The 229,245-nt window shown below is 46.2% G+C and overlaps 9 protein-coding genes, 1 long non-coding RNA gene and 2 pseudogenes across 14 annotated transcripts; 2 read left to right on the top strand and 10 right to left on the bottom strand.

Moving 5' to 3' along the window:
* Positions 1 to 26,866: 26,866 nt before the first annotated feature.
* On the top strand, positions 26,867 to 40,681 carry AQP11 (aquaporin 11). Its single transcript, XM_066621623.1, has 3 exons — positions 26,867 to 27,423; positions 37,527 to 37,643; positions 38,752 to 40,681. The coding sequence occupies exons 1-3, from the start codon at positions 26,877 to 26,879 to the stop codon at positions 38,811 to 38,813; spliced, it is 726 nt and encodes a 241-aa protein (XP_066477720.1). The 5' UTR covers positions 26,867 to 26,876; the 3' UTR covers positions 38,814 to 40,681.
* A 263-nt stretch (positions 40,682 to 40,944) lies between these two features.
* CLNS1A (chloride nucleotide-sensitive channel 1A) lies at positions 40,945 to 54,385 on the bottom strand. The gene is made up of 7 exons (XM_066621622.1): positions 54,199 to 54,385; positions 51,205 to 51,341; positions 49,502 to 49,624; positions 47,691 to 47,801; positions 44,917 to 45,090; positions 43,199 to 43,289; positions 40,945 to 41,507 (listed from the first exon to the last, which is right to left on the bottom strand). The coding sequence occupies exons 1-6, from the start codon at positions 54,315 to 54,317 to the stop codon at positions 43,222 to 43,224; spliced, it is 732 nt and encodes a 243-aa protein (XP_066477719.1). The 5' UTR covers positions 54,318 to 54,385; the 3' UTR covers positions 40,945 to 41,507; positions 43,199 to 43,221.
* Positions 54,386 to 56,582: 2,197 nt separating this feature from the next.
* Positions 56,583 to 62,409, bottom strand: LOC136646022 (uncharacterized). The gene is made up of 2 exons (XR_010794189.1): positions 57,446 to 62,409; positions 56,583 to 56,973 (listed from the first exon to the last, which is right to left on the bottom strand). It is a non-coding gene; the product is annotated as an uncharacterized lncRNA (long non-coding RNA).
* A 2,687-nt stretch (positions 62,410 to 65,096) lies between these two features.
* RSF1 (remodeling and spacing factor 1) lies at positions 65,097 to 117,633 on the bottom strand. Of its 2 annotated transcripts, XM_066619887.1 has the most exons (16): positions 117,438 to 117,633; positions 107,864 to 107,955; positions 106,350 to 106,442; positions 103,293 to 103,498; positions 101,943 to 102,094; positions 98,942 to 100,650; positions 92,019 to 92,222; positions 91,320 to 91,424; positions 86,070 to 86,149; positions 82,808 to 82,862; positions 80,755 to 80,864; positions 78,920 to 78,987; positions 77,982 to 78,189; positions 76,422 to 76,645; positions 67,274 to 67,465; positions 65,097 to 66,082 (listed from the first exon to the last, which is right to left on the bottom strand). In XM_066619887.1, the coding sequence occupies exons 1-16, from the start codon at positions 117,631 to 117,633 to the stop codon at positions 65,514 to 65,516; spliced, it is 4,263 nt and encodes a 1,420-aa protein (XP_066475984.1). In that variant the 3' UTR covers positions 65,097 to 65,513. The 2 variants fall into 2 exon arrangements, with proteins under 2 accessions (XP_066475984.1, XP_066475985.1); XM_066619888.1 differs by lacking the exons at positions 106,350 to 106,442; positions 107,864 to 107,955; positions 117,438 to 117,633 and adding an exon at positions 104,552 to 104,626.
* Positions 117,634 to 118,022: 389 nt separating this feature from the next.
* Positions 118,023 to 137,945, top strand: AAMDC (adipogenesis associated Mth938 domain containing). 3 transcript variants are annotated; one of them, XM_066620253.1, is made up of 4 exons: positions 118,023 to 118,114; positions 127,959 to 128,107; positions 134,786 to 134,881; positions 137,736 to 137,945. In XM_066620253.1, exons 2-4 carry the CDS (start codon positions 127,976 to 127,978, stop codon positions 137,874 to 137,876), a joined length of 369 nt encoding a protein of 122 aa, XP_066476350.1. In that variant the 5' UTR covers positions 118,023 to 118,114; positions 127,959 to 127,975; the 3' UTR covers positions 137,877 to 137,945. The 3 variants fall into 3 exon arrangements, with proteins under 3 accessions (XP_066476350.1, XP_066476351.1, XP_066476352.1); XM_066620254.1 differs by lacking the exon at positions 118,023 to 118,114 and adding an exon at positions 118,124 to 118,148; XM_066620255.1 differs by lacking the exon at positions 118,023 to 118,114 and adding an exon at positions 118,165 to 118,259.
* A 2,899-nt stretch (positions 137,946 to 140,844) lies between these two features.
* On the bottom strand, positions 140,845 to 172,751 carry INTS4 (integrator complex subunit 4). 2 transcript variants are annotated; one of them, XM_066620250.1, is made up of 23 exons: positions 172,688 to 172,751; positions 170,499 to 170,696; positions 169,433 to 169,550; positions 167,874 to 167,980; positions 167,098 to 167,283; positions 165,896 to 165,946; positions 164,233 to 164,321; positions 162,854 to 162,974; positions 160,949 to 161,020; positions 158,963 to 159,137; positions 157,372 to 157,577; positions 156,331 to 156,473; positions 155,022 to 155,137; positions 154,512 to 154,645; positions 152,496 to 152,653; positions 150,171 to 150,264; positions 149,241 to 149,321; positions 147,665 to 147,795; positions 145,847 to 145,906; positions 145,293 to 145,452; positions 143,310 to 143,453; positions 142,948 to 143,068; positions 140,845 to 142,378 (listed from the first exon to the last, which is right to left on the bottom strand). In XM_066620250.1, exons 1-23 carry the CDS (start codon positions 172,742 to 172,744, stop codon positions 142,185 to 142,187), a joined length of 2,916 nt encoding a protein of 971 aa, XP_066476347.1. In that variant the 5' UTR covers positions 172,745 to 172,751; the 3' UTR covers positions 140,845 to 142,184. The 2 variants fall into 2 exon arrangements, with proteins under 2 accessions (XP_066476347.1, XP_066476349.1); XM_066620252.1 differs by having other exon boundaries at positions 170,499 to 170,690; positions 172,688 to 172,744.
* Positions 154,102 to 154,220, bottom strand: LOC136646547 (5S ribosomal RNA; annotated as a pseudogene).
* A 3,430-nt stretch (positions 172,752 to 176,181) lies between the features above and the next one.
* KCTD14 (potassium channel tetramerization domain containing 14) lies at positions 176,182 to 178,961 on the bottom strand. The gene is made up of 2 exons (XM_066622678.1): positions 178,902 to 178,961; positions 176,182 to 176,856 (listed from the first exon to the last, which is right to left on the bottom strand). The coding sequence occupies exons 1-2, from the start codon at positions 178,959 to 178,961 to the stop codon at positions 176,182 to 176,184; spliced, it is 735 nt and encodes a 244-aa protein (XP_066478775.1).
* Positions 178,962 to 180,005: 1,044 nt separating this feature from the next.
* Positions 180,006 to 180,125, bottom strand: LOC136646316 (5S ribosomal RNA; annotated as a pseudogene).
* A 7,406-nt stretch (positions 180,126 to 187,531) lies between these two features.
* LOC136643995 (thyroid hormone-inducible hepatic protein-like) lies at positions 187,532 to 187,924 on the bottom strand. The gene has a single exon (XM_066619451.1). The coding sequence runs from the start codon at positions 187,922 to 187,924 to the stop codon at positions 187,532 to 187,534; it is 393 nt and encodes a 130-aa protein (XP_066475548.1).
* A 6,810-nt stretch (positions 187,925 to 194,734) lies between these two features.
* On the bottom strand, positions 194,735 to 195,127 carry LOC136645891 (thyroid hormone-inducible hepatic protein-like). The gene has a single exon (XM_066622341.1). It carries the CDS (start codon positions 195,125 to 195,127, stop codon positions 194,735 to 194,737), a length of 393 nt encoding a protein of 130 aa, XP_066478438.1.
* Positions 195,128 to 204,848: 9,721 nt separating this feature from the next.
* Positions 204,849 to 211,564, bottom strand: LOC136643994 (acetylcholinesterase-like). The gene is made up of 3 exons (XM_066619450.1): positions 210,075 to 211,564; positions 208,326 to 208,474; positions 204,849 to 204,865 (listed from the first exon to the last, which is right to left on the bottom strand). The coding sequence occupies exons 1-3, from the start codon at positions 211,562 to 211,564 to the stop codon at positions 204,849 to 204,851; spliced, it is 1,656 nt and encodes a 551-aa protein (XP_066475547.1).
* Positions 211,565 to 229,245: the final 17,681 nt, after the last annotated feature.

Genomic DNA, 229,245 nt, shown 5'->3' with positions numbered 1-229,245 from the left:
TGTGGATGTTAATCTTCAGGCAAATGGAGGCTCTACCCATTTAGGATTTCAAGAGTAATTTCCTGCATCTTGAATGGAGAGCAGAAGCTTAATGGTCACTGCTACTGTTGAGCCAAAAAGTAGGTGTACTTTTGGTTGGCAACTCTTGACCCTTTTCTTGCTTCCTGTGTGGGGCCTGTAGGCAGAGCTTTCTGGGTCCATGGCAGAGCCCAAACTAGGTGCCACCATGCAGCACTCAAGGCAGCAGTAGTGGCGAAATGGTCTAGCGTTTCCTTTCTTTCCTACCAAAGAGCACGAAAGCATCTCCTCAGTCAGACCAGTTTTCTTTTTATCAGCTGGCAGTTCTACATATCTGCCAGGGATGGGAACTCAAGTCAAGTGACTTGAGCCTGAGTATCGAAAACACACATTTTTCACTGACTCGTACAGACTTGAGTCATGCATGTCAAAAAGTCGGGAAAACACTTGAGTCCGGGGCTGCTGACTTAGAAAGTGCCATGGATTTGAGTGAATTGCTCAGACACAGCTCAGTGAATTGCTCACACTTACTCTGATGTTACACTGCTTCCGGGTCACCAAAAGACATCGTGTGTTGATCCAGAAGCCGGGCATTCAGATCTGCATGAGCAGCAGCAACCAGCGGCACAGTACATTATGTTCAGTCAGGAGGCAGAGACAGGACTGGAACTGGAGGGAAATGGTTAATTTTTTTTTTGTTTGGGGTTTTAACTATTTGCAAAAGGTGCTGGACGTATCCAGAACACAAGGGAGGGAGGTGCTTAGTCTTGTCACCCAGTCTACCCATCCCCAGACTGTTCATGAATCCCCCACAAGCTAGGACAAATGGAAGCAATAAAAAAGGCTGAATCTGTGAAGTGAAAATTTAAGGACACAGGCACTTTAATTAATAGCGATTTGTTTCTCCATACTGGACAGGCAGGATTAATAATGGTGTTTTATAACAAAAGAATTTGCCACAAATCCGGTCTGAAAAACCACAGGAGGGGAACTCAGAAAACAAGTCAAACATCTGGAAATGACTTCGTGAAGACAACCTATAAAAAGCAAGTTGTCAAAGGATGGCAATTACAAAGTAAGGGCTGGTGTGGAAGCACCCCTTGCTAAAAGTCTCATAATTCTAACCAACTTGGAGCTTCTGGGCCACTTTATGGTTTTTTAGATCCAGTTCTGGAAAACAGGCATTTCTGTATGGGCATCTCTTGAACTTTTGCAGGGAAGACCAATGCTATGTGGCAGTGGTTCTCACACATTTAGCACTAGGACCCACTTCTTAGAATGATAATCTGTCAGGACCCACTGGAAGTGATGTCATGACCAGAAGTGACATCATCAAGCAGCAAAAGTGAACAATCCTAGGCTGCAATCCTACCCACACTTACCCAGGAGTAAGTCCCACTGACTATCATTGTTAAAAGAATATACTCTACATAGTAGCTTGTTAAAAGTACAGGTCTGTAACATTTCCCCAAATGCAGTCACATACCATGGGAGCATCAAGTCTAATATATTAAAGACAAAATATTGAAATGAATGGAAACCCACTTGAAATTGGCTCACAACCCACCAAGTGGGTCCCAACCCACAGTTTGAGCAACACTGCTATATGGGGCTAGTGTGTTTATTAAAAGCAGCCTTCTGAATGCCACTAGCTGGGGGGAAACCATGGGAGTGGGCTGTTGATGTCATGACCTGCTGTGGGCTTCCTGGAGGCACTTGTGTGCACTAGTGTAGCTAGAGGGAGTGCAAAGCACTAAGGTTTGCACATTGCTTCACTACCCCTCCCCACCCCTTTCGGGAGCCATTCTGGGCCACTAGAGCAAAACAGAGGCGACACATGCTGCAGTGAGGCATCTAGCAAAACTTAGTGCTTTGTACTCCCTCCAGCTACACCATTGCTTGTGTGATTACTATGGCAAACAGAATGCTGGACTTGATGGGCCTCTGGGCTGATCCAGGAGTTCTGTCTCTAATGCATTCATTTATGTAAATTTATGTAAATATAGTCAAATTTGAAATGTAAATTAATTCTTTCTTTCCCCCCAATTCTCAACACAGTGTCAGAGAGATGATGTGGCCCTCCTGCCAAAATGTTTGCTCACCCCCCCCCCCGGTTAGATAAATCACTGGTCTGACAACATAAGGCAGTTTCATATTGCTTTCCAAGTCTTGCTGATGCAATTAAAGATAACACTGGCTTTATGTGCCCCTGCATCACTGTAGTGCCCCTTATTCTGTTTGCTCCCTCAGTTCACTATCATGTCAATTTCTCATCTTCAGATTACTTTGCATTTGGTTGTTCTTTTCAAAAATATTTTCATTGATTCTTTTTTAAAAATTCATTCTATCTTCTAATATAGTGTTTCTCAATCAGTGGTACTCTTATCACTGGTGGTACCTGAGGTGTTGTCCAGTAGTAGGTGTGGGACCCCTTAGATCCCTACTACCTGGCAGTGAGACCAGCAATGCAATGTGACAAGCAGTAGTAGAAGGATTGGTTTGGTGGGCAGAACTCCAGGGTGCACTTTTTGCACACTCAAAAAAGCCCTCCACCCTGAGCCTCTTAGGCCCAAATCCTAACCAACTTTCCAGCACTGACATAGCTGTGCCAAGGGGTGTGTGCTGCATTCTGCAGTTGGGTGGCAGTCACGAAGGCCTCCTCAAAGTAAGGAAATGTTTGTTTCCTTACCTAGGAACTGCATTGCCCTTATGTTGGTGCTGGAAGGTGAGTTAGGATTGCACTTACTAGTGTTTGTTGCATTGTACAGTGTCAGACAGAGGATGTGGTCCTCCTGCCAAAATGTTTGCCCACCCCTGAGCTATTGCATGGTTGGTGGCTCTTGCGTCTGTATCCTCTGGTTGCTAAATCTAACTTTCCACCTGGTATCCAGTAAATCCTGTGATTTCCTGTGAATTTCAGCTTTGTTTGTAGGGGCTTCATTGCTGTGAAGATAAGCTTCAAAAGGTGAAGGCTATGCCTACTTAAGGCTATAGGACAAAGAGTCCTTGGACCTTCAAGACCAATAGATTTATTGCTGCATGAGCTTCTGTAGGCAATAGAATGAATTTCTGCCAGTGGTTTTAAAAAGAACTTCTGTGCCTTTGCTTGTAGAGAGCCAATACCCAAGTGCTGAGAAGTCAAAGTGTGCCAGTTGGAGGATGTGAGCCAGGATTAATGTCATATTGATATATTAATCAATATATCAATCAAGATGGCATAACCGAACAGGCTTTGCAGAGCAGAGCACTAAGGGCTCAAGCAACTGAGCCGTAGAGAATGATCCAACGAAAATGGCAGTTGGAGAAAATTATACTCTGAGAGCGCAATCCTGTGCACAGTCACTGTGCCAACCAAGGGTACTGCAAACATGCTGTAACGCACATTCATGGCACCCGGAGAGTAGGCAGCAACAGCGGGAAGGCCTGCACTGACAATGCAGCATTCTGAGCCCCCTGGCTGCCAGCATAGACAGGTAATGCGCTGAGTGGAGCGGGGGGAGGATAGCGGGCAGGTGGGGAGAGGGCATTTCTGGGCACGGGGGGGCAGAACAGGGGGTGAATCAGGCCTAGGTGAAGGTGGGATCTCCAGAGACCTCCTCCGCCATATCCTAACCCCCTTCCCAGGTCAGGCAACCTTACATGGGGCTACTCAGACTAAATAGCTGGTGGAGATCCAAGAAGCCCTGTAGGGCATGCTGGGGAAAATATCCCCTTATCCCAAGGAGACCTCCAGCCTGCGCTGAGCTGTACTTTATACAGCTGAGGCCATGTGGCTTCGCTGCACCAGCACAGTTTAGGATTGGGTGGTATCTTTTCTCAGCGATGAAACTTCTTGGGTCAAAATGTGTATATGTGTGTGTTTGTGCTTTCCCATTGGGGAGCACTCAGAAATGGTCTCCCCCGACAACAGTCCGAAGTGGTGCAGTCCCCTGACAGCTCAGGACTCTACCACATTGTGCTTGCTGCCTGTCATGCTCACTGCTTAGGAAAGCGAGAAGTGCAAAATCACACAAAAGCCCCTTGTCCATTTTGGCCCAGTTACTACTGACAGAGCCTTGCTCATGATCCTGCTCTTTCCTGTGCTCTCCTTGTGGAGTCTGATGATGATTCACTAATGAGTCATCCAAGGTGTGATTAACACTGTGGTTGTGAAGAGCCCTTTCTGTTTGCTCTGTCCGCTATTTTTATAGGAGGTGGAAGAATTTCTTGTGGCCATCCCTCCTGTCAAAACTGTCAGCCACTCACAGGAGCCTTACATAACAGAGCTGTTACTTGAGGTGTGATTTGAAGTAGAGAACGAGTGGGCAGATGGGAAAATAAGTTTGTCTGGGAAGGGACAGGGAACATTGATTTGTGCGCAGCTGAATATTTATCTCTGAGCCTCAGACACATGAGCGTTGTTTGACAGTAGTTTTAATGTCATTGGTCTGCTGCCATGTTCTCTTTTAAACTGTGCTCTGCAGCATGTTTACATGAGCAACTACCATAGCTACAGCAAAGAGTGAAGGCGTTGTCTCCTGTAGGCCTTCCTTGTCTCCTTCTCCCACCTCTGGCCTCACTGGGCTGCTCACCAAACCGTAGATAAAATTGCCTTCAAAACCAAACCAACTGGAAGTTGGCCATGCCTGCGTTCACCTATGAGGTTCTTAAGATGATCAGAGAAAAAAGTGTGCAAATTCAAGGTGTGGAAGGTTTTTGACATGAAATATAATGTGCACTTAAAGAGATAAGCTTCATTAAATTGTTGCACTGCAAACCCACACACTGGCATTGCCAGGGTCACATTGTGCCAGGCCCTAAGTTTATTGCCAGATTTGGGTCCATGTACAAGCATTCACTGGGGCCCACATCCAGCTTCCGTCTCTCCTTCAGCCCCAGCACCAGCTCAGTAAACTGAGGACCTTCTGCCTCTGGATGGTGGGCTGTGCTCCTCCCCCTTGCAGGGGAGGCTGATCTCACCCAGAAGGCCTCCCTGTCTTGGGCCTAGGAAGGGAGTGGGACACAATCAGATGGTGAAGGGGAGGGGAGCCAGAAGCCTGCAGGTCTCAACTTGCATGAGCACTTCCTACTTCCTCTGCAACTCATTAGCCAGTGTGGTTGCCATGCATGGTTCATACAGCAGCAGAGATGAAAACTCCCCATATGGGCCACTGTGTAGGCACAGGGCATGGCTCCATGCCTCACAAGGCCTCATGTGTAGTGCCCCTCCACTGAGTTCTAGCTCAGTAGTAGAGTCCAAGCTTTTATGTAGACGGTGCCAGGTTTGGTCCCTGACAGTATCTCCAGGTAGGGCTGAAACCCTGGAGAATCACTGCTAGTCATTGAACAGTACTGTGCTAGAGTCTTAGCAGTATCTCAGGACAGAAGTTCTGCAATACATCAAAGCCCCCCCCCCCCCCAAATTCCAGCCCAGCTGCCTCCCACCCCAGTATATGTATAGGCTGATTGGGATATGATAGAAGGCAGCTGGGTGCCCTCTTGAGTTGCATTAGACCTCTGTCCCAAGGCTGCCCCAAGGCTGCCTTGCATGTCCCAGGACCTCCAGGAAAGGGAGACAAAAGCATTTTCTTCTTTTTGCACCAAGTGCCTCCACATTTGTCTGCAGTGCCTCCAGAACTCTCTGGAAAGCAGCAGACACCCACTCTGGAGATGCTTCTGCCCCCACCAGAAGAAATGTTCCCATTCCAGATTTTAGTATTGGTGGAACTCTGCCCCATCCCTAAGATTACTGTGGCTGTATTTCGGTCATAAGCTGGGCCAAACCATACAGTCTTCTAGAAAGAGCATACAGTACTTTGGTAATGAACAAACCACACACCCCAACAGCTTATCTACAGAGGCGTAGCTAGCGGGGGGCGGAGGGCAGTCTGCCCCGGTTACCACCCTTGAGGGGGGTGTCACACCACATATGCCCCAACATCGCTAACATCTCGGAGGTTAGGAGTAACCCCATCATGCCATATACCATTGGATGTGGAATTTCCAGCAGAATGCAATGCAAAAAAACAGATTGAAATATCTCCTTTCCATCAAAGGTTATGGCCAAAAAACCGGGAACCAAAAACTGCACAGAACCCTATGGAAAATGAAACTGAGCCATATTGTGCATTTACCCATGTGTAGGTGGACTTGCCATAGTTTGTCAGAAAGGGCAGGCTGAGAGGAATCCAAGGACACCAGAATGGTTCCTATCCAATGAAAGCAGCCCCCCAAAAACACTCAAGAAGGAAATCCCTCCCTCCAAGCAGGCGAATGTATTGAGCCCTATGGAAAGCGAAAGCAAGCCACATGGTTGTGTTTACTTGTGAGTAAGCAAACATGTCTTGGCTCCTGGCAAGACAGGCAAAGGGGAATGCAAGGCTAGCTGCATGGTCCCCATCTGATGAAAGTGGAGCTCAACAAATGCTCCAGAAGGCAGCACCCCCCAAAGAATAAAACAGAGGGTATGGTGGGCACTGGGGGGGGGCTGAAAATCTCATTGATTTATTTGTGTGTGTGTGTGGGGGGGGTGTTATTGCAGGCTGCAACCTCCCCAAAAGAATAAAAGAGGCTTGCACTTGTAAGGTGGGCACTGAGGAGGGCTGAAAATCTCACTGATTTATTTGTGTGTGTGTGTGTGTGGGGGGGGTGTTATTGCAGGCAGCAACCCCCCAAAGGAATAAAACAGAGGCTTGCACTTGTAAGGTGGGCACTGAGGAGGGCTGAAAATCTCACTGATTTATTTGTGTGTGTGTGTGTGTGGGGGGGTGTTATTGCAGGCAGCAACCCCCCAAAGGAATAAAACAGAGGCTTGAGTTGGTAAGGTGGGCACTGGGGGTGTGTGAAAATCTCACTGATTTATTTGTGGGGGGTGTTATTGCATGCAGGCTACAGAGAAACTTGGTGAAACAGTGCTGGCTTCCCCTTATTTATCTGTTTTTAATTTAATTATTTATAATTATTTTATTGTTTTATTTTATTTTATTATTTTATTATTTTATTAATTGTATTATATACAATTATTTTATTGTTACAGAGCTTGTGTCCTGAGTACACTTCTGTACTGCAGTGAGTCATGGACTCTTCGCTCACAACAGGAAAGGAAACTGAGCGCGTTCCACATGCGCTGCCTCCGACGCATCCTCGGCATCACCTGGCAGGACAAAGTTCCAAACAACACAGTCCTGGAACGTGCTGGAATCCCTAGCATGTATTCACTGCTGAAACAGAGACGCCTGCGTTGGCTTGGTCATGTCGTGAGAATGGATGATGGCCGGATCCCAAAGGATCTCCTCTATGGAGAACTCGTGCAAGGAAAGCGCCCTACAGGTAGACCACAGCTGCGATACAAGGACATCTGCAAGAGGGATATGAAGGCCTTAGGGATGGACCTCAACAAGTGGGAAACCCTGGCCTCTGAGCGGCCCGCTTGGAGGCAGGCTGTGCAGCATGGCCTTTCCCAGTTTGAAGAGACACTTTGCCAACAGTCTGAGGCTAAGAGGCAAAGAAGGAAGGCCCATAGCCAGGGAGACAGACCAGGGACAGACTGCACTTGCTCCCGGTGTGGAAGGGATTGTCACTCCCGGATTGGCCTTTTCAGCCACACTAGACGCTGTGCCAGAACCACCTTTCAGAGCGCGATACCATAGTCTTTCGAGACTGAAGGTTGCCAATACAATACAATTTTATTGTGCTTGATACATCACTTCCTGTGGGTCCTGGACAGACTGTCATTCTAAAAAGTGGGTCCCAGCGTTAACAGTTTAAGAACCACTTCCTTAACTCAAAACAGGCCAATGAGACATTGGGGGGTAACGGGTGACACCAAAATTCTGGAAATTGTGGCTTTTAGGAATAATACCATTATGTTATATACCATTTGATGCAGAATTTCATCTATTGCTTGTGGGGAAATATTCACTGCATTAATTTTTCTGGCCATTATTATTATTCATTCCCTATCATGACTATTACTATCTCTGTCTCACCTACCTCACAGGATTGTTGTGAGGACAGAATAAGGGGAGGAAACATGTACACCTCCCTGAGCTGCTTAGAGGAAGGGTGGTATAAAAAGTGAATTAATTAATCAATATAATTAATAATTATTAATTAAGTCATATGGGGTGACAAAAATTTATGGGCCCCAGTTGTCAAATTGTTACCTGACGACACCACTTAATAATGACATGGATGACCGGAGGAGGTTAAAACCATTTACTGCAGCGCTGAGAACCAACACCTTGCAAAGCAACTCTGGGTGTGGCCCTGAACAATGACATTAGCTGGCTTATATACTCTGGGCGGGGTTACATAAACGTGGTCACGCCCCTGTTACTATGCAGATACAGGATAGTTGCTACTTTCCCTTGTCACACCCATGTCCATATTTGGCAAAGTTTCAAACACCACTGCTGAACCACACATTGCTTTATGTGTGTGTGTCAGAAGGAGGGGCTGTGGGCTTGGAAAATTTTAATTTCCCTTCTTTGGGTTCTGGCATTATTACCTCCTTAAATTACAATTTTCCATATTCCTATATTTTGGTTCATCACCTTCATCCATTACAGTATGGGCAGCAGTCTCTTTTTCTTCATTGCAGCATTTATAGAACTTTGTAAGGGGTGAATACATAAAACAGCATACATTTATGGTAGTACAAACATAATTGTCAGGGCTTGGAACTGCCAGTTTACCCAGCCCTCCTTTTCTCAGTTTGTACATTCAAACAACACTTCAGTTCAAATTGGGTGCACAATTCATAGGTACTAAAGATTGAAGACAGGAACATTGTTCAAGAGTCTTTAGCCACCAAGAGTCGCTAAGAGTCCGAAAGTCTTTAGATTACATGTTAGCCCACAGAGATATTGAGTACATTTCAGCAAACACTTTTTAGTGCTTAAGCTGGCATTGCTTACAAGTCTCTTCTTCAGCATTCTAAAGCACAAGTCCAGTCACAGAGTTGATGGCACAGATTGCACTTATCACGCAACATTTACTTCAGACAGGCAATTGAGAGATATCAGCTGCCACAATTATTTCTCAGAATGCGATCAGGTTTCTTCTACCCTGGTACTTCTTGGGAGCGCAGGTCTGGAACGAGGGCTTTGGACATCAACAACCCCGTGGAGCAAAGCCATGCAAGGGAAGCGTAATCACGCAATTACATTTGCCAAAGTCGATGTTCATCATACAGTCTTTCTGTAGAATATTCTTGCTGGTAGCACCTGATTTTACTGGCACAGGTGTTGTGGTTTCTTCTTTGAGCCACACTTATACACTTAGGCACATCTTTTGATTTCAGCATCTTTACAAGGTGGTTGTGCGACAGGGCTTTTTCCCTGCATGTATTATTTAGCAATTTGTTTTCCTCTTGTTGAGTACTCTTTTCTCTCATTACTTTGGACTCATCTTATTTTTCCTTTTGCCACAAGCTTATCTCTTGCAACTTGTATGCATTTTTAGCATTTATCCTGTAGTGGAGACACAAAAACTGGACAACTGCAGAAACATAACATTGTTATTTGTATGCTTGTAATACAGATTAATAACAATGTCTTATCTTCTTATACCTTTTTGATTGGCAGTTTTACACCTTCAAATACAAACAGCACAGTTGCAACCTTAAAAATCAGAGACACTTTAAATACTTGCCACTTGGAACTAGTCAACTTTTGCTTGGGTGCTCAGGTCCTTTTTACGTATATTTTCCTTTTCTTCTCATCTTATTTTGTTTCATCAGACTTGGCAACTGACAAGAAACTTTTAGTGAGCAATCCAGGCGATGGAAGCTGACCTGTTCAAAACAAAATCTGACTTGACAGATGCAGGGCAGGCAATTAAACATGTTACAATATTGAAATGGATGCAACTTGCTGATTTCACTTTACATTTTTACAGACACTAATTTACAACAACAATAATACACACTTTTAAAAGTACAGGGCCATTCCTAGACTCAAGCTAACCTCCTCGGGGTCACAAATGTCTTGTGGAATTCTGGGATCCATAATGGATCTTCCCTCCCCTAAGCTCAACCAAGCTTTCCCATCATCCTTAACTGCTCTAAAATCCTAACTCTATCTAAGATGCCATGGTTGAAACAAGTTTTATTGTCTCTTACGTGTGTCATTTGCCAAACTTTGTTCTCTTCTCTGATGATAATAGCAACCCAAACTTTGTTTCTTACACATCACCGTAGGAGCCTTTTAGATGAATGCCATTGGCATTAGATGAATTCACTGGTAGGATCTGGTGCTCTCAGTCAGTTTTTCTCTGTTCAATCTTTCTTTGGTTAAACTATGTGGTTCTTAACTCCAGTTTCTTTCTTTCTTTCTTTCTTTTTTTTTTTGCACTGCCCAACCTCGAGGGATGGGCGTTTCTTAGAACTCTGTACATGGCTTGCTGGAAGGAATAGCATTTAAAGCATACTGTGTTGGTTTTAATTTTTCTGTTAGGTACAAGGGACTTTTCACAGGAAACCGAACAACTTGCACAGTACAAATTCTGCTTAGAAGAGAACTTAAACAAACTATTGTTTTACAGACCTTAAATACATACCGCAGTGAACTTGGAATATAGGCTTACAATCATCACAGCACAACATGGACTTTTCGGGCTTTATCTTTTGTAGTTAGTGTTTCATTCTTGGTCAGGGACATATTGCAGAACATTGTTGTATTGTGTTTTTGCTCTTCTTCTTCTATGGTTCTAAGTAGCTTAAATTTTAGATAGCACAATAGCTTTTACAGATAGGTACATTTTAACTTTAAGAAACATAGACCTTTATATATAAACTTATATAAAAGAGGAAATCTAGACTCACCTCTTTAACACTACAACGCAACCACAGTATTGTTTTCTTCTTTTTTTCCCCCTTCAGTTATTACTTACAAGTCACAAGTCAAAACACCATTTGTCCTTTGCATTCACTTTTTGGAAATGGCCTGACATTCAAACTTCACGAAGGCAGCTTACTGTTCTGGACTCATATACAGATACTTAAATTGATTTTTTCTTATAGAAAACATTATGCAAACTGTTATTGTTTATAGAACACTTAAAATGACCATTTGTTAACAAACTTTAATTTTGAACTTTCTGCACACGTTTTCTGACCTTTAAAAGCAAGGATTTAACACATATTTAGTTCTTGTATTTAGTGTGTCCTTTTAGCAGCATAGTTTTAAAACCTTACAGTAGAATGCAAAATTTAAATCTTCATTAATAGGAAGATGAACACAGGACACACTTGAAACAGCCTGAGCAAACATAAAACACATCTTAATCCCAGGACGCTTGAGACCCCCACTGGACTCTTAGGTTTTACAAGAAAGGGAGAAAACTTAGATTTTCTTTTAGCTAGGAGCACCAAATAGTTTATCAATACTTATGAATCATTTCTCAGACATTAACTGAAGTCTTCCACTGGATTTAGTTTACTTACTGTTCTTTATATATATATATTAAAGATTCGGCTTTGCTTTCTGAAGCTTGCACTTACTTTCACAACACAAGCTAATTTTAGCTGATGTGGACTTCAAAGTCAGAACTTGTTTTTCTTCTGATACCTACAATCTCTAAAGAGATGGGCATTTCTAATACGAAAAAACCTTATACACATCTTGACCGCAGTAAAACAGGTTATATTTCATTTTGTTCATAATATACTTAAAACAAGTTAACTAATCATAGAATACATACTTGTTACTGAGGCTCTGAAACACATTGGACACTTTAGACACATAATTAGTGTTTCTACTGGTACCATTTATATTTTGAACTGGTACTAATGTTTTGTCTAAAGCATCTTTTGGATCTATTTTCAGTTTGGATCTTATTTTAACTTTCTTGGTACACCTATAGGTCTACAAATACCTCTGCTTATGGTTGGTGATTCTTGGCGTTAGCCTGTTGTCTAGAATCTACTCTTGCTAACAGTTTCTCTAGCTCTGCTTCCTTGTCTGCACTCAATCATCTGTTTAGCCTGTCCTTGGTTTTGTTGTCTTTACTCATTCTTGAAACAAGGCTCCTAGCAAACGCACAACTTTAAAGACTTGCTTCCTTTCTTTTTCCTCTTTGACTCTTTCGGGTTTCCTAGCAAGCGCTAGCCACTCAATCTTTGAGAATTTAAAAACCCTTTTCCTCTTTGACTCTTTCCGGTTTCCTAGCAAGCGCTAGCCACTCAACCTTTGAGAATTTAAAAACCTTGCTTCTCTTTCTACTCCAGAATGCCCTCTGTCTCTAGAGAGTCTGAACTGCCAGCATCGTGGACATGTGTGAGAGGAGTGTACAGTGTCAACATAATAGCAGTAGTTTGCTGCTCCACCATTGAACTTATCATTCGCCTGAGGCAATTACAACATATTAAAATACAACACATAACTACGCACAGCAATAATATTCCTCCTAGAACCCATATGATGAGCGTCTTTACCCATGCTGTCCCAGGTAACCAATCTGTTAACCATGTATTGTGCTCAGATCTAGTAGTGTTCTCTGAGCTTGTACATATAGTGTGGCCTGGCAATGAAGCATTAATGGGGTCTTGAAGATATTGGGTTTGCGTGTGAAATATATAATCAGGGTCTGTATGATTGATTATGAGTAGCATTGCACACAAGGACGTGTTAACATACCCCATCCGCTGACGACCTGTTAATGCCTGGACACATGTTGAAAACCTGGTCCCTGGAATTAAGGTAACAGAAACTCCAGGAGAGGCACTATATACATTTCTTCTCCATGGTCGGCTGGAATCTGGATAGTCTCGTACAAACTAAAACAGAGATTTTGTAGGAGCCTCCTCTTTCCAAGAAGCAATTGAAGCATTAGTGGCCCAAACAACTTCATCTTGACCTGCAGGGGCTAACTTGTTACACAACCAACAATCTGTCCAGTTCCCCATTTTAGCCAGACCGTGCATTATGGGCATATTTGGATACTCTCTTGCTGAGATGACAGCTACACATAAACACATACAGATAATAATCAAATTACTCATCTTCAAGGGGAGCGTTGCCTGTGTGTAGTCTCCAGGTATCACAGGTGCTTACCCTCCTTTGCTTCGTCCTAGCGCTGGCCACCCGTAGTCTCCTGGTCAGGTGAATGCTTAGGACTCTGGTTCTGCCACGAGTATCAGCTTGGTTCCTTCACACTGAGTCACTTTCCACTGCTTGGGCGCTTGGGTCTGCTTACTCCTTGTGAAGTGGATCCATGCTTTAACTCCTAAGCATTTAACTGCAGTGGGTGTGGTTAACAAGACCTGGTAAGGCCCTCCCCATACAGGTTTTAATGGCTCATTTTTCCACTTTTTTACTAATACCCAATCTCCTGATTCAATTTCATGCAATGAATCTAGAATGTTTAACAGGATTTCTTGCCTTAAATATTTTCTAATACCCTCTATTTCCCATGCCCAATTTTGTATATTCCTGGGACTGTTCACATTCGGCTGAATTTGCAAGGCCGTACCTCTTCTTTCGGGGCCTTCTTTTTTAGCTGCCTTTGCAAAACCCGTACCTCTTCTTTCGGGGCTTTCCCTTCTAGCCGCCTTCGCAAGGCCCGTACCTCTTCTTTCGGGGCCTTCAGCTTTCCCTTTTCTGATCCTCCCTTTACAACTGCCATTACTTTGGTGGTTCTTTGCTTCTTACACTGGTGGAGCCACCTAGGACTCTCCTCACAATTTAACTGCCACTGATCAATATATATATATATATATTGGTCGGGGTGAGGGACTTCTGTTACTGTTTGTTCCTGGGCAGCAGGACAAATTACCTTAGGCACTTGGACCTGCTCACTTGAGCAGTCATGACTACTTGGTGAGGGACAAAATGGTGCTGGTGAAGGACAAAATAGCCCCCGGCCACCACTTTTCCCGCCTTTTTCTTCTTCCTCGTTGTGGGCTTGTGGTAATTGCGCCGTAGGTACTGCGGGGTATAACCTGGGGACGTACAGCGGAGGCATCTTAGGCTCATCTTCAGGGGGCATTTGTAGCTGAATTTTACTACTCTCCTGACTTTCCACTTTACAATTTTTCTCCAATTTCTTCCGCAATGCCTTCACTTCTTTGGCTTTTAGAGAGGGTTTCACCTTTATTTTTTTCCCTCCCTTTTCACGTTCCCTTTTAAGGCCACCATGACCTTCACACTTTCCTGCTTCTTGCACCGTCGGAGCCAATTAGGTCTTTCCTCACAACTGGTTTGCCACTGGTCTATGTATGGGTATTGGTCAGGGTACGGAACACTTGTAACCAATTGATGTACCTTTCTCACTTCTCTTAAATCCAAGGACCCTTCCCTTGGCCATGTAGGACTCTGTGCAGGCCAATCAACCTGGCAAAGGGACCTGAGTTTCCCTACTGCAAGTACATCTCCATAGTCCCTACCAAACCCTGCCTCAAAATTCCTACCCATACACTCCAAAGGGGTACACTCCTTAGATCCTCCCCCTCCCATGACAGACGGCAGTCAAAAACACAAGGAAAGGGAAACAGACTAGTTGGTAAGGGGTCCAACTAGTTCACACAAAGGGTTCCACACTCACCTTCCACTCTCTTTTACACACTTTCATACACCTCCCCAGAGGAATCCACAAGGTAACGGGTTATAGCCTTAACCCCCTTGGGACCCTTCTGCAAATGGCAAGTTCGCAGATCCTACCGCCTCGAGGCCCTATTTTGCCACCTCGTCCGTAGCCCAGTCGGAGACACAGGACACAGGATCACCACAGGCAGCGCTGCTAAATCTCTCCACAAAATTGTGGATGGCGCCGAGACTAGCTACGCAGCCGGCGGGGGTCCACGGCCTCTGGGGTCTCACAGGGCAGGCAACACACCACGTACCATCCGAGTCACGGCACCAGAAAATGTTACCTGATGACACCACTTAATAATGACATGGATGACCGGAGGAGGTTAAAACCATTTACTGCAGCGCTGAGGACCAACACCTTGCAAAGCAACTCTGGGTGTGGCCCGGAACAATGACATTAGCTGGCTTATATACACTCTGGGCGGGGTTACATAAACGTGGTCACGCCCCTGTTACTATGCAGACTACTTTCCCTGGTACTGTGCAGATACAGGTTTGCTACTTTCCCTTGTCACACCCATGTCCATATTTGGCAAAGTTTCAAACACCACTGCTGAACCACACATTGCTTTATGTGTGTGTGTCAGAAGGAGGGGCTGTGGGCTTGGAAAATTTTAATTTCCCTTCTTTGGGTTCTGGCATTAAAATGACCTAGCTACACCTCTGCTTATCTATCCCATCTGCTACAGCAGGGGTGCCCAAACTCTGGCCCGGGGCCATTTGTAGCCCTTGGTGACTCCCAATCCAGCTCACAGGGAGCGCCCAGTCTCCAATGACCTCTCCAGTGAGCTGTGGGATGAGGGCTCCCTCCACTGCTTGCTGTTTCATGTCTGTGATGCTGCAGCAGCAAGGAAGGAAAGCCCAGCCTTGCTTTGTGCAAGGCCTTTTATAAGCCTTGAGCTATTGCAAGATCTTCATTCATTCATATAGGTTCCAACTTTAATATATTCATTTATGTAAATTTATTCAAATTCAAAATTTAAATTAATTTTTTTCCAACAGTGTCAGAGAGATGATGTGGCCCTCCTGCCAAAAATTTGGATACCCCTGTGCTACAGGGCAGGAAATTAACCGTTAAATTACCACAATTTCCAAGTTCTCAGAACTTTCAAGAAGTTGGAAGCATAGAAAATATAATAAGCAATAAGGAACTATCAGTGGTGTATAATTGCAATATTCTGGTATTTTTTGCATTTTCCCTTCCAACCTGATTCTCCTTAGTCTGATTCTAAATAATTCTGGAACAATGAAGTTCCACTTCACAATTCAGCAGGCGAAGAAGTTTTATTGTTGCTGCTTCAAGGGAAATGTAATTTTTATTCTGAGACCTAAGTCCACTTTCTGTACTGTTCTATTTCTGAGAAAAACGCACTACTTCTTTTTGCTTTGACGGGTTACTTGTCACACTTTCTGTCAGCCATAAACCCCACAGGCAGAGGAAAGAGCAGTGAATATTATTTTCTACTCAGCCACGGGAATACTGCTGGCGCTAAGAGAATTGCAAGATCAAGACCCCAGATAGTTTAATCGTTGGGTAGGATTGATATTTTGGAGACCAGTGAAATGTTCAGAGTTTTAAAAGCATTTTCAGCCTTTTCATCCAACTGGATCCCTTAAGTTGATGCAAACCTAGGGCCCAATCCTATCCAACTTTCCAGTCCTAGTGCAGCCACATGCAGCTCAGAGGTAAGGGAACAAATACTTCCTTACCTTGAGAAAGCCTCTGTGACTGCCTCCCCACCGCAGGATGCAGCACACGCCCCATTGGCACCGCTGCCCTGGAAAATTGGATAGGATTGGGCCCCTACTCAGTTAAAGAAGGAATGGGAAGGCAGTGGTATAGCTAGAGGGGATGCAAACCACTAAGTTTTTCAGGGAGCCTCAATGTGGCATGCAGGTGGCCCCTCCTCCTTCCCTTCAGAGCCATTCCGGGTGGGGAAAGCAAACTGGAGGCGTATGCATGAGGGAGAGCCTTCTCTGTAGTGGCGCTACTAATAGAGGAATTAAAAACTACCCCCCCCCAATGGCTTTTTGGCAAGGGCTCAAAATGTTTCTGTTTCACCTGGCATTTGGGTGGCGGGCTGATGTCTGCCCTTTGAAGCACAAATAGTGTTTTGGATCTGATGTCTTCCTCTGGACCAAACAGTTGCCCCTCCAGTAACAAAGCTACAGGGGTAGCAGAGTGGTAAGTACTGCAGGTGCCGCAATGCACCATATAAGCAGCTGCTTCCACTCACCATTGGAGCTATTCACAACAGCGACAGCAAAGAGCAGGTGCTCCTGCCCATTGCCATTGCTGCCCAGTTTGGCTCTGGTGGTGAGTGGGAGGAGCCACCTACATGTCGTGATGTGGCACCTGCAGTTCTTACTGCGCTGTCCCCTGTAACTACACCACTGCCTCCACATAATGTTATTGTTATTAATTATTTTACTGATTGTGTACATTGCACATTTTATTATGGAACTTTGGAAGCCACCTTGGCAGTGGCGTCGCCAGAGCGGTGCAGGTTGCACCAGATGACACACACAGGGGCAGTGGCATAGCTAGGTCATTTGACACCCAGGGACCATAAATTTTGGCGCCCCATACGACATAATTAATTATTTAATTATTAATTAATTATTCAATCACTCACATTTTTATACCACCCTTCCTCTAAGCAGCTCAGGGTGGTGTACATGGTTCCTCCCCTTATTTTGTCCTCACGACAACCCTGTGAGGTAGGTGAGACTGAGAGATTGTAATAGTCATGACATGAAATTAATAATAATAATAATAATAATAATAATAATAATAATAATAATAATAATAATAATAATGGCCAGAAAATAAATGCAGTGAATAATTCCCCACAAGCAATGGATGAAATTCTGCATCAAATGGTATATGACATGATGGTATTATTCCTAAAAGCGATGATTTCAGAATTTGGGTCACTAGGGTGTCTTCCCCCCCCCACCCAAGGATGTCTCATTGGCCTGTTTTGAGTTAAGGCAGTGGTTCTCAAACTTTTAACACTGGGACCCTCTTTTTAGAATGACAATCTGTCCAGGACCCACTGGAAGTCATGACTGGAAGTGACATCATCAAGCAAAATAAAATAAATAATTATAAATAATTAAATTAAATAAAAACAAATAATTAAATAAGGGGAAGCCAGCCCTGTTTCACCAAGTGAAACACCATTCACCATTATTTATTTATGGGAGGGGGTCATGTCATGAAAAAGGTTGAAGACCACTGTGCTAGGCATCAACTGCTAAGGAAAGGGAAGAGTATTTTCCGGGTTGTGACCTGGTCAGCAGATTTAGAGAAATAGCTATAAGCGAATCGTTGCTACCCTCTTGTGGAAAAGTATTTGAATAGCTTTGGCACTATGTGAATGCAGACAGACATACTTGGTTCCAGAACAGTTGGCCAAGTTTATATGTTGCAGCAAAAGCTACAAAGGCTCTTGTAGCACCAACCAATTAAAGGCCAACCAATTTCAGTAGAAACTTTTGTGGACTAGTACAGTGGTTCCCAAACTTTTTGGTACCAGAACCCACTTTTTAAAATGACACTCTATCGAGTCTCACCTAGGTGTACCAGACTTTTAAAAAAGGAAAGCTAGAAATATTTTATTTATTTATTTATTTTATTAGCAATAATCAGAAAAAAGACCCTCACACATTTATCTCCCTATATTTACACATGCTTGCAAACTGCAGGAGCTGAGCTCTTTGCAAGGTAATTAGCTGTTACAATATCTGATTTTGGAATAGCCTCAGGGCTTGAGGCATTTAGTTATTTTATCTTTCCATCACCCCACCAAAAATCAGGTTGTGACCCACCAGTGGGCCCCAATCCACACTTTGGGAACCACTGGACTAGTACATCCCATTTTGGAATGGAATTAAGACCTGATGTGGAATTAAGACATGATGTGATCTGGGGTTAGAATCTTCTGTGTTGTCTCTGGAAAACAGAGATAGCAGCACTATATGCAACTGGCAAGATAGTTTGGCTGAGTTCAGACAATATTTTTTTAGGGCCCAATCCTATCCAAGTTTCTAGCGCCGATGCAGCTGTGCCAATGGGCTGTGTGCTGCATCCTGTGATGGGGGGGCAATCACAGGTCTCCGCAAGGTAAGGGAACAAATGTTCCCTTACCAGGGGGCTACACTGTGGATGCACTGGCACTGGAAAGTTGGATAGGATTGCTCCCTTAGTTCCCAAGGGAGTTATAACTTTTGCAGTAGGGTTGCCAGCTTCTTTACTACTCCAGCAGTTTTGACAGCAGCCTAAGACGCAGGACTTTTTAAAGTTACTGAGAGTTTCTCCATCTCCTTCTTGAGCTGTGTGCTAGATTTCTGTCCCTTGGTCACTGCTTTGAGCAAGTGGTATGACCAACAGACATTCATTCCCTGATCACAGGGTACAGCTTTCCCCCATCACAGGGGCATGGCATGACAGAGATTTTGCTTGTTGAATTTCTGTCCATCACACAACTACTGAAGTATAGAAGGCGTGACAGAAAGTTATTCTATTAATGTAGTAGTGTAGCTACTAGGGGGTGCAACGCACTAGGTTTTGCACGGCGCCTCACTGTGGTGTGCAATCGGCCCCTCCCCGCTCTTTACACTCTCACATAACACCAGAACCAGGGGACATCCACTAAAATTGAGTGTTGGGATTTAGAACAGACAAAAGAAAATATTTTTTTACTCAGCGTGTGGTTGGTCTGTGGAACTCTTTGCCACAGGATGTGGTGATGGCGACTGGCCTGGACGCCTTTAAAAGGGGATTGGACAAGTTTCTGGAGGAAAAATCCATTACGGGGTACAAACCATGATGTGTATGCGCAACCTCCTGATTTTAGATTTTAGAAATGGGTTATGTCAGAATGCCAGATGCAATGGAGGGCACCAGGATACAGGTCTCTTGTTATCTGGTGTGCTCCCTGGGGCATTTGGTGGGCCGCTGTGAGATACAGGAAGCTGGACTAGATGGGCCTATGGCCTGATCCAGTGGGGCTGTTCTTATGTTCTTATGCCACCATCTTATGCCACTAGCAGCTGACACGGGCAACATCAAGGGGATGTATGATGGTATCAAGCAGGCCCTAGGTCCAACACAGAAGAAAATTGCCCCTCTGAAGTCTGCCACAGGCGAGGTCATCCAGGATCGGACGCAGGAGATGGAACGCTGGGTGCAGCACTACTCTGAGCTATATTCCAGAGAAAATGTAGTCACTGAAGAAGCGCTGAACAACATTGAGTGCCTGCCTGTGCTGGAGGAGCTTGACAGTGAACCAACCCTAGAAGAACTTCACGTGGCCCTGGACTCCCTTGCCTTTAGCAAGGCACCTGGAAAAGACAGCATCCCTGCTGAAGTCCTAAAGTGCTGCAAAGAGATCATCGTCACTGAGCTGCATGAAATCCTCTGTCTCTGCTGGAGAGAAGGTGGAGTACCTCAAGACATGAGCGATGCAAACATCATCACACTGTACAAGAACAAAGGCGACAGGGGTGACTGCAATAACTACCGTGGCATCTCTCTCCTTAGCGTTGTAGGAAAGTTGTTTGCCCGAGTTGCACTAAAGAGGCTCCAGGTACTTGCAGAGAGTGTTTATCCAGAATCACAGTGCGGATTCCAAGCCAACAGGCCCACCACTGATATGGTATTCTCCCTTAGACAACTGCAGGAGAAATGCAGGGAACAGCGACAGCCACTCTTTATAGCCTTCATAGATCTCACGAAGGCCTTCGACCTGGTCAGCAGGGATGGCCTCTTCAAGATTCTCCCCAAGATTGGATGTCCACCCAGGCTCCTCAGCATCATCAGATCCTTCCACAAGGACATGAAGGGCACTGTTGTCTTGAATGGCTCCACCCCTTTGACATCCGAAGCGGCGTGAAGCAGGGCTGTGTTCTTGCACCAACCTTGTTTGGGATTTTCTTCGCTGTCCTGCTGAAGCACGCCTTTGGAACCACAACAGAAGGCATCTATCTCCAGACCAGATCAGACGGAAAGCTCTTCAACCTCTCCAGACTGAGAGCAAAGTCCAAAGTCCAGCTGAAATGTCTGCGTGACTTCCTCTTTGCCGACGATGCAGCTGTCACTACCCACTCTGCCAAAGATCTCTAGCAGCTCATGGATCGTTTTAGTAAGGCCTGCCAAGATTTTGGACTGATGATCAGCCTGAAGAAAACACAGGTTATGGTTCAGGATGTGGACTCACCTCCCTGCATTACAATCTCTGTGCATGAACTGGAGGTTGTCCATGACTTTGTGTACCTTGGCTCAACATGGCTTTGTGTACCTTGGCGATACAAGGACATCTGCAAAAGGGATCTGAAGGCCTTAGAAGTGGACCTCAACAGATGGGAAACCCTGGCCTCTGAGCGGCCCGCTTGGAGGCAGGCTGTGCAGCATGGCCTTTCCCAGTTTGAAGAGACACTTTGCCAACAGTCTGAGGCAAAGAGGCAAAGAAGGAAGGCCCATAGCCAGGGAGACAGACCAGGGACACACTACACTTGCTCCCAGTGTGGAAGGGATTGTCACTCCCGAATTGGCCGTTTCAGCCACACTAGATGATGTTCCAAAACCACCTTTCAGAGCGCGATACCAGTCTCTTGAGACTGAAGGTTGCCAACTACTACTACTATGCCACCATCACACAACTACTGAAGTATAGAAGGCGTGACAGAAAATTTTTCTATTAATGTGGTAGTGTAGCTACTAGGGGTTGCAAAGCATTAGGTTTTGCACAGCGCTTCTCTGTGTCATGCAAAGGGCTCTTGCCCCTCCCCTTGCCGGCTCTTGCCCCTCCCCTGGAGCCAAAGGGGAGGGGCGGGGGCCGTTTGCACACCATAGTGAGGCGCCAAGCAACACCTAGTGCTTTGCAACCTCTGCACAAGGGAGTAACTGAAGTAGTAAGAGAGTCGTCAACTATTTTGTTGGCAGCGCTCCTGCCTTGGCCTTGACCTTATCTATTTATTTCCATGCCACATTCTCAGCTGCTACTTGTCTGTCAGCCATGAAAAGCAGGCAAGGAGAGAACTGGTGACTTTATGGTGTCCTGCTTGGCTTAACTCAAATAGTAATGTCCTGCCCCCCTTCCCTGTAATGGTATGGCCCGTAGGGTGGTGCGCTCAGTGGGCGCTCCCACCAGAGCAGTTGGTGAGGGGAGGAATTAAGACTCCGAAGCTCTGCCTTCCCCTCCCCGCGCCCAGCGTTGTCAAGCTGTTCCCGCCTTTTCTGTCACGTCACCGCCTCCCAACCGTCGCGGCACGCGCCGCGCCCTCACAAGGAAGAAAAACCGCCGCCTATTCAAAACTTGGCGCGCGAGGGCAGAGCTGGTTCTGCGCCTGCGCGTTTCTCTCTTGCTTCTTCTCCCTCGCCTGGCACCTTCCCTTAACATTTGGCGCCCCCTATTGGGGCCTATTGGAACTGAAGGGGAAAGGAGGAGTTTTGCACGGGGGAGGGGCAGGGAACAGAGCAGGGCTTAGCTGAGAGGAGGTTTCCCCACAGAAAGTCTGGCGGGGCAGTTATCCTGGCAGCAGTGGGGGGGGGGCGACTTAACCCCCATTGAAAGCTGCAGGGGGTTGCTTTCCCCTTGACCAGAGGCGTGGACAATTGCCATAAGGGGGTGCCCTAGGGCCCCCCCAATAATTTGGGGTGCTTTTGACACCCACTTAGTGAACAGGTGCTTCTGGCAAGAAAAAAGATCCCACACACACATCCCACCAAAGGGGGTGCTTTTCTCACACACACACATCCTACCAAAGGGGGTGTATATTTCCTACATACATCCCACAAAAGGGGTGCGTAGATCCCCCCACACATATCCCACAAAAGGGGTGCATAGCTCACACACACATCCTACAAAAGGGGGTACATAGAGCCCCCCACACATCCCACCAAAGGGGGTGCATAATTCCTACACACATTCCACAAAAAGGGGTGCGTAGATCCCACACACACATATCCCACAAAAGGGGTGCATAGCTCACACACACATTCTACAAAAGGGGGTATGTAGAGCCCCATACATCCCACCAAAGGGGGTGCATAATTCCTACACACATTCCACAAAAGGGGGTGCGTAGATTCCCACACACACATCCCACAAAAGGAGGTGCATAAATTCTCCACACACACATCCCACAAAAGGAGGTGCTTAGCTCCCTAGTAGGAGGACATTTGCTGACCAGAGTGGACTTGACATATTGTAATAAGAAAAGGGGGCTTTGTTGCCCCCTCCTGAGGAAAAGGGTGTGATCTTGACCCCCTCCCCAATAAAGGAGTCATCTCCTTACAGGGATCTCTGTGATACCACTCTGAAAGGAAAAGAAAGTCTCTGTTTCCTGACAAGAGTGGGGCTGGTTACATCTTTGAGAGTGAGGAAGGGATGGACCCTTGGACAAAAAAGGGAATGCTTCTTTCTGTCATAAGAAGTCCTTTGTCCATTAATAAGGGAGATTGAAACCCCTTTATTATACAGGGCTATAGAGGATGGAAAAATAGGGAATGCCTTTATCCCACTCACACCCACCAAATTGGACTTGCCTCCCATCACCTGATGAGAAGGAGCAACTCTGGTGCCCTTCTAAAGAGAAGTCCATAGACAAGGGCTCTGACCCCATCTCACCTCCAAGTGGCATTTAAATTCCTTAATAGAAAGAGAGGCTTTGAGCCTCTCAGGAGAGAGATTGATGTAGGGCATGAAGAGATTGACCCAATTCCATTGAAGAGGGAAAGTTTTTAGATTTCCTGAAAAATGGGGATAGGTTAGCTAGGAAACAGGTCAGAAGGAGGAATTGATTTGGTTGCAGACAAGCATTCAAAAGGGCTTTTGTAAATGAAATCTTAAACTACCTGAGAACAGCAGAGTTACATCATGCAGGAGAAATTCAACATACTGGTGCTTGGGTTAGAAGGTATCACCACAATTTTGACAATGGGGTTCAGGTACTTGACCCGCACATATGTGAACTGGCTGGAGGCCCAGCTCTTCCTTTTGGAAATGTTGGCCACTTTCCAGCTGTGTGCCTACATTGGAGTGTTGACACTTCTGAGTGACACGGAGAACAACCACCAGGCCTACCTTGCCCATATGTATATTTTCAGCACTCTACATTCCCTCCAGACTTTGGCCGAGAACATTAGCAATCCTGCCTGCACTGTGCTATATATCTTGCGCAAGGACATCTCAACTAGGCTGGGTGGGCTGAAGATTGTGGCTCAGTTCACTGGGGCCTTTCTTGCCAGACTTTATTTCGATGTGCTTTACACACTGGGGGTCAACAGTTTGTTCTCCGACCCAAAAGCCTGTGATGTTTCCCTCCGTACAACTTTATTGATGGCCTTTTGCACAGAGCTTGTGACCTCCATCACATTCCAGTTGACCCTGCTGGAGTCGCAATCACGAGAGCTCCGCTACAGAGCCAGCATACTTGCTATTGCCGTCACCTCCCTGGTGTATGCAGGTTTGTTATCATCCTTTCCCTGTCTCAAAGAGTAGCTGTTAGCAAGATTGGCAGTATATGAAGCACTTGTCAACTAGCAAGATTTCTTTAAAATATTATTTATATCCCAGCCTTATTTATATCTCCAAGACTTCTCATAGTTCTTCCTACCTCTACTCCATTAAGACTGAATAAGGTAGGTTTGTGGAGAGATCATGATTGGCCCAAGATCACTCATTGTCATGACTGAGTTGGGACTTGAACCTGGGTCTCCCCAATCTTGGTCCAACATCCTAATTACTACATTAGTCTACAATCCTAACCACACTTTCCTGAGAGTAAGCCCCTTTGAACAAAATAGGACTTACTTCTGAGTAGACCTGGTTAAGATTGTGCCGTTAGTCTGCGAACATGGCTACCTTTTCCCTTTTCATGACGAGAAGTACTGTGTTGATTGCTATGGGTGCAAATGAATATATGTGAGGCAAGTTTTTATAGGATGCTACATTTTGCTTACAATGCCAGTGGTGTTGATTTTAGTCTGTTTTAATTGTTCCTTCTTCCATTCTTGTCTTTTAATATTTGTGTGTAGTTACAGTGAAACCTTCTGAGTGGAAAGGCAAAAAGTATAGTTTTAAATGATGATTGTAAAGTTGGCCTACCATGTCATCAGCCTGGTATACATACATCATGCATCATGCTATCTCCATGGACAAGCATGCTTTAACTGGAGTTTCCTACCAAAGGCAGATGGTTTTTCTAATTTAAACATGCTGTGCTTGGCCCATAATTTTCTCCCCACTTTTCCCTTGCCTATTTCCAGAGACATAAGCCTTTGCAACAAGTGTCATTAAAACACAGTGATTGCCAGAGTGGGGTGACTGATTGCCTTCTTGGCCAAGGAAATCATGGGGAAGAGAAGATAAACTCAAGGACTTCTAGACCTCTGAGGGTGGCTTGCTTCCTCCCAATGGGTGACACGATTTAAAAGGCAGGCACACTGTAACTCCACACAGTGCTGACCTGTAATTCTGACTGTAAAACTAAAAACATGCACAATCTTAACATGTTTTAGTATCGCTGATCAGTCAGAAGAGTGATAAGAAATCACAGCAATGGCTTTAAACTAGGATTGTCATCCAGTTGTGGAAAAACACAGTGCAGTCCTAAACAGGTTTCCTGAAAAGTAAGCATTGAGTTCGGCAGGGCAGAATCCCAGGTAAGTGCCTAAGATTTCTGCCTCACTCTGTAGTGAGTGTGCTTAAGGTTGCAGCCTGAGTCCAAGCCCATGCATATTTACTCAGAAGTCCCATTATAGACAATGGGCTTACTCCCAGGTAAGAGTGGACAGTTTTGCAGCCTCGGGACCCAATCCTATCCAACTTTCCAGCCCTGGCGCAGCCATGCCAGTGTGATGTGCGCTGCATCCTATGGTGGGAGGGTAGTTATGGAGGCCTTGGGGCTGCATTGCAGCTGTACCAGCCCTGGAAAGCTGGATAGGATCGGGCCCTCAGTCTGCAGGGTTTTTTGAGGCTATCCATGCCTTGGCTACCTCTTGTTTGTATTACAGCGACATGTTTTATGTGGGGCTGCCCTTGAAGACCCTTCTGAAGTTCCTCAACAGTCCAGTGCCGATCCTGTCATTGTAGCAGATTTAATATATGGACAAAGAGAAGGGGAGGAAAAGGTCGAAGCTGCAGGCCAGGATTCTGCTTCCTGAAACGAGGGGCATCGTCTTGCTATGTAGCTGTGATCAGTGGCAGAGCTCGAGGGCGGCAAAGCACTAAGTTTTGCGGTCTGCCTCACCCCTTCGGATCCGCCCCAGGCGGGGGGAGCAAAACGGCGGCGCGCGCCTGGGATGGCTCCGCAGGGGTGAGGCTGCCTGCAAAACTTAGTGCCTTGCCCCCCTCGAGCTCCGCCACTGATCCCCGCAAGGGGAACCTGCAGCCAAGCAGGCCCCTGTTCTTGGGGTGCTGATCTCAGCTCTGCGTGCGGGGAATGCGTGGCGGCAGCTCCCTCTCTGGCCGGCTCCCGTGCAGGCACGGCCCCGCCGTGGGAGCTCCGCGGGCTACTCCGCTCCCTGGGAGAGAAGCTCCGCCTCGCCCGAGCGCGCGTCCAACTGCCGAGCTCTCCCCGCCTGCAGGGGCCCTCGGCGTGCTAGCGTGGGGGAGTGGCCGGCCCTGGAGGGCGCAGAGCCGGCTTTCCAGGCAGGCAGGCAGGCAGCGCGGGAGGCGTGCATGCAGCGGCCGGACGAGGCGCTGTCCGCGTGTCCCGGGAGCAGCTGGCCGCAGAAGCCGGACCCCAGGAGGAGGCTCGCTCCGCCGGGGGAACGAACGGACTCGGAAGCCCGGGAGCGGGGCCGGCTTCGGCGCTCTGCTGCCCCCTCCCTGGGAGGCTCTGCTGCGGGCCGCTCTCCCTCCTGCCCCCGCTGTCCAGCCACAGCCCCCGAAGCCGCAGGGGGCGAGCCCGGCGAGAGCCTCCAGGACTGGGGGGGGGGAGCCGAAGCCCCAGGCGCGCCCGTTACGAGCAGACCTGCGGGTCTGGAGATGGACCAGGGTCTGCCGGTTGGGGCTGACAGTTGCTGGAGGAGCCTGGACGGTTGAGTGGGACTGAGATCCCAAAGGAGGGGCTGCGAGTCCCCGGAGGAGCCCGAAGGGGTCTGGAGAGACCCTCTGTCAGTGCGTCTGGGGCTGAGGAGGGCAGAGCGCGGGGCTGCCCTAGGGAGCGTTCAGCTGGCACTGGGAGAAGTGGCCAGCGTGCCACCGCTTGCTGCTCCTGGCCATGGCCAGCTACGAGGTCGAGGTCTGCATCTCCCTGCTCGTCATGGTGGGCATCATGTTGGTCTCTGCCTGCTTCAGGAAGCTGACCCGCCAGTTGGCAGCCCGCAGACCCAACACCCAGGGCTTCTTCCTGGAGTTGACAGGGGCCTTCCAGATTGGCGCCTGCACCCACGAACTGCTCCTGCTGGCCGGTCTGCCCCCCAGGCCTCACGTGGCACTTGCCCTCACGTACGTCTGCACAGCTCTTCACGGCTGGACGTTGTCCGACAGCGTCAACAACCCCGCCAGCAGTTTTCATCTCCTCTTCAGGGGCAGGATTGTGGTCAGGGCTTGGTGGCTACAGCTGTCTGCTCAGTTCACTGGCGCAATGCTGGCCAAAATGTACATCAAGTTAATCTGGCTATTGGGGATGACAGCAAGGCACTCCAGGGCACTGGTGCAGACCTGCAGCAGCCCACTGCAAACCACCGTAGTCCATGCTTTCATCCTCGAACTCCTTTTCTCCTTCTTGTTCCATCTGACTCTGCTGCAGTTTGAAGCCATGAGTCATAAGACAAAAGTCCACCTGGCTGCTTTACTGATCACCACACTGGTGTATGCAGGTTCGTTCCCTTTCCTCTCCTCTGTTATGGTCCTAAGATGATAAGCCAGAACTGAATGATACTCAAGCCACAGCGAGGTAGCATTACACAACCACTTTTATGTTATTTATCTGCTCTGGATTTTATGATAGCTAAGACATGCATCCCTGGGAGAGGCTTTGTGAAATGTTCTGCAGGCAGGTTTCCCTCCTATCAGCAGTGGTTGTTGAAGGCTAGTAGCACAACATGATCAAAAGGAGATAACGTCTAGACGTGGATTCTAAAGAAGGCCTATGTACATTAGTCACCACTGCCCTTAAGCATCATTACCCAATTTGCAATTTGAGAATTCTAGCATGGGAGGAAGAAATAACACAAAACATGGAAGTTACACCCCAATCCTATTGGGGACTTAGAGAAGCAGATCTCGCTATCTGCTGCTGTAACTTCCAGTGCAGTGCCACAAAAGGTATGCCGCTGTTGTGTGCTGCAGGGTCACCAGCACAAACAACTGGAGGCCCTATGCGTGTGCCAGTGGCTTCACCAGGCCATACCACAGCAGGTACAGAGGCAACAGGGGCAGTTTGGGGAAGGATCAAGAAGGACAATGGGTGGGCAGGGAGCTGTTCTAGGGTGGGAGGAGTGGATCTCAGCAGCAGTTGCACATGCTGGGATCCTATCCCTGTTTTCCCAGTCCAACATTCCCCTGAGGCTCCTTGAATTTACATGAGCTAAATAGCTGGTGTAGGTCTGAGGAAACTCATTGAGAGACAGGCAACTTATGGGGAGATAAGTAAAAATACTTTTATTTACCTCTCCTGGGCCGTCTGGTTGCCCCCTCTCCACCATAGATGCAGCGCATGCTCAATGCGCACCACTGCATGGTGTAGGCTAGTGGGGACAGGATTGGGCTGCCCACCATACTTGGTTGAACAACACAGGGTACTTGTGGAACCATTCAAATGGATGTCCATTTTTGCTACTTTCCTATTTGTGTCTTTAAGAAGCAAGTTGGGAAATGGCACCTCTGAAATGTCTCCACACAGAGAGCTTGCAAGCTGTGCCTCTACATCAAGCTATGTTTGTATGAACTAGAGCATTTTCTCAGCTTCTTGGGGATTTACAATGTAAAAACTCCCAAAAATACCATTGATGTTTCTTGTATCACAAAATTATAGGTCAGTGAAAGATGCCACAGGCCTGCAATTTTCCTTAATTTTTTTTTTTAATTCAGTCCTTGCAACACTGTGGACTTTCCAGGAACAAGCAGAAGCTTGTTACCTAATCACTCTCACTAAGAAATGTGGTGTGCATTTGAAGGCAGGGAATGTGAAGCCTGGATCGTTTTTGCAAAATTTGATTTTACAGTTTTAAGAGATGACTTTATGGGAGCTTTCCACATTACTGGTTCAGCATTTTAGTGCTCCATAGGAAGGGAAATTGGTAACTGAAACAGTGGACACCAGGTGTCTCAAATTTGAGAGCAGTGGCTGAAAATTGAAAGCAGTGGTTCCTTATGGAGTACAGTATATTACTTGGGTTTTACAATTTTATACAACTTGGGTCTACCATTTTTTTTCCTGTTATGCTGTACAGACTGGCACAGATGCTCCAGCCTGTTGCAAGCTCTGCCCACATACGTGAAAATGGGTTTAAAGTGTCCTTCTCCCCCTAAAGCTCAGCTGTATTGTCAACCCATCTTTAAACATTCCAAATGTTTTGGAATAAACTGACTAAACTGCACATGCATAAAAGAAGGTTCAATATAGATGTGAGAGAAGTTCAGGACCACATCCCATCCCAATGAGGAAAAAACATTCATTGCAAGTCTGGCGATGCCAAATCCATAGAACCAAGCAACTAATTTCATCCATCCAAAGGGGTGGTTTTTGGGTGCCCTGTTATTGGGAGAAGGGCAGCCCAATCCTAATCTGTACTGGTACAGGTAGGCCAACTGGCCTGCACTGTATATTGTACAGGTTAGGAAGTGACTGTGGTGCAACTTGAAGTGAGGGGATATTTATCCCTTTATCACACACCAGCCATCCCTATAGGACTACTCAGATCTGTGCCAGCAAAATCACTGACACAAATCCAAGGAGACTAGTGTAATTTCAGGCTGGCTGGGAGGGGCATTAGGATCTGACTTAAATTGCTGAAGCCAGCCCCATCTCCCTCCCAGCCCTAGTCTGACCACCAACCTTCCCTCCTCTGCCCCGAAACACCCCTGTTTTGCCCTCTCACCACCCTCTCCAACCCCCTGTGCTGGCCACTCTCAGGCAAACTTACCCTCTGCTGGTCCAATTCCAGCTTGGGGACGTCAGTGCATGTCCTTGCACCAGCCCAGTCTCTGGAGTAGTTGCAAACAAGTTTTACAGCACGTTTGTGACACTCCTGGGCCAGTGCAAGAGACTTGTGCCAGCTGAGCACATCCTCTAGACTATGTATTGTATTGGTAACCTTCAGTCTCGAAAGACTATGGTATCGCGCTCTGAAAGGTGGTTCTGGCACAGCGTCTAGTGTGGCTGAAAAGGCCAATCCGGGAGTGACAATCCCTTCCACACCGGGAGCAAGTGCAGTCTGTCCCTGGTCTGTCTCCCTGGCTATGGGGCTTCCTTCTTTGCCTCTTAGCCTCAGACTGTTGGCAAAGTGTCTCTTCAAACTGGGAAAGGCCATGCTGCACAGCCTGCCTCCAAGCGGGCCGCTCAGAGGCCAGGGTTTCCCACTTGTTGAGGTCCATCCCTAAGGCCTTCAGATCCCTCTTGCAGATGTCCTTGTATCGCAGCTGTGGTCTACCTGTAGGGCGCTTTCCTTGCACGAGTTCTCCATAGAGGAGATCCTTTGGGATCCGGCCATCATCCATTCTCACGACATGACCAAGCCAACGCAGGCGTCTCTGTTTCAACAGTGAATACATGCTAGGGATTCCAGCACGTTCCAGGACTGTGTTGTTTGGAACTTTGTCCTGCCAGGTGATGCCGAGGATGCGTCGGAGGCAGCGCATGTGGAAAGCGCTCAGTTTCCTCTCCTGTTGTGAGCGAAGAGTCCATGACTCGCTGCAGTACAGAAGTGTACTCAGGACGCAAGCTCTGTAGACCTGGATCTTGGTATGTTCCGTCAGCTTCTTGTTGGACCAGACTCTCTTTGTGAGTCTGGAAAACGTGGTAGCTGCTTTACCGATGCGCTTGTTTAGCTCGGTATCGAGAGAAAGAGTGTCGGAGATCGTTGAGCCAAGGTACACAAAGTCATGGACAACCTCCAGTTCATGCTCAGAGATTGTAATGCAGGGAGGTGAGTCCACATCCTGAACCATGACCTGTGTTTTCTAGACTCTAGACTGTGCTCTCAATATTTTAAGTAAATAATTACATTTTGGGCTGCCTCACACAACCCACCTGCTGACCTGCATGAAAAATTGTTTTGAATCAGAGGCAGTGTTCAGCAGTAGTTTCTGTTGGTGCTTGAGGGGATTGGATGTTCAGAAGAAGAAAAAGTTTAATTATCCCTAAATTTTTGGGGAAACCTTCACAGAATGTTAGAGTTGGATGGACCCTAGAGGTCATCTAGTCCAGTCCCCTGCTCAGTGCAGGCATCAGCACAACACCATCCCTGAGAGGTGGCCATCCAACCTCTGCTTGAAAAAGTCCAGTGAGGGAGCCCATAATTGCATAAAGCAGACTGCTCCAGTGCTGGACAGCTCTAGTAGTTAGGAAATTCTTGTTCATATCTAGCTTATATCTACTTCCCTGTAGTTTCAACCTGTTGGTTCTAGTCTTGACCTTGGGAACCACAGAGAGTTGTCACCATCATCTGTGTGACAGCACTTCAGATACTTAAAGACAGATATTGTAGCTCCCCTTAGTCTTCTCTTCTCCAGGTTAAACACACCAAGCTCTTTTAAACTGTTGCTTATTGGACTTGGTTTCCAGACACATCCCCATATGAGTTGCCCTCCTCTGAATCTGCTCCAGCTTATCAATGCCCTTCTTAAAACTTGGTGCCCAAAACTGGACAGTTTGATATGTATCCCCTCATCCATATCATTTATAACAATCTTGGAACAGCACAGGCCCAAAATAACTTATGGCATTCCATTTCCTCCCTCCAGATTGATGTGGATTAATTAATTAGTACTTGCTGGGAATAGTTGTTCATCCAACTTTGAGTCCCCATCAGTAGAACTGTTATGTCCAAGACATTTCCATGATGGATGTGTTCTGGAGACTTAACCCATTTTTGCCCAGCCCACAGGTGTACACATTTGGTCCCTGTTGCATATATACAACGCTGGACAGAAATGGCTTAAATGCATTTCAGGTAACTAAATGTGACCTTACCATCTCTTCACCAATCTTGAGTTGTGATTTCCTCCCATGTTAGCACAATTGCAGTCAGGTTTGGCTACCTTTTCCCTGTGGGAGAAGACTGGTGCAAAATAAGACAAGAGCAGCTCTGCCTTCTCCCGATTGTCCCTCACCACTTGATCAAGCAGTGCCTCTCTGTATCCCAACTGTGTGTTGGGATACAGGGCAATGTGTGCCCTTTGGGAGAGCTTCTTCTGTCAACTTGTCTGTTAGAGCATCCAACTCTTGCAGCCTGAAGGAACTGGAGCGTGTGGGTGTATTTTTTCCTGTTTCTTTTGGTGCTCCATGCTCAACCCTTATGGGAAGAAGGGTGATGCTGTATGAAATGCCAACTTCCTATTCTTGGCTTCCCCCACCATTAGCCAAATTATGCTCTCTGTAGTCTTCCAAAAACAGTAGATAAGGGGACCATCACAAAAGTAAGAGGGTGAGGCAGCTTCTGGCTACCTCAGGTGTTGGCTATGAGGTGAAATCAAAGAAGCACTATTGTTTTTAAGGTCCCCAATTTAATTCCATGTTCATTTGTAACTCTTGCAGATGTTATATGGTTAATATCTTATTTTTTGTTTATGCCCCCATAATTCATGATGCACAGGAGACCGGCATCTGAGCACAGTGCCAGGTGTTTGCTCTGAGAGCAAAGGGCCAGACTAGTTACAGTGTGTGGATATTTACAAAATTGATGATAAGAGGCTACTGATCCACATATCAGGAAGGCCACACTTTTCCTTAAACCAGGGGTGTCCAAACTTTTTGGCAGGAGGGCCACATCATCTCTCTGACGCTGTGTCAGGGGCTGGGGGGGGGGAAAGAATTAATTTACATTTCAAATTTGAATAAATTTTCATAAATATATTAGAGATGGAACTTATATGAACGAATGTATTGTATTGGCAACCTTCAGTCTCGAAAGACTATGGTATCGCGCTCTGAATGGTGGTTCTGGCACAGCGTCTAGTGTGGCTGAAAAGGCCAATCCGGGAGTGACAATCCCTTCCACACCGGGAGCAAGTGCAGTCTGTCCCTGGTCTGTCTCCCTGACTATGGGCCTTCCTTCTTTGCCTCTTAGCCTCAGACTGTTGGCAAAGTGTCTCTTCAAACTGGGAAAGGCCATGCTGCACAGCCTGCCTCCAAGCGGGCCGCTCAGAGGCCAGGGTTTCCCACTTGTTGAGGTCCATCCCTAAGGCCTTCAGATCCCTCTTGCAGATGTCCTTGTATCGCAGCTGTGGTCTGCCTGTAGGGCGCTTTCCTTGCACGAGTTCTCCATAGAGGAGATCCTTTGGGATCCGCCCATCATCCATTCTCACGACATGACCAAGCCAACGCAGGCGTCTCTGTTTCAGCAGTGAATACATGCTAGGGATTCCAGCACGTTCCAGGACTGTGTTGTTTGGAACTTTGTCCTGCCAGGTGATGCCGAGAACGAATGAAGGTCTTGCAATAGCTCAAGGCCTATAAAAGACCTTGTACAAAGCAATGCCAGCCTTTCCTTTGCTACCGCTGCTGCATCACAGATGTGAAACAGCAAGCAGTGGAGGGAGCCCTCATCCCACAGCTCACGCGGGAGGTCAAACAGTTGGCCATCACATTGAGAGCAGTTGCATCAGGCCAGCGCGGGCTCCAGCAAGTCTCTGGAGGGCCAGAGGCTCATTGGAGACTGGGGGCTCCCTGAGGGCCAGATTGGGAGTCTTTGAGGGCCGCAAGTGGCCCCAGGGCCAGGGTTTGGGTACCCCTGCCTTAAACCATAGAATTATCCCTCTTTAATTGATCTACAGAGTCCTGTGCTCCAAATTTGAGGAGATGAGAAGACAGGAAAGTCCAGAGAATAGGGAGGAAACTGACAGGAGAGAATCAGACAATGGGAAGAGATGAAAAGAATGCTACAAAAAAGGAGGGAAGGGAAGAGTGATAGCAACAGCACAAGGAGGCAGGGAGAACTGGAAGGGAGAAGTAGGTGACTGGCGGAGCTCCAGGAGCAGTGGGCAGCGCTGGAGGAGGGCAAGCCTTCTAGAATAAGGCACAAGGGGTGAACCCATTGGTCCCAGGGGCTTCTTGCATGTACCCGCCATTACCAAAGAAATAAATCAGACACAAACCAATTGGGGGGTGTTCTTCATCTAGTGCTTATGGTAATGTCCTTCCTCAACTCTTTCAACATATACCTTTGCCCCTGGGAGGAGGTAGAAGGGAGGGGCAGGAGCTACCTTGCCTAATCTGCCCATGTCCTCCTCTCATGATTTCCCCTACTCTGCCCCTTCTCCTTCTAAAGAGTTCCTCTCCCCTCACCTCTCATTTCTCCTCCTAGCTGCTTTCCCCAGGACAGCTTCACTTGTGTGACTTAGCCATAGAATCCCCGCCTAAAGTTTACGTTGCTTCACTTAGGTCCCAGTTTGAACCCTCTTTTTTGTTTCTGAGCACTAAGTAAATTCTTTTTGCACCTTTCACCCTCCACTTCATTTTCTCTTTCCTGCGGAGTTACACAGCTGTGTGACTGGTCAATACACAGGATCCCTGCACACAATTGTTTTCCCTGTGTGTGCGTGTTATATGTGTTTTATAAAGCCCTACCAGTAAAACAGGAGTGAGTTCATAGTCTAGGTCCTTTCTATTTAGTGGTTGCAAACGGATGCTTTCGTAACTGTGTTTGCTTGTTAGTTTGACCAAGTGGTCAGTTCAACTCAGGCCAGGAGAAGCCAGAATGAACAAGAACAATGGACATTTACTCATCCCTCTGTGGGCTTCTTGGGACTCTTTGCAGGGCACTAGCCAGTCATTTCATACCCTATTAGTGTTTTGAGAATGTTATTGAGATGTTTAAAATAGCAGCTTACAACATGAGCCTATGCATGTTTACTCAGAAGCAAGTCTCACTGTATTCAATGTGGCTTACTCCCAGGAAAGTGTATGTAGAATTGCAGCCTACTACAAAAAGGAAGCATTATGTAGTGCAAGTAAGCATCAGCTGCTAACTGTTCAATCAAGCATTAGGGCTTTAGCATTAGGGCTGGGAGCCTTTTCAGAAGGCACACTTTCACAAGACATGATCACTATGGAAGTCAGATTAATTTCACTGAATTGGAGCAGGGTGGTCTTAAACTTCTACCTTGCCAACCAGGGTCAGTGGAACCCAGAACACTGTCCAATGTCTAGGGATGTGGGAGTACATAAATGTGTACATTAAAGAAAAAGTAATCCACCCAAGTTCAGACTGAGAAATTAATAGGAGGGAAAGTTTTGTTGTTTTTTAAAGCTGGTCTCAAAGTGCCATGACTCCAGCCAACGTTTGTGGCTGCATTTAGCCCTTTAACAAGTGGGATACCTGATCATGGATCTCCTGCTGTCAGGCATAGTGTGCCTGTAAATCTATAGCTCTAACAGCAGTTTCACAGCCAGGATTGGACATTGGGTCCAGTAGCAGCACTTTATCGGCTAGCCTTCCTTATATGCCTCTGAGGTGACACCTTGTTAATTTTAGGCTCACAGTATCACTAGAGCATTTTATAGACTCAATAGTCATAGACCAGGGGTGCTCAATACATCGATCGCAATCGACTGGTCGATTGCAAGGCAAAATGAGTTGATCGCAGGCTTCTCTCCCGTCCACGCATTCCTGGGAGTGAGCCCCTTTGACTCTACTGGGGCTGACTTGTGAGTAGACCTGGAGAGGAGCCGCTCGCAGGCTTCTCTCCAGTCCACACATCCCTGGGAGTGAGCCCTTGGCAGGCTTGTGAGCCCAGGGAGTGAGCCCAGGGAGGGAGCCCCTGGCAGGCTCCTCCCTGGGAGAGGAGCTGCTGGCAAGCTTCTCTCCTGTCCACGCATCCCTGGGAGTGAGCCCCGTTGACTCTACTGGGGCTGACTTACCTTTCCCCTGTTTTTGCACTGGTATGTATGGAGATCTGCCCCCCCCCCCAACTTCCATCTGTTGGTTCTGTGTGCAAGGGGTTTTGCACTGGTCTTGCTGTGATGTCTATATAGAGATCTTCCCTCCCCCACACCTTTCCCCTGTTTTTGCACTGGTCTGTATAGAGATCTGTCCCCCCCCCCCAACTTCCATCTGTTGGTTCTGTGTGCAAGGGGTTTTGCACTGGTCTTGCTGTGATGTCTATATAAAGATCTTCCCTCCCCCACACCTTTCCCCTGTTTTTGCACTGGTCTGTATAGAGATCTGCTCCCCCCCCCACTTGTATTGGAATCGAGGAAGATCTGGTGAGGAGGTAGATGTGGTGTCAGCAGTGGCCCCTTTAAGGGTAAGGCCTGGGCATCCAGCAGAGTGTGCTGCACAGCTGCAGCCACTTGAAGGCAATAGGGCCCTCAGTGATATAAGAGCACCTGAGGCAGGAAGGGCTCCACTTATTTATGTGAGTCAGCCTTTTCCTACATGAAGATCATTAAGTTCCACCATGACTGATGAACATTTGGAAGTGTGCTTGAGGCTGGCTGTCAGCAGCTACTGTCTGGACTATGCATCCTTGGCTGATTCACTTCAGTGCAAGTCATCAAAGTAAACTCAAGTAATCACAAAAATGTTTATAGTTAATTATGTTGTGTTGGGCAATATTGGCTCATGCGGTTATGCAAGGTACACCAACATACATTGTACACATAAATGTTATAAGTTATGATGGCGTGAACATGGTAAAAAAACTGGTAGATCTCCGGGCCTTGCTGGGTTTCAAAGTAGCTCTCGAGCCAAAAAAGTGTGAGCACCCCTGTCATAGACAGTGTTGTTTCACACTCCTTCACACTGCAAGTACATGGATTGAGTTGATCCTGATGTACTGGTTTAGGTTTTTGCAGCAGCAATTTAATTCAGGAGATGTAACCCCACCACCAATGTTTTGACTCAGTACCAACCAGAAAAAAAAAGAAAAAACACTAAAGAAATAAGATACTGAAACTTGTCTCATAAGACATCCATAGCATCACTACAAAACCAAATTAGGCACATTTATGGTGGGAACCTGGTTTACTGACCTACCCATTTGTTATAAAACTGAGTGGAATGAATGTGAATGTCCCTGCACAAACAAGTATTCTGTGTTTGAGGAAGAGTGGCCAGTTCAGGGTGTGGGTTTGTGGCATGCAAGATCAGGTGCACACACTCCTCCCTGCTTCTCCAGCCTGCTTTCCAGCTCAGCAGACAAAAAGTAAAAGCACTCTAAAGTATAGTAGAGGCTGCAGATGTGGCACAACATATATAGAGCCTTGCACTCACGCTTCAGTCTTAACATGTGGCAGACTTGACCAAAAATGCAGCCACCACTGAGAGAGGTCCTATGGCAGATAATATGTTTTGTCACATGGAAGGTTCCAGGTTTTATCCTTAATACCTTCCGGCTGTTGGGAAGCAAGGCTGGTAAGGCACCTTCTTAAGATCCTAGAAAGAACAGACAATATTGTGCTAGATTCAGTGGCATAGCTAGAAGGGGTGTAAAGCACTAAGTTTTGCAGGGAACCTCAGCACAGTGCAAACGGCCCCTTCCCTTTTGGAGCTGCTGGCACACTGCGGCAAGGCTTCCTGCAAAACTTAGTGCTCTGCACCACCTCTAGCAACACCACTGGCTTGAGTGCAGAATGGCAAACTTGCTGAGTGATTAATTTATTAGCAAATTAGTAGTAACAGTATATAATACTGGAATGGCAACCATAAGATATCCTGTATTAACAACTAATACTATATTGATTTTAAAAATTAAATGAATAACAAGTTTCAAGAAACCTGAAAGGGGAACAGTGTGTACGTGTTTTCTCTTTTCACAGGAGGGCATCTCACAGGAGCAATATTTAACCCAGCTCTGGCTTTGTCCCTGCATACAAGCTGTTTCCTGGACAAATTCTGGAATTATGTGCTGGTGTATTGGATAGCACCATGCCTGGGTAAGTCACTTTTACTTTCATCAGGATAAACTGGACCAAACTAAGTCAAGTCTATGTCTAAGAAACACTAGGAAGCAAGATTAGATATCAATCTTTGTTATGTACAACAGCTTCCTACAGATCTCTTCTTTAGATCTTCTCTGCTCCAAAGATCTTCAGAGACAATACTGTGTTCATACTTGCTTCAGGATGTTCTGGAGCCACATCAGTGGCCTGCAGTTAGGAAATGATTCTCTTAATAGTGAACCAGATTGACTAAACTTCCCACCCAACATCCTTGGCAATAGATGTTAGTACTGTACTTCAGTTCTTCTGCTTTGGAGATTTCCATCTCTCCAATTCCGGAAAGGAAGGTTTGGCCCTAAGAAAATAATTACTTCAGCAGTTCAAGAGGAGTTAGCTGTGCTTGGTCTGTTGCAGCAACAAGAGAGACCTGTGGCAGCTTTCAATATTTTTATTTAAATATGTAAATGTTACTTATTGTAGCAAACACTATCATGGGTTGTAATCCATGCTATCAGAAGAAGTGCTACCCTTTGGTGGAAGGTGTACACGTACACGTACACGTACACACACACACACACGTTTAGAGAAAAACACTTAAGCCTTGAGTGCTCCTTTCTGGAGTGGAAAGACAGGATATAAATTCTACAAATAAATAAATAAATAAATAAAACATGATATGCAAGAGGTATATTCTGATTAACATAATCGTTGCTCTCAGTAAGAAAGAGATAATATTCAGTTCCACTTTATGTAAGTTGCAATAGTAGTACAGCTATTCATATTAGGCCACTTAACACACAAGCTTTCCATCACACACACAAGCTTGAGTACATTTGCTTGAACATGTATGCGTCACCTAAGTAACACACCCACCACGTCTTTGAATTGCACGCTTCAAGTTGTTATGTAAGTGGCTCTTGACACTGTTATCATTGCTTGCTCCAAGAGCATCATTACCATGGCAATGACATGTCCACTTTTAGGTCCCAAGGCAGATGCTTCAGTAGCACTCTTCACTGCATGCTATGCCAAGGTAGCACTTCTTCCTCTGCTCAGTATTCAAATACCAATTTCAAAGCAACCTTGTGTTTCTTCATTTCAGGGTCTGTACTGGTGGTTGTATTGTGGGATGACGTTCTTCCCCTGATGCGTGCACGAGTCTGAACTGGTAGACTGAAACATCTCACTCAAGAGATGATTAATCAAACAGAAGCAGACGATCTACGCAGACAGAAGACACCCAGGAGTTGGGACATTTGAATTACTCTGGCAACCTTCAGATTTTTTTATTTTAGAAATGTGGTTTTAGGATTTTACAATACAGAATTTTCTTTTGTCCTTAAGAACAAGGCCTGCTTTTCCAAGCTGAGCCATGTATGCCTCATCTCTGAAGTTGCAAGACTTTGTTTAACCTTGATGTCCAATTTGTGACTTATCCTTAAATCAGTATCCATTTAAGGAGGGAGATAACATTACTTCTGGTAACTGAATACCTCTTCACTAACTTGTCTGATCTAGGTAAGCTGCTTTCAACATTACACACCACACTTGTTCCCACAGAAAGCCTTCTTCAGGTCACTTATTTGCACTTTTCAGTACTCACCCTCCTGCTCCATTAGATGCAAGTCTACATCTACAGCTACAAAATGCACTTTAAGAGGCCAACCTAACATGCAAAACTTTTGACACATCCTCACCAAGATAGTCCATCAGACTGGGAAAGATGAGCTGGGAAAAATGCTTTCTCAGAACCCATTTCTCTCCGTCAGGGTCCATGATTGTGGAATTTCTGTGTCAGACAAACCATTTAATTTGGAGCCATTGCAAAAAGTGACTTATACATTAAAAACAAGGTTTTTTTGCCCTAACTGGAAGCAGTGCATTTCCTATTGCTAAGTTTTAAGATGCTTGGGAATAGTACTTTGACTCCTAACAGACACCACCCACTGACAGACATTTCTCATGACACAGCCTTTATCCTTTTTAAAGGTGTAATATTTTGCAGGTGTTAACACAGCATAACTGAAGGCAGCTGTAGTCAAGGCTGCTATCAGAACAGTTAACTGGTTTTACAGATTCTGCCAGGGTTTTGTGCTTCGTTACAAGCACACTTCATGAGGCTTTGAACACAGTGCTGGAACAAAATCTGAAGCAGCTAACACCAAGGATCTGATTTGAGCCACAGGCATCTGTGCTATTATATCAGAAACATCCAGGGCAACCAGTTTTCTTTTAGCAACTTTTAAACTTCTGCTCTGTGCTGGTAATTTTATTTCTGTCAGGGAGTATTTCTTCTGGCTGAAGTCAGTGTTAAGATTCAGAAAGAGCCAATCTGCAGTCGGAATTCACATACAGAAACTGGACTACTGCCTTCAGCCCACAGAAACACTTTAAAAACAGCCAGGATGGGTTTTCATAAAATTGAACTAAAATACCTATTGGAATTTCAAAGCAGTACCAGGCTGAACTGCCAGGTCATTTTTTCAAAGGGTGCCTTAATGTTTTTGGGTGGAAGAGCTGTTTTATTCCACAGGACTTTATTCTCTCTAAGTAAATAATGCGAAAAAGAACTGAACTTTGCACTTACACGGTCTCTTTCATGCCAAGTGAAATTCTGGTATTTGTGTAAGCTTAAACCTAAAAGAGTGGCAGAGTTCATGCAACAAGTGTTGACACATTGTGCGTCCTCAGTTTTTTTTTAAAGGTTTCTAACTTGCTTATTCTTGGGAAGCAGATACTGTTTAGCAGACAACTTTTTAGTTATATGCTACTGCAATGAGGCATCAGGACACCTCTGTGGCAAAAAGACTGAGTTGCACACTCTTAAACTAATAGACTAAGAAACAGTGACCTTGAATCTCACTGCAATGATTATGCCACATGCCTCAATTTACTTACATAAAGAAATCAAATGAAAAGCTGTGTACTACAGAAACACAGACTAGAAAAATGAACTGAGCCTTGCTATGTAGCTGACAAAAAGTTGATATCATTTTGAAATTAATTAAAAATTCTAGTTTTCACTCTTTCCTCCTGCATGTATGTTTTTGCCCCGAGATTCTTTCGAACAACCCCAACACTTGCTCAGTATCATAGTTTATCTACAACTTTAAAATCAGTCATCCATGGTGGATGCAGCAGGGGGAGAAGAGGCCTGCCATCCACTTGAAGAGTACAGTGCAACAGCAAAGAATCCAACTCAGGCAACTACACAAAACACTGGAAATGAGAATTAATCAAACCGTGAATATAACAAACCAACATTCCCTGTGTCAGAGAATAAGAAGTTAGGCTGTAAGATACAAAAATTATATTTATTGATCCATTTTGGACTGTTTTTTATTTTTTAACAAACACAAGCTGATCCCTGGGGTAGTACATCCAAAGTCAAACTAGGCCACTAAAACTATGAGGAATAAGCACCCACTAGCTGGAGCAAAGTCCTTGGAGGCATTTCACAATTTGCTTGGCTTTGCAGCATCAACTGTCTCTCATGTCTCTAGTCAAACCACAATAATGTTTCCGTTACACATGGTTAGGCATGGATAAACAGATGCAAAAATTGGGGAAAATTCTAGGTCAATCTAGAATTTTAAGTACAACTTTACTCCTTAACTTCTAGCATTCTTGTAAAGGCTTTCCAATTATAAGTCATTATTAGTCTTCTGTTCAGAGACAAGATGTCGTAGTTTATGAAAAAGCAACCCCAGAGTGTCAAATCCTGTTTTATAAGCATATCCATCAAAAGCATTTACAGATCCTAATGTCCATGTGTAGACCATTAATACAGAAAAGGCAAATTCTGCTGTAACATCTTCAAGCTTGGAGAGCCTGCTCTAGACATGCCAAAAGCAGAACCTGAAAGATAGAAAGAGACACAGAGGCTCAATGGTGCATCCTGCTTGCCTTCCAGAAAGGAGAGCTTGCTGGTGACAGCACAGCGTGCACAGGGAGCCTGTTGCCATGGAATCTTGCAGGAAGAAAGTTCACATGCTTGGCTGAATTATGCACATCTGTTTTTCATGTTTGACTTACAGGATTCAGAACGCGTTTGGCAGAAAACTGAGCATCAGGGTGACAAAAAGCAGAAATGGGTAAGTACGGAAGAGAAAGGAAGTTGGCCAGAGGTCAAAGGAGGGTTAAGTGGCCATGAAGAACGTGGACGCCCCAGATCCTCTGAAGCCAATGCTTACTTCTGCACCAGTTTTTGTCTGGCCATCCTGTGGAGGCAGTGACATCTCATCCTGGCTCCAGGCTGGATTTGTGCTCTTTCTGGGGTTTTCGCTCAGACATAATGAAGCAGTTCGTTTCCTGTAATATCTTTCAGATTATAAACATATATGGCAGGGTGTTCCGTGTGCACAGTTCCATATGTGTTGCTTGAGGCCATGGCAATGCACCATGTAAAGCAGCTATTTCAACTGCTGTGCCCTGGTACACAGATGTGCCATGAAAGGTTCGCAGGTGTGCCACAAAGTCTGGAGCAAAGCAGCTGAAAATCGCATAAAAACTCTTCCATGTTCTGCGGCTCTGTTTCTGGGGTCTGTAGTAATGAATTGTCTTTCCCTCTTCCTCCACCTGCTCTGCTAGATAATTCAAACAATTTGTTACTACAGACAGTGCCCCTAGAAACAAAGCCACAGAATCCAGAAGGGTCTCCTGGAAGCCAGAAATGAAAAACACTGAAAATCGCCAATGTAAAGAATTGTAGGGGAAGGAAGCCACCCACCCACCCACCCACCCACCCAAGGCGGCCTGTTTTGTAGGCAAAGGACTGTCCAATTCTTCCATTTCTTTGGGGGAAAAAGAAGGAAAGATCAGCTGCCAACATTTCAGGCCCTGAAAGAGAATTTGCACAAGCAGCAGAGGGACATCCAGACACCACGCGAAAGAGGGAGCACCACAAGAGCACTAGAGGAGACACTCAAAGACAGAACGTTTTCATACAAGTTCCCCTCATCATGTGAGAAACTTAGGCTTTGTACAGCACTTTCAAGGTACAGTGCTTCACAGACAATATCTTAACACAATCCTGACAGTAACTCTGTCATCATCCTCATATTGCAGCTCGGGACCTGACAGGGTGGGTTGCCCAAAAGCACCTTCTGAGATCAAGGCTGAAGTGAAATTTAAGCAAAGCTTTCTCAATTTGTAGCATGTTCTCTTATAGTGCAATCCTATGCATGTTTACTCAACAGTATGTCCTATTTAGTTCCATATAGGCACATGGCATATAGGACTGCAGCCATGGTCGCTGTGCCAACCTAGCTTTCAGAATGAAATATGACACTTCCAGAAATCTGAGATAATAGATCCTGTACACTTACTAGAGACAGAGAAAAGCAGCCTGTCATCATTCTTATATTGTAATACTCAACATATGGGAACATTTCTTATTAAAAGTTGTTTTTTTAACTAAGTGTATTTTAAATGCTTTTTACCCACAAGTCAAGCAGATTGATCAAAACCCGAATAAACTGGATAATTATCACCTCCAGAGAGCCAAACTGCTAATTTGGGAAGGAAGAGGAAATGAAAGTTCTGCAAACCTGGTAGCTCCTCCACATCCTCCTTAATGATCAACATCCGCATCCTCAAACTGCCCCGCAACGGCAGGTGCTGCGTCCACCTCCATTCCATCTGGAAGCAAAGGCATCAGTAGACTGAAACACTCTCGAAGCATCTTGCAAACCACAAAGCTGTTATTGCCCTCTGCTGGCAAGAGAAGGCTGGCTCAAGTGTCATAAAACCACAAGGGCGCCAGGGCCAAAAGGACCATCTCTCAAACAGGGGAGTCACTTCATTCTTCAAAAATGTTATCAAAATCCATCCCTGGGAGTGCAATTAGTTTTGAAGCCTATGAAGGCATGTTTCAGATATTATAATCCTCTAAAAATACTGGCAGAAGAAGCTTATACTTCAGCAAACCTTAAGGGGGAAGCGCTACTTTTAACATCCCACCCCCCTCAACACAGCAAAAGTGCTTGGACAGTATTGCCCACAGTCAAGAGGTACTCTCAACACAGCACAAGGGAGAAACTGCTTTTCTTTGTCTCTTTCTCTATATGATTACACCCTAGCTAAACCCACTGGCTCACCTGACAGCTCTGGTTACAGTAAGTTTTTCTTGAAACCATGCTCCAAGTCCAATCAAGAATTTAACCCACAACAGTTATTAACCCAGCCCCATGACCTTTGACTTATGATATACCACAGGGCTCTATATTATCCGCCTGCTGTTTAATATCTACATGAAACTGCTGGGAAAGGCGCCTGTGGGCAGACATGACTGAGACATACAACATTGTGCAAGGTGATAGATAGAGGGATGCTCTTTTCGCTCTCACACAACACTAGAACCAGGGGACATCTATAATTGAGACTAATTGAGTCTTAGGAGTATTCAGATGACACCCAGCTGAACCTCACTTTTCCATCCACTCGTACCAGAGAGGCAGTGGAAACTGAGCTGGTGTTTGAAGGCACATCTAGTATGGATGAGGGCAAGCAAACTGCATCTTAATCCAGGAAAAACGGAGGTGCTACGAGTTGCAGAACCTAGTAACTCAACAGATGCATACAGCTGGTTCCACTCCTGAGAGTGGAGGTTTGCAACTTGGGGTGCTCCTGGACCAACCACCTTTGATGCCCAAGTGACCGTCAGAGGTGCCTCTAATCAGTGTTGGCTGATTCATCAGCTGCAGTCCTATCGGGAGAAGCTATACTAGCTTCTGTTATCTACATGTTGGTCAAGTAGAATATTGTAATGCACTTTACAATAGGGTTGCCCTTCAAGACAGTTCAGAGTCCTTTGCTGGTACAAAAGACAGCCACCAGGTTGCAGAAAGGCCAGAAGTGTTTAGAGCATATAATGACTGTCTTGTGCCAACTGCACTGCCTCCCAGGTCGTTTTTAGGGCCAACCCAATTCAAGGTGCTTGCATCAAACGTAATCCCATACTGCCTGGGATCATGCAGTGCAAAGGACTTCCTTGGCTCATATGCACCTATCCAGGTCCTTCTGCCATCTGCCTAGTCTCTGTTCTTTGGCCTACTGCTCATGCAAATCCAGAGCCAAGGCTCTTTTCATCACTATGGGTTTTGCTAGAAACCCCAACACTGTCTACCTTTAAGCATTCCCTGTTCTGCTTGACTATTAACTGATTGTAGCTTCATGTTTTATCATGGTGGCAGTGATGAACCATGTGTGCATATTTTAAGCGGGAAAAGTGTGTATAATAAACAAACAGCACGAGGTTAACACTCACCTTCAAAGTCTCTGACAGACTCTTCTGTTCGTACCCCAGCCATGTGGTACTGAGTGCTTATCGACTGGGCCAGCATGCCCTCCAGTCTCTCCAGAGTAGCCTGGCCCTCGGTGGTCAAACGTGACAAGCCCTCCTCATAGGTGTAGAATGACGGGATGTCGCCTTGGCCGACCTCTGCAAAACAAAACCAGTCTTGAGCTCACACAATAGATACAACAGCTGGACGCAGACAGTTTATTCCTGGGTTGGTCCTAAATAACTCTAAACCAGACTTAACACTGCAGTCCAACAGGAACACCACAAAGCAGCTCGGCAGAGTCCAACTTGCCATGGTCCACTCTAAAACAGAACCTATATTATTATTAAGAATATTTACATACTACTTTTCAACAAAAAAGTTCAAGAATTTTATTTAGCAAAATTAGTGGTTCCCTGTTCCAAAGGGCTTGCAAACTAAAAAAAAGCTGCTGAACAAACACCAGCACACAGCCATTAGAAAAGATGCTCTGCTGGGGGTAAATACAGACAGTTGCTCCCTCCCTGCTAAAAAGAACACCACTTGAAAAGATGCTTCTTTGTCCAGGTAGGAAGGGAAGTGCAATTAGCCGACTGTTTCTTTCATCTCAGCCAAACCAAGACGATGACAGCAGAAATGCAATCTAAGAATATGGCACTATCATTATTAAGAGCATGTACAGGTCCAGCCTTGTTATACACAGATTTGACTCAACACAAATGGCCACTGCAAATGACAAGGAATGTGCTGATCCCTGGAGAAGGTGAAAAATGCATCTCCTCAAATGCATTAAAAACTACTTTTCTTACTGTTGTAGAGAGTCACGCAAGTGATCATTCCATTCTTCAGCTGAGCCAGGCAAAGGCAAGGGTTCCTTTGCATTTCTAATTGCCGACTGCCTCTCTACAACAGTAAGAAAAGCTGTTTTTAAACCACAATTGTAAAGGGACGCACTTTTTAATTTTTTTAAAATTGCTTTTATTTAACACATTTTATGATATCAGCAGGGAGTCCCAGAATCAGACTGCTGTGAATGATGAGACACGACATTATTATTAGGAGCAATGGAGGGGCAAGAAACCTGGGTCTTTAAATCTATTTTTCCAGTTTTTTTATCCACTGATCTTTTTTATTCACTAGGTTCTGGAACAGAACCCAGAGAATAATGAGACATGACCTGTATACACCACGTCTCAACAACAATTAATTCTCAAAGTGGTTTACACAGCCACCTAAGTCTAGCATTTTGCTTTGTGTGCTGTCAAAACATCCAGCATCCTGCACCGACAGCCCAAATTCTGGCAGTCTGTATGTAGCTGCTTCTTGCATTCGCAACAAAGTGAAATCAGATCTTCTGCTTTCATCTTCCTTCAACATTCTGACTTCAGAGTAAGATTTTGCAATGGTGCTCAGGGCAAAATTCAACGCTGCATGACCGCTACATCCACTTGCAGATGGGGGATTCAAAATTCACGACAACATAATACCTGCCTCGGAAGATACTAGCATGAAGATACTGATATCAGGAATTGGATTCTGTCTGCACAGCAAATACCAGGTGCGTGGAACATACCTCCCTCCAGCTGGCGGGTCCTGAGGTTCTAGTGAAAGACAAAGCAATTATGCAAGCCTGAATTCCATCCACTCCTAATAGGAAAGATGGACAGACAGCATATTTTTGCTGGGCTTTTAGTTTTTAAAGCTGAATTATTCATAAGGAGTTGTACTGTAGGGAATCAAGCAAGACTGATGGGTCCTGATTAAGGGGCTCTGAGCTGTCTGTGACAGATCAGGAGAGAGATCTTGGGGTGGTGGTGAACAGGTCGATGAAAGTGTCGACCCAATGTGGGGCGACAGTAAAGAAGGCCAATTCTATGCTTGGGATCATTAGAAAAGGTACTGAGAACAAAACAGCTAATATTATAATGCCGTTGTACAAATCAATGGTAAGGCCACACCTGGAGTATTGTGTCCAGTTCTGGTCACCACATCTCAAAAAGGACACAGTAGAAATGGAAAAGGTGCAAAAGAGAGTGAATAAGATGATTACTGGGCTGGGGCACCTTCCCTATGAAGAAAGGTTACAGTGTTTGGGCCTCTTCAGTCTAGAAAAAAGGCACCTGAGAGGTGCTGATGTCCATCAGCTGTCTGATGGAGACAGACAAAATTATGCAGGGGATGCATAGAGTGCATAGAGGGATGTTCTTTTCCCTCTCATACAACACCAGAAACAGGGGACAACCACTAAAATTGAGTGTTGGGAGAGTTAGGACAGACTAAAGAAAATATTTACCCAGCATGGAATTAGTCTGTGGAACTCCTTGCCACAGGATGTGGTGATGGCATCTGGCCTTGATGCCTTTAAAAGGGGACTGGGCAACTTTCTGGAAGAAAGTCCATCACAGGTTATAAGCCCTGATGAGTACATGCAACCTCCTGATTTTAGAAATCGGCTGTCTCTGAATGCCAGATGCGAGGGACGGCACCGGGATGCAGGTCTCCTGTTGTCTTGTGTGCTCCCTGAGGCATCTGGTGGGGCCACTGTGAGACACAGGAAGGTGGACTAGATGGGCCTTTGGTCTAATCAATGGGCCTCTTCTTATGTTATGTAAGATACAAGCTTAACAGACAATGAACTAAATCAAACATCATTTTCACTATTTGTTCCACTTTGGAGACACACAAAGCTGCCAGTCATTGAAAATTGAGGCTAAAATCTGAAAATTAAGAAGCTCCACCAGACCACAACTCCACTTACCATGGTCCTCCACATCATATTCGTCACCATTGTAATTGTTGTCAGAGTCTTCATCTTCAGGGTCAGGATGCAGGGCTTGGCATTCACACATGGCAGAGAACATGGCTTCCACTGGGGAAAACACAGAGACATGACTTGCTCACCGGCAAACAACCAAACAGCCAGATTGAGGGACAAATCAATGAAAGTGCACTGTCCTTGCACTGAGCAAAACCCTTGATCTGTCTGGCCCAGTGATTTTCAACCTCTCTCATCTCACTAAACTTGTCAATGCACACTATCAGTTTTTTTGACAATTGTCAAGGCATACCAAGCTGTTGGTGGGAGGCTGTCATCTGGGGGGGGTGGGTACCAGGAGGAGCAAAACCCATCAGGGGAACAGGAGAAAAAGGGGTGGAAAGTAGAGAAAAGGGGTATACAGACCCCTGGAAGACCAGGGAAGAGCGAGGAACCAGACAAAGAGGGTGAGACTCCTAAGTCCTGGCTGCAAGCAGGCCCCTCTCCTCTGGGACAAGGCAGAGGCCTTCTCAGAGCCCAGGTGCAGCTACCTTTGAGGAAAGAAAGGGTGGAGCCAGCAGGGAGAAGGAAGGAGGAGATCCCGAGAGATCTGGGTCCCAGGTGTGGGAAGGAAGGGGCTGGGCTAAGAGGTCTGGCTAGAGGGATAAGAAGAAGGGAAGAGACAGTGGAAGGGGGAGGACGCACCTTCCAGAGCTCCCTGGAACGGGGGTTAGGAAGGGGCAGAGAAAGGAGAAAGGAGGTATCTCTAAGGGAGGAGAGGCCTTCCCAGCTGAGAGACATCCAGGAGTGGAGAAGAATCCAATACTCCAGCCCCTGGAGGAAGGGGCTACCCATAGGCTGGGGAAGGGATCCCAGTCCAGAAGACGTCAGCGACAACTCCTATCTGAGTCCAACAACCATTGAGAACCAAGGGGAAAGGAGGGCCACCACTGGACCCAGCCCCTTGCCAAGAGAACCCCAGAGCACCAGACCGGACCTACGGAGAACAACCCGCACCAGACACCTTTTGTGGTGAGAACTGAAGGGGGGAGATAAAGGCTCTTGGGGCGACGGGCCACTTGGGTCCTGGATTGCGGAGAGTCTGTTATTGAGACTGTACTTGGGGGAATGAGGTTCTTGTGAAGGAACAAGACCACCCCATGAATGTGAAGGCCACAACCAAATTAAAGAAAGTAAGCAAGCCCTCTTTGTTTGCTCCCCGTTCCTCGCGTCGACCCTGGAGAGACTGGGCTGGGCTAGTCGAGGCAGGTGAGCCAATACCCCGAGGGGACATGGACATCACAGAGGCCCACATCCCCCAATGGCCCTACTAATAAATGACCCTCCCCCAAACTCCCACGGCACACCTGCAGAACATTTGTGCCATGCCAGTGTGCCACAGCACAGTGATTGAAAACGGATGAACGCATACTGAGTGCACTGACTGGTGGCCGCTTGCCAGGGTCTGGTTGACTTTCCATGCAACTGAGATGCTGATTAGAGATGCTGGAGGACTGAAGATATAAGTGGCAATACATGGCTTAGGAGCTCAGGAACAGAGAGAGAGCGCAAGCAAGGGTCTGTTGGGCCAAAACATAACCAGCTACCCTGCTTGGATAAACAGAGACGGGGGTATGGGCTTGGCTCTCATCAAGAGAATACATGAGAAGTGCTTCCCACACTCAGTGCTCTCCAAAAGCCATTAAGACTCTCTCCTTGCAACTCATGTGCAAAGTGTGTATCCCTTACTGAAAAGGGCAAGGCGGGGCAATTGTTGTTCTTGAAGAACACCCAAGATCACCAGGCCTACTTACAGGCTGATTTGTCGCTGGGTACAAATCTGAACTCCGAAATAGGCTCAGCCTCATCATCATTTTCCTCCTCTTCTTCCTCCTCTTCCTCCCCTTCTCCCATAGGAGTTTCCTTCGATTCTTCTCCTACAGCAATTAAAAATAGTCAAGAAACCTGAAGTTTCTAACCAGTGACTATGGTGGTCTATGTAATTATTCTGATACGAGTGACCCAGTTCACACAAGTAGTAAACCAAGACCAACCGACAGTGCCAAACCCACACGCTCTTTCCTCCCTCCCTCATGTGTTGATAGACAGTCTGGCTTGTTAAATCAAAGCTCCGCAAGTCATGCAAAGTGGGAAACTTTGGCTCACTGTGATCTTATAAGCAAATATGTGAATCTAACTTCAAACTGTGGTTTCACATGCTGGCTTGTAATCCAGAGTTAAACCACAATTCTCAGCTTCACACAAGCCACAGAGTTGTGGTTCAGCAGGCCAACATCACACATGCAATGTGATCAAGATAGTAAAGGATTGGTGCGGGTGGGGAGGGAGAAGAGGAGCAGTGTGTGGGCTTGGTTCATGTTCCCAACTGTGAGAACTGGGCCAGTGATTCAAATCTGCCTTTCTCTACATATTGATGAAATTCAGTACTTTGTAAAAAGCAAAAGAAAGCAGGAGATGTTAATTGAAGTTTTAGCCATACAACGTTAGATTCCTCAAAAGTATTCAAAAGTATGATAATGAATATCAAAGCATAAAATCATCTACAGAGTGAAAGTGTGCAGGTTGACATATTTGGCTTCTGCCATTACAAGGAGCAAAAAAACTATGAAATCCCTCCCCTTCAATAAATCTGGTTTCCTTTGGGAAAGCAAGCCAAAGTTTCCTTTAAGCAAGCACAGGTTTCCAGACCCCATGGCTGCAAAGATATGCTTTACAGGGTACAGGCAGTGCTCAATAACCCTTACAAGCCAGAGGGATGAACTAGACACCGTCCACACAAGACCAAAGCTTAAGCCTGATTCAGACCCCTTTGGAAAATTCATTGCATTTTAACAGATTAGCAACAGATTGCAGACCCCTTTTGGTTCAGAGATGGCCCCGATTCCATAGTTGTGCTGCCACTAGCATTTTTCCCCAGTCAGTTACTCCCCGTGATGCAAAGGCACCATGAACAGGAAAGAACCTCTGCAGGTGTTTTGTTTTTTTTAAAGGACTGGGGGGGGATCTTAGCCCACCAATCAGGGTGGGCAGGGTCTAGCCATATCCAACTGGCATGGAATCTTTTCCCAGGCAGAGCTGAAAGACTCCTTCACAGGTACGATCAGAGTATGTTTTGCATGGCAGCAAGTGCATTCTAAGACAGTGGCACAGTTTCCAAAGGCAGGTTGAGAAAGCTGAAAATTGTATCAGCTCTAATATTAGCAGCTTGCTTTGGAGAACTAACTCTACCTTATTTTCTAATTTCCAACTATGGACATTGAGCTGACTCTCAATCTTACCTTTTACTGACATTTCTACTCTCTGTTCTGAATAACTGCACTGTTGAATTGCTTTTTTTTTTTTGTAAACACATACACAACAACCTTGTGAAGTAGATATTAAGTGACTTGCCCAAGCAACCCTGTGCAGGAACCTGAACCCAGGCCACCATCCCCATCTCCACACTTAAACCACTTCAACAGATGGACTCTCCTAGTGTAACGGTGACCCACCATACCTTCAAATTTTGCATTTACTAGGACATACAAATGCTCCCATGGGTAGGCATTCAGGTCCCTGGAGATGGCATGTAAACTTATGGTGGGGTAGTCCAATGAGAACCCGAGGCCTGAATTCTCTATCCATGACAGACGGCTGGAAAAAAACAAAACACACCAGAGCATTAATTCAAAGAGAGCTTTCAGTCACATACACAAACATGGTCACAAAGTTCAATTCTTTCCCCCGCCCAGGTATGATCCACCCATCTTAGAAGGGTAAGAGTGGAATGGAGGATGGTCAGCTATTTCTACTGACACCATGAGAGCAGTTTTTCAGGATTTCACAAAAATCCCTCTACTATCCCCATAACTTATTGACATACTTGAGGTAGGATACATTTATTTGCTGCATTTAGAAATAATCTTTCTGCCAAAACCAGGTAGATATTTCAAACTAATGACTTCCAATCTAAGAGAGATGTTGCAAAAGAAACAAGGAGGAAATTAAGTAAGTTCAGGTAGTGAGTTTGCAAACGGTGACATAATTAACTTACAGGATAACTAGATGGGATGCCCACTGATGGAGGCAGTTTTGAGAGGGGAAAAGCCCCACGGCACTTGGGTTCCAGCCAGGCCAATGAAGGGAATTTCACTGCAACCAGTGCAAGGGCTGAAGGCAGATACGGTACATCCTGTTTTGTCCATTTAAAAATATTTCTACCCAGCCTTTCTTGCCAACCAAGACGACCTGAGATAGCTCACAAGATAACAGACCAACAACTAATTTCAAAAGGATTAAACAAAGCCAAACACTGCAACTGAAATATCACTGCTAACTAACCCTGTCACCGCTGTTGAACATCATGCCCCTCCAGAAGCTGAATGGAAAAACCAAATCTTAACATCTAACATATCCGCAGAAGGAGAGTAGGGCAGGGGGCAACTGGGACTTCACAGGGAGTGCATTCCACATGCTTGCTGCCACCAATGCAAAGGCCCTCTCCTAGTGGATGCCTGCTGTGCCTCTGAAGGTAACAGCATGCAGAGCAAGATTCCTGGAGAGTCCAGAGAGGCATATATGAGGCGGCCCTAACAGAATTCATGTCCCACACTGTTTAAGGCTTTAAAGGTCATAAGCAGCACCTTGAATTGAACCAGGATACAAATCAGTAAACAACACAATTTATGAAAAATTGAGATGATGTGACCCCACTGAGCAGCCCCAATCTACAGCCTGGCTGCCAGATTTTGTACCAATTGAAGTTTTTGAAAGCACATTACAATAGAGTAAAAGAGCAGGAAGAACTAGAGCTTGATCCGACCTTGCTACAAAAGGCCACAGCTGGTAAAGCAGCCAAAGCCAATAATATAATATAATAATAATAATAATAATAATAATAATAATAATAATATACAGTATTTATATACCGCCTTTCTTGGTCTTTGTTCAAGACTTTATTCAAGGCGGTTTACACAGGCAGGCTTATTAAATCCACGCAGGGATTTTTACAAATTGAAAGAAGGTTCTTTCTTTCAAGAACCACTACATTCAAGGTGTTACACTCCGATCTGGTTTAACATTCTGGCCTCCATCCTCCCACGCTCCGAGCAGATGGAACAGCTCAGCTGCAGCTTGCCAGCTGCTTCAAGGTCGCACGGTGCCGGTGGCCTCGAACTGGCGACCTTGTGGATGTTAATCTTCAGGCAAATGGAGGCTCTACCCTCTAGACCAGACCTCCTGCCCAATAAAAGGTGTTCTTTCTTGTTGAGGCCACCTGGGACTTCAGGAGAAGCTCTTGAGGTTTTGCACTGGCCAGGGTAAAATGGTTCCAATTCTAAGAGGATCAAGTTGCACTGTTGTCACAGTCAGCTGACTACTTCTTAAGGGTTTAAGAGCCCTGCTGCTCTACCTCCTGCACTGAGCAAAAGCGTGTACGTGCACACGTGTCAAGTTCATGTATCCACACACAACGACAAGTTCATGTATCCACACACAACCAACAAGATCCTCCGACCAGCCTAAACTTGGTGACACAACCCCAGATATGGGCACAGCTTTTGCCCAGGTGGTCAATCTGCACTTGGCAATGCAACTTCATACTGCAGGTGGGGGCTCACGTGGCTGAAAGCTTCTCCATCCAAAACATTCCCTGCATACAGACCTAGCAGGTTAAAGAGAAGACTAAGAATCATCTGCCTTACACACCTCAACCATAATGACCATCAGGATTCACCCACATATGCTGGTGTCAGATTGAACAGATCTATGGAGGAAAAGTCCGCCACACGTCACCACCTTGGCTTCAGAAGTACAATAGGCAACCTCAGAACGCCAGGTGCAAGAGAGCACCTGATGCAGACCCTTAGTTGGCTTGAATGCTCCGAGGCACCTGGTGGGCCCGGCCCGGTGAGATGAAAGAAGCCGGATCAGGCAAGCTTCTGGCCTGATCCAGCAGGGCTCTTCCTATGATCCTCTACGATTAGTCCGTGGAACTCCGTGCCACAGGGCAGAGTGATGGTGTCTGAGGGCCCTGCAAGCTGCAGGAAACTGGACTAGATGGGCCTCTGGCTTGTTCCCACAAGGCTCCTCCTATGTTCCTACACACTTAGCCTGTGGAACTCCTTGCCACCGGGTGTGGTGACGGCCGATGAAGGGAGCTGAACGAGTCTCTGGAGGAAAGTCCAGCAGAGGCCACCAGCCATGACGGTCTGTGCAGCCCGCTGGTTTTAGGAGGGGGGAGCTCAGAGAGCGGGGGGCACCCAAACGAGGACTCTTGGGGGCTGGCGCTGCCTCTGCTGTGCCCCCGGGAGGCAAGAGGCTGGAGCCGGGGGCCCCCTTCGGCCTGGCCCGCGGGGCTCCTCCTCTGTTGCAGCACCGCGTCCTGTGGCAGGGAGTTCCGCAGGCTGTGCGGAGGAGGAGCCCCGCGGGTCAGGCTCCCGAGGCTCGGGCCCTGCGGCGGCTCCCGAGGCTCGGGCCCTCCGGCCGGCCCCGTCCACCCGCAGCGCCTCACCTCTCGGCGACGTAGAGGCAGCCGCAGCCCAGGCCGCGCCCGCCCAGCACCGCCTCCGTGTCGGGCTGCCGCAGGCGCACCCCCTCGCTCGGCGCCGGCAGCCGCCTCAGGAAACTCATGGCCCAGCCAGGGACTCCCCAACACGCACCCCGAGACCGGAAGCGCGGCCGCTGCCCCGGAAGCACTGCCCGTCGCCATAGAGACGCCGCGGCGGCAGGAGGCACGTGACGGCACAACGGCCGCGCCGTGTTGGGAGCGCTGCGCATGCGCGCTGGGGCCCTGACCTGGAAGGAGCCCCGGAGAGCTCTGGGGAGGGGGGCGCAGCAGCCCTGAGAACGTGGGAGGCTCGGCTGGCTGGAGCCTCGCCTGGGAGGCCCCACTCGCAGGGCCGCCCCCTGGCCTGGTGGCAAGGCCAAAGACAGGTCTGGGGGGGCTGTTCACACCCTGAGGGGCCAGGCCTGAGGAGGAGGAAGGGGGGCAGGGGACAACCCCTCCCCCAGGCCAGGCAGAAAGCACACAGGGGGCAACCCCCCCCCCAGGAACAGGCTGAGGAGAAGGGGGGCAACACCATACAGAGCCCAGGCTTCCAGGAGTCCCAGGCAAGCAGCATTCTTGAACTGAGCAGCATTCACGGCTGCCGCCTTTCCTTCTGGCACCGGCCTGCTCGCCCTGCTAGAATTTCTCCCAGAGAAGATGGCCCCATTTGCTGACTGCCAGTGGTACAGCGCTCAGTCTTGCAGGGAGCCTCACTGTGGCATGCAAGCAGCCCCTCCCCTTCGGAGCCATTCCGGGTGCCTCCGTTTTACTCCCCCACCCGGAGGAGGAGGAGGGGAGGGGCTGTTTGCATACCACAGTGAGCCTCCCTGCAAACCTTAGCACTTTGCACCCCCTCTAGCTACACCACTGCTGACATCACTTCCGCCTATTTTCCTATCTAAAGGAACCTGTCAAAAACGTGGCACCCCCATAGCGTACAGTGTATGGAAACATGGCAACCTCCACAGAATTGACTTCAATGAGATGCCCCTTTTAAATTGTTTTAAAATTAACTGCGGTGGAAGCATGCTAGTAGTATGCTGGAAATGTCACTTCCGCCTCTTCTCCTATCTGAAAAAAGAAAGCAGGCACAATGTCTGCTGAGGGGCATAAGTGATGTCATAAAGCCGGCCATGACCAGAAATAAGCACTTTTTTCTAGTCCAGTGGTTTTCAATCTTTTTTGTCTCATGGCACACTGACAAGGCCACTAAAATTGTCAAGGTACAGCATCAGGTTTTTGACAATTGACAAGGCACACCATGCTGCCAGTGGGTGCTCACATCCCCATTGGCCCTAATAAATGACCTTTCCCCAAATTCCAGTGGCACACCTGTGGACCACTCGCGGCACACCAGTGTGCCATGGCACAGTGGTTAAAAATGGCCGTTGTAGTCACATAGGAACTCATTACCTGCAAGTGGGAGAAGAGAAATTCAAATCTTGATCATTTTTCAAGATACAGGAGAGCCCCATTATCACACGGGCTGCCCTTTCAGCAGTGACAGCTCAGCACAGCTCATTAGCTGAGAGCTGCAAATGGTGCTGGGAGAGCCTGAGGGCCGGATAAAGAGCTTCCGGGGGACACATCCAGCCTGTGGGCCTTATGTTTGACATCCCTGCTACTGTAGATCTGGTTTATAGGAAAATTCAAGAAGGGGGAGCCAGTTGGGCATTTTGCCCTGAGCCCAGTGCCAGCTCTCAGCGGAACCTGTGTGGGGCCATTGCAGGGATGATGATTCCCTTTTGTGTTCCTAGGGGCAGAAGTGAATTTTGCCTTTGACCCCAAATCACCAATGTTAGTAAAGAGGCTGTCTCACAAGAGTTGCCACTACCAAACAAATGGCATCAGTTTACCAGACACCCACGTTTGCAACATCCCTGAGGTTTGGCATCCAAAACGCAAATAAGAGCTGTAACATTAAAGTGTCGAAGTTCTCATAACTACTTTTTAAACAATACTTTGACCAAAGCCAATTTATGCAACTTTGCTTGAAAGAAAGTCCCACTCTTGTTTGGTTCGGCTTACTACCAGAAAGCATACAGGGGATTGCACTCCGAAATTGTCCACATTTCCCTCACAGATTAACACTTGATAGGACTGGTAGTTGCTATTATATGTGTGAGTACTTTACGCATACACCAATCACTTAATATTTGCCTTCATTGGCTATCCTGTTGGTATCAGCTCAGTTCTTCCAATACAGCAACAGTATTCATCTGTGCTCTGGAATTATCTGCAGACCCTCCCAATTTGGTGTCGCACACCAGTCTGGTTTAGCATACTGTCATCTTCCACCAGGTTTAAAAGGGGGGCGGCGGCTTCTCCAACACATACTCAACATCAGCTTATTTAAATGTTTTTTTTATTATGACAATTTACATGTCATATTTATATGAAAGAAATGACAGTAGATATTATAAACAAAAAACATTATGAAAGAAAAAAGTTACACAATTAGGCCTCCAAGCTATAAAAAGGCTGCAGGCCCAGCTTATACACAAAGAGCTCTGACCAGACCGTAGTGAGACGACATTGAACATTTCATTAACAAAAATATTGGCACCAGCCGTAACATTTTTTTTAAACTTCATTTACAAGGAATACAGTATTTAAACGGTCATGTACTGCAAAGCTAAAAACACCAGCTGTTTGTCAACTGCAGTTAACCACTTTGAGCGCTGAGGGAACCAGGACTCTCCATTTCAAGTTAAAATTCCTTCCATGCAAATGAGTTTACTGGTGTTGGGGAAACAGAAAGAAAAGTGAGAAAGCAACCCTGAATTTATGTACAATAAAGACATTTCCAGTTCTCTTCCCCCCGCCCTTTAACAGCCACTTCATATGTAATCTTTAAAAAATAAAATGGTAATAAGTCTCAACACAGGAAACAGCACACACACCATTGCTTCTGAACTGCACTGCAGATTCTGTCACAAGTGCTCCAACTAGGAAGTGCACATTGGCTTCCTAAATCTGTATATGATGAACAGGGCTGAGCAGCATCAACCTAGGCAATTATGTGCCTTTTTACCTAAAAGCATTATGGCTGAAGCAGCCTCCAAATGTACAAACAGCACATAAAATCCAGAGTTCTTTCTCTTCACACTCCAGCCAACTCATGATTTCAGTTTTTTTAAAAGCAACGTTCGGGACACAATCGTGCAAGAGTTTTTAAATAGGGATTGACAAAAAATTTTCAGAATCTTACCAATGTCAATTTTTTTAAAAAAGAAAGAACCACCGAAGGAACGTAGGATGAAAAATGCCAACACTCTGGATCCATGCCAGTCACAAGGACTTCCATGAGCAGCAATGTGCCAGCAGAAGGCAAGCAGGGTGAAGTTGCATGTCTGCTCCTGAAGAGATGGGGTGTTGCTGTCATTGCTCAGTACTGGTGTTTTGTTGACAGCAGAGAGCAGTCCTGGTGGACCATGCACTGAACTAAAGGCTCTAAAAAATAAATTGGATGGGAGGGAATCTGGATCACTGATAAAGGTCAAGTTCAAAGGGCTGTGACTTTTAAGACAGTGGAACACTTTCATTAGGCACTCCTACACTGAAAAGCAACTTGTCAGACTGATCAAGGTACCCAAAAAATGGCTCTCAGAGAAACCTGACAGCTAGAGTCTCTGTTTCTACAAATCTAGCTTGTTAGAAATGCAAACCATTATGACAAAGCCTTTTAAAAAAACAGACGAGTCACGAGGAGTGCTTCTCTGTGGTTAACTAGACTGAGCTACCGCACACACCCAGCTGACAGTCCCCGGGCACCTCTACTTCACAAAACCACCATATCAGCAGAGGCCTGATTTCGTGCAAGTCTTTCCCCTCGACAGACGGGGACGGTGGGGAGAAGACTGCACAGATCACACCTGCATCACATGTTATACTGCGTGCAATGTGGAGAGGGGTGCAGATACCTGCTCATCACCCACAAGAAGAGGACAGGGCAAGGAAAGCATGTGGAGATGACACCATGCACACCAGACTCAGCATTGCTTCTGATGAAAGCTCCACTGTGGATTGTGGGTTCAACAATAGCAATGCCTAGTAGATTGTAATTCTGATGCAAAATGTTATTTTTTTAAGACTAGCAAAAACAGTTCCCTTAACAGGTATTTGTACAAGAGTTGCCAGACAGTGTAAAAGACAAAAAAGTGAGACGAAAACAACCAGCTGTCATCAATCTGAAGCAGCTTTTTTTCCCCATGGAACAAAATGACATATTTCAGAAGACCTGCTCTAGGACTCAGCAATGAAACAGGCAGGCAGCAGAATCCCAATCCTCCTCCCCAAATCAATAAAAATTAGTTAACTATTTGAATTCACACAGCAAAAGATGCCTACAGAATGTGCAGTCTGTGTTTAGAGCGAAATGGCAAACGGAAAAGGGCAGAAACTCAAAACCAACTACATAAAACTTCAGTAGGTCAGAGCCATTCTATGCAATTAACTTTTCACTGTTAAAATGGTGAGCCAACTGCTAAGCCAACTGAGTACTTCTGGGGAACAACACTGTTCTTTTCAAAGAACATGATACTTTTTTGGCAGACTAACCTATCAGACAGAACAAGGGGTTTAAAAAAAGCAATAGTGAGTCCCAACTATTAGAGGTCTAGCAGCATTCCCTAAAAGCCCCTGATACACTCAAGACCCTTTATGAGAGATTCTTTGCACACAAAGATGAATGTGCTAATTTTATATTAGGAGATAGGAAGATGAAATAAAAAGCCACTGTCAGGGCTACTGCCATTTGAGAAGTGAAATAAATTTGTAAGAACCTCCCCCCCCCCCCAAAAAAAAAAAAAAAAGCAATTCTTGTAGGCTTGATACAGTCTAACTGGTATGTTTAGGCTGTTTTAGAGGAACCGGACAAATAAGTGCAGGTTGAAATATGAAAACACAGCGAAACTGACTACAAAGTGCTGCCAAATGCTTATCTCTCTCTCACGCACACAAAACCAAGCCCATAATTATGTACTCGTAATTGAGTCCAACTGTTTTCAATGGGGCCGTGTGCATATGACACTGTGTGATTGTGGCCATTCTTCCAAAATTTTGCATTTTGTTCCTTAGCCTGGTCTTGCTCCCAACTTTGCACCTATCACAATGCTGGGCTCCTAAGAGCTACCTAGACCAGCAGCACAGACTTTCCTGCTGCGGATGACCACATAACTTCCACTACAGTAACATGCTCTTTGACTAAAAAAGAGAAGGGGGAAAGAGACAAATTTTAAATCCAAGAAACTTGGTGCAAATATTGGGCACCAACTGAAGAAGTTTGTGATAAATCCTGGCTGTACAGGGAGGTGGTTCTTTCCATCAGAACAGAAATGGAATCTAGACTTAGTGCCAGGGCACGTTGACAGATACAAGACAATTTTGGAAACACCTACGTTAGCCAGGAATAATATACTCCCAGCTGTGACGGGGAGGGGGGGGAAGTTAACCCTCAGTGATTAACTATTTTAACACTTACGTTCTGATTGCCTTCATTAAGGCACAGAAGTATGATGAAGAAAGGACCACGTTTCTGACTGGGGAATGCTAGGTTTGCTCATAAAAACTGGGCAAAAAATATACACTCCTCATGTGTGAATAAGTCACCCTAACAGCAGTTGCTGAAAAGAGAGTGAAAGGCAGAAGGTTACCAGAAAGAAACATTTAAAAGCAGATCCTTCTTCTTCCTTGCATACCTTGGAGCCTGCAAGTCAAAAACTGAATTTATTATGTAACATTCATTTTAGCTGAAATTAGTTCTTAAAAGCCCTTAACCTGCCTGCTTTAAGAAATCCAAACCCTAAATCTGAATGTTCTGTTCCTCCCTCCACCCCCCTTTTAAGAATTGTGTGCAATTATAAAACATTTCTAAGATATGCTGTCTATCAGCATATGTGAAGTTTTGGACATCTGTTACATGTGCAGACTGAAGATGGACGCAGTCACGTGAACACTTTCTAAATGCTCTGCTGCTATCAATGGAAGAACTGAGCCTGTCCTCAGTAGACCCCTGTTGAAATGAAATGGATCCAACTGCTCACCATGGGCTGTTTAGTGCCAAAACATTTAAGAAAGCTGGGAGAGGAGAAGAGATGTGGCTGCTTCCCTTACAGCAATAAGTATTTGTTCACTGTGTAGCAGTGGATTACTACTGGCTGCGACAGGGCATTCAATCATCAGCAAGGTGATTATTTCACACCTTCAGAAAGAATATAATACAGTAGTGCCTTTACACAGCTCTCAGAAATTGACTGTGCAGAAGTGGAAGATCTGTTCCACACGCTATTCAAAACGAGGTGGTAGAATTCTGGTCAGCGCCATTTTCTCCATGTAAACAGGACTCCCTTCCCAGGGGTAAACTAGCAAACCAAGAAGTTTAGCATAGTCCACTGCCCAGCATGCTAAGTTGCATGGAGAGAAGACAGCAAAACACTTCAACTGCTCCACCTGCAGTCTCAAGTAGTATGGTCTACAGTTCTGTCACCTAGCTTGTGGGAAAGCTGAAATCATGATTATTTCCTCCAACGTGCATTTTTTAATTTAGTGCCAATTGATTTTTAGCAGTGAGGCATACCCATTGGCCTGTACAAGGAGGCTTAAAAGCAAAGAGACAGAGAAGATTGGCACCATTTCCTAGGCTGTCAAACTCTGGATAGGCCTTGAAGCCTCACTTCCATGTAGATGACCACTGAACCTGCATTTGCATTAGATGAAATTTCTAATTTGTGTGCATGCAGATATTCAATTTTGTACATTTGAGAGTGCCCAGAGATGCCTGGAAGGCACACACTTCAGGCTTCTTGAGTCCAATTCAGGGAGACTAATTTTACCTGTTTAAAATTGCTTGAAAAAAAAATTTAAAGCTTGAAACACTGACTTCAGTATAGTTTGGATTGTGTTCTTCTCTCCTGTATGTCCACCCTCTTTATGTACACCACATATTTAAGTCTGCAGTAAGAAGAGACATGGCACATATCTGCCACTGTCACAAGGCTAAAGTATTCCTTCTTTCTCACATCTCTCTCATCAAATCAATCCCATCCACTGACCTCTGTAGCAAACCACTGAGGCCCAGATTTGAATAGTGGTTTCAAGGGTCATAACCACACTGTGCCCCTCTGACAGCCTCACTAAACCAAGGCTGTGTTCTCATCAGATCCCCTATTGTGACAGTTCTTTCTCCATTTCCCCCTCCCCTACCACTGGCACCTCAGCTCCATTTGCTGGCTACACTTCCTGTAGCACTGCAAACAAAACGGCGTTGCTCATGCCACCACATTTACAAGCAATGGCTCTACTGTTCACACAGTGCAGGACTGACAGCATGCACCTGCAATGTGAAAAATAGGAGTTGTGGTACTGTTTAACCAGCAGCTGTCCTGGGGCAGAAAGTTAGTGTTGAGCCATGTACTCCTGTTACGATGGCAGGTTCCTTTCAGATAACACAATCTACTTAAGAGGAGTGGAAGAAGTGGACACAAAATAGGTAGCACAGCACAGGAAGGAAGTCCTTGGCCTTCTTAGGCTGGGCACCCCATTTGGACTGCACACCAATCTCATGGGAATGCCACACAACCAATATGGGGATATGAACCCACAAACCGACACAAAGGCAACCTTAACGCTTAACCCATTTAAACAGAACAACAAATATCTATCAGACATACAAGGCAAAATAACATCAAAAACTGAACATAGCCCAGGGAGACATGGGCATGAAGGAGGTTAAGAAACTTGGCAACACTTTGCAAGCTCCAGTTTCCAAGTGCGTGGTGCCTGCCTAGATTACTGCAGAGCTCCAGTTCAGAGCTTTGAACAAGTGTTAAGAGAACTCAGAACGAATAACAGATCAAAAGACAGTATCAACAACATCCATCCTTACCTTGCAGTTCTTGGAGCAGGAAAACAAAGATCTTTTAACAATAAAAAGTCATCATCATGCCATAATCCCATGCACACTGACTTGAGAGTAAGGTCCATTAAATTCAAAAGGAACTTACTTTGAAATAAACATGCAAAGGATCATGTTAATCTTTCATGCACTTCTTTCCGCCTCAAATTTACCAAAAAATTTCTTTGAGAGGATATGCTTAAGATGTTTACCTTGGGGAAAAAACACTGCTAGGATTATGTTCTTTCCAACAATTTCATAAGAATTAATAAATATTATTAAAATGGATGAATGCACATGAATCAATGCAATACAATTTTTCATAAACAGGTTTTTAAGAATTCCTGTTATTCCAAGCAGCCATTACTGCATGGATCATGAATTTTTTTAAAGTGAATTGGACTTTGGAAGAAGGACGCACCAGTGGAAACAAACTTGAAACAGAAAGCTTATTTTAGCTCTTCATGCCAAGTGGAGATGAAAAACTGGACATTTGTTATCTATCAATGGCCATGCAAAGGAAATGTCATTATGCTGCGATTTTTGTAATCATACTCTGGTTAACAACCTGTGGAATATCTCATAGCTACATGAGACAAAGGTTGTCCACACTATGGCAATCATAGTATCTTACCACTTTCTACTGTCCCAAAACCTAGTCTTGACCTCTATCCTTCAGCATGATGAAACTGAATGTGATTTTAAGCTACAGTTTCTATTTTTAAGCTACTGGTTTAAAGCTATTGTAGCTACTGCTACAGAACAGCTACTGCAAGTATGTACATCTGTATCCTAAAGGCGAGTGAAACTGTAAGGCAGGAAAGATAGCACAGCTCAGAAGGAGATACATGTACATCAAGAAAGGGAGAGGCATGACAACCCTGGGGAACAATTCATTCCTCAAGGACTTTCCATATTGCTCTGAAGATACTCCCCTACGAGTTGCATCTCTACACTGCTCAATCCTGAAAAAAGCCCTAACCCTCTCCCGCCTCTCAAGTATGAACAGCAACAAGGCTCTGTCAGGGTCCTCCCTTTATGCATCCACACAGGCCTACAAACAAGGCAAGACTTAGACAAATGGGTTGTGAGTGTGTGAAGGAAAGAACTCCACCACCATACCGGCCTCAATTTGCACAGAAGAGAAAGTAATTCAAGAATCCTTTGCCTGCATCTTGATCCTTACAGAACCTAGTCAGTGGGTGGAGCTAAGAACTCAGAACAGCCAAAGATGTTGGATGTGTAAGTTCTGGGCACAGGTCTAGAAACCATCTATCTAGTTCTCAGGAGGGAGTTATCCCTGTTATACATTTTTTATACACCCACATCTTCTAAAAATAAATACAAAAAAGCAGCACTTGAATTGGTTGAATGACAGGGACCCAAATGTGACAGTGCTTTACTGCAGACAAACACATGGCATTTTAATATCACTGAAAGAAAAAACAAAGTGGCATTTTAAAGAGCCATGACTGCATTTTCAGTGGCTTTTCAGTTCTATTATTTTATGCCTGCTACCAAAGGGATTTAGAACCAGAGAGATTTCTTTCTTTAAGCTGTGCAAAAATACTGCTTATGGAACTTAATATTTCTAAGGGCTGAGTTCTAGAACTCTGAATGTGGACGATATATGCATTGCTAGAACACAGATGAGCACAATTTAATGGAGTGGCTCCTACTGTGATAATAGGATATTAGGGAGGAAAGAACCTAATGTGAATTTCAAGAATGGTTTTGGAAATCCAAGGTGTTTGAGAGGTATTTAGCAAAGGCCTCTCAGTTTAACCACAACAAAACCAAACCCAAGTGCCTAGCTACAGACAAACTCCTAACATACATACAGTGCTGGGGTGGAAGGTGGACCAGGGAACAAGAACTCTCCCCTCAATGCCAATAAGCAAGTTTAGGTGTGGCCATTGCCAGCAACAGGCCCAGCACCAGATTAAAATTCATGTAAAAAGAGACAAATGTGACCATTTCTGATTTCAAAGTTTTGCAGACCATTCCTCCAGCCACCTGTACTGTACAAAAAAAAACCAAAAAACAAGAAGCCAGAGTCTTAAAGAGTGAAGCAAAGAACTGGCTGGCAATCCAAACCACATTCTTTTTTACCTTGGCTGTGATGGGCCAGAAAAGCTATTTTGGACTAGGGGACATCAGTGCTACGCTGCACCCCCAAGAGTCCAAGGAATAAGCACTCTTTCCAGGAATGCCCCCTTAGCACATGACAGGTATTAAAATGAAGTGGTGCATGGGCCAATAAATCTGTTAGAAGTAAAAGCAATCTCTTTCTCACACACACTTCCTCAAACAGAGAACCCCAAAGAAAGAAAACAGCTCCATTTTGCATACTTCAATTTGAAGTAGATACCAAGAGCAGGAAAGAGGTTTAAAAAGCAGCCAGTTCTCTCTTCACAGGAGCTCCATCATCTGCTCAAAGTTATTTGCTGTAAAGCCCACCCCTTCACAATTAAATCTCCATGTACAGACATCGCACATGAGAACTACCAGATGGATTAACACAGTAACAAAAGAGTTATGTTTACAAACTCACTGCTAGCCTGGTTTCAAATTGTCAAAAGTTCATTGTGTAAGCTTACACTTCTCAATGTATGAACATTTTAAGAAGATGTTTATTAGGGGAACTGTGACTCCTAAGATGATATGAGAGCTTTTCTTTCATGGTACTTCCTCCACCTCTGTCCACTGTGGTAATTTTCAGGGTCTAACGAGGCTGCTTTTCAGGAAAGTGTTTACTAAAATGAACTATGATAAGTTAACCTACAGGTCACAAAATGCAACAGTAAAGATATTATTTTTCTTAAAACTGCATGTTAAATTGCAATCTAAGTTGTGAACATTTAAATATAATATATATTTCATATGAAAACGTTGGAGCACAAGTGCTTTTGTACCCCACCCCCACCCCTATTCCCACACTTGCCCTGTACTTGCCCCCCCACCCCCAGGGTTCAGATTTTGGGCCCTGACCAACTTGGAATGCTTTCTTACAACCACTCCATTTCTTTGTCCACAGAATGTGTGTGCACTCAGGAAATATAAAGTCAAAAATATACAAATCTCTCATTTACTACAAGGTTTGTGTTTGGATGAAGTTACTCAGTACTGTGGAACGGGATGAAGGGGCAGGAAGAAGCATCAGAACGGGGATTTACAGTAATGATCCTCAAAAGAGTTCCGAAAAAACTGGTCACTTCACAGGGAGGAGAAAAAACAACAACCCAAAACTGCAGGACTGGTGAAATTCTGACTGCTAAAAAGTGATACTGTAGTGGAGAGTTTTCTAGGAAAAATAAAACACCTTTTAATAACTGGCCCGCTGGTATGAGCTACCATGGAATAAATTAGCACAAAAATTGAAGTCTTATAACTGTTCACTGTTACAGACGTAATCGACAAGGTCAGTCACTCTCAAAAGTTCATCCTCATCTTCCTCTGGCCCTACTGCCTCCTGGCCACCACTTGTCCCATTGGGTGCCAAGCTGGCATTGGCTGTGCTGTCCTTGGGGGCAGGAGTCTTCTCGCTGGGCTTGCCAATTAAGTTCTCAATAGTTTTCCCAGGGCTCTGCCCATTGGTGGATGGCAAATCCACCAGGCTGTAGTCCAAAGGGCTTTCTACCTTCCCAACATTGTCAAAGTCATCTTCCTCGTCACTTTCTATCCGGTAGCATGGTTTCTTGGTGACGTCTTGCGGGGCTGGAGGAGCCAAGGGCTTCTTAGGTGACACAGGCTTGCCTTTCTCATCATTGGCATTACTACAGTTGTCTTCCTCATCTGTTTCGATCCGATTCAGGCGCTTTCGGATGGGCCGTCCTTCCTCGTCTCCCTCCTCACCTTCCGAGTACTCATCTGTGCTGTGGCTGCGTTTCCGAACTGACCTCTTTGAGACCTTGGCTGGTTTGTCATCTTCAGAGTTCTTAGCCAGGTAGCTTTCTGGAACAAGCAGCAACACCTAAAGCTGTTAGCAAAATCTGAAAGCAGACAACAGCTGCACAAACACTTTACAGACCCAGACGCTTAGAACCAAAAGAAAACTGGCAGCAACTTGCCAATGTTCAAAGCTGTTTCTTATGCTATCCCGCCCCCACATTGTAGGACAGAACATCTGAGCCTTAACCCCTAGTTCCCTTTCCGGAATGCCTTGACCTGGAGCACTCCCCACAACTTTTTCGAGATGGCTCACTTCGGCCCTTTAAAACAAAGACCCCAGAACATCCATTTCCAAAGATGAACTTCTGTATGAAGGGCAGAAGGATTAACCATTCAGATACAACAGTTTCTAAAGCTTGCTGCAATCCTGCCAGGGTTTTGATGGAGCACCTGGTGTCCCCAAAGCAGTGGGCGGAGACCAGAAGTACAAAACATGCATAAAAAAATTATAAATAAAGAGTGGAGGGCAGAAATGGAGACAAGTCACAGTATACTTCTACCTAATTCTTTGGGGACAGGTCACAGGTTAGCAACAGAAGTCATGCTTAGCATGCATATGGTTTCAGATTCATTCCCCAGCATCATCAGTTAAAACAAAAACATCCCCTCAAATGTGGTTGCTGGGAAACCTCTGGCTGTCCAGAGGAAAACCACAGAAGTTCTTCCTTTGCTGGGGAACCACATCTGGTTGTCCCAGGAGCGCAGCTGCCAGTCACAGAAGTTAATAGAACAGGTTGAACTTATCTAAGGCCGCTTCACATATACCTGGATATTCTTCTCTTGCAGAAAACATTTTCTTGCCCAGAAATGGGTGGGAAAGACATAATCATATCCCTATTTTATGCTGGACCAGAACAAAGATAACTTCCCCCAACTTCACCTGAGTCCGCAGCAGAGGAGGGACTTGAACCAGCATCACCAGCTGTCAGGCTAGGCGAAAAGAGCAGCTGCTAATTGCTCAGATACACCCCAAAATTCCTAGCGTCAGGCCTGCTTCTCTCTGGCCATGGTCATTTCACAGAGTAACATTAACTCAGAACTGTGGCCTAAGGAAGAAGTTACTTAAGTAAAGGATTGTCTGTAAGTCCAGCTTTGTAAAACAGCACTTGTGTTTAAAACCTGCACTATACTCTCTCCCCCACTATGGAGAAAAGCTTTACTGAATTTCTGCACAAGTCAACTTTTAAATATTACCTTCACTGTCTGAACTGGAAAGCATGCGCCTGTGGAGTCTTCTCAGCTCCTTCCCATATCGGAAGCTTTTCTGAGAACCTTCACTTTCAGAATCTTCCTTATAGTTGACTTGTCTCTTCTGATTCCGCCGAGATCTTCTCCGTCTCGTTTCTAGGTAATCTTCATCACTGTAATCTGAGGAAACGTCACTTTCTGTGCAAGGGAGGAAGAAAAATAACCATCTAAAAAGTTTAGTCGATAGACTGGAACATCTTCTCACATTACCAACACTCCCATTTGTAGCAGATGCTACTTTGCTTTGGGGAAGCACCCAAGGCTTAGAGCCTTGTTGCTTGATAGAGGGAGCAGAGGGAGCAGAGGCACTCTGAGTGTTGAGGGAAGGAACTGGAGCAGCAAGGGGTCAGAGAGGCAGAAAGGAAGAGACGGCAGGCAAGATTCAAATGTGGATGCAGGGAGGAAGCTGGAAGCTGGAATAGATATTGACCGAGACTGATAGACTGATTCTTACCTAGTTTCCTCCAAGCTTTTTATTGACTCTTAAACTCATGAAGCAATACAGTACAATACTGAAGGTTACTGGAGGTTACTGATAAGACTAGCTACAACTAGCTGACTCTAGCTAACCACAACACATTCCTAGATCTGACTATTTCCTTATCTCTAATGCTGTTTATAGTTAGGCAAGGAACAAGGTTTCGGTTTCAGAGTGTGCTCTGAAAGTAAAGCAGGTGTGCCTGCGGTTGCCATGTCTTGCCTAAAGCTCTAAAGCCCTGTGCTTCTGCATATGCTAAGTTATTATTATTATTAACAGTATTTATATACCGCTTTTCAACTAAAAGTTCACAAAGCGGTTTACAGAGAAAAATCAAATAACTAAATGGCTCCCTGTCCCAAAAGGGCTCACAATCTAAAAAGATGCCAAGGAATGCCAGCAGACAGCCACTAGAACAGACAGTGCTGGGGTGAGGTGGGCCAGTTACTCTCCCCCTGCTAAAAAAAGGAGCACCCACTTGAAAAAACCCACTTTTCACCCACTTGATACCCACTTGATACCCACCCACTTGATACCCACTGTATCACACGAAAAAGGAAGGAAGACCTCGCATTGATACCAGCAAGACCCGGGATCAGAGAAAAGTGGAGGAATTTGCACAAGCGCTTGAGGAATCTCTTCCAGGCCCGGCCGACGCAAACGCATCCAACAGATGGGAACATTTCAAGAATACCGTTTACAACACCGCCTTGTCCATATTCGGCAAGAAGACCAACAAGGCGGCAGACTGGTTTGAAGCCCACTCTGAGGAGTTGACACCAGTCATTGAGGAAAAGAGGAGAGCTCAAGCAGCATACAAGGTCTGTCCCAGTGAGCGCAACCTGCAGGTCCTCCGAATTGCTCGCAGCAAAGTCCAACAGACTGCCAGGAGATGTGCTAACGACTACTGGCTCCAGCTCTGTTCCGAGATACAGATAGCAGCTGACACGGGCAACATCAAGGGGATGTATGATGGTATCAAGCAGGCCCTAGGTCCAACACAGAAGAAAATTGCCCCTCTGAAGTCTGCCACAGGCGAGGTCATCCAGGATCGGGCGCAGCAGATGGAACGCTGGGTGCAGCACTACTCTGAGCTATATTCCAGAGAAAATGTAGTCACTGAAGAAGCACTGAACAACATTGAGTGCCTGCCTGTGCTGGAAGAGCTTGACAGTGAACCAACCCTAGAAGAACTTCACGTGGCCCTGGACTCCCTTGCCTTTGGCAAGGCACCTGGAAAAGACAGCATCCCTGCTGAAGTCCTAAAATGCTGCAAAGAGATCATCGTCACTGAGCTGCATGAAATCCTCTGTCTCTGCTGGAGAGAAGGTGGAGTACCTCAAGACATGAGGGATGCAAACATCATCACGCTGTACAAGAACAAAGGTGACAGGGGTGACTGCAACAACTACCGCGGCATCTCTCTCCTTAGCGTTGTAGGAAAGCTGTTTGCCCGAGTTGTACTAAAGAGGCTCCAGGTACTTGCAGAGAGCGTCTATCCAGAATCGCAGTGTGGATTCCGAGCCAACAGGTCCACCACTGATATGGTATTCTCCCTTAGACAACTGCAGGAGAAATGCAGGGAACAACGACAGCCACTCTTTATAGCCTTCATAGATCTCACAAAGGCTTTCGACCTGGTCAGCAGAGACGGCCTCTTCAAGATTCTCCCCAAGATTGGATGTCCACCCAGGCTCCTCAGCATCATCAGATCCTTCCACAAGGACATGAAGGGCACTGTTGTCTTCGATGGCTCCACATCAGACCCTTTTGACATCCGAAGCGGAGTGAAGCAGGGCTGTGTTCTTGCACCAACCCTGTTTGGGATTTTCTTCGCTGTCCTGCTGAAGCAGGCCTTTGGAACTGCAACAGAAGGCATCTATCTCCGGACCAGATCAGACGGAAAGCTCTTCAACCTCTCCAGACTGAGAGCAAAATCCAAAGTCCAGCTGAAATGTCTGCGTGACTTCCTCTTTGCCGACGATGCAGCTGTCACTACCCACTCTGCCAAAGATCTCCAGCAGCTCATGGATCGTTTTAGCAAGGCCTGCCAAGATTTTGGACTGACAATCAGCCTGAAGAAAACACAGGTCATGGTTCAGGATGTGGACTCACCTCCCTGCATTACAATCTCTGAGCATGAACTGGAGGTTGTCCATGACTTTGTGTACCTTGGCTCAACGATCTCCGACACTCATTCTCTCGATGCCGAGCTAAACAGGCGCATCGGTAAAGCAGCTACCACGTTTTCCAGACTCACAAAGAGAGTCTGGTCCAACAAGAAGCTGACGGAACATACCAAGATCCAGGTCTACAGAGCTTGCGTCCTGAGTACACTTCTGTACTGCAGCGAGTCATGGACTCTTCGCCCACAACAGGAGAGGAAACTGAGTGCTTTCCACATGCGCTGCCTCCGACGCATCCTCGGCATCACCTGGCAGGACAAAGTTCCAAACAACACAGTCCTGGAACGTGCTGGAATCCCTAGCATGTATTCACTGCTGAAACAGAGACGCCTGCGTTGGCTTGGTCATGTCGTGAGAATGGATGATGGCCGGATCCCAAAGGATCTCCTCTATGGAGAACTCGTGCAAGGAAAGCGCCCTACAGGTAGACCACAGCTGCGATACAAGGACATCTGCAAGAGGGATCTGAAGGCCTTAGGGGTGGACCTCAACAAGTGGGAAACCCTGGCCTCTGAGCGGCCCGCTTGGAGGCAGGCTGTGCAGCATGGCCTTTCCCAGTTTGAAGAGACACTTTGCCAACAGTCTGAGGCTAAGAGGCAAAGAAGGAAGGCCCATAGCCAGGGAGACAGACCAGGGACAGACTGCACTTGCTCCCGGTGTGGAAGGGATTGTCACTCCCGGATTGGCCTTTTCAGCCACACTAGACGCTGTGCCAGAACCACCTTTCAGAGCGCGATACCATAGTCTTTCGAGACTGAAGGTTGCCAATACAATAATACAATACTTGAAAAAGTGCCTCTTACCCAATTAGCAGGGGTTAATCTCATTTTTTAATTTATTTCTAATATAAACAAATTTAGGCCTTGCTAACTAAACAAAAAGACCTTAGATTATGCTGTGGGGTTATAAAACATATAGTTTGATTTAACAAGGGGAAACATTGGATAAAACATATTCTAACACAATTTTACATTAAAATTACGAATGGCATCAAGTGTTAAAGCTCACTTGGCTCAATCAGCTGGCTTAAGGAAAAACATTATTATACTTAACTAAAACAACATTTTACTCTATTGCTTAAATTGGCTGGAATAAAATTGAAGGTTTTGCTTTCACATATAAAAACTATTCAGGAAATAATAACACATTTACATAATTAAAAGAAACATTTTCATATTTAAAACAATTCATTGAGCTTGTTTTCACTGGCACTCAAGGCTTGTTATGTCCGAGTTCTTTTGTTGTTTACACACTGGAATTAGACAAGTTTTTTTTGCAGCTCGCTGGCTGTGGCCGCTGCAAATAGGCTGCTCCTAAATGTTATTGTTTAACCTGCTATGCAGGGAAGATGCTTTTGCAAAAGACACAAGGGTTGTGAGTCTGAAAAGGTTTTTGGTTCCTCTGTGCCATCATGGTAAACAGTTGCCTCTGGGCTTTTGATGTCAATGTTTTTAGATCTTTCCATGGTGTCAAAAGTGGGATGGGCCTTTTGCCTAGGTTTTTTTTTTTTGCTGGCTGTTTGCTCTTGGGTTGTTGCTGCAGCTGGAAGTTTGGAAATTGGATTCTTTAGGCCTTGGTCTTTGGCTGATTTTACACACCGTGCTGGCATCTAAGCGTTCCTGTGGGAATAAGCACAACAGCATAGCTTTGCTCTTAAATTACTAATGGGGTTGGGCCTTTCTATCTTGGAACTAACAATTATCAATAATAAACTATGGGTTATTTAAAAACCTTAAACGTGTAGTTATTTAAAAAACTTAATTTGGGCTAAAAGGCAACGGTTTTATAACTCTTACGTGCCTTTCATGGGGAGTGAATCCTTCTACACTGAGTGTTTCACTAATAAAACAATGAGGCTCCTAAGAGCCTAATAAAATGTTTCCTAAATATATATTGATCTAAACAAACAATATCTCATATCTCCCGTTTTTAATTATTTAAATAAAAGGGACAAAAAAGTTTTTTTTAAAAATACAAACAGGGGCATTGTGTTTTCAATACACATGGTTTTTTATCACTGCAATTGCATGCAAAAGGTGGGAGTTTTGTTTTTTTTAAAGGCTAAAATTCACATAACCCCTGCTAATTGGGTAAGAGGCACTTTTTCAAGTGGGTGCTCCTTTTTTTAGCAGGGGGAGAGTAACTGGCCCATCTCACCCCAGCACTGTCTGTTCTGGTGGCTGTCTGCTGGTATTCCTTGGCATCTTTTTAGATTGTGAGCCCTTTTGGGACAGGGAGCCATTTAGTTATTTGATTTTTCTCTGTAAACCGCTTTGTGAACTTTTAGTTGAAAAGCGGTATATAAATACTGTTAATATTATTATTAACAACAACAACAACAACAACAAAATAACAATGCATACATATAAATATGGATATGGCTTAAACTTAAAAATATAAATAACATTTATTTACTACAATTGGTTTGCTTGAGTTCTACAAGGGTTTATTCTACGTGGAAAACAAAGAGGGAACTCGAGAGCAATGAGGACAAGCATGGACAAGTGTTTGCGCTCGTGAAAAAGAGATGGAAAATTATTTAACATTTTTGCAGACTGACAAAAGAAAGCATGATAGCTATGGGATCAGAGAATACAACAAATTCACTGATGAAAGAAGGGAGGCTTTTTTTAAAAGCTTGATTTAGCTTTATTTAGCTATGGGATCAGAAAAATTTTTCTGATGAAACAAAATACTATGGGATCAGGAAAAACTTTCTAATGAAACAGAAAGCTATGGGATCAGAAAAATTTTCTGATGAGACAGAATGGGATCAGAAAATCAGTTTACTGATGAATTTAAAAATTCTAAATAAGGGGGTATAAATAACTATAGACAACAAAATGAGGTTTGGTGTGGCTTTAAAACAATCTTACAAAATAAAAAAGGCTTAACAAATTATGATTAAATTGAAACATAATATAAACAATAAATATTTTAAAACATTATGAACATATTAAATATTCACTATTAAATAAAAAACTAATTACTTATGACTTTAAATACTATAATGACTGCTGCCAATGGGTAAAATAACTGGTGGCTGCAATCTTCAAAGGTGTGGAATAAGAGACACTGGGAGACTATGGCCATATAATAAATGCTAGACTTGGAGTTACTACTGCCTAATGATTGCGTTCAGTTTTGCCATGTTCACTTGTTTACCAAACCCCACTTGTGCCCAAACCCCAGCCCTGGGGCCACTTGCGGCCCTCAAGGCCTCTCAATGCGGCCCTCAGGGAGCCCACAGTTTCCAATGAGACCCTGGCCCTCTGGAGATTTGTTGGAGCCCACACTGGCCCGACACAACTGCTCTCAGTATGAGTGTGACTGTTTGACCTCTCATGTGAACTGTGGGATGAGGGCTCCTTCCACTGCTTCTTGTTTCACGTCTGTGATGCAGTAGCAGCAACAAAGGAAAGGCCAGCCTTGCTTTGTGCAAGGCCATTTATAGGCCTTGAGCTATTGCAAGACCTTCATTCCTTCATATAAGTTCATCTTTAATATATTCATTTATGTAAATGTATGTAAATTTATTCAAATTTGAAATGTAAATTAATTCTTTTTTTCCCCGGCCCCTGACACAGTGTCAGAGAGATGATGTGGCCCTCCTGCCAAAAACTTTGGACACCCTTGGTTTAGCACATTCCACAGCTTGCACCACTTGTTGCTGGTGCTTTATAAAGTTTCTATCTTTTTAATGATTGTTGTTATAATGCTTCTTTTTATCTTTAATTGGGAGATGGGACTGCTCTCCAAGGGCACTGGGACAAAACTAAAAGGCCAGTGCTGCTGCTAATTCAGCTCTTTGGGCAAACATTTGTAAACTTATAAAATGGTGTTTTATATTTACTTTCTTTTTTGATATATAACTACTTTTTACATAAAAATTTATCAATAAAAACTATAACTGTTTTTAAAAATGGGGATACAGCGTCTGACTGGTATTAAAAAGATTTGCTTGTGTTACTAGGACAAGTCTAAAACCTTTGGGGGTATTGAATGTTACTTTCCCCACGTACTCAATTGATGTATCTTAACAATTGTTACAATTATACTAAAATTAACTGTTGGGGGATTTTTAATTCAGGTGTTACAGGCATAACACAGGATAAGCCTACTGTTGTTACCTTTTTTGGTGCTATATAAAAACTAGACTATTATAAAACTTAATTTACATACTGCTAACACAAGGTTGGGCTGCTTAGCATGCCTTGGAGGAAATCTTGCTAATGATACTTTTGGCTTTTTTTAAGGTGGTTGAAACTCACTGGGCCATACTGCATTTTGTGCAGGGATTAAAACTATGCACTTTAGGAGCTTCCAACTATTTTTAAGGTGGTATTTGTTTGCTGTGCTTTGTAATTCTTTGGCATATATACTAGTGATGCCAAAATCTTTAAGTGCAATTTGTACCTCTTTTGGCACAGAATGAGGGAGAGTTTGTTGTTTTTTGAGGGCTTGCCTGTGTGCACTGTGGCGTTGTACCACAAAACAAATCATGGTTAACTTAAGAGATTTTTCTGCTGTCCTGTCTCTTAGGAATAATTTTTGGCTGTTCTTCTTGTTCTGATGGAGCTGGTGCGGAGGGAGGAGAAAAAATCTCCTCTGATTGCTTTTGCAGCTCTGCTTGCAGAGCACAGCGTCTGAAGGTGCTTCCCTCGGGATACCAGGGGCATTGTTCTTTAATCATGTAAAAACTCTGTGACCTCTTGGGAGGAAACAGGGTGCTTAGCTTTATGGAGAAGAAACTATAAATCATTGTGATGGTGTATCTGTGCTGTTGATACTATACTTACCTACTGATACTATACTTACCGGGATCCTGAAGGATGAATGTAACCCTTGCTGGGCGTGGTAAGCTAGCTTTTGTGTGGCCCCATGGCTGGGCGCCAGATGTAGCAGATGCTACTTTGCTTTGGGGAAGCACCCAAGGCTTAGAGCCTTGTTGCTTGATAGAGATGCCAGGGAGCAGAGGCACTCTGAGTGTTGAAGGAAGGAACTGGAGCAGCAAGGGGTCAGAGAGGCAGAAAGGAAGAGACGGCAGGCAAGATTCAAATGTGGATGCAGGGAGGAAGCTGGAATAGATACTGAGATTGATAGACTGATCCTTGCCTAGCTTCCTCCAAGCTTTTTATTGACTCTTAAACTCATGAAGCAATACAGTACAATACTGAGGATTACTGGAGGTTACTGATAAGCTACAACTAGCTGGCTCTAGCTAACCACAACACATTCCTAGATCTGACTACTTCCTTATCTCTAATGCTGTTTATAGTTAGGCAAGGAACAAGTCTTCGGTTTCAGAGTGTGCTCTGAAAGTAAAGCAGGTGTACCTGCGGTTGCCATGTCTTGCCTAAAGCTCTAAAGCCCTGTGCTTCTGCATATGCTACACCATTCATATAAAGCTAAGTGATTATTTACACTCCAAACAGTGTCAGAGGGAGGAATATGTTTTGTTTTATATGTTGTTAGCCGCCCTGGGTCCCTTTTTGGGAGAAGGGCGGGATAAAAATAAAGTTTTATTATTATTATTATTATTAATATTCCAGGACAATTTAAGACTTCTGAAAAATGCTCTTTATAAGGGGCCTTCAAATATGGAGAAGCAAATTTTGCCCAGGAGCTATCTTGTGACCCCAGTGTACCACCAGGTTCCCAAAGAATTGTCCTTATCATGTATACAGGAAAAATGTACGACTGGCCTAAAGTCACATGGTTTTGACCACAGTGACCTTCTCAAATTGCTAAGCTGCAGGCTTGCTATTTTGGGAAAACCTGCCAGGAAGCAGAGGATAGATACAAACCATTAGAAAAAAAGATTCATGTTCTAATCTAAGGTGTCTGCTTTGCTCTCAGTAGTACCTAGCTGATATAGTCTGTAATCAAGTGGATATTGCATGCCTGAAACTGAAAAGACTAGATGTGCTTTTGTCAGGCAGGCTTTATGTATACTATGTATACATAGCCTATAGTAAATAGTATACTATGTACTATATACTGACTATACGACACTTTATACTAGATGTGCTTTTTGTCAGGGCCACAAGCAGGGATCTATGGAAGACCCAGCAGGCTGCAAGATGCATGTCACAAATTACCCAAAGGAATCAGGCTCAACAGGCCTAGACTATGAATAGAAAATACGGCTATCTGTACTAAAAAAATTATTACGAAACCGCAGGGAATTGCAAGAGGGGACAAGAAATCTTTTCACTGAATCATGATATCTAACCTTGGAAAGCAAGGGGGGGCGCACGCACACGTATGCACACGTTTTTAAAAAAAAATCTTTTTTTTTTTTAAGAAATAAGCCCTTTATAAGATCTAGGGGTATAATCCAAAATCTTTGGTACATAAATATCTTACAATGACATTGTAAGAACTACACTGCCACAAAAACAATGAAGAGTGAAAAGGGCAAACTTACCAGAGTCACCGCTTACATTATCCTCAGAATCCTCCTCTTCATCGTCTTCTGAGTATCTTTTCTTGAGTGATTTTCTCTGAAGTCTTCTGCTTTGCCTCATTGGCCTAGAATGGTGTCGCCTGGGCCTTCGTGTAGAAAAGTTGGCATCACTGTCATCATTTGACGGCTGATCCTCTTCGCTTTCATCGACGTTCTCATCCGATACAATAAATTCATCCTGAGATCTGCAAGGACAAAGATTAGTGGAAAGCTCCCTGAAATTAGAGAATCCACATGAACACCCGTGAAGATGGGTTCTGAGCTGTCTGTGACAGATCAGGAGAGAGATCTTGGGGTGGTGGTGGACAGGTCGATGAAAGTGTCGACCCAATGTGCGGCGGCAGTGAAGAAGGCCAATTCTATGCTTGGGATCATTAGGAAAGGTATCGAGAACAAAACGGCTAATATTATAATGCCGTTGTACAAATCGATGGTAAGGCCACACCTGGAGTATTGTGTCCAGTTCTGGTCGCCGAATCTCAAAAAAGACATAGTGGAAATGGAAAAGGTGCAAAAGAGAGCGACTAAGATGATTACGGGGCTGGGGCACCTTCCTTACGAGGAAAGGCTACGGCGTTTGGGCCTCTTCAGCCTAGAAAAGAGGCACCTGAGGGGGGACATGATTGGGACATAGAAAATTATGCAGGGGATGGACAGAGTGGATAGGGAGATGCTCTTTACACTCTCACATAACACCAGAACCAGGGGGCATCCACTAAAATTGAGTGTTGGGACAGTTAGAACAGACAAGAGAAAATATTACTTTACTCAGCGTGTGGTTGGTCTGTGGAACTCCTTGCCACAGGATGTGGTGACGGCATCTGGCCTGGACGCCTTTAAAAGGGGATTGGACAAGTTTCTGGAGGAAAAATCCATTACGGGGTACAAGCCATGAAGTGTATGCGTAACCTCCTGATTTTAGAAATGGGCTATGTCAGAAGGCCAGATGCAGGGGAGGGCACCAGGATGAGGTCTCTTGTTATCTGGTGTGCTCCCTGGGGCATTTGGTGGGCCGCTGTGAGATACAGGAAGCTGGACTAGATGGGCCTATGGCCTGATCCAGTGGGGCTGTTCTTATGTTCTTAACACAAATCACGGCTTGATTGGAGAACAGCATTTTAAATGATAAAATGCTGATGTAAGAAAAAACTTCTCTAAGGAAAGTTTAGCAGGCTGTCAGCGACTTGTAGGTATTTGTACCATCCTGTGATGGCTGAAGTCCACTCTGCCTGACCCAATGATCAAGTTATGCTGACTTTTCCATAACAAGCAGTGGGGTAAATTCAAACACGCCATTTTTAGTGGGGTAAATCATTCATCACATTGCCTCAAAACTCAGGTGGCTTGAATTGAAAGTTCTCCATAACTTGCTTGCTTGAAAGTTCTCCATAACTCACGCATGCTTGACATGGAAAGTTCACACATCAGGGAGGCTTCTGCACCCTCCTTTAAGTAACCCTGGAACACACAGTGGCCAGCAGTGGCTTAGGATGGACTGCACTATGCTGCTGCACATCTTACCCTTCACTGATTCTGAACTCATCCTCACTCTCTTCCTCATCCAGGTTGCTGTCACTGTCCAGGTCATTCAGTCGCCGTCGTTTCTTGCGGCGAGCTGCAACAGCCCTCTGAGGCCTCTTGCTTTCCTTCCTTTCTTCCTCTAGGATGGTGGAAATATCTTTGCCACGATGCCCCGTGATGTTAGACATGTCTTTTCCTCTACCACCACCTATGTTGACCAAATGATGGCAACTGTAAACGTAGGTCCAGTTCTTAGGGCTTTCCTACACAAACACTGCTTGACTTCTACGCTTCCAGCCTTCCCACCATAGAAGGTAGCCAAGATCAAGGCTGCACATGCCCATGTCTGTTAAGTCTCTCTTTCCCTTGAAAAAAGCTGACAGTTCAAGCAAAGCCAGATACACAAATGTTTATCACTTTTGTGTATCTTGTACCTTGTCCTCCCCCTCAAGTACATTAGGGTGGCATACATGCTACTTTCTCCCTATTCTTATCTTTAACATCTCTGTGAGGGAGGCCATGCTGAATGATGACTAGCTGCCTGATTCTTTTTTAGACTATGATCCCTTCAGGGACAGGGACCCATTTATTGATTTTACTATGTAAACTGCTTTATGAACTATTCTTGTTGAAAAGTTGCTTATAAGTATTCTTAATAATAGTAACAGTAATCCCCACCACCACTACCAAAGGTGACACTGGTCACCTTGATCTAAGTCCAACCTGTTGAGAAACTTGACAGGAAATAGAAAGCTGAATTCTATACCTGTTCAGGTTGTGCAAATGAATTTTTTCTGCACCTGCACAAAACTGGCTACGTAACCAAATCCCAGGCATATATTTTGTGTATGCAGCATCACAAGGATTGCCACCCATTATCTCAAGTTAGTAAAATGTTTTTTTCTGATGCTATTCCAAAGCAGCCCAGTAAGACATACCCCCTCCATCAGCCTCCTTGATGTCGTCCTCTATTGCTTCATCAATTGCTTCATCAAACTCGTCAAATCTAGAAAAATAAATTTACCAATTATAGCATGCAACTGTCAACCATGTTTTCAAGGAATAAGCTAGCAAACATCTAAATGTTCAAAATGCTTTCACAACAAATGAACCATCACTTCGCAAACTATAGCTCGCTTTCGGATTTCACGTTCAGGACGGAGGAAAGGGGGTGTTTTCCTGCCTACTTCAGTTTTCAGACCATGTTGCTGCTCTCTAGAGCTTTCGAAACGGGACACCCCTCCAACTTGCATTCTGAGGGATAAAATCATTATGGTGGAACGTGCTCCTAAGAAGTCTGGTGAACTACTAGGATGTCCGATTCCAGGAAGGGCATTTTGTAATGGAGCTTGGTGAGTGAGATTTCTCCCTGACCTGTTCACCGGTACCTGCAACCTCCAAGCCCAGAGGATGCTTTGGTGTTAACAGCTGTCACTGTCAGTGTGGTGGTCTGTGTTGATGTAAGGGCCCCAGAAGACTTGTTGAATCTGACCTCAAACTAATGTTTGGGCTTCTTTTCAGGGGAATCCCAAGTACTGTCCATCCACCCAAAGCGGGATTTGCGCTTGCCATGTCTCTCAACAATGCTCTGCTAGCAGTGGTGGCAGTGAAGCAGGCATGATGGCAGACAGCACTGACACGGCCACTGTGGAAGTGAGGATCATCTTCCACAAAGAAGACTTGAAGCAATACTCTTGGTCCTTTCTTGTATGCCTAGAGAACTTGTTATAGTAAACGCAGGTGTCTACAAGATGGTTTTGTCCCAGGCAGAGAAGACAGGTACTGTGCCCATCAGTGAAGGCAACACCTTTTAAAAATAACCCTACTCATCATATGCCGAGAACAGATTAACCTGCTCACTATTATAAGGATTTTTCAATTTATAATTTACACATAAGAATTATTGTAAAAATTAGCGACTAATGCTATTATGTACAATTCAGTTTATACAAAGTTTTGGTGTGTAAGTGGAGAGCCACACAGTAGTATGTGCAAAGGCATTTAGCAAAACTCCATGGTTTTCTTTTTAATGGCAAGTTTCCTCAAATGGCGATCTTGAGAGTGTGGGCTTCGTCCTCTTATCGAAAAGCTTAAATGCATGATAGCGGCATAGTGCGAAATCCCACATACCATTCACTTAACTTGTGTGCTGTTAGTGAGCACACAAATATAGACGGTTCTGCAGGGTGGAACAGAATCTCTAGTAATGACAGACTGACTACTACCCTCAGCTCTGCAGAAAAATAGTGTGTGTGTGTGGGGGGGGGGGAGGATGTCGGAATGACCCTGCACTCTATCCAAAACTATCACAGGTGAGAACTGCACATCTAGGAAACCCTCTCACCACAGGATCATCATCCGTGGCAGCAGAGGACAGAATGGAACTTTGCCTGCTGCAGCTAATCAGAGCCGGTTGGAACAGGGAACGGCTTTCTCTACTGATAAGCATCGGGAGTAGAACTGAAGAGGAACAGAACTAAGCACACCTTGTGTCTAAGCACAACCTCACCACCCCCACCCTCAGATTCCATTCCCTGGCAAACCAATGCTTGACAGGGGAGGGAAAAGATGAGGAGGGGGGCTAGAGGCAGGCTGCCCTTTCTGTCTGCTCCACAAAACTCACCCCCTAACACACCAAGGACAAGAGAGGGTGAGCTGAAATAATCTCCCCTCCTTCTACTAGTTTCACTCACAATTCTTGGGTCCTCACTTGTGCACATGAAACTGGAGATGAAGCATCTTTTGCCCTCACTCAGAAAAGGAAGCTGCTCACCTATAGCTTATGCACTTCCGTTGCCTGGTCGACCTCCTTTCAAGCAGCTTTGCCTTCGATTTTTTGGAATCTTTCTTCTTCTCATCGATGCTTTCAGGGATTTCTGGCTCCTGTAAAAAACAGACAATCCTTAAGCACATCAACAACTCCAGTCGACAGAAAAAGATTCTCTCTATACTCTGAATGGAGACACTCAGTTTTCAGGTTCTCAATTTTCACTGGGAACAACGGGTTGCATGTGGAGCCGTGCAACTGCAGTCCTTCCCCCATCCCCACCTGCAATCTTGCTTTTAAGTCACATACTCCAAAGAACTTCAAAAATTACATGCAAGAACTAGCAGCGTGCTATGATTAAGGTAAGGATTTTTACAACAATGATAAACTTTTAGCTTTCATGGCTGCAATGACAGGTTTACAAGTATCTGTCCTGGGATATCATGTATCATGATCCTGCAATGTATGTGGCTAAGTTTGCAGACAACACCAAACTTTTGAGAGTGGTGAAGACCAGAAGTGATTGTGAGGAGCTCCAGAAGGATCTCTCCAGACTGGCTGAATGGGCAGCAAATGGCAGATGCGCTTCAATGTCAGTAAGTGTAAAGTCATGCACATAGGGGCAAAAAATCAAAACTTTAGATATAGGCTGATGGGTTCTGAGCTGTCTGTGACAGATCAGGAGAGAGATCTTGGGGGGTGGTGGACAGGTCGATGAAAGTGTCGACCCAATGTGCGGCGGCAGTGAAGAAGGCCAATTCTATGCTTGGGATCATTAGGAAGGGTATTGAGAACAAAATGGTTAATATTATACTGCTGTTGTACAAAACGATGGTAAGGTCACACCTGGAGTATTGTGTCCAGTTCTGGTCGCCACATCTCAAAAAAGACATAGTGGAAATGGAAAAGGCGCAAAAGAGAGTGACTAAGATGATTACGGGGCTAGGGCACCTTCCTTATGAGGAAAGGCTACGGCGTTTGGGCCTCTACAGCCTAGAAAAGAGACGCCTGAGGGGGGACATGATTGAGACATACAAAATTATGCAGGGGTTGGACAGAGTGGATAGGGAGATGCTCTTTACACTCTCACATAACACCAGAACCAGGGGACATCCACTAAAATTGAGTGTTGGGACAGTTAGAACAGACAAAAGAAAATATTTCTTTACTCAGCATGTGGTTGGTCTGCGGAACTCCTTGCCACAGGATGTGGTGACGGCATCTGGCCTGGGCGCCTTTAAAAGGGGACTGGACAAGTTTCTGGAGGAAAAATCCATTACGGGGTACAAGCCATGATGTGTATGCGCAACTTCCTGATTTTAGAAATGGGCTATGTCAGAAGGCCAGATGCAGGGGAGGGCACCAGGATGAGGTCTCTTGTTATCTGGTGTGCTCCCTGGGGCATTTGGTGGGCCGCTGTGAGATACAGGAAGCTGGACTAGATGGGCCTATGGCCTGATCCAGTGGGGCTGTTCTTATGTTCTTAACACAAATCACGGCTTGATTGGAGAACAGCATTTTAAATGATAAAATGCTGACGTAAGAAAAAACTTCTCTAAGGATGTGTATGCGCAACCTCCTGATTTTAGAAATGGGCTATGTCAGAAGGCCAGATATGAGGGGAGGGTACCAGGATGAGGTCTCTTGTTATCTGATGTGCTCCCTGGGGCATTTGGTGGGCCACTGTGAGATACAGGAAGCTGGACTAGATGGGCCTATGGCCTGATACAGTGCAGCTGTACTGTGAGATTTCAGAGAACAAATGTGAAGTCAAAGGCTCGAGAGGAGAAAAATGGTCTCAATTGTATTTCTATCAGTTAAGAGGCTTCAGTGTCTTGCACTGCTCTTTGCCCACCTCATCAGCAGCAGGAGCAAAATATATCAGGTAAAATGGGCAGATGTATTCCAGTATGCTTAACTGTGTGGTGTTCATGCACACTACAGATTCCCCCCCTTCCTTGAGGAAGCATTTTGATTGTTTTTCAGTTCCAAATACACACAGCTCTGACAAGTGAACCAAAAGGAAAAAGGATGGGTTCATTAGATCTATTTCACTTACTTGTGGAGGAATGATGTTTTCAATACTAATACCCACATACACAAGGCGTTCTTTCCTTGGAGGGGAAAAAAAAGAGACAGAAAAATGACATGTTAACAGGAAAGGTATTTCTTCACAACTCTTGATTTCCTTGTAGCCTGGCATTCCCCAAGTCCTCCCCTGTTTTCTAGGGTCATGACACTTCTTAAATAGGGTGATGTCAGTTTTTGAACAGCTGCTGACCATGGCCATTCAAAACCAGTTTTACTGAAATGTTACTTCTCAGTGAAGGGAAGGTTTGTGACCTTCAAATGGGGGAAAAAGGATAAAGGTTGAGCCAACCCAACCCTGAAAAAGATACTTATAGTTTGCCAATAAGCTCAATATTGTCTTCACTCATAAAAGAAATTTGGTGTGCTAGGATCAAAAGCCACACTTTGCTCTCATCTCTACATTGCTATGACCTTCCTGCCCCGAACCCCATAATCGCCACCATAATTGACTTTAAGAAAAGTTACACAATGACTGCATTGGCACTGGCCCAAAAAACAACTCTCTCAAGCAGAGGAACTTTCCTCTATTCACTTTGGGTGAACTTACAAGACAGCCTCAAAACCCAGTGTTTTATTTCCAGTTTCCATGGCACGGGAATGTTTAGCGAGGGCAGTGAGAACGCAACAGGAAGCTCCATTTCACCCCACACTCCCAGTGAATAGTGTTTATCTGTACCCTGCACAACCACTGGCATTTGCAACTCACAGGGAGAAATTCCCACTGTGGACATCATTTTTCTGTTTAGACAAATGCATTCTAGTGGCACGGGGGGCACTATGGAGTGCAGCAACTGAAACAGAACTCACTAGTGTGCCCCCAGTATTCTGCAAGAGTGGGCATTTTCTCTACACTCACAGAATGTCTGAATGGGGCTTTTCCTATCAGTCAAGTAGGCTTTTAAAAAATCTCGTACAGCCAACAAGGTTGCTGTGAAGGCATGGTGAATGAAAGCTGGCCATCCCTGCTTTTAAGAGAAAAACAATACAGCTAGGACTGCGCTCCAATCTCTATCCAACCTACTCCACTGTGCAACACCTTTTCCACCAGTCTCCACTGGCAACTGATGGTGCTGTTGCTAGAGAGTAGCAGCCTGTCAAACCTACCTAACTCCGGGCAGAGCCACAGAGACTCCACTGTCATCATATCAGATAGAGCTATGTCCTCCACTCATCCCACCCCATTCCTATTCAACAAACAGCAAAACCGTGCCCTTTGTCTTTTTTTTTAGTGGTTATCTAGGGTGTAGATTATGGGTGTTCCATTTTGAAATAGATTTCATGTTTACACATCATTTTTATTTGATTTGGCTTTTTTTAAAAAAAAACACCTCCCATACTCTTAACATGTTTTAAATTGAAGACCCTTTGGGGAAAGAACCATTAACATTCAGGAAAATTGCTGTAAGTCATTCTGAGTTCATGTGATATAGCAGGATATAAAAATAAATAAATCTTCCAACCATTCAATAAACCTATCCAAATTTAGCTTTGACTCTACATTTGACTCTACATTTCCTACACCAAAGGCTACTGAAAAATTTAGCTTTGACTCTACATTTGACTCTACATTTCCTATACCAAAGGCTACTGAAAAAACTCCACAGTCAGGGAATTAGAGGACAGGTCCTCTCGTGGATTGAGAACTGGTTGGAGGCCAGGAAGCAGAGAGTGGGTGTCAATGGGAAATTTTCACAATGGAGAGAGGTGAAAAGCGGTGTGCCCCAAGGATCTGTCCTGGGACCGGTGCTTTTCAACCTCTTCATAAATGACCTGGAGACAGGGTTGAGCAGTGAAGTGGCTAAGTTTGCAGACGACACCAAACTTTTCCGTGTGGTAAAGACCAGAAGTGATTGTGAGGAGCTCCAGAAGGATCTCTCCAGACTGGCAGAATGGGCAGCAAAATGGCAGATGCGCTTCAATGTCAGTAAGTGTAAAGTCATGCACATTGGGGCAAAAAATCAAAACTTTAGATATAGGCTGATGGGTTCTGAGCTGTCTGTGACAGATCAGGAGAGAGATCTTGGGGTGGTGGTGGACAGGTCGATGAAAGTGTCGACCCAATGTGCGGCGGCAGTGAAGAAGGCCAATTCTATGCTTGGGATCATTAGGAAGGGTATTGAGAACAAAACGGCTAGTATTATAATGCCGTTGTACAAATCGATGGTAAGGCCACACCTGGAGTACTGTGTCCAGTTCTGGTCACCGTATCTCAAAAAAGACATAGTGGAAATGGAAAAGGTGCAAAAGAGAGCGACTAAGATTATTACGGGGCTGGGGCACCTTCCTTATGAGGAAAGGCTACAGCGTTTGGGCCTCTTCAGCCTAGAAAAGAGACGCTTGAGGGGGGACATGATTGAGACATACAAAATTATGCAGGGAATGGACAGAGTGGATAGGGAGATGCTCTTTACACTCTCACATAATACCAGAACCAGGGGACATCCACTAAAATTGAGTGTTGGGCGGGTTAGGCCAAACAAAAGAAAATACTTCTTTACTCAGCGTGTGGTTGGTCTGTGGAACTCCTTGCCACAGGATGTGGTGCTGGCGTCTATCCTAGACGCCTTTAAAAGGGGATTGGACGAGTTTCTGGAGGAAAAATCCATTATGGGGTACAAGCCATGATGTGTATGCGCAACCTCCTGATTTTAGAAATGGGTTATGTCAGAATGCCAGATGCAAGGGAGGGCACCAGGATGAGGTCTCTTGTTATCTGGTGTGCTCCCTGGGGCATTTGGTGGGCCGCTGTGAGATACAGGAAGCTGGACTAGATGGGCCTATGGCCTGATCCAGTGGGGCTGTTCTTATGTTCCATAATTAGCCTAATTTTAGTACATATAAAGTGTTTCGCTTTGTCTCACTTCTCCTTATTTCCTGCCGTTCAAGGATTTTTTAAGGTCCAAACAGCATTGAAAATACAGCCATACCTCACTGCTTGTGTTTATCATTTCCAAAGGAAACGGACTTTCATTCAGTTTTTCCTTCCAAGGAGCCTTCTACATAACTTGACAGTTCACAAACAGGGCATGTTAGTAACCCAGTGAAGTGTCTGCTCCAATGTCCGCCTCTTCACTTTCCAGACTTAAAGAGTCTTTGCAGAACGACTAGAACTTGCTAGCCCAAATAGTTATTAAACTTGCTATGCCTCTTGTTCAGTGGGACTATTGTGATGGTTGAGCCTCTGGCCAATAAGAGGTTTTATTTATTTATATTTTAAAAAGTTTTGATACCTTCGCTCTGCTCGCTCTTTCTTTTTCAAGACAACATCCAGGTCCTGCAGTTGTTCTTCTAACTTCTCACAGAGTAATTTCTATGGAGACAAACCAAAACACATGATCAACAGTTTCTACACATATCCATATGCAACCAGTTTCCAACACACTGCCCTTCACGAGGGCCACTACATCCAGCAAAGGCTAGTTAAACAGGAAACCCAGGCTAGCTTTCATCACAGTGAATAATATACTTTGCAGAGGAAATGAACATTCCATAAAGTAGGTGATGAAGAGAGAGAAAACACACATTCCCACTGGCTGCTCCTTATTTGCATAACCGAGTGAGTTTCATTTGTTCCCTGTTTTTTTCTCCATCTGCACCACTTTGAAATCTGTGCCACTGCAGAAAGACTGCATGGCTGAATAGAGAGGTCACTTCGTGGATATGCTGTCTTCTTCATCTGGGTAGAGTTCCAATAATAGTCCTAGAAGGTCCCCTAGTAGGAATGACATGTAGCCAAGTAGACATCCAAGCCCAACTGACCAGGTCAAAGGACAGATACGAGTGCTTAGGTGCTCGCAAATCACTAGTGGCATAATCAAACTAAAAGCCAAGCCCAAAGATGCTTGGCACCCTCAAAGATTGTGTGTGGGGGAGGGGCAAGCTCTTGCTCCATTCCTGGGGATCAGAGAAGTGCGATGACTTTGAAGAAAGTACCAGATAAGGAACAGTAAGATTTAGAAGCATTAGGAAATTATTCTTTTTTAAGTCTGCCTGTTAAAACTGGCTTAGTTTTACAGTTTTAAAATTTGCACCTGGACACTCTTAAGGCCCAAGCCCAGCCTGCTTGTGTTCTCCACCTTTTTCTCCCATCCCACTTTGTACATTTAATAAACCCTTTTTCCATTTTAACCCTTTGCCTGCCTATAGTAGGCTGAACTCATTCACAGCCTTGCCCTAATCCACCTAGGCCCTAGGCTGCATGCTACAGCCTAGATTTGTGGGATATCAGCCACATAATGGGGAGGAAAGCAGTTGAGGATTGTCTGGCTTTGTCCTCATGGTTGTAGCAATCTACCAAGTTTGGCACTGGCATAAAAACTGGAGAAAGAAGGGAGGCACTGGTCCTTAGACTTCCTTCCCCAATCACCACACATGCTAAAGCAACTGAAAGCATTAGTGTTCCATATAGTGTCTACATGCTGTGAAAAAGATAAATTCTACAAAAAAATAAGGACCAAGTACATACATATTTATGTGCAAATGGCAGAATGTTCAAAGCCACAATTAGCATCAGAATGCCTGGTGCTAAAAAGATATCATTATCCCTGCGTAGGGGAAAAAGTAGTTTCAGGGATTCACAAATATCAGCATCGCTTCCTAGTCCAACATTGATCCAACCCTCCACACCACCATACTCCTAACACACCACTATGACACCAACCCCCACCATTCTACTACAGCAGTTGTAGTTGTTAAAATCGTTCCTTTTTCTCACACCTGGTTATTAAGTGCATGATTACAAACATTTATTAAGGTCACAGCAACCAAGGTGTAGAAGAGAGTGACCAAAAGGTAAGTGGGCTGGGGCACCTCCTCAAAAAGAAAAGACTACCGCATTTGGGACTCTAGAAAGAAGGTGCGGGGGACAGGGCATAACTGAAATATATACTGAACTATTATACATGGAGAGGGAACTTCTTTTACCTCTCACACAATACCAGACAAGGGGACATCTACTAAAATTGAGTGGTAGGAGAGTTAGAACAGACAAAAGGAAATATTTATTTAACCAGCATGTAATCTGTGGAACTCCTTGCCACAGGAAGTGGTGAAAGCACATGGCCTAGATGCTTTTAGAAGGGGATTTGACAGGTTCATGGAGGAAAAGTCCATCACAGGTAACAAGCCATGATGGGTACATGCAACCTCCTGGTTTTAGAAGTAGGCTACCTAAGAAGACCAGGTGCAAGGGAGTAGCTAGAGAATGTAGGTATCTTGTTGTCTTGAGTGCTCCCTGAGGCATCTGGTTGGCCACTGTGAGATACAGAAGGATGGACTAGATGGGCCCTTGGCCTGATCCAGTAGGGTTCTTCTTATATCCAAGAGACATGCTCTTCAAGTCTCTGACTCTGGCCCTTCACTGCCCCCCAGGCAGAACCATGCTCCATGGGCTCTACTTGTGAAGAAAGTGAGGGGGCACATGCAAGGATGAGTGCTGCAGGACACTCGCATTTTTAGGTCTCCCTGCATGCCAGTGCTTGAGTCCCTCCTAACACAATTCACTGCCTGTTCAACAAAGGCTCTTCCACCCTCACTTCTGAGCTGCTGCCTCCCGCCTGACCCAATTCAAAAGGCTGCAAAGGCCTGATTTGTAGTTATCTGTCCCTGTCTGTGTCTTACCCCATCTGTGTCTTCAGCAGAGTGGCTCAATTTCCCACCCTGTTTCATGAGTGCACCAATATAGTAGATTTTATAGTGTCCTTTCCGTAGCTCCTGCTGCCCTTGTTTGCTCAATTTCTCACCCTGCAAACAGCCTCCTCCACTTCCAATGAGATACAGTAGCCTCCTGTTCCTGCAGCTGTTGTGGGGTTAAGGAGCCAGCTCAAATTCTTGCACTCAGATGCACCAACAAATTGCAAATAAGCTCCTGCAGTTAGCAAAATTTATCTTTCTTCTGACTCAATCAAGCTACAAACAGCCCCTGCTGGACTCCTGCTGATACTGCAGGCCAAATTCTATTGAAATTGAAGTCCACTGAAATAAATTATAGTCATGCACCACTTAACGACAGGGATTGGGACCACAATCCCCGTCATCAAGCAGCACTTGATGCAATGCAGACCCCTCCGTAGGGAAGGAGATGCTCCACTCCCCTCCCCTCAGGAGGGTTGTCTGAGCCTCCCAGAGGCAGTGTACATCTGAGTGCTGCTTCTGCAAGGCTCAGACGGAGTGAGGGAAATCACGTCTCTCATGCGACTTCTGGTTTCATGGAAGAACCAGGAAATTGCACGAGAGATACAATTTCCCTCCATTTGAACCTCACAGAGGCAGTACTCGGACGTGCACTACCTCTGGGAGGCCCAGACAACCCTCCAGAGATGGGGGTGTGCTCCCCACGACAACCACGTGACCACATGTGGTTGTCGGATACGCGATCCCGCCATAAGCTGGAGTGTTGCAAAGGGGTGCACACCTGTAGTTTATTGCACCATCTGCACTCTGGGAATTTCTTGAGATCAAATAAATTGTTCTAGAGGTGGTTTCACAATGCACAGTTAAGTAAAAATATACAGGTGCAGCCTATTTATCCACGGATTTTTTTATCTGCTGATCTGTCTTATCTGTGAATGGGGTGGGGGAACCAAAAGTCACACACACCTTTGCCTCCTTTGTCCTGTGCTGGCCTCTCGCTCCATTTCCAGGCAGCCCAAAACACTGCAAAAAGGCTCTGCCTTGCCCAGGCAAGGAATAGCCCTGGAGCCATGGAAGAGGTTCCCCTTTCGAAGGAACAGTAACATTCCTGGAGCCCCTGAGCCAGCAAAGAAGCTGAAGAGGGGGGCAGAAAACCCTGTGTAACCAGAACACATACAGCAAGGTGGAGCTCTCTCTCTCTCTTAGTCACTCACACACATACAGGGGCAGGTGTGGTAGCAACCAAGGGGATTGCTTTAAAAAACCCAGGGAGTGTTTGCAGAATTCCCCCCCCCGATGATGCAGGCTCTCCTGCTCCAGCAAGCCTTCCTGAGCAAGCCTTGGGATGCCTTTGAGAGACAGGTGAGGGTGAGCAAAGAGCTGGACTACAAGTCCCAGAATGCTCCGGGGCAGAGGAGCTTCCATGATGGTGGCCAGGGAGGGCTGCAGGAGAGGCAGCAGCAAAGAGGAGGAGGAGAACCTGCAGCACTGTTGGGAGGCCACCTGGGAAACAGAGGACAAGGCTTCCCAAGCAAACTCACCATTCCAACTATGAAAGAAGGAGGACAGCTGGCAACAGGAGGGCTGAGTACGGAGGGGAGGGGATTGAGAACAGCTGCCTTAGTTTCCTTCCATCCAGAAGTGTCAGGCTATAAGGAATTTGCGTAACTCTATGGCACAACGTGTTTTTTGTTAATTGTGCCGAGTCACGGAACAGAACTAACACGGATAATAGGCTCCACCTGTATACAGAAACCATTATGGGACAGAAATTTCAGTTCAATGAAGCAGTATAGAAATAGAGGCACACAATTAGCCCCCAGGCCAAAAGGTGGACTGATCTTGGGATGAAAAGTACTACTGGATAATTCCAAGTATCTGAAAACTGAATGGCTATACAGTAGGCCCTCAGCATCCTGGAATCCATGGATTCTAGCAACCACAGATGGCCTCCCCATACCTCTGAACAGAAGTCGCTTCTGGTCACATCTGGGAAGTGTTCTGAGACATGAGGAGGCCAATGGACTACCTCCAAATAAGTAACAGTAGTGCTGCAACACTGCCCTCCCAGGTCTCCAGTGCCGCTGATTTTAGTATCCGTGGGGGTGTCCTGGAACCAATCCCCTGCAAATGTCAAGGGCCCATTGTATATAAATGAGAGCCAGGATGGTGGTGTGGCTCAGGAATTAGAATTGGAAGAGCCAGGTTCAAATCCCTGCTCAGCCACAAAGTTGCCTGGGTGACCTTGGACCAGTCACTCCCCCTCAGTCACACCTACCTCACAGAACTGTTCTGAGGACAAAAGGAAAGAACAATGCACACTACCACGAGCTCCTTGGGAGGAAGGATGGCGTAAAAATGTGAAAAATAAATAAATAAATGCAGCTCTTCATAAAGTAAGAAACAAAAAGTAAGATAATTTTCAGATAGAATCCTTAGTTGTGCCTTGGACCAATCAGTCCTGGAATTTACAAGACAGGAGAGGTAAGTTTTATACTAACGGAGACTGAGGGGTCTGAGTCTTTGGGGTTCTATCTGAGAGGCAGGGCACAATTAGTGGAGGCTTTGCTGTGCTCAGCGTTACATGGATTTTACGCCCTTGAGTGGGGAGGAGAAAAAAGCCAAAATGGAAAAGAAAGAAAAAACAGCTGGGCATGAGAACTGCAAGAGATGAACTCTCTGCTGCATCCATTCAGGCTCTCCCCTTCTCTGGCTCTGCTCCAGTGGACAGTTCGCATTCTTGCCTCTGTGAAAAGGCAAATGCTGATTGGTGTAGGCTCAGCTCTTTAAGCTCTGCTTCACATTACACACCGATGGGCAGAAAAAATTAAAGGTAACTTAAAGCGTACGTGTTGGCAAGGTGGGCAGAACCACTCTCCATCAGGAATGATCATCAGTGGGGGTCGTAGACATGCTGTGTGGTAGCCACTGTCACAGGAGTCGCACAACAGAATCTGCAGAAATAAACCGAGAGATTAATGATGCCTGCATGGTCACCTTGTTTTTGTGTCTGGATCAGTATTCTGAAACTGCAACAACAGATTGCCCCACTAAGTCAATGAAAGAGTTAAGCAGATGCTTAGGTCTCCTACTGAAATCACAGAACTTTGGCTTGATTATGCCCCATGTCTATCCACATCCCTTGATTAAACCTGGATTCACCATTGACAGGCAGGGGCAGCAAAACCAGCTCTTCCCTGTTGGCCCAGCTGACTATAGACAAGCACACAGGCTGCAATCCTAATCACACTTTCCTGAGAATGAGCCCCACTGAACAAAACAGGACTTACTTCTGAGTAGACCTGGTTAGGATTGTGTCCACAGTCATTCAAAGTATCATCATCATCATACGGTATTGTGTATGTGATCAATTTCCGAAGACAGCCAAGGTTAGATAACTCATACGTACGTTTGAGTGTACAAAAAGCCCTCAGGCAACATTAGTTCAATTCAGGCATCACACTGACTAAACCATAGTTTGAGATGACAAAGGGACAGTGTGACATAGCAGTTAGAAGCAGCTATTGATTTAAAAGACAAAAACTTACTAGCTCCGGGTGATTGGGGAGACCACATTTCTTGCATGGCTCATCGTCATCTGCAGGTGCAGGTTCTTCCTCCTCCTCTTCCTCCTCCTCCTCTTCATCAGAGTCTTCTTCACTCTCAGACTCTTCACTTTCATCATTGCTGGAGTATTTCCACCTGCCACGAGTTCGTGTTCCAGCCCATCGAACTTTATTTCGCTGTGATGCCTGGAAATCCAATGACAAGGAAGATCATCTCATTGCTTCAAGTTAAACTTTCCTATTCCAGAAAGTATTGTTTTTGAACACAAAAAAACTCTCACAACTAATTCTATTCACCAAAAGGAGTGGTTTCGAGAAAACTACAGCAAGTATGACTGATATTAATATTCATATCTGCTGAGCAAGCAACTGCCCATGTCCAGATTATGTTGCATCATCTACTTGTGGCAATGTTCCTCAAACTTTCTGGGAATGTGGCAGCCCCTGCTAAACTTATACTACCACCTGGGTCATTGTTCCCCATTCTTGAGCATCAGTCATCTGTGGCACAGCTGAATGTACAGCAACTGACTTTTCCAATTGTGAGCCTCCTTGGTGCAGGGGATCATTTCCTTATTCCTTTTGCTACATAGACTGTACACTAGGACATCCTGGTCCTTGAGTTGGGGGAGGGTCAGCAGGACCAGTCAAATGGTCCTCAGCTCTAGCAGGTTGATGGGAGCGGTCCTCTTGCTTGGGGACCAGCAGCCCTGTGTTACCTCCTCGGGGGTGTGGGCCCCCCATCCCTGGAGACTTGCGTCTGTGAACAGGACGGCTCTGTGGTGTATCTGGATGGGCGAGCCCTTGTCTAGCCTGCATGGACGTATCCACCATCGAAGGTCTTTGAGAGTGAGGGGGTCCAGTCTGACACGCTTGCTCCTTTGAGTGACGATGAAGTCCTGGAAGGGCAGCAGCAGGTGCTGGAGGGACCGTGCCCTGTAACTGGTCCAGGGAATGATGTCCTGGCAGGAGGTCAGCATGCCCAGAAGACGGGCCAACATCAGTACGTCCGGTCTGGGGGAGCCGAGGGCAGCGTTGATCAGCGTTCCTTGGCCCACCGCTCTGGGGACAGGAAAATTTTGAACTGGGAGGTGTCGATGATTGCTCCCAGGTGTCTGTGAGGGTGTCAGGTGACTCTTCTCCAAGTTGGTTCCGGAGACATTGGATGGTCTGGCACAGGTGTAGTGCGCCCTCTTCTGGCGAGGCTGATCTCAGAAGGACGTCATCAAGGTACGGAAAGGTGACCACGCCCCTCGTGCACAAGTGCGCAACCAGCACAATGAAGATCTTTGTGAAGACTCTTGGTGCTGAAGATAGGCTGAAAAGAAGTGCCCTGTACTTATGGTGCTGGTTCTGGTAGCAGAACCTGAGGTAGTGGGGGTGGGCACGTGCAGGTACGCCTCCTAGAGGTCCAGCGAGGTCACGTAGCTGTGCCTTATGATGGACATCAGGATGGAACGTAGGGTCTCCATCTTGAATTTCTGTTGGCGCATCCATCTGTTGAGCCACTTGAGGTCGAGGATGGCTCTGGTGCCGCCGGATCTCGGGCACGGTGAAGAGGTGGGAATACACCCTGGACCCCCACTGCTCGATGGCCATGACCTTCAGGAGGTGTTGGATTGCCTCAAGTGTCTTGCTGTGTTTTAGCGGGCATTTGGGTCTGGGGACCTGGAGGAACCGGTTGGGGGGAGTCATGCGGAGTTCCAGGGAATACCCCCAGCTGATGGTGTCCCACACCCACTGGTCGGTGGTCACCTCGTCCCATCTGTCCGTGAATTGTTGCAGCCTTCCGCCAATGGTGTGGGACGAGGATGGCTGGTCGTCATTGTGACTTTGGACCTTCTGCGCCAAAGATCTGGGGCTGCTGTCCTCTGGGCTTGTGGGCAGGCCGTCTAGGGTGCCAGACGGGCCTTTGACTTCTGAAAGGGGCCACAGAGGATGAGGTACTGGGCTGAGAGCTTCTTGGGGGGGCAAGAAGGCCGGTACTGGGACCACTGGGCAGGCCTTGGGTTCCTCTCCCTGGTGGGCAGGATCTTCTTCTTGCCCCTGGACTCCACGAGGAGCGGGTCCAGGGCGTCCCTGAACAGCTTGGCTCCCTGGAAGGGAAGGCAGGTGACCCTGGCTTGTGAGGTTGTGTTCACGTCCCAGTTGCGCAGCCAGGTTCTGCGACGCGTGGCAACTCCAGCGGCCCTGGCCCTGGCCGAGAACTGCAGGGCATGTGCTGAGGCATCTGCTACGAAGGCGGCAGCTGAGGCCATCTTTCTGATATCCGAGCGAGCCCTGGAGCGCAGCTTGTGGGTCTCGCTGAACTGCTGAAGCCAGAGAACCAACACTCCGGCACAGAGGGAGGCAGAGGCCCGCACTGCATTAGAGGAAGCCTCGAATCCCCTCCTGGTGCCTAGCTTCTTGTCTGTGGGGTCCCTTGGGTGACCATCACTGTCCATAGGAAGGACGGCTCTGGATTCCAGTGCTGCTACTGGAGCGTCCACCAGGGGTGACTTGAGGCGGGCCATGACATCTGGGGGCAGGTTGTAGAACCTGGTGGAAGATTTGCTGCAGTCCCTGCCCTTGGCTGGATTGTTCCACTCCTTGTCCACCAGTTGTTGGAAGAAGGGAGGGAAGGGAAACCATTGGGAGGTTTCCTGCTGAGGACCCCTACTTGGACTTGGGGCCCATGTCCTCAGGGCGCTCGGACTGCAGGTCTAGCACCTGAACCACCCCTGATATCAGTTTATTGAACTGCTCAGCGTAGAAGAGGTGGGGCTTGTGGGTCTCGACCTCGTCCCCCGATATCTTGCCCTCCTCCACAGATGAGGCGTGGGAGCTCCCCTCGCCCCGGTCCTGCTCCTGGAGGTGGGTGTGTTCGGGGGTGGCACTGGGCATGGAAAGCATCTGGTGCCTCTTGGAAGGGGGTTGGGGGGTCCTCCTCATCCTCCAGGGTGGAAGCTGGGAGCCCTGTGGGTGGATGCTCTAGGGCAGTGATTTTCAAACTTTTCCATCTCACGGCACACTGACAAGGCACTAAAATGGTCAAGGCACACCATCAGGTTTTTGACAATTGACAAGGCACACCATGTTACCAGTGGGGGCTCACATCTCCCATTGCCCTATTAAAAAATGACCTTCCCCCAAATTCCTGTGGCACACCTGTGGACCACTCGCGGCACGCCAGTGTGCCACGGCACAGGGGTTGAAAATGGCTGCTCTAGGGTGCCCCCCCAGCTGCTGGTGGGCCTCCATGGCAGCACAGACGCTGGCCTGGACCATGTCCTGGATGGCCCTTGAGAGCTCCCCCCAGTCTAAGGCGCTGAGCCCCGCGCAGGGGGTGGACGCATCAGGGGCCTCGTTGGGGGTGGCCATGAGTGAGGGAGGGCTTCTGCCAGTTCAGGGGGGCTCACCGCTCCTCCAAGGTCCAGTCCGGTCTCAGACTGGCACGTGGCCAAGATGGCACCGCACACGTGGTCCTGTCCTCTGCTGCTTTCCTGCTGCAGATGGAGGCGGCTCAAGCAGCTGGGCAGCCCCGCTGCCGCCGCAAGCCTGCCTCTGTTGCCCCGCCCCACTGGGCGGGCTGGTCTTCGCGCTCTTCGGGGCGCTAATCCAAGATGGCGCCCGCCGCGTGGTGCTCCGGAGGAAGGAGGGAGCTCCACGCTCCCGCAGCAACTGGGGGAAAGTGGCTCTGGAGGCTGGCTGCGGCCAGAGCACTCACAGGTGAGTCTACTTCGCCCCTGCCGAGTGCAGGGGGGGCAAGCGGCTGGAGGCCCGGGAGCACTCCACTGGCTGCATGGCTGCTGCCACGTGTAGAGAGCTGCCCCGAGGTCAGGTGAGGTCAGCCCCGGAGCGCTCCGCCTGTTGCGCGGCTGCTGCTGCTAGAGCAAGAGGGCTGCCCTGGGATCAGGTAAGGGCAGCCTGGAGCGCTCCCGCCGGTTGGGTGGTGCCCGCTGAGGAGGGACTGCCCTGGGGTCAGGTGAGGGCAGCCCAGTCGCACAAGCTCCCCGCTGAGGAGGAATGCCCTGGAGTCAGATGAGGGCAGCCCTAGAGCTCAGGCTAATAGGCGCGCGCATGGGCGGGCCTGGCAAGCTGAGCTCAGGCGCGGAAGGGTGCCAAATTTAGAAATAGATGTGGCTGCCCTGCACTTAAGCAGGAAGCCACGCGGGAGCCTCCAGGCAGGCAGAAGCCTGCTGGTAGAAAAAAAGGAAGAAACAGCAGGCAGGATCGCCTACTGGGGCAGGAAAGGAGGGGAGGGGAAGGAAAAAAGGTCCTTCCCTGCATTCTCCAGTGGGGGGTTCCTAGGTTCTGCTTCACTGAAAGGCTAGGCCAGTCCAGGGGAAGTCCAGGCAGCCCCTCCCCTCAGGAAGTCCAAAAGACTCTGGCCTGCCTACCTGAGAGGGAGGAGCTACCCACTTGTAAGGACTAATCCGGACATGGAGATTCCACTGAAGAACCATCACTTGCCTCAGGATGCTCCCCCTCTACCCCCCTCCTGGGAAATACATTCTTTGTTCTTGCAGGTGTTCTGCACACCACACCACTCCACCCTTCTCCAAAAGAATGACACACACACATGCCCAGTTGGATAATTTCTGGCTCAGGGGAACACTGCTTCCTCCTTGGTGATGAAATTTAGATTTGCAACTACATAGTAGCCTAGAATAGTTATCATTTTTGACTTTTTAAATTGGGATGCAGTTTCCAAACATCTTATTCGATTCCCTGCTAGCTCTCATTTTAATCCTGCAAATTTCAATTCCTTTCCAAAAATAAACATTCCAGATTCATAGCTGCAGCAAAATCCTAAATGTATGACCACGAAAGGTTCCTTTACAGTTTCCAGGAATCAAACACGTTGCTTTCAACTATTCCAAACACAGTACAAGAATGCAAGCCCATCACTTCACCCCAAGGCAAAATCTCATAGAATGCCCAGAAAACTCTCTCTCACTAATTGGATTGGTGGAATGAAAGATCAGTTAGTGAATCTTTTACAGCTTCCAGTAGATGTCAGGGCAGACAAATGCCAATTTGCGGACTTCTTTGTATATTCATAGTCCTGCTTTAATGCCACGTGTATCCTCCTTGTGGTATAGTCCCAGGTAGTTTCCACTGAACCATAGCTGTTCCCCAGAATCATGTGAATAATATTTACCAACACACACAAGGTTGGCCACAGTCAGAAATACCCAGAGTGAATTCATGAGCAACCTGCTCCACACTGTAAAATCCATTCTGCACCTCATAGCAATTTCACGCTTCATGAAAATGGAATCAGAAGCCCTGGTGCTGGACCTACTGGATATGTGTTGGGCTATCATCCAACTCAATACATTTTAGTTGATTGTTTGCATATGCTTTTAGACAATTAAATCTGCACATGAGAAAAACACAAACAGAGCGTATTTCATTATGTTTCAATAACACATGCACAGGTCACAGCAGGCAGTGCCTTAAGGAGATATTCTAAGTTCATGTTCCCTCTTTCATGCACTCACACACAGAGAGAGGAGGAAATGTTTACAGTGGCATTCACCATATGCAGTTTTCATAAGTACTTACATTTAAAATAATTTAAAATGTTTTAAGAGATGTTGTTCAATTAATCAGGGAAACCCTTTTAGTCTATCAATTGATTTTAAATAAATTAACCAATTGACTAAATACTGCCAAGTCCAACAAATGTACCCTATACTGTAATGCTCAAATCCTTTAGCTTTCTTCTGTCTGCTAACAGCATTTACTGCAGTACCAAGTTTAAACTTAACTTTGAAATTCCCCTCCCAGAGAAATCCTAACTGCTTTCAAGAAGAAAAATCCATCACCACCTCCTCCACCTGCTGTTCTTTTAAAGGTGAACTATGCCTTAACCAAATCTGAGCTGCTTTGAGTGCCCATAAGGAGGTGGAATGATAGCATATAAATAACCAAATAAATAACTATCAGAATAGTAGAGTGCTCTTCATCTTTTTTTAAAAAAAACATATCTAACTAAATAGCAAGTTCAGAATTGGGAAGAGTTAACAAGCGTGCAGATAACCACATCAAGCACAACATGAGGAGGTCTTCACTATTGAGCGGGGAAGGCTCAAACTCCTGCATGGCTATGAAGCCTCCCATTAAGCTCCCTTTCCTCCAAATATCTGTTATATTTGTAATTAATTATGCCAGTATTTAGAATGTCCTGAGTCACATATCAATAATCTATTCCAGGGCTTATATTGACAAGCGGACAGAGAATTGCAAAGGAATGGGTAGCAGCCTGCCGGCGACTACATGCAAGAAGAACATTAGCATCAACAATGTCTTTTGTTAAGATCTTTTGGTATTTCTTATGTTATTTGTAAGGGTTCCTGGCACTCCGTTATGATGCCCTCGACAACAAGGGGTAGGCAGCAGGGTGCCTGTGAACACATGACCAATCCAGGTATTTATATCAGAATTGAGCACAGGATACTGTGGACAAAAATCCACTCATGGGTTTCTCCCAAGTTTTCTTAGTTTCAGCAGACTAATTGAGGAAAACCATTTGCTGTTATTATAAAATACCTGAGAGTCAAACCTCCATATTAGTCACCCAGATACCTATATCAATAAGATCCCAATCAACCTTTTGCCCACCACTGCTCTCTACACTATCTTCTATTACACACAGTTTTTTTTTAAATAAAGATGCTTAATTTGCAGGCCTCATTGTGCCCCTAATATGCCCAATTCTTTAAAAATTGGAACTCTGCCATAGAATGGTGTGCTTGGCAGTATGCTCTCTACTTGAATTGTTCAGCCATTACCGATTTGGGAGCCTGGGAAAGAACAGGTAAGAATTGAGGGGTCATGCCACAGTTTTAGGTCTCCAACAACATTCGCAGTCACCAAAACTGACAGGATCAAAGGCTACTCTCTCCTAAACATTTTACCTTGCTGGCCTTAGAATTTGTCTCTTTCTCTTGCTTTTTCGAGTCTTCTTTCTTGTCCTGCTTTTGCACTGTGACTGGTTTCTCTTCCTCCTCCTCACTTCGTTTCTTCTCAGGCTTCTGATCCCGTGTTTCCACGATTTTGGGAGTAGGTTTAGATATCCGGGGAGACCTCCTTAAAATGCGGCCGACACTGACCACCTCCCCGTCCTTCTCAGCCTCTGCATTCTGAGTCTTTGAGGGATGAGAACCAGGAAGAGGGTCAGTTTTCTTTCTACTAGAGATTCGGATTGTGAGCTTGATCCCGTCTTTCTGCCTCTCAGAGGTAATTTCCCTGTTTTCTGTTAGAGAACTCTCTTCTTCAGAAATCAGCTTATATTTACACTTGCTTTTCACTGACTCTTTTTTAGTCTCTGAGGGTTCCTCGACAGAACTTTGGACACTGTCTAGTTTGGGTGTTTCTCTCCCGGCAACTGCAGAGTCCTTCTGTGGTTTAGAATCCTGTGCTTCAGGTACTTTGCTTTTTCCAGGGAGTGTGCTTGTGGAGTCAGAGTTCTCTTTTTCAGTAACAGGTTTATCAGAGGGAAGGGCTGGAGCAAGTGATGGGGTCACATCTGCCTTTGACAGGTAAGGTTTCTCCTCTGGCTGATCTTTACTTTTAAAACCCTCTTCAACTGTTGGCGTGATCAGCTCCTTTGGGGAAGGTGCCTTAATGGTTTTATCAAGAGATGCCTTGGGAGATGGTAGGCTCTCTCTCGCTTCAACAGATTCTTCAGGTTTCTTGAGACCATCATCCATTTTTGAAGGTGCTTCTAAGATAGCCTCTGAAGTCTTACCATCAAGCAAACTCTCTTTTCCAGGAGGACTGGAGTCCTCCTTTAAAGGCACTTTCTGGCGAGAAACCTCAGCAATTACACCAGCTGCCTCCTTCCCTGTATACAAAACACTTCTTTCCACATCGCTTGTTCTTACTATTGTGCTAACAGTCTCTACCACTTTCTCCCCACTTACACCATTTTTCTCCACAGATAAGCTGGTGGGATCTTCTGTTGTGTTGGGGGAATGTTCCAGCTTGTTATTTGGTATTATTCTCTCACTACCAAGCTCTCCATTTACAAGGAACTTCCCATCAGTAATTGTCGGAACTCTCTTAAATGTCTCCTCCTCCTGTTTCCCTTCCTCTTTCATGACATCCTTTGTTGGGGTAATACATTTTCGCAAAGGCCCTTTTAATGGACTGTCATAATCGTCAGTCAACTTAATCTCTCGTTTTTTCAGTGGAATCTTTGCCTGCTGGTCATTTTTAAGTTTCTCGCTTTCTTCTGCAGTTCTCTCTACAACTTCCTGGGGTGTTTTAACACTTACACAGAACTCGATCCTCTCAGGTTCGTGAACAGTCTTCTCTGTGTTGCTATTTACATCTTTCAAGTCTTTTGGCTCTAGCTTATTCTCCTTCACCTCTGCTTTAACAGGCTTAACATTTTCTTTAAAAGAGTCACTTTCTTCTTTGGTATTCCGAACTCCCCCATTGTTTTCCAAAGGTTTCTCCAGCTTTACTATAACAGGCAGCTTTATGATTTCTCTCCCCTCTACTTTTTCTAATTTTATCTTGCTTTCTCCTCCTGAAATTGTGGAAGGTGGAAGGTTCTCCGATTCCTTTGGCTGTTCCTCTTTTATCTCCTCCTTTTCTTCTTTTACCTTTAATTTGCTTTCTGTTAAAAAAAAATCAGATAGCAAAGTTATGAAATCCTTAAGAAAAAGCTTACCTTGTTTTCCCAACACTACACAACTTTAACTTCAAAGAACACTTTCTCCCATACACTGAGATGTTCTTCAGATATCTTCTCTGGGGCCTTTCACTATTCTAGGTGCGGGGGGGGGGCAGAGGCAACAGGATGCTTGTGGCATCCTATTTATGTGAAACTCTCTTCCCAAAGATGCTCACCTGGCATCCATGTTGCCATCTTTTCAGTGCCAGGCAAAGACTTTTTTATTCTCTTCTTTATTTTACTTTATTTAAGGAGTTCTAGTGTTAGTTGTCGACTTTAATTTTTTAGATTTCAGCCAACTGGAAGTTGCCATTTTCAGCCTTCCGGAGGCCTTAGAAGGCCTTCTGAGGGTCAGGAAGGCCACATGCAGCTTCCCCGGCCCTCAGAAGGCTCTCCAGATGCAACCAGAGCACAGCTGAACCGATGGATTTAGAACTGTGGTTAGATCCCAAATCGGAATACAATAAATATATATTTGTTTTATGCCACTAAATGTCATGACTTCTCTCAAGAGAATCTTGGGAATTATACTAAGGTTTAGTGCTAAGAGTTGTTTATGACACATCACTAGACACCCCCGTCCCCATCTTAAGAGTTCTCTAAGAAAGAACCATTAAGCCAATTGAACTCTACAAATACCCCACAGAAAGGTGCTTTCCCAGGGAAAAAACCTCAAGTTTACACACACACACACAATAAGATAGCAGGGAATGGCAAACACACACAAAAAAACCAGAGACAACCCACTACAGCTACTGCCAATTTGGTTTGGGGAAAGATTCTTTTTGGAACTTCAGACCCTGAGCATGAGCAGATTCAACCTATAAAGAATGGGGAAGCAGCAAAGTTGCAGGTGGCCCACAACTTTTCTTTCCTCACTCTCCACATTAAAATGTCCAAATCTCACTTCACCTTCCAATTTAGCTCACCCACATAGCTCACCCACAATCTTTCTAAAAGCAAAACACAGCAACCATTTTTGTAACTAGCTTTGACTAGATTTCTATTTTATTTTTACATTTAGGCTTTTAAGTTACAAGGTAACAGAACTTCTAAAATTTAACCCTTTATTGCTTGGTTCTGTCTGTGAAAATATTGCCAGACTGCCTTTTACATATTTATTTTGTATTTTAAATAACGGTTTTAAAGAAGTTTCCTGACCCACTTCCCAGAAAAGTCAGTACTGAGATTGGTGATGCACAATGACCACTGGAAGGCAAGAACAGCAGCAAAACCTTGAGCTGATGTTTCTTCTTCCTTTTTGGACTCTTCATCTTCTATACTTGGGCTCTCTCGCGAGGAACTTTCCTGTTGCTGGTTTTTCAAGAGGGCAGGATCAATTTGTGCTTTCAGGAGTTCAAGGGTTTCAGCCAGCTCATTTCGGCTTCTGGGTAAAAAATATAAAGTACACCAAGCCTCATAATATGCCAACCTAAAATGACCTAGGCCACTATAAATCTCTTTGCCAGCAACAGCAAGGAACTGGTTATGAGGAACTCTACAAGTATTTGTCTGGACAGGAGCCCTCAAATGCCCATTCCCATTTGGAACAGCATACAGGTTCTCAGTGTTTAAGGCAGCTGCCAACGTCTTTGTGGCATCAGCGGTCATTATGCCAGTACCTATTTTCATCTACCTGCTTGCTTAGTATAGTCAAGGGGCAAAGCCTGCTGTGCCTGGCAGAACTGAATGGAGAGGAATTGTTATATAAAGAGAAGCAGCAACAATGCTCATTCACCACCCACTCAGCTATAGCCCATCTTTATGGCCACCCTTCCACAACGTGATGAACATTTTACCTTGTAGTACATAGTTCTGCTAGATCAGTTATAGCGGTAAACTACAGTCAATAGTTTGAAGCTGTAAACTGAAATTAAACTACTTGATTCCAAAGATGGCCAACAGACTAAACTTTCAGAGTCTGAAGTTTAGTCAACTGACCACCTTTGGAATCAAGTTGATATTCTGTACACAGGGATTCATACCAAATTCTTCTTTCTGTTTATTAATACTATGGGAGTAAAACAATGTGCAAAGAATTTTGAAATTAAGCCTTGTTACATTGTGCAATGTTGCTCTGATGGCTTTCAACTATGCTAGAAAAATTAATGGAAGTATGGCCCCTTTTGCCTACCTGTGAACCCCACCTATGTCAAAGCAAGTTCTTAAGGCAGAATTTTCATTTCAGCCCCCAGGGGAATAAACGTGTATGCAAAACAACCCCAGGCATTCCCTATCACAGTGCAGGTCAGAAGCTAGCATGGTTTAGAACAGTGATTTTCAACCTTTTTCATCTCGCAGCACACTGGCAAGGCACTAAAATGGTCAAAGCACACCATCAGATTTTTGACAATTGACAAAGCACACTGTGCTGTCAATGGGGGCTCACATCCCCTAATGGTCCTATTGATAAATGACTCTCTCCCAAATTCCTGTGGCACACCTGGAGACCATTTGCAGCACCCCAATGTGCCACAACACAGTGGTTGAAAACGGCTGGTTTAGAAAGTTACAGGAATTCACAACAGAAGAGGAATCTGAAAGAGGAGCTTTCTTCTGAAGTGACTGTTAACCATCTTTAGTACCTGACAATGCACTTCCAGGAAGAGCCATCCTGATCGTCCTGCTCTTCCACATACATCCTAACATTATGCTCTTGATCCACCTGGTACCAGTACATCAGGCCATCTTTATCTCTGCCAAGTGGTTGAAGGCGCATAGCATCAGCATCTTCCTCATTAATTATGTTCTTAAATTTTAGATTGTCATCAAACTGGCACTCACAAAGATACTAAAAAGAGCAAAGGGAGAAGAAGTGCATCAAAGTACCATAGCAAACACCAAAAACTTAATAGTTAGCATTCATATAGCACTGAGCATGCAAAGTATTTTGCATACGTTAACTTGACGCAACTCTCACAATGTAAGCCAAATAAGTACCATTCAGGCACAGCAGCTGGTGAGTTGAGGCTGAGAGGCTTTCCTAAGGCCATCCGATAAGTTCATGGTGGAGTCAAAATTACAGCTGGAGAAGTGCCAGTTTGCAATTCAGTGTCATGACGCCTGCCCTGAGCCATAGTTCCAAGTCTGATCCCAGGGAGTGAGCAGGTCAGATCAGAAGGATCACTACCAGGCCTCAACACCAGACTGAAACCTGAATCTTACAGGAAAACGAAGAGCTGGAGACCCCCTTGTGGCAGAGCTCCTGTAGGCTGGGATTTAAAGGGGCAGGACGGGCGGCTGCTGCTTTCCCCTTGGGCGGAGGGGGAGATTGTTTTGTGCAGGACGGGCTGCTGCTGCTTTCCCCTTGGGGAGAGCGGGAGATTGTTTTGTGCTGCAGGGGAAGGAAAGGGGGGCTTGGCCGCTCCTGCCTGGGAAGATGGTGTGCTGGGGCTTTGCCTGCTCCCGTAATGCACTGTGCGCCCTCTAAGTCCTGTATATGGTGAGTGTGGCTGACAGCAGCCAGGCTCCCCTCCTGGCTTCCTGCCACCCTGAGTGTGGCTGGCAAGGGGTGGGGGAGCCAGGTGGGTGGGCTTCCAGTGGGGGGTCGGTGGGGGGCGCAGAGGCAGGAGGGGGAGCCCAGGCAGGGCTGCCTGGGTGGGGGGAGGCAGGGGCAGCTCCCAGGAGAGGGCAGAAGGCGCCTGCAGTCCCCTTGTAGGCATCTCCTGTGCACACAGCTGTGGGGTGGGGCTTGGCACAGTGAGGCAATGGGGATGACCTCACTTTTGTCTTGTAGGGCAATAGGTGAGGCAGAGCAGTGGGGGGGGAGTGCTGACTTTGCAAGGGTGGGTGGGTGGCGAAGAGGGAGGCTGTGGAAGGGCTGCCTGTGTAACTCCATCTTTACCTTGCTTTTCTGGGGTGCCATGGGGAGCAGGAGGCCAGAGATGGGGCTGTGGGAGCCTTAGAAAGGGGTGTTCTTTCAGGAGCAAGAAAGATGGGGGTTGACCTGGGGAAAATGAAGAGTGCTAAATTCAAGGGTGCCGTCTTAGCATGCACCGCCCCAGTGTGTGCCCAGGGTGACCAGAGGTCCTCTTTTTCCAGGACATGTCCTATTTTTAGCCCCATGTCCTGGAAAAGAACTTAAATGTCCTGCTTTTCCCTGTGAGCAGGCAACGCATCCCCTCTTGTAATTAATACAGTTTTAAATTCAATAATAAGTAATTTTAAATTAGGCACATGAGATCAATAATACAATATATAATAAATATATAATCTATATATTGATCAATATATAATCAATATAGATGAGTGTTTTTAGCTTTTATTTTGTGGTCCTACATTTTTCTTCAATATCTTACATTTTGGGGTGACTTGTCCTCTTTTATTGTTATGACATCTGGTCACCCTGTGTGTGCCTCAGAGTGCTGTCTCAGGGCCCAATCCCATCCAGTTTTCCAGTGTCGGTGCAGCCATTCTAATGGGGCATGCACTGCATCTTGTAGTGGGGAGTCAGTCACAGAGGCCTCCTCGAGGTATGGGAACATTTGTTTCCTTACGTCTGGGCTGCATCAGTGCTGGAAAGTTAGATAGGATTGGACCCTCAGTCAAGATATATCTATCTTGACAATAAGTATATTGTCTGGTTAGCATAGGAAGGGGAGCTTGCAGCAGATCATAAAGGTAAAAAAAACTATATATGCAGTGTTATCTTCATTTTAGATGTCAAAAGGGTTTTGTGGCTCCCGAGGTTTTCTTTTCTCCGGAAAACGGGTCCAAATGGCTCTTTGAATGTTTAAGGTTGCCGACCCCTGGGCTAGGATGTATTCCAGACCACCTTTAGCCCTTGTTCGAGCAAGTGGCTCACTTGGAGCTCTCCAAGGTCCTGCAACCCCAACCAGCCTCATCTCCCTGCTTCCCTTTAGAGCAGGTGTCTCCAAACTTTTTGGCCAGAGGGCCGCATAAAATATCTGGTGCGGTGTTGAGGGCTGGAAAAAAATTTAAATATAAAATTTAAATAAATTAGAGATGGAACTTAGATGAGTGAATAAATGAATGAATGGGCTCATTCATTCAACCTCTCTGGCTCTCAGAACACTTTCCAGACACTACCACAGCACAGCTCCAGTTGTGTTCAGTTGAGTTGGCCAGAGCCTTTCAGGGGACAAGAGGCTGGCTGTGGGCCAGATAGAGGCTTGCCACAGGCCACATCTGGCATCCGGGCTGGGGTTTGGAGACCTCTGCTTTAGAGGGTCAAGCACAACACAGCTCACTAACAAGAGCTCCTTGCTGCTGCACCCGCCACTCCATGAGTCAGAGGCCGATTTGTAAAAAACTATGATGGGGGAGCTTTCTTTTGGAAGGGGAAGGGACATCACTCTTAGAAATGGCATGCTTTGCATTCAGAAGAGCCCAAGTTCTGTCCCTGGAATGAACACGCCAAAATTCACATTTGAACTACTCTTCAAACCATGGTTCGCTAGTTATGTTTTCAATATGGTCTTCAAGTTATTGCAAATCATTTGTCAATTTGACAAACCATGATTAAAGAAACTTGGATACGGAGGACGGAACTGGCACAGAAGAGGGGAGTCGATGGAAGGAAGAGAGGAGAGTTTATGAGCCTGTAGGACTACTGTCTAAATGGAACCCAACAAATTTTCTATCCTGGAAATTTATTAAATAAGTTGAAGAGAATTAGTTACCTTCAATATTCCCAACTTGCACTCAATGCTCATTTCAAGGTACCCTTTTTTCTCCATCTCCCATGCCCAGGTGCTGTTGAATTCTTGACACATCTGTAAAGAGAAAATAATTTAAATTAAGTATTGAAGAGCCTCCAGTCACCACTGTTCTGGGTCCCCTTGGCATATGCCAAGGGGAGGGTCTGTCACTCTGAACACTGAGATGGCACCAATGTAACCTGTAAATAGGCATGTAAGTAGTGCAGACCTAGCTAGCTTTCTTGTTTTCTGGGTAGCAATGAGCGTACTGACATTTCCTTAGTTGCCCTTGAGAAGCCCACTATGGTGTGCGTGCTAACCTCAGTTATTAATAAAGTATTTGACTGTGGAGTGATGTGTGCTCAGGGTGAGGGTGGAATGACTCAATAGAACCCAAACTCTTGCAAGGACTAATGGAGGTGGGGCATCTCAACACCTTCACAACCACACCTAACGTGCTTATGCCTTTAATGCTTGTGAGAATACCGCAGGACTTGGGGAGAAAAAAAGGACAGAAATATGGACTGCCAATAGGGTGGCAGAGAGGTAAAGGTCTCTGGGGACTGGGAGACAGATACAATCTGAGGCCAGATAGGAACACTTGTGAAATGGCTTTTCTTTCAGAAGGATCAGTGAAATGAATTATATTCACTTTCTCTAGAGCAGGGGTGCCCAAACCCCGGCCCTGGGGCCACTTGCAGCCCTCAAGGACTCCAAATGCGGCCCTCAGGGAGCCCCCAGTCTCCAATGAGCCTCTGCCCCTCCGGAGATTTGTTGGAGCCCACACTGGCCAGACGCAATTGCTCTCAGTGTGAGGGCGACTGTTTGACCTCTTGCGTGAGCTGTGGGATAAGGGCTCCCTCCACTGCTTGTTGTTTCACATCTGTAATGCAGTAGCAGCAGCAAAGGAAAGGCCAGCCTTGCTTTGTGCAGGGCCTTTTATAGGCCTTGAGCTATTGCAAGACCTTCATTCGTTCATATAAGTTCAAATTAATTCTTTTTTTTTCCCCGGCCCCTGACCCAGTGTCAGAGAGATGATGTGGCCCTCCTGTCAAAAACTTTGGACACTCCTGCTCTAGAGAGACAGGGGTTTTTGTGTTTGTGCATGGCAGTAGTGAAGTCTATATTCTATTTCTAATAACTTTTTTTTTACTACACTGCTGGAGGTTCCTTATTTTCAACCTTTTGTTCCATTTCTAGTTTGTGAGCTCAAAAAAAAATTAATGCTTAAGGTGCAGTAGCTTGTGGGTCTATCTCTCACTGAGTATACTTAAATTGTTTAATTCTCTTTCAAAGAATTCAGTCAGGTTCCAAAATAGGAACACAAAAATTTACATACTACAGCCATCACACTGAATATCCTTTCTTCTTCTGAAGAATATGAAACTGGCCTCAGACAAATTTCAATCTCCCTGAGCCCGCAGGGTAGAGACTGGGGTGCCAATTTTCAAGTCAATTTGCTGCACATGAAAATTCAACACAATTCAAGACCATACCTTTATCAAATATTTTTCCCATCGATCTGCTGTGACAGATTTCCCAATCTTCCTCATGAGTTTCAGGTGAAGTTCTATCAGTTCTCTTGGAACTATAAATGCAAAGAAAAATAAGAGGAAATTTAAAAAAATCTTTTTAAAAAAATCTGAATGGTTCCAATAAGAACATAAGAACAGCCCCACTGGATCAGGCCATAGGCCCATCTAGTTCAGCTTCCTGTATCTCACAGCGGCCCAACAAATGCCCCAGGGAGCACACCAGGTAACAAGAGACCTCATCCTGGTGCCCTCCCTTGCATTGGCATTCTGACATAGCCCATTTCTAAAATCAGGAGGTTGCACATGCACATCATGGCTTGTAACCCAGAATGGATTTTTCCTCCAGAAACTTGTCCAATCCCCTTTTAAAGGCGTCCAGGCCAGACGCCATCACCATATCCCATGGCAAGGAGTTCCACAGACCCACCACACGCTGAGTAAAGAAATATTTTCTTTTGTCTGTCCTAACTCTCCCAACACTCAATTTTAGTGGATGTCCCCTGGTTCTGGTGTTATGTGAAAGTGTAAAGAGCATCTCTCTATCCACTCTGTTCATCCCCCGCATAATTTTGTATGTTTCAATCATGTCCCCCCTTAGGCGCCTCTTTTCTAGGCTGAAGAGGCCCAAACGCCGTAGCCTTTCCTCATAAGGAAGGTGCCCCAGTCCAGCAATCATCTTAGTCGCTCTCTTTTGCACCTTTTCCATTTCCACTATGTCTTTTTTGAGATGCGGTGACCAGAACTGGACACAATACTCCAGGTGTGGCCTTACCATCAATTTGTACAATGGCATTATAATATTAGCCATTTTGTTCTCAATACCTTTTCTAATGATCCCAAGCATAGAATTGGCCTTCTTTACTGCCGCCGCACATTGGGTCGACACTTTCATCGACCTGTCCACCACCACCCCAAGATCTCTCTCCTGATCTGTCACAGACAGCTCAGAACCCATTAGCCTATATGTGAAGTTTTGATTTTTTGCCCCAATGTGCGTGACCTTACCCTTACTGACATTGAAGCGCATCTGCCATTTTGCTGCCCATTCAGCCAGTCTGGAGAGATCCTTCTGGAGCTCCTCACAATCACTTCTGGTCTTCACCACTCAGAAAAGTTCGGTGTCGTCTGCAAACTTAGCCACCTCACTGCACACCCCTGTCTCCAGGTCATTTATGAAGAGGCTGAAAAGCACCGGTCCCAGGGTAGATCCTTGGGACACATCACTTTTCACTTCTCTCCATTGTGAAAACTGCTCATTGACACCCACTCTATGTTTCCTATCTTCAACCAGTTCTCAATCCATGAGTGGACCTGTCCTCTAATTCCCTGACTGTGGAGTTTTTTTAGTAGTCTTTGGTGAGGGACCGTGTCAAACGCCTTCTGAAAGTCCAGATATATAATGTTTACGGGTTCTCCCGCATCCACATACCTGTTGACATAATACTAAATGCGAGAATAAATTCAACTTAAGATCCAATCCAAGAAGAACCAAAACCACAGGGTAGGAAGGACAGACACAGAGAGAGAAAAGGTGGCAGCTTCAAGAGCTCTTTGAAATCCTGATGACATCAAAAGCCTATGTTCTGTAGAACTGGAAGGTAATGTTAGATTATGGGTAAGGCAGATAGTCATCACTGGTAACCCATTTCCAGTAGACGACCTTGCACTTTCTGGGATTCTTGCAGTGCACTAGAATAAGCAGCTCTTGATCCGTTCCATCAAGGCCCTTCTTATGCTCTTAAGCAAAGCAGACTTAAAGTCCTTAAACACAACTTAGTTGTGCCTTAACTGTTAAAACATGAGTGGACACTCAGGATTTCTTATGTTTTCACTGATGAACCAATTACAGACCACTACACTTAAATAACTGCCTACCCCTGTATTAGATGCATGCAGTTCACCCTTCCAGCACTGCCACCAGGCATTTGTTAGCATAAGTTAATAGAATTTGGTGAGGGCATCATGAAAACATTTGGGACAATTTGCTTTATCAGTGCAAAAGTGGCTACATTTCTCCAGGAAAAATGTTGAAACTCTGAAAAATGTTCCAAAACTACAATTTACCCAGAACGCTATAGACTGCTGATCAGCACAACACATCTAATCCCATTACCATAGTAATGGGGTAACTTACATGGGCTGCCAGACTGTTTCCAAGCCCAATTCACAGCACTGGTTTTGACCTTGAAAGTCCTAATTGGCTTATACAGTGGTTCCCAAACTGTGGGTCAGGACTAACTAGTAGGTTGCAACCTGATTTTTGGTGGGTTGCCAAAGGGTGACGGAAAGATCAGATAACTCAGCCATTTTTAACTGTGCGGTGGCACACTGGTGTGCTGTGGATGGTCTGCAGGTAAGCAGCGAGAGTTTGGGGGAGTGTCATTTGTTCATAGGGCCACTGGGGGATGTGTGTCCCTGCTGTCAATGAGTGTGCCTTGTGAACTGTCAAAAAATTGATGGTGTACCTTGACAATTTTAGCACCTTGTCAGTGTGTGGTGAGTTGAAAAAGATTAAAATTGCTGAGGTAACTAATTGCCTCAAGCCCTGAGGCTATTCAAAAATTAGACTGCAGCTGCTAATTATCCTGCAAAGAGTTCTTGTAGTGTATAAGATAGTTGCTAAGTGCCATGCAAAGAGCTGAACTCCTGCAGTTTGCAAGCATGGGTAAATAAAGGGAGATAAATGTTCAAAGGTTTTTATTCTGGTTATTACTACCTACCTACCTACCAATAAATAAACAGATAAATTCTTTCTAGATCTTCCTTTCAAGAAGTCTGGTGAACCCAGTTTGGTCCCGATAGAGCATCATTTTAAAAAGTGGGTCCTGGTGGTCAAAAGTTTGGGAACCACTGGGATGTGAGAGGGGGGTCACCTTCTTTAATTACATACATCTATAGCACAGGATGTGTCACTCCTCCCCTTTAGAGCTTCTTTAGAAATAATTTCATAAAGCAATATATTCCTTCAAGCATGGGTATCAGTCAAAACAGTAGGGAACAATCACTGACACACAGTCAGTATTAAAACAGGGTGCAGGACAACTGGAATTGACTATCAAACATTCCTTCTCAAAGCCATTAAGAAGAGAATTAAAAGAAGCAATCCAAAAATTAAAACTTCTCAAGCAGCACAAATACTCAGCCACTGTTTAACCCGAATTTAATACATAAGGCCTGCGGGTCAACTATGATGCCTTCCCACTGATGGCCCCCAAATGAATTCCAAATATTTATATTTTAAAATATTTATATACTGCTTTTCCAGTGCTCAAAGTGGTGTACAACAATTAAAATGCAATATAAAATACAATAAAATGCTTTAAATAAAACCAATAAAAATGATATGTTTTTTGTATTTAGTCCATTGCTTTCAGGTCTTGCCCACCTGCCTCTTATTTTTAGAATTTATATGCTGCTTTGCACCATACAGCCTCAAAGCGACTTACAATACACAACTTACATACACAATAATATGTTGCACAACCAACAATAAAACCAGAATAAAAAGACAGTAAAACAATGTAAGTGATCATGAGAACATATACTGACCCAACCAAGTCCATCAGAAATGGATGGGACAATAACTACATCTCTATGTCTATATTGTTCCTCCTCTCCCTATGTCCGCATGAACATGGTAGATTTGGCTCCAGTTTTTCCAACTTGTTGCACCCAAGGCAATCACACTACATAGTCCAACTACATACAAGACTCACTCATACTGTGTGAACTATCGGGAGAAGGAATGCTTTATATGTTGTTGCCCTATAGAGCAAGAAGGAGAAGACATACAGGAGAGAGAGATCAAAGGGAAGGGAGGGGGGGACAGAATAGAAAAGATGATAGACCAGGGCACCATCAGAGGAGATAGGGTGCAGACCTGTGATTTTAGAAAAAAGCACCATGAATGCAAATACCACACTTTGGAAGGAGATGGAGGAAGGGTGAAGAGAAACTCACAGGGGTGCAGAGACAGGATACAGCATAACACGGGATTCAGAGAGAAAGAGAGAGTTAACAGAAAATGAAGTTAAAAGAACACACTGAGGGACAAACAATACATCAAGCATGTAATTTGCCCCATGAAAGCTTGACTGTTATTTAAAAGATTAGAAACAAATGCAGAGGGCCAGTACCAGATCAGGTCAAGGCTGTGTCAAACGGGCTTTAATCCTTTGCCCCTCCCCACATAGCAAGTGCCCCCCTCAAGCTATGTAGGAAGCTGCCAGTTGAAAATGTTTAGGAACCACTGCTGTAGCCCTTTGCAGCTTTTGCAGTCCCAAGCTACTACCATTTGGATTCCACGTTAAAGTCAGCATCCATGGCATCTGTTGGTCCTCTTATTTCCAATTATTTCCAGCTTGTGCAATCTGAAGTTGCACTCTGTGGAGTGTGGAGCTCTCCCCCTGCCCATTTGACCCTTGCCCAGCTTGCCTTGTTAGATCTGCTGGGGGGAAATCTATTGACCATGGATCCCCATTAGGGCTACAATCCTATACATTGTATAGGGCACAGGTTTTTCATGAGGATTCCACGGCTCCCCTAGCTGCTGGCTCCCCTTGCTGCTGTCCGTGGCTCTCCAGGAAGCCACGACTCACAGTTTGGGAACCACTGGGGTAAAGTTCTCATCCCCCAGTCCTGATCTGAACTGGCTCCCTACAGTTGCTATTTACCTTTAAAAACAAGCAAGCATGCAAGGGCCAAATAATACATTTAAAGTTACATGCAGTGTGACCCCAAATAGAAATTGTTACAAGAATTCTTCTCAGTTGTTATCAGTAAGGCAGCCCTCTTGAGTTAACAGAAGTATGAAAGTGGCCCTCAAAACAATTTGAGTTGCATGCCCCAGTTTAATTCTTTCTAATCACTCTGACCACCCCTAATTTAAGTCATTCAAACAATATGTAAGTTTAGCTTTCTGCTTCTTTGAGAGAACACATCAAGAATCACCACAGGCCTTAAAACAAACAGAGAAACTCTGCAACTTCATTCCTCAGTGAAGAGTCTGAGTACTTAACATGCATAATAAGGATGCATAAATTTGTTGCCTTTCAGTGAGAATTTGGGTTCCCCCCCCCTTTTGCAACCAAGTCAGTGGTTCCCAAAGCCCTATTTGGGTTTTGGAACCATGGTAAGTCTTTGTGGGGGCAGGGGGATGGCAGTGAAAGATCCCCAGGTTCATGCCACTACTGGGGATCAAAGTGGGTATTTACTTACCTAAGCGAGCACCGGCCTCTGGGGGATGCGGGGAGCCCCATGGATAGCTCTTACAGCTCCACAAGACTCTAAAAAGTCTAAACAATTGGAAACTTTTGGTTTTGCAATCACAATTTTTAGCTTTTATAGGCTTGGGGAACTCTGTGGAGGCTTCCATGGGGCTCCCCGCACCCCGCCTCCCCCGGAGGCCAGCACTCACTTAAGTAAGTGCCTCCCTTCTGTCCCCAGCAGCTGCGCGATCCTGGGTATGGTGTCACTGCCATCCATCCCTGCTCCACTCCTTAAGGGGCCACGGATGAGTGCTTCCCTGGTTGCCACCAGTTTGGGAATCCCTGGTTTAAATTGTTTTGTTTCATGAATTTTTGGTGTTCTGGTTTTATTTCTGTAAGCCAACGTGTAATACCAGTAGCAAGAAAGGCAAAGTAAATATGCTTTAACTGAAAATGAAACTGAACCCCACTGAGTTCAACTGAACTTACTCTCAAGTGGGCATAGGCGTGCAGTCGAATTTATATTGGCTTTATATTGGTTGGCAACCTTCAGTCTCGAAAGACTATGGTATAAGCCAAAAATATAATGACCGAAACATTTCAAAAGATTCCATGTTCTTGAATTATGCTTGAGCCTTCAAGAAGAGACTTCAACTTCAAGGTAACTTTTCTTTCTTCTTTAGAATTTCTTTCAACTCAAAATTAGCTTACTCTAAAACCACTCAACTGACTTTCCAAGAAAATAAAAGTGATGACATTTCAGATCTGACTGCTCCCCAAACCAGGAAAAAGAGCAGCATATCCTAAGGCAGGTGTTCCCAATCTTTGCAGTGCAACAACCCATCTTGTCCTCTGTAGTGGGCTGCAATGCTCCTAGTGGTGCTGGAGGCTTCTCCTGGCCAGTGACCCACTCTACAGGCCTCAGAATGAAACTCCGAAGCCTTGTAAACCACTTCCTGTTTTTGGAAGGAAACTGGAATTGGCTTCTGAAAACTGGAAGTGGCTTACAAAGGCTTCCGAGGGCCATTCTGAGGCCTGCAGAATGGGTCACCGGGCCAAAAGAGGCTTCCAGAGGCTCTATTAAGTAATAGGGCTTCTGGAATGGCTTCTATTTAGAGCCAAACAGGCACAAGAAAAGGAGAGAGGGTGCAGATCACAGCCCACTGGGCTTGGGCTTGTGACTCACACTTTGGGAAGTGCTGTTCTAAGACATATTCTGCATGCCACAAGTAATGTTCAACTGGAATCCTACAGCAACAGGAAGCTTCTATGGAGCTGGACAGTAATATGCCTGAAATGCTAACACCCCTGCACATGGGTAGTGTTCACAAGTACATATGCACCATCATCACTAATACAGAAAGCAACGTGCACCTTCTTCTATCCCCCTCCCTCTGGCTTTCTGAGAAAGTATCCTTCGTATGCATCAAGAAACGAGGAAGAAGAGCTCCAAACAATCATGACACTGTGGAAATCTAATGGCAGTATGTGAGCCAGGAAGTTTTAAGGCAAGGCTTGACTTTATTTCACTTGTGGGAGTGTATTTTACTAGAACCTTCGCAATGCTTTAAACATACAAAGCAAATATGCATACTCAGAAAAGCTAAACAGTTAAAGTTTAATTCACCTGAGTTATGGTCTCTTACTTAAGAGTATAAGAAATGCCTTTTTTGGTAAAACCAAGAGCCACCCAGTCCATCATTCTTAGCAAGAATAAATGAAAGTAGAAGGCAATAGGTGGGCTACTGGAAATTTACCAGTGGTTCACCAATAGGCTGCTGTTTACCTTCAGTCCGATTCCATTTTAAGAGGAAAAAAGAATGTAAACCATTTCATCTCACTACATATCCCACAGTTAGTACCACTCTTCATCATCCCTGCTCTCATCCTTCTTCAAGTCAAGACAATCAAAGAGAAGAACCACAACCGCAATGGTTTCGTCTAGAGGACAGAGTGCCAAAACCAGACAGGGGAGGTCTAAGTTCATATTCCCATTCAGCCATTAAAGTCACTCTTTCAACCCAACCTACTTCCCAGAGTTGGATGCAAGGATAAATGAGAGAGAACCACCATGTGCATCACCCTCAGTTCCTCTGGAACAAGGGCAAATAAAAAACATCAAGCAAGAAGAAAAGAGAACTAATTGTTTATAAGCAACATATCAGCAAATGGATCCAAGTTGGGTGTAAATGTAGTCCAGAATTGAAATGAGAAATGATGATCAATCAAGATCTTCCCAACTTTTCTGTGGAACAGACAAAAAGTGTAAACAAAGACTATACCTCCACAGGGAATTAAAAGCAACCCCACAATACCAAAAGAAAGACTCAAACAAGAAATGGGTAACTGTTATACACAATATATACAATCAGCCCAAATTACAGAAACCATTGGGAGGAGAGAAAAAGCAGGGGGAGAGAAACCCAAATTCCTCACCCAGTTAGATGTTGATGGGAAAGGCACCAGGAAGAACTTCTATGATAGAGTACAAGTGAGAAAGTGGAAAACAACTCCTCCATCTCCAATAAACATAAGAACATTAAGGAGCCCTACTGGATCAGGCCAAAGAGGACCCCAGCTTCCTGCATCTCACAGTGGCCCACCAAATGCCTAGGGAGCACATAAGACAACAAAAGACCCTCCCCTGCATTCTGGTGCCCTCCCCTGCATTCTGACATAGCCCATTTCTAAAATCAGAAGGTTGTACATACACATCATGGCTTGTAACTTGTGATGGACTTTTTCTCCAGAAGTTTTTCCAATCCCCTTTTAAAAGCACCTAGGCCAGATGCCATCGTCACATCCTGTGGCAAGGAGTTCCACAGACTAATTACATGCTGGGTAAAGAAATATTTTCTTTTGTTTGTCCTAACTCTCCCAATATTCAATTTTAGTGGATGTCCCTAGTTCTTGTGTTGTGTGAAAGGGAAAAAAGAACATTCCCCTATCTAACTATACTACTCCTATCTTTTAAGTAGATCTCAAAAGAGGTATTTCATCTTAGAAGAAAACAAGAAAGCCCCTTTTTACAAAAGCCCCCCCCCTCTCTCTCTCACACACACACACAGTTTTGCTTTATACAGTACCAAAGAAAAACAGAAGGGGACCATTCACTAGGTGTAAAGGTGATCAGGACCAACTCTCAAAATCTCCAGTAAGATCAGATATTTCCCAGAACCCAAGAAAAAACATGCCCTTCCTCCTCAGCCCCAACTGATACAAAGCCTAATTTCATATAACCTATTTGTACACGCTTATCCTTGGTTATCTTTCATCTTTTCCTTCCCTCCTGCATCTGAATTTTTTATTATTATTATCAACAGTATTTATATACCACTTTCCAACTAAAAGTTCACAAAGCACTTTACAGAGGAAAATCAAACAACTAATGCCTCCCTGTACCAAAAGGGGACAAAACCGAGACCTGCAAGCTACTCCAGAAGAGACCTGTCTTTTGTTTGATGTTCACATCACACGCCCAGAGAGTGCTACACAACAGGGATGTGCAGTGGCTAGGGAGGCAGAGGCTCCCTGCAGGAGTCCTTCAAAAAGCACCACTGCTGTGGGAAGAGAGGCAGGTGAGGCAGAGCCTCCCCACTGGAGCCCTTTGAAAAGCAGCACTGCGTGAGGTGCTCAAGCACACTCAACCCATGGCCGAGACATTGCTTTTCAAAGGACTTTGGTGGGGAGGCCCTGCCTCACCTACCTCACCCCCCACCACACCTTGCACACCTCACAGGATGGCGCCACTTTCCGAAGGACTCTGGTGGGGAGGCTCTGCCTAACCTGCCTCAGAGCCCAATCCTATGCATGCCCACTCAGAAGCACAACCCATTATAGCCAATGGGGCTTATTCCCAGGTGAGTGTGGGTAGGATTGCTGCCTCCCCACACACTGCACATCCCTACTACACAGACAACAAGTGTTGGGGGGGGAGATGCTGAAAGCCCCCCACAGGCAAAGTGAGGGAAGAAAGTGAGCCCCCTGCCCCGCCCCCAAGTGAGAAGAAAGTGAACCCCCGCCCAAGTGAGGAAAGTGAGCCCCTGCCCCTCCCCCCACAGGCAAAGTGAGGGAAGAGAACCCCCTGCTCCTCCCCCAGTGAGGGAGGAAAGTGACTCCTGCCCCCCCACCCGACGGAGGGATGCGACGCCCCTGCCCAAGAGAGCCCCCACCCAACCGCCGAGGAGCCCCCTCCAGGGCTGAGGGAGGGTCCCCATTGTGTGGAGGCCCAGGCCCCTGCCTCACGGGTCCAGGGGAAGAGCCACTCAGCCGAAGCGCTCCCGGGGGCGGGGGGGCTGCGCCGGACAGGGGAGCGGGCCGGCGCCTACCGTGCTCGGCGGGCCGCAGGACGCGCTCCAGGTCGGGGAAGGGCAGCTCGGGCAGGTCGAGCAGCGCGCCGTAGCGCTCGAGGAAGGAGCAGACGACGGCGAAGTCGGGCCACGCGCCGGGGCAGGCCGGGCCCCCCGAGGGCGGCGCGGCGGGGGGAGGGGGCGCGGGGGGAGCCGCCGCCGCCGCAGCCGCCATCTTGGATCCTGAGGATGGATGGAGGAGGGGGCGGGCGGAACGCCGCGGCCGCAGGGGGCGCTGTGGCGCAGGCGCGCTACCCCGCCACCGTCCCGGCATGCAGCGCGTGCGCCGCGCAGGAGGAGACGAGAGGGCGGCCGCGGCGCCCGGCGCGGGGGCAGGAGGGGCCGCACCGAGGGCGCTCTAGGAAGCGCCCCTCGCTGCTCCCCTCAGCTGATTGACACAGGAACCGAAACGAGGCTGGGCGAGGGGAGGGGGAGAGGCGGGCCAAGCGGGGGCGGGGACAGAACCTCCGCGGCCAATCCGCGCGGCGCCCGGGAAAGGCGTAGAACCACAACAGAAGGCAGCAGCGCGGCTGTCAGTCAGGCCTGGGGGCGTGGCCAGAGGGAGCGGTGTTGTTGGTGGGCGGTCCCGGCCTGTAGCCAATGGGGGCAGGGGGCGTGGCCTCCAAAGGGACGGGTCGGGGCTGCTATTGGGACTGGTAAGTGGAGGAAGCAGGCAGGGTCTGTGCCCATGTATGTATATGTGTGTGTTTATATACATATGTGTATGTATGTATATGTGTGTTACTCTCTGAGAAGGCACTGCCTCTGTTCTCCCAGCAGCCTGCACAACAGCCCTGCGAGGTAGGACAGTCAGTGCAGAGCCTTTCTTGGGGGAGGGCGTTCTCCTGGGAGGGGGCCGAGGTGTTCCCAGCAGTCCCTCCTGCTGCTCTGGGCAGGGCTTCCTGGCTCTTCAGCAGAAGGGCTGCCCTCAGGTGTCTGCGGCTGAGGCTAGCCAGGCCAACACCACTCCGGCCATGTGGAAGGGAGTGCAGCGGAGCAGACGCAGCTGCATGTGGCACCCGACTGCACGGCTGGAATAAAGCATTTAGGGTCTGAGGTGGATGAATCCAGAGGCAGTCGTGGCCCAGGCCGGAGACCCTGTTTAGGGGTGCTGTGCAGGATGAGCTCTTGGAACAGTGAGCCCAGGTCAACTCCTGAGCAGCCCAGCAGATGCCCACCCACATGCCTACCCATCTGCTGGATAGGATGCTCACCCTGGGGCGGTGGCATAGCTGGAACGGGGCAGAGCACTCAGGCTGGCAGCGAGGCGGGCAAGCGGCCCCTCCCTTCAGAGCCATTCCCGGCATGGGAGCCATATGGCTCCATTTTGCTCCCCCTGCCAGGAATGGCTCCGAAGGGAGCGGCCGCTTGCCCACCTTGCTGCCAGCCTGAGTGCTGCACCACCCTCCAGCTATGCCACCGCCCCAGGGCACAGTAGTATCAATCCTGTGTTCCTGGTGGGGCAACATCAGACTGCCAAGGCTGAAACTAAGCTGCTTACCAAATCCCTGCACTTGACCAATACTATCCAATTTTCCAGTGCCGGTGCACTGCCTCCCCACCACAGGATGCAGTGCACGCCCCACTGGCACGGCTGTACAGTAATATGTCACTTTGCCAACTGTCTTTGAAAGTTGACCATCACGCCAAATGTGATACAAGAGAGGGGTGTGAGAAGCCCAAAGCCTCATTGGGTCACTGGAGTAGTTGCACAGCAGTTTGTATCCTCAGCCATGCAGTCTGTAATAGAGGAAGGAGGATTCAAACTCAAATACACTTATGCATGTTCTGCTACTGAACTTTGGACTGCTTAAAGGTCTTTCTTTCTTTCTTTCTTTCTTTCTTTCTTTCTTTCTTTCTTTCTTTCTTTCTTACACAATTTAATTGAGGTTACAGATATCAATTCAGAAAATCAATTTGAAATAATTCTTTTTTATTACTTTACAATACAATCTCATACATACTTTCTCATAAGTAAGTCTTACTGTGTTCATTGGGGCTTACTCCTCAAGGACGGGCAGCACACCAAAAATCAAGTCACAACCCCCAGTTTGGGAGAATACTGCCTTCGCAGAATCTAAAGGAGATACCCCAGGAAAAATAACCTTCCTATGTTTATCACAGGTTCTTAACACTGGCTTGAATAAACATACAGTAAAGTAATGAGAGCATTTGGAGTTTCAGCGAACAGTACAAAGTTCTCACTGAGCAAGAGCTGTTTATAACTTTCCAGAAGAAGTATCCACATTAATGTCCAATTGACAAAGTGTTGTGAAAGAGAAGGCAGGGATGCCCATTATCCCCACTCCTGTTGTTCTTGGTCATCAAACCAGAGGCTCTTGCAATTAGTGCTTTACATATGATAAAAGGGGTCCAAGTCCATGATGGGCAGGTTATCTCTGTAAGCTGATGACAGGTTTGATTTCATTAGAGGACCCAATGGTTAACTCATATGTTTCCACTCAGGTGGAAAGATTCAGTGTTTTACTGGGGTATAATACTAATCACTAATCACTAATAATAATACTGTACCCTGGGGGCTGGGGGCTGGGGGCTAAGAATAGGCCCTCAGTTTGGCTGTACTTGTCGTAAGAGGCGACTAAACAGCCACCGGGTAGATGGGACTCGTCAGCCTGGGAAGGTAGCTCATCTGAGAGAAGGAAAACTCTGATCCCAAACCTCCACTGCCTTGTGGCTACATCCAGTTCTGGAAAAGGCTTCAGGAGTCAACCTCGAGGCAAAATCAGGAGCCGGAGTCCCTTAGGCAATTCATGGCTGAACACAGTCACGTTCTGGCAACTCCTGCGACGCCGCTGGAACCAACCGTATTGGCTTCTGCCTTTCCACTGGACCATTCCAGCGACGTGGAGAGGGGGGATTTGCTGCATGGGTAACAGCCTATCCTCCATACCTTCTTTACCCAGGCTTCGCGCACTGGAGAGGACACTCCAACTTCGCCATACGGCGTCGGCACAACACGGGAAGCAGCGGTTTACCGGTTATAAGTCTTTGCTCGATTGGCGTAGAGCATGACGCCAGGGGCTGCTTCCGACGGTGGGAGAGATCATTGCATCTCATTGGGCAGCTACCGCCCGCCTTAAGCTGGGCAGTCCCCAGCCAGTAAGGTGTTGCCTCGCCACGGTCCGTTAACCTCATGGGGTGCGTGGGGTTTAGGGTGAAAACCGACAAGCGGATCGACAACTCTGCACCATGCAACAGAAAACAGAAAACTACTGCCCTAAAGCTGGGCACCTGGAACGTTAGGACAATGACACCTGGCTTCTCTGATGACCTGCAAGAAATAGACGACGCACGCAAAACAGCTGTCATCGACATGGAGCTGAGCAGACTGCAGATGGACATCGTCGCCCTTCAAGAGACTAGGCTGCCAGATTCCGGATCTGTCAAGGAGAGAAATTTCTCATTTTTCTGGCAGGGAAAACCACCAAACGAAACCAGGGAACATGGCGTTGGCTTTGCGGTCAGAAATACCCTGCTGAAATCCATCATCCCACCTACTGTGGGAAGTGAAAGAATTTTGTCCCTGCAGCTCCAGTCATCAGCAGGACCTATCACTCTCATCAGTGCTTATGCACTGACTCTGTCGTCTCCAGCAGAAGCCAAAGACAAATTCTATGATGACCTGGCCACCACTGTCAAGAAAATCCCTGTAAAAGAGCCATTGTTCATCCTCGGCGATTTCAATGCTAGAGTTGGTGCTGATAACAGTTCATGGCCCACTTGCTTAGGTCAGTTTGGCACTGGGAGGATGAACGAAAATGGCCAACGCCTGCTAGAGTTTTGCTGTCATCACGGTCTCTGTGTCAGCAACACATTCTTCAACACAAAGCCCCAACATAGAGTCTCTTGGAGACATCCAAGATCAAAGCACTGGCACCAGCTCAACCTGATCCTCACCAGACGCTCCAGCCTTCCCAGCATCAAGATCACACGCAGTTATCATGGTGCTGCCTGCGACACTGACCACTCCCTGGTGTGCAGCAGAGTGAAACTGCAAACAAAGCGACTGTATCACTCGAAAAAGGAAGGAAGACCTCGCATTGATACCAGCAAGACCCGGGATCAGAGAAAAGTGGAGGAATTTGCACAAGCGCTTGAGGAATCTCTTCCAGGCCCGGCCGACGCAAACGCATCCAACAGATGGGAACATTTCAAGAATACCGTTTACAACACCGCCTTGTCCATATTCGGCAAGAAGACCAACAAGGCGGCAGACTGGTTTGAAGCCCACTCTGAGGAGTTGACACCAGTCATTGAGGAAAAGAGGAGAGCTCAAGCAGCATACAAGACCTGTCCCAGTGAGCGCAACCTGCAGGTCCTCCGAACTGCTCGCAGCAAAGTCCAACAGACTGCCAGGAGATGTGCTAACGACTACTGGCTCCAGCTCTGTTCCGAGATACAGATAGCAGCTGACACGGGCAACATCAAGGGGATGTATGATGGTATCAAGCAGGCCCTAGGTCCAACACAGAAGAAAATTGCCCCTCTGAAGTCTGCCACAGGCGAGGTCATCCAGGATCGGGCGCAGCAGATGGAACACTGGGTGCAGCACTACTCTGAGCTATATTCCAGAGAAAATGTAGTCACCGAAGAAGCACTGAACAACATTGCCTGCCTGCCTGTGCTGGAAGAGCTTGACAGTGAACCAACCCTAGAAGAACTTCACGTGGCCCTGGACTCCCTTGCCTTTGGCAAGGCACCTGGAAAAGACAGCATCCCTGCTGAAGTCCTAAAATGCTGCAAAGACATCATCGTCACTGAGCTGCATGAAATCCTCTGTCTCTGCTGGAGAGAAGGTGGAGTACCTCAAGACATGAGGGATGCAAACATCATCACGCTGTACAAGAACAAAGGTGACAGGGGTGACTGCAACAACTACCGCGGCATCTCTCTCCTTAGCGTTGTAGGAAAGCTGTTTGCCCGAGTTGTACTAAAGAGGATCCAGGTACTTGCAGAGAGCGTCTATCCAGAATCGCAGTGTGGATTCCGAGCCAACAGGTCCACCACTGATATGGTATTCTCCCTTAGACAACTGCAGGAGAAATGCAGGGAACAACGACAGCCACTCCTTATAGCCTTCATAGATCTCACGAAGGCTTTCGACCTGGTCAGCAGAGACGGCCTCTTCAAGATTCTCCCCAAGATCGGATGTCCACCCAGGCTCCTCAGCATCATCAGATCTTTCCACAAGGACATGAAGGGCACTGTTGTCTTCGATGGCTCCACATCAGACCCTTTTGACATCCGAAGCGGAGTGAAGCAGGGCTGTGTTCTTGCACCAACCTTGTTTGGGATTTTCTTCGCTGTCCTGCTGAAGCAGGCCTTTGGAACTGCAACAGAAGGCATCTATCTCCGGACCAGATCAGACGGAAAACTCTTCAACCTCTCCAGACTGAGAGCAAAATCCAAAGTCCAGCTGAAATGTCTGCGTGACTTCCTCTTTGCCGACGATGCAGCTGTCACTACCCACTCTGCCAAAGATCTCCAGCAGCTCATGGATCGTTTTAGCAAGGCCTGCCAAGATTTTGGACTGACAATCAGCCTGAAGAAAACACAGGTCATGGTTCAGGATGTGGACTCACCTCCCTGCATTACAATCTCTGAGCATGAACTGGAGGTTGTCCATGACTTTGTGTACCTTGGCTCAACGATCTCCGACACTCATTCTCTCGATACCGAGCTAAACAAGCGCATCGGTAAAGCAGCTACCACGTTTTCCAGACTCACAAAGAGAGTCTGGTCCAACAAGAAGCTGACGGAACATACCAAGATCCAGGTCTACAGAGCTTGCGTCCTGAGTACACTTCTGTACTGCAGCGAGTCATGGACTCTTCGCTCACAACAGGAGAGGAAACTGAGCACTTTCCACATGCGCTGCCTCCGACGCATCCTCGGCATCACCTGGCAGGACAAAGTTCCAAACAACACAGTCCTGGAACGTGCTGGAATCCCTAGCATGTATTCACTGCTGAAACAGAGACGCCTGCGTTGGCTTGGTCATGTCGTGAGAATGGATGATGGCCGGATCCCAAAGGATCTCCTCTATGGAGAACTCGTGCAAGGAAAGCGCCCTACAGGTAGACCACAGCTGCGATACAAGGACATCTGCAAGAGGGATCTGAAGGCCTTAGGGATGGACCTCAACAAGTGGGAAACCCTGGCCTCTGAGCGGCCCGCTTGGAGGCAGGCTGTGCAACATGGCCTTTCCCAGTTTGAAGAGACACTTTGCCAACAGTCTGAGGCTAAGAGGCAAAGAAGGAAGGCCCATAGCCAGGGAGACAGACCAGGGACAGACTGCACTTGCTTCCGGTGTGGAAGGGATTGTCACTCCCGGATTGGCCTTTTCAGCCACACTAGACGCTGTGCCAGAACCACCTTTCAGAGCGCGATACCATAGTCTTTCGAGACTGAAGGTTGCCAATACAAGTAATACTCCAAAGTAAGTACGCACAGGATTGTCAATAGTTTTTGCAGTATTTCTGCAGTTAGTATAGTGAACTGCCTACGATTTTGACAGAAGAGACCCAGATTTTAAAAAAAACCAACTAGCCATGAAGTTCACAGGGTGACCTTAGTCCCGTCATTCTCTCTTGGTTTAATCTGATAAATTCGCACCCTGAACTTAGAGGAAAGGTTAATATGAGGATGGTCACCAAATCAGAGATAATTTAGCTGGTCAATTGTATGAGTTCTAGGCTGCAATCCTATGCAAGCTTATCTGGGAGTAAATTCCATTGACATAAATGGAACTTACTCCTGAGTTAAGATGTATTGAATGACACTGTCAGGGCACAATCCTAACCTATTTTGCAACACCCACATAAGGGCAATGCAGGTCCTAATAATAATAATAATAATAATAATAATAATTAATAAACTTTATTTTTATCTCGCCCTTCTCCCCAAAGGGACCCAGGGCGGCTTACAACATATTAAAAAAAACAAACAGATTAAAACATAATTTAACAGATAAAAACATATTAAAAACACATTAAGAGAAACCATAAAAACAGTAATCAGATAAAAGTCAGAATAAAAAGAGCATAAAACAGCATTTCAAGGAGGAATCATGCCTGTAAAAAACTAAAAGATGTATAAAAGATGGTAAAAAGGCCATAGAGTCAGAAGGCTTGTGTAAACAACAAGGTCTTCAGGCCTCGTCGAAAGGTCTCGAGGGATGGAGCCATTCTCAAGTCAAGGGGAAGGGAGTTCCATAACATTGGTGCCACTACTGAGAAGGCCCTATTTCCTGCCACCGCCCCACGTACCTCTTTAGGTGGTGGCACATGTAAAAAGGCCTTCTCTGATGACCTGAGAGGACGAGCCGGATTGTATGGGAGTAGGCGATCTCTAAGATAGCCTGACCCAGAGCAGTATAGGGCTTTAAAGGTCAAGACCAGCACCTTGAATTGGGCCCAGAAACGAATGGGCAGCCAATGTAGCCCCCGGAGAAGCGGACTGACAGAGTCAAACCGCCTACCTCCAGTAACTACACGGGCCACCGCATTCTGCACTCATTGCAGTTTCCAAACTGTCTTCAGGGGCAGCCCCACATAAAGCGCATTACAATAATCTAACCTCGATGTCACCGTAGCATGGATCACCATGGCCAGGTCTGCACGATCCAAGTACGGCTGCAGCTGGCGCACCAGCCGAAGCTGCGCAAAGGCCCCCCGTAGCCACAACCGCCACCTGGGAATCCAGGAGCAGCTGGGAGTCCAGGTGGACCCCCAAGCTGCGGACCTGCTCCTTCAGAGGGAGTGCAACCCCATTCAAAGCAAGCCGATAATCCAGCACCTGCATCGAGGATTTCCAAACCAGGAGAGCCTCTGTCTTATCCGTCCTAGATAAGGAAACAGACTTTCCCTTACTTAGAGGAGGCCTCCATGAGTGCCACCCAATGGCAGGATGCAGCACACATCCCATTGACACAGCTGTGACAGTGCTGGAAAGTGGGTTAGGATTTGGGCCTTAATTGATTAAACGTTTTACAGTGTAGGCCTATCCATGTTTACACAAAAGTAAACTCCATTGAGATAAATAGTACTCTTGGGTACGTGTGTGTGTAGGATTGCAGCCTTAATTTATCAAATTTGCATTCTACAATAATAGATGAAAATGGTTTTTAATCTGCAAATGCAACTGACTCCTTGATTAAATGTTGCTGCTCTGTTTAGAGTGGGTTGATCTAGATATACACTTCTTTCATTTTCAGCTGTTGTCTTCTTTTAGCTCCTTTGCCACCATATTTGTCATTTTGGAAAATCTTGAGTTCTGCTTTTGTGTTCAGGAAAGTTAACCATGATATGTTATGCTGAACATCACTTGCCCGCTACTAGGGATATCTGTGGTTCTAGTTCATTTAATTTGAAGTGGAATTGGGGAGGGAAAGTACAAAGATACCCTCTTCTCTTGCTGTGTGAGACCAGGCAATCTTTAATGTATTTCAAGCCTTGACACTGGCTCTTGGTTTAACATTTGAAGCAACAAATTGGAGTCCACTTTTAATAAGTCAGGGAAGAGTATCTGCTGTTGGCCAGCCAGCTGCTGTGGCTGGTTCTGGAAGAGATTGAAAGGTTAGCCTTGCGTTATTTGATCTTCTGTGTAACTGTCAGCAGGTGTTCCTTACTGCTTTCCAGCAGGACAGGAAAATCTCTTAATCCAGAGACTGCTTTTATATAGCGAGAGAGGTGGGTGCTATTATATTTTTACGGTTTATAGTAGTCTCCTCACAAAGGATTTATTGGCAAGTGTGAACAATATACAGAATTAAAATGTGTGTGTGAATGCATCTCAGATGGAAATTCCAGGTATAGTGAAAGCAGTGCAGTCCAATGTACATTCAAGCCACTGAATTCCACTGTTTGAAAGATGCTGGGGGCTTGCAGTGTTCTCTATGGAAAAGAAGTTGCAGTTTTGGATTTAGGAACTGTAAAATTGGTTATCGTTACGCACCTGATTATGTACTAAGTTCCTTTGAAGTTGGAAGAATTTGCTCTGAACAACAGAAATGTACAAGATGTACATGTTGGAACCAGTGGTCACATACCTGAGTTCCACAGAACTGTTTTTTTTTTTAGTCCCTTGTTGAGGCACAAACGAAAAGTGAACTAGAGGCTTGCAACCAGAGATTTGTCTGTGTGTGTCTTTGTATCAGTATGTGAACTTGAGCTGCAGTTCCTGGTGCTTCTTCCCTTTAGCCATTCTCTCTCCAAAAGTTCCTTAGGATGCTGCCTTATCGAACTAAACCTGTTCTAAATTATCTGTCTTGATTGCTAGCTTGTTTCTTGGCTCAAATCAGGGTGCTGGTTTTGATCTTACACAATTTAGGCCCTGAGTGGAACCTTTGGCCTGTATGATCCCAACCCCTGGGATTGTGAGATCTGTCAAGAGGCCCTGCACTAGGTTCAATTTTCTAAGGCAGGAAGGTTGTTATCTACAAGTAGCAGAGCCTTTTCAATGGGCAAATATGCACCACATTTTTATTCACTTTGGTGATGCTGAGGACCAACTCTCTAACAATTGGCTGCCTAAGAGCCCGATCCTGTGGTCCGTGCTGCGCCTCCACAGCGCGAACCACAGTCACAAACAGGCCCTAAAACATGTTTGCGAGGCTTACCGCCGGGCTCCCGCCGGAGCTAGCCCAGCTCCGGCCGGCACTGACCCAGCGCGCAGCAGGCGCCCAGGCGGTCTCCATGACCGCCAGGTTGCAGAACGGGAGATGGGGGCGTGGTCGGGGGCGTGGGGGAGGCGTTCCAGGGAGGCATGGCCTGGGGTGTGGGGGAGGCATGTTGGGGGAGGGGGAGAGGGGGAGAGGCGGATCTGCGGAGCTGAGCTCCACAGGATCCAAGGCACTTGGGCAGGGCTGCTCACCCTACACAAGCGCCTTTATTTTAGTGGCGACCAAACAGTTGCTGCTAAAGTGAGTAGCCCCATTGCAGGGCTGCTTCCCTTACTCAGGGGAAGGGGACAAACGTGCCCTTCTTCCAAGGAGCCTCCCCTGGTAGCGTGGGAGGTGCTGGATCCAGGGGGAGCCCTCCACGGAGCTGCCGGGTCCCGCAACTCCGGGCAGCTCAGGTTTGGGCTGTTATTCAATATCTTAGTCAGTATCCCCCAATGCTTTTGATACTTGAGCAGGCATTGCTTACAGGTTTTTAAGTGTATTAGTGGTACTATAAGGACTAGTAACCTGTTTGCACCTGATTTTCCGAAAGGTAAATGTTGTCCCCAGAGATACATTCTGTGTGTTTTTCTCCATTCTGATGATGGCCAACCCTTTTTCTGAGATATACATCTGGCTTTAATGGCTACGTATGTGCTCAATGCTGGTCCATCCACAGCTTTTTGATCAACAGGGCTGATTTGGTTGACATCATGCTCATGGGTTTTCCTTTTGTTATAGCTGTATAATTTTGTGTGTACATAAAATACATCTCTATAAAAAGTTTCTATTCCACCCCCTGCCACCTTGTCTTTCAGTTAATCTCCTTCCAACAATGTCTTCTCCTGAAATTGCTTCCCTTTCGTGGGGCCGGATGACCGTGAAAGGCTGTCCTACGACATACAAAGATTGCAAAGTGTGGCCAGGAGGCAGTCGAACCTGGGACTGGAGAGAAACAGGAACTGACGTAGGTGACTTCAGAGAGGGAAAGGCCACAGCTGATAGAAGCACTTGCTTTGCATTCCCAGTTCAAATTCCAGCCAAAGGATTTTGGGCAGGGGTGGGGGAGCGGAGCTCTGGGACTTCTACGGCAGGAGTGCTCAGGTGCAATCTCTGAAACTTTTTCAAAGGACATTAGCCAAGAAGAAACACAAGGCTCAGCAGGAGGCCAACTGAGAAATTTGCCAAAGTGCATACATTATGGCCCAATTCTACGGGCCAGTTGGCTGGTGCATTGCCAGATACTCCAGCACAGTGAGGGCCCCGCTGTCACAACAGATCCTCCACCAAGATTATTTTTTAAATTATATTTTTCAATTTTTATTCATTAGTTTTTATACATTATACTTTTTATATAATTTTTATACATTAGCTATTGCAACTCACTCCAAGAGTTTGGGAGGAAATAAAATATTTCTTTACTCAGCGTGTGGTTGGTCTGTGGAACTCCTTGCCACAGGATGTGGTGATGGCATCTGGCCTGGGCGCCTTTAAAAGGGGATTGGACAAGTTTCTGGAGGAAAAATCCATTACGCGGTACAAGCCATGATGTGTATGCGCAACCTCCTGATTTTAGAAATGGGCTATGTCAGAATGCCAATGCAAGGGAGGGCACCAGGTTGAGGTCTCTTGTTATCTGGTGTACTCCCTGGGGCATTTGGTGGGCCGCTGTGAGATACAGGAAGCTGGACTAGATGGGCCTATGGCCTGATCCAGTGGGGCTGTTCTTATGTTCAGATTGTTAAGTGAATTATAATAAGTTTCAAAGCAGGAGAAGCGACTGGAGATGTAAATATCCACTGAAGATTTATTTTTTGTTGTATAATCTTAGTGGTGTATGGCTATGGGAGGGATGTCCTAACAAGCTCCTGCAATTCAAAAGTCACTTCAAAACATTGATCTTGGTTAAGAAGGCTGGAAAAGACGACCAGAAGCAGGATATTTTCAGCGTTTTTCTTATGGCACACTGACCTTTGTGGTCTTCTCTATGGTCTTCACCAAGTGATGTCACTTCTGGTTTCCAGAAGATTCTTCTGGGTTCTGCGGCTCTGTTTTTAGGGCAATTGTCTGCAGAGCCAGCGGAGGAAGAGGGACAAACAGTTTCTACAGACAGATGACCTAAAAACAGAACAGCAGGATCTGGAAGAGTTTTTCAGTGATTTTCAACCTTTGTGCTCCAAAGTCCCGGGGCACACCTGCATATCTTTTGTGGCATACCAATTGAAAATCCCTGGTGGAGGCAATAGTAAGATCTATTGATCAGTGGTCTGACACAGTATAAGAAAGCTTCCTATGTTAATACGTATATTCTTATCCCTCCTTTGTTGTATGGGAGCTGCTGTAGTTTCTAGAGCAGTGGTTCTCATACATTTAGCACTGGGACTCACTTTTTAGTATGAGAATCTGTCAGGACCCACCAGAAGTGATGTCATGAGCGGAAGTGACATCATCAAGCAGGAACATTTTTAACAATCCTGGACTGCAATCCTACCCACACTTACCCATTGACTGTCATTGTTAAAAGAATATATACAGTAGCTTGTTAAAAGTACAGGTCTGTAACACTTCCCCAAATGCAGTCACAGACCATGGTGGCATCAAGTCTAATATAGTAAAAATAAATTATTGAAATGAATGGGGACCCACCTGAAATTGGCTTGCGGCCCACCTAATGGGTCCCAACCCACAGTTTGAGAAACACTGTTCTAGAGAGTTGGGCTTCAACTGGTAAGTCGTAGAAACTTGCAACTGGAGCTGAACTGTGTCCTGACCCAGTGGCACTGCCATTTTTTATAGTTATGGGTTTATTTTTTTTAAAAGGGGTGGGGGAGGTTTTTTGCTGCTTTTTCAAAGTGAAAGTAGCTGGCAGCACTTCTCTGGGGGAAAAGGTAGGCATCTGAAGCAGTGCATGGCCACTCCAAGTGGCTGTGAGGGGGCCCCAAAACCTGCCCCCCTCACAGCCATTTGAAGCAATCATGCACTGCTCCAAATGGCCACCACTTTTTGTGGGGTTTTTTTAAAGTGAAAGAAGGCAGGGGCAGCTTCTTTTACTTTAGAAAGAAAAAAAGCAGGGGGAAAAAGGTGGGACAGAAATTATTGTGGTGATGTCATCACATCACTGCAATTACTTCTAGGTGAGGAGGGGACAGCACTGGCATTCCTAGCTCCCCCCCCCCCCCCCGACGGCATGAAAGCTAGGAGTGCCAGTGTTTCTGACTATGGGTGTATTTTGACCCAAACAGGAGAAAATGGGAGCAGAGAATCAGATAAGTGTTCACTAAGGTACTGAACAAGAATAAGACTGTAAACCTATGCTTGCTTACCTGAGAGTAGTATTGGCAACCTTCAGTCTCGAAAGACTATGGTATCGCGCTATGAAAGGTGGTTCTGGCAAAGCGTCTAGTGTGGCTGAAAAGGCCAATCCGGGAGTGACAATCCCTTCCACACCAGGAGCAAGTGCAGTCTGTCCCTGGTCTGTCTCCCTGGCTATGGGCCTTCCTTCTTTGCCTCTTAGCCTCAGTCTGTTGGCCAAGTGTCTCTTCAAACTGGGAAAGGCCATGCTGCACAGCCTGCCTCCAAGCGGGCCGCTCAGTAACTTACCTGAGTTACTCCAAAGTAAGCTCCAAAGAACCCAGTGGGACTTACTTCTGAGTAAATGTATATAGGCTTGCACTATAAGAGCAGTTTATAATGAAAGCTGCTGCTGTTCACTTTCTGTCGGATAGTACTAATTTAGTATTGACTACGCATGTCTACTCAGAAGTAAGTCGCATTAGAATGAATGGGACTTACTTCCAGGAAAGTGTGGTTTGGATTGGACTGTGAGTCTGCTTCCAGTATCTGGCTTAAAACATATTTTTTAAGTTTGGGCACCCCTGCTCTAGATCCTAAAGCAAAGATCAGTGTCTGAGACAGACACACACCTGCACCCCTTTCACCTATTGTATCTTGCTAATTAGTGGAGGACCTACACAGCTGGCATCCAAGCTACAATGCTGGGTAGTCTGGAGTTTTTTCCTTCCCCTGCCTTTCCAAAAAAGCTATTTGGCTAAGGATGATGTATTCGCTCCCACAACACCGAGGAAAACCTGCTGTCAGATGTTGCCTGAAGATAATCTTGTTCTTCCTCTTTCGCAGCATTTCCATCTCCAGAGTACGGTCTGCAGGCAGGGCCACCTGTTCCTGGCCAATTATTACCATCACCGCAAACCACAGCCCTTTTCTTTTGTTGGGGTACATCATGTGACTACTGTTAGGGTACAGCGGGGCTCTTTTAGCTCCAGGAAAGAGGAATTCTCTGCTCTCCTCCCCTCTACCACAAACATACACTTTAAATTATTCTACACACCTAATCTCTGTAATGGGAAGGGGTGTGTTGTGAGATGGAAATTTGCCCCAGCTGCATTAGACTGAGCCAGCCTTTTTTGGTTTAGAAGAAAGGGGACAGGGACACACATGATAGGGGTTTCTGCATCGTGTGTTGGATGGAGGTTTGCTTCCTTTTATACAATTCTAGACCTTGAGGTCACTCGAAGAAACTGACCGACAGATTCAGGACAGATAAAAGGAGGGCCTTCTTGAGACAGCATAAAATTCATTCATGGGAATTTACTGCCACAGGGTGTGACAAAGGCCACTAGCGTAGATTACTTTTAAAGGGGCTTATACAAAGACATAAGAAGAGCCCCACTGGATTAGGCCAAAGGGGGCCCATCTAGTCCAACTTCCTGTCTCTCAACCCACCAGATGCCTCAGGGAGCACATAAGACAATACCTGTATCCTGGTGTCGCCCCCTTGCACCCAGCATTCTGACATAGCCTATTTCTACAACCAGGAGTTTTCATATACCCATCACGGCTTGTAACATGTGAGGGACTTTTCTTCCAAAAATTTGTCCCCTTTAAAAGGCTTCTAGTCCAGATGCCATCACCACTTCCTGTAACAAGGAGTTCCACAGACTAATTACACTCTGGGTAAAGAAATATTTTCTTTTGTCTGTTCTGACTCTCCCAACACTCAATGTTAGTGGATGTCCCCTAAATTTACTAGTGTGCAGAGGAGGAGAGGTCTGTCACTGGCTCTGACACATCTCTGGCTTCATAAGCTATGGGCCTCTGGATATCACTGGCTGGGTCAGAACAACAGAGAAAGGCTGTTTCCAGTGGTGTAGCTGAGGGGGTGCTGGGGGGGTAGCAGTTGCACTGGGCAACAAGTTTTAGGAGGGCAACAAGCTGAGCTTGACACTAGTGGCCAAAATTGTGAAAATCTTGGTATGTTCGAATAATACCATCCAGTTCATTCCATCATTGGAAAGGTAATTTAATGCAGAATGCAGTGGAACATTACAATATCTGTATTCTATCAAAAGTTATGGCCAATTAACCAGAAAACAAAAACAACTGCCTTAAGGAACAAAAAGTGGATTTCTTTGACTCAAAACTGACCCAAGTGACTGCCAATGAAATGTTGTGACATCATTTCCAGGGCATCATTTGAGCTCCTGACCCAGCTACACGTTCATTAGTTAGGCCACTGGCTATTTTCTTCCTACCCTGCTTTGTGAGCTTTTCAGAGACATCTGACTGACTGTTGTGGGAAATAGAAAGTTGGAGCATTGGTCTTATCTGGGGGGGGGGTGACTGCTCTTGGGTTCTCAGCCTCCTGTGTTCACAATGTTGGCACTACTGAACTGCAGCAGCCAAAAAATGCTAGCCCCTGCACTGTTTCTAACAGTCTCATGAGATTATGCAAGATGCCTAATTACTGTACACCTGGAAGAGAACTACCCCTTTCCATGTGGAACCTGACGTTTTAGACAGGAGGGTGACAAAAACATGGTGAAGCATCTAGTGAAAGTTAAAAATAGCCTCTGATGTGCTTCAAATATGTTTAGAACAACTGCATATTATGTGCAAGTCTTGTGTGTAAAGGATGACTTGCCTATAGTGTCTTATTATGCAAATTAGCTACAGATTGCAGTTTCCAGTTACAAGATAAAAGAACTAAACAAATAGAATGAAAAAAGATACAGTTAGCCTTAATTAGCCAGAAGCAGTGGCGTAGCTAGCGGGGGTGCAAAGTGCTAAGTTTTGCAGGGCGCTGTAAGCCCAGCATGCTAGCAGCCCCTCCCCCTTCAGATCCATTCTGGGGGGAGCAAAACGGAGGCAAATGTCTCCTTTTCTGTTTTGCTTCCCGTGCCCAGAATGGCTGGGGAATGAAGAGGGGCAATTTGTTACGACAGACAGTTGTCCAAGGAACAGAGCTGCAGAAACTGGAATAGTTTTTCACCAATTTTCAACCACTGCATTCCAAACTCTCAAAGCACACCTGCAGACTTTTTGCAGCACACCATGTGCTACCGCATACTGGTTGAAAGTTGCTGGTTTAGCTCATGACCTCATCCAGGGGTATCCAATATTTTTTGGCAGGAGGCCCACATCATCTCTCTTGACAGTGTATCGGGGGCTGGGGGAAAAAAGAATTTACATTTAAAATTTGAATAAATTTACATAAATGAATATATTAGAGATGGAACTTATATGAATGAATGAAGGTCTTGCAGTAGTTCAAGGTCTATAAAAGGCCTTGCAAAAGCAAGGCCAGCCTTTCCTTCACTGCTGCTGCTGCATCACAGATGTGAAACAGCAAACAGTGGAGGGAGCCCTCAGCCCGCAGCTAATGCGAGAGAACAAATAGTCGCCCTTATGATGAGAGCAGTTGTGTCTGGCCAGCACAGGATCCAGCAAGTCTCTGGAGGGCCAGAGGTTCACTGGAGACTGGGGGCACCACAGGGGCCGGATTGGGGGTCCCCAAGGGCTGTGAATGTTCTCCGGGCCAGAGCTTGGGCACCCCGACCTAATCCATAAATGTAGGTGGTATGTTGTAATTATATTATTTCTTATTTTATATATGCATATACATGAGGAGAGAGAGGGAGAGAATTGATATGATTGTCAGCTCAGTGATTGGAAGAAACCATACACAGGCTGCACTGCTTTGGCTCATGAAGTGAGGCTATCAAGCAGCTGATCAGGGAACCCAAATGAGAGAAGGCCTCCAAAATTAAAATTTAACTATAAATTCATAGATTGTTTTACTGTTTAAATCTTGTAATGTATTAAAAAAGCGACACCACTTCCTGCTTAATGCCATCACTTCCAGCTCTACTGGCACAATGACATCACTTCCTGCTTCCTGTTTAATGACATCACTTCCGACTTAATGACATCACTTCTGGCCTTAGGTCTTAGGGAGGTCCCGAGAGGTTGTTGTACCTAAAAAGGAGGTCCCAGTGCTAAAAAGATTGGGAACCACTGGTCTACAGTGACCAGCAGTGGCATTCGAAGGTTCCAGGTGGGTTCTTCCCCCAACCCTAACTAGAGATACTTTCATGGGTAGAACAATATACCTTCTGCATGCAAAGCAGGTGCTGTTACTCTTGAGCTACAGTCCTTCCCCAACACTAGATGCCATGATTTGGTGGGTTGCATAATCTGATGTTTTGTTTTCTGAGACTGCTACTGAAATAGTTGGATGCTTATTTAAGTGACATCCAGTAAACCTTTGAATACAAGGTGTTAAAACAGCAATATGTCTATACTGGAACAGTATCCACAACTAACTTTCCTCCCCTTCCAAACACAGCATTTCCCTGGTGTGCAGCCAGCAGATGTGGAAGAAGTAGTTCAGAAGGGCGCCAAGACGTTAGTGATTGGTCGTGGTATGAGCGAGGCCTTACAGGTACTTTTGCAAGGTTTGGCAGGGTCAGAATCTACAAAACCCCAGCCCGGTTCTAGGGTTCAGAATCTAACTAGTGGAATATTCAGAGTCCTGATTTTCACAGAGGAGAGCAACAAGTTGATAATCCTCTTGATTAGTATAGATCGGGGTACCCAAACTCCAGCCTGGGGGCCACTTGCAGCCCTCAAGGCTTCACAGTGCAGCCCTCATGAGCCCCCAGTCTCCAATGAGCCTCTGGAGATTTGTTGGAGCCCGTACTGGCTCAACACAACATCTCTCAGCGTGAGGGCAACTGTTCGACCTCTCGCTTGAGCTGTGGGATAAGGGCTTCCTCCCCTGCTTGCTGTTTCACGCCTGTGATAATGATAATAATAATAACAGGTATTTATATACCGCCTTTCTTGGTCTTTATTCAAGACTTTATTCAAGGCGGTTTACATAGGCAGGCTTTATCTAAATCCCTATTTAAATAGGGATTTTTACAATTTCAAAGAAGGTTCTTTCTTTCAAGAACTACTACATTCAAGGTGTTTCATTCCGATCTGGCTTCACATTCTGGCCTCCATCCTCCCACGCTCCGAGCAGATGGAATTGCTCGGCTTCAGCTTGTCAGCTGCTCCAAGGTCGCACGGTGCCGGTGGCCTCGAACTGGCGACCTCGTGGATGTTATCTTCAGGCAGACGGAGGCTCTACCCTCTAGACCAGACCTCCTGCCCAGACCTGACCTCCTGATGCAGCCATGTCAGCAAAGGAAAGGCCAGCCTTGCTTTGTGCAAGGCCTTTTATAGGCCTTGAGCTATTGCAAGACCTTCATTCATTCATATAAGTTCATCTTTAATATATTCATGTATGTAAACTTATGTAAATTTATTCAAATTTTAAATGTAAACTAATTTCCCCCCCTGGCCCCCGACACAGTGTCAGAGAGATGATGTGGCCCTCCTGCCAAAAACTTTGGACACCCCTGGTATAGATAATGCTCCAGAGCTGCTACTGATCAGTTTGTTCTGGCCAGTAGAAGGCAAAAAGGCAGGACATCTCATCTGGTCCTACAAGGCTTGTGTAGCTGTTTATGTAATAATCTGTTGCTGGGAGTTCCAGAGAATCAAAAGCCATTTGATATTTGTAGCATTTGACACCCAACCATTCAGTTTTTGGTACTCTGGTAGCGGAAAGTTTAGACCATTTCCAGACAATAATACTGGATTACAGGAACTCCAACTTAGAACTGGGCTGTGTTTCAGAAATATGTTTGTTGTCTGGAGCTCAGAACGTGTTTTCAATGTTGATAGGTTCCCAGGTTAGCCCACAACAGCCCGTTCAACCCAGCTCTTTTCCTCTTTTCCTTGTCCTTCCACCATTTCTTTCTCCTCTACATTCTGTTTTTTTCTCTCCCTTCCCTTTCATCTCCATCCTGCCTGTATTTATTCCTCCTCTGCTCTCTCCTTCTGCCTTTTTCCACTTTGTCCTTGTAATCCACTCCCTGGCCAGACTAGGTCCAGTTTTTGGGGTCCTTAGGGGATCCCCATTGAGCATGTGTATCCTTGTTTGCAAGTTCAGGTTAGCATCCATATGCTAGATAATTATCATTATTGAAAGGCTGTTCATAAGTGTAGATGTTCACAACATAGGGAGCCTCTGTATTTTTTAGTAGTTTATTATGTATACTGTACCATCAGTGACACACAGTGCTTCAGAACATGGTGGATTGACTGAAATCACCAAGAAGGAAACTCCCATTGAGATAATGGATAAAAATCAAAATTATTATTATTAACAGTTTTTGTATATCATACTGTAAAATCAATACTGTACATCAATTGAATCACATTATTTAGATTTTTTCTGAATAAAAATGCGCATAGTACTTGGTTGATTGATAGACAGGAGTTGTAAATATTTATAATTAAAGTACCGTAATTGTCAGTTGCAGAGATCAGGTACACAAAAAACAGCAAAAAGAACTCAAAGCAGACTTTAAAAATCACCAGATGGCTCAGTGGCTGACACCTATGGCAACTTGCCAGCAGTTCCTGGACCCCATTGTCAAGCCATAATAAGTACTTGAGCTGTTATGCTGTACGATGATGAAGTTGATTCCATACAAAGAAAACTGCCTATCATGAGTTTATAAGAAGCCCATGACTTAAGAGATGGTATTATTTGCATTAAGTTCCAATTTCATTTTAAACCAGGCTATTTCTAAGAGAGATACAGTGGTGCCTCGCAAGACGAATGCCTCGCACACCAAAAAACTCGCAAGACGAAAGCGTTTTTGCGATTTTTTTCTGGTGCTTCGCAAGACAAATTTTTAAAATTAAAAAGTTGAAGTTTTGTGCTTGAAATTTTTGAAATCCTCTGTACAGTATGTATGCCTTTAAAGAGCACTTAATAAACACTTTGTAAACCAAATTTGACTTTGTTCTGACTTTTTTTGCCCATAGGAACGCATTAATTAAATTTCAATGCATTCCTATGGGAAACCGTGCTTCGCAAGACGAAATTTTCGCAATGCGAAACAACTTGCGGAACGAATTAATTTCGTCTTGCGAGGCACCACTGTATTATAACGGAAACTTCAAAACAGTCTGACATACATTAACACAACACAATTAATTTTTTAAAGCATTTTCCATATGAGGAGACTGAGATTTAGGGTTCTTTAGTTTGAAAACAAAGTGACTGATGAAGGTCATGACAGAGGCTTGTAAAATTGAGTGCAGAAAACAGAGAGGGAGGAATGGGCTTCCGAGGGGTATCGTCTGCTTCTGTGGGAGAATGCTGGTCTGAGCAGTGGGCTGGTTCTTAATTTCTTCCCTTATTGCGTCCACTTTCTCCCTCCTGCTTCTTGAAGGTGCCATCATCCACCGTGGACTACCTTAAGAAACATGGGATTGACGTGCTGGTCCTGCAGACAGAGAAGGCCGTGAAAGAGTACAATGCTCTGGCCTCCCAGGGCGCCAAAGTGGGTGGCGTCTTCCACTCCACCTGCTAGAGCATTCTCTGGAGCTCCACTCTCTCCTGTCTTGTGCCTTTGTGTGAATAAAGGTGCCGTCTCATGTCAGCTGCAGCTTCTGCGTTTCTCAGTCTGTGCTAAAAGAGAAAGAGATTTGGGAAGTGAAAAGCTCTTCAGCACTGTGGGATCCTGAGGATGTGGAGTCCCTGCACAAACCTGAAGTCACTAGTGTTAGCATGGAAGGCTAAAGAGTGACTGCAATCCTTTTTCAGTTTGATTCTTGTTTCAGTAGGGTTTGGGCACGAGATTCCATGATGAGAGGTCAAAATGGAGAAAGAAGTATGGATTTGATCTTGGGGGTGGGTGGGATAGATGGACCCAAAAACTTCACTTCAGCCACATCTGACTCAGGCTAGTCTATGCATAACACAGTCCAGTTCTAGCATTCCAAGTTGCTGCAGCACTTGAGTTGTGTTTGTTAGAGCCTACACCACTGCATGGTGGTGATATGCAAGAGCCTTTGGTGTGATATGCCTTGTCCTTGCAGAGTAGACCATGGGATTTGATTGGGTGGTGGACAGAGTATGAATCCTCTGTATAACAATTAAAATGAATGCTTAAGTATTTTTATCCCATCTGGCTAATGGTAAACCTTTTACTTTACAGCTAAACATGGAAACAGTAAATAAATATAATAAAACTAATCAGACAGCGAAATGACCAGAAACTCCAAGAGCAGCCACAAACCACTCCCTGTTCAGGTTAATGCTTCAAAGGCCCAGTAAAAGAACAGAGTGAGTGAGTGAATATGTGTTATTTGAAAGGCCATTGAAATTGAAAACTCTGAGATAGAGTGTTCAGCCTGGCAAAGGTCTGTAATGGCGCCAGGGCAAAGATTTGTAATGCAGCCCCCCCCCCCCACAGGCTGTCACCACCACCACCATTCCCATGCAAAAATTCACACACCCCCTCCCCCACCTCAGAGAGGCTTCTGCGGGGTCCTAGAGGTTTGTGCCTGGGGGCATTTGTCCCATCAGACCAAATGGTAGGTCTACAACTGGTCATAACATGCATACAAATTGAGTCTGTCAAATGACAGCATGCAGAGCAGAGCCTCCCCTAAAGATTGTAATGATTTGAATGGCAGAAGGCAGTCCTTAAGATATCAAGGGCCCAAAATCTGCCCCCCCCTCTCCTGAGGCTCATGCAACCTGAGCCCACATCAGGGAAGCCTCTCCGGTTTCATGTAGTGAACATAGGAGACAAGATACAGCTCTTTGGTACCCCAAAGGCCACGGGGCTGAGCCGTAGTCTCTTAACAATACCTTTGGCATCATCCCCTCCAGCTAGAACAGGAAATGGCACAATGTTGGGCTGGCCTTCCAGACCTAACCCTTAGAGATGTAATCCAGAAGGATACCATGGTCAGTGGTACTGAAGGCCACTGAAAGGTCTAGCAGAACCAGCAGGAACATGCCCATCCACATAGCATATAGCATTGATGGTCAAGCAGAGTGATCAAGATCCAAACACAGGACAGAACATTCAAAAATGTGTGTATTGTCTTAGTTAACTCTCCACCAGCCTTGCTGAAACTACAGATAGGGCAGTTTAGAACTTTTGGCTAAATTTGGGAGTTCTCCTTTTTGGGGGCCACTGTTTTGCTGCTACCCCTGCCTCTCCTAGTGTCAGCTGTGACACTCCTGCTGACCAAAAGCTGGGTGACTACATTACACAGCATCCTTCAACAGTTGGGGGAGAGGAAGGACAACAGGGCACTGTGGCCACTTGCTACCAGGAGCTCTGTAAATGTTGGAGAGATCTCACCTCACAATCCCGAGCTGAAATGCCCCCCCCCCCCCCATTTCACAACCTGTGTTGTTGATGATTCAGGTCTAGCTTCACATTGCCAGGCAGCCTGTGCAATGCTTCTAGGGTGCCCATGCACCTTTCAGTTCCAGCACAGGCAATGAGGCCCTTTTTTCTCTATTGATCCTGCTGTCTGCACTCTGGAAAAGAAATCAGGGATGCATGGTTCGTCCCTCCTCCCATTTCAAGAGGCACTGAGTGATCGATGCAGTCACTTCATTTTTTGATGTATTCTTCAAGCCCTTTGTGTCACATACACATTGGTACACTGCCAAAAATTGAGAATCCCTGTCAAGACACTGTATTGCTTGTACATAAAATGCACCTTGTGCACTCAAGAGACTGAACACACATACACACACCCCCAAAAAAAAATCACATCACACACACTGATTCAAGGATGTTTGAACCTGAGCAGTATTCTGCCTTGACACATAGGCATTCTCTACTAGAGATCTCTCCTGGGCTTGCAATCCGAGGCTCTTAAACCTGGCAAGAACTGAACTTGGGGCTTTTTGCAAGAAAGATAGGCTCAGCTCTGACCCCTGCTACCTGGCAGCACAAGCCAAACTCATGCGAGCCAGCTCTTGTCTTCATCTGATCCAAACCCTCAATTCTGCATGGAACTCTTGTCTTGCCACAGGATTACTGGAGAACCACTGAGTCCCCAGGGGCTGCAATATATACGCCTGAGGGAGTCACGATACACTTGCTTTATCAACTGTAATGGGGGGTGGGGGTGGTCTTCTATCACTGAGCTGCACCAGCAAACTCTGTTGCAGCACAGGGCTCTTTCTGGGCTTGGAGCCAGGAATGTCTGTTCATCTACCGACAAGCTAATGTGCCTTGGTGTATTTTGCTTATCTCTGTGTGTCAGGGAGTGTAGGAGGAGACGGCAGCAAGCAAGCAGAGATGGGGGTGGGGGAAATTCTCCCACACACTGCATTTCTTTCTCCTCTGTGCAAGGAAACGGGCATTACCCTGTGATGCCAGGCTAGCTGGTGTTCCAGCCATTTTGCTTTCAGGCTGCAGTCTACCAACCAGTCACACACTCAGACCCCCGCAGCCTCACACCCTGGCATTCACAAATCTAAAAATAAACAAAAACAAAAACACAGATGTTTTCTTTTCCATTTTATTATAGAAAGTGTACAGTGGAGAGTGAGCTTTTGCATGAAAAGTTATCTGTATAACAAAATTACTTTTTCTGCTTCAAATGTGTGTTTGCTTTTCTACAGCCACATACATCCTTGTAAACCTGTTGGTGTAGCACGACCATCTTAATAAAAATGCCACACCCTGATGTGCTTAGAGGGAGTTCATGAGTTCTCCAAGCCAGGTCAGGGACTTATGGGGCATGCCAAGACACTGTTTTATGGGTGTGCAAGGCCCAAGAGACATTTTTCTCAGAGATTCAAGCAGCAACAGTGTTAAGACAATAAACCATTCTGAGTGGGTAGCCTCACGGCTGGTCCTGCTGGCTGCCATCCACACTGCAGTCAGTAACCAGCCTGAATCTGCTCAAGATCGGAGGAGCTGGGGTGGAATAGCTATAGTGACCCACTGATGCTGCAGTGTGTGAGGACCGCATAAACTGTGAGGAAAGACTGAGCACAACTACTGAAAATAGGAAGCTGAGGCACGGACAGAAAAAGATCTGCACAAGTGAGAGACACGTTCCCAACTCCTTGGTATTCCAAAAGCTTAAACCAAGGTGTGCAGACCCACCAAGCCAACACAGTCTAGCAGGTGCCTGGCAAGCCTCCTGTTTTCACAGCCCTGGGCATGCAGCAAGAACAAGTGGCTTATAAAGTCAGGGCTGTCATAGCTGTCTGTTGGGCTGCATTTGTCTTACTGAGATGGTCTGTCTGAAGGGCTCCTTAAGGGTTCTTTTTCCATTGGGGAAAAAAAGAGCTAGTGTCCCTTTAAGGAAAGAACAACTGATTGTTCTTTCAGGAACAAGGAGAGGAGGGGGAAATAGCATTATTGAATACCTGCATGCCATCAAATCCAAATCTCTTTGCATACTTTTGGGTTCATTTTTGGCATTTGGCTAGGGTGGGGAGAGGTGAAGGGGAGAAAACAAGCACTAGGTGTTTGAATCATGATCCCCATTAACTCTACTAGGACACTTCCTGTTGTGCAAGTTGGTCTGATGCTTCTGATGGCAGCTAGGCCATGGTCATGTGCTGCTTCTTCAACAAGAGGCTGACATGAACTTCACAGGGCAAGGTGGAAAGTCAGATGCTCAAGGGATTCAGTACCTCCAATTCATGTCACTGTTCACCAATAATGTCTGTAGGTTCTCTAGAGAAAAAAGTTGCTCCACTTTAAGAGGAGGAAGGCATTTTTGTTATGCTGCAACCTTGACTTGATCACCAACTTGTGCTTTCCATCCAAGCTTGAAGCTGTTCTGACCTCTGCCAGTAATCCCATCAAGTAGTTTCAAAGAATCACACAAAGTTTCAAAGAACAGTGTCACCGCCTGGCAGGCTTGGGCATGATATAGACTTTGACTGGTTTGCTGAAAGGGATGGTTCCCTCAATGCCATTCTCTGGCTGTGGAAGAAACTCCATGCTATCCCCCCAGGCAGGCCTCAGGAGCCTCATGGAGGATCTGTTCTGGTCAGAATTATAAGCCAATAGCAGCCGCACTTCGATTTGACAAGGCTCTGGGGAGGAAAACAAGGGAGGGGCAAGAGACAGAAAAAGGGAACTTGTTTTCAACTGTATCTTTCAACTCACCCACCCCACGTGGTCAGGACAGGAGGTTTTCTGGTAGCTGATTGGGTACAGAGGTGAAGTCAATTAACAGGTTTATTCAGTGTATATCCAGTTGTGCCACTTTAGATTGCAGGCCTTTCCTTTTGTGAGCCTGGGCAGACAGCGCCACCATTCCCCGTTCGGCATGCAACAGCCTGGGCAAGAGACTTGGCTGGACACAGGCTGGACTTTGGCTGGCAAGCTGAATCTAGGTTGCAGGCTGCAGGTTGCCAACCCCTTATTTAAGGCATGATATTTTCTAGGAGACTGGCCATTATGGAAATAAATGACATTTGAACTGGGTTTTGGGGGGAGAGGGGCTACCTGCTGCAATGGCTCAGGTCGCCCTCTTATTTCTCCAGCTGAGGAACGAAGCTTTAGAATCCTGAAGGCTCAGGCAACACTCAAGTGAAACCTACACAATGTAGACTTTCCTGAGCACAACAAAATGCTGCACAAATGTCAAATTCTTCCTTACCTGTCCAGGCAGTATGTGAGAGGTAAACCTGAGTAATCAATCGGTGCCTTCCTGGACCAGGATTTCGAAAATCAGCTGGCTTAGGATGGATCACCTGGGCCTGCCCGTCAGGATATAATACCTAGAAGAGAAGTTTTGGATTTGTCACTGCTGGGCATGGGTAGTTAGGAATTCAGATTGTGGATTTATGTAAGAAGAATCTAGCATCAGCCCAGCTAGATCAGGACAGGGTTGGAGTCTGGAAGCATAAAATGCATCTCCTTCTGACTTCTCTCTGCAGCTGGACATAGAACCAGTATCAATGTAATGCTCAAACTAAATAGTCCCGAGCCTGACCAGCAAGGTAATCCAATGGTCATTACCTGAACTTTAACTGTGCCCTGGGGATCCTGCACATGTTCCAGAGTTGCATCAACATCCAATGCAACGACTAATCCCGATGTGAATCGGAGTGGATTGTCCGATTCTCCTGCTGGCTCAATAATGGTGGCTGTGGCCCTGTGAACCTAGTGAAAGAAAGAGACAAGGGTCCAAATTTTGTGACAATTCAACAGTCTAGGCATTATTTCTTGATGTTGTTTGTTAAAGAAAACTTGAAACACACATTTACAATTACAGTAAAGTTACAGTAAAATTTTACAATTACAGTAAAATTGTGATATCTGGCACCTGACAATTTGGAAAGCTCCAATAACCAGGTCAGTGAGCTCACCAGTCCCACCTTCTGGTTCACAGCCAATGCTGCTGGTAACCACAGAGGTCAGAGCATTTCCAGCAGCTCTGTAGTGAAACTAAGAGCATCTCCAGTGAAACTGACAGATACAACAATGGAGACATTCAAATACCTAGAAAATTACAATATCCAGCAACCCTGCAGTCCCAGAGATGCCAGATAAGGCAACGTTTATTGTACAAGTACAGCAGCAGAGGAGCTACAATAAGGACAAAGAATGTTCTCCAGGTTAGCCAAGCGGGAATGGCCGCAGAAGCCCCCAGAGAAAGGCAAGAAAAGATTCTCTCTCCACTGGCAAGGAATTCTTCAAGTAAATACTTATTTATCACGAAAATGTGCTGATATGTTTTCTACTCCGCTTTTCTAATTTAACAGAGTCAACAGACTATCCTGGCAACCCATCTAGAAGCTGCATTAACAAATATTTAGAGCAGCTGAGAAGTGTTCTACGTTCATATTAAACAATAAGAACAACCATCCCAAATGCAGCAGAAGGGTCAAAAATGCACTTTGAGAAAAGTTGACTTGAAAGGTGTTTTATTCCAATAGGTGTTTTTAAAGAGGCTTCCTGACAGAGGGTTTCCCTCTTCTGCTGCTTTTATTATGCTTTTTCTGACTGTTTGATATTAAATGGCAAGCAATATGTTTTAAGGACTGTAAACTATGTTAAATATATCTTAAAATGGAAATACAGAGTATGAGGGGGCAATCCTAACCTTGTAGGCCGGTACATATGCCCTGTGCCAACTTCGGAGCCATGACTGGGGAGCCGGGAGGCCGCCTCCAGCACTGTGGCGCCAGAGGAAAAGTCGGACCGGTGCTGGGATCTGGGGAGGGTGGAATGGAGGCTTCCAGGCAGAGGGAGGGCAGGCAGCAGGTGGGCCAGGGTCAAGCAGAGGGTAGGGCCAGGATCCGGCCCTTGTGCCAGATTCTAACACCACTCCCGGGCAACTTGGTGCAGATCCAAGTAGACCCATTGGGGCTGCTGCTGCATTATCCAGGGTAAGGGGAATGAATTCCCCTTGCCCTAGACTGAGCCTCAGGCACCCTCAAGCCCACACTGGATACAAGGCAGGTCAGTCAGTCTGCCCATTCCAGCATAGGATTGGGCTGTAAGTCGTATAAAAATTTTCCTGATAAATAAGCAAAAAGTATCTTTAGCTATTGTTTATCCTTTCTCTGGGTATCTTTGCTGCTGAAGAGTCAAGCCTCCTCTTTTTCTAGAGTTGCTGCAGCTATTCCTGCTTGCTTCAACCTCGAGAACATTTCTCTGCTGCTGAGCTGGGGGAGGAGAGGGACAGACAGTTGCCCTACAAGCAGAATCCAGAAGAGTCTCCCAGAAGCGACATCATGTGAGGTCAGAGTTGCATGAGAAGAAAGCCACTGACAAATCGCTGATCTCGTGTGTCAGGGCATGTATGGCAAGTAACATCACAAACTAGGTAGCAAAGAGAGGAAGCTAAGGGTGGGAGAAGGACTTGCATGAGCCCAAGACACAGCCCCCCAGTAGCCATCCCACAGATCGGCCATGCCATTTGAACTGGGCCCGGGTCACAGAGAGTGGATCTAATACAGACTGCAAAAAATGCATGCCTGTCCACAAGCTACCAACCTTCTCTGGAAGAGGAAGGCGAAGGAAGCTACTCTGTCTCAACGTTGTCTGTAGGATCTTGACTACTTCAGAAGGTTTGGAGGTGACCAGTCTGGGCATCAGATCTAGCAGTTTGTCCACAAAACTATCTTGCATGTGAGGGAGCTCAGAAATGAAACACCTGTGAAGCAGGGACAGAGAAACACACATTAACACCAAACACCAAACCCCCCCCCCCAACCCTGCTGCACTTAGAACACAACACGGTCACAGCAGAGAGCAGGCAAAGTAGAACCTTTTCCCCATAAGATGCTAGGGCTGGAACAATATCCTATCCATACTTACGTGGGAGTAAGTCCCATTGACTATAATGGGACTTAGTTCTGATTAGGCATGCATAGGGCTGTAAATTTTTCCTGGAGGAAATTTCTTGACATATTGGAGAAGCATTTGGCCATGCGAACACCACGCCTGCACTCTCAGGAGGTACAGGCCAGTATCTGGCCTTTTTTCTGCTGTTCATGAAAATCAGACCACTTTTCTTGCTGAATGAAACTGAGGGCACAAAGACATACCTCTGAAAAGAGTCCACTTCCTGTAAAAACTTCTCACACATTCCAAAGAGAGGTTCTACCCTGCAATAAAGATATAATGTCCACAATGTTTATAGAGGCTTTTTAAAAGAACAATTCGATTTCCACAACACAGACATTTGGTACCCAAATACAAGCACATGGGAAGCTGGTGGGTGCAATGGCTGAGCGTGAGCTATGAACTGGGGTGTCCCCAGTTTAAAGCTCTCCTCAGTCATGGACAGGTTAAGCAAGTCACTGTAGTCTCAGCCAGTGTTCCCTGAAAGGCTGTGCACCTCTAAGCCAAGCTCCACACAGTGTGGAGCTCGGCAACCCAGAAGTTCAGTGATTACATAATGACACCATCACTGAGTGACCAGAGACAGCACTGCGACCCAGTCACAATGCTGGGCAGCTAAAGAAGGGAAGATAGGTAGCCTCCACACCACATCTGCAATATGGCAGATTACATTACGGAGCTGTTGTGAAGATTACCAAGATAACACAACAAGCTCCATGGAGCCTCTGCTTCTTCCCCTTCCGACCACCTGCCACTATTCTCTGCTGCTCTGAGAGGCCATCAACATACCAGCCCTGGCCACTGTTTCCTTAGATACGTTGAGCGTGCATGCCCAGTGTAGCCATTCTGCCTCCCCCAACACAGCTGTGTGCAGTTTTCAAAGGGAGACTGGCCACTGGGACTCAACACATATGACTCAATGAAGCTGCCTTACACCAAGTCAGACCTTTGGTATATCTAGCAAGTGTTACTTGCTCTGACAGGCAGCAGCCCTCCAGAAGACTCAGGTTCCTTCCCACTGTTGCTTTTCACCATTTTTTTTTTTTAAAGCAGAGCCACCAGAGCCTGAACAGGAGCCTCATATACACACAGCAGGTGCTCAGGCGCCCTGGGATGCTGGGGGGGGGGGGGAGGCAGCAAGGAGGACTCGGGACAAGCAACAGCCCCAGCACAGTATGCCAGGTGGGGTGAGGTTTGAAGCTGGTCCACCCAACAATACCAGCATTGCACAAGGCAGATTGTTATCAGTATCAATACTATAGCCAGAAATCAGTGAATAAGGAAATAAAGCATTGCTCTCTCTAGTGTCACCAATTCCAGACAGTACTGCTTGAAAGGGCCATCAGCTGCCTGACGCTGAAACCCTGATGTGACGCAGCAGCTTATTCCACTCCCTTCAACTCCACCCTTTCTCCCTTATGCCTGGACTCCCCACCCAGAACCACCTGCATGATGCTGCCTCTGTTTCACTTCCTCCAAAACCCATCTTTTCCAAAACCCCAAGGCATAACCTCTTAGTCTTCTCCTCCCATCCCAACAGAAGCCAAGCCAAAGTGCCACTTAACTGAATGCAGATTCATCTGCTTATCTCTATCTATCTATTATGTCAGATGCAAGGGAGGGCACCAGGATGCAGGTCTCCTGTTATCTGATGTGCTCCCTGGGGCATTTGGTGGGCAGATGTGAGATCCAGGAAGCTGGACTAGATGGGCCTATGGCCTGATCCAGTGGGGCTGTTCTTATGTTCTTATCCCCCACAGCTTACCCTGGAAATGCCTCAGAGCTGGTACTCTGTAACACATCAAACATACAGATGGCAAAATAAATCATAATCTTATTCAGGAGGATAATCACAACAGTGGCAGGCCAGGACCTAATCCCAGCACCACCAGTGTTCCGCTTGCAGTATCACACCAGTAATGGCCCACAGGATCCACCACAACCAGCAACACAGTTTGCCTTTAGTTATTCAGTCTTTTCTCAAGCCCAGGCATAGCCTGAGGCCCAGACAGAATCCTTACCCTCTGGTAGTCCTTGCTGTTACTATCAGCTGCAATGCTCTTGCCTGCAATCTCATGTGGTGGATGATGACCACCTGCCTGTGTTCCACGCCATTGTATATGAACTCCATCTTGTATGTTTCTTCCATAATCTAAACCAAAAGCAACACATTCTCTGTTCCAGCCTGCTGAAAATCTGCTATCAGCATGCACTTTTATTGGGGGGGAAAAATCTGTATAACGAATTCAGCACACCGACACACCAGAAGTCTTTTTGAAAATCATCCCTATATAATATGGTAACCTTAAGAAATCCCTTTCATCACCCTAAAGCTGCTTGTAGAAGATTCACCATCTTTCTTATTCTAGGATACCAGTCCCTGAGGTTGTATGAATGGTGGTCTTCTTGACCTAGAGTGGCTTACAGTGCAGCTACTTTGAGAATCTGAAGTTTAAACACTTTGGCCACAATCCACAGAGGAGGTATGGAATAACCACCAATCTGCTCTGACTCGTAGAAAAAAATACTCACAGTACATGCCACAGAAATGGCAACAGTTACAAAGCAGGGCCACCAGTATTTTCAAGTTGTAAAGCTAATTTGAGGGGTGGGGGAGAGGCAAACAGGGTATGCATTAGAAGTGTTAACCTTCAGTCTTCAGGGTCAGCCATTCTCAAGTAACTTACAGCAGAGCTACATGTGCCCCACACTAATTCAGTCTGCTTTCCCTTTAATTTGCATTATTCCTAGTTTTGCTAGTGGGGGGGGGGCGTTAAAGAAGGATGCAGAGCGTTGAGGTCCCATCCTCAAAATAAGTGGAAACTGTTTCTGCCCCCCAAGTCTTCACAAGCAGTCAGTTCCACGATTGTCAAAGTTCACCTTGCTCTTTTTTATTTTTTAAATGAAAGCCAAAACTATCAGCAGCTGCATTCTGCACCCTGCACCATTTTCAGCATTGGGGGGGGGAGGGTTTCTTTGCTCCCATAGCACATGCATAGTGCTGACCAACAGGCCAGGCTGCATGCCTCACTGTACTTGGCGCTAGAGCGGTATGAGTGCTGCTGTTTACGTATTGCAACAAGCACAAATCTCCCCGATAACTTCTGAAGCAGAAAAGACAGCCCGTGAAGCAGCCTTCAGACTCCAGGGCTCAGCTCCTGGGAAAGCCACTGCAATTAGACTGAGATCTGGAAGCTCCAAATTGCATTTCCAGATGTCTCTCAAGAAATAGGCTGCCACGAGCCAGCAGCTTCTGACAGACACTGACAAATGCTTCAGTGCCAGGGTTGAATTTGCCTGGGACTTGGAATTGTTCAATATCTTGCTTCAGAAAGCAACTCACCACTCTGGTTGGAAACCCCCCCCCCCACACACTCCCTTTTCCACTGGGGATCCATTTACAGGTTGCTCCATAATGACTGCTTCTCTCCTTGTTAATTTGAGGCTTGGTGGTTTTACAGCTTGGAGGGCTGCTTATTTTCCTGTCTTCTGCAGGCCAGGGGCACATAGTGGAGGAGGAGGAAATGCCCTCCCCCTGCTCAGAGTTCTGACATGCTGCAATTGCTTCTCCCCCTCTCCTTCCTCATCCATCTTTACCTGTTTTGCTGCAGCAGATGCCAAAGCATTCTGCTTCAAGTACAGGGGAGCTGCTACGTTCCATAGCTTTTCCTGGAGAGCCTGCAAAAGATTCCAAGGCTTCAGTGAAATATATGCCATACAAGCAGAAATGGAACATCTGCTCAGAAGTGTGGGTTGAGAGTGCAGAGAAAAGGCTAGGCTTTCGCCTCTCACACCTTTGAACAGATAAGTCCTATTGAAGCAGACTAAAAGGTCTCTCTTGTTCAGCATCTTGCCTCCCCCAATGACCAGCCAGACATGCCCAAAAAACCAATAAGCAGAGGGTGAAAGCAACAGCTCTCCCCTATTACGGTTCCTTGGCAACGGATATTCAGGCACCTTTTTCTTCTCTTTTTTAATAAATAGAACTTTTCCCAACACTGCAGTATATGGAGAATGCTCTTGTGATGCTTTGAGCATGTGCATTAACTATTGGAGTGCCTGGCTATGCTCAGTTCAATTGGTACCCAAAGAAGTGCTGAGGCCACCGGTAAATCACCATTCACCTGCCTACAAGTTTGTTAGCTTAATGGGTAATATGCCCAATTTACAGCATGGGGGGAAAGGAGCAGAAGGAAGCTGAATTTTTCTGCAAAGCCAGCAACTCCCGCCATTTCAGAAGTTGCTGAGCCAGCTTCTGGCTAACATGCTGCATTCTAATTCCATTTATCTCCAACTTCCCATGCTGTTGTGAGGAGGTACAAATAGGACATTTCACACTCAGCAAATACAAGGAGGTTCCTCTCTTAAAACCACAGTCCAGTTTAACTGGATTTGACCACTAATTTATAACTCAATCTCTGCACAAATGCACAATGTTAGATTTCCAGGGGTACAAGCACCAGGCCCTGGTATGCACCAGTAAGTGCAGTGATGTCGCCCAAGGTAGTAATCTGGAGGAAAGCACACCTTGATGAGGAGCAACTGGCATCGAAGGTAAGCTGCAGAGAAGTCGGCTACCCCAGCTAAGTCGGACTGAAGCTCTCCAAATCTCTGAAGGTCTCTAGAATAAAGAGGGAAAGAGGTGGGTTATTCGAGAGAGAAAATACAGTGTGCGTTTGCTAGGAAAAACATTACCTCATGTTCCCAGAGATTAGGGGCTGAGGTGAACTAACCCCTGTGGAATCCAGGGAAGACAGGAATTAACAGGGAATTCCAGCTCTTTCAATATGAGAGTTACACTGGGGGCTACGTAGATGCCAGAATTCTGAAACTGCACAGGAAGAAATGCAGAATGTGGCAGTGGGTGCAGAACCCAACTTCCTGAGAATCTGTTTGGTTTTTAAAATTCATAATTTTTTTAAAATTCATAAAACTTCATATCTTGTGAAAAAGTACTGGTCCCAAGACAGATCCATGGAAGACCCCACTACTTACTTGCCTCCACTGTGAAAATTGCCCACGTAACCACTAAGTCTATACAAAAGCCTTTGGTGAGGAACTTTGTCGGAAAGCTTTCTGAATGTCTAAGTGTACAATGTCATCTGGATCACCTCATGCTTGTTGATTCCCTCAAAGAATTTTAGAAGGTTAGTGAGGCAAGGTACAGCAGCTGCATACTTTCACGGGTGAATAACCTCTCCAGCGGGGGTGAGGTGGCTAGCTGGTTTCAGGGTCTTAGACAACCTCACTGATCTTCCTCATGATTAGCAAAACCAGAATAAAATGCACAAAATTAGGACAATGAAGCAAATATGTCCCATTTGCATTAGTTACACAATTCACATAATTTCTCTTTCCTGGAGGATTTGGATTGCTTGGGCCGAGGAAAAACAAATTATTTGAAATGTTCATATTTATATTATTATTGATTCTTATTAAGAATGTTTAGATAACACTTTTCAAAAAAAAGTAGTTAACCAAGCGATTTACATAGCTAAACAAATAGGTAAGTGATTCTTTGTCCCAAAAGGGTTCACAGTCTTAAAAAGATTCAAAAGAGACATCAACAACAACCACTGGAAAGGGAAATTGCTCTTCCCCTACTAATTATAAGAGGACACCACTTTAAAAGATGCCTCTTTGCCCGGTTAGCAGGAGCTATACCCTGCCTTTCTGCTTTCAAAAAAGCACACAAGGTGTGCATTCAAGTTTAAAGCATCAATTTAAAAAAGAGAAAGCACATAATCACTGTTAATAATAATAATATAAATACTGTTAAACATCAGCATCATCATCAGAACAAAGGAAGTGCATGGCAAGAGCAACATTCAGCAGCCAGCAGATCAAATGCCTCCCAGAACAAAAAATGTCTTCAAAAGTTGATAGGCAGCCAGACAGATTGCCCTTGGAAGGGAGTTCCACAGTCTGAATGTGCCATGGAAAAGGTCTTTCCACAAATACCTGCCAATTGTACTTCAGATTTTTTATTATTAAAAACACATATACTTCTCCCATAGGACACAAGGCAGTTTTCAAGAAAAAAATACCAACCATTAACAGAATAATATCAGTAATAAAAATGATCAAAGCACACTAAATCAGGGATCCAGCCCACCACCCCAAATCATCTGGTCCGTGTGGAGCTCAGCCTGGGTGGTAAAGTCTCCCAGGCTGAGCAATGTGCAGCTGATTCCATCGGCAACCTGGAAGTCTGGCTATGACATGATGATCTCATAGCCGAATGTCCAGCCCCTGCACTAAACAGAGTTCAGAGCATGGCAGTACACACAGAAGAGCCTCCCCAGTTCATCTTAACAGATGAACAGGTTCATGCCGCACACAGGTTCATGCAGAAGGTTCCAAAACATACAGATAAGCGCAATCCTCCAGGATGGCTTTCTTGTTGCGAGCCTTGCTGGGGAATTGTTCATAGGTGGGAGTGGACATTTTGATATTTAGATCCATTACACATGAATTATTTTCTTATAGGAAAATAGCACAAGAGGCTTCTGCAAGAAGGAAGAAATTTATTATAACTCACAACTGTAGGAAATGCCTGCTTGTTCTGCCGAGATCTTTGCAAAGAAAACAGAAAGCAAGAGACACAGCACAGTCAAGGTCACCCTTCTCCACCCTCTTGGCCCCCTGCATCAAGGCTTACGGTAGAACAAGGTCTTGCAAATGAGGTCTCAAAGCTTATGCTGGCACAGCAGGAATGGACTGATGAATGCACACATGGGGCACTGTCAGCAGCACTTTTTAACAAGTGCAACATTTAAGGCCAGAGTTTTCAGTACAAAAGCAAAAAAAAAAACACACTCCCAGTTTCCTGAAAGAAGGACCAGGCCTTACCGTATAGTGAATTCGAGCAGCTCCTGAGTACCCTGCGGGTCTAGGTGCTGAAGGTTGAAAACCCTTTCGAGGCTCTGCTGCAGGAATTCCTGTGAAGGATCTTCCTGGAGTGTGAGACTGGCTGAAACGGGAGAGGATCCCAGTTTTTTCCCAGGCAACTAGACAAAGGATGAAAGAATGTGCAGGGCCAAGTTCAATGAACCATATTGCATTCAATCTGGGCATACTGCATTATGATTTTCACCTTGGAATTTTCTATCCTGCATTTGTGCCTTTGCTATAACCAGCATACTGCACTTTTTGTGAGTAAACTAGAGTGGAGTCTCTCCCCCTGTAAACACATGACAAAATTAAAGCACCTTAAGACACTTGATGACTTTTCTGAAATTATTACTACAGAGAGTGAAGACTCATAATAAAGACTGCACACTGGGAAGCTTCACCTTTCAAGCAGACCAAGAAACTTGGAAGCTCACCAAAATGAGGTGTGGCAGCCAATCATTGTTTGAATGGGTGCTAGAACATTGCCTGGATGCATACAATGCAGTCCCCTTGCTGAAATCAAGCAGGTCTAAGCCTGGTCAGTACCTGGGTGGTCAACTGCTCAGAAACTTCATGCACACAGCCCTGAGCTCCATGATGGAAAAACAGTAAAATATAAACATAAAACATAGAATGAGGAGAAAAAAAGCTGGCCATGCAACTAAAATGATTACTGGGCTGGGGAACCTCCCTTATGAGGAAAGGCTACAGCATTTGGGGCTCTAAAAAAAAGGTGGCAGAGGGGAGACATGACTGAGACATTAAAAAATTATGCAGGGGATGGAAAAGTGGATAGAGATGCTCTTTTCCCTCTCATATGACACCAGAACCAGGTGACATTCACTAAAATTGTGTGTTGGGTGTGTTAGGACAGACAAAATAAAATATTTCTTTACGCAGCATGGAATTAGTCTGTGGAACTCCTTGCCACAGGATGTGGTGATGGCATCTGGAACAGATGTCTTTAAAAGGGGACTAGACAAAGTCCATCACAGGTTCCAAACTGTGATGGGTATGTACAACCTCCTGGTTTTAGAAGTAGGCTACCTCAGAATGCCAGGTGCAAGGGAGGGTACCAGGATGAAGGTCTCTTGTTGCCTTGCATGCTCCCAGAGGCATCTGGTGGGCCACTGTGAGATATAGGAAGCTGGACTTGATGGGCCTTTTGCCTGATCCAGTGGGATTAATACATGCTTATGTTAACTTTTTATGGAGCCTGCACAAATATTTTATTTTGTCTGTCCTATCTCTCCTGCTACTCAATTTTAGTGGATGTCCCCTGGTTCTTCTGTTGTGTGAGAGGGAAAAGAGCATCCATCTATCCACTGTATCCACTCCCTTGCATAATTTTGTATGTCTCTATCATGTCCCCCCTCAGGTGCCTTTTTTCAAGACTGAAGAGCCCCAAATGCTGAAGTCTTTCCTTGTAAGGGAGGCGCCTCAGCCCAGTAATCATGTTGGTCGCTCTCTTCTGCCATTTTGGTTCATTTTGGATATGGCAGCAGCAAACATTTTATTTACCAGGAATGGTTGGCAACCTTCAGTCTCGAAAGACTATGGTATAAGCCTACAGCACCTGGTATTCCCAGGCAGTCTCCGATCCAAGTACTAACCAGGCCTGACCCTGCTTAGCTTCTGAGATCAGACGAGATCCAGCATGTGCAGGGTAACAGTAATGCAGAAAAAATAATTCCACAGAACCACAAAACTAGCAACAGTCAGAAAGCGTCAGAATCCATTCAATTAAAGCATTTCAGAATCAGTATCAATGTGGATAAAAATGGACGTGGCTATTGGGACGCAGATGTGATCGTGCCTTCTCTTCCTAGCTGCACAATGAATCATTCAAGAGCGGGGGGGGGGGAGACAAGACACATCAACAGAAAAATTAGATGATGGATGCACCATCATACATTTCTAAGTTATGACAATAGTAGATACTTTGAAATTTCTTCAAAAAAAGGCCCAACTTACTCTCAAGGGAGGGACAAGGTGGGAAAGACTGTCCCGAAGGTAAGCATAGTGTCTGAAGGTGTGATCCGAGAACAATGCTGGCATGGTCGGGCATGATTTCGCAGCATTGAAAATGAGAACCAAGACTGCAATATCTATTTGAGCAGCAGTTTAAGGAAAATGGTGATTCTAAATTCCTCCTGCATAACTGAAGGATTATTTGGGAAAAGAGACAGAGATTGACTGATTGGAAAGAAAAAAAAGAACTCCGGGTGAAAACTGTTTACAGGTATGAAGCAGCAATTGCAGAAAGTAGGTCATACTGTATTGCCATAACCAGGGCTTCCCAATTCAGATATCATGCCAAACCACAGTTAGCACAAATCCACTTCAAACCATGGTTTCCAGTTCTAGTTTGTCAGTCAATCACAAACCATGGCTCCTTTGTTCTGGCTCGATGTGATGTTGGAATTGAGTCTTCACAGCAGCTTTATTTAAGAAGTACAGGGGGAAAGGTTAAAAAAAGGATACAAGCTGGATCATCCATGTCCGGTTCTGGGGTATCAAAGAAAGGGTGTGTGCCCAGCAATTCAGGAACAAGTGGAAGCACCAGGGTAGGATGCCTGCCTCCCAAAAATTTCAAGCATCTGCAAATATACAGATTAATACATCTACAAGCTGCAAAAGTTCTTTTAAAAATTCAGAATTGCCTAAAACAAAAAGGCTGTTACCAGTGGCATAGCTAGGGGGGATGCAAAGCATTAAGTTTTGCAGGGAGTCTCACTGCAGCATGCAGGCGGCCCCTCCCCTTCGGAGTCAGGTACACACCTCCATTTTGCTCCCACCATGCAAAATGGCTCTGAAGGGGAGGGGCCGCTTGCATGCTGCAGTGAGGATCCCTGCAAAACTTAGTGCTTTGTACCCCCTCTAGCTACACCATTGGCTGTTACAGAAATGTCTTGAATACATATAAATAAATATTTTTGAATCTCTGAGTTGATGGTTCCAAAAAAAACATTTTTATAATAATAATAATAAACTTTATTTTTATTCCGCCCTTCTCCCCAAAGGGACCCAGGGCGGCTTACAACATATTAAAAAAAACAAATTAAAACATAATTTAACAGATAAAAACATATTAAAAACACAATTAAGAGAGACCGTAAAAAACAGTAATCAGATAAAAGTCAGAATAAAAAGAGCATAAAACAGCAGTTCAAGGAGGAATCACGCCTGTAAAAAACTAAAAGATGTATAAAAAAAAAGGTCGCCGAAAGGTCTCGAGGGAGGGAGCCATTCTCAAGTCAAGGGGAAAGGAGTTTCATAACATTGGTGCCACTACGAATAGATTTTTATTGCTATATCTTAAAAAATTAAAAAGCACCAAACAGTTCAAAAGTTTTCAAGATGTTCCCTTTATGTATATTAAGAATTAAGGCGAAGAAGCTAGTTGAGTGATTTTCCCTTCTTCAACTTGGTAAAATGCTGTCACTGTTTTCATGTAGCTAAGAAGAATCTATTCTGCTGACCACCTGCTGTAACTCCAGGCATTTTCAAAAATAGCAGAGCAGAACACAACAGCAATTGTGACTGGAAGTGGTAAGAATCCATGACAGATACTAGAATTCAGGAAATCAGTTTCATAATAGATTATTTAACATGGGGTAATTAGTGTCAGTATCCAACATTGTTAACAAAGTAAATGCTTTTAAAATGATTGATCAACCAGACTATAGTATTGTTTAAAACTGCTTGACCATTACTAACTTGCAACCTTCCAAGTCACTCTTATTATGATTTTAATAAGAAAAAAAAGGAAGAAAACCCCCCACAAACTTACTTCCAGATAGAATCCCTGTCGGTAGGATACTTGGTGAGATTTTTCAGGAGTTCCACCAGTGCAAGATGGATGCCTTCTTTAGTTGAGACATTGGTGCAACACAGCAACTCGTGGAGAGCTTCTCGAATGTCTCGGGAAGAATCCTAAAGCAATCCCCAAAAATGCTCAGAATACAGGTGTGTCTATCAGCACCATGCTCTCAGGCTGTGTACACAATGCAAAGGTGAACCACGGTCTGTTGTAGGAGAATGAGAAGCAGCAAACCAGAGGTTCTTTCTCCCTCCCTCCCTCCTGTTGTATGCAAGATGAAAAGCTTAGAAACTCCCACTTCTAGCCTGCAAAACCCCAGAATCTGCCATTTTATTGCCTTGCTTTTTGGATAAACGACAAAACTATCATTTGCCACAAAAAATTAAAGGAAGATCACAAGCTGAACTCAAAAGCCGTAAGGCCACCTTCTCCCACGTATGCCCTCCAGTATGTTCACCAAGTGAGGTCCTGCTCTGGTTAGCTCTAGGGAATGAGGTTCAGAGGGTGAATGTGAGAAACAAGGCCTTTTCCATTCTGGCACTGATGCTCTGAAATCCCAGGTACTTATATAAAGCATTTGTAGCCTATCCATCACATAACAAGGCTCCCAGAATGGCTTACATAAAAATCAAACAATGGAAAATCACTACTACAGGGGAAAAAAGGAGGAGGACAGGGAGAGAAGAGATATGAAATGCTCTAGAGAGGTCCATATGGGCTTGTCAGAACACGCTAAGCAAAAACCTATCTTTAAAAAGGGCTTTAGAGAAAGCTGAGCCAATAATCAATTTCTGATTGCAGACTCAGTAACATTTTAGCATGTTGTGCCATTGTCATGCTTCAGTTGCATTAGTGACTTCTAGTGGAAAAAACAGCCTTCTAGTCTTGTAGAAGGAGCTAGGAGCCCACTAGAAGACTAGGAGCCCACTAGTCTTCTAGTGGGAAAAACAGCAAGATAAGAACAGTGACAAGCACAAAAACCAACAAAGTTGTTCCAAGAAAAAAACTTGCCTCCAAGACACCCAGCACAGTGTCCAGCTGGTCCTCCCTGAGGGTGATGTTGTTTGAAATCTTCCTCATGGTGTGGATAGACTGCAACCTCACTTCCTCAATCTCGTCATTAAACATGTCAACCAGGAAGTCCAGGCACTTCTCTGCAAAGGAGGGGGAGGACTGTGCCAGCATGCAGAGGGCCTCAACAGCAGCAATTCGAACCTCTGGAAGAGACAGAGATGCAAAATGTCATGCTGTGGAACAAAACTGATAGAGAGGGAAAGTCAACACTTGTTCTGCTTTTGTCCCAATCAGGGCTGGCTCAAGCCATTTTGCTGGGCTAATTTGGAAACCACCATCACATCCCACACCCTGCTAGAGCAGGAAGAGATTGTGTCCTCCTCAACTTTTTTCCAGTTTACAGCTCCACACAAGCAAGCAGAGTGGGGGGCCACTTTTGGTACTCTAAAGCAGGTGTCTCCAAACCCCGGCCCGGGAGCCAGATGCGGTCTGCAGCAAGCCTCTTTCTGGCCTGTGGTCAACCTCTTGTCCCCTGAAAGCCTCTGGCCCACTCAACTGTACATGACCAGAACTGTGTTTTGATTGTGTCTGGAGGGTGTTCTGAGGGCCAGAGAGGTTGAATGAATGAGCCCACTCATTCATTTATTCACTCATCTAAGTTCCATCTCTAATTTATTTATTTAAATTTTATATTTAAATTTTTTTCCGGCCCTCCACACCACACCAGATATCTGATGCGACCCTCTGGCCAAAAAGTTTGGTGACCCCTGCTCTAAAGCAATTGCCACAGAATCTCTTACATGAAAAGGAAGGGAAGGGACTGCAAACAGAAAAGAAGGGGAGGTTGTAATGCACTAATGTACTGAGGAATGAAAGACAATGAAAGGAATGCACAATAACCCCAAACAGATTCTTGGGGAGCCTTCTTCATTCAAGAGATGGTCAGTAGCAGAAAATGTTATGCGTAGTCTCCAAGCTCATAACAATATATTTATCATTCACAGGGTGACATTATTCACTGTAGCTGCAAAACAACATTGACTGAGGGCCCAGTACTATCCAACTATCCAGCACTGGTGCAGCTGTGATGCAGCCCTTAGGCAAGGGAATAAATGTTCCTTTACCTAGTGGAGGCCTCCATAAATACCCTCCCAACCACAGGATGCAGCACACACCCCATTGGCATGGCTACACCAGGACTGGAAAATTGGATAGGATTTGGCCCTGAGATAGCACTGATCTAAAGGGACCATTTGCTTCTAAATATATTTGTCTAGTATTATATGGGTATAATTCTGTTGCTTGGTTTTAATTTTGAATATATACAGTTCAAGTCTTTCTCAGTTTTGATTCTGTAACAGCCTATGTGCTACACCCAATAAATGTTGTACTTAAACCAGCTACCTTAGAATTCTGCACTTCCTTCATAAAGGACATACTGAGGTTTGTTTAGCATGCAGGTTTGTTTAAATCGGAACAAACAAAGGACAGATTATCAGACTTCTTCTAGAAATCCTTTAAACATCCTTTTTGAGCTGATAGCCCTCAAAAAGTCATGAAGTCACTTGGCAGCAGGGCCTCGACTCACCATACATTTCATCTTCCAGACCATGAACGAAGGCCCCACAGGCACCTGATTCAATCAAGTTCACAGCCCCAGTGTCTACCTCTTCCTTGGGAGCATCATCCCCCCATTTTCTGCCGCTTGAGAACTCCCCGGAGCTATAAAGCTCTTTGGCTCGCTCATGGGCTGTGCGCTTTCTCTGTAGATAGAACAGATACCACAGTGACATGGTAGGACATGGTATGAAAATATAACAATTTCTTTTGAAAAAAAGATTAATACAGTCCTTGCCTGGGTCTGGCTAGAGGCAACAGATTAAAATGCTAAGCAAACGCTACCATTCTTACTCTGGAATAGGGAATCCCAATTCTTGTGATCAGAACAAAACAGGCTTGTCACAAGAGCCTGGAAGAACTCTGCTGGATCAGGCCAAAGGCCCATCTAGTCAAGCATCCTGTAGCTCACAGTGGCCCACCAGGTGTCTCACGGAGCACTCAAGACAACATGATTCCTATATCTGTGTTGCTGACCGCAACGTGTTTAGCTGCTTGCAGCAAAGAAGAGTCTCTTCCAGGCAACCAGGGAAGGAAGCCTGACAAAAAGATGTTTGGTCCTATCTACAAGCTTCTTGCAATAGGCATGGGCAGTTGGATAATTTTATCGACTTATTTACAAAGCTGAAATAAATTGTGTAAATTAATCAGATCTACATGTTTAGTTTGCATAAATTTATTCCAACTGCAGCTTTATTCTTGCTTCCAGAACTGAGATTTAGGGGTGCAATCCTAACCCCTTATGTCAGTGCTTTCCAGCACTGACATAAGGGCTATGCAGCTCTGAGGTAAGGGAACAAACATTCCCCTACTTTGAGGAGGCCTCCCAGTTGAGTGACACCCAACTGCAGGATGCAGCACACGTCCCATTGGCACTGCTATGTCAGTGCTGGAAAGCAATGACATAAGGGGTTAGGATCGCGCCCTTATACATACAATGAAGGACCACTGTGAGAGACAGTAAGTTGGACTAGATGGGTCTGTGGCCTGATCCAGCGGGGCTGTTCTTATGTTCTTATGTCTGAGATGGTAGACATAGAAGGAAAGACTGGACACAAGGAATGCTGGGCACAAGAGGCCAGTACAACCAGGCTCTAGGGAGGGGGATCAGAAAGCTCAGCAGGGAACTGCTCTTTCATTCTTGACCAATAAATCACACACAACTCTCCACCAAGGCGGTTTCTACACTTTTCTCATTCAAGTTTCTAATGTTCCTTCATAGGACCACACAATTATTAACATTAGTATAATTAACAGTATTTATATACTGCTTTTCAACAAAAAAGTTCACAAAGCAGTTTACAGAGAAAAATTAAATAACTAATGGCTCCCTGTCCCAAAAGGGCTCAAAAAATGTTTTCCAATGGATGGAAAACTTCTCATGAGAAAGCTCCAGTATGATAAGTCAGCGCTTATTCAAGCCCATAAATGTCCTACATGATCCCTATTAACTTCAGTGGAGCTTAAGCAGAAGTTCTTTGTGGACTGCACACAATAACTTTTTTAACAAAAAAAACACCACAAGGTGTATGCCCAAGATCATTATGTGGGTTTGAAGCAGAAGCAACTGGAGCAACAAGCAAGCAGCAGTCTCACTTCCTTCCCTTATGGCTCATTTGAAAGGACAGACAGAAGTCTGCAACTATCTTAAAACATTTGGACTAGAATGTTCATTCTGTGTTCAGTAAGTCCAGGAACGTTTCCAAGTCTCAATGCTGTCACCTAGATGAGCTTCTCCAATGAAACTGAAATGGCCCAGGGCGATTTGCAGACAAAGGCTGAACATAAGCAGCTCGGATTTCGCTAGCTTTCAATTGCCAAAATGCCAGCTTCTGACTACCTGGAGGCATAGAAAGGATATGCAAAAAAGAAACCTGTTCTGCAACTCCTGTCATGCCAGGACTTGGGTGTACACATCAAAGGACAGAGAGAAAAAAAAACACCACAGCTTCCGTACCCTCAAGTCTGACATCAGTTTCTTGTCCAATGTCTGTTCCAAGAAATGCGAACTAACCTGCTGCATAGATCCCTGGAGAAAAGGGAGCAAGAAGTAAGTTAGTAAGAAGGTGATTCTAAACACAACACAGATAAGATAATCAGAAGAACCTGGCTGGATCAGACCAGGCAGCAGATTGGCAGGGCTGTATGTCTACTTGCCTCCATTACTCCACCTGTTCTTGCTCCATGTATTAGAAAGGAAGAGGGGACGGAATGGAAGAGGAAGTGTGAAGGAGAAAATGGAGGGCAAGAGCATCTCCTCCATACTTCCAGTTCTGCTCCAACACACTCTTCCTTTTCCTATCCAGGCAGTTGAAGGAGGAGAGGCCAACATATCACCAGGGAAGAGGGGCAGCATTTGGCACACTGCCTCAGGCACCAAGAGGTCTTGGGCCAACTCCATAGCCAAGAGTTAATTGAGTTCAGCATTCTGTTTCCAAGAGTGGCCTACCAAATGCCTCTGGGAAGTCCAAAAGAAAGGCATGAAGGCAGCAATCCCTTCCCCATAGCTTCTCTCCAGCAATTGGTATTCAGAAGTAAATCGTCTCAGAATATGGAGGTTCAACTGCGCTACTGCAGGTGATGGCCACTGATAGAGCCAGCTCCCTCCATGAAGTTGTCCAACTTACTTTTAAAGTGTGCTACGCCCGTGACCATCATCACATCTTGCAACAGTGAACTTCATAACTTACTTCTTCACACTAGGCATTAATTACTGTATTGTATCTGTCCCAAGCTTACTCCCAGTCATCCTTCCATCCCTGTGTCTAAGAAAAGACTAGAGTGACACATCACCCTCATTTGAAACCTGCCATATGGGTGGTAGATTTGGAGGCAGGGAAAGACTCTCTCCCCGCCCCCTCAGCTTATAGCAGGAAAATGCCTATTTTCCTGGCATTCAACACCGCACCAATGGCTCCACTGGAAAGAGAACTGCCAGACTACTAACGCTGTGATTGGGACTCTTCTCATTTAGCATGGCATGTAGTAGGGCGGGGAGTTGTGACCAACACTGAATCTAGAGAGAAAGCAGCAATCTGACTGCTTTGCTCTGGGTTTCAATCATGGTTTGCCACTCAAAAAAAGAAACAAAAAACTGATGAATTTATTGGCTATTGTCCATGACTGGCATTATTACTGTGTTCCAGTAAACCATCTCATATAAAAAGGACCCAAACCCGCAGCATTTGTTCTGACAGTTCTCCCTCCATCTGCATCAAGCTGTGAGGAGGTTATCAAGCCATATTGCCATGCCTTATCAACTTCCTATCAGGATCAGAATTGAATGAGACCTCCTCAGACCTCCCACATATTTAGCCCACAGACACTAAAAATGCTCCCTCCTCCAGATCACCACTCAGGAAGATGCCCCATCTGGAGAGTCTGTAGACACAGGGGATTCAGTGTACCTTGATGAATTCCACCATCACCCCAATTCCAGACTCTCCAAGATCCCAGAAACATAGGTGGAAGCAAGCAGAGACCCATACCAGGAGATGCAGTGTCTGTGTGACAGTACAAAGGTTCCCATCTTGGAGACCTATTCAGGAAGCAAGAACCAATTCATGCTTGGTACCAGGGCCCTGTTAATGTTCCAGGGAGGGGCAAAACAGCAGAGTTGGCTATAAAACAGCTTAGTTAGATCCTAGCAGTAACATATGCAACACCTCATCTGGATCAGCTTTTAGCTCCAGGCAATACTTTAGCCAGGCAGTCCTCCTGCTCACTGTCTACTAAGGTAGGAACTAGAGCTGCACAGCATGAATGGTGGGAACAGGTTGGGACAGAGATTGATCCCAAAGATTAACCTTCCTGCTTTCCTGTTCAGAATGGCAGGGAGCAGAAGAAGAAAAATGATACTCACCAACAGTTTAGCAGCTTGAACTCTCACCACCCATGAGCCATCACTGACCATGTGACAAATTTTTCCAAATGCATCATCTACTAGGCGGATTTCTTCATTGGAGGAAGGGATCGGGACAATGCTGGGGGGAGAAACGCATCAGATGCTTCAGACACAGAACTGGATTTTAACTAGATCTGTTTGTGTGTCATGTCACACTGCAGGCAGAGAGCAAGAGATGCTTTACCAGTTCCTGTGAAATTCATGAATAGAATGAGTGTTATCCTATCCAACATGCCTGGTCAGTTTAATTTACAGAGGTAAAAAGCAGGCTTCATCAACTGTGCTGAGCAACTGAGGGCACAATCCTAACCAGGTCTACTCAGAAGTAAGTCCTATTTTGTTCAACAGGGCTTACTCTCAGGAAAGTGTGGTTAGGATTGCAGACTGAGAAACCAAAATTGGGGGTGGGGTAGATAGGAGGAAGTCACAAGAGGGAAACCACAGCAAATCTGTTTTAAAGAAAAAGGCTATAAACAGATGGTTTCTGATCCAACTATCCTGTTTTCGTATTAATAAAATAAATGAAATAAAAATAAAAACCATACTTTTGTTTCCATATTGTGATTTTATTTTCTTTGCTGATGCTCATATTGTACGTTTATAAAAAAAATCATATTTTTTCTTAATATAATAAAGAAAAAACGATCTTATACCATTTCCACATAGGCTTAGAGCTCTGGACACACAGGCTTTGTAACTGGTTGTCAGAGATCTTTTTATTTGGAGATGCATTTAACTGGAATAGAGAGTGTGGTGTATCTGAGTGAAGCAGCCTGATTTGGCCTAAGAGGACCTCTAGCCCAGTACAGTCGAGTGGTGGCGGCACTCCAAGGTTCCATTCAGAAGACTTTCACAACCCTCTTACCCAAGATCCTTTTCAGTAGGACCTTCTGCATACAACATAATGCACACTCGCTCACCTATGTCCAATTCTTGATAAAGGAAAAACCAGCCATAATCAGTCAGGTACATATCCAAGCAACTAAGATCATGATGCTTGATGACAAGTCCTTCGTTTGATGGCATTTAGGTAGAATGCCGACTTACTAAGAATGCTCTGCTCTAGAAATAATACTCGAGATAAAATCATACTGTCCTGTGCACCAGGTGAGCTGTTTACCCCAACCTGACACACTGGGGTATATTTACAGGAGCCCTGGGGGCAATTTGATAGAAAAAATGCTAACATGTATGAGACTGAGTGATTTTGTAGGATGGCTGCCACTCTTCCTTCCACAGAGCTTCTCAGATCATAGGAGCAACCCACAAAACAGACAGTCCACAGACATTCCTTGCTCTTGCAGCTTTCTTTGGGGCTAGCTTGTATTTGCACTTACCTTTCTGGATAAAGCTGACTAAGGACCCAGGTTAGCTGAACCGCAGCACTGCGGACCTGTTCGTAATCATCTGTCAAGAGTTTACACGCCTGAAATCAAGATTTCCAGTCAGATGTTGAGAAATTTCACTAACATTTACACATTTCATGTTACTATCCATTTATCATGAGTGTCTAATGGGATACAAACTGTATCAAGCAGCAAAGAATTTTTTTTTTTTAAATCATGAAGTTCTCTAGTCAAATTCAAGGCAACACTTTAGTGACTGGGTCTCAAACAATGTGCAAGATTTTCTCAGCTGAAAATCCCAGTGATCCCGATGAGTTGCGAGAGAGAGGCCACCACCAGATGGAAATATTGTTCCTCCGTGTATTTGCCAAAGTGCCTGCCCACCAAGAGAAGCAGAAGGGAACAGAGGATGGCTCTTGCTCATTTTTTGTAAAGGTCAAAATGATCCAAGGCTATGGTTTATACCAAGGGTGTCAAACTCGTTTCATATAGTGGCCCAAGCAGCTTTCATGGCACCTGCTAAAGGCTGGAAGGGACATCATTAAGCAGATGATAACCAGAAATAAGCACATTGTTCTCACATACAAACTCATTAGCTGCAAATGACAGAAGAGAAAATGTGCAAATCTTTATCATATTTTCAAGATACGGGAGAGCCTGAGGATCACACCGGCCACCCTTTCAGCAGTGCCGTTTCTGCCACAGCATCACTTTGCAGCTCAGCAGCTGAAAGGCAGTCTGCAAAGTGACATCTCAGCAGACATGGCACTACTGAAAGAGTGGCCCATGTGATAATTGGGCTCTCCCAGCACCTCAGCTGGGCCTCCTTCTCTCACCCCTCTTGGTCTGCCCCTTAGCGGTCCTCCTTCCATTTCTCCCTCCCAGAGCCTTGGCAGAAGTGGTGCTGGAAGTGCTGGTAATAGGGGACCACATCCAGCCTGTGGGCTTTATGTCTGACACCCCTGGATTATACTGTCCCACTCCTTCTGTTGCATAACATGACTTTAAACCAGTGGGTTGTATATAAAGGTAACCTGCATGAAGCAGCAAGACATTTTCATTCATGCAAAACGGCCTCTCAGTTCTACCAATTCCACCCTCCTGCATCCATCTTACAATGTTCCAGATAGGATTCCAGGTCCTCAGAAGCACTGTGACCTCTAGAGGGTCCGCCCCAGTGTGTGGATGCCTTCTGCCTCAAGAAATTTGGCAATGACATCATCAATCTCCAGGTTTCTGAGCTCCAAATTGCGTGGAGCTTGGCTAAGAGGTACACAGCCACTCAGTCCACACCTTAGAAGGAATATTGCTCAGAAGCAGATGGGGGGAAACACAAGGAGCTACAATGGAGAAGGGCAGGGAAGCCCCACTGCATTAGGGAAACTGCACTGATACAGTTTAAAGCCAACCCATAGGATTTGGTAGAAGCAGAATACAATAAGTAAGAACATTGACTTGATGTTTTTTAAGGCTAGGGCATCAAAAACTGGCGACACATATTGCCACAAAATGTTTAAGAACATCACCTTCAGAGTGCCCACAGACCCACATAAGAACAGCCCTACTGAATCAGGCCATAAGCCCATCTAGTCCAGCTTCCTGTATCTCACCTTAATGGCAAGACTCTCCACTAAATATATAGCATTGTAATTACCTGACTATAAATTGTCTGCTGCAACTTTAATCCCCTTTCATGAAGCTGAAGCTAGAGGAAAAACACACATACACACAAATCATTATTACAATGATCGAATAAACAGGATCTTAAATACAAACACACTACACAAAACAGGCTGATTTTCACAGAACTTACTCCTACAGGAAATTTAGCCATAAAATTATCCTCCATACTTAACTCTTCAAAGAAGTGAGACACCTTTCACCTTCACTGCTAACTGTGTGAATCACAGCCAAATGCTGCAATCTGAATCCATTTAAATCAGGCAAATCAAGCACTTGGGTGGGGGGGGGGAACCACTTCTATTTAGCCATAAGAACAGCCCCACTGGATCAGGCCATAGGCCCATCTAGTCCAGCTTCCGGTATCTCACAGCAGCCCACCGAATGCCCCAGGGAGCACACCAGATAACAAGAGACCTGCATCCTGGTGCCCTCCCTTGCATCTGGCATTCTGCCATAGCCCATTTCTAGCCATGAGGAACAGCAAGAAAGTTTGGCACACTCCTGAGGCCTGTCCCAATCCTGCTGGACACCAGGTGACTGGGGGGCTGTGCATCTTTGTGTTTTGCATAGCTCTTTGTCCCTCTCCATATGTATCGGAGACAGACCAAGCACCGCAAAATAAGTATTTGCAGGCACACAAATTTGCTCAGTTTGCTTAAGCGATTTCTGCCCAATGTTGTATATACGCAACAGGGACCAAATGTGTACACCTGTGGGTTGGGCAAAAATGTAGGGTTAATTCATTAATGTAGGGTTAAGGTTTCAAACTCAGAGTTCTTCTGCTAGAAAATCAATCCCTCCCCCCCAACAGAAACAAGCATTGTCCCTACCCACTCATGTTCTCTATCCTCCATCGCACTCCAGTTTTGCTAGGGACTCCCATTCCTTGGGAGTACATACTCTAGGACTCTCAGTTCTGTTCTAGGAGCCATTCCATACGGACAGATAGGAAAAGCTACTATATTCCTTCATCAGGTTTTACCCATATTGCTCCTTATAACCTGCCAATGAACTAATTTCATGTCACAAAATGTCCAGCAACATACATTCCTGGCCAGCAACTAGTCTTGCTAGAGAACAACTATGAGAAGGCCATAAGGGCTAATGCACAGAACTCATTTTCAGCTCTGCAATACAGACATTAATTCACAATTGTGCCCCACCTGCACCTACCATAGCTTTTATAGCTGCAGTCCTAACCCGAGGATCCTGGTCACTAAAGTGATCCCCTATTATCTTCTGGACATCTTTGAGAGGCTGCCCTTCCACTTCTTTTGAGACACCTTTCTCCATAGTTCCAAGACAGCCAATCAGCAGCAGGCATTTGTTCCGAACACCATGTGAGGAATCTGTAAGGTGCTGAGCCACAAAGAAAAGCAGATTACTACTAGTTTCTCCTGCCAATTTATCTTCATCAGAGAAATTTTTTCCCCCCAAATGAACAGCTTCTTTATGGGGTGCAAAATTTTCAGAAAATACTACTGCTTTGGAATTTTGGTCCTTCACTAATAGGTAAAAAGAATGGAGGTGGCAGCCAAAATACAGAGGAAGCAGAGAAACCAGAAGGGGTCAACTTCTCTAGAACTCTTGCACGTTAATGCAACACGCAAAGTAATTCATTATTTGTTATACGGCCCAAATCTAGAACAATCTTACAATAACTTTTATTCATTAGGTGAGGGCCAATTATAGATTTCACTGTGCAAACTGAAGTCACACTTGCTTACTATTTAGGATACTTTGGTTCTGGTGAATTACAGAATGACAAAAGTGGCCTCTATCCATATGCAGTAGCTTTTGTTTATCCACCTACAAGTCATCATACACCCTGCTATCTCAAAAAGAAACCCATGCTAGGTTTTTGCTCTTCTCAATAACTGATTCTGTTTAATTGATTAAGAACCAGACTGTCACTACCATTTCTTGGATTGCCCAAAAAACCCAGTTACCTTGCAGGCCACATCTACCAGGCGTATCCTCACAGCAAGGTTCTCTTGGAGCTTCATCCCAATCACCAGCAGGGTATCCAACAACTGAGCGAGAACTTGGTGGGACTCTTGAAAACAGGAATGAAAACCACTATTATGGTTTATACTTGCTATCCTCTGACAGCATTGTCTGAATCAAGCACATGATGCAGCAGGCTTGCTATCTACTTAGAAGGAAATATCAGTGAGTTCAAAGGGGTTTCCTCTCAGGTAAGTGTGCAGAGATTACAGCCTAGGACTTCTAACTGAACTCAGCAGGAATTGCTTTTGAGAAGAAAATGATTGGATTGTGCTGTAAAAAACAAACGTTTGCACTGGCACCAAAGGGCTTTATCCTTCACTTATTAGCAATTTGGCAAGGAAACAGAAACCTTTAGAAACTTAATTCCATAGGTAGAAAAACAGCATCTTTCCTTTGGCCAACGGAAAAAAAAGGTCTATGGCTCAGCAGCTGAGCAGATGCTTGCATGGAGAATTCAGGTAGCAAGGCTAGAAAGACCTGTACCTGAGTGGCTCAACAGGAATTACTTTGGAATAACAGAGTCACTGCCAGTCAGAGTAAACAATATTAGGTTAGATCAGTGCTTCCCAAACTTTTTAGCACCAGGACCCACTTTTAAAATGACAATCACGTCCCACAAAACAAAAATGAAACATTTTATTTATTAACTAATAACTTAATTAATAATTGGGGCACTGTGCTCCCAAGATCTTACATATAGTATGTGTGTGTAGACATTTGCTAGATTCTTCCTAGAAATGGAGTTCAAGGACTGTTTCCCCCAGACCTTTACAGTTGCACATATGCAACAGGTATCAAATGTGTATACCTGTGGGCTGGGCAGAAATGGGTTAATCTGGGGGTATGAAGATTGCCTCATACCACAGGTTAGCATTCCAGTTATGATTTTCTTCTGCAAGCCAGGCAAGGGTGTTTGCAAAGGTTTTTTGTTCGATCCAGAAACTTTTTGCGACCCACCAAAATTGACTCACAACCCATTGGTGGGTCCCGACCCACAGTTTGGGAAACATTGGGTCAGATAATAATAATAATAATAATAATAATAATAATAATAATAATAATAATACAGGTATTTCTATACCGCTTTTCTTGGTCCTCCGATTTCTCCTCGGACTTTATTCAAGGCGGTTTACCCCGTAGGGATTTTTACAATTTGAAAGAAGGTTCTATCTTTCAAGAAACCACAACATTCAGATGTTTCTTTCTGATCTGGCCGCACATTCTGGCCTCCATCCTCCCATGCTCAGAGCAGATGGAATAACTGGGCTCAGCCTGTCAGCTGCTTCAAGGTCACACAGTGCCAGTGGCCTCGAACTGGCGACCTGCGGATGTTATCTTCAGGCAAATGGAGGCTCTACCCTCTAGACCAGACCACCTGCCCATGGAGGAGGAGATGGACCCATGATCTGACACAGTAAAAGGCAGTTTCACATGAAAGCAGCTCACACCCAATTAGGGCTGAAAGAGTCTAACCCTTACTTCGAAAAATACCACATACTCTCATTTTGAAGTGTGTTGATGGCATCATCCAGAATGCAGTCAGGAGAAAAGCCTGGAGTCTTCGAAAGCAAACCCAGCAACGAAGCAACCTTCAGTCTAACAGAAGCATCATTCTCCTAAGATGACAAAAGCAAAGGGCAAACAGCGTTCCTCTATCCTCTGCTGGCTTGTTCCACAGCAACTTGTGGTTGGAGCACTTTAAGGAAACCCAAAAAAGCACAGCAAAAATTTCTGACACCTACATTTTTTAAAAGTGAAAATAAGAATGAACAACTAACTAAAGTCTTCAAACCACACATAACAGTGAATGCTGGACCCCACCCATCTTTCCATTTGTTAACTCTTTCCATTTGTTAACCCCCCCCCCCGTGGCAATTGCCCCCAGTGGCAATAAGCCACTGAAAATAGGGGAGAAACAACAAGAGACAGCTACTGCCTTCATGCCCTGCTTGATCACTGCTTTGGAGGCACTCAGTTGGGGAAGAATAGCGAAATAGACAGACTTTTGACCTGATCCAGCATGACTTTTCTTAGCTCTTAGTTTGAACTGAGCTTTCTCCCCCAGCACCTGTAAGTGACACTATCAGAACAGGCTCTCAAAAAAGCTGCAAGAAGGATCAATGTTATGACCTTAGCAACAGATTTATTTCCTTTCCTTCCACCCTCAGCAGCAGACCTAGCACTGGACAAACTGGAAAAATGCCCCAGGCGCTAAGCTTGTGTGACTCTAGGACTGCAAGGGAAGCCTCATGAGGCTCCTGAAACTGTACTTCTGGTTTTCCACAAGTACAGTTTAAGACCAAGGGGAAGCCTCAGAATGCTTCCCCAGTCGGTCTTAGAGCCATGTGAGGCTCCGTCACACTTTGAAGGTAGGGGGAGCCATCACAGACCTTTGCCCCAGGAGCAGGGAGGGGTATGAATGCCACTGCCCCCCCTTTAGGTTGAGTCTGCACAAACAGGATTGACATCCTCCGTAAAACAGACAGTTGCTTCTCTTGACAAGAGTTAAAGGCTCCAGCAAATAAGGATCACAGAAGCTCCTGCATAAAAATGACTTTTCCTACCTTGTAGTAATGCTCCAGCAAGATCCGTACAACTCCCTCCACACTTTCAGCCTCCACTGGCTTCCTGGCAAACTGGAGGAGGTACTGCAGAGCATCTGCTGGTGAGGTAGCTTTGCTTAGATCCACATGGAGCGCTGCAGATTTACTTGGTTTGGTCAGCCGGAGTTTCTTTGCTGAGATTTCTTCATGCTGCTGTTGCTGAAACAGTAACATGTTGTTATTCTGCGTTTACAAGAACCGAGGTAAGTAGCAGTGTTTTCTAACCAATGATCATTCAGGAATAACTGCCTTACTATAGGCACTGCTTACCTGTAAGATTTTCTGCAATCCACGAGCAGCAAGCATAATCTCTCTGCTGCTTCAGAGATGGCCCAAAGCTCATCGTAAGAGGATAAGAACATAAGAACAGCCCCACTGGATCAGGCCATAGGCCCATCTAGTTCAGCTTCCTGTATCTCACAGCGGCCCACCAAATGCCCCAGGGAGCACACCAGATAACAAGAGACCTCATCCTGGTGCCCTCCCTTGCATCTGGCATTCTGACATAACCCATTTGTTGGATAACATAGAAGTTGCCAACACAGAAGTAGGGAATAACATGGAAGTTGCCTTCCAGGTTAAGGAGTTCAAGGCGACCATCTTTTTTTCTCCCATAGCTTTTATGCTGCTAACAACAGCCAGGTACATAGAAATTAAAAGTAAAGCTTTTCCTGCATGGAGATAACACAGAGAGGAAAGTTCCACCTACTTAAATCAACTGTCTCATGCTACTGTCAAAAGCAGGGACAAAGGGTGGGTGGGGAGGCAGAGTCCTTTGAAATGTGTTGCTGCCATGTGAGGTGTGTAAACACACCTAACAGCACACATCACAGGGTACTTTTTGAAGGACTGTGGTGGGGAGACTCTGCCTCACCTGCCTCCCCACTTACCGCATGTCCCTTTTTAAAAGCACAGGAATAAAACTAGGTGTTACGTTTTGTTTTTTAATGGTGGCAGTTCAGTTACACACACGCAGTGGTGGACTGACTGAAATCACTTTTGTGTGGTGCACCATGTGCAGGAAATGCAGGTCTTGGGGACTTCTCTGATCTAGTCTAAGATTTCAAAGTATGGGCCGGCTATGCTCCATGCTAGAAAGAGGTACTTCTCAGGGAGGACAAGATTGAAACGTATTTCTTTACCCAGTGTGTAAACAGTCTGGGGAACTCCTTGCCACAGCATAGAGGGATATTGTTTTCCCTCTCAGACAAACCAGAACCACAGGACATCCACTAAAATTGAAAGTTGGGAGAGTTAGGACAGACAAAAGAAAGCATTTCTTTACCCAGCATGTAATTAGTCTGCGGAACTCCTTGCCACAGGATGTGGTGATGGCATCTGGTTAGATGCCTTTTAAAGGGGACAAATTTCTGGAGGAAAAGTCCATCACAGGTTACCAGCCGTGGTGGGTATGTGCCACCTCCAGGTGTTGGAAGTGGGCTGTCTCAGAATGTCAGATGCAGGGGGACAGTGGCGTAGCTGGAGGGGGCAGAGCAGCTAGTCCGGCGGGGAGGCTCAGCGGGGGGGGGGCAAGCAGCCCCTCCCTTTGGAGTCATTCCCGGCAGGGGTAGCAAAACAGAGCCGTACCGGGGAATGGCTCCGAAGGGAGGGGCCACTTGCCTGCCTTGCTGAGGCTCCCTGCCAGCCTGAGTGCTCTGCCCCCCTCCAGCTACACCACCACAGGGGGAGCACCAGGATGTGGGCCTCTTGTTGTCCTGGGTGCTCCCTGGTGGAGGCAGCTGGTGGGCAGCTGTGAGAGGCAGGAAGCTGCACTGGACAGGCCCCCCTTGGCCTGACCGTGAAGGACTCTTCCTACGGAATTGGTCTGTGGAACTCCTTGCCACAGTTCTTGCACCCTGCTAGCCTGGCGTGCTCCCTGAGGGACCACTGTGAACTATGGGAAAGGACTAGTTGGGCCTTTGGTGGCTCTTCCTGTGCTCCTCTGTCATTAGCCTGCGGAACTCCCCGCCACAGGATGTGGCGACGACATCCAGGCGAGCCTTCGGCCTGCTCCAGCGGGCTCTCCTCTGTCATCGGCCTGCGGAACTCCTCGCCACTGGCCGTCCTTCTGCACCGCCCCCCTGAGTGCTGCTTCTGCCCCCCCGGGGGACACGCTCTCCCCCCCGCCCACTGGGTCCTCCCCCCGTTACCTGGACAACCACTTTGCTGAACTCCTCGTAGACCCGCTTCTTCAGGTGCGCAGCCATCTTGGACGCGCTGAGGAAAGCCTGGCGCTTCGCTTTCGGGGAACACTGGAGCCCTCGCGGCCGCCGTCGCCGCCTCTTCTCAAAGGGACTTTCCACCCACGTAGCACATACTTCCGGTTCCCGAGCGAGGCTCCCCAGAGGTCTCCATGTGCGGGGCGAGGGCCCGGAAGTGGAGCCCTTGCGTTCTGCACTCGGCGACCGGAAGTCAACACAGGAAACTCTTAAGACTGGGCTCTTTGCTCCGAACCCTCAATGTACCATAGAGATGACACGAGCGTCGTTTTGAGTAGGTCTCGTGCTTTCTAGCAACTCGGAGCACCACTCTCTGTGGCAGGCGGAGCTCTGCTTGTCCAGGGCAGCTGCTGGGCAGGTCTCTCCTCTCGCCCCGCCCAGCATCGCTCTGCGGCTCAGCATTGGCGGAGCCGTGGCTGGCTGCGCTGGTCTTGCAGTGGCGGAAACGCACTCTGCACATGCCCAGAGGGACGTCGTCCTTATTTATTCTTGACAAGTGTTTATTATTTTCATTAATTTTAATTTATGCATCTATTTATTTATTGTTTTTAACATATTGATTTTAATGTATATAATTATATACATTATTTTTAACTTATATACTTTATTTTTATTTTTAATTTATGTATGTATGCATTTTTTGTTTGACATTATTTTAACATATTTATTATTTTCATTATTTTTAATTTATGTTTATGTATTTATTATTTGACATGTATTCATTATTTTCATTATGTTTAATTTATTTATGTATGTATTATTTTTGACATGTAGTTATTATTTTCATTACTTTTAATTTATGTGTTTATTCATTATTTTTAATATGCATCCCAAGCTGTATCACTGGAGTTCTCAACGCAAATTACGTTGAAATGCAGCAAGCGTGATAAGATGCAATAAAAACCAGTGGTGTAGCTGGAGGGGGTGCAAAGCACTAAGTTTTGCTCTAAAGCATGGATGCAAAGCCCAGAAACCTGTAACAGTGACAGCCCAGACCCCTTTGCTGCCTGAATCCCCACCCCCAAAAAAACCCTGGAGGAGGGCAAGGGGTGAACAGGGGGCTGAATGCAAGCTGCAGCAGCTCTTTTTCAATGCAGGGAGAACAGGAAAGACCCCCAAATCTGACATGGTTCCAAATAGCTTTTGTTGCCTCCTCCTGCCTGGGCATTCTAGCTCTGTGGTGGCAGCAAGCTGCTTTTTCCCAGATCGTTCCCAGATTCCCCAGACACGGCTCTGGTGTACTGTGTCCCTTGCATCATGGATACAGATGTTTTTCCCGCAGCCATTACTACCCCATCTTATCCTCATAACAATTCTGGAGATAGGTCAGTCTTAGATAGGGTGATATCTAGCCCATTGTCACCCAGTGAGGATTTAGTCCAGGTCTGTGCCATCTTTATTCCTCCATCCCTACCCTACATTGACTAGCACTGATATTTTAAGGATCCCTTAAAGATGTTGGTTAGGGGTTGTGTTTATCATAAGCAATTGTGCTTGACCTCTAAATTGTCAAACTACTTACTCTGAATGAACATGCTCTAAAGACTGCAGCCTGTATTTTACAAAAACTGATTTAAAATTCAGAAATTCATATAAATATTTTGATTTCTTTTTGTAAGAGTTTGACAGCCCAATCCTACACATGCCTACTCAGAAGTCAGTCCCATTGACTTCAATAGAACTTACTCCCAGGAAAGTATAGATAGGATTGGGCTGTAAGACAGAAGATGAAATCAAGACTTAATTTCTATGAACCGAGGGGTGTTGGGGTTCATATCTATCTATCTCTGGTACTAAAATTGGTTGTGGTTATGGAAAGGCACTCTGTACATGCTCAGTGTATTGTCTGCAATGCTGAAACTTGGAAATGCACATACCGCAGATCAAATAAAGCTATGCCATGGCAAAGGATGCTAACCAGTCAGTATTTTACTGGTCTAATGGAAATATGTGTGGTTTCATGAGGTGACAAGCAATTTCTAAGAAAAGCCATAGTTAATTTCGTTTTACTGAATGAAGAGTCAAAAAGGAGACAGGGTATAAATGCCTAAATAGGGTAGAATTTAAAGATACAGTATATCCATTGACCAATAACAGTGTGTTCTGTTCATTAACTAGTATCAAGGCTGGTCCATCACTGAGGAAGGAAGTTACCTCAGGTAGCAGAATAGCAGACCCACCTCTGTCCTCCTGCTCCTCTCAACTGCTTCTCCTTCCATCCCTGGATTGGAAAAGGTAGAGAGGGACGCTCGCTATAGCTCACCATGCTCCTCTACCTGTCCCCCTTGTTCTGCCTGCCTCTGATGGGGTATTGGGTGCTACCACTCTCACCAGTACTGAGGGTTCAGGGCACAAAGCTCTATCAGAGGCAGGTGAGGTACTGGGGGTGTGGGAGTGCAAGACTTTGCTCCACAATTCCCAGCAACCTGGCACTGGCAGTGTGTGGCAAATTCAAAACAAAAGCAAAACAAGGGAAGAGCTTTGCACAGTAATTAACCTATGGAACTCATTGCTTCAAGAGAAACTGACAGCCACTGGTTGACAGCTCTGTGGCCATTTAGGCACATGGCAGTCATAAGAAAAACTGCAAGGGCAAAAAGCTTCCTAGTTCCTTACTCATAGGCTGCAGTCCTAACCACACTTTCCTGAGAGTAAGCCCCATTGAACAAAATAGGACTTACTTCTGAGTAGACCTGGCTAGGATTGTGCCCACAGTTCTTAACAGAGCAATCCTAAGTAATTTTTAGGCTGCAATCATATACACACTTACCTGGAAGTAACTTAACATGGACTGTAATGAGATTTATATAGGTTTGGGCTTTTATTCTATTTAGTGGGTCTCACTCTCTAGCCATAGTTCCGTATGCAGTCCAGAAGGGCGAGGGCAGCCAGCATAAGGAGTTGGCATCTGAACAGCTCTGAAAGTGACATTGGACCGCCCCAAATAGGTACCAGCGTACCAGAGGGCTGGGGAGGGCCCTATGAGCAACTGTATACTGATGGCTCAAAAACGTCTTTGTGTACCATGCGCCCTTGAGGATGGTGTCCCCATCTTTCCCATTGGCAACATAATTATGAATAAGGAGCAGGGAGTTGGCCAGAACCCCAAAATTGCCTTTCAACTACTGCACACCATAATTCTGGACCAGTGGGAAGCTGCCCTCTGTGACCTGCTATGTGATGATTTCTGCGATAGAAGTACAGACCAAATGGAAGTTAGGGAGAAAATAGCAAATAGCTCGAGAGCCAAGCCAGTCTCTGCTGTTGCCAATTAGAGGAAGGATTTTTCCCTGACCCCGCCCCATGGTGATCAATCAGATCCTCAAGGTGAGCATAATGTATGAGCCATGATTCAGGTATAGCTGAAAGGCACTACATATTATAAAAACCTGACATCTGCTCACACACAAATGGTTGGATTTTTGCTACCACCAAGTGAACAGAAATTTGTAGAAGAAGTCACTGGATTTGAATCGGAAGCCCTTCTCTGGAACATAGACCTGGAAAGAGATTGTGTATCCTTTGGCTTCCACATCCATCTTAATGCAATCCAACAGGTCCCAGATGCTTGGCGAGGCCTTCCACGGGCCAAATTTGACCACCGACTTCTTGTATATGTCCAAACTGTTGAGGGCATCTTGGCACTTGATGGCATCCTCCTCAGTCTTCACCACACACACCATGACACTGGAGTGGCGGGAGGCCACTGCTTCAGCCCGGGCGATGCGGATCATCAGTTCAATGTTCTCAGTGTAGCTGGGCACCCGAGCCAGGAACTGCTTTCGGGCCACCAGCTCCCCAAAGATCTGCGGAGAATCCTCCATCTGCTTGACCAAAGGCTCAATGTCATAGAAGACAGCTTCTTTGTACACATCCTGGATGCACTGCAGGGGCACCTGGTCGCTGCGCAGATACTCCAAAATGTACTTAAAATAAGTCCCAGGCCGATCTATGAAGTACCTCCCCTTGGAGTCTGTTTGCGGCTTGGGGTGGCCACTGGCAAACATCTCAGCCAGTTTGGAACCAGGGTGTTTCTTCAGAGTGCTCAGGGTAGTGGTGAAAATCTCCCCACCGATATTTAATTCTATAATCTGTGACTTCTAAGAACAAAGAAATGGCATACGTTACCCTACTTTTCTCCGTTTAGATTCAGAACAAAACAGGATTTGCCATGACACCCAAACCCAGCAAGTTCTCTTGTTTCCTGACAAGAATTTCTCAGCAAGCCAAGATATGAAACAAGGGGTGCAATCCAAAGGTGCAGTTGGGCTGGCACAAGTCCTTTGCACCAGCCCAATGTTGTCATGAAAGTGACGTGAAGCACCTTTGTGTTGATGCAACTGCACTTCAGCCAGCACAAGGGACTTGCGCTGGCCTCTCCAGGCCAATGCGGGCCCCATAGAGCAGTGAGTTTTAACCTTTTTCATCTCACGGCACACTGACAAGGTACTAAAATTGTCAAGGCACACCATCGGTTTTTTGACAATAGACAAGGCACACCATGCTGTTGTGGGGGGGTTCACATCCCCCTATGGCCCTAATAATAAACAACCCTCTCCCAAACTCCCGCAGCACAGCTGCAGACCATTCATGGCACACCAGTGTGCCATGGTACAGTGTTTGAAAATGGCTGCCACAGAGGGTGAGTTTGTGCTGGCCAAGCTTGGCCAGCGTGGGGATCTGGAGGGGGCAGGGAAGAGGAGGGAGGGAGGCGTTCTGGGTTGGGTGAGTTGTAGGTGTTCCCGGGGGGCAGATGGACGTGTGGGGAGTGGGAGGTGGGGCCAGGACCCAGCATTTTTGCACCTCCGATTTAGGTGGCAGTGATTCAAGTAGCCCCATTGGGAATGCAGTGACTCTCCCCTTGCCTCAGGGTGAGCCTCTGGATGCCTGAAACTTGTGCTGGATACAGTGCAGGCCTGCCAGCCTGCCTGCTCCAGCACAAGTTAGGACTGCACTTCATGATTAAATGAGAATTTGCAAATCCTGGCTTGTTCTAAACAGAGAATGGAAGTAGAAAACTTGCTCTGCTTTTGTGTGAAGGAACAGAGTGGGGAGGGAGTGTGGTGAGCCTAAGGCCCATGACTGTGGAGCAAACTCTATTATAAACTGTGCAGTAGTTCCTTTGCATAATACAGTGGACCCTCGGCATCCATGCTCGTGGAATCTGTGGATTCCAGCAGCCACAGAAGACCTCTCTGCACCTCAGAACAGCTCCAAGAGGCAACCTGAAGAGACTTCCAGTTCACATCCACAACTTCTGGTTGTGTCCAGGAGGTATTCCGAGGCATGGGGAGGCCTGTGGCCCACTGCATGGGTCTTCCTGCACCTCAAAACTGGAACACCTGTCCACCTGGACAACCTGGACACAACTGGAAATCACAGGTGCAAACCAGGACTTATGTCCAGGAGCTGTTCTGATGCAGTGGTCTGCAGTGGGCTGGGGGCCCGGCACAACCTCCGGAGGGCCTGACATGACCTCCAGGTGAGTAATCGTGATGCCGCAAACCTGCCCCCCCCTCAGGCTCCAGCATCTGCAGGCTTGGAAGCAATCTTCAACGGATCCTGAAGGCCCCCTGTATCTGAATTGTTCCAATTAGAGGGCTGCTTCAAGCCGAAGGTTTTGCATACAGCAAATTTCCATTTTTTAAATTGACAGTATTTCTGTATAGATTGAGAGCCATTTGGACCTTTTGCCTCACGTACCAAAATGTCTTGGATGACCAAACTCGAGGGCAGAGCAGTTTTGGTGCAAAAATGGAAGATTCCTTGAGTAGATCACATGAGATGACCACATGCGTCTTTTTTACGGCAGCTACATATGATTGACTGCAGCTTCCTGGCACATGTATGTGTCATGAAATACACGGGTGTGAAATCATTACATATCATGACTTTCACCTGGTTTTCATGCAGTTCCCGACAGAAAAGTGCTTCCCAGGGAGTAAATGTGTTGTGTGGGTTGCAACATTGGTCTGTTGAGCGCAGTGACGTCTACCCAAGGAGCAGCATCTCTCCAGGGGTTCCAGCAGAGGCTATTCTCCCCTTCCTACAGGAAATCTTTCTGTGTGCAAAGCAGGTGCAACAAGCCCTTCCTCATGCCCTGTTCTGGGCAGCCCTGGAACACTGGTGCCCCTGTTTCACTCACCATTGGCGGGTTGCTCACAATGGATTTTCCAAAGGATCTGGGCTCAGAGGACACACTCATCTTTCTCCACTCTGCGAGAAGGCAGATGCTGGATGGGGTGAGGCAGGGCTGATCTTCCTCTGTTTCTCTCCGGCAGGCTCTTCTAGTTCTCCTCCTCAGCTGCCAGGCAGGGGCTCCCAGGCAGCCCACCCTCCTGCCTCAGCTGGCGCTCTGCTCCCAGACCCTCTTCCTGCAGACTCAGCCACAGGTGGGAGAGGAAGAGTCTGTAGAAGGAAGTGTTCCGCCTGTCCTGGCCTCTCGCAGCAATCCTTTGGCAAACACAGAGGGGAGGGTGGGAAAGTCACTGCCTTTCCCTCCCCCCCCACTTGCACCTGTCACTCACTCCCAGGTGGACAATCCCTTCTGATCTGCTTCCTGCACCAGTCACCGTCACCTTAGACATTCCTTTCTGGTGTGAACCAGTCTTTAGCCGAACTGGTTACACCCTGACTCTGTGGCCGAGCCGGCTGCCGCCAGTGTTCCGCCTTTAAAGGCACAGTACGGTATATGCTCATTTCTCGGTCTGTTTCTTTCTATGGACCTTGAAGGCCATCTGTGGGCAGCAGTTTCAATGGACATCTCACCTGTTGAGTTTGTACACAGTTTGGGCTCAATCCTAACCAACTTTCCAGCACTGGTGCAGCTGTGCCAATCGGGCATGCGCTGCATCCTGTGGTGCAGGGGCAGTCACAGAAGCCTCCTCCAGATATGGGAATGTTTGTGCCCTTACCTACAGGGTGCACTGCAGCAGCATCAGCACTGAAAAGTGGTATAGGATTGGGCCTTTGGTCTGTGCTGGAGAGGACCTATTTGAATGGCTATTTGTGACCATAGCCGTATTCACACATTACATTCAACACACACAAAATCAGAGTACAGTGATTGCTTATCTGTGATTAAAAATGGCAGATTTTAGGCCACTGTGGTAGTTTTGTTATATTACATAGGTTTTAATCTTTTATGCTGTAACCACCTTGAGCATCAGGCTTGTGACTAGGGAAAAGTGGCACAGGAATCTCCTAAATAAATGGTTGGCAACCTTCAGTCTCGAAAGACAATGGTATAAGCCTACAGCGCCCGGTATTCCCAGGCAGTCTCCCATCCAAGTACTAACCAGGCCTGACTCTGCTTAGCTTCCAAGATCAGATGAGATTGGGCACGTGCAGGGCAACAGTTGCTGTCACCTAATCTGAATGCATATGTAGTTATCAATACATTCCATTTGGTGTGCTTGCCTCATTGTGGGCAATCTGTACTCTCAGTGCAGGCCTCAGGTTGCTGAAAGCCCTGTGTGGTGCTTTCCACTTACCTCCCCCACCCCCAATTATGCAATGGGTGGTATAACTGTCACCAGTAGTGAGGGTTCAGGAGGAGTCAGCCTTGCCAGGTGACCTCTTTGTTGGGCATGGGTCCTCAGCCAGTGTCTGACTGGGTCAACCTCTGACCCTGTGCACTCGACATCACTTAGGAGTCGAGGTCCCAGGATGACTTGAAATGAAACAATGGACCGCACAGTGGTTCACATGAAAATATGTCACATATGTGCCACCTGAATTTGTGTACACTATATTGTGCAAAGAGCCCTCATGACTAAGTTGTAGTGTGCTTCCCCACATTTGTGCATTTCTGTTGATCGTGTTCCTGTGACAGCATCTTGTCTCTCCTCCACACTTCCTTCTTTTGAATGTTTAGGGAGTGGAAGCAGGAGGAGAAGAAATGGTGATAACTGGCTCATCACTTATATGCTGGCAGGGTGGGGAAAGGGCATTGGGGTGGAGGCAGCCAGAGGGTAGCTGCCTCCAGTGGCATAGCAAGAGGGGGTGCAAAGCACTAGGTTTTACAGGCACCTGAACATGCCATGCAAGTCCCTGTCCTTCGGAACCATTCCAGAATGCCTTTGTTTCACTCCCCTGCCCAGAATGGGAGGGGGAGTGGCCACTTGCATGGCGCGTTCAGGCACCTGCAAAACTTAGTGCTTTGCTCCCCCTCTAGCTATGCCACTGGCTGCCTCCCTGTGTTTCTGGGCCAGCTCTGGCCCTTGCTATACAACTAAGATTGGGGAAAGGCATTGTTTGAATTGGGCAGTTGCAAAAACACACAAAGTGAACTCCTTTGGAGCTGCCACATTCAGCTCCATTAAGTACAAGGAAGTACATGATGTTTAGGACAGAAGCACTATGACTTTGTCATATTAACTCATCCAAAGATAATAGAATGATTGCTTCTCACTCAAGTGAGCAGGAAGCAGACCACTGTAGGTTGGCAGGCTGGAAAGAAGTGGCAATAGCAGCACTGGGGCGAAAGGTGCCCCAAGTCTGCCACCCCATTAGAACCCTTCACAATCTGCCACTGATGCAACCTGCTTCAGGTGACTGCATGGATGGGATAACAGGTGCAAGAGTTTCTGCTCTGGAAGTGAACCACTACAAAGACTTTTGTCTTTTTAAAAATGTGACAAGTTGGGCTCCAATCCTTTGCACTTTTAAGCCCCATTCAACTCAGGTGAGTTTACTTCTTACATGCTTATGATTATTCTCATCCCACCTTTCCTCTAAGGAGCTCTGGTCAACACACATGGTTTTCTCCACCCCGTTTTATCCTCTCAAAAATTCAGTGAGGCAGAGTAAGCTGAAAGGCTGTGACTGGACCAACGTCAGCGTGGGACAGTCTGGGCAATACATTCCAACTTAACTGGACCCATATATTTAAAGATGAGTGTGCCCATATCCTCCCACCCCCTGCCCCGCTTCCTGGTGACTTTCCCCAGTTGTGGGGGTACAGACTGGATGAACTCTGTGAGCATGCATGTTTTTCAACAGGGAAAGTCTCATCTGAAGCAGCTCATACCAACTTGTTCAAGGCAACTTTTATATCTGAGTCCAGGGCTTCCTAATCAACACTAACCATTGAACCAGGCTGGCTCTTGTACTCCCAAACCCTGCTTGTTGGCATCCTTCAGTCTCGGTATCGCACTCTGAATGGTGGTTCTGGAACAGTGTCCTCTCCAGTGCACGAAGCCTGGGTAAAGTAGATATGGAGGATATACTGTTTCCCATGCAGCAAATCCCCCCTCTCCACGTCGCTGAAATGGTCCAATGGAAAGGCAGAGGCCAATACGGTTGGTTCCAGCGGCGTCGCAGGAGTTGCCAGAACGGGACTGTGTTCAGCCATGAACTACCTCAGGGACTCCGGCTCCAGATTTTGCCTTGAGGTTGACTCCTGAAGCCTTTTCCATAACTGGATGTAGCCACAAGGCAGTGGAGGTTTGGGAATAGAGTTTTCCTTCTCTCAGATGAGCTGCCTTCCCATGCTCACGAGTCCCATCTACCCAGTAGCTATGCTACTGACACACATAACCTGATATTCAGAAATTAATCTGCAAAGCATTCCTGACATGGACGGAGTACTGGGAAAACCTGACCTGCTAAAGATCTGTGTGTCAGGGAAAGGACTCAGTAGAATTTGCAAGGCGATCCCCTTCTGGATGTGCCATTTAGCATTGATGGATCACGCTCTGAATGTTTTCAGGTACTAAAACATATTTCAGGTATGGAAATATGTTACAGCCCAATCCTATCCACACTTTCCTGGGAGTAAGCCCCACTGATACTAATGGGACTTGCTTCTCAGTAGACATGCATAGGATTGGGCTGTTATTCAACCACTCCACTTCTGCCCTTCTTCACCTCTGTACTGTTCCTTAGGGAGTGTCACTGTTTGTGCTCTGGCCTGGATTTCTCTCTATGTACACTGAGCACTGATTTTCTCCACCTCACAGCCAGAGTGGCACGTATCAAATTTTCAGCCAGCCATTGTAGTTGCGCTTTTAACACTTGCTAACTGGGTAAAAAGGCACTTTTCCAAGTGGTGCCTGTCTTATATTTAACAGGGGGAGTGACTGTCCTTCTTCACCCCAGCTCAGCATCTCACCTACTGACTGGTGTTTGCTGGTGACTTTTCTGTATCTTTTTAGATTGTGAGCCCTTTTGGGACAGGGAGTCATTTAGTTATTTGATTTTCACTGTAAACTGCTTTGTGAACTGATGAAAAGCAGTAAATAAATGTTCTCACTAGTAATAGTCGGTAGTGTAATGTGCAGACACTAGCCATTGATCATGCTGATCTCCATGCTGCAAAAGACTTTACCTGCTGATGTCTGTCCTCCTGACAACTGCCCCACAGTTGTCTTCCCCAGACTCAGTCAAATAATGGCCCCCACAACCTTTTAAAACCAGTAGCAAAAGGAATCAACACATAATATGGAGGGCTGAGTCCCCTGTAATACAAACACTGCCCCAAAGGCAAAAAATAGGGACAGAATAGAGACAGTGATTTACCAGAGGCAAAGGCCAAGAAAAGAAACAGTTCAAGGACATGCAGCAAAGCACTAGCATTGTGTGACCATGTCTGCATGCACACTAGTTCAGTGACATAGCTAAAGGGGGTACAAAGTACTTACTTAGGGAGCAAATCAAAGGCATACACTCCCCCCCACCTGGCATTACTCTGAAGGGTAGGGGCCTCTTGCATGCTTCGGTGAGGCTTCCTGCAAGACTTAGTGCTTTGCACCCACTCTAGCTACTCCATGGCACTAGTGTCAAGATCCATCTGCCAAGGAACACAGCTTTAGTCTGAAGAGGGCCTGTGCACAATAAGGACATATTTAAAAGGCATCCCCAACATCTTCCCAATAGGGAAAAAAGGTACAAACTTTGGAACCATGTTTTAAAAAGGACAAGTGCCCTGGTTGTCATGGGGGTGGGGCAAGTGCCTTTCCCCTTAAGATGGATTAAGTTGGTTGCTGGCTACCCAGGTGTAGTGCATCAGTAATTTAGAGACTAAAACCTGGGCGTGGGTGCCTGAAAAGACAGGCAGCAGGAGGAAGGGAGCTGGGGGTTAACAGCTTTTGTGCTGAGAGACCTGTAAGGTCATATGTTTTAGTTATATGATCTTTTCTTGTTTTAGCTACTGTAATTCATGTAAATATGTTTTTTGGAGCAACTGAAGCTCCCTTAAAGTTATAATAAAAATCTTATACATGAAAATTGAGTGCAATAATTGACCAAGGAAATGTATGTTAATAGGACCTGGGGCTTGGAGTAAGCAAAATAGAAAACATTGCCCTTGGGGGTTCATGGAGGATGGTGTAGGGGAGGAGGACTAAATTCTGCTTGATTTGGGAATCTCCCCTGGTCCTTCCCTACCCCAAGGGTGATGTTCCTGACACTGGTGAATAGAGAAAGCTGGAGCATAGGTCAGGTTATCTGTTGAAACACAAGGAGAGAAAAATATATGAAATCTTACGGGTGGGGCAGGTAGACTGTGATGTTTGCAGAGGTGGGGAGAACCTCTGTTTGGTGTAGGGGAGGAATGAGTTCTCTTATCTGCATGCAAAGTTTGGCTTTTGAGTTTATCATCCTCCAGGTACCAGGGTCACTTAATGTTGTGGGACCACCCAGTTTAGACCTATGACACTGCTGCTTCTTCCAGTGTCCTGGCAAGACCTTTAAACAGCTGCTCAACAGGCAGAAATTCAACAGATGTAGGGATGGAGTGAAGTGGGGAAGTACCTTAGTTCTCCTCTTCACTGACCAAGATCCTGCTTGGCCAGTCGGCTGGTCTCTGGAGAACTCTGATGAAAAAGGCTGGCTGCAGAATTTCCATGTCTGCCCTCTGAAAGGAAGCCTCCTCAAGGATGTTTTGTGGGCTTTGGCAATGCCAATGAACATGAGAGTAGGCTCTGCTTTGCACAGGGCAGTAGCATAGCTAGAGGGGTGCAAAGCACTGAGTTTTGCAGGGTACCTCACCTCGACTTGCAAAGCACTATGTGTTGCACAGAGCCTCACTGTGGGCCTGCAAGTGGCCCCTCCCTCCACTAGCAGTCCAGAATGGCTCCTAAGGGGAGGGGGCCTCTTGCTATGCCTGTGCTGAAGTGCCATGCAAAACTTAGTGCTTTGCACCCCCTCTAGCTTGCTACTTGTGTGAAGAAACAGCAGTTTTAGAGTTTGCTAGAGTCCTTGTTTCTCACTCAAAGTGGATACAGATTTCTCTCTGGATATCTGATTTTTAAATATATATATATTAAGAGCATAAGAAGAGCCCTGCTGGATCAGGCTAAAGGCCCATCTAGTCCAGCTTCCTGTAACTCACAGTGGCCCACCAAATGCCCCAGGGAGAACACAAGACAACAGACACAATCTGCATCCTGGTGCCCTCCCCTGCATCTGGCAATCAGAGGCAGCCTGCCTCTGAAACCAAGAGCTTGCACATACCTACTATGACTTGTAACTGGTAATGAACTTTTCCTCCAGAAATTTGTCCGATCCTCTCTTAAAGGCATCCAAGGCAAGATGCCATCACTACATCCTGTGGCAAAGAGTTCCACAAACTAATTACAGGCTGGGTAAAGAAATATTTTCTTTTGTCTGTCCTAACCCTCCCAACACTCAATTTTAGTGGCTGTTCCCTGGTTCTGGTGTTATGTGAGAGGGAAAAGAGCATCTCTCTATCTACTCTGTCCATCACCTGTATGATTTTGAATGTCTCAATCATGTCCCCCCCTCATTCTTTCCCAGCCTTTCTCCAAAGAACACTGAAATCCTCATAACAGCCCTGTGAGAGGAGGTTGGTTAGGCTGAGGGAGAGAAACTGGTCACCCATTGAGTCTCAGGGCTGAGTGAAGACTGTGCACCCCAAACTCCATGGTCCTAATTCAACATACTACCAGTGTAATTCTTGGCAGGCATACACATGCTGCTTGCAGCCACATATGTGCTACCTGTATAGGTGTAAATAATGCATCATACTATCAGTGGTGTAGCTAGAGGGAGTGCAAAGCACTAAATTTTTCAGGGAGCCTCACCACAGCGTGCAAGGGACACTTCCCTTTGGAGCCATTCAGGCTCTGAGAAGGGTATGCCTGGCTCCAAAGGGAGGGGGAGGGGACACTTGCCTGCTGCGGTGAGGCTCTTTGCGAAACTTAGTGCTTTGCACCCCCCTAGCTATGCCACCACATACTACTCCAAAGGCACATCAAGTCTCACTCAAAGGAAACCAACTGCTCTGCCCTCCATTAAACCTCTCATCACTTGGCAAAGTGGGGAGTCTGCAACAGGATTCATTGTTATAGACATACAATGTCATAACCAACCATTCATTTAAAAAAAACCCCCAAACACCCCTGGCTATGGAGTATTATCGGGCAGGCAGATTAATGGAATAAGACTAACAAGGCAAGGGGACAACACATTTTGTTTATAGCATTTTATTGACAATGAGTCCAGCTACATATAAATAGAATAAAATAACTGTCTTTCGGAAAGGGATCTGCAAATATTTGGTGGCAGTGGTGAGGCAATGATTGGACCAAGTGCAGATCTGAAAGGTATAGGATCCTTTGAGTCACTTTGGATCAGAGGCATAAATAACAAACAAAACTTAAATACAACAATATTTTCTTTCCAATAATTATCAGTTCTTGAGAGAGTCAAGTATTCTGTCGCAGCACCCTGGTTGTCAGTCAGATGAGAAAGTCCATTGGAGCCACGCAGAGCAAGGTGTCAGCTCCCTGTAGCCTCCAGGTGGCCTGTGAAATGAGTTGGAAAAGGAGAACATGTCACAAAGTCATGTCCCTTTGGAGGTCCACAAAACTGTCCAAGCTTGCATTTCTTTCTTTCTTTTTTTTGGACAAAGCAGCTGTTGGAAGCAATCCTAGGGAAGGGGGCGTTTATCCCCCCCCCTTTCCTTATCTAAGCCTCTTTCCAGAACCTATTATTTGCTGAATGGAGAAAATCAGGCAGGCACCATAAGAACATAAGAAGGACCCTGCTGGATCAAACCAAAGATCCCTCAATATAGCCCATAACGAACCATCTGGATCTTTGGGGAGCCCACAATAGTCCTCTCCCACTGTTGCTTTTCACAGCTATACAAAGACAGAGAATCCAAACCAGGACCCTTGTCCTCATTTAGAGCTCCATTCATGCTCCAATGCCCACATGAATCTCTTGTGAGAACAACATTCACAGTCGTGGCAAGGACAGATCCATGCACATTAAAGGAATGTGAGTTCGCTCTTTTAGAATAAATGGGGAAGCCATTACAGGTGAGAATAAGGGAGATTCTATGAGCACTACAGGTTGTAACACCAGGCTCGGTATTTATTACATTTGCTCTGTGAGGCAGTGGCATAGCTAGAGGGGGTGCAAAGCACTAAGTTTTGCAGGGAGCCTCACCACAGCGTGCAAGCGGTCCCTTACCTTCCTCTTTCAAGCCATTCCAGGTGGTGGGAGCAAAATGGAGGGGTACACCTTCTGGAAGTGTTCTAGGGAGGCTTTCTGGATGTATACCTCTGTTTTGCCCCCACCACCTGGAATGGCTCCAAAGGGGCTGCTCGCATGCCACAGTGAGGCTCCCTGCAAAACTTCGCTCTTTGCATCCCTTCTAGCTACATCACTGCTCTGAGCTGGTACTCCTGTTCAGATTTACGTGGAAGCAAATTCTGTAGAGCTCACTGGGACTTACTTCTGAGCAAACATGCAAGCTTTTGGGCTGCAAGAGCATCTTACCTCTGCTGTTCGTGGTGTGTGCTCTCACCAGCCAAGATAATTTTCACTTTGGTTGATCTGCCCCATAATTTCATTATATTTCACAGTCACAGCATTGGCTCTTCTGGTCAGCAGAGTGAGTACACGGTACAAGCTGGACACGTGGTAGTAAAAGTAGCCTTCAAGATCCACAGCCTCTTTGCCCTCCTGTTCCTGCAACTGTGTGGCCACGTGAGGCTTTCGGTCGTTGAGAGGCACTAGGCCACCCTCCACCAGCAACTTGATGGACTTCAATTGCGTGTAATATTCGTACAGGTCTTTGTCACAGGAGTCAGCCTCGGATGGGTCATCTCCCTCTTTCAAGGAAACCCCTTGGAGGAGGCTGGGAAACAACACCGTTTGCTCCATTTTGCGGACAGCAGAGAAGTACCCTTCCATGGCAGCAGGGAGAGCTTTTCTCGGGGCTTGAAGCTTGCTGGTTCCTTGAGGTCCCAACAGTGATGCACGAAAGGCCAATAGCTGTTGGTGGCACTCAGGTAGTTGATGGCAATTTATATGCAACCAGATTGGGGGCAGTCAGGCACAGAGAACATGACTGGGATGAGCTCCACACAAGCCAAAGGCACTCCTCCATTTCCAGCAAATCAGATTCCTTATCCTTGTGCACCTTGGCAAAGAGTCCGTTGACTTCCCATGGATGAGCAATGTGACATTATTTACTGGCTGGAATAATCCCAGGCCAGAGCTAGACTAAGTCTTGGTGCTTGACCCTGGATGGTGGCATGACATTGATCGGAATTCCATGATGAGTCATTCTGTGCATTGGAACAGGTGCTGAGCAGAAAACAAGCCATTCCGAGCAAAAAAAAAAAGCAACCCCAAAGACTGGGAAACTTTGGAGCAGAAAAGCTCCAGTTTTTGCTGGAAGAAACTTCCATGGAGCAACGTCTTCTCCCAAAGCTTATAATAAACTTTATTTATATCCCCCCTTCTCCCTAAAAGGGACCCAGGGCGGCTTACAACATGTTAAAAACAGATTAAAAACATAATTTAACCAACAGATAAACAACATATTAAAAACACATTAACAGATACCATAAAAACAGTAGTCAGATAAAAAGAGCATAAAGCAGCAGATCATAGAGGAATCAGGCCTGTAAAAAATACTAAAAGATGTAGAAAAGATGTTATAAAGGCCATGAACTCAGAAGGCTTGTTTAAACAGAAGGGTCTTCAGGCCTCGCTGAAAAGTCTCAAGAGAGGGAGCCATTCTCAAGTCAAGGGGAAGGGAGTTCCATAACATTGGTGCCACTACTGAGAAGGCCCTGTTTCTTGGTGGCGGCACTTGTAAAAAGGCCTTCTCTGATGACCTAAGATTATGAAGCTGTGGGAGTGGTCAGCTCAGTGGCATAGCTAGAGGGGGTGCAAAGCACTAAGTTTTTCAGGGTGCCTCACCACAGCGTGCAAGCAGCCCCTCTAGCTACGTCACTGGGTCAGCTCATGAATTCTTCATTCCCTTCCACATTTCACCAATGAAAATACAAACATATCCTGACGAATCTCATGCTAAGGGTCCTTGTCTGAGTGCTCCCCATTAACCACTGCTAAAGATTTAACTCTGTCCAGTGTCTACTGCATTAATTTACCTTGAAATAGTTTGCTCAGAATGGTTTTTAAGCTAAGAAGGCCTTTGTCCTACCACCTGGTATCATCCATTCAAAATAAATTTCACCTCCTGGCTCTCAAAACATGCCAGACCCACCCACACCAGTTCCTTCCATCCCAGTCCATCTCTGGATTGCACCCAAAATGCAGTGTGATCAAGACCCTCCCAGCTTCTGCCCTGCCAGTCCTCCCTACCCAGGGTTTTCCTCCTCCTCCTTCTCCCCCTCCTCAACATCAACCCAACCTTAAGCAGAGAGGGGCAGCCCAATCCTAACTGGAGTGCCTTTCCCACGGTTCAGTGGCACCAAAATGGCCACTTCTGTATCTCACAGAGACAAGGAGGCAGCCAGAGGTCTCCTCGGTAAGGGAACATCAGTTCCCTTCACAGGTGTTGGGCCCTGTGGGTCTGCTCAGGTCTACACCAGCTCAATTGATGGCACAGAACCGAGTAGACCTATTTAGGGCTTTGAGGTGCAGGATGAGAGAGAGGGCCCTCAGCTGCATCCCCACCCCTCTTCTGGGCCTGAATCACTCTCCTGCCTGCCCTCCCCTACCCAGTGTCAGCTCAGTTTTTCATTTTCTCTCTTTTTAAAATTCATTGTACATATTTTTTTTTTTAAATACTGTTTGTTTATTAAAGTTCCAGCACTCCTTTGATAAGAGGCACTTGAGCAAGCAGTGCACGCCACCATTTTGCTCCCATCACCTGGAATGGCTCTGATGGCGAGGGGCTGTTGCACACCATGGTGAGGCTCCCTGCAAAACTCAGTGCTTTGCATCCCCTCTAGCTATGCCACTGCATGTATGCCTATGAGGCAGCAGGCTTGGTACCTCACATCACAATCCTAGGCCAGGAATAGGCCTTGCACCCCAAAATGCCTTCAGCTTGCTGTTCTCTTTGTCTGTTCCCCAAAGTCCTTTCCTTCACACACATACAGCTTACATCAGCCCTTCTCCTTCACTTGCATAGGGTCACCTCCTTCAGTTCTGGAGGTTTTCTCCCATTCCAAACGTTTAGGGAGAGTTTTCTATCCACATGACCCCACTAGAAACACCTTCTGGCCATTAACGAACATTAGCAGCCAGTGAGCTGCCTAACAACAGACGTAGCCAGTCAATAGCCATGACACCAGGATGCTTTCGTCCTGACCCAACCACACAGAAGGAGAAGTAAGGAAAAAGTGCATAACACTGTAGAAAAATCCACCATCCTATACAGGATATAGAATAGTAGCCCTAATGGGACCCACGGCCATTGGACCGGTAGGGCAAGCCAGTCGAAAAGGTTTGGGAACCACTGCTGTATACAGTACGTAGATAGGTGGAAAATAACCAAAACACACTTTATCTGAAAACCTGTTGCTAGCCAATGGTTCACCTGGACCTTCAGTTGTTCAGGCCCCTGAGGAGATCCTACAGGCCAATCATTCACACAGGTTTTGCTCTGTTCCAGTTCCCTCCTGTGCCTTCTGGTCTTTCCTCTTGGAGGCAGTGCACAGCAAGTGTAAGGTGGGGCAGGTGCCATTGAGGAAGAGGAAGAGGGCAGGCAGGAAGGCAGGTGGCGATGGAGGTGGCATTGTGCTCCTGGGGAAAATAATAGCTTAGGGGTCTAAAAGTGGAGAAAACAGGCTCTGGGCATGGTCTCTAGCACATGTACTGATGCAAAGTGGGACTAGTGGAGCAATTCTATGCATGTCAGCTCAGAAGTAAAGCCCATTGTGTGCAGTGGGGCTTGCTCCTGGAAAAGTGTGTCTAGGATTTCAGCCTAGGTTTGGTTTGTGCCTGAAGAGGACACAACACACACCCCAGGACCCCTGAGCATGCTGCTTTGGGTTCCAAGGTAAAAGAAAGGGGGAATATCAATACAATACGATGAACCCATTGAGGTCTGGATCCCGGACCAGGCGCTCCCTCTGTCACTGCCAGCAGTTAATGCCTTTGGAAATTATTCTGGCTGGAGACCAACCCTGGCAAAAAGACAAGCAGCCAGTGGTTGCACTGATTGCATCATTGGCTGCCTTACTTCAGAGAGGTGTCTTACTCAAGACAGCCTGGCAACCATGCCGTCTGCTCTGGAAGCCCTGTCCTTACTTCTGTGCTGAGAGCTGGGGGAGAGATGGAGAGGCTGCAGTGGTAAGAACATAAGAACAGCCCCACTGGATCAGGCCATGGCCCATCTAGTCCAGCTTCCTGTATCTCACAGTGGCCCACCAAATGCCCCAGGGAGCACACCAGATAACAAGAGACCTGCATCCTGGTGCCCTCCCCTGCATCTGACATAGCCCATTTTTAAAATCAGGAGGTTGCACATGTACATCATGGCTTGTAACCTGGAATGGACTTTTCCTCCAGAAACTTGTCCAATCCCCTTTTAAAGGCATCCAGGCCAGATGCCATCACAACATCCTGTGGCAAGGAGTTCCACAGACCAACCACACGCTGAGTAAACAAATATTTTCTTTTGTCTGTCCTAACTCTCCCAACACTCAGTTTTAGTGTTGTGAATTTGGTGAAAGGCACTTTAAATGTGCTAAGAGGCATGGGGATTGTTGTAACCTTCTGCCTTGTCATGCTTCTAAGAGCAGCCTTATGCACTGAAACTGAACAGGTGAAGGTTTTACTGGCATGGAGTTTAATGGCAGTGGGAGAAAGCGGCCTCTGTCTTGTGTTAGGCTGTTGAAGGACCAGGACCATAAAAGGGTGGCCATGTGGATTAGCAAACCGTAAAGGAAGGGAGGACATTACAGGTCTCATAAATGTGGAGTGATGGGTGCCTTTTGTGCAAAACAATGTTAACATCTCAAGCTGAGTTATTCTGAGTATGTGTAGAGTGCTGCTTCCCACAGCAGTACAAAGCTTTTTTTGTTTTCAAAAGAATCCAGGGGCAGAGTGCTTCTGAACATGTGTGGAGTACTTTTCCCTTCTAATTGGAAACAGCCATGTTTCAAAAATGTAAGCATATCTTCCCTTGTTCACCTTTTCCTAAGCTGTCAGTGATCTCTCCTCCACCAACTTCTTTACACCTTCTGGTAACTGGCTGTAAGGTTAAAACTCTAGGCAAGGCAAGGCTCCTACAGTATTCTGGCAAATGTCTTGGCCCTTTAAGAGTTGCATGTTAGATCTTTACCCATTAATAGGCAAAAATTCAACAGACAAAGCTTTTCCTGACAAAAAGCAGTAGTGATGGGAACAGCTTTGCCTGTTGAACTTCTGCCCATTGAGCTGCTCTTAAACAGACAGGAGTCCTCCTGGAAGAAAATGATCAAATAGGGACATTTCAGATAGGGACATGATCAAATAGGGACAAATCATTTTCCTACATGCAGGAAAATGATCAAATGGAGACTAAGAAATCCTGCTCTGATTCAAGCTGATGTTATGGGATGGTGTGACAGAATCCCTGGATAGTTCTGTGGCAAGGCATGTTTTGGACATGGAAGAATTCAGCCCCAGGTAGTTTTAGATTAAAGCAGGGGTGCCCAAACTCCGGCCCTGGGACCACTTGCAGCCCTCGAGGACTCCCAGTCCACCCCTCAGGGAGCCCCCAGTCTCCAATGAACCTCTGGTCCTCCAGAGACTTGCTGGCCTGATGCAACTGCTCTCAGTGTGAGAGGTCAACTGTTTGATTCATTGTTTGTCGTTCATTAATTGTTTGTCGTTCATTAATATAAGTTCCATCTCTAATATATTCATTTATGTAAATTTATTCAAATTTGAAATGTAAATTAATTCTTTTTTTTTTTCCTGGCCCTGATACAGTGTCAGGAAAAGGGAAGGCACCAGGATGAGGTCTCTTGTTATCTGGTGTGCTCCCTGGGGCATTTGGTGGGCCGCTGTGAGATACAGGAAGCTGGACTAGATGGGCCTATGGCCTGATCCAGTGGGGCTGTTCTTATGTTCTTATGTCAGAGAGATGATGTGGCCCTCCTGCCGAAAACTTTGGACACCCCTAGATTAAAGGATCTCAGGGAGCAGAGCTTTGGAGAGCCTCTGCCAATCAGGGTAAGGAAAGGTTGGGCTATCTAGACAGAACAATGGTCTGACTCAGTGTAAATGGATTCAAAAGGTATGAAATTATTTATTTTTATAAACTGCAAGCAACTTCATTTTCAAATATCACCAAGCTAAAGCAGCTAAGGCATATGTTTAGATAACTCTTCTGTACAGAAATATCAGTGCTGGAATTATTCAAGTATAGTTCATGCTGCACAACGAATGCTGCATTTGAGGTTTCCTAGTGTCCAAGAGTTCCTTACAGGTAAGGGCAAGAGTCACAAGTTGTCTATCCATCCAGGCCATGAAATGCAGTTTCTGTAAAATGAATAACAGAAAGGGTTAACAAGGGTATACCATAAGAACTCTGTCTCCTGTGCCTGATTGACCTAATGGAGTCAATCCCATGAATGAATGGGAATGAATGGGAATGGGAATGAATGGGAATGAATGGAGACCCTCCCCCCCAAAGCTGTCCTATGGCTTATTTACTGTAGGAATTTCCACCCTCCTATTTATACAACACACTCCAGCTGGTTTACATCACAAAATAATAACAGAATCAACACTTCCCCCAAAAATGTAATATTTAAAAAGATTGACAGCCCAATCCTAGCCACACTTTCCTGGGAGTAAGCCCCATTAACTCTAATGGGACTGACTTCTGAGTAGACAAGCACAGGATTGGGCTGTGAGTCAGCAGTGATAATGGTAAAAACAATAGCAGAGCAAAAAGGAAAAAAGCCAAAGCAAAGTAGCCTTTAGAGTTTGTCTGCCTGCCACAATGACAAGTGCTTGAATTGCAGGGATGCAGGGGCAGTCCCCTCCGCTTTTGTCCTGACCGCTTAGGTACTATTTTAGAAGGCTATAGGGGCCCATAATTAGGTTAAATCCTGGGGAGGGAATAGAGCCTAAGGTTTGCAGTTTTCATTAAAGCCCCCCTACCTTTCCCCCAATACTGCAAGTACTGATGTTGTTTTTCGTTAGCTTGTGCAAGCTCAGTGTCTGGACGTGGCACCAGATGCGATAGCCCTCCTCTGAGCTCCCCAAAGCAAGAATGAGCAATAAGTGCCCTAAAGAAATACTATTTACGATTTGGGGGGAGGTAAAAGAGTGTCTCTGAGAACACACAATGATCCTTTGCCTTATCATCACTGATGGATGTTTCTCTGGGTCACCTCTTATCTGCCGAGAGAGAATACAGCAGGATACAGCACCAGCAACTTCCCTATAGAAATCCAGCACTGAAGGGTGCTAAAGAAGCAAGCAAGCAAGGAAAAGCCTCTTTTCAAAGGAAAAGCAAGGCTGCAGCTCTACATATACTTCCCTACACTCACTTCCCTGGGAGTGAGGCCCATTGAACACTGGAACTTCTGAGTAAATATAAATCTCCACTTGTGCTGTTGGTTTCCTTCATGACACATTTCTACCCATTCTATTAATAAGCGCAGCAATGTGAGCCGGCTGTGGTGGTGAAGAAATCCTTTCTAGGATTTCAACTTCCTCTTTCATCACTATGAGTTTTTGTTTTTCTTTATGAAGAAAAGGAGGAATTTGGATGCAGGCAACTCACCTTTGCTGAGCGTCTTTTCACCAGCGAAGAGAAATTTCGTTTGGGTAGATCTGTCCCATAATGTCATTATATCTGGAGGTGACGGTGTTGGCTCTTGTCGTTAGCTGGGTGAGGACGTGGTACAAGCCAGATACGTGGTAATGAAAGAGTCCTTCAAGATCAGCCTTCTCTCTGCTCTCCTGTTCTCCAAAGCGGGCAGTAATAGTGGGGTTCTGGTCATTGAGTGGTGCTAGCCCACCTTCTGCCATCTGCTTGATGGACTTCAGCAGCGTGAAATATTCATACAGGTCTTTATCACCAGAGCTGGTCTTGACTGTGTCATCCGCACATTCCAAGGAGACTCCTTGGAGAAGGCTGGGAAACATCACAGTCTGCTCCATCTTGCGGACGGCAGAGACATACCCTTCCATCGCGGTGAGGCGAGAGTTTCTCTAGGTCTGAAGCTGGCTTGTTCTTCAAAATCCCAGCACAGATGCCCAAATGGCTAGCCAGGCGATGTTGTGAGCAGTGATAACTTCCAGGCTTGTTGGTGGCAAATTTATACAGCAAGACCCAGTCCTGGCCAGTTCTAGACAACGTGATTGTGATGGCTCCATGCCAGCAAAAGACATATTTTCAAATCCAGGGTCCTGTGAATTCCAAGATTTAACCAGTTATTTGCTCATGGTTAGCTGCGTGATTTTATTTATAGAACTTACTCCCAGAACCCTTTGCCTGTATCAGCAACTTGACCCCAGCTAGGACTCAGAGAGTTCATGGTGTCTGCCAGACAGTTGATCAGCAATAAGATGGAGGTATTGAGTCATTAGTACTGGGACTGAGTGGAAATCTCCTAGCAGCTTCTGGCAGGAAGCATGTCTGGCCCAGGGAGAGTTGGGCCAAGTTTGTGAAGGCCGTACAGTGCAGAAGAACATTTCATCATTTGGCCTCTCTTTGTGAAACAGGCGCATGCCACAATAGTGCTGAGTGTCGTGAGAGGCAGCTGCAGGCACAGAGCTGATCAAGGGACAAGGCCAAGCAAAATGTCTGGCAAAGACTCGAGTCTGGGAACCCAGGTCTCCTCCAAGCATCTTTTAAAAAAAGGGCAGTGGGAGGGAGGGATGGGGGGCTTAACCCTTCTCCCATTTTAGCCTCCCACTTCCCCATATAGCCTCTTTCCCAAGCCACTTTTCTCCAATCTGGATTCCTAAACATGTTTGCCACGGCTGGGGGAAGGGAATGCCTGGTTAAGCACCCCTTCCCCACCCACTGCTGCCCCCCTTTGAGTTGCACCCTGCCTGCTGCTGAGTTAGATGTCTGGCACAGGCCTGGATCCCCACAGATGGGTCTTTAGATGAAAGTCAATTTTGACCATAAAGGTGGGGAGACGTGATACCTTCTCAGGAACCTACTGCACAAGCCTATGCATGTCTGCTCAGAAGTAAGTCTCATTTATTTCAGTGGGACTTACTCCCAGGTGAGCGGGTACAGGAATCCAGCCCAAGAGGCAGAATTGCAGAGTCATATTTTTAAAGGCGGTACAGGATGTGTGGCTAGCCACTTATACAAAATGTGTGCATGCCCACTATTTATCATGTAAAATGAAAATATCCCATGCTCTCCACTCCCTCACCATCATGTCCTACTAGTTCCAGCACATTCTAAAATGCCTTTCTTTTTTTGAAGTTGTATCTTCTGCCCTCTCCTTTATTTATTCTGTGTTTCTTTGCAGCATATGCTGCCTGGATCTGAACATGCCTAGTGGTCTAGTCAATTTATTGCTCCAGATGATATGTGTGAGGCTGGGGAAAGCCACAGTAATTGGAAGGAAGCAATGGCATAGCCAGAGGGGGTGCAAAGCACTAAGTCTTGCAAGAAGTCTCACCACAGCCCCTCTCCTTTGGAGCCATTCCAAATGGTGGGAGAAAAACAGAAGCGTGTGCCTGGCTCCAAAGGGGAGGGAGCCCCTTGCATGCTGCAGTGAGACTCCCTGCAAGACTTGGTGCTTTGCACACCCTCCAGCTACATCACTGGAAGGAAGACTTTTCTGCTTTCAGCGGGGCACCCCTTTCCCTCCCATCTTTGTGTAAAATTATTAATCGACCATTGCTGCACCAGAATTGTTTTATAAACAGTGGCAGCGGAGGGGGCGGGAGGGGAATTGCCCTGGGGGAGAGGCCATAGGACAATACTAGAGCATATGTTCTGCATGCAGAAGTTTTCATGTTCTTTAAAGAGGATCCTTGGTGGGTGTAGGGAAAGGCTCTGCACCAAATCTTGGACATCCTGGCAAAATAGGACAAGGTTACAGCTGTGGCGTCAGACATTGACAAGGCTGGGCACTGGCCGAAGTCCCACACGCATCAGAGGATCAATTTGAGAGGCATCTATTGGCCCCCTGAAGTGAATCAATCCACTGCAAATTGGTGAGGCCTCTGGGCTAGACTGTCATACTTCTGATGACATGACAGGAGATCATAGCAGGACGCAAACAATTCCTTGATTGCCCAAGACAGCCCCCCGCACACCGCCTTTCACAAATCTACCGAGGCAAGGGGGAAGCAGCCCCCCAATTTGCATGGCCTCAGCCCCCAAGCCCTATGCACTGACATGAGCATTCACAGCAGCACTCAGTGAAGCCAGCAATCCTATGTGACCACCCCTGCCATGACAAGGCACGAGTTTTCAGCATGTTGCTTGCAGTGACATCTGATCTCTGATGCCCTTCTGGACTAGAGGTTCCAGGAGCCTTCCTCACCTGAGTCAGGGAAATTTTGGAAATTGAGGAGGTGGCCGGGAGGGCTCCCAGGAGTACTAGTGGATGAAAATGGATCCATTTGGGGCTGACCCAGAGTCCTCCAGAGTTGAGACCAATAGTTTGGGGGTGGGGGAGAGCCAAGTCCTGAAATTCCATGACCATGCACCCCACCTTATCCATGCTCTGATTCAACTCCATCAGTACTCCTGGCCCCTTAAAGATTGAGCATTCAGGCAAAGGGATTTCACAAGTGGATACAAGGACACAGACCTGTGATAGCATTATGGACTGACAGTGCATTCAAAGTCATGAGATAAGAACTTGCTTGAGCCATTTCTGCCCAATGTTGCATATATGCAGCAGAGTCCAAATGTGGGCTTCACAGAAATGGGTTTCTGATTTCTTCACTTTGCACTGATTCACTTTCAGCTTGTGGGGTGCAGGATGTTCTTTGGGCCTTCAGAAATCACATGTGGCCCAGTGCTTCCAGGTTTGGGGTGACCAGTGTTTCAAAGGTTACACATTCAGAGCCTAGCCGTGGCCAAATGAATGGGGCAAAATGTGCAAAGGTTGCTCCAGGACTGGGGAGACAGATTTCACTCTCCAGCATTTCTCAATCTTTGGGGTAGGCCTTGCCCAGCATTGTTCAGGGATTTCCTCAGCAGCTTTCCTAATGCTCAGTACAGCTCTGTTTATTATAGATTGGTTGCAAAATAGCCTGGCCTTGCCAGGTCCTAGCAAGGGGGCAAAGAGCTAGATATAGCTCCATGTTATTTTGGGAAGAGGTCAGTTCATCAAACAAGCCATACTCCGGAGCACGAAAGAGAAGCTGACTATTGCCCCAGATGCATGAGGATAAAGGTTGTGATTGCATGTAACAGAAGAGTGTCTTTAGCGGGCATGGATGTTGGAATCCATCCCAGTCATGCTGTCTATGACTGACCACCATCCAGTCTTGCTGCAAGAATTGCTATCAACGGGACTGAAGGGGAACATATGTCTGCTCCCGGCTACAAGCCTGGCTTGCATCCCTGTTGGGTCCTCAGGAAACCGTCAAGCTCCAGACCTAGGGAATGTTTCAAGTGCCACGGAAAGCTACTGCTGTCTGTTAAGTGGAGCGAGTGGTGCTAGTTCCCATCCTCCTCAAAGGAGTTTCTTTGGAAAAGCAGGAAAACATATTTGAAATGGATTCTGGAGATAAAACCTGCATGACTATTTCACACTGCTGAAATCCATCCGGCAGATGGTGAAGGGTGGACTGGTGCCTCTAAACAGCTAGAAGTTCCAAACTGCCAGCCAGCTGAAAGAACAGGAGGGCAAAGGAGAGCTTGAAGGACTTGTTTATTACCATGTATATGTCTTAACATGTGTCCTCCACCAGCTGACCAAAAAAACCAATGCTTTGACCTCCTAATATAGTGAAATAATGAGACAGATCAATCAGAGCAAATTGCACTCCACTGGTGAAACTCAAACCCTCAAAGGTGAGTGATCATCACCCTGAAGTCTTACAAATAAACCTTCCTTTATTCTTTCTACCTTTTGTATGTCTTCCTGCCTGGCAGATTTTCACTAGTTGGTTGAAATTGTCTCCATTCCAGACTTGGACCAGGAGGGTATGGATTCAAATCGCTGCTCACTGATGAAGCTCACTGGGTTGCATGTCTGAACGACTCTCTCAGGCTATTTACTCTTTGGGGTTGTGGTGAAGTTCTGAAAAGTAGGACAAAACCATAAATGGATGGAGGGATGACCACTGCTGATGGCTATACCTTTATTGTATCCCACCTTTCTTCCATAAGGGACAGCATACATGAGGTTCCCAGGCAGCCACTAGCCAGAGCCAAACCTGCTCAGCTCTAGCCGGGCGGCTGTGTCATGTGACTTCAGATGAAACCTTGGGACCTTTCTTGATGGTTGTGAATTTGCAGCACCAACTATAATTGACCAGTGTTGTCTGTCTCTGGCAAATGCTTTTGATGAGGTTCCTAAAAAGATCACCTGGTGTTGTTCCCACAAGGTGTCATTTGAAAGTCTATCTTGGTGGACTTATTTGGCTTAAAGCACAATCCTAACTTGAACTGGAACAAGCAGGCCGGTGGGCGCTATGTCCAGCGCAAGTTTGGGGTTTGGGGTTGACTGTAGGCCAGCCCAGGGCAAGTGGAAAAAATTCCCCTTAGCCCTGGTAATACTGCAGCAACCCCAGTGGGGCTACCCAAACCCATGCCATCTAAATCAGTGGTGCAAATTCAAGCATCTTGGCACTGGCCCAGGCAGGCCAGGAAAGGGACTAGGATTCGGCAAAAGTGCCAGATCCTGGCCCTACCTCCTGTTCCCTACCCACCCATCCACTGTGCCACCCACTGCCTGCCCTCCCCAGCCCCCAAACGCCTCCTTCCCGCCTCTTCCTCGCCCTCCCCATGCCCCCCACAGACCCCTGTGCCAGCTGAGCTCAGCCAGTGCAAACCCACCCTGTTCCAGGGCCCACATTGGTACAGGGAGGACCTATCTCCCTCAAGAGTTGTGCAAAAGTACTTTACGGCACTTTCGTGACACTCGTCAGCTAGTGCAAGGGACTTTGGATTGCACCTAGTTTCACAGAAAGGTGTTCATGTGTCCTTATAGTTCAGCTCCGTGGTCTCTCCAGTCATGCTCTGACTGCTAGTCAAAGTTGGTGCTGTAGACAGGCCTTGAACGCTCCCCCTCAAGACGGCACCTCTAAAAAATGTTGCTCACCAGAACAGGACAGGCACTTTTGAAATGACTGCCTTTCTGTTATTCATTTCACAGAGCAACTTACCCGGGTATTTTCCTCTGGAGCCTGTCTGAATGGGGACCTAAGAAGAAAGTCCAAGACATCTGGACCAGAGTGATTATGTTGTATGACAGCGACAAGAGTGGACTACTGCAGCACTGATGTGTGTGTGTGTGTTTTAATGGGCAGAATTTGGCCCCATGTCTGAACTCCAGGACACTGTCATAATTCAGGTGTTCCAGCAGTATGAAAGCCATTTGTCATTTGGGAAAATAAGTCATCTTTTTGTGTCTCTGTTTATGTTTCTAACAGTGGGTGAGGATGACCCTAATGTACTTTTGAGATGACTTCATTTTCTTAAAGAATATGTTGCACTGTGTTGTCTTGCTATTATTATATACAGAATCATCACTGCACATGGAACTTTACAGCAAAAATGATATTTATTTGTCTCAAAGCCCTTTCTTGAGCCCGCTCCTCAACACACCAGTCATTCATTATGTGCTATGTCCTTCCTCCACCATGGCACACCCTCCCTTATTTCATTTTTATTGCCTTTCCTGTGGGGTGGGATTCCCCCGTCATATTTTATTCTCACAACAACCCTGTAAGGTAGGATAGGCTAAGAGGTGGTGGCTGTTCCAAGGTCAGCCAGCAATCGTAATGCTGAGTAGGGATTTGAACCCAGGTCCTCACTGTGGTGGTGCAACACTCTAGCTGGCTGCCCAGCATGGCCTCCTGGGTTTAAGTTCTGAGCCTCCGGAGACGTGGATCGTAATAGCCAGTTTTATTTCTGTATTGAAAAATGTGTCTATCCTGCCATTTCTACCACAACAGTGTCCAAACTCATAGCAGAAGTAAAACACACCTATGCATTATTTTTTATATCATTATATTTTCATCCAACCTTCCTCCCTGGTGCTCAAGGCAGCCTCCCAGGTTCAAATGCATGGAGAATCCTATCCCCCTTCTTTCAGCACCCACAGCCTCCTTACTCTTCTCGGACTAATGCAAGCTATAGACCTGGCATCGGTCCAAGGAGACCCACAGGCCATCAGTTAGGTAACAAAATTTCCTGACCTCAAAGCAGTGGCGTAGCTAGAGGGGGTGTTAAGCACTAGGTTTTGCAGGGAGCCTCACCATGGCGTGCAAGCGGCCCCTCCCCTTTTCAGTCATTCCAGGCAGTGGGAGCAAAACAGGTATACACCTGGCTCCGGAGGGGAGGGGCCGCTTGCATGCTGCAGTGAGGCTGCCTGCAGTTCAAAACGTAGTGCTTTGCACCTCTTCTAGCTATAGCGCTGCTTCAAAGCGGCCTCCTGATCCCCCCCCCACACCATTGGATGCAGCACACACAGCTGCTTTGGTGCTAAGGACTGGGGATAAGATTGGGGCACAAGTCTGGCAGCCTTGCACTGGCAAACCCCAGCACTGCACGACACCACTTAACAGTATTTGTCTGTACTGTAGTGGCAACACATGTGTCCATGTAGTGGCAATCCATGTAATGGATGATGGCCGGATCCCAAAGGATCTCCTCTTTTAACTCGTGCAAGGAAAGCGCCCTACAGGTAGACCACAGCTGCGATACAAGGACATCTGCAAGAGGGATCTGAAGGCCTTAGGAGTGGACCTCAACAGGTGGGAAACCCTGGCCTCTGAGCGGCCCGCTTGGAGGCAGGCTGTGCAGCATGGCCTTTCCCAGTTTGAACAGACACTCGCCCAACAGACTGAGGTAAAGAGGCAAAGAAGGAAGGCCCATAGCCAGGGAGACAGACCAGGGACAGACTGCACCTGCTCCCAGTGTGGAAGGGATTGTCACTCCCGAATTGGCCTTTTCAGCCACACTAGACGCTGTTCCAGAACCACCATCCAGAGCGCGATACCAGAGTCTTTCGAGACTGAAGGTTGCCAACGACAGTGGCAAACCCGGTATCAGGGATGGCTCCTTAGGGCAGTCATCACTGGGAGCATTGCTCCCTATATACAGTCCCTGCCACTTCAGGTAAGGGGTTGGGGACAGGGCTTGCTGGCATGTTCTCATCCATGACTATTAACCTACCTAAGCTGCCTCACAGGTAAGAGAAAGAGAAGCAGAGTCAGGTGTCAGCAGCAGAACTCATCCCCAAATGGCTGATAGACTTGCCCAGTGATTTTATGCAAGATGTTCAATGGCACATAGGAAATACGATGGAAACTTGCAGTGCCCCACAAACCAGCACCCATGGGCTAGGGCAGGAATCCCATAGCACCACCTCCTGGCATCCACTTGCACTGCAGAATGGTGCCCAGTCTAGACAGAGTATCCAGGAGTTTGCCATGATTAATGATACTGCAGTCCAATGGGAGATACAAGAAAATCACTTGGGTTGCAATCCCTTCTCCTCTGCTGGTATAGATAATGCACCAGTGTGGCAAAGGCGGGGTCCATACCAAGCCCATGCCTGGTAATGGATTGCAGGGCATCCCAATAATCAATTTCATCCAGGAGAGTCTGAAGCTGAATCACAACTGTCTGTGCAAGCACTTTGCCCAGGAATGGACTATTTGAACCAGGGAGGTAGTTGCCAAGGTCCCCTGGCTCCAAGAAGTGATGGAGGCCTCCTGGAGACAAGGGAACTTTTGTTTCCTTACCCAGTGCCAAGGGATTTTGCTGGTGCACAATCCTGGCGCCATTTCGGTGGTGCAGAATTAAGGAGAGAAAGGGAAAGTGACATGGGATCGAGTTAGGATGCAATGTATGCTGGCGCTGTTGATATCTCTCCCCTCCCTTTCCTGTCCTGCCTTCTGTCCACCCTCCTCCTCACCCAGCACTCCCCTCTTCCTCCCCCACCCCATTCCCATTCCCAGTCACTAGCTTACCTCCACTGCCAGAAGTAGTTGGCAGAGACAGTGGGCCTCCAGTACCATCACTGTTTGAGGAGGTGGATCCAAAATGGCTGCCACTGGCAGTGTCGTATGGCCATTTACAACAGTGGAACCATGGTCTGCTGCCATAAAGGGCAGCTTAATCCTGTTAGGAATGGGCTGCCCTTCCATTTCATTTGATGGCCCCAAGTTCTAGTATTACCTTTTCAAGTCATTTCCATCCCTGGGTGTAATTAGCTGGATTTGGCTAGACCAGTTCCCAATCTGTGAGCCACTGCTCCCCAGGGGGCCATGGAAACCAGCCAGGTGAGCCACAGAATCCTTGCGAAAAAACCTGCCGTCCTATACAATGTATAGAATTGTAGCCCTAATGGGGAGCCACAGCCAATGGCTCAGTAGGTCAAGGGAGCTGCCATCTGAAAAAAGCTGGGCTTCTGGGCTAGATGATCATTTGGTAGACACATGCTTGGACTCTGCCGATAGTTACTGGGGCAGGTGGCATTGGACCCTTTGCCCAAGTAAGAACTGAATGTCGCACATTGCACAGTGTTTGGCTAGACAGCATTTGTGTACCCAGCTGGCAACCAGCTGTGCAGGAGATGATCCACCTCGGAACAGCAACAGCTCCCTGGGCTCGCACTGATATTCTACCAAAATACACAATTGCTCAATGTCTCTGTTGTGCATAACTGTCCAAAAATAATTTCGCTCTATTTTTAGTCCGTTCCTGTCTGAAAATAAAGTTATGCTGCTGACCATAAAATGGGAGCTGACTGAACCATCAAGGGCTCTGCGTCTCTCCACGGGGGTCAATCTATGTCGTAGGGGTGCAGGAAGAACATGAGAGTTTCACCCCCAGGGACACTGAAAGGGTTAATGACAGACTTATTGCAGCCAGGAATTGCTCAAGATGACTTTATTGGCTGGCTCATTTATAAACAAGGGGGGAAAGCCCCTGAATGCTCTTTGGGACCCCCTCTTTCTCTTCATGGTCAACATCCCCCCTCCTCGGGTTTCCTGCTCTTAGCCCGTCAGAGGGAATGGCGTCATTGTCTCAGGCAAGGGTTTGACTCTGAAGTCTTCTATCTCCTGCCCCAAGGCCCTAGGGGAGGCCATGGGGCTTGCACTCTTGGAGTGACCCAAACCTTGGGCGCTCTTGCAAGCAAGGGAGGTGCCACAACACTACATCCTCGTCCCAAGGTCCAGCCTTATCCTGGGAGAAGGGGTTCATTCTTGAAACGACTATGGTTCCTGCTCCTCTTGCCTTCTTGTCTCAGGTTCCACCTTTCCCTTCTGTCTGGCTACCCCCTTTTACCACTTTGCTCTAGCTGTTCCCTTGCTCCACCAGCCCTCTTCTTCCAGCTCTACTCTGCCCTGTCCCTCCCTTGGCTCTTCCTTTCCCTGTCTTCAGTCCTCCCACTCCTCTTGGCCTCACCCCCCCACCCCACTATGAGTGCTGGCTGGGGCCTCCAGGCATCACTGGCCCTTCCTGTTGCCCCGCGATGACATCATTGCAAAGGGATCAGTGTGGCGTGGCACGCCATTTCCCCAAGTTGCAGGCCACAGTCTGGTGGGCTCCACAGGCAGCCATCTTCCTTCCGGACCAACTCCTGGGCATTTACCAGCAGCCTGATGTACAAAGATTAAGCAGGTGAAGCTTTTCCCAGCAGGGAGAGAAAGGATAGGACATGCTTCAGCTACTGAGTTCTGGCATTGCAGACATCAGTTGAAAGCAGAAGGAAAAATGGTGGCAGTTTTAAGTCTGCAAGATCTCTTAGGAGCTGACTTGGACTGGGTATCAAAGAAGAGAGGATTATTCACATCAGTGGCGTAGCTAGAAGGGGTGCAAAGCACTAAGTCTTGCAGGGAGCCTCACCAGGGCATGCAAGCAGTCCCTCCCCCTTGGAGCCATTCTGGGTGGGGGAAGCAAAATGGAATTTGCCTGTTTTGCTCCCCCCACCTGGAATGGCTCCAAAGGGGAGGGACCCTTTGCGTGTCCTGGTGAGGCTCCCTGCAAGACGTAGTGCTTTGCACCCCTTCTAGCTACGCCACTGATTCAGGATATTCTCCCTGTTGTGTCATGACTTTTCCAGGACTCTGAAGAAACTGGCTTGCCTGATTGAGGCTGTCACATCACCTACTTTGATCTCATACTTTCAGCAGAGGGCAAAAATCTGGGGACTCATGCGTGTGAAACAGTCACCCTAGAGAGGCTGCTTTCAGCTTCAGACCCATCCTCCATGAATTCATCTACTTTCGGGCACTGTGAAGCAGTGGCTATGACACCGTCTTGTGGGATGCAGTTCCCTCAGTGCATGTATCCTGTGACCTGCTTTCTCCTGCCTGCACTGAAACTGCCCTGATCTGGACTTCCAGGACTGGTGACTGCGGGAGACTGGGGGGGGGGGTTCAGCGATTGACTGTGGAATGTCCACACTCTCTTCCCTGCCTGGTATCGCAGTCCAAGTGCTGTCCTTCCATGCATCCCCTGCGTTTTCTCTGTCTCTCTTTAGAGAGCAGAAAATCAGGCATTGATGGGGTTGAGAGAAGAGCCATGAGCCAAGAGCTTTGTTCATCTGTGAAAAGAAAAATGAGGACACTCTTTGGGACTTTCAGTGGTTAAATGGACCGACTCCTTTCTCATCCAGTGGTACCCTAGCAGTGGTGTGGGTTGCAAGCTTGGTTTTTGCCTCTTGGAAAAAAAGGGCTGTGTCTCCACTCACCTTCTTTTAGGTTGGAAATGGGGATTCAGAAAGCCTGTTTCAAAAGTACTCGTACAAAAGAGTGCAAAAGCTTGCTCTCGTGTTCATTGGCTGGCATTGCCATAGCCTTCAAAAAATCATAGAGGAGGCTTCTTTTTCTCAGTTGCTTACAAATGCAAGGTTGAGGGGGCCGCGGGCCCTTGGTGCCAAGCTGTAGGGGGATGACAGAGGCTGCCTCCCAATTTTTAAAATCTTGGTATTTTTGAATAATACCATTATGTTATATATCGTTCGATGCATAATTTCATGCCGAGTGCAATTAAACAAGCTGCGTAGAAATATCTCTACTCTATCAAATGTTATAGCCAGAAAAGGAAAGCACAACTGCCTTATATTACAAAAAGTGAATTACGCTGGGATTACCACTGGGAATAAATAGCTTGTTGAAGCATTTCAGAAAACCAAATGTATTCTTCATAAATGTATCTATGTTTTGCCTTTCTTCTACATTACAACAAAACTACTTGTTTATGTATGATAGAGCACAAGCCCACGATAGATTATCTTGATGGGCATTCCTTCCCTGTTCTGATTTTGGTTATGATCTATAAGTTTAATAAAAGAAAATGTTTACTGCCTACGCTTCTTCTCTGTCCATTATTATTCATTCCATATCAAGACTACCACTGAAAATAATTTTGTCGTGGGGTGGGTGCCAAAATTTTATGGGTCCTGGGTGCCAAATGACCTTTGCATGCCACTGCTTTCTCAAGGGCAGAAACGGGGACCTGGATTTGGAGGGACACCTGGATTTCCATGGAATTGATTCTGCAAGCATTGATCTTCAAGCACCCAAACATTTCGGGAGAGGGGGCGGGGAAATGCAGTCCTAAAAGCAGATCATAGGACTCTGACATGGGATGCTGCCCTCTACTGGCTAGGTCTACTGGTCTAGCAGTGTCTGCCTGCTCCAGTTGGCAGCAGCTCTCAGGCAGAGATTTGGCCCAGTCCTGCTACTACCTCCAGAGACCCTTGAGACGATGCATGTAGAGCATGAGGGCTACCACTGAGCAGGGGACATCCTTCCACTGAATCCGATCATAGGTCTGCTGCTCGGTATGGTCCATTGTGGCTTGCAGCCCCTGTACAAGGGCTTCCAGGGAGGGCTTTCTTTCAGTATTGTTGTGATCCATTTTCAGAGGAGAGGTCAAGCATAGCAGGTGTGCTATGTCCTCCCCCTTAGCTTTCTTAGATCAATCAGTTCAGGCCAACTTTAATCATGTATACTTGGGGTGTTTTTAAAAGGCTAGTTTAGTTCTAGTGCGATATTGCAAAAGAGAACAAGAACATACTAAAGATGGCCTGTCCTTCTGATGATGAGTGTTAGCTTTTGATTGTGAAAATTGAATTGTTTCCTGCCTTTTCCTTCCGGCAAAGGTAGCACTCAAGGAGACTTCCAGTGGAGTTAAAAAACTCAGCAAAAGCAAACTCAGTGTTTAACAACAACAAGAATTACAGTATGCAGCATGGGGGGGGGAATCAAAACAGTGTAACTAAGAGAGTAGCAACAGATCATCTAAATTAAGGCGCTCAAGACTGCAGGGAACTGACATGTTTTGCAGTCACCATCCGGGAGCCAGTCAAACACCTGGGCGAAGGAGTTCCATGTCTCTCACGTCTTCAGTTCTTAATGTCCTGGTTTGGTGACAGTGTTGAAATGTACATTGATGAATCAGGCAAAGAGTGAACAATTAATCAAAACATACTTCAATCTGTTGGTGCATGCTGAGAATGTAAGCCACCCTTTGAAATCCTACAACAGCCGGTGATAACAAGGCTTTTTGCAGGACAGGTGTTACAGAACACTCTCCCTCCCTCTGATATTCCTGTTGCCCAGTAATAGGGCTGTAGCTGGGGTGGTGGTGGTAGATCACATGCTTTACAATTGCACACAGAGCGCTCCAGGTCTAGCTGGAGGCCCTGGCGAGCTGGTGCCAGTCAGCGCAGACAACACAGAGTGAGATGGACCAGTGCCTGACTCAGTAGAAAGCTCAGCCACCCATTTAAGCACTCCAGGATCTTGTCACCCCTCCCAGTCTCAAGGTGATCTGTGTGCAGGTGGATGGCTTTGAGCTAGGACTGCATCAGGGGTCTCCAAACTTATCAGTATGAGGGCCACATTCCATATTTTACATTTTTGTGGGTTGAAAAAAATCTGTTTTATAAATGAATGAATATGTTTTATATGACTGTTTTTTGTAATCAGCATGATATGATGCAGAACAAAAGAGAAATGTAACAATCACAAAGCAAAAATGCCGGGCTTAAACTGAGAAATGATAATTAGTAAAAATGTCAAGCATTAGCAAAAAAATTAGCAATAAAAATATATTAACTTGCTGCAGGCCAGATAAAATCTTGTGGGGGGCTGGAAGTGGGCCCTGTGCCATAGTTTGGAGACCCCTGAAATAGAAGAATGGCAGCATCTGGGCAGCCGGAAATTCAACTGTGTTGTGGGATCTTTTCCCCTCATGATTTCTATTGCTTACCTCCAGGTTCCTCAGTGGCCAGCAGCTCCCAGAAGATGCAGTAGCGTACAGGTGACATCCCAGCAGACAAACTAGACTCTGTATTGATGTAGAAGAAATTCCTTCCTGTGTAGACAGGCCACTGTCGATCTGTTTTCCCATTGGGTGACCTGTGATAGAAGAAAGGGGCAACCACTCAGGTACAGATTTGGGGAGGGGAGAGAGAGAGAGAGAGAAAGAGGGGGAGAGAGAATGATGATGTGTTACCTTCTGTTGGTAAAACCCCCTGAAGGAGAGGGTGCAGCTGGTGGCGATGGCACCTGTCAGATCCTCTTCCCTCTCTTAGCAGCCTCCCTGCCCCTTTCTTCTGCTCAGACTTGCGCCAGTTCCACAGCTAGCACAGGTCCAAGTAGACCCAATGGGAAACTGGAGGCTTATGAAGTAGAAGCGGAAATAAGAACATCAGAACAGCCCTGCTGGACTGGGCCATAGGCCCATCTAGTCCAGCTTCCTGTATCTCACAGCAGCCCACCAAATGCCCCAGGGAGCACACCTGGTAACAAGAGACCTCATTCTGATGCCCTCCCTTGCATCTGGCATTCTGACATAGTGCATTTCTAAAATCAGGAGGTTGCGCATACACATCATGGCTTGTACCCCATAATGGATTTTTCCTCCAGAAACTTGTCCAATCCCCTTTTAAAGGCATCCAGGGCAGATGCCATCACCACATGCTGTGGCAAGGAGTTCCACAGACCAACCACACGCTGAGTAAAGAAATATTTTCTTGTGTTTGTCTAACTCTCCCAACACTCAATTTTAGTGGATGTCTCCTGGTTCTGGTGTTATGTGAGAGTGTAAAGAGCATCTCCCTATCCACTCTGTCCATCCCCTGCATAATTTTGTATGTCTCAATCATGTCCCCCCTCAGGCGTCTCTTTTCTAGGCTGAAGAGGCCCAAATGCCGTAGCCTTTCCTCATAAGGAAGGTGCCCCAGCCCCGTAATCATCTTAGTCGCTCTCTTTTGCACCTTTTCCATTTTCACTATGTCTTTTTTGAGATGCGACCAGAACTGGACACAATACTCCAGGTGTGGCCTTACCATCGATTCATACAGCGGCATTATAATATTAGCCGTTTTGTTCTCAATAACTCCTCTTTCCCCTCTGAAGTCTCCTAATCTACCCCCCCTTCCAACTGGGCTGCATTGGTGGGGGGGGGGGTAGGATTAAGCTTTGGTGATAAGAAAAGTAATATTGAGCATACAAAGGATCTGGGCTGTTTTGCAAAGTATTTTGCTCTCATACTACTTTAGGAACAAACATCAAAGGTGAGAATGATCTAAGGCAGTAGCTCCCAAATTCACCATGGCCACGGCACTCTTCACACACACATGGGTGCTGCGCAGTTTCTTCTTTCCAGTTTGCTGGGCCGAGAGCATGCAAAATCCCTCATGGTCACACGGGAATCACACAAGACCTTGTGCAAGTTTTTGTGCGACACCTAGCATGATCTCAGCCTGGCAAGCCAGGAAGAAGCCAGGCTGCGTCACATCCCTGTGAGTGTGTTGTGTTGTTCCTGGAGTGACACGGTCCACAGTTTGGGAACCACTAATCTAAAGCGGTCAAGAGAGTAGATCTCAAAATGTGGAAGAGGAAGACTGTTGAAATTGGGATCCTACTCCTCAAACAGGAAAGGGGCAGGTCTAGAGGACGGCCACCCTAGTGTAAGGGTAGAGGAAAGGATAGTGCAGTGGAAGGAACAACTCACCCAGTCCTGATGAACTCTCCCCAGTACTGCATAACCCTTTGGCTCAATACCACCTCAGCTGTGGTATATGTGTTGTCATCTCCTACCATAGACAGTGGGTCACCAAACATAAAGGGTAGCTCAGAACAAAGGGGCACACCTGTCCAGTCAGCTGCTGCTATGAAAGAGGGGCGGTGAATGAAGGAGTAGGCAAAAACGGGGCACCCAGCTCTTGCCATGTGACTGGCCACCCAGGCCACAGGGCACAAGAAGTGATAGTCCCCGGAGGCTTTGACCAAAGCATTTCGATTCTGCACCTCCCCTTCTTCTTCTCCTTGGCGGTAGAGAAATGCTGCAGCCTCAATGGCACTCTCAGAAGCTTCTGGCACCACCAAGCGGAGGCCTTCCAACAGCTGCTCTCGATTGATCAGGCTGTCATTGTACAGGCTGATGCCGGGAGCCTTCGCTGAAAGGAACAGGCTGCCTTCATCAGGGGTGAAGCCAGTCAGAATGGGCTTAACCAGGAAGCTCCCAGTCTCTAGAAGTTTCTGTGGGTCATCTGGGAGGAACTCTCCATCTGTTGTTGGCACAAAAGGCGTATCCAGCAACCTTTCCTGTCTGATGATAGGCAGCTTATGCACAATCTCTCCTGGGTTCTTCGTCTGAAGACAGGTCACAACAGCATTATCATCATTCCCATTACAGCCCAAAATCTGGCCCAGGGTCCGTCCTCTGGCCTTGGCCTCCTCGGGGCTGACCCAAGCCCAGGGGCAAAGAGTAGCTCCACTTTGTAGCGTCGCTTGAGCAAAGAGATGCTGACTTGCTGGCGAGAGAAGGTGGAAGCCCACGGATGCAGCCCCTGCACTTTGGCCTCCCAGGGTGAGCCGGTTTGGATCCCCACCGAAGGCAGCCATATTCTCCCTCAGCCAGCTCAATGCCAGATGTTGGTCCCATAAGCCAACATTCCCTGGAGCATCTGGTGGAAGTGAGAGAAAACCCAAGGCGCCTAGGCGGTAGTTCATGGAAGCCACAATGATATTCTCAGTGGCAGCCAAGAAGCTTCTGTCATAAGAACCGGTCCCTTCGAAAAAACCACCTCCGTGGATCCAGACAAGAACTGGGGTGGGTGCAGAAGGCCGGGGATGAGGCACCCAGACGTTGAGGAAAAGACAGTCCTCGGATAGTGGCAAAGTGGATTCTGAGTATTCTTCTTCATGATAGCTGGAAGCTTCTAAACCCTCCTGGTAGCAGGAATTGCCAAAGTTGCTCGCCTCCAGAATGTGGCTCCAGGGCTGGTAGGGAAGGGGCTTCCGGAAACGCAGCTTCCCCACAGGAGGTTTGGCATAGGGGATGCCCAGGAAAGCTGTCACCATGCCAGAAGTTGTCATGAGGTGCTTGCCCCGAATGGGGCCACTGCTGGTCATCACCACAGTATCGTCTGCAGAAGCAGAGCCGGAACTCAGCAGGAAGAGAAGGAGCAGGCAAGAAAGGGCCTGGAACAACGTGGTCATCCTGGCAACTGCAAAGGAATCAGCTCAGTTACACACAGTGGAACTTAGGTCATGATTTGGGGCTTCCCATATGTTATCCTTGCTGTTCAGTTTAGATTAGAACGGGGTTCATTGCAGAATTTAATGCATCATTAAGCTGTCTTGCTTCCTCTGCAAGAATAGAAATAGAAATATTTCTAACAGGAATAGAAAAACCTCCCTTGGTGTTCCACAGCTGTTTACGCATGAACCATGATGATTCTGCACAGGCTGACAAAGAAAACTTTGCATGATTTCAATTCCCACCAGTCTCCTTAGGGGTGATCCAAACTTGGTTCATGAGCCACTTCCAGGTTCTGCAGAAAAGTGAAAGGAAGAGAATACAGCCAGCCCATCAAGTAATGGGAAGCAAGTCACATCAGTCAGGAGATTCCGGTGAGAGGGCACTTGGCTGCCTCCACCAGCTTTCTATGTCGGATTGTGCAGATGTTCCGAACATGGCTCCTGAGTGGGCAGAAGGTGGGCGTGGGATTGTGCCCACTGGCCCTGCCTGTCTGCTGCGTATATTCAGCATTATTTCCCCAACTGCACTTACATGTGTGTCAACTGGGAGTGTGCAAACTCTCTTCCAAATTTGTACAGATTAGGATTAGGGAAAGTGGCAGGGCCAGTGGGCTTGATCCTGTGTCCCCCTCTACATGTCCTCAGTCGCTACAGTCAAAATGTTTGCATAATCCACACATGTCTTGAAAGAAAATGTCACTGTGACCTTTTCTGGGCACAAAATGTTCAAGGACAGCATTATCCCTTAAAGTAAAGCACCAACACCTTACCTGCTGACCCCAGGAAATCTTACTAAGCCCTGCTCTAACTTCACATCAGAATGATGTTCTGTGCATATGCTGCACTTGCACAGAGTTAAGAACTGACTTGATATTGTGTTTTTACCTGTTTTTTTTAGCCATGTTGAGCTTCAGCAAGGTATAATAGAAATGTCTCAGACAGACAGACAGACAGACAGACAGAGCTATGCATTGCCATCACTGCCCAGAATGGCTCTGACGGCGAGTGTGAGGGACCATTTACATGGTGTGTTGCAGTGCCTGCAATACTTACCACACCGCCCCCTAGATAGATTAGATTAGATTAGATGATAGATATCTTCCTATGTGCATAATTTTAATAAAGTTTATCACAGCAAATGGCACAGGTGCCATTCAGGGGCAATTGCATGCAATGGAGCTGCAAAGTGTTTGTAGTGAAAAGCAGCAAAATTGGAGAAATCTGAGGCTCTGGTACAAGAATTCCAAAGGGCCGATCAGGCAAAACAGGTGTGCACCAGGTTCTTTCTGACACAATGCAGGGTGTACATGAATTGCCTGCAGGACCGATGCACAGCATTGGCTCTATCTCCCTTTGAGGCTGAACGACCCAAATCTGAGACCCACCAAACCAGAAGAGATAGCAGAAGATCCATGATCATTTTTAAAAAGGCTACATGGGTCCCTTTAGGGAGAAGGGCAGGATATAAATAAAGTTTATTATTGTATTGTATTGGCAACCTTCTGTCTCGAAAGACTCTGGTATCGCGCTCTGAATGGTGGTTCTGGAACAGCGTCTAGTGTGGCTGAAAAGGCCGATTCGGGAGTGACAATCCCTTCCACACTGGGAGCAAGTGCAGTCTGTCCCTGGCCTGTCTCCCTGGCTATGGGCCTTCCTTCTTTGCCTCTTTGCCTCAGACTGTTGGCCAAGTGTCTCTTCAAACTGGGAAAGGCCATGCTGCACAGCCTGCCTCCAAGCGGGCCGCTCAGAGGCCAGGGTTTCCCACCTGTTGAGGTCCACTCCTAAGGCCTTCAGATCCCCCTTGCAGATATCCTTGTATCGCAGCTGTGGTCTACCTGTAGGGCGCTTTCCTTGCACGAGTTCTCCATAGAGGAGATCCTTTAGGATCCTTTAGGATCCGGCCATCATCCATTCTCACGACATGACCGAGCCAATGCAGGCGTCTCTGTTTCAGCAGTGCATACTTGCTAGGGATTCCAGCTCGTTCCAGGACTGTGTTGTTTGGAACTTTGTCCTGCCAGGTGATGCTGAGAATGTGTCGGAGGCAGCACATGTGGAAAGCGTTCAGTTTCCTCTCCTGTTGTGAGCGGAGAGTCCATGACTCGCTGCAGTACAGAAGTGTGCTCAGGACGCAAGCTCTGTAGACCTGGATCTTGGTATGTTCTGTCAGCTTCTACATGCAACCACTGTAGATTCCAATTCAAATCAGAGTCATGGCACTGAGGGAGAGAGGATTAATCTCATCCCCCATGTCATTTTCCCACTCCAAATTTCACACACCCACACATATGCCCCCCCCCCACACAAAATTGCTATTTTCCCCACAAGACAAACCATAGAGGCTCAAAATGCTACCTGGATACAAGGTAGGGTGATCCAGATTATGAAACTGGCACAGGGTGAAAGGGTAGGATTCCCACCTCCGACAGTAGCAGGGTTTATCCTTTTCAAACCCACATGGATCTCCAGCTGGTTTGGCCCTCAGCTACTTGAATTCCTGGAATGGAGAGGAGAGGATGCAGAGACTCACCTGTGTGTCTGGGTGGGATGAGAACTTTTGGATTCTGAGCCAAATTTCCAACTCAGCCTGGAAGAGCGTGGAGCAGTCAGATTACCCTCATCTCTGCAGTTAATAAGTCAGGAGCAAACACGGAGTCAGGAGTTCTGTTATAACCTGCAATGTTTGCTGTTGTGCCAACTGTGATAGCTGTGAAGGTTTTGTACGATTGTGACCTGGTGGGCCCCCAGGCCTTATTGAATGGAGATCAAAGACTTCAAAAAGCAAATAGCTTGCTATATCAAAGTCAAGGCAATTTCTTAGATAAATGGACTTCACCATTGCAAGCGATTTCTCATCCTCAACCTGTGGTTAAACACCTTAATATCATGCTGCTATTGAGTATGAAGAACATTCATTGAAACATTGAGACTCAAGCTGCATATGAGCCTGGGCTTAACCTGCTTTCAGACCAAGTTTCACTCCCAAGTGAAGCTGCTCTCAGTCAGAAGTCTGTTCCCTGACATCATCTGGAAATAGTGTGCAAGTCACAGGTAGTCACAGGTGCTCCATTTAATACAAGGACACACGTTTATTTGTAATACGTGTATGTCGGGGACATGATTGAGACATACAAAATTATGCAGGGAATGGACAGAGTGGATAGGGTGATGCTCTTTACACTCTCACATAACACCAGGACCAGGGGACATCCACTAAAATTGAGTGTTGGGAGAGTTAGACAAACAAAAGAAAATATTTCTTTACTCAGCATGTGGTTGGTCTGTGGAACTCCTTGCCACAGGATGTGGTGACGGCATCTAGCCTGGGCGCCTTTAAAAGGGGATTGGACAAGTTTCTGGAGGAAAAATCCATTACGGAGTACAAGCCATGATGTGTATGTGCAACCTCCTGATTTTAGAAATGGGTTGTGTCAGAATGCCAGATGCAAGGGAGGGCACCAGGATGAGGTCTCTTGTTATCTGGTGTACTCCCTGGGGCATTTGGTGGGCCGCTGTGAGATACAGGAAGCTGGACTAGATGGGCCTATGGCTTGATCCAGTGGGGCTGTTCTTATATTCTTATGTTATGTAGTGAAAACAGTTGTGCTGTCTGTGATCAACTCACTTGACACTGCACTCACCGACACAGGCAAAAGGGCTCAGGGACCATTCACTTTGCCATGTAGTGAACTTCAGCTAGCTTGAAATATCTTGGGCCAGTTTTTACTCTGCACTCACAATGCATGTGGGAGAGATCAGGTCAGTGTTGCCAACATGCCAGAAAAAGACTGACAGGGCCTGTTTCGATGCCTTTAACTTCAGCTTGATAGCTGATGGGGCCTGATAAGATCCCCTGCTAATTCGCAAGCATGATCACGGGCTAATACCTGCAGCTCAAGCTACCATTAAAAGCACAGGAGCAGGATTGAATAAAAAAGTTGGTAATCCTACTTGCAGTTGCATAGAGGGTGGGAATGTGCAATGTTGCCAGAGCACCTTGGAAAAATTGGTGGAGAAATACTCAAGTGATTTTTCCCTTGTCCCCAGCCCCAATCTTCTGAGGAGCAGGAAAATACGAAGATGGCTATGCTTTGTGTCCTCCCAACTTATCAACACGGTACATACAGCAGATGTCTGCAGTCTCCAGTGTTCTGCCAGTACATGTGAAACTGAACAGATTGTCTGGTGGAATGAATGCAGTTTATACCCCAACAGGACACACAATCAGCAAGGACATTTTCAGAGCTGCTGCCACCTGCTTACCTCACACCTAGGCACTCCGTTTATCAACAATGAGGTTACAAACATTCAATGCTGCTGAGAACTGCAACTGCTGCTGTGATTAGGTGTCCTACTGGATCACAAGCTGAACATGACCCAACAGTGTGGTGTGAGGCAGCTGCAAAAACAGAGCAAGCAAATGCAATACTGGGCTGCATGAACAGAGGCCAAGAGTCCAGAGCAGGTGAAGCTATGGTTCCACGCTCTACTAGTCAGACCTCACTTGGAATACTGCCACCTGTTTTGGGCACCAAATTGTAACCCATTTCTGACCAGCCCACAGGTGTACACATTTGATCTCTGTTGTGTATATGCAACATTGGGCAGAAAGACCATAGGCTGGAGGGCAGCCTTTTAAAATATTTATTCCACCAGCATGTAATTAGTATGTGGAACTCCTTGCCACAGCATGCAGTGATGGCATCTGGTCTAGATACCTTTAAAAGGAGATTGGACAAATTTTCTGGAGGAAAAGAAAAATTTCAATATTTTATTTTTAATATATTAGACTTGATGCTACCATAGCATGTGACTGCATTTGGGGAAATGTTACAGACCTGTACTTTTAACAGACTACTATGTATATGCTTTTAACAATGATAGTAAATAGGACTTACTCCTGGGTAAGTGTAGGTAGGATTGCATCCTAGGATTGTTAAAAATTTCCCTGATCGATGGTGTCACTTCCGGCCATGACATCACTTCTGGTGGGTCCCGACAAGATTCTTTTTTCTAAAAAGTGGGTCCCGATGCTAAATGTGTGAGAACCACTGCTCTGGAATGTTTCTGTCACGATTCTATTCACAAAGGACAAAATAGGGTTCAGTCACTGAACTCAAAGGTATGGAGACCACCATGTTTTCCAGCCTTGAGCGCAAAAGAAAAACAGCTGGCAAGCGTGCTAGAAGAAGAATGAACAGAACCCTCACGTGCTAGAGGGCCCATCTCCCTCTGCACCCATCACCTCAAATCGTGGGAAGGAATTCAAGCATGTACATGAAGCAGGTGTACAGGGTTGAAAAACTCACACAGGTCTCCTTTCTCTTCCTGGCAGATAGCAGAGAAATGGACTCAAAGCAAACCAAACCCTGTTTGGCAGCTGAAATGGCTGCCACTCATTCAGGCCGGGTGAGGGGGATTTGCAGCTTGGGCTTCTCCTGTAATATTCCTAGCCACAGCCTTTTCGCCTCAGTCTAGACCAGGGGTGCTCAAACTTTCAACTTTAGGGATCCTGGACCTTTAAAATTGTGTAGAAGAGATAATTTCAGCAGGTGCAGCTTGTCATCTGTGGGATGACAAGTTGCACCTGCTGAAATTCTCTCTTCTATGCACTTGTTAAAGGTCCAGCATCCCTAAAGTTGAAAGTTTGAGCACCCCTGGTCTAGACTATCTGTGCTGTGTTTCCTTCCTACCAACCCCCTGTCATTCTCCTTTCCCTCTACCCCAAAGTCTTCCCTTCTTTCTCCCAGGTTCCTCTGGAAAGCCCAGCTCATCTACCTCCATCCCTTCTCCCCATCTCTGTGCATCTCCTTCAAAGGAGTCTCTCTCTCCTCCCCTCCTTTCACCTCCTCCAAGTTAACTTTCCTTAGGGCTCCACTGTGTGTGCATGTTGGTGACAGGAGTCCTCCTTCATAGTTGTAGAGAGAATGTGTCAGACCAGTGAGTCTCAGTTGAAACCCCATTTTGTTCTTAAGCACTTTCAGTGAGCTTTGGCACACCTTAACTCTTGCCAAAGTACACAGACAGGCCATTATCTTCAATATGAGATCCCTACACATTGCTTTCCCCTTTGTGTGCACATGTTACATGTCTGTAAAAAGCACTGCTGGTAATGTAGTGTGGGGGCTCAAGTGGGTGGATACCCACCTGGACAAGCTTCTGACACAGCCAAAGCAGCTGAAAGTGACTTAATGTTTTTGAAAGTGGGAGAATGGGCAGCAAAATGGCAGATGCGCTTCAATGTCAGTAAGTGTAAAGTCATGCACATTGGGGCAAAAAATCAAAACTTTCGATATAGGCTGATGGGTTCTGAGCTGTCTGTGACAGATCAGGAGAGAGATCTTGGGGTGGTGGTGGACAGGTCGATGAAAGTGTCGACCCAATGTGCGGCGGCAGTGAAGAAGGCCAATTCAATGCTTGGGATCATTAGGAAGGGTATTGAGAACAAAACGGTTAGTATTATAATGCCGTTGTACAAATCGATGGTAAGGCCACACCTGGAGTATTGTGTCCAGTTCTGGTCGCCGCATCTCAAAAAAGACATAGTGGAAATGGAAAAGGTGCAAAAGAGAGCGACTAAGATGATTACGGGGCTGGGGCACCTTCCTTATGAGGAAAGGCTACGGCGTTTGGGCCTCTTCAGCCTAGAAAAGAGACGCTTGAGGGGGGACATGATTGAGACATACAAAATTATGCAGGGGATGGACAGAGTGGATAGGGAGATGCTCTTTACACTCTCACATAATACCAGAACCAGGGGACATCCACTAAAATTGAGTGTTGGGCGGGTTAGGACAGACAAAAGAAAATACTTCTTCACTCAGCGCGTGGTCGGTCTGTGGAACTCCTTGCCACAGGATGTGGTGCTGGCGTCTAGCCTAGATGCCTTTAAAAGGGGATTGGACGAATTTCTGGAGGAAAAATCCATTATGGGGTACAAGCCATGATGTGTATGCGCAACCTCCTGATTTTAGGAATGGGTTAAGTCAGAATGCCAGATGTAGGGGAGAGCACCAGGATGAGGTCTCTTGTTATCTGGTGTACTCCCTGGGGCATTTGGTGGGCCGCTGTGAGATACAGGAAGCTGGACTAGATGGGCCTATGGCCTGATCCAGTGGGGCTGTTCTTATGTTCTTATGAGAAGTGATGGGGAGGATAATGTGTGAAAGCAGCTACACAATGCACAAGGTTCTCAGTCCTGGATATGCTTTCCTGGGAATGGAAGCTTTGGGGCTCACTTCTGGGCTGGCATAGGATGCAAGGATTGTGGTGTAAGTTTGGAAGCTAGAATGGAAGGAAAGGATCGTCTGAGCCTCCATTCAGGAAACTTGGGAATCTTCAGTGGCGCTGGAAGCCCCAACGTTGGTATGTAAAGTTGCATGTGTGTGAGAATGTGTTTTCAAACCTAGAAATGTTTTGTCCTTTCAGGGAAACTGGAATACAACTCTCCCTTTGGACTGCAGTCCTGGCCTAGACAGGTCCAAAGTTGCTAATAGGACATTTCTCCTTTTTCTTTCAGGGTCCAATTCGTTTGGAGAGGTGGTTCTGTATTTCAGCAGAGAAGAGTGGGCTCTGCTGAATCCATACCAGAGAGGATACTATGAAGACGTCATGATGGACAATCATGAAAAGGTGATCTTTGTAGGTAAGGAGGATCCTTTGCCCCTTCATTGATAGATGCCCCAGGTCGGAACCTCTGCCCCACTGGATGTTTCCAAGGGGAGTTAGTGACCATGCTGCATGCCCTGGGCTTGGCTGCTGCTGCTGCTATTGCACGTGATGGCCCCACACCCTCCCCTTCTGGCCAGCCCAGATCTGGATCTCTTGATGAGGAGGGTAGTCCCAGCCTGGGGACAACTGCGCCATGAATGAGCTGGAATTTCCTTGGCTGCCCTTTGGAGGAGAAAGGCATGTTCTGGAGGGCACTTCCCTCTGTTTGGGCTCTTGTTCGGTGTGCAGGACATGCCCGAGGGAGAAACAGCCTAAGTATTCCTGCGTAAACAGTGAAGTGGCATTGAGAGCACAGTTGGGAGAACAGCAGGGGACAAATGTCTCTGGGTAATTTGGAACTGCCTCATGTATAGCGTAAAGGGATGAAACTTGTCTTTCCTTGAGGGAGAGGTCAGAGTACAAAACAGAAAAGGAGAAAAATACCTCCACTGTAGACTTCTATCAGTGTACTGCTGTGATGGTGCTCCTTATAGCAGTGATTGTCAACCTTTTTCAACTCAGGGCACACTGACAAGGCACTACAATGGTCAAGGCACAACATCAGTATTTTGACAATTGACAAGGCACACCATGGTATGGACCGACATCCCCTAATAGCCCCACTAATAAATAACCCCCCCTGAACTCCAGTGGCACACCTGCAGACCATTCATGGCACACCAGTGTGCCACGGCACAGTGGTTGAAAATGGCCACCTCGTAGGAGCATGGAAATGGTAGTTTGTGGAAGGCTCTGAGAAGTATCTGCAAGAGATAGACTAGAGATGGATTCTTCAAGTCCCATGTTATCTGATGAAAGACAGGCCAGTAATATGACTTTGATACAGGACTGACGGCAGGAGGACTCAGATCCCAGAGGAATGCCACGCTTGTAGTCGTAAGGGCAATCACCCCTGCCGTATAAATCAGGCCATACATTGAAAGAAACACATTTCATGCATGACTGGACCTTGCGTACACAGCCCATTTGAGCCAGTGAACAAAAGCCACATCCAGGGAGCTTCCTGACTTGGAATATTTATTTTTAATTGAAAAATGTATATCCCACCTTTCCCAGGCCCAAGCAAATGCCCAAGGTGACTTTCAAAGCTTTCAATATATCACAACAAAAAACAGTAAAACATCAAAACTGAGCATTTAATTGTTTTTAATTGTTTTTTATTTTTAGTGTTTATTTGTACTTTACTTTGTTTTGTATTTTAATCTTGATTGTTAGTCACCTTGGGTGCCCACCAGGGAGAAAGGCAGAATATAAATAAAGAAATAAATAAAACATTAATTTTAACATCAAACCCAAAACACTGAAGACCTAAAATAAAGCAAAGCAAAACCCATCATTGAGCTATTGGGAAGAAGAGCAAATTAATTAAAGGAAGCAGTCAAGCCACAACACTATTACCAAGGTATAGAGGCAAACCCCCACCCATCAACAAAAAGCCAGGTATGTTTTGTCCTCTCCAAAAAGCCAGGAAGGAGAGAGTAGTTCTTAATTCCCCTGGAAGGGAATTCCACAATTGAGGGCCCAATCCTATCCAACTTTCCAGTACTGGTGTAGCCGCAATGCAGCCCCGAGGTAAGGGAATAAATGTTCCCACACCTTGAGAAGGCCTCATTGACTGCCTCCCCACTACAGGACGGAGCACACACCTCATTGGCACAGCTGCACTGGCACTAGAAAATTGGATAGGATTGGGCCCTGAGGCACCCCTACAGAGACGGCTTGCCCCTGAACTGTCACCCCTCTGACTTGGGACAGAGGTAGCACTTGAAGGAGAGCCCCTTCTGTCATGGCTGAATGTGAGCGAAATTATTTATCTTCACTGCGACCAGCCCAGGCTTCCAGATTTTCCAAAAGGCCCCCTGGGCATAGCCCTTTAACCCTTTAATGAATGTTATAAACTAGGAGGATTTTTGTTGTTGTTGGCAACCTTCAGTCTCAAAGGACTATGGTATCGCGCTCTGAATGGTGGTCCTGGAACAGCATCTAGTGTGGCTGAAAAGGCCAGTTCGGGAGTGACAATCCCTTCCACACATGAGCAAGTGCAGTCTGTCCCTGGTCTGTCTCCCTGGCTATGGGCCTTCCTTCTTTGCCTCTTAGCCTCAGACTGCTGGCCAAGTGTCTCTTCAAACTGGGAAAGGCCATGCTGCACAGCCTGCCTCCAAGCGGGTCGCTCAGAGGCCAGGGTTTCCCAGCTGTTGAGGTCCATCCCTAAGGCCTTCAGAACCCTCTTGCAGATGTCCTTGTATCGCAGCTGTGGTCTACCTGTAGGGCGCTTTCCTTGCACGAGTTCTCCATAGAGGAGATCCTTTGGGATCCGGCCATCATCCATTCTCACGACATGACCGAGCCAACGCAGGTGTCTCTGTTTCAGCAGTGCATACATGCTAGGGATTCCAGCACGTTCCAGGACTGTGTTGTTTGGAACTTTGTCCTGCCAGGTGATGCCGAGGATGCGTCGGAGGCAGCGCATGTGGAAAGCATTCAGTTTCCTCTCCTGTTGTGAGTGAAGAGTCCATGACTCACTGCAGTACAGAAGTGTACTCAGGACGCAAGCTCTGTAGACCTGGATCTTGGTATGTTCCGTCAGCTTCTTGTTGGACCAGACTCTCTGTGAGTCTGGAAAACGTGGTAGCTGCTTTACCGATGCGCTTGTTTAGCTCGGTATCGAGAGAAAGAGTGTCGGAGATCGTTGAGCCAAGGTACACAAAGTCATGGACAACCTCCAGTTCATGTGCAGAGATTGTAATGCAAGGAGGTTAAGTCCACATCCTGAACCATGACCTGTGTTTTCTTCAGGCTGATCGTCAGTCCAAAATCTTGGCAGGCCTTGCTAAAACGATCCATGAGCTGCTGGAGATCTTTGGCTATAATGATAGGAGGATTATCACCCAATAATCCAAACAAGAAAAGGGTAAATAGAAGTTGAATATTACAAACAGGCAGCCGAATCCTGAGCTACTCGGGTTGCCCAGGCTCAGTGGCACCGAAAACGGCTGCTGTCGGATCCTGGTATGTGACTGCATTTCCCCATTGGGGAAATGTTACTGATCTGTAACAGGCTACTGTGTATATGCTTTTAACAATGATAGTCAAGAGGGCTTATTCTTGGGTAAGTGTGGTTAGGATTGCAGCCTCAATTGTCAAAAATTTTCTTGCTTGATGATGTCACTTCCAGCCATGACATCACTTTCAGATTAACGACATCACTTCCAGTGGGTCCTGACAGATTGCCATTCTAAAAAGTGGATCCCGGTGCTAAAATGTTTGCGAACCACTGCTATCTTGTTTCCAGAAAAAAATGTTACTGCCCCTGCCAAGTCACCTATGAGTCACCTTGCACCTGTCAAGCCACCTAGGAGGGTCTGCTACCCCCCTTCCAATTAGGCATTGAGCTCCATGCTGAGACACCTAGACAATCAAGTGGCGTAAAATTAGTCACCCCCACAGGAAGCACTGCTATCCATAGGTGGACCACATGAGGTGGGTCATGAGACTACTTATGTCTCTCCCAAGGCAGGATTCCTAGTTACCCAAGTGACAGGGACACTAGGGGGGCGGGTTCTGGGCTGGAAAGGGGGCGGGGCAACACATATCTGTATGGGACCCCCTAGTATAAGGAATTCAGTCAGTAATGAGGTGGTAGTGATAGGATGCAAGGCTGAGGGCTCTGTCTTCACAGCCATCTGCTGCCTAGTTTGGATCTTTAATCAAGCGATGAGGGGGAATTTGGGACGGCACAGCCACGCTTCACAGATTAGGCACTCTGTTTAGTGCCTGTTAGGCACTCTGATCCCACTGTCTCAGGGCACTGGGGGTCATGGGCACCACACTTCCCCAACTAGTCATAGTTTCTTCCTTTGGTCTCTTACAGCACTTCTTATTTCAACAGCAACAGGCTTGGGTTGATTTCGCAGGCTTCAGAAACTGATACTTTCTGCTGCACTGAAAATTAGTTGTACAGGTGGTGCCTCCTCATCCGCAGGGGTTCTGTTCCTGAATTCCACGTGGGTTGAGTGCGCTTGAGTGCCTCACACAGCGGTAGCGGCACTTTTCAAAGGGCTCTGGTGGGGAGGCTCTGCCTCACCTGCCTCCCTCATGTGGGGGCGCTGCTCTTCCAAGGACTCCGGTGGGGAGGCTCTGCCTCACCTGCCTCCCCACCCACCGCAGGTCCCTGCCAAAGCCAGCAGCACAGAGGGTGGGTTGAATCAACTGCCTTTACCTGATGCAAAAAGCCTGGGCTCCAAGGAGCCGAATGGCAGGGCTGTCAGCCAGGGCATTGCACTGCACCCGAAGGAAGTGTGGTGAAGTCCCAGCTCTGGTTGGTGGTGGACGTCTGCCTGGCTCCTGTTTTCATTCCATCGCTTCGCTGTCTTGGGTCACTTTGGGTGCCAGCATTTCGCTGCACTTTATCTTCCTCTGTGGGCTTTGCTCATCGCTGAGCCCCAACAGCACTCCTAAGACAACAAGACTGCAAGCATTTTCTGTGCATCCTGGCACCCCAGAGTGCACTGGCTGCTGGTTGGCTCTCGCCCTGTCAATCAGATCTCTCATCCCCCTCCCTTTGTAACCCAATTGCAGTGGGGTTTTGTTCTCTGGGTCGGGTTTGCCTCTCTCTTCCATGGTGCTGCATTTTCTTCCCTGATCATTTAAAACTCTGCCCCTTGAAGTAACCACCTCAGCTTGCCTCATCATAGGGCCACCTCTGACACCAAGCACACCACATGCTGGTGCATGTATGTGCGACAGACCTGCTAGTCTATCCTTGACTTTTATAAATGAATAAAATCAGTGAACTTTTAGAATTAAAAATTTGACTTTCTAGCATAGGGGTGCTCACACTTTTTTAGCTCGAGAGCTACTTTGAAACCCAGCAAGGCCCGGAGATCTACCAGAGTTTTTTTTACAATGTTCGCGCCATCATAACATATAACATTTATGTGTACAATGTATGTTGGTGTACCTTGAGCCCCACTGAGTATAACAGGACTTACTCCTGAGTAGACATACCTAGGATAAGGCTGTGAGGCTGCAATCCTAGCCACACTTACCTGGGAGTAAGCCCCATTGAGTACAATGGGCCTTACTCCCGGCGTTTCCTCCCAGAGGCACCTGAAGGGGGAGGTCGGCACTCCGCGATCTACTCATTTTGCCTCGCGATCTACCGGTAGATCGCGATCCACCTATTGAGCACCCCTGTTCTAGCATATTAAATTGGATTCATCCACGGTAAGGGGGACTGAACAGATTGATTGCCCTCTGCCTCCCCTGCCCTGCCCTGCCCCTTCTTGACCCAGCAAGTAATTGATCTGTGGAACTCCTTGCCACAGGACCCTGGACATCTGTGGAACTCCTTGCCACAGGATGTGCTGATAGCTCCCAAAGGCCTGGATGCTTCGAAAAGGGGACTGCACAGATTGATTGATGAGCATCTGCTCTGACCACTGCTTCCTCCGCCCTGTCCCTGCTTCCCCCCTGCCTGTTCTTGACCCGGCAAGTAACTGATCTATGGAACTCCTTGCCACAGGCCCCTGGGGCTTTGGAACACCTTGCCACACGATGTGGCACCTCTTTTCTAGGTGCCCCCCTCAGGCACCTCTTTTCTAGGTTGAAGAGGCCCAAACACTATAGCCTTTCCTCATAAGGAAAGTGCCCCAGCCCAGTAATAATCTTAGTCGCTCTCTTTCGCACCTTTTCCATTTCCACTATGTCCTTTTTGAGATGTGGCGACCAGAACTGGACACAATACTCCAGGTGTGGCCTTACCATAGATTTGTACAACGGCATTATAATACTAGCCGTTTTGTGCTGCCCATTCTGCCAGTCTGGAGAGATCCTTCTGGAGCTCCTCACAATCACGTCTGGTCTTCACCACTTGGAAAAGTTTGGTGTCGTCTGCAAACTTTGCCACCTCACTGCTCACCCGTCTCCAGGTCATTTATGAAGAGGTTGAAAAGCACCCGTCCCAGGACAGATCCTTGGGGCACACAGCTTTTCACCTCTCTCCATTGTGAAAATTGCCCATTGACACCCACTCTCTGCTTCCTGGCCTCCAACCAGGTCTCAATCCAGGAGGGGACCTGCATTGAGATTCCCTGACTGTGGCGTTTTTTTAGTAGCCTTTGGTGAGGGACCGTGTCGAACGCCTTCTGAAAGTCCAGATATATAATGTCCTCTGGTTCTCCCACATCCACATGCCTGTTGACCTTTTCAAAGAATTCTAAAAGGTTTTCTAAAGGGTAGAGGATCAGGGCCAGTCCTCAGTAGCAGGCACTGCAGAACATCACAAGGAAAATCAAGGACTGGCAGACCTGGAGAAGCACACCACCGCCAGAATCTGTGGATTGGAGCCACTGCAGAAAACGCAGAACAAGGCAAACCTAGAACATTTAATTGCATCATGACTGCAATTGCTGTTGCTCCCTGCTGATTCTGCTCTGGAATGGGGGCAAAGGCATCACTCCCTGGGCCCATAGAATCCAGCAAGCACTTTCATGGCAAAATATCCTGTACAGATTTCTCTGTGGGTGTATGTGGGGGGTGGGGCTTATTTGGAGTGACTCACAATCCACTTAATGCTATTGCCAGGATTTTTTTACAGCAGTAACAGAGCAAATGGAGAGGTGAAAAGCAGAGTGTCCCAAGGATCTGTCCTGGGACTTTTCCAAATGGTGAAGACCAGAAGCGATTGTGAGGAGCTCCAAAACAATCTCTCCAAACTGGCAGAATGGGCAGCAAAATGGCAGGTGCGTTTCAATGTAAGTAAGTGTAAAGCCATGCACATTGGGGGCAAAGAATCCAAACTTCACATATAGGCTTATGGGTTCTGAGCTATCTATGACAGAACAGGAGAGGGATACTGGGGGGTAGTGGACAGCTTGATGAAAGTGTCGACCCAATGTGTGGTGATGGTTAAGAAGACCAATTCATTAGCAAATGTATTGAGAATAAGATGGCTAATATTATTATGCCATTGCACAGATCAGTGGTAAGGCCACACCTGGAACACTGTGTCCAGTTCTGGTTGCCACATCTCAAAAAGGATATAGTGGAAGTGGAAAAGGTACAGAAGAGAGTAACCAAAATGATTACTGGGCTGCGGCACCTTCCCTATGTGGAAAGACTACAGCGTTTGGGGCTCTTCAGTCTAGAAAAGAGGCACCTGAGGGGCGACATGATTGAGACATAACAAATTTTGCAGAGGATTGATAGAGTGAACAGAGAGACACGCTCCTTTACCTCTCACACAACACCAGAACCAGGGGACATCCACAAAAGCTGAGTGTTGGGACAGTTAGGACAGACAGAAGAAAATATTTCTTTACTCAGCATGTGGTTGGCCTATGGAACTCCTTGCCATAGGAAGTGGTGATGGCATCTTACCTAGATGCCTTTAAGAGGGGATTGGACAAATTTCTGGAGGAAAAGTTCATTGTGGGTTACAAGTCATAGTAGGCATGTGCAAGCTCTTGGTTTGGGAGGCCAGAAGTTACAAGATCGTTTTAAGTTTTGTGTATTTTTTTGAGTGCATCTTGGATTTTTGAGACCCATTTGGATCTTCTGTACTTCCCTCCCTCCTTATGCTCTTTGAATGGTACCATTTACTTGCCCATGAAAAGCACCATTTTAAATTGCTGTTGGTTGACCTTTTTCACCTGCCTATTGGATCACGGCCTAATAATGTTGTGACATGGAATGGTAAAGGCTTGGGGAGCCCCAAACGAAAGGCAACACTAAACCTTCATTCATGAGAGAGACTTTTATTTTTATTTTTTTTGCAAGAGGCTCGAATTCCAGTGAGTAACACAACTTAATTTTCCACAGGTGAGATTTTTGTCAGAAACAAAAAGGGTCGATGTCTTAAAAATGAAAGTTCTTCCCCGTATATCAGTGGTTCCCAAACTGTGTGTTGTGGCGCCCTGGGAAACCATGGAAACCAGTCAGAGGAACAACAAAATCATTGTGAAAAACCCACCACCCAATACTATAGGATTTTAGCCCTAATGGGGAGCTGTGGCCAATGGCCCAGTAGGTCAGGGCAGCTGCCAGTCAAGGTTTGGTATCCACTGCTGCATATGGTATGTTTTAAGAGGCCTTTTTATGCATATTCCTACATCATATTTTCACCAACTGGAAATGTATTACTCTAGTCAGAAACACATCCCAGATTTTCTTGGGCAACAATGCAATTTCCACTGAATTTGGGAGGCTTTACTCTCCCCCATTGAGCACTCTGTCACAGGGCTTATCTCCTTTCGTCTACTGTGTTTTAGTCTACACAGATTTCTGCCTCATCTCTCATTTGGACCCTCCTTGAAGCACATTTTTTGTCTCCTTTGACAGGTTGTCAGGTGTTGGGGACCCCACAAAAGGGCTCGCTGGAATGATTCCTATCACCATCGTTAGAGCAGCTTGGCTAGCACAGAGCCAGCAATTTAACTTCTGACCCTATGCTCTTGAAAGGTTGACTATCTGGCAGAATGCTAAATTAAAAATAAGAGGATGTCCTTTCTCTGGCCCGCTGGACCACTACACCTTTGACCAAGGATCAATGAATTGATCAAAATGGAGACTGCTTCCCATTTTCCACTCTTCAGCAGAAATTCTCCCTTCCAGCCTTTGTACCAGCAATATGTACTGTTGACACAAGGCACTGAATAAATTATTTGGACCCCATGCCCTGCAGCTTCTGAGACCCCCTCTTCAATTCTGGCAGCGGACATGGTCTGGTGGTTGAGTGGAAGGCTGCCGGAAGAATGCTAAGTAGGAATGGTCCTGCAGAACAACTGTTGTATGAAACTCATTACTCTCCGATGAAGCTTTGTAAGTCGCCTTGGGCACTTGTTTCGGCACGGGAAAGGCAGCATATAAATCTCTCAAACAAACAAACAAACAAACAAACAAACAAACAAACAAACAAACAAACAAACAAACAAACAAATTCTGCATTCCCTAATCAGTTTTGCATCTTAAGGTTTGGGTCCCTCCTTTACAAATATCACTGTTCTTTCTTGGTTCCAAATCTCAAATACTTGAGAAAGCTGGAACACAGAATTGCTTTGTCAAATTCAACCTTTACAGTGGAAAAATATTGGCCATTTTTCATTTGACCAGCTTAAAGTTTATCTGACAAAAGATGCACTAGGAGGCCAAGGGAAGCCCTCAGGGATGTCTGTGGCCTCTGCTGGGCTCAGAGGACCCTCCGGAGACTAGGGGAGCTCTGGAAGGGGGAGTGTGTGCAAGATGAGATTGGACCCAATTCGCAGATAAGTGAATCTGTGGGTACAGCATCCCCCTGTACATGGCTCTCATGTTAAGAAAGCCCCCTGTCCCAGTCTACACTATGCTAACATTGCATAGTTTGGTACCTACTTTCCTTCCTCTCCCTAATTTTCCTCTTCCATTTCTTTTCTGTATTTGTTTATAATTGTAACTGTGACATAATGAAAAACTTAAAAACAAAACCAAAATGGAGGATGATGGTGAAAGGAGTGAAAATCAAGTCGAATCGCTCCCCTTTCATACCTCTCTTCTCTTTTACAGCAAAAGTAGAGGAAAAAATAACCTCAGGTGAAAGACTTTTTTTCCATTGAAAGGTGTCCCTGTTTGCCATATGCAAGGGAATAACTAATTAGCATTATTTATTTACTTACTTTTTTGGTAAGAAGTTGAACTAACTACTAACACAAAGTAAATCCAATCCTATCTAACATTCTGGCGTCAATGCAGCCACAATGCAGCCCTGAGGTAAGGGAGGGCTTACGTGACTGCCTCCCCACTGCAGTTTGCAGAGCATGCCCCACTGACATGGCTGCATTGGTGCTGGAAAGTTGGATAGGATTGGGTCCTAATTCTGAGACAAAAAAATTCACTTTTCTACTGAGTAAGTTGATGAAGAGAAGGGCAAGCTA

Source organism: Tiliqua scincoides, chromosome 3 (genome assembly GCF_035046505.1).
Source record: "Tiliqua scincoides isolate rTilSci1 chromosome 3, rTilSci1.hap2, whole genome shotgun sequence".
Classification (NCBI taxonomy): domain Eukaryota; kingdom Metazoa; phylum Chordata; class Lepidosauria; order Squamata; family Scincidae; genus Tiliqua; species Tiliqua scincoides.
This window is presented reverse-complemented; position numbering and strand designations above follow the sequence as displayed.

Excerpts from the sequence above, each read along its gene's own strand:
- AQP11 (XM_066621623.1), top strand. The coding sequence starts at position 26,877 with ATGTTGGTCTCTGCCTGCTTCAGGAAGCTGACCCGCCAGTTGGCAGCC. Across the intron at positions 27,424-37,526 it reads CACCACACTGGTGTATGCAG|GAGGGCATCTCACAGGAGCA; the intron begins GTTCGTTCCCTT and ends CTCTTTTCACAG. Across the intron at positions 37,644-38,751 it reads TTGGATAGCACCATGCCTGG|GGTCTGTACTGGTGGTTGTA; the intron begins GTAAGTCACTTT and ends TCTTCATTTCAG.
- CLNS1A (XM_066621622.1), bottom strand. The coding sequence starts at position 54,317 with ATGAGTTTCCTGAGGCGGCTGCCGGCGCCGAGCGAGGGGGTGCGCCTG. Across the intron at positions 45,091-47,690 it reads ATATGATGTGGAGGACCATG|AGGTCGGCCAAGGCGACATC; the intron begins GTAAGTGGAGTT and ends TTTGTTTTGCAG. Across the intron at positions 43,290-44,916 it reads GTCTGTCAGAGACTTTGAAG|ATGGAATGGAGGTGGACGCA; the intron begins GTGAGTGTTAAC and ends CTTTGCTTCCAG.
- RSF1 (XM_066619887.1), bottom strand. The coding sequence starts at position 117,633 with ATGGCGGCTGCGGCGGCGGCGGCTCCCCCCGCGCCCCCTCCCCCCGCC. Across the intron at positions 92,223-98,941 it reads CAAATTCTAAGGCCAGCAAG|GCATCACAGCGAAATAAAGT; the intron begins GTAAAATGTTTA and ends TTGGATTTCCAG. Across the intron at positions 91,425-92,018 it reads TCCCCAATCACCCGGAGCTA|ATTCTGTTGTGCGACTCCTG; the intron begins GTAAGTTTTTGT and ends TTATTTCTGCAG.
- AAMDC (XM_066620253.1), top strand. The coding sequence starts at position 127,976 with ATGTCTTCTCCTGAAATTGCTTCCCTTTCGTGGGGCCGGATGACCGTG. Across the intron at positions 128,108-134,785 it reads GGAGAGAAACAGGAACTGAC|CATTTCCCTGGTGTGCAGCC; the intron begins GTAGGTGACTTC and ends TTCCAAACACAG. Across the intron at positions 134,882-137,735 it reads GTATGAGCGAGGCCTTACAG|GTGCCATCATCCACCGTGGA; the intron begins GTACTTTTGCAA and ends TGCTTCTTGAAG.
- INTS4 (XM_066620250.1), bottom strand. The coding sequence starts at position 172,744 with ATGGCTGCGCACCTGAAGAAGCGGGTCTACGAGGAGTTCAGCAAAGTG. Across the intron at positions 167,284-167,873 it reads TGGTAGATGTGGCCTGCAAG|CACCTTACAGATTCCTCACA; the intron begins GTAACTGGGTTT and ends TTTGTGGCTCAG. Across the intron at positions 149,322-150,170 it reads GCCAGTTGCTCCTCATCAAG|GCTCTCCAGGAAAAGCTATG; the intron begins GTGTGCTTTCCT and ends AATCTTTTGCAG.
- KCTD14 (XM_066622678.1), bottom strand. The coding sequence starts at position 178,961 with ATGAGTGTGTCCTCTGAGCCCAGATCCTTTGGAAAATCCATTGTGAGC. Across the intron at positions 176,857-178,901 it reads TTGTGAGCAACCCGCCAATG|AAGTCACAGATTATAGAATT; the intron begins GTGAGTGAAACA and ends CTTTGTTCTTAG.
- LOC136643995 (XM_066619451.1), bottom strand. The coding sequence starts at position 187,924 with ATGGAAGGGTACTTCTCTGCTGTCCGCAAAATGGAGCAAACGGTGTTG.
- LOC136645891 (XM_066622341.1), bottom strand. The coding sequence starts at position 195,127 with ATGGAAGGGTATGTCTCTGCCGTCCGCAAGATGGAGCAGACTGTGATG.
- LOC136643994 (XM_066619450.1), bottom strand. The coding sequence starts at position 211,564 with ATGACCACGTTGTTCCAGGCCCTTTCTTGCCTGCTCCTTCTCTTCCTG. Across the intron at positions 208,475-210,074 it reads GGAGAGTTCATCAGGACTGG|GTCACCCAATGGGAAAACAG; the intron begins GTGAGTTGTTCC and ends CTTCTATCACAG.